The 261866-nt window shown below is 45.0% G+C and overlaps 1 protein-coding gene across 2 annotated transcripts; it reads right to left on the minus strand.

Annotated features, from left to right (window-relative positions):
* Positions 1-19101: 19101 nt before the first annotated feature.
* NSMAF (neutral sphingomyelinase activation associated factor) lies at positions 19102-234051 on the minus strand. 2 transcript variants are annotated; one of them, XM_068127973.2, is made up of 31 exons: positions 233876-234051; positions 231321-231407; positions 229226-229304; positions 229053-229117; positions 200099-200135; positions 194994-195044; positions 185726-185794; positions 185299-185346; positions 183748-183800; positions 183528-183648; positions 178302-178373; positions 171038-171146; positions 145461-145637; positions 139437-139516; positions 120605-120698; positions 107281-107344; positions 99201-99252; positions 90757-90877; positions 88268-88399; positions 81066-81108; positions 80730-80935; positions 79539-79650; positions 74926-74984; positions 57709-57776; positions 42350-42417; positions 41399-41522; positions 40934-41017; positions 37225-37375; positions 21604-21706; positions 21267-21376; positions 19102-20789 (listed from the first exon to the last, which is right to left on the minus strand). In XM_068127973.2, the coding sequence occupies exons 1-31, from the start codon at positions 233911-233913 to the stop codon at positions 20698-20700; spliced, it is 2769 nt and encodes a 922-aa protein (XP_067984074.2). In that variant the 5' UTR covers positions 233914-234051; the 3' UTR covers positions 19102-20697. The 2 variants fall into 2 exon arrangements, with proteins under 2 accessions (XP_067984074.2, XP_078641144.1); XM_078785018.1 differs by lacking the exon at positions 231321-231407.
* Between the last annotated feature and the right edge of the window lie 27815 nt (positions 234052-261866).

Consider the following 261866-nt stretch of genomic DNA (forward strand, 5'->3'; position numbering starts at 1 on the left):
CACAGTGCCAGCCTGCGTCATCGGCACAGTGCCAGCCAGGGTCATCGGCACAGTGCCAGCCTCGGTCATCGGCACAGTGCCAGCCTGGGTCATCGGCACAGTGCCAGCCAGGGTCATCGGCACAGTGCCAGCCTGGGTCATCGGCACAGTGCCAGCCAGGGTCATCGGCACAGTGCCAGCCTCGGTCATCGGCACAGTGCCAGCCTTGGTCATCGGCACAGTGCCAGCCTCGGTCATCGGCACAGTGCCAGCCTGGGTCATCGGCACAGTGCCAGCCAGGGTCATCGGCACAGTGCCAGCCAGGGTCATCGGCACAGTGCCAGCCTCGGTCATCGGCACAGTGCCATCCTGGGTCATCGGCACAGTGCCAGCCTGGGTCATCGGCACAGTGCCAGCCAGGGTCATCGGCACAGTGCCAGCCTCGGTCATCGGCACAGTGCCAGCCTCGGTCATCGGCACAGTGTCAGCCTCGGTCATCGGCACAGTGCCAGCCAGGGTCATCGGCACAGTGCCAGCCTGGGTCATCGGCACAGTGACAGCCTGCGTCATCGGCACAGTGCCAGCCTCGGTCATCGGCACAGTGCCAGCCTGGGTCATCGGCCCAGTGCCAGCCAGGGTCATCGGCACAGTGCCAGCCTGGGTCATCGGCCCAGTGCCAGCCTCGGTCATCGGCACAGTGCCAGCCTCGGTCATCGGCCCAGTGCCAGCCTGGGTCATCGGCACAGTGCCAGCCAGGGTCATCGGCACAGTGCCAGCCTCGGTCATCGGCACAGTGCCAGCCTGGGTCATCGGCCCAGTGCCAGCCAGGGTCATCGGCACAGTGCCAGCCTGGGTCATCGGCCCAGTGTCAGCCTCGGTCATCGGCACAGTGCCAGCCTGGGTCATCGGCCCAGTGCCAGCCTGGGTCATCGGCACAGTGCCAGCCAGGGTCATTGGCACAGTGCCATCCTGGGTCATCGGCACAGTGCCAGCCTCGGTCATCGGCACAGTGCCAGCCTGGGTCATCGGCACAGTGCCAGCCAGGGTCATCGGCACAGTGCCAGCCTCGGTCATCGGCACAGTGCCATCCTGGGTCATCGGCACAGTGCCAGCCTGGGTCATCGGCACAGTGCCAGCCAGGGACATCGGCACAGTGCCAGCCTCGGTCATCGGCACAGTGCCAGCCTCGGTCATCGGCACAGTGCCAGCCTCGGTCATCGGCACAGTGCCAGCCTGGGTCATCGGCACAGTGCCAGCCAGGGTCATCGGCACAGTGCCAGCCTGGGTCATCGGCACAGTGACAGCCTGCGTCATCGGCACAGTGCCAGCCTCGGTCATCGGCACAGTGCCAGCCTGGGTCATCGGCCCAGTGCCAGCCAGGGTCATCGGCACAGTGCCAGCCTGGGTAATCGGCCCAGTGCCAGCCTCGGTCATCGGCACAGTGCCAGCCTCGGTCATCGGCCCAGTGCCAGCCTGGGTCATCGGCACAGTGCCAGCCAGGGTCATCGGCACAGTGCCAGCCTTGGTCATCGGCACAGTGCCAGCCTCGGTCATCGGCACAGTGCCAGCCTGGGTCATCGGCCCAGTGCCAGCCAGGGTCATCGGCACAGTGCCAGCCTGGGTCATCGGCCCAGTGCCAGCCTCGGTCATCGGCACAGTGCCAGCCTGGGTCATCGGCACAGTGCCATCCTGGGTCATCAGCACAGTGCCAGCCTCGGTCATCGGCACAGTGCCAGCCTTGGTCATCGGCACAGTGCCAGCCTTGGTCATCGGCACAGTGCCAGCCTCGGTCATCAGCACAGTGCCAGCCTGGGTTGTTGGGATCTGATTCTTCCCAATTCCATAACCAGAATGTAATTCTTGTGATCTTCCCCACTTGTGTAATTTGTACAAAACTTGTGTGCAATTTGCCTGTAGGTGATCAGCAAAAGTACAACACTCACGGAAAACAAGGTGGGATCCTCTTGACATTTGGAATCAAATGTAATTATCATCAGAGCTCGATTACCCAGACATCTTGACTCGATTCTCCACTCGTGATCCTCGTTCGCAGAGTTAATGTGACCGTATTTGCTTTTTATCAACCATCAAGATGCAAATTGTTGAGGGGCGCCATGACGATCCTCGAAACCCTCCAACCTGTCACCTTACAGACCCAATGTATAGGCCAAGCTGGAAAGACCTTTTCACAGCAAACCCGAAACAATCCCGTTTGCAAACTTTCTCAGTTTGATTTCGTTGGCAGACACTCGGTCCTGCCATTTTGGGATCCTGTCCGCACCAGTGGCCCCCAAACCGGAGCGCCATCATGAATATAGACCCGTCCCGGGTGAAGAATCTTCGGTCCGTCAAACCCCATCTTGGGATATATTTCAATCAATCTTCATCTTCTTCAAAAAAATATTACCTGCAGCAATTTGCTGCCATTATACGTCATTCGATGTGGGTGCTGCTTCGGCCCTATGGACAGAAATTTTCTTGAAGGAATCTGAACTTGGACCACTGGAAACACCCGCTCCCAGTGGGGTCGCCCAGGGGTCGCGGGCATGTGCGCACCTTGCGGATGGAGGTGTGTTAATTTTATTATTATTATTTAATAGCCGAAATTATTCTCACATTCTCGCGATTATTTTGTGGTTTTAATAATTTTGATGAAAAATCCCAACTTGGATGACATGGAGGCTGGAGTCAGGATTGGAGGGAGGCGTATCAACAATCTAAGGTGTGCTGGCGATACTACTCTGTATTTGCAGAAAGTAGAAGACTTGATGAAACTGCTGCAGACAGTGAAGAAGGAAAGTGAAAAATCTGGTTTGTATTTCAACCTAAAAAAAAGACGAAAATCTTGTCTAATGAGAAGATAGATGTGTCCGCATTGGGAGATGATCACATGGAAATAGTGGAAAGTTTCATCTTCCTGGGTCCTAAAATTGAAATTAGTGGAAATTGTGCATGATAAATTAATCGAAGGTAAGTGTTGCGGAGAATGTTGGGTATGGTTGATGGTAGAAGAGGAAGAGTCACACCTTGTATGTACCTGATTCATGGGGTAAACGTAACCATGGTGTCGCTGCTGGAACTTCGGAAAGCAGTGCAGGATAGGGATGTTTGGAGAAATCTGATCATGAATGTCACCAGAAGTCGACCACGATTTGATGGAACTGCATAACTCGTGGTTATAATAGTAGTTACTTCCGATAGGTGTGCAGACCAGCGACTCTTAGCCTATACACCGCCCATGTCTAAATACATCCAATTTCCTCCAAATTTCCATCAGGCGAGTATTAAACAATGATAGCGACCATTAGTAATGGGGTTATGTGTCAAATAAAGGTCACAATTGGGCCATAAGGGAGTCAGGGGCAATATCACACGTCACATTTGAAGCCATTCCTGGGAGAAATCGCATGTGAAGACCCAAAATACAAGTTATAAACAATCCATACACAGTCCACATATAATCTGATGGCCAGAAAAATCGGACAGGTAGTGGGATTGATCTTCTTAAAGAGTCGTTAAAGCAGCTTTATTAGCTAAAGATCATTGTGGGTGAGCTAATAGAATACCTAAAGACCGAGCAAGTCGAGAAAGTCGAAATTTCTTTCCGTTCAGTGTTAAACAGCAGCAGCGACTGTTTAAAAACGTAATCATATATTGGAGAGGATTGATTGAATAGTTTGTGGTTATAATAATTTCTTTACTTCTGCTAGGTGTGCCACATGAAATGGCACGATAGGGAACGGAGTTCGTGCAAGGTGGAAAATCTCCCCTTGGGGATGCTTGGGGAAGGACAGACACCAACTTGCGTATTTTAGCCGGCGAAGCCGGTGTTGTGAATGAACGCGTACGTATTATGTTGAAAAGCCAGATTTTGCTGAATCCTTTGAGAATTTCGAAGCTTTGACGCACCAAATCGCTCCATGGAGGCCGCCCTGGTTATCTTCAACGAAAATCGTCACCAAACACCGGAACCAATGAGATTTGAGCATTTGAAAAAATATTTCAAAAACCAAATCGCTCCATGGAGGCCGCCATCTTGCGGATGCGGAAGTATGCATAAAAAATTGAGAAAAAGTTGAATAGGAGTTTGTTTCACCCGTCTTTTTTTGATTCACAATCTCATGCACCTCTAATTTGTAATTAAAATACTTTAAGACCAACGTCGTTCCCCGGGCCCGCACGGGCCCTGGTTATCTTCAACGAAAATCTTCAGCAAACACCAGACAATGTTGAGACAACACCAATGAGATTCGAGCATTTGAAAAAGTATTTCAAAAAAGCTTATTACCGTTTCGGAGGCTGAAAACGGCGTCAAATATTCTAAAATTGACGAAGAATTATTTTTTAGAAATCTCGCGGCCATAGGGCATACTTTTTCACGGCCGGAAATATCCGAAGTTGAGACGGAATTCACCGAATTAATCAAGAAGGAAATTTTATCAATTTTAATCTCATCCAGAATGCAAATGGTGTCATTTTGAACTAGGTACGGTACCTACTCCACCTACCTACTACCAACTACCTAACCTACTGATGCCATGGTGATGGGTAAAATAGTGGCAAGAGGCTTTGGCTTCGCCGGCTCATTGCGGCTTTGCAGTCGGGTACTAGTAGTACGATGATGTTGTAGACTGCAGAGGAGAATTTTCAATAAAGAAATAAACTAAAGAGTTTATGGAACACCTCACTCCACGGAGTCCTGATAAAATTTTTTTTTTAAGGACATGGGGAGGGTCTGCGAGCGGAAAATTTGATTGGTCGAAATGACGTAACGCGTCGTAATACGTATTTTGTCCAAGTACTGCTAAATGGAAGGTTTTTGAAAATGCCAAAAACGTGATTTCTGTTCTAGTCTTGAAGTATATATTTCAATTGAAATTAAATAAAGATTTTAAAGGTTGTATAATTTTTTGGAAGTTTACCACCGTTGATGCATCGTCGTTTACACCACCCTATTTAATGTGTTACATGACCGATTCGTGCCTGTTGTTTGTGTGCTTTATGACGTCCTTACAACCAGTAAATTTAATGTTTGAAATGAATTTAAATTTTGTTTCACTGCCAGACAAGAACAGCAGACAGACGAAGACAATGATCTCACTCCTCCCTGCGCATGCGCGATCGGGACAAAGTACAGTACTTGTAAACGACAGGTTCGTTTTCCAATTCATGTTCAAACTATAACATTCAATTGAAACAAGTTGTTCCTCGATCATAAACTGACACTTGTAGACAGACAGACAGACAGACAGACAGACAGAGTGACCCAATTGCTTAACCCTGCTTTTCACTTTGTGTACGTGGGGTAATAAATAAATCAAAAGCCTTCATGAGTCTCATCTTGGCCTAAACTGTTCATTCCGTCCTTCAATCAATTTCTTACACCTCCTTATGATAAATACTCAATCGCCAGGTACGCTTTACCTCAGAATCAACGACAAATGGTCTTGAATCGACCACGTGTCTACACAAGGACTTCAAAAGACATATTACACCATGGATAAGTACTTTCTCTCGACCACGGTACTCTCGACGACGTGTCCACACAAGGACTTCAAAGGACCTATTCCACCATGGCCAAGTACTTTCTATGGTACTCTCGAGCACTTCTTCACACAAGGACTTCAAAGGACATATTCTACCACGGATAGGTAATTTCTCTCGACCACGGTACTCTCGACGACGTGTCCACACAAGGACTTCAAAGGACATATTCCACCATGGCCAAGTACTTTCTATGGTACTCTCGAGCACTTCTTCACACAAGGACTTCAAAGGACATATTCCACCATGGATAGGTAATTTCTCTCGACCACGGTACTCTCGACGACGTGTCCACACAAGGACTTCAAAGGACATATTCCACCATGGATAAGTACTTTCTATGGTACTCTCGAGCACTTCACCACACAAGGACTTCAAAGGACCTATTCCACCATGGCCAAGTACTTTCTATGGTACTCTCGAGCACTTCTCCACACAAGGACTTCAAAGGACATATTCCACCACGGATAGGTACTTTCTATGGCACTCTTGAGCACTTCTCCACACAAGGACTTCAAAGGACATATTCCACCATGGATAGGTACTTTCTATGGTACTCTCGAGCACTTGTCCACACAAGGACTTCGTACCGAGTGACCTTCCGACAGTAGGTTCCTGTATCGCTCCTACTGGCACCATCAGTGCTGCGCTAAAACCCCGACCCACCATCATCAGACCAATCCTTGTATCTGGAGGCCCACGGGATGCCGCTGCTTTCTCCCCAAGTTAATCACCTCGGTGATGTTTTTCTTGTTCTATTTTTACATCGTCTTTGTGACATTGTCTGCTCTCTTTGTGTTTCCCCGTCTTTGTGACATTGTCTGCTCTCTTTGTGTTTCCCCGTCTTTGTGACATTGTCTGCTCTCTTTGTGTTTCCCCGTCTTTGTGACATTGTTTGCTCTCTTTGTGTTTCCCCGTCTTTGTGACATTGTTTGCTCTCTTTGTGTTTCCCCGTCTTTGCGACATTGTTTGCTCTCTTTGTGTTTCCCCGTCTTTGTGACATTGTTTGCTCTCTTTGTGTTTCCCCGTCTTTGCGACATTGTTTGCTCTCTTTGTGTTTCCCCGTCTTTGCGACATTGTTTGCTCTCTTTGTGTTTCCCCGTCTTTGTGACATTGTTTGCTCTCTTTGTGTTTCCCCGTCTTTGTGACATTGTTTGCTCTCTTTGTGTTTCCCCGTCTTTGCGACATTGTTTGCTCTCTTTGTGTTTCCCCGTCTTTGTGACATTGTTTGCTCTCTTTGTGTTTCCCCATCTTTGTGACATTGTCTGCTCTCTTTGTGTTTCCCCGTCTTTGTGACATTGTCTGCTCTCTTTGTGTTTCCCCGTCTTTGCGACATTGTCTGTTCTCTTTGTGTTTCCCCGTCTTTGTGACATTGTCTGCTCTCTTTGTGTTTCCCCGTCTTTGTGACATTGTCTGCTCTCTTTGTGTTTCCCCGTCTTTGCGACATTGTTTGCTCTCTTTGTGTTTCCCCGTCTTTGTGACATTGTTTGCTCTCTTTGTGTTTCCCCGTCTTTGCGACATTGTTTGCTCTCTTTGTGTTTCCCCGTCTTTGCGACATTGTTTGCTCTCTTTGTGTTTCCCCGTCTTTGTGACATTGTTTGCTCTCTTTGTGTTTCCCCGTCTTTGTGACATTGTCTGCTCTCTTTGTGTTTCCCCGTCTTTGTGACATTGTCTGCTCTCTTTGTGTTTCCCCGTCTTTGCGACATTGTTTGCTCTCTTTGTGTTTCCCCGTCTTTGTGACATTGTCTGCTCTCTTTGTGTTTCCCCGTCTTTGTGACATTGTCTGCTCTCTTTGTGTTTCCCCGTCTTTGTGACATTGTCTGCTCTCTTTGTGTTTCCCCGTCTTTGTGACATTGTTTGCTCTCTTTGTGTTTCCCCGTCTTTGTGACATTGTCTACTCTCTTTCTGTTTCCCCATCTTTGTGACATTGTCTGCTCTCTTTGTGTTTCCCCGTCTTTGTGACATCGTTTGCTCTCTTTGTGTTTCCCCGTCTTTGTGACATTGTTTGCTCTCTTTGTGTTTCCCCGTCTTTGTGACATTGTTTGCTCTCTTTGTGTTTCCCCGTCTTTGTGACATTGTCTGCTCTCTTTGTGTTTCCCCGTCTTTGTGACATTGTCTGCTCTCTTTGTGTTTCCCCGTCTTTGTGACATTGTTTGCTCTCTTTGTGTTTCCCCGTCTTTGTGACATTGTATGCTCTCTTTGTGTTTCCCCGTCTTTGTGACATTGTCTGCTCCCTTTGTGTTTCCCCGTCTTTGTGACATTGTTTGCTCTCTTTGTGTTTCCCCGTCTTTGCGACATTGTTTGCTCTCTTTGTGTTTCCCCGTCTTTGCGACATTGTTTGCTCTCTTTGTGTTTCCCCGTCTTTGTGACATTGTTTGCTCTCTTTGTGTTTCCCCGTCTTTGTGACATTGTTTGCTCTCTTTGTGTTTCCCCGTCTTTGCGACATTGTTTGCTCTCTTTGTGTTTCCCCGTCTTTGTGACATTGTTTGCTCTCTTTGTGTTTCCCCATCTTTGTGACATTGTCTGCTCTCTTTGTGTTTCCCCGTCTTTGCGACATTGTTTGCTCTCTTTGTGTTTCCCCGTCTTTGTGACATTGTCTGCTCTCTTTGTGTTTCCCCGTCTTTGTGACATTGTTTGCTCTCTTTGTGTTTCCCCATCTTTGTGACATTGTCTGCTCTCTTTGTGTTTCCCCGTCTTTGCGACATTGTTTGCTCTCTTTGTGTTTCCCCGTCTTTGTGACATTGTTTGCTCTCTTTGTGTTTCCCCGTCTTTGTGACATTGTCTGCTCTCTTTGTGTTTCCCCGTCTTTGTGACATTGTCTGTTCTCTTTGTGTTTCCCCGTCTTTGTGACATTGTCTGCTCTCTTTGTGTTTCCCCGTCTTTGTGACATTGTCTGCTCTCTTTGTGTTTCCCCGTCTTTGTGACATTGTCTGCTCTCTTTGTGTTTCCCCGTCTTTGTGACATTGTCTGCTCTCTTTGTGTTTCCCCGTCTTTGTGACATTGTTTGCTCTCTTTGTGTTTCCCCGTCTTTGTGACATTGTCTGCTCTCTTTCTGTTTCCCCGTCTTTGTGACATTGTCTGCTCTCTTTGTGTTTCCCCGTCTTTGTGACATTGTTTGCTCTCTTTGTGTTTCCCCGTCTTTGTGACATTGTTTGCTCTCTTTGTGTTTCCCCGTCTTTGTGACATTGTTTGCTCTCTTTGTGTTTCCCCGTCTTTGTGACATTGTCTGCTCTCTTTGTGTTTCCCCGTCTTTGTGACATTGTCTGCTCTCTTTGTGTTTCCCCGTCTTTGTGACATTGTTTGCTCTCTTTGTGTTTCCCCGTCTTTGTGACATTGTATGCTCTCTTTGTGTTTCCCCGTCTTTGTGACATTGTCTGCTCCCTTTGTGTTTCCCCGTCTTTGCGACATTGTTTGCTCTCTTTGTGTTTCCCCGTCTTTGCGACATTGTTTGCTCTCTTTGTGTTTCCCCGTCTTTGCGACATTGTTTGCTCTCTTTGTGTTTCCCCGTCTTTGTGACATTGTTTGCTCTCTTTGTGTTTCCCCGTCTTTGTGACATTGTTTGCTCTCTTTGTGTTTCCCCGTCTTTGCGACATTGTTTGCTCTCTTTGTGTTTCCCCGTCTTTGTGACATTGTTTGCTCTCTTTGTGTTTCCCCGTCTTTGTGACATTGTCTGCTCTCTTTGTGTTTCCCCGTCTTTGCGACATTGTTTGCTCTCTTTGTGTTTCCCCGTCTTTGTGACATTGTCTGCTCTCTTTGTGTTTCCCCATCTTTGTGACATTGTTTGCTCTCTTTGTGTTTCCCCATCTTTGTGACATTGTCTGCTCTCTTTGTGTTTCCCCGTCTTTGCGACATTGTTTGCTCTCTTTGTGTTTCCCCGTCTTTGTGACATTGTCTGCTCTCTTTGTGTTTCCCCGTCTTTGTGACATTGTCTGCTCTCTTTGTGTTTCCCCGTCTTTGTGACATTGTCTGTTCTCTTTGTGTTTCCCCGTCTTTGTGACATTGTCTGCTCTCTTTGTGTTTCCCCGTCTTTGTGACATTGTTTGCTCTCTTTGTGTTTCCCTGTCTTTGTGACATTGTTTGCTCTCTTTCTGTTTCCCCGTCTTTGTGACATTGTCTGCTCTCTTTGTGTTTCCCCGTCTTTGTGACATCGTTTGCTCTCTTTGTGTTTCCCCGTCTTTGTGACATCGTTTGCTCTCTTTGTGTTTCCCCGTCTTTGTGACATTGTTTGCTCTCTTTGTGTTTCCCCGTCTTTGCGACATTGTTTGCTCTCTTTGTGTTTCCCCGTCTTTGTGACATTGTCTGCTCTCTTTGTGTTTCCCCGTCTTTGTGACATTGTTTGCTCTCTTTGTGTTTCCCCGTCTTTGTGACATTGTGTGCTCTCTTTGTGTTTCCCCGTCTTTGTGACATTGTCTGCTCTCTTTGTGTTTCCCCGTCTTTGTGACATTGTTTGCTCTCTTTGTGTTTCCCTGTCTTTGTGACATTGTTTGCTCTCTTTCTGTTTCCCCATCTTTGTGACATTGTCTGCTCTCTTTGTGTTTCCCCGTCTTTGTGACATCGTTTGCTCTCTTTGTGTTTCCCCGTCTTTGTGACATCGTTTGCTCTCTTTGTGTTTCCCCGTCTTTGTGACATTGTTTGCTCTCTTTGTGTTTCCCCGTCTTTGCGACATTGTTTGCTCTCTTTGTGTTTCCCCGTCTTTGTGACATTGTCTGCTCTCTTTGTGTTTCCCCGTCTTTGTGACATTGTTTGCTCTCTTTGTGTTTCCCCGTCTTTGTGACATTGTGTGCTCTCTTTGTGTTTCCCCGTCGTTGTGACATTGTCTGCTCTCTTTGTGTTTCCCCATCTTTGTGACATTGTGTGCTCTCTTTGTGTTTCCCCGTCTTTGTGACATTGTCTGCTCTCTTTGTGTTTCCACGTCTTTGTGGCATTGTGTGCTCTCTTTGTGTTTCCCCGTCTTTGCGACATTGTTTGCTCTCTTTGTGTTTCCCCGTCTTTGCGACATTGTTTGCTCTCTTTGTGTTTCCCCGTCTTTGCGACATTGTTTGCTCTCTTTGTGTTTCCCCGTCTTTGCGACATTGTTTGCTCTCTTTGTTTCCACGTCTTTGTGGCATTGTGTGCTCTCTTTGTGTTTCCCCGTCTTTGCGACATTGTTTGCTCTCTTTGTGTTTCCCCGTCTTTGTGACATTGTCTGCTCTCTTTGTGTTTCCCCGTCTTTGTGGCATTGTCTGCTCTCTTTGTGTTTCCCCGTCTTTGTGGCATTGTCTGCTCTCTTTGTGTTTCCCCGTCTTTGTGGCATTGTCTGCTCTCTTTGTGTTTCCACGTCTTTGTGACATTATCTGCTCTCTTTGTGTTTCCCCGTCTTTGTGGCATTGTCTGCTCTCTGTGTTTCCACGTCTTTGTGACATTATCTGCTCTCTTTGTGTTTCCCCGTCTTTGTGGCATTGTCTGCTCTCTTTGTGTTTCCCCGTCGTCTGAACTCCTTTCTGCAGTGTTATCTGCAAATGGAACCTTCCATCAGTTCCCATTGTCCATCCAGTAGAATCCATTGTTGGCTTCAGAGAGTGTGCAGCATGCTTATGTTGGCAGCAATCTTCACCTGGATGTCCAGGTTCCTTTAATCGGTGGATAGTAAAGGCCTCATTGAACATGTGTTGGATAAAATTCCCTTTTTTTAGGCTTCTGCCTTCGATAAATAACAAATTCCTCCTTCTCACCTTTCTGGATTGATCGTTTCCAACCCCGAATCATGATTTCCTGCCTGCGGAACGTCAATCTCCACTCGATGATGAAGTGCTTATGGTTGCCTAGCAACGGGGTATCACAGTGTTATTGTGACGCAAGGAATGAGTTTGACCGACGTCACATATGATTGTACACTTAAGGGCAAGCGCAGCGATTGGACGTCATGTTTCATCGCCCGTTTTGTTTCACCACAGATTCTTAAATTAAATAATGATGCTGCCCCCCCCGGCCCCCCTTTTCTGTATGAAAATTACAGTATCGGTGGCGTCTGCAATTAAACGGGAGTTAAAGACAAATCGTTAGGTGAGTAACTTTTTTCCTCGTTCGCTTTGATAATAATTCCACCTCTGCTGTCTCGAAAAACAATAATTATCCAGGACAATGCGAGTCGGGACAGAGGCCGCGCTCCCTGGGATTTGCACGAACGTCACGTTATGCCCCGACTCGTCACGTGAGGACCACATGGTCTCGGGAGGCTGCACTCGAGGGGTTGTCCCGAGGGGGAAGGGGGAATCCCGAGGGGGGGAAGGGGGATCACGAGGGGGGAGGGAGGATCCCGAGGGAGGGGGGGATCCCGAGGGGGCAGGGGGGATCACGAGGGGGGAGGGGGGATCACGAGGGGGAGGGGGGATCACGAGGGGAGGGGGGGGATCACGAGGGGAGGGGGGGGTCACGAGGGGGGAGGGGGGATCACGAGGGGGAGGGGGGGATCACGAGTGGGGAGGGGGGATCCCGAGGGGGGATCCCGAGGAGGGGGGGGATCACAGGGGGATGGGGGGGATCCCGAGGGGGGGAGGGGGGATCACGAGGGGGGAGGGGGGATCCCGAGGGGGGAGGGGGGATCCCGAGGGGGGAGGGGGGATCCCGAGGAGGGAAAGGGGATCCCAAGGTAAATGTGACGTCTTCACCAATTTCGGACTTTACAATGATCTCGATGAAGGTGAGAAGATTAATCTGTTGGGATCTGAATCATTTACGAATCGTCGCTCAGGTTGTAATTGATGCCTCATCGTTCTTTCCACGTTTTGTAATTAAAGCTGCGCAGAGAAACTGTTAGTAGGGGAACTCAGGTCAACAAAGGTGCATGCGGGGCTGGTCCTTTGGCGATCCCTCAACCCAAAGTGGACGTTCAAACACAGGGTGTGCGAACCGGCACCTTCGTGTACACACCCAGGTGAACCGACACCTTGGTGTCCACACCCTGGTGAACCGGCACCTTCGTGCACACACCCAGGTGAACCGGCACCTTCGTGCACACTCCCAGGTGAACCGGCACCTTCGTGTCCACACCCTGGACTCCAGAGAGAGTATTGAAGTTTCGTGAGTCGTACAGACAGGTAACTTAATACGTAAGATTATACAACTATTGGACCATATTATATACCATGCATTCCGATTTCAGGTACATTTTTACCTTCACCTAATTGAGTTTACCTTTAGAGGTCGACATTCACGATTATTATTTCGTTTCATAATAACGCTGCTGGTTGCATCATTTTTGGAAGGAATCCGCTGATGCAGTGCCCCTATTTCCAGCAACCTGTTGCTCACTTTGCCGCCCTCGGAAGGATGACAGGTGAGTCAACCCACCTGGTGTTGTTTAACGGTGCGACAGGGGCTCAAGATCTTAAGCATTGAGCCATGAGCAGGCTTGACCTGAACAACAGAGACCATTCATTTAAGAACATTTTTCATGAGCCTCGACCTATAATAAATATATCGAAAGGGCGATTTGTCGATTTAATCAGAGTTCACTTCGTCTGTACAACACGAATTTTGCTCCTAATCTGTCGGACAAGGTCTCACTGAAGCCAAGGACAAATGAGCACCTGGGAATCAACCTGATCTATCAAACAATTAACGACAAACGAAATGAGTAAAAACCGTTCGTTGTGACATTGATGGCGGACACGTCGGGCCTAATGTGGACGTTTCTCCACCGAGGCACGTCTCGCGACATCGTACGTGCGGCTGAGAAACATTCCGAGGGGTGTACGCGACGCACGGATCGTGTCCGACCGGCAGCACAAAGATTGGGAGCAGCAGGAAAATCAGACAAACGGGTGAAGGATCGCAAAGCTTGGAGAAAACATCTCGTTGACTTGTGACGTCAGGCAAAATGAATGACGTCAGTGCAAATGATTATCATTACTGGGGATGAGAGAGCGAGTTGAGAGGAAACATAAAAATACACAATCGGAAAATCTCCCCAAATAAAGGTCTCCATGAGAGGGGGTCTTGGACCCTGTAGATGAATCGAGATGGGGTCTTGGACCCTGCAGATGAATCGAGAGGGGGTCTTGGACCCTGCAGATGAATCGAGAGGGGATCTTGGACCCTGCAGATGAATCGAGAGGGGGTCTTGGACCCTGCAGATGAATCGAGAGGGGGTCTTGGACCCTGCAGATGAATTCACCCATGAGAGGGGGGTCTTAGACCCTGCATGTGAATCGTCCACTTCTCAAACTCAGAGTGATCTTTTTTGATTATTTTTTTTTTCATCGCAGTCTTTTCTCCTTGCCGGTCACGGCCTCCCGAAACTTTTATAACCGCTTCATCTTCCATCAATTTTTGCTTCTCAGTGAACCTTGTCCAAAGCCCATAAAACTGGGCCGTTGGTTGCTTGAGGGCGAGTCGAGAGAAAGAGCAATTATCTCTGATCCAAAGGAAGCTTTAAACGGCCTAAACTGAACCCCCCATAGCAGGGAAGTGATGAAACCCTGTTTAAACGAAGCTGCTCGAGATCACTCTCGACCTTCCCAAGAGCGACTGAGCCTCTGTTGCCTGAAGCAGCATGGGTCGTGTCCCATAAATGTCATGGTCCCAGTGCAGGTTGCAGACAACGGGTTTCCTGTACCGACTTAAACCGAAGGTTCACCACCATCTCTTATCTTCCCCCATCCAAAACCTTGATCTTTTATACCCCCGCTAATTCACCCCAGATACACTTTTTTGAAATACCGACTTCTTTCCTGGAAGTCCTAGCAGGGTCCATGTGTTTTTGTTTTTTTAACCTCTCCCACCCATCCCCCCTTCCCACGCCTCCTCCCCAAAGCCCTCTCCCTCCCACAGATTTCCCGATGTCCCTGCTCTCAAATGTTGTACTTGTGCTTCCCTCTCTCTCCCCATGTTGTCCTGCTCCCTTTAGTTCGTCCTATGTGTCCGTTTTTTAATTTTTTTTGTCATTAATGTTAGCTCTTACACGAACCTCGATCTTGACAAGAAAAGAAAAAAAAAGAAAAAAAAAAGAAAAAAAAAGAAAAGAAGGTGGTTTGGTGGTTTGGGAAAAGACGTTTTTTAATGGTTTTAGGTTAAATCCAATCTGGCTGCTAAACCATGTGACCTATGTCATAAATTTAACATTTCAGTACAAATGGGTCAGAGATCATGTGCATGCAATTTCATATTTTTAACTCAACTGGACTACCGTCCTTAACTCAACTGGGCTACCGTCCTTAACTCAACTGGTCTACCGTCCTTAATTCAACTGGTCTACCGTCCTTAATTCAACTGGTCTACCGTCCTTAATTCAACTGGTCTACCGTCCTTAATTCAACTGGTCTACCGTCCTTAACTCAACTGGTCTACCGTCCTTAATTCAACTGGTCTACCGTCCTTAATTCAACTGGTCTACCGTCCAGTTGAGTTCATCACATACTGAACTCTCCGGCGTCCGTCGTCCGTTAACTTTTCCACGTTAACACTCCAGCGTCCACAAATATCAACCGATTCTGATCAAACTTGACATGCAGCATCCTTACCCCAAGGACCAGGTTATTATTACATTTCAGCCCGATCCGTTGAAAAATGGCGGACTTAGGCGACCATTTTGTTTTTGGTCATGAAAACGACGTTAACACTCTAGCGTCCACAAATATTAACAGAGTTTGATCAAACTTAGAATGTTTAACCCTTACCACACAAGGTAGGTTGCTATTGCATTCCAACCCGATCCGTCACAAAATGACCGCCATATTGTTTTCAGCTCCGAAACGACGTTAAGACTTTAACGTCCACAAATATTTATGGATTTTGATCAAACTTGGTGTGTGAGACTCTTACCACACAAGGTAGGTTGCTATCGCATGTCAACCCGATCTGTCACAAAATGGCCGGCATATTTTTTTTAGCTCTTAAGAAAAGCACCTTTTGTTCCCCATTGGGAGTACATACTTGACAATGTGCCAAGTTTCAAATTTTTCCATTCAGCGGTTTCCGAGAATTTTTTTTAAATTATTTGCTTTTAATCCAAGATGGCTGCCAGACCACGTGACGAAAGACATCACAATTATCATAAAAACATTTCACATGTGTGTCGCTCGTACCCTGAAAGTCTCAATCGGACATGTGGTTGCTGAGGGAAACAAGGTTTAGCCCGTACGGACGGACGGACAACCCAAAAAGATAACGCCTCCGGCCACCTTTGGGGGCCTAGGCATAAAAATGAAATTCTTGCTAAATGAAGCAGATCTCTGAGCTATTTCTAAACCAAAAGTATTTCTACCAAAGAGTGGATCCATAATGGGAAGGGATTTGATGGAGTAGAGTCGTTCAGAGCAGAACCAAACTCTGCTTATTCAAGGCCTTATCTTCGTCACGAGACGTCATGATGCCATGTGACATAGACATAAAAAGTCGATGTGTTTTTGAAAGCTTGGAAATGATCGCAATGCTGTCATAACCATACGAGCAATGTTTGGTCTGAGTATAAAGCACCACTCGATCACTCAAACCGTAAGGTAGGACACAACTCACACATGCAAACGTAATTATATAAAGCAAACATGTGACAGAGGGCCAATGGACTCGAGTTCATTTCCATGGAAAACAAGTATCAAGTGACTGGGAATATGATCCACGTTTCACATTGTAGTTGGAGATCCACCTTTCAAATCTGGCAAAACACGACCTTCGGACCTGGCGTTGGTACACAGGGCGGACAGTGCAACCCAATCAAAGAGAGACCGGGGTTCAAATAGATGAAAAAGTGCAAAGCTCGAATCGATTGGAGAAGGAAAAAGGACAGGAATATAAATGGGGTATGTCGCCTCCACTTTGTTGGGCCCCAGCCAACCTGCTCTACAGGGTGCTTATGGAAAAGCGAAAGCAGAAAGGTCAGGCAGTGTGCTTTTGAAATTTCAATGAAGGCTGTAATTTTGTTTTCCTCTCCGCGCCGCCCATCTTCCCGGCCATCTTAAGCCACGTTATCTCCACCTCGCAGCTGCCAATGAGACCGCGGTGGAAAACGCACCCCGATTGTTTTGTTGGCAGCGATTCAATACAAGTTCGGATGATGGGCACCCGTCTCCATCAAAGCTTACCAATATCTGAAGGACGATTCATGGGGAAAGCATCTGGAAGAATGGAGCCTGTTGCCATTGGGAGAGGCTTTTTCATGTGGATATCGAGGATTGTGGAATAACAATAGCAGAGTGTCGAAGGAGAAACGGGACAAGAAAGTATGGATGCCTCCGAGAAAGAGGAGCCGATGCAATGATGTACTGGATGCGTACAAAGGAGCAAACGCGCAGCAAACACGCACGCACGATTCCATGCAGACACACCTGTCATCATATCCATACACACCTGTCATCACATTCTGCCCTTTCGAGACAACACTGGGCAGCTATTTCACAGTGACAGCTAAATCACATATTGACATTTTCAGAACTGTCGGTTTGATGCAAACAGTGCAATAACAAAACCAAGCCCGGGTGAACAAAATGAAAGCATCGGAGTATTTGCTTTCCTTCACGTCTTCTTTCAGGACAAGCTACAAAAGAGAAAAGGTCAGGAACCGTCTGAAAGAAGAAAACACGGGACACCAAGTTTAACGTTCTTTAAAATGGCAAAACCACAAAACCACAAACACTGGTTTTTGTGTCGAAATCGGCATTGGTGTCTCAGTTGCTATCGACGCCATCTTGGTTGCTAAGGCACGATTCACAGGATATGATGAAGTATTCAAATCATAATCACAGTCGCGCAAAATCAATACGTGCCAGTTTGTTCTCAAAATCTATTAAATTCGCGGTCGATGTTTATTCGCTCGTGTGGCATTTCAAACGCTCCGGTGCATCTGTGATGTCAATTGGGCTTCATAATTTGTCAGTTCGGCGGGTTCTGGAGATCTCCGAATTCAAAATAATTAAAAATGGCATTCCAATGTGGCTGCCAAGCTTTTGGACCCATCACCTGCGTTGGATGATGTCCACGTGACATGACGTTCTACAACCATGTCACGTTGTTCATTGGTCAAGCATCTCAGAGAATAAAAACGTGTCGTAACTATGACGTAGTAATAATGATTATAACACGAAGAAAAAGACATAAAATGTCATAGCCCCCGTGGTTTTAGTAATTTTGCTGTACGGAGTTAAAGTCCGTCAGTCGGCCATCTTAGATCAGATCACAAGGTAAAGTGAGGTGCATATGTATACCATCGTGTACTGTGCTTGTGCCAAGTTCCAACAAAATCGGACCATGCATGTCCGAGAAATTGTTGAGGACACGTTTGAGTAACAAAATGGCCGCCATTCACCATCTTAGATCTGATCTCAAAAAGAAAATGACATGCTTATGTAACCCATCATTCATTATCTGTGCGCAAAGTTTGAACAACATTGGTAAATGCATGTCCGAGAAAAGGTTGAGAACGTGTTCAACATCGGCTTTTTTTTCTAACTAAAATGGCCGCCAGTCAGCCATCTTTCATCGCATCGCGATAAACAAAATGATGCGCATATGTATGCCATCCTGTACTGTGCTTGTGCCAAGTATGAACAAAATCGGTCATTACATCGCCGAGATATGGTTGCAGACGCACGGACTCACAGATGGACGAGACCCAATCCAGAAGCCCCTGTTTCGGTCAAAGCCCAACAGGGGCTAATAATCTCTATTATGCAAATATATGTGATGGAGAGAAGGTATGTTGTACACCTCATCGACTCTTCTGAGAGGATTTGACCCAGGAAACAAACTTTCATTGATTAATGAGGGCACCTTGAAGTTGTACATTTTCAACTTTTGTTTGATTCCATCAAGTTTTGAAAAGATAATTTCACACATCTTGACATTTTTTTCTTGGGGAAGTGGGGGATGTGGGGGGCATGGGTTTGGGGGTGGGGGAAGTGGGCGCAATTGGAATTTTCCGAGCTATCTAACCATGATATGTCATGTAGGCACATAAGCAGTACGCGTGTTATTGCTTCATTACGTAAACCTGGGTATTTATTTTCCAGTAGTGATTGAAGCAGTGGTTTGTTGCCTATACACCTCCTAAATGAAGGGATGCGTCAGAAGAACGTGTTGCATGCTTGGAATGAGATCACCCATAATGGGTACTCTACCAGTAATAATAATAATAAATAAAAATTCCCAGTAAGAACAATACGCTTCCTGCTATAATGGCTTGGAAACATAAAAATAAAATAATCACAAAATAATTTTCAATCCCCTTCCTGTGAAAAACTTCCGGTATTGTCCTGTGTGTATGTATTGTGTCATGTATGAAGCTGCAAATATTCACCATTGTATCCCTTCGCCCCAGCTCGGATGGCGCTGCAGTTAATCGGGCCTGTATCGGCAGAGTCAATAAACGTGTGCTACAATCCCATCCTCGTCGCCATATAAGGTATCTCAACAAACTACGATTGATTGTAGCACACGTTTATTGACTCTGCCGATACAGGCTCAATGAACTTCAGCGCCATACGAGCTGGGGCGTAGGGATACAATGCGGTCACGGTGTAGGGATACAATGGTGACTATTTGCAGCTTCATACATGACATATTGCCCACCACCTTTTGTTACATTACGAGAAATCAGCAGCCATGTTTTAAAATCACAAAAAGCTTGTTAACCTCAGAAGCACAACATAAGGTGAGCAAGCATTGCATCCGCAGGAACAAACGGACAGAAAACGTCGCAAATCTCACAACAGTTTCATCTCGGATCGAGATGTGACAAAGGTATCCCAGACTCTCGAGTCACCTAGGTTGAACCGATTGACCTTTGGCTCAGCAACAAAGCCTGCTAGCAGCATGTCCATGAAATCCATGGTGACACCGAGGGGATGGAGCGGTGGTGCTATGTTGCCTATTACATCATAGTGCAAGATCGGACTAGAATTTCGTCATTTCCTCCGACATAGTAATCAATTGTCATAGTAGGAAAACACAAGCTTGAGACACAGGTGAATGAGACAGCGCCAGCTGGAAGGCACACAAGTGCTCCGCATGCCTTAACGAGCCAATCGCATGCGTTAATTTAAAGCCATGCACGTGGTTAGCAACCGACCTTTGCAATCGATGACGACGACAGGGGAGCCCATTAGAGTGTGTGAGAAAGCATCGGGGAAAAGTGGTAAAAAGCTTGAGCGCATTCTCAAAAGGGAATGCTAGGAACATTCACTGACGGTACTTCGGAACACACGCTTTCCAACGGGGATGAAGCATCTTCATGATGGTGCATCGGGTGCAAGCATGATGGGACTGCGGGAATAATCGAAACGCCGCACGACAGGTGCACCGGCAGGAGAGCTTAGAAACCAACGCAGGCCCCAATTATTCTGCAGGTTCAAGCGACATGATGCATTTAAAGTGCAAGGCGTGTCCACAGGAAGTTGTGCTTTGCGAGAATCGAGTGCATCATATGGGCAACATCCTTGGAGAATGGCAGAAACTAACGTCACGTGGAGACGAGGAGGTAGAAATAGTCCAGCATAGCATTCCTGAACGTTGGAGCATAGCTTTCAGCGTACACAGGTTACTTTGCAGGTAAAGCGCCGGTACTTTGTGTTGGAGTAACGTGCACCCAGGCGAGCAGGTAAAAGTTTGTACGAGTCCGACAGTAACAAATGTGGCATCTGCCCATGGGCAGCCTGTTTTTACAGGCACTTAAAATGCACAGTCGTCTCAATGTGCAAGGCATCAAAAACAAGGAGTGCATTCTGCTTTTGAGGGCGGTAAACATCTTTTTAAGTTACTTCCTGCTATGCTTTTCCATTTTCACAGGGGTGGTGACGCGAACGCACTCTGAATGACATTCGTGAGATGTAAAAGTCAAGGCGAAAAGAGGACCTCCAATGAGCAAGGTGCTATTCAAACCCATTAGAGTCAGTCAAGTGGCAAAGATTCAGCTGTCCATTGATATCGGGTTGTAGAGGAGAAACGAAGAAAGCTGCTCACTTAAATTAACCCTGCATGGACTGGAGTCGTATTGAAGAAGAAGAAGATTAAGGGATAAAACGTGAATAATGCAAACCGCCAGTCCAGCCAGAAGTATGGTGGGTGTTGACGCTTTAGGAGACCTTTTCCAGGTGTGGTGGGAGCTTGCATCCTGTTCCTGGGGTACACTGTGCAGGACGAGGCCGCGGGCAAAAAAAAGGGTCGAGTTTCTCTTTGGCCTACAAATGTCACTCAGGTCCAGCCTTAGGGAAGCTTCCAAATGGAGATGTTTCTGTCCTCCCCACCGGTGATCACGGTGCCATTTACCTCGTTCAGCTGGAGACAGGTAATTGCACCTGTGGAAAAGCCGCAGTATTCAATAAATTGTTTTCAATCAACATATCCCACTACTCCCATTCACTCTCTCATTGTGCATGACATTTACTCAGTGTCCATGAGCAATAAAGGAATATGGTTGGTTAAAAAAAAAAAAAAGACAAGCAAAATAATCTCTTCTGAAAATTTGCTGTGGTATTCACCTCTGGTGGAAAAGGTGAATTGTCACATAAGACGAGTCCTTATTAAAAACCGCATTACGTGAGACTTTTTCTGCATGACGAGAGACTATAAATCGAACCTGAACGTTCACATTGTTCCTTTTTAAGAATAATTAACCATTAATTGGCACAATTGCACATCCGGATGGCATTGGTGATTCGCGAAACAATGGAACAAAGCTCATGTTTGGACTTGTGTAGGAACAAAACCATTTTCCAAACACATATGTAATTGAGTATGAAGGTGCAACGATGGGTTAGCTGAGGGGCTCTCACCGGCGTGTCCCGAGAGCCTGGCGAGGACACGGAGCATGGTGATGTCCCACACGACAAGCTCCCCGTTTTCACTACCAGCGAGTGCCGTGTTGCCGTCCCACACCAAGCACCTACACACACACACACACACACACACACACACACACACACACACACACACACACACACACACACACACACACACACACACACACACACACACACACACACACACGTACGTTACTATTGTACGGCCAAGGTGGTTTGTTTAACCAGCTCTCCACATTTACCGATAACCTTCCTCCATATCCACCCAGCCCCTTCACCGTCCTCGTCCGTATACATTCCGACTTCTGACCTTTGTGGTGTGCAGGCATGACATGATGCCGTCATGGTTGCTGTCCGCACATCCACGACCTTCAGGAAGCCATCATCTCCACAACTTAGGAGGTGTCTTCCATCTGTAAAAAACAAAAAATCCTCAAAAAAACAAAAACAAATAAACACGAATTCAAGAGGAAAAGGCAGTGGATGAGTGACTCGCAGCAGGAAACACCTTTCTCATCCCAAAATCGGAGGAAACCCAACTTCCCCACAAATACCGGCCGATAACATGTGTATCGACCACATACAAACTGCTGACAGAAATCATCACAGAAATGATGAACCATCATCTAACACAGCAAGGAGGATTAGAGGCAGAACAAAAGGGATGTAAGAGAAGTTGTTATGGAACAATTGACTACCTACTACTGATCAAGGCCATACTTGAAAATTGCAAAATGCGAAGAACTAAATTGTCCATCACCTGGTGGACAATTAATACTATAAGATTTGAACTATAAGAAAGCTTTCGACAGTGTCCCACATTCGTGGATGATAAAATGCACGCAAATATACAAAACCAATCCCCAAATAAGCAAACTGATTGAGAAAGCAATGGAGATCTGGAATACCACATTGATATGACAGCACTCAGAAGGGAATATGGAAATACCAGATGTGAAGATACGGCATGGAATCTTCCAGGGAGACGGTCTTTCCCCCCTTCTGTTTTGTCTGGCTCTGGACCCACGAAGTAACCTCATCAATGAACAAGGACACGGATACACCATAACAACCAATAAACGAACATCCAAATAAATAGGAAAGGTGACACATCTACCATACATGATGATTTAAAACTCTTATCACCAAATGATGAAAAATTGACAGAACAACTAAAACTAGTAAAACGGTTTTCCGAGGACATTCAAATGGAATTTGGACGAGACAGGTGTGCCAAGTGCACATTTGTACAAGGTAAACCAAAGTAAACAGACAACATAAAAATGTACCTCGAAACAACAACACAGCAGTTGGAAAACGAAGCATCATACAAATACCTCAGAGAAGAATAGGGCCTCCAAATATGTTACAAACAAATGCGCAAAACAATCGCCAAAGAATACCTACGTAAAATGAAGCTGATCCTGAAAACACACATCTCCCCAAGAAAAAAAAATCAAAGCCATAAACCAGATCGCAGTACCAGTGTTCCGCTATAACTGTGGAATAATAAACTGGGCCCCAATCAGAAATCAACAAGTTAGACATCACAACAACAAAACTTCTTACCATCCACAAAATGTTTTACAAAAACCAGCGCATCCAGAGAATGTACCTGCGGAGACCTGATGGAAGGAAGTGGCCTGATGGAACTCAACCAGGTACATAGAGCGAAGAGTGTAGGACTATCTGAGCATGTGAAATTCTCAACAGACTATTGGATGCGATTTGTAAACAAACATGAACACAATAAACCTGAAAAAGTATCCCTAACTCACCTTGCAAATAATTTCCAAAAACAGGTGTGAGTACAAGATGCCGCACAGGAAAATGAAACAGCAACAAATACAGCCCCAGCAATTGCAAAAAAGACAAAATAAATATATAAAAATAAATATCAAGAAATATACACCAACAACTGGGAGAATGACAAAAGAGCAGGAAAATCCAAAAAAGAATTGGACAGAGTGGGGATAGACAAAGAAGGATCATTGGAATGGTGAAGAAGAGGTCAGCTCAACTGGGACGGACAACGAATCATAATAAATGCCCAAGATCAAGGACACTACATCAGTGGAATTAAAAAGATAGTGGGACTGAGCCAGACCTACAAGTGTAGATTCTGCAAGACAGAAACAGGAAGTACTAGTCACATGCTCTCGGGATGCAAAAAACTATCAGAACAACTTTACACACAACAAAACAACAAAGTATGCAAAGTAATTCATTGGCAAATCTGCAAAAATTAAAATATCCCAGAACCAGTAAACTCATGGATACACGAACCAAGGGCAATCATTGAAAATGAGGACGTCATGCTCACGTATGACCTGATGATTCCATCGTGCATGAACAAAGAAAACAAAGCATTAAATAAAACAAAGAACAAAGAAAACAAAGTACTCAGGAACAAAAATGAAAAGACAGCATTGATGATTGAGATATCGGTACCAAGTGATTTTGGCCTAAACAAGGCAGAAATCAAGAAAATGACCAAATACCAGGACCTTAAAAATGAGATCAAGAGATCTTTGAAGCTGAAGAGCATCGAAATTGTACCAGTGATAATTGGAGCATCAGGAATGTTGAAGAAGAACCTCACTGAGATTTAGAAAAGCACCCCCAGGAATATTACCATAAATGAACTACAACTGGAGGCAATCCGGGGTTCGGTGACAATCCTGAAAATATTCCTTGGAGCAAGACTCTGAACGTTGTTTTTTTTTTTTTTTTTTTTTTTGTATACTGAATCGAGGCTCGTGAAAGAGCTGACATTTACTTCACAAACAAATCAACCAGACAAACAAAATATATAAAAAGAGGGAGCGGAAAACAAGATGGGGAGAGAAGGGGAAGCACACAAACACAACATTTGAGAGCAGGGAGATGTGTGGAAGGGAGAGGGCTTGGGCGGAGGAGGCATGGGAAGGGGGGGGGGGGGGGGGGGGTGGAGGGAGAAGTATAAAATACAAGGACACCAAGGACTTCCAGGACAGAAGTTGGTATTTCAAAAAAGTGGAATTGGGGTGAAATTAGCGGGGGTAGAAAAGATCAAGGTTTTGGATGGGGGAAGATAAGAGATGGTGGTGAACAGCTGTTTTAAAGACCTGGAGGGTGGAGTGGGATTGAAGAGAGTGAGGGAGTTTGTTCCAGAGGCGGGAGAAAAGTGGAATGAAGGAGTGAAGGTGAGCAGAGAGTCTTGATTTTGGCAGTTTGACCATAAGAGGGTTGCAGGCAGATCTTGTGCGACCTGTAGGAATATTTGCGGGACAGAGCCCAGAGAGAGCTGGGGGGGCAAGGCCAGAGAGGAGTCGGTAGAAGATGGAAAGACCACCAACCTGCCTGCGGTGAGTGAGTGAGAGGCCCTTGGAGTTAGCTTCATCGCGGGAGATTCCAATGATTCTGAATGCTTTGGTTTCAACAGCGTGAAGACGAGCTAGGTGTGAGGCAGGAGCACCAGCCCAGAGGGGAGAGCAGTATTCCATTGAGCTGCGGATGAAAGCCTTGTATGTGGTGAGGAGCTCAGGTGTGCCAAGGAAGGACTTCGCATGACGGAGGATGCCCAGTCGGCGACTGGCTTTGGAGGCCAGATTTGAAATGTGGTTTTCCCAGGAAAGATCATGGCAGATAGTGAGACCCAAAAGCTTGAGTGACAGAACTTCTTGGAGAGGATTATTCAGAAAGTGGATGGGAGGGTTGTCCAGTCGGTCTTTTCGGAGAGACATCGTAAGAGTGTGAGATTTGTCAGGATTGAAAGACATGTTCCACTTGTTTGCCCAGTCTGTGATTTTGTCCAGGTCAGCAAAGAGTGAGGAGGCAGCAGACTGCCGATCTGAGGGATGAAGAATGGAGCGACAGAGAGTAGAGTCATCAGCAAAGAGATACAGAGGATTTTCAAGAGAGTCAGAGAGATCATTGATGAAGACCAGAAAAAGCACAGGGCCCAGAACACTGCCTTGTGGAACTCCAGCCTGAACAGGAAGAGGAGATGAGAGAAACCCATTCAGGGCCACACGTTGACAACGACTAGAGAGGAAGTCCGCCAGCCATGCGTGGAGATTTCCATGGATACCAAAAGAGGAGAGTTTGGTGATCAGAGCGGGGTGCCAGACCATATCGAAGGCACGTGATATGTCAAGGGAGACTGCTCTAATTTCCTGTTTGGCATTGAGGACCTCCATCCATTGTTGAGAAAGCAGAAGCAGTTGAGCAGTTCGGTTCATGAACCGTGATCCCTCCCGAAGAGGAGGTGGATATTTTGGGTCCTGGGAGGACTCCGTTCCACCTCCTGAAACCCGCAAATGGAGACAACAACAAACAACACACACGTTCACAATAAATGGGAAAACAAAACCTTGAGCATTAGGCTGTTTCGCAAACACCAAGGTTTGTTAAAGAACTTAAAAAATAAAAATATTAAATCATCGGTTTGTTTCGTGTTCTTATCTGAACACGTCAGTCATGATGCTGGGATTCTAGATTTAAATCCTGTTTATTGTGTCAATTTGTCCGTTATCTCCTATTTTGTTGCAATTGTGTAAAAGCCTCGAGCCTGAGAAATAGGAAAGGAAATACATTCTCTATTAATACTCCAAAGCATGACACGAAGTTCTTCCCTTTGGGAAAGATCAAATACAAAGGGAAAAATAAAGGGGAGGGAAGGGATTACAGAGAACCAGTGGGGAGTATGGAGTACCAGTGGGGAGGGATGGGGGAGTACAGAGTACCAGCGGAGAAGGAAGGGGATTACAGAGAACCAGTGGGGAGGGAGAGGGAAGTGTGTAGTAGGAGTACATGCTCTCCCCCTCCAAGATAACTCTACTCCTTCCCCTCCCCCACTCCTCCTTCCCCTCCCCCACTCCTCTGCCTCTCCATTACCAATCTCGGCAATCCCCCCCCCCCCCCCACCCACCTCACTCCTCCTTCCCCTCCCTGATCACTCTCTTCACGCCTCTCCCCCCACTCCTTCTTCCCCTTGACCACTCCTCTCCCTCTCCATGACCACTCTCCTCACTCCTCTCTCTCCCCCTCCCTGATCACTCTCCTCACTCCTCTCCCCCCCGCCCCCCGCCGCTCCGTGATCACTCTCCTCACTCCTCTCTCTCCCCCTCCCTGATCACTCTCCTCACTCCTCTCCCCCCCCCCCCCCCCCGCTCCGTGATCACTCTCCTCACTCCTCTCTCCCCCCCCCTCCCTGATCACTCTCCCCACTCCTCTCACCCCTTCCCTGATCACGCTCCTTCTCCTCTCCCCCTCTCTTTCCCTCCCCGTCTCCTTCCTCTCTATCCCCCACCCCTGTCTGGATTATGTAATCAAAGTATCTTTTTTAACTCTACTATCCTCTGGAGATGGTTTTCTATTGATAAATGACGTTGCTATGCAACGTGGGACCATTTTTCCAAATGCAGCATTGAAGATAAAACACACCTCAGAAAGAGAAAGCATCACTTGTGCAGCACAGCACTGATCGGCAGGTAACCCCATAAATGATATGTCTTATGACACCATCCTCATCACATCAACAACACCGAGATCGTACCAAACATGGCAATTAGAATCACATCTTACAATTGCCGTGCAGAGGAGGCATAAACAGCTACATCTCCTTGGCAATGTCAACCAACAGGTAAGCTTTTATATCAGGTGCATCACGCAGCTCAACTGAAGTGTCACAAACAAAATGTAACAATGTTATAAAGAAAGTGGTATCACGAGCCATATCGCATTCCCAGTCACTTATGAGAATCTAGGAAATGGCTAAGCCAGGTGTTGGCTCAACGGTTAAGGTGACTGGCTTAAGATCCTAGGGTCTTGAGCTGGACCCCTTGTCATGCCATTCACATAACACCAGGTGGGTTGACTCAGCCTGTCATCCTCCAAGGTCGGTAAAATGAGTACCGGATTATTGGGGTAATAAGCCATTCGAGTTGCTCCGTCGGAGTGGCAACCCATCCAGGATTGGACTCCTTAGCCAATGAAACTGCTCCGATGCAGCTCCTATGTGCCTCATGGCGTGAAATAAATGGTTACGATTATTCAGAAATGGCTAGGCCAATTTCTCATGTCTGACTCATAAAATCCTAAGTTTATACTAAAAAAACCCTTTTGTACCTCTTAAATCCTGCTTATCCCTACAGTTCTTTAACAATGTAACGTGTTGAATAAGGTGATGTAAAAGACGCCGCATCAACGGCGGTAAATTTCCGGAAACAAAATATATTCCTACAATGTTTCAAATCTTTATTTTATTTTAATTGAATTCTGTACTTGAGCACTGTAGAACACAAATCACCTTTTTGTGACTTTCCGAACCCTTTAATTTAGGAGTACTTGACTTGGACAAAATATTACGCCATTTTGCGTCATCACGGCCAATCAAATTTTCCGCCCGTGTTCTCGTTTCTCAAGACTGAGCGGGTAAGGCGTTCTGTGAACTCTCTAGTTTGACAATTATCTTTTCACCTCTTGCTAATCTTACTTCATTGATGTATGGTACACAATGGTACATGCCCACATGATGTTAGGGTTAGGGTCAATTCTGCCAATTCTGTCATTGTAATAAGATGCCTTTTCTGTTTGAACGATTCGAGCTCAGCAGTGAGTTTCTGAAAACGTCCAATGGCAACATCTCTCATCTTATTTTCGTCCATATTTCTGATGCCATACTAAGAGCCCTTCACCCTCCAGCTAATTGTACCTGACAACAAGGTTGCACATTGGTCCACTGAGGTGCACGACTCGATACTGAAAAATTGTACTTGGACACGAGTTCACACTCGGTACAGGAAGGATGGATGAACTGTAAACACATTTTCTTGAGAACTGCAGGTTTAGGGTGGGGGTGAGGGAAGTGCAAACTTGTGTCGGCTCAATATTAATGTCTATGTCGAACTTTAGTGACGTACAAAGAGGAACACAGCAGCTTATTGTGTAAGATTACTTAGAAAAAGAAAGGTACGTGTCATAGTGTGAGCTAGAAGCGAGAATGAAGCCAAAATAAAGTAGTGACACAAGCTCATCAAATGACTAAGATCTCTGCATGTTGGACTAGTTACATCATCCTAAACGACTCTCAAAGTTTCACAGGCGAGGCCCAGGCAAACCAGCTGCTCTTCTTAGCTCTCAAGGTAAAAGCAACAAGTTGGTCGACTCAATGCCATGGACTCAATGCCATGGACTCAATGCCATGGACTCAATGCCATGGACTCAATGCCATGGACTCAATGCCATGCAGAGAAGCTTGGCAAAAGTGATGATGTGTTTTTCGAGTATTGAGAGATTAATATAATCGCCAATGTCAATTGATTAAAAATGAAGGTTATATAAAAATGAGCAAACTTTAGGTTGCCAAAGATTTCCTTTGTGAATGTACTGGAGTGGAGGAGAGATCATGACGTTGATGTGAACGGTCGTTACCGTAAAGCATGTGTGACTTATTCAATCGACATGGCGTTTATCGAGAGAAATGCAAACACCTCATCATGATCAATCATCCCAATAACATCGGCAAGTGAAACAAATCAATAATAAAGCAAACAAGTGCTCACATACCACCGGCCTGTGCATGTGGTGGGTTTGCTTGCACTGTGGCTTCAACATTTGATGTGATCCAAGATGCGACGTTCATACTAAGCATGCAAATCTCTATATACTGGGGCAACTGGATCCAAAGGCACCATTTATGACAATAAATAAACAAGAAGACGTCATGCGGAGCACGATACTTGCAAAATCCGCCCCCCACCCCGAAGAAAAAAAAATTCCATCGATACAGCAAATTGTCCATTTCATCAAGATTAAATTGACAATCTTGATCAAAGCTCGGGTCAATAGGAAGAAAAGTGACGATTTTTCAGATGAAAAATGATGATTTTGGAAGGGTGACCTTGAGTTGACCTTTTGACCTCAAAAATAGTTAATTTCCCTATTTAGTGACTCAATGTGCAAATGCTGTTCAATTTTCAAGTCAATTGGATGAAAATTGAGGATTTTGAAAACTTGGCCTATGTTGACCTTTTGGCCTATGATGACCTCAAAAATAGTTGGTGGTTGAATTCAGTGACCATATATGTAAATCCTCTTAGAATTTCAAGTCAATCAAATAAAAATTGGTGATTTTAGAAATTCGGTCTATGTTGACCTTTTGGCCTATGTTTACCTAAAATATAATTTGTGGTTGAATTCAGTGACCTGATATGCAAGTCCTCTTCAAATTTCAAGTCAATCGGATGAAAATTGAGGATTTTAGAAATTTGGTCTATGTTGACCTTTTGGCCTATGTTGACCTCAAATATACTTGGTGGTTGAATTCAGTGACCAGATATGCAAGTCCTCTTCAAATTTCAAGTCAATCGGATGAAAATTGAGGATTTTAGAAATTTGGCCTACGTTGACCTTTTGGCCTATGTTGACCTCAAAAATACTTGGTGGTTGAATTCAGTGACCAGATATGCAAGTCCTCTTCAAATTTCAAGTCAATCGGATGAAAATTGAGGATTAAAAAAATTTAGCAAATTTGGTGACCTTTGGCCTATGTTGATCTTTTGACCTTTTGACCCCAAAAACAATAAGCTTCTTGCTTTTGACCAACTCTACCATTTGGTGAAGTTTTGTGAAGATCGGTTGAAAATTGTGACCTGTAGGCCGGTGACAAACAAACAAACAGACAGACAGACAGAACCACAAACGCAACCGACCAATATACTTGAAAAATCTTCGATTTTGCAAGTAACAAACAGTGTTTATCCGTATAGTTTGTGTTCGTTTAGAGCAAAATAAAACTAGGGAGTTCAAAGAACACGTTACCCCACGCAGTGTTCAGGCATATACATCAATTTACAATAAAATAATGATTTTAAAGATCGTTAAAAAGAAAATCCGGGTATTCAGGACTACGAAAGCAGTCTTGCACAATACCTTCAGAAAGTATTCGCACCACTTAACTTTTTTCACATTACAGTTACATTACATTACAGTTACAATAATTTACATTATTTACATTAGTTACAGCTTGAATTTAAAATGGATTAAATTGAGATTTTTTGTCATTGATCTACCTACATTCTACACAAAATACCCCATAATGTAAAAGTGGAATTTTTGGGGGGGGTTTTATTTTATTTTATTTACAAAATAATTAAAAATGAAAAGCTGAAATGTCTTGAGTCAATAAATATTCAACCCCTTTGAAATGACACTCCAAATTGAGCTTGGTTGCATCCATTTTCCTTTGATCATCCTTGAGATGTCTCCACAACTTGATTGGAGCCTACCTGTAATCAATTCAATTGATTAGACATGATTTATAAAGAAACACACCTTTCTATATAAGGTCCCACAGTTGACAGTGCATGTCAGAGCAGAAACTCCACCATGACGTCCAAGGAACGCGAAGATAGAATTCTGAGGAGGCCTAGATTTGGGGAAGGGTATAAAACAATTTCTAGAGTGTTGAAAGTTCCCAAGAGCACAGTGAGCTCCATCATTAGGAAATGGAAAGAATATGGAACTACCCAGACTCTTCCTAAAGCTGGGCGTCCAACCAAACTGATAAACCGGGCAAGAAGGACCTTGGTCAGGGAGGTGACCAAGAACCCAATGACCGCTCTGACAGAACTATAAAGTTCCTCGGCTGAGATGGGAGAACCTGCCGGAAGCTCAACAGTCTCTGTAGCACTTCACATACTGCATCTAGGCTTTAAGGGAGAGTGGACAGACAGAAGACACTCCTGAGAAAAAAATCACATGACTTCACGCCTGGAGTTTGCAAAAAGGCTCGTGAAATACTCTGAGTAAAATGCCTCAACTCTGTGTTTGCTTTTTTATATATCAACTCGAGGCTCATGCAAAAGCCAACACACATAACATACAATAAACACATAGAACTTCGAAATCTTATGTTCCAAACCCATCACTCTCTGTACCCACCTTACCAAGTCGAACCCCAGCTGCTCCTGGACTTTGTGTCCTTCTCTCCCGACAAGTTGAAGTTTTTGTCAAACCTCGACTCTGATTCTGCAAATGGACCAGGCGGCAGCAGCCCACGGGTCCTAAAATCCTGCTCTGCTGCTCTATCTCACCCTCTCTCTGTTCTCTTCACCCTCCCTTATGATCAAGGTCATCTGCCATCAGCTTGGAAATCAGCCAACATTGCCGATTTACACAAAAAAGGTACGAAAACAGATCCTTGCAACAACAGCCCAATCAGCCTGCTCCCAATAATCAGCAAGGTCATGGAATCCATCATCGCATCTGATATCAAATCCTTCCTCTTCTCCAATGGCTTCATCTCTGATCATCAATTTGGATTCAGACCAGGTCATTCTACTCTGGACATGCTGCTTCTGCTGTCTCAACAATGGATGGAGGTCCTCAATGCCAAACAGGAAATTAGAGCTGTCTCCCTTGACATATCTCGTGCCTTCGATACGGTCTGGCACCGCCCTGCTCACCAAACTTGCCTCTTATTGTATCCATGGTAACCTCCACGCTTGGCTTGAGGACTTCTTCTCCTGTTGCAGTCAACGTGTGGTCCTGAATGGAATTCTCTCATCTCCCGTCCTGTCCAGGCTCGAGCTCCTCAAGGCAGTTTTCTGGGCCCTGTGCTTTTTCTAATCTTCATCAAAGATCTTTCCGACTCTGGAAAATCCTCTTTATATTTTTGCTAATGACTCCACTCTCTGTTTGCTTTTTATTTTTGTAGGCTAAGTTGAGGCTCATGCAAGACCATCTCTCATCCCTCAGATCGGCAGGCAGCAGCCTCTTCACTCTCTGCAGACCTGGATAAAATCACAGACTGGTCAAACAAGTGGAACATGTCTTTCAATCCTGACAAGTCTCACACTCTTACAATGTCTCTCCGATAAGACCGACTGGACAACGCTCCCATCTACTTTCTCAACAATCCTCTCCAAGAAGTTTTGTCACTCAAGCTTTTGGGTCTCACTATCTGCCATGATCTTTCTTGGGAAAACCACATTTCCCAGCTGGCCTCCAAAGCCAGTCGCCGACTGGGCATCCTCCATCATGCGAAGTCCTTCCTTGGCACACCTGAGCTCCTCACCACATACAAGGCTTTCATTCGCAGCTCAATGGAATACTGCTCTCCCCTCTGGGCTGGTGCTCCTGCCTCACACCTAGCTCGGCTTCACGCTGTTGAAACCAAAGCTTTCAGAATCATTGGAATCTCCTGCGATGAAGCTAACTCCGAGGGCCTTTCACTCGCTCACCGCAGGCAGGTTGGTGGTCTTTCTGTCTTGTACCGACCCCTCTCCGGCCTTGCTCCCCCAGCTCTCTCTGGGCTCTGTCCCCCAAATATTCCTACAGGTCACACAAGATCTGCCTGCAACCCTCTTATGGTTAAACTGACAAAATCAAGACTCCCTGCTCATCTTCACTCTTTCATTCCTCTTTTCTCCCGCCTCTGGAACAAACTCCCTCACTCTCTTCAATCCCACTCCTCCCTCCACGTCTTTAAACAGCTGTTCACCATGATCACCTGACGGCGATACAGACTGTTTTGACATCATGGCAGGAGTTTTACAGGGTGATACCCTCGCTCCCTATTTATTCATAATGTCTCGATTATGTGCTACGCAAAGCAATAGACATCAACAATGAACTTGGATTTACCCTAAGTAAACGGAAAAGTCGGCGATACCCATCCAAGAAGATTACAGATGCAGATTATGCAGATGATGTTGCGGTTCTAGCAGACTATAACAATGATGCAGCGACACTACTACACAAGATTGAAGAAGTAGCCAGCCAAATTGGTCTGTACATAAATGCCTCGAAGACAGAGTACATCAGTCTTAATCAAGATGAAGTTGGAGACATAAAATCACTCAATGGTGAAAACATCAAAAAGGTTGACGAATTCACATACCTGGGCAGCAACATCGCCTCCACAAAAAGAGATGTCGACATCAGACTTGGAAAGGCTTGGGGAGCTTTAAACAGTCTAGGCAAGATTTGGAAATCTGCGCTTCCAATAGAGCTGAAACGAAACTTCTTTAGAGCAGCTGTTGAATCAGTTCTTGTATATGGGTCAATTCCATGGACCTTGACATCGTCACTAGAAAAGGCCCTGGATGGTGCATACACTCGCATGCTCAGAGCAGCCCTTAACATCTCATGGAAAGAGCACCCCACAAAATATGAATTGTATGCAAAAATCCGACCAATGAGTCCATACGTCAACGCAGATTAAGATTTGCTGGGCACTGCTGGAGAAACAACGATGAGCTCGCAAGCGATGTTTTACTTTGGTTACCAACTCACGGCAAACAGGCACCAGGGAGACCTGCGAAAACATATATAGATCAGCTTACAAATGATACTGGGTGTCTGGTTAACGAACTACCTAATGCCATGAGTGACAGAGTTGAATGGAAGAAACGTGTCATGGAATGCTGAGCTGGCTCGACGCAGTAGTAGTAGTAGTCACCACCATCTCTTATCTTCCCCCATACAAAACCTTGATCTTTTCTACCCGCATTAATTCACCCAGATCCACTTTTCTGAAATATCGACTTCTTTCCTGGAAGTCCTAGCAGTGTCCATGTGTATTTTTAAAAAACCTTTCCCACCCTCCCCTCCCCCCAAGCGCTCTCCCTCCCACAGATTTCCCGATGTCCCTGCTCTCCATCTTGTCTCCCGCTCCCTTTATCATATGTTTTATGTGTCAGTTTGTCTTTTTGTGATCAATGTTAGCACTTACACGAGCCTCGATCTTGTATACAAAAAAAAGAAAGGAAAAAAAAGTACGTTTCCTATTTGAAATGATTTTCAATTTCATTTGACTGCCAGGCAGACAGAGTAAAAAAAATAAAAATGATCTACTCCTCTGTGGATGTATGTTCGGGATAAATTCTTAGACAAAGTATGGCAAAACGGCAAACTTGTATTTATATTGATGTTGCAATTTGTGTTCAAAATATAACATTCCATTTAAATAAGTTCATTGATCATAAGCTGACAAGACATACAGACAGACGGACAGAAACGGACAGACACGACCTAATTGCTTAACTATGCTTTTAGCTTCTTGCATCCAGGGTAATAAATTGCATGGTACCCAGGCTCAGGTCATTGGCAAACTTCACCCCATCCTACAGGTGCGGGGGATGACCCGATCAGCACCAGTCTTTGTAAAAGTGTTAATAGTTAGTACACAGGTTCAGGTCATGGCCACAAAAACAAATCCCCTCCCCCTCAAAGACTACTTACAATTTTCACCTGTACACCTGGCACAGCACAGGTGATTTACTGACTCTTGCTGCAGACAGAGGGGGATTATTAGCCGCGGCACAAAATGTATGTGCCCACCTATCCCACTATCCCCCACGCTGCTCCCGAAAGGAGCAGGTATTTCTGGTATAACAAATAATCGCTCAAAATGTCCTTTCAATCCTTCATTGCTATTTAAATGCTTCATTCCTCTCTCGACTCGCCATCTAGTCTGTGGAGCAATTTGGCTTTTGTGCCTATTCCTGCAGAGGAAATATTGTAATTTAAATGCTGAGGCCTTATACTCTTTAATAGCATTGCTCCATGATGGATAAAATTGCCGCATCTATGGTTTCAATGCAAGAGAAATCATGGAATTAAAAAAATATGTTTCATTCATTGCGACTCTGGTCATGGTGGAGTTAATGGAGAGGAACTTGTCCAACCATCCTCGTAGGTGTTGTTTGGAGGCACCTCGTTATCACACCTGGAGATGTGCACCAAGTGCGGAATGCCTCGAGGTGCCGATTCCATCGGTGAAGCGTTTAACGCATGATCATGAGATGATTGCTACAAACAAGATGATCCGGAATTGCCGAAGCACAGTTTACGACAACGAATAATCATCATTCGATTAACGACCGTCGTTAATTGATATCTCGTATGGACTGACCAACCATCTCTCGGATCTAGAAATGTGTCGGAATATGATTCTGAGCATTGCGTGGGGATCATCTCATGACCCGATCCGGATTAATGGCCTTAAGTTACATTCCTATGTAGATGCGACAATATACAAGCTCGACAGGTCCAGTAGGACTTTGCCTGAAGCTGCTCGAATGATGGAGTAGCTTGGATTCTGATTGCTCTGCAGAAAGCCATTCCCCTGGAAGCCCACGCCATCATTGTGCCGTTATAACAGCCTGCATCAGACACTTACTGGACGTAAATCTGAAAACACTTTCACAGAACATTTCAAACAGCTATTAAATATGTGGAGCATGTCACGTGAGACAGAAAACAGTTCCTTTACAAGGAACTTCAATGCAGGAGGAGGCCTTTAGGCCCATCAAGCTTGTGAAATGGTTTCCAACTTATGGTTGTTTGTCCATGCTCTATTTTACCATTGAGCATCCAGGAAGGAAGTAGTATGTACCATTTTTGACGTTTTTGGAATGACTTGGCCGGGATTTGACCACCGAACCGACCTCCCAGACTCGGAGCGGACCCTTAAGCCATTACGCCACCGAGTCTTGTCTGACACTTTACAGTCTCACCTGTTAACGGCTCAAACAAAGTGAAAGTGCTGTGCGGAGTTTCTCACGAGATTCCAGCCAAGAGAAGAATCATCAAGATGAAATGCATGTCCATCAAACTATACATATTGAACACACGGACAAATTGAAATGCACGTTCCATTATACTCACTTCAAATACGTACTTTAGAGGATGGGTTGAGATGGCAGGACCAGAAAACGTCCAAAAAAAAACATGTTTGAGATCCCTTAATCCTCCAAATGTACATTTCCACGTGACGGTTGGGCATTCCAAAAAGCAACATGAACCAAGGAAGCTGTTCATCTTGCATCATCTAATCTCGGACTGGAACGAGATGGTACTGGAATTGTACAGGTTTTTGCTCCAGCTAATCATGGTCGGACACATCGACGGAGGAAGCAAACGATAAGAAACTTGGCAATTAACCGAGACACTTTGTACGCTGTACTCTTTCGCTTACCAGAAAGCAAACACTTTACGATTCCATTTGGAGATTGGAGTGGAAAGTTCACAACAGCAAAAGGTGGATCGAAATTGCATCCATCCATGAAGGCCTAAAGGCTATCGTGGTGACTTGCAATTAAGCCGGGGCAATGAATTCAAAAAGAAAGTGCAAGAAAGAGCACCGTGGCCAAGATTTACATTCTTCGTGTGTAACGACTCAAATTCATCCTCGCCGAGTCCTCTCGTGTATAAAAATAGAGCTTCCCTTCCTTCTCACAGGAAGAAGGCTCATTGAGATTTAAAAAAATGTCCTCAGCCCATCCGTCAGGCGTCCTTCAACAGCTCTCGTGCGATCTAGCTACCGACGATATTTCCCGCAGGTTAAGGGGTCACTGCCAAATTTCCACAAACGCACTCGTTACGAGGCACTTTAGGGGGCCACGCGAGTCGAGACGTATAGGAGGCGTCGTCAAAGCCCGAGGATAACCGGCGCGTTCCGAGCAAGTGCGGCACACTGATTGCAGCGCCGATGCAAAACAAGATCGTTAGTCGAGGAAGGATTTCAGGGCGTCACAGAAAAGCTGCTTAAAAAGACAAAGACAAAACCTGCTGAGAATTGCTGCAGTGTTACGATATCTGAAGATGATTTAAACTGAGAGCATTCTGACAACTACCCTCTCCGATATATAACCGCCAACACCTCTGGTGAGCACCTAGACTAGGAAATGATCTACAAGTGAATTTGAAACATCGGGATGCGTTGCACATCTTGTTGAGCAGCCAATTAACTTTCAGCAAATTGAGCGATGCCGTAGATTGGCGAGTACCTTTTCACAACAAATCCATTAAAGCACACACATGGAAATCATTGCATTTCATTTTTAACAGGACGAAGCTTTAAAATCCGATTAGGTATCAGGTTATATCCATGTCACTGAAGGATTGATCGCACCACAGGTATTGGCTTGCTCGATCGTACCTGGACTGAATGCAGTGTCCCTCACAGTGCCCGTGTGTGCCTGCAGTGCCCGTAACGCTTCCTGTGTTTCTACATCCCAGATGGTGAGCAAACCCTCTTTGGTACCAGATGCCAATGCAGCGCACGTGGGGCTCATGTGCACAGCAGTCACCTGCACACACAAATCCATCAAAAAAGGAGCAAAATGTAAATTTCACTCAGTCTGAGGTGAACTCATTCTGAAACACAAGGCTCATGTAACAAGGGCGTACAGGCCAATGCAGCACCATGGAGCAATGGAGCATGCACCAACCCAGAACCACCAAATGTGTGAGTGAATGTGGATTTGTGTACATAGACACACGAAGGTCATTCATCCGCCAATACAATGCCAGAGTATCAAAAGGTGTGCGTGTACCAACATAGCGCTATGAAGGGTGCACAAGCATCAACCGAGAACAACCAAAGGCTTGCCTGTGCCAATGCAACACCAGGAACAGAGCATGTAACCCAACTGCTAGAGTTGTGGATGTGCCAACGCAGAACCACATAGTCGTGGCCAAAAATATTGGCACACTTGCACTTTTAAAAAATAAATCACAATTTTCTCGAAAAATACGTTGAAATTAACAAAAGCATTTGGTCTCCACAATTCTTTATTTCACTGTTAATATTACAGAACCTTTGTTTTTGATTCAGAACTTAGTATATCCTTTTAAATCAGAAAATATAAAGAAATGGCATTGACAAAATTATTGACACCCCGGACTTAATATTTGGTAGCACGGACTTTGGACAAAATAACTGTAGTCAAGCGCTTCCTGTAGCCATGAATGAGCTTCCTACACCTCTCTACTGTCAGTTTGGACCACTCTTCTTGTGCAAACTACTCCAGTTCTCCCAGATTTGAAGGGTGCCCTCTCCCAATTGCTGTTTTCAGATCTCCCCACAGGTGTTCAAATGGGATTTAGATCTGGACTCATTGCTGGCCACTTCAGAACAGTCCAGCGTTTTGTCTTGAACCATTGCTGGGTGCTTCTTGAAGTGTGTTTGGGGTCATTGTCCTGCTGCAAGACCCATGACCTTCAATGGAGACCCAGCTTTCTGACACTGGGTTAGAAATTGTGCTCCAAAATGCCTTGTTAATCTCTTGATTTCATGATGCCATGCACACATTCAAGGCACCCAGTGCCAGAGGCAGCACAGCAACCCCAAAACATCACTGAACCTCCCCCATGTTTGACTGTAGGGAAGGTATTCTTTTCTTTGAAGGCTTCATTTTGTTTTCTGTAAACATAGAGATGATGTGCTTTACTAAAAAGCTCTAATTTGGTCTCATCTGTCCACAGGATATTCTCCCAGAAGGATTTTGGCTTTTTCAGGTGTGTTTTAGCAAACTCCAGCCAGGCTTTCTCAGCAGTAGGGTCCTCCTGTGTCTCCTACCATAGAACCCCCTTTCATTGAGATGGTGACGGATGGTGCGAGTTGAAACTGTTGTACCTTGTGTCTGAAGGGCAGCTTGAATCTGTTTGGCAGTTGATGGAGGTGCTTTCTTCACCATTCGAACAATCCTTCTCTGCAATCTTCAATCAAGTTTTCTCTTGCGGCCACGTCCAGGGAGGTTGGCTACAGTGCCATGGGCCTTAAACCTCCTGATAACATTGCGTACGGTGGACACAGCACCATCAAGGTCTTTGGAGATGGACTTGTAGCCTTGAAATTGTCCATGCTTGGCTACAATCTTGTGTTTGACCTCGTCAGACAATTCTCTGTTTTTCTTTCTTTTCTCCATGCTCATTGTGGTGCACACGGTGACACAAAACAACAAAATGACTCCTTTTCTCCATTCAAAATGGTTGAATGAGTGATTTTTACATTGCAGGCACCTGCAACTCACCACAGGTGAGTTCAATTCCAAAGTAAAGGAGAATCACCTGCTTGAAATCTAGTTATTTCTAACAACTTCTAAAAGGTGCCAATAATATTGTCCAGCACATTTTATGATTTCTGTGTGGAATAAGCTAAGATTAATTAATTTTTTCAGCTTTTTTTGTTTTGTTCCAATGCAAACCAAAGAAATACGAATGTGGATACCAAAGGATTTTTTAATTTTAACAATTTTCTGGAAGAAATGGCGCATTATTTGAAAAAAGTGCAAGGGTGCCAATATTTTTGGCCACGACTGTATATAGTGCATGTGCCAATGCAGCGCCACATATGTTGTGCATGTGCCAACGCAGAGCCACATATATTGTGCATGTGCCAAAGCAGAGCCACATATGTAGTGCATGTGCCAATGCAGAGCCACATATGTAGTGCATGTGCCAACGCAGAGCCACATATGTTGTGCATGTGCCAACGCAGAGCCACATATGTTGTGCATGTGCCAACGCAGAGCCACATATGTTGTGCATGTGCCAACGCAGAGCCACATATGTAGTGCATGTGCCAACGCAGAGCCACATATGTAGTGCATGTGCCAATGCAGAGCCAATGCAGAGCATATGTAGTGCATGTGCCAATGCAGAGCCACATATGTAGTGCATGTGCCAATGCAGAGCCACATATGTAGTGCATGTGCCGACGCTGAGCCACTAAGGACGTGCTTTCCAAGCCATGGATATGTATTTTTTATTCGAGGAAAGCTTGCTGTCATTTCTGCTCCCTTGTATCCTGAAATAACACGTGTAGGGAACAACTGAAGATAAGCAATTTGAAATTGGAGGAAGAAGCTGAACTTGGAAAGCTAAATGTCACATAACAAAGGCCAGGATGGAAATCTGAGCAGCAGGAGAATCCACAATGCAATGTAGATATAGAACACGAATATGCAAACAAGGCAGAAGGTCACATCAAAATGCTACAGTGAGTGCGAGCATGCTTATGGGTGGGTTTTGCTTCTATCGGTCCATGTTTACCTGCAGACTAAAAACTGCCACCATGATTATGTACAGGCATGTGCTGTATCACGAAGTACAATATTTACGACATAACATTACATTCCATTGGCCAATTCGTTGCCGAAAACGCCCGAAGAATGATAATAATAATAATAATGCATTTATTTTATATCTAAAGAAATAAATAATGCATTTATTTTATATTGGGAATCAATCTAAAGAACCACCTTTGTGCCTAGTTTAAGCAAATCCAATCTGAAAATTCCTTCATGTTATCTATGGCAAACAAAAGCAGAGTAAACTACAACGGCACTCGGAAGAGCGCATACCTCTGCCAGGCTGAACAGTTTACGTTTTGTATCCCATCGATAGGCTGGATCTGGATCCAGATATTCACCAGAATCGGATAACCTCGTCCTTGTAACACACCCAACCTGTCCACAGAGTTTTGTCTGAATCAGTCCACAACTTTTTGAGATATCATGCTATATGTCGCTTTATTTTCTTTAGCCCTATCACTCAATGGTGAAGTATCACTTAAAAATTTCTGATCCAGATTCAAATCTTCGCCAAAATCCAATCAATTCATCCATGTGATATACCCAACCTCTCCACCAAATTTTGTCTGAATCCTCAACAACTTTTTGATATCCTGATCACAGACAGACAGGCAGTGAGGAAAACAATCTCCGCCCACCGTCGGGGGCGGAGGTAATAAACAACGATCAACTGGAAATAAATAAAGCGAAAATGCTTCAGAGGTTTTTGGCTGAGAGAGAAACTGAAGAGAAGAAAAAAAAGAAAAAAGAAAAGAAAAAAAGAGTACTCACGCCCGAATCATGTTCCACCTCGGCCTGGAGCTCACATACATTCCGCTTCTGTTCAGCAAGACGTTCTGCAGAACATTTCCACAGCTGGGAAAGGGACGAGGTTACAAAATTGGGGGCGGAGGTCATTTGTTTGACTCGACTCGACGAGCCCACATCAGTTCACTGCACATGAAGACCCACACTTGTATGTTGACTAAATGTGATGCCCACAATACAAGGATGTGTTTCAGCACAGAAGTCACCTCAAGTTGTCTTCTATACCCTCTGCTACTCTTGCTGACCTTCCCTCCCCCCCTCCCCCCATCTTTCCTTTCTGCCACTCCTTGTTCCCCATTGGCCCTCTGTGAGTCTGTGAACCTTCTGCCACCTGTTTATTACTTCCTCCATGAGGCTACATTTGTGCATTAAAAATTAACAAGCAAATATAAGTAAATAAAAGTGTACGAAGGTGTCACAGTATCTTACCTTGACGGTTGAATCCCAGGAAGCTGTGCAAAGAAGGCCACTGTGCCAGTAAACACGACTAATGGCATCATCATGACCCATGAGTGTGTCCTGCTTCCGGCCAAATGGCACAGAATAGAAATATCTGTGAAAAGGAAAAAAAAAGTCCAAAAATTCCCAAAAGGAGTGAGGGAATAAATGAGAGTAATGGCTGTGCAACAGTAACAACCAAAGATGACCAAGTACCTTTGCGTGTCACATTTCAGCATGGACACCAGACAACAATGACCTGCATGGGTATGGTTTGACAAAGCCAGAAGTTTTGACACACAGAAAGGAAGAGTGCCATTGTGAGGTTGGAGAAAGGTATGACAGAACACAAAATGGCTGCCTAGCCCACTACTCCCAAGAACAAAACACATTCTTGTTTTCCTCTCCTCGCTATGGCCCTGACATGCTTCTCTGCATTAGTTCTTTCTCAGTACGTGTCACACACGCACGCACCAGCACGCACGCAGACACACACACACACACACACACACACACACACACACACACACACACACACACACACACACACACACACACACACACACACACACACACACACACACACACACACACACACGACTTAAGTCACTGCTGATTGGTTGATGACAGAATGACAATGGTGACAGTCAATTTGGGCTCAATAAATGTTTCTTTCTCGCTGTCGATGATGCCCGTTATTAAACTCGCAATGTGTACTCTCTTAGATGTGCAAGTTCTAAAAATGAACCATCGCCATCTCCATCTCCATCTCCATGCATAGGTCATCGGATAAAGTAGATGTCATGTACCCTGGTTGTAAGCATTACAAAGACGGTGAGACAATAGCTGGAGGAGCATCACACAATCCTCAACAAGACAAGGAAATGTGCAAATGGTATGTCCAGTATATTTGTTGAGCATACATGGGCACGTGGAACTCACATGTTGTTGTCCCAAGAACCGCAGACAACCGTCACGTCACCCGGCAGCATTACACAGGAAGAAAGAGTCTGTGGCGAAAATGAAAAATCATTCATGCTCAGAGTTGGTGCATTCAACAGTAAGCTCGCGGCCTCTATAGTTGGTCCCCAGTGGGGCCATGCAAATAAAACGACTGTTCTGTTGCATCCCTTATGAGGATGTTGCAGGGCAGAGCACAACCTCTTATGGGAATCATAACCTAATTTGGAAATCACAACCTAATTTGGAAATCACACCCTAATTTGGAAATCACAACCTAATTTGGAAATCACACCCTAATTTGGAAATCACAACCTAATTTGGAAATCGCAACCTAATTTGGAAATCACACCCTAATTTGGAAATCACAACCTAATTTGGAAATCACAACCTAATTTGGAAATCACAACCTAATTTGGAAATCACACCATAATTTGGAAATCACAATCTAATTTGGAAATCACACCCTAATTTGGAAATCACAACCTAATTTGGAAATTACAACCTAATTTGGAAATCACAACCTAATTTGGAAATCACACCCTAATTTGGAAATCACACCCTAATTTGGAAATCACACCATAATTTGGAAATCACAATCTAATTTGGAAATCACACCCTAATTTGGAAATCACAACCTAATTTGGAAATTACAACCTAATTTGGAAATCACAACCTAATTTGGAAATCACAACCTAATTTGGAAATCACACCATAATTTGGAAATCACAATCTAATTTGGAAATCACACCCTAATTTGGAAATCACAACCTAATTTGGAAATTACAACCTAATTTGGAAATCACAACCTAATTTGGAAATCACACCCTAATTTGGAAATCACACCCTAATTTGGAAATCACAACCTAATTTGGAAATCACAACCTAATTGGGAAATCACAACCTAATTTGGAAATCACAACCTAATTTGGAAATCACAACCTAATTTGGAAATCACAACCTAATTTGGAAATCACAACCTAATTTGGAAATCACAACCTAATTTGGAAATCACAACCTAATTTGGAAATCACAACCTAATTAGGAAATCACACCATAATTTGGAAATCACAATCTAATTTGGAAATCACACCCTAATTTGGAAATCGCAACCTAATTTGGAAATCACACCCTAATTTGGAAATCACACCCTAATTTGGAAATCACACCCTAATTTGGAAATCACAACCTAATTTGGAAATCACAACCTAATTTGGAAATCACACCCTAATTTGGAAATCACACCCTAATTTGGAAATCACACCATAATTTGGAAATCACAATCTAATTTGGAAATCACACCCTAATTTGGAAATCACAACCTAATTTGGAAATCACAACCTAATTTGGAAATCACAACCTAATTTGGAAATCACACCCTAATTTGGAAATCACAACCTAATTTGGAAATCACAACCGAATTTGGAAATCACAACCTAATTTGGAAATCACAACCTAATTTGGAAATCACACCCTAATTTGGAAATCACAACCTAATTTGGAAATCACACCCTAATTTGGAAATCACAACCTAATTTGGAAATCACACCCTAATTTGGAAATCACAACCTAATTTGGAAATCACAACCTAATTAGGAAATCACAACCTAATTAGGAAATCACAACCTAATTTGGAAATCACAACCTAATTGGGAAATCACAACCTAATTTGGAAATCACAACCTAATTTGGAAATCACAGCCTAATTTGGAAATCACAACCTAATTTGGAAATCACAATCTAATTTGGAAATCACAACCTAATTTGGAAATCACAGCCTAATTTGGAAATCACAACCTAATTTGGAAATCACAATCTAATTTGGAAATCACAACCTAATTTGTAAATCACAACCTAATTTGGAAATCACACCCTAATTTGGAAATCACAATCTAATTTGGAAATCGCAACCTAATTTGGAAATCGCAACCTAATTTGGAAATCACAGCCTAATTTGGAAATCACAACCTAATTTGGAAATCACAACGTAATTTGGAAATCACAACCTAATTTGGAAATCACAGCCTAATTTGGAAATCACAACCTAATTTGGAAATCACAATCTAATTTGGAAATCACAACCTAATTTGGAAATCACAACCTAATTTGGAAATCACACCCTAATTTGGAAATCGCAATCTAATTTGGAAATCGCAACCTAATTTGGAAATCACAACCTAATTTGGAAATCACAACCTAAATTGGAAATCACAACCTAATTTGGAAATCACACCATAATTTGGAAATCACAACCTAATTTGGAAATCACAACCTAATTTGGAAATCGCACCCTAATTTGGAAATCACACCCTAATTTGGAAATCACAACCTAATTTGGAAATCACAATCTAATTTGGAAATCACAATCTAATTTGGAAATCACAACCTAATTTGGAAATCACAGCCTAATTTGGAAATCACAACCTAATTTGGAAATCACAATCTAATTTGGAAATCACAACCTAATTTGGAAATCACAACCTAATTGGGAAATCACAACCTAATTTGGAAATCACAATCTAATTTGGAAATCACAACCTAATTTGGAAATCACAACCTAATTGGGAAATCACAACCTAATTTGGAAATCACAATCTAATTTGGAAATCACAACCTAATTTGGAAATCACAGCCTAATTTGGAAATCACAACCTAATTTGGAAATCACAATCTAATTTGGAAATCACACCCTAATTTGGAAATCACAACCTAATTTGGAAATCACACCCTAATTTGGAAATCACAATCTAATTTGGAAATCGCAACCTAATTTGGAAATCGCAACCTAATTTGGAAATCACAGCCTAATTTGGAAATCACAACCTAATTTGGAAATCGCAACCTAATTTGGAAATCACAACCTAATTTGGAAATCACAGCCTAATTTGGAAATCACAACCTAATTTGGAAATCACAATCTAATTTGGAAATCACAACCTAATTTGGAAATCACAACCTAATTTGGAAATCACATCCTAATTTGGAAATCGCAATCTAATTTGGAAATCGCAACCTAATTTGGAAATCACAACCTAATTTGGAAATCACAACCTAAATTGGAAATCACAACCTAATTTGGAAATCACACCCTAATTTGGAAATCACAACCTAATTTGGAAATCACAACCTAATTTGGAAATCGCAATCTAATTTGGAAATCGCAACCTAATTTGGAAATCGCAATTTAATTTGGAAATCGCAACCTAATTTGGAAATCACAACCTAATTTGGAAATCACAACCTAAATTGGAAATCACAACCTAAATTGGAAATCACAATCTAATTTGGAAATCACAATCTAATTTGGAAATCACACCCTAATTTGGAAATCACAATCTAATTTGGAAATCACAACCTAATTTGGAAATCACAACCTAAATTGGAAATCACAATCTAATTTGGAAATCACAATCTAATTAGGAAATCACAACCTAATTTGGAAATCACAACCTAATTTGGAAATCACAACCTAATTTGGAAATCACACCCTAATTTGGAAATCACAATCTAATTTGGAAATCACAACCTAATTTGGAAATCACAACCTAATTTGGAAATCGCACCCTAATTTGGAAATCGCAATCTAATTTGGAAATCGCACCCTAATTTGGAAATCACACCCTAATTTGGAAATCACAACCTAATTTGGAAATCACAACCTAATTTGGAAATCACAACCTAATTTGGAAATCACACCCTAGTTGGAAATCACAACCTAATTTGGAAATCACAACCTAATTTGGAAATCACAACCTAATTTGGAAATCGCAATCTAATTTGGAAATCGCAATCTAATTTGGAAATCGCAACCTAATTTGGAAATCACAACCTAATTTGGAAATCACAACCTAAATTGGAAATCACAACCTAATTTGGAAATCACACCCTAATTTGGAAATCACAACCTAATTTGGAAATCACAACCTAATTTGGAAATCGCAATCTAATTTGGAAATCGCAACCTAATTTGGAAATCGCAATCTAATTTGGAAATCGCACCCTAATTTGGAAATCACACCCTAATTTGGAAATCACAACCTAAATTGGAAATCACAATCTAATTTGGAAATCACAATCTAATTTGGAAATCACAACCTAATTTGGAAATCACAGCCTAATTTGGAAATCACAACCTAATTTGGAAATCACAGCCTAATTGGGAAATCACAACCTAATTTGGAAATCACAACCTAATTTGGAAATCACAACCTAATTTGGAAATCACAACCTAATTTGGAAATCACAATCTAATTTGGAAATCACAACCTAATTTGGAAATCACAACCTAATTGGGAAATCACAACCTAATTTGGAAATCACAATCTAATTTGGAAATCACAACCTAATTTGGAAATCACAGCCTAATTTGGAAATCACAACCTAATTTGGAAATCACAATCTAATTTGGAAATCACAACCTAATTTGGAAATCACAACCTAATTTGGAAATCACACCCTAATTTGGAAATCACAATCTAATTTGGAAATCGCAACCTAATTTGGAAATCGCAACCTAATTTGGAAATCACAGCCTAATTTGGAAATCACAACCTAATTTGGAAATCACAACCTAATTTGGAAATCACAACCTAATTTGGAAATCACAGCCTAATTTGGAAATCACAACCTAATTTGGAAATCACAATCTAATTTGGAAATCACAACCTAATTTGGAAATCACAACCTAATTTGGAAATCACAACCTAATTTGGAAATCACACCCTAATTTGGAAATCGCAATCTAATTTGGAAATCGCAACCTAATTTGGAAATCACAACCTAATTTGGAAATCACAACCTAAATTGGAAATCACAACCTAATTTGGAAATCACACCCTAATTTGGAAATCACAACCTAATTTGGAAATCACAACCTAATTTGGAAATCACAACCTAATTGGGAAATCACAACCTAATATGGAAATCACAATCTAATTTGGAAATCACAACCTAATTTGGAAATCACAGCCTAATTTGGAAATCACAACCTAATTTGGAAATCACAATCTAATTGGGAAATCACAACCTAATTTGGAAATCACAACCTAATTTGGAAATCACACCCTAATTTGGAAATCACAATCTAATTTGGAAATCACAACCTAATTTGGAAATCACAACCTAATTTGGAAATCACACCCTAATTTGGAAATCACAATCTAATTTGGAAATCGCAACCTAATTTGGAAATCGCAACCTAATTTGGAAATCACAGCCTAATTTGGAAATCACAACCTAATTTGGAAATCACAACCTAATTTGGAAATCACAACCTAATTTGGAAATCACAGCCTAATTTGGAAATCACAACCTAATTTGGAAATCACAATCTAATTTGGAAATCACAACCTAATTTGGAAATCACAACCTAATTTGGAAATCACACCCTAATTTGGAAATCGCAATCTAATTTGGAAATCGCAACCTAATTTGGAAATCACAACCTAATTTGGAAATCACAACCTAAATTGGAAATCACAACCTAATTTGGAAATCACACCCTAATTTGGAAATCACAACCTAATTTGGAAATCACAACCTAATTTGGAAATCACACCCTAATTTGGAAATCACAATCTAATTTGGAAATCGCAACCTAATTTGGAAATCGCAACCTAATTTGGAAATCACAGCCTAATTTGGAAATCACAACCTAATTTGGAAATCACAACCTAATTTGGAAATCACAACCTAATTTGGAAATCACAGCCTAATTTGGAAATCACAACCTAATTTGGAAATCACAGCCTAATTTGGAAATCACAACCTAATTTGGAAATCACAATCTAATTTGGAAATCACAACCTAATTTGGAAATCACAACCTAATTTGGAAATCACACCCTAATTTGGAAATCGCAATCTAATTTGGAAATCGCAACCTAATTTGGAAATCACAACCTAATTTGGAAATCACAACCTAAATTGGAAATCACAACCTAATTTGGAAATCACACCCTAATTTGGAAATCACAACCTAATTTGGAAATCACAACCTAATTTGGAAATTGCAATCTAATTTGGAAATCGCAACCTAATTTGGAAATCGCAATCTAATTTGGAAATCGCAACCTAATTTGGAAATCACAACCTAATTTGGAAATCACAACCTAAATTGGAAATCACAATCTAATTTGGAAATCACAATCTAATTTGGAAATCACAACCTAATTTGGAAATCACAGCCTAATTTGGAAATCACAACCTAATTTGGAAATCACAATCTAATTTGGAAATCACAACCTAATTTGGAAATCACAACCTAATTTGGAAATCACACCCTAATTTGGAAATCGCAATCTAATTTGGAAATCGCACCCTAATTTGGAAATCACAACCTAATTTGGAAATCACAACCTAATTTGGAAATCAAAACCTAATTGGAAATCACAACCTAATTTGGAAATCACAACCTAATTTGGAAATCACAACCTAATTTGGAAATCACAACCTAATTTGGAAATCACAACCTAATTTGGAAATCACACCGTAATTTGGAAATCGCAATCTAATTTGGAAATCACAACCTAATTTGGAAATCACACCCTAATTTGGAAATCACAACCTAATTTGGAAATCACAACCTAATTTGGAAATCACAACCTAATTTGGAAATCACAACCTAATTTGGAAATCACACCCTAATTTGGAAATCACAATCTAATTTGGAAATCACACCCTAATTTGGAAATCACAACCTAATTTGGAAATCACAACCTAAATTGGAAATCACAACCTAATTTGGAAATCACAACCTAATTTGGAAATCACACCCTAATTTGGAAATCACACCCTAATTTGGAAATCACAACCTAATTTGGAAATCACACCCTAATTTGGAAATCACAACCTAATTTGGAAATCACAACCTAATTTGGAAATCACAACCTAATTTGGAAATCACAACCTAATTTGGAAATCACACCCTAATTTGGAAATCACAGCCTAATTTGGAAATCACAACCTAATTTTGAAATCACACCCTAATTTGGAAATCACAACCTAATTTGGAAATCACAACCTAATTTGGAAATCACAACCTAATTTGGAAATCACACCCTAATTTGGAAATCACAATCTAATTTGGAAATCACACCCTAATTTGGAAATCACAACCTAATTTGGAAATCACACCCTAATTTGGAAATCACAACCTAATTGGGAAATCACAACCTAATTAGGAAATCACAACCTAATTAGGAAATCACAACCTAATTTGGAAATCACAACCTAATTGGGAAATCACAACCTAATTTGGAAATCACAACCTAATTTGGAAATCACACCCTAATTTGGAAATCACACCCTAATTTGGAAATCACAACCTAATTTGGAAATCACAACCTAATTTGGAAATCACACCCTAATTTGGAAATCACAACCTAATTTGGAAATCACTCACTAATTTGGAAATCACACCCTAATTTGGAAATCACTCACTAATTTGGAAATCACAACCTAATTTGGAAATCACAACCTAATTTGGAAATTACAACCTAATTTGGAAATCACTCACTAATTTGGAAATCACAATCTAATTTGGAAATCACAGCCTAATTTGGAAATCACAACCTAATTTGGAAATCACAACCTAATTAGGAAATCACACCCTAATTTGGAAATCACAACCTAATTTGGAAATCACAGCCTAATTTGGAAATCACAACCTAATTTGGAAATCACAACCTAATTTGGAAATCACAACCTAATTTAGAAATCACAACCTAATTTGGAAATCACAACCTAATTTGGAAATCACACCCTAATTAGGAAATCACACCCTAATTAGGAAATCACAGCCTAATTTAGAAATCACAACCTAATTTGGAAATCACAACCTAATTTGGAAATCACACCCTAATTTGGAAATCACAACCTAATTTGGAAATCACACCCTAATTTGGAAATCACAATCTAATTTGGAAATCGCAACCTAATTTGGAAATCACAACCTAATTTGGAAATCACAACCTAATTTGGAAATCACAACCTAATTTGGAAATCACAACCTAATTTGGAAATCACAACCTAATTTGGAAATCACAACCTAATTTGGAAATCACAACCTAATTTGGAAATCACACCCTAATTTGGAAATCACAACCTAATTTGGAAATCACAACCTAATTTGGAAATCACACCCTAATTTGGAAATCACAACCTAATTTGGAAATCACACCCTAATTTGGAAATCACACCCTAATTTGGAAATCACAACCTAATTTGGAAATCACACCCTAATTTGGAAATCACAACCTAATTTGGAAATCACAACCTAATTTGGAAATCACACCCTAATTTGGAAATCACACCCTAATTTGGAAATCACACCCTAATTTGGAAATCACAACCTAATTTGGAAATCACACCCTAATTTGGAAATCACAACCTAATTTGGAAATCACAACCTAATTTGGAAATCACAACCTAATTTGGAAATCACACCCTAATTTGGAAATCACAACCTAATTTGGAAATCACACCCTAATTTGGAAATCACAACCTAATTTGGAAATCACAACCTAATTTGGAAATCACAACCTAATTTGGAAATCACAACCTAATTTGGAAATCACACCCTAATTTGGAAATCACAACCTAATTTGGAAATCACAACCTAATTTGGAAATCACACCCTAATTTGGAAATCACACCCTAATTTGGAAATCACAACCTAATTTGGAAATCACACCCTAATTTGGAAATCACACCCTAATTTGGAAATCACACCCTAATTTGGAAATCACAACCTAATTTGGAAATCACACCCTAATTTGGAAATCACAACCTAATTTGGAAATCACACCCTAATTTGGAAATCACAACCTAATTTGGAAATCACAACCTAATTTGGAAATCACAACCTAATTTGGAAATCACACCCTAATTTGGAAATCACAACCTAATTTGGAAATCACACCCTAATTTGGAAATCACAACCTAATTTGGAAATCACAACCTAATTTGGAAATCACACCCTAATTTGGAAATCACACCCTAATTTGGAAATCACAACCTAATTTGGAAATCACAACCTAATTTGGAAATCACAACCTAATTTGGAAATCACAACCTAATTTGGAAATCACAACCTAATTTGGAAATCACAACCTAATTTGGAAATCACAACCTAATTTGGAAATCACAACCTAATTTGGAAATCACAACCTAATTGGGAAATCACAACCTAATTTGGAAATCACAACCTAATTTGGAAATCACACCCTAATTTGGAAATCACAACCTAATTTGGAAATCACAATCTAATTTGGAAATCACAACCTAATTGGGAAATCACAACCTAATTTGGAAATCACAACCTAATTTGGAAATCACACCCTAATTTGGAAATCACAACCTAATTTGGAAATCACAACCTAATTTGGAAATCACACCCTAATTTGGAAATCACAACCTAATTTGGAAATCACAACCTAATTTGGAAATCACAACCTAATTTGGAAATCACACCCTAATTTGGAAATCACAACCTAATTTGGAAATCACACCCTAATTTGGAAATCACACCCTAATTTGGAAATCACACCCTAATTTGGAAATCACAACCTAATTTGGAAATCACACCCTAATTTGGAAATCACAACCTAATTTGGAAATCACAACCTAATTTGGAAATCACAACCTAATTTGGAAATCACACCCTAATTTGGAAATCACAACCTAATTTGGAAATCACACCCTAATTTGGAAATCACAACCTAATTTGGAAATCACAACCTAATTTGGAAATCACACCCTAATTTGGAAATCACACCCTAATTTGGAAATCACAACCTAATTTGGAAATCACAACCTAATTTGGAAATCACAACCTAATTTGGAAATCACAACCTAATTTGGAAATCACACCCTAATTTGGAAATCACACCATAATTTGGAAATCACACCCTAATTTGGAAATCACAACCTAATTTGGAAATCACAACCTAATTTGGAAATCACAACCTAATTTGGAAATCACAACCTAATTTGGAAATCACAACCTAATTTGGAAATCACAACCTAATTTGGAAATCACAACCTAATTTGGAAATCACAACCTAATTTGGAAATCACAACCTAATTTGGAAATCACAACCTAATTTGGAAATCACACCCTAATTTGGAAATCACAACCTAATTTGGAAATCACAACCTAATTTGGAAATCACAACCTAATTTGGAAATCACAACCTAATTTGGAAATCACACCCTAATTTGGAAATCACAACCTAATTTGGAAATCACAACCTAATTTGGAAATCACACCCTAATTTGGAAATCACAACCTAATTTGGAAATCACAACCTAATTTGGAAATCACAACCTAATTTGGAAATCACAACCTAATTTGGAAATCACACCCTAATTTGGAAATCACAACCTAATTTGGAAATCACAACCTAATTTGGAAATCACAATCTAATTTGGAAATCACACCCTAATTTGGAAATCACAACCTAATTTGGAAATCACAACCTAATTTGGAAATCACACCCTAATTTGGAAATCACAATCTAATTTGGAAATCACAACCTAATTTGGAAATCACAACCTAATTTGGAAATCACACCCTAATTTGGAAATCACACCCTAATTTGGAAATCACACCCTAATTTGGAAATCACAATCTAATTTGGAAATCACAACCTAATTTGGAAATCACAACCTAATTTGGAAATCACAACCTAATTTGGAAATCACAACCTAATTTGGAAATCACAACCTAATTTGGAAATCACAGCCTAATTTGGAAATCACACCCTAATTTGGAAATCACAACCTAATTTGGAAATCACAACCTAATTTGGAAATCACAACTCCTTTGAAATCAAACCCTTTACTTACCACCATGAGACATGTACAGTGCATTCAGAAAGTATTCAGACCCCTTCACTTTTTTCACATTTTGTTACGTTGCAGCCTTATGCTGAAATCGTTTATATTCATTTTTTCCCTCATCAATCTGCACTCAATACCCCAAAATGACAAAGAGAAAACAGGATTTTAGAAAGTTTTGCAAATTTATTAAAAAAAAAAAACTGAAATATCACATTTACATAAGTATTCAGACCCTTTGCCATGACACTTGAAATTTAGCTCAGGTGCCTCCCATTTCTCTTGATCATCTTTGAGATGTTTCTACACCTTGATTGGAATCCACCTGTGGTAAATTCAATTGATTGGACATGATTTGGAAAGGCACACACCTGTCTATATAAGGTCTCACAGCTGGCAATGCATATCAGAGCAAAAACCAAGCCTTGAGGTCGAAGGAACTGCCTGCAGAGCTCAGAGACAGGATTGTGTCGAGGCACAGATCTGGGGAAGCCTCCAAAAAATCTCTGCTGCATTGAAGGTTCCGAAGAGCGCAGTGGCCTCCATAACTCTTAAATGGAAGAAGTTTGGAACAACCAGGACTCTTCCTAGAGCCCGGCAAAACTGAGCTATCGGGGGAGAAGGGCCTTGGTAAGAGAGGTGAACAAGAACCCGATGGTCACTCTGGCTGAGCTCCAGAGATCCTGTGTGGAGATGGGAGAAACTTCCAGAAGGACAACCATCACTGCAACACTCCACCGATCTTGGCTTTCTGGCACAGTGGCCAGACGGAAGCCTCTCCTCAGTGAAAGACACATGAAAGCCCGCTTGGAGTTTGCAAAAAAGCACCTAAAGAACTCTCAGACTGTGAGAAACAAGATTCTGTGGTCTGATGAAACCAAGATTGAACTGTTTGGCTTCCGTCTGGCCACTCTGCCATAAAGCCCAGATCTGTGGAGTGTTGCAGTGATGGTTGTCCTTCTGGAAGTTTCTCCCATCTCCACACAGGATCTCTGGAGCTCAGCCAGTGACCATCGGGTTCATGGTCACCTCTCTTACCAAGGCCCTTCTCCCCCGATTGCTCAGTTTGGCCGCCCGGCCAGCTCTAGGAAGAGTCCTGGTTGTTCCAAACTTCTTCCATTTAAGAGTTATGGAGGCCACTGTGCTCTTGGGAACCTTCAATGCAGCAGAGATTTTTTGTAGGCTTCCCCAAATCTGTGCATCGACACAATCCTGTCTCTGAGCTCTGCAGGCAGTTCCTTCGACCTCAAGGCTTGGTTTTTGCTCTGATATGCATTGTCACCTGTGAGACCTTATATAGACAGGTGTGTGCCTTTCCAAATCATGTCCAATCAATTGAATTTACCACAGGTGGATTCCAATCAAGGTGTATAAACATCTCAAAGATGATCAAGAGAAATGGGAGGCACCTGAGCTAAATTTCAAGTGTCATGGCAAAGGGTCTGAATACTTATGTAAATGTGATATTTCAGTTTTTTATTTTTAATAAATTTGCAAAACTTTCTAAAATTCTGTTTTCTCTTTGTCATTATGGGGTATTGAGTGCAGATTGATGAGGGAAAAAATGAATATAAACGATTTCAGCATAAGGCTGCAACATAACAAAATGTGAAAAAAGTGAAGGGGTCTGAATACTTTCTGAATGCACTGTATGAGTAGGTGAAATACTTCTCGTTTCTCATCACAAAAGAGGCATTGATATCCGAGGAATGGGATGCAGTAGCGATAGTTTGCCACGAGTTACTTGTGGTGACCATCTGCATGGACTGAGAAGTCCCAACGAATATTTAATGGCAGTCGCTTTTAATTGGAAACATTGGGGCAATACCCCTGGCGCTCACCTGGTAGAATAAACAGTATACTCCACTGACTGAAGGTATTTTAAACCAGTTTCAATGGTTTCTAGAAGTCGCAAGTCGAATCATACTAACATAATCATAAGACTTTAAACAAACAAACAAAAAATACCTATTTTCGGTGGCAACCACTCACTTTCCCCCGACCCCGTGTACCTCCTCAGACCACAATTCTTCCAATGCCTTGAACAAGCATTGGTACATCACAACCTAATATGGACCCCAACCCCAACTTTAGTCACAACATAACAAATATCATTTGTGCCAAATTTTGTCGCAATCCCATTAGCGGTTTCGGAGAAGAAGTTTCAAGTGTTTACGGACGGACTGACGACCATCGCATAAGCTCCCCTGAACTTCGTTCCAGGCGAGCTAAAAACTAATCGGTGTTCGGAATTTAAGATCTGTCAGTAAGCAAAGTGTGAAGTCGGCTGCTCTGTATACGATAAAAAGGATGACCAACCCTAATTTTATCAGAATGATGAACTAGTCTTGCTGGTGAAGGTTCGTGTCGATCTGCATCGGCGGACAGGTAGAACAATGGATGAAATTACCAGGATGTTGAGTGAGGTTTGCTGACATGGCTGACCACTGTGTGAAGCAAGGAAAAGCTGAGGTTTTGGACCTTTACCCTCTGTCTTTTGCTCCAACAAAGTCATGCAACTCACTCCGACATCCATCCGCGTGACTCCCTCCAATGTCCACCCGCGTGACTCCCTCCAACGTCCACCCGCGTGACTCCCTCCAACGGCCATCCGTGCAGCTCCCTCCAACGGCCATCCGTGCAACTCCCTCCAACGGCCATCCGTGCAACTCCCTCCAACGGCCATCCGTGCAACTCCCTCCAACGGCCATCCGTGCAACTCCCTCCAACGGCCATCCGTGCAACTCCCTCCAACGGCCATCCGTGCAACTCCCTCCAACGGCCATCCGTGCAACTCCCTCCAACGGCCATCCGTGCAACTCCCTCCAACGGCCATCCGTGCAACTCCCTCCAACGGCCATCCGTGCAACTCCCTCCAACGGCCATCCGTGCAACTCCCTCCAACGGCCATCCGTGCAACTCCCTCCAACGGCCATCCGTGCAACTCCCTCCAACGGCCATCCGTGCAACTCCCTCCAACGGCCATCCGTGCAACTCCCTCCAACGGCCATCCGTGCAACTCCCTCCAACGGCCATCCGTGCAACTCCCTCCAACGGCCATCCGTGCAACTCCCTCCAACGGCCATCCGTGCAACTCCCTCCAACGGCCATCCGTGCAACTCCCTCCAACGGCCATCCGTGCAACTCCCTCCAACGGCCATCCGTGCAGCTCCCTCCAACGGCCATCCGTGCAACTCCCTCCAACGGCCATCCGTGCAACTCCCTCCAACGGCCATCCGTGCAGCTCCCTCCAACAGCCATCCGTGCAACTCCCTCCAACGGCCATCCAAGCAACTCCCTCCAACGGCCACCCAAGCAACTCCCTCCAACGACCATCCGTGAAACTCTCTCCGACGTCCATCCACACAACTCCCACCGACACCCCTGCGCACGACTCCCTCCAATACGTCCACCCACTCCCTCCAATACGTTGGAATCTCCCGCGATGAAGCTAACTCCGAGGGCCTTTCACTTACTCATCGCAAGCAGGTTGGTGGGTTTTGTGTCTTCTACCGACTCCTCTCCGGCCTTGCTCCCCCAGCTCTCTCTGTGCCCTGTCCCCCAAATATTCCTGCAGGTCGCACAAGATCTGCCTGCAACCCTCTTATGGTTAAACTGCCAAAATCAAGACTCTCTGCTCACCTTCACTCCTTCATTCCTCTTTTCTCCCGCCTCTGGAACAAACTCCCTCACTCTCTTCAATCCCACTCCTCCCTCCAGGTCTTTAAAACAGCTGTTCACCACCATCTCTTATCTTCCCCCATCCAAAACCTTGAACTTTTCTACCCCCGCTAATTTCACCCCAGATTCACTTTTCTGAAATACCAACTTCCTTCCTGGAAGTCCTTGCAGTGTCCTTGTGTTTTATCGTTCTCCCACCCCTCCCCCCCTTCCCACGCCTCCTCCCCCCAAGCCCTCCCACAGATCTCCCGATGTCCCTGCTCTCAAATGTTGTGTTTGTATTCTTCCCCTTCTCTCCCTATCTTGTCTACCGCTCCCCTTATATGTTTTGTGTGTCTGTTTAATTTTTTTTGTGTGAAAAATGTTAGCTCTTTCACGAGCCTCGATCCTGTATAAAAAACCACCTTTAGACTCCTAAAAACCAGCTTAATTTTTTTTGTGTGAAAAATGTTAGCAAAAAAATAAATAAAAATACCCCTCCTTCCAACGCCTCTCTGCACGACCTCGATATTTGAAAATGAATATACTTTTTCTTCGGCCTGAGTGAAGTATGAGGAGATACTATTATGATGAGCACAGCTGATCAAATGGATGCAATTAAGATTCCTGCAACTTCAGCTATTCAGAATTTTGATTTGCAATACCAGGAACAAGTTCAACAAAATCACCTTCATTAATCTGCACTGCAAATGGCAAAGTGCATTCCATTTATATGCAGCCACAATGTTACAGCAATGACAGGAGCTATGTTTTCCAGCATCAGACATTTTTAAAAAGCTTATTACAATAAGCAATTAGTCACAGAGCGCTGAAAATCCTCACCATGTTAGAGAACGAAACACTTCTCTGTAAGAACAGGGACTCCATGGAAAACATCTTCATCGTAGAATCTATATTAGGGGAAACGAGCAAACTGAAAGTTAACAGTCATGTCTGGGTGTTATATTGGTGAACCTTCATGATATAACTATCCAGTCACTCTGGTGCAGCACATTTATTGACCCAAAAGTTACACTTTAGTAAACTGTAAATGCCCGGTCTCGTGCCCACAGCACAAAGTAACTAAATAGCTGGAGGTTGGCACCAAGGAAAGGAGGGAACCTTGATGGGAAACACAAAAGGTCATCACCTGATTTTTCCAAGAGCCTCAGACCTGGATACAAGAAATAAAAATAAAAAGGGGGTGGTGTGGGCTCGTGATACAAGGGACATATCGCCACCATCTCAAAGGGACATATCTTTTAGTGGAGGAAGATTAGCTAGAAATTGGCATAAGTAGAAGAAGAACCACCTTTAGAGGACATTTTTGCATATTTCCAAGATGGCCGATACCGGCGAGGGTAAAATTTATAACTTTTGAACCGAAGAGGATAGAAGCATATTTAACATGTAGCATTTTTAACATGTAAGCAAGAAGCATTTATTATTATTTTATTTTTTTGTATACAAGATCGAGGCTCGTGAAAGAGCGAACATTAATTACACAGAAAGACAAACCGACACATAAAACATATAACATCGGGAGCGGTAGACAAGATGGGGAGAGAGGGGGAAGGACACAAACACAACATTTGAGAGCAGGGACCGAGAGACATGGAGACATCGAGAGATCTGAGAGAGGGCGAGGGCTTTGGGGGGGGGGGGGCATGGGAAGGGGGCGGTGGGAGAGGTATAAAACATATGGACACTGCCAGGACTTCCAGGAAAGAAGTTGGAATTTCAAACAAGTTGGATCTGGGGTGAATTAGCGGGGGTAGAAAAGATCAAGGTTTTGGATGGGGGAAGATAAGAAATGGTGGTGAACAGCTGTTTTAAAGACCTGGAGGGAGGAGTGGGATTGAAGGGAGTGAGGGAGTTTGTTCCAGAGGCGGGAGAAAAGAGGAATGAAAGAGTGAAGGTGAGCAGAGAGCCGAGATTTCGGCAGTTTAACCATCAGAGGGTTGCTGGCAGATCTTGTGCGACCTGTAGGAATATTTGGGGGACAGAGCACAGAGAGAGCTGGGGGTGCAAGGCCGGAGAGGAGTCGGTAGAAGACAGAAAGACCACCTACCTGCCTGCGGTGAGTGAGTGAAAGGCCCTCAGAGATAGCTTCATCGCGGGAGATTCCAATAATTCTGAAAGCTTTGGTTTCAACAGCGTGAAGCCGAGCTAGGTGTGAGGCAGGAGCACCGGCCCATAGGGGAGAACAGTATTCCATTGAGCTGCGGATGAAAGCCTTGTATGTGGTGAGGAGCTCAGGTGTGCCGAGGAAGGACTTCGCACGACGGAGGATGCCCAGTCGGCGACTGGCTTTGGAGGCCAGTTTGGAAATGTGGTTTTCCCAAGAAAGATCATGGCAGATAGTGAGACCCAAAAGCTTGAGCGACAGAACTTCTTGGAGAGGATTGTTGAGAAAGTAGATGGGAGCGTTGTCCAGTCGATCTTTTCGGAGAGACATAGTAAGAGTGTGAGATTTGTCAGGATTGAAAGACATGTTCCACTTGTTTGACCAGTCTGTGATTTTGTCCAAGTCTTCAGAGAGTGAGGAGGCTGCAGACTGCCGATCTGAGGGAAGAGGAATGGAGCGGCAGAGAGTGGAGTCATCAGCAAAGAGATAGAGAGGATTTTCAAGAGAGTCAGAGAGATCATTGATGAAGACCAGAAAAAGCACGGGGCCCAGAACACTGCCTTGGGGAACTCCAGCCTGAACAGGAAGAGGAGATGAGAGAAACCCATTCAGGGCCACACGTTGACGACGACTAGAGAGGAAGTCCGCCAGCCATGCGTGGAGATTTCCATGGATACCAAAGGAGAAGAGTTTGGTGAGCAGAGCGGGGTGCCAGACCGTGTCGAAGGCACGTGATATGTCGAGGGAGACAGCTCTAATTTCCTGTTTGGCATTGAGGACCTCCATCCATTGTTGAGACAGCAGAAGCAGCATGTCCAGAGTAGAGTGACCTGGTCTGAAACCAAATTGATGATCAGAGATCAAGCCATTGGAGAAGAGGAAAGATTTCATATCCGAAGCAATGATGGATTCCATGACTTTGCTGATAATTGGGAGAAGGCTGATTGGTCTGTAGTTGCTAGGATCTGTTTTTGCACCTTTTTTGTGCAAAGCGGTGATGTTGGCTGATTTCCAAGCAGATGGCAGTTGACCTTGAGCAAAAGAGAGGGTGAAGAGAACAGAGAGAGGGTGAGATAGAGCGGCAGAGCAGGATTTTAGGACCCGTGGGCTGATGCCGTCGGGTCCAGTTGCAGAATCAGAGTCGAGGGTTGAAAGAAACTTTTCCACCTTGTCAGGAGGAAAGGACACGGAGTCCAGGAGCAGCAGGGTACTACTGGGTATGGTGGGTACAGAGAGGGATGGGTTTGGGACACAATATTTAGAGGCAAACACAGAGTTGAGGCATTCAGCTTTTTCACGTGCAGAGTCAGCTGTGTAGCCGTTTGAGGTAAGGGAGGGGATGGAGGGGGAACAAACACCAGAAACGGATTTGACCAGACGCCACCAGGATTTGGAAGAGGGAGACAGATAAGAGAGTTCGATCTTGAGAACGGAGAGATATTGTTTCCTGGCTCTCCTGAGGGTGGACACACACTTGTTTCGGGCTTTGTGAAAGGAAATGAGATTTCCTTCCGTTGGAATTGCTTTCCAGGAGACGAAGGCAAGTTGTTTCTGGGCAACAGCCCATTTCCACTTCCACTGAGGTTTTTGGGTGGCTACATGGTCATTTAGGGGTCATTTTGGGTGGTAATGGGGTCATTTAGAGGTAAAAAATATGCAAGTTATGGTAAAAAGTGGGTTACGGAGTCACCTCTGGCAATATCATTACACTATATCATATTATTAACATTGGGTAATTTGGCTTTATTTGGTTATCAGTTCTAACATAATGTTTTCTTATGTTGCAGGTCATGGAGGTAGGAGCGTGCTGTCTACTCTGATCCCAGTCACTGGAGGATGGGCGAAATGTCAACCGCGTCACTGAGCTCGGACGACCTTGTTGTGTCGTAACGTATTCCAAGAAGGAAGAATTCAGTAATTCCAACAGTTTTATTCCATCCAAAATCGAACGCACGTCCGGTTCCAATCCTCTCCACGCTCTGTCCTCTACCCGGAACTCCTCCTCTTATTGGCCATGCCCCCTCTGGCGTACCTTCTATGCACATCACCACATGTCCCCCTTTCTTTAACCACGTGCATACCATAACTCAGTGACCAACAATATATATAGTTAACTAGAAGATGAAATGTAGTAATGCCACAGCATGTATTAATCATTAAACAAGTAATAATAGACATGCAACAGTTTATCATAGCTTCTTTTTCTTACTCTCTAAGAACTTTAGATTACATCATCACATAATCTCGTGTCCAGACTGGAGGTCTGCGAACATGGCATTCCGGCCGACCGGCACAGATTCTGATGTGTCTTGAGCTGGTGGTGCGGTGATGCCAGGAAGGAGTGGTTGCTCGGTATCGTCTTTCATTCCCTTGGCAGGCAGATGCTAAATGAGAAGCATTCCAGATCCGTCCATCGGACAGTTTGTACGCACCTACCAACCCTACCGATTCGCGCGGTAGCCTACCGATTTTCTATAGCTCCCAACGCATACCGATTTTATTAGTCAGACATACCGCATTTTGGAAATTGTTATTGGAAAAAAAATTAATAGTTGTGTTTTTTCAGTTTTGCGTTCGTTTCTCACTGCCAAGATCGTATTACACGCGGCTGCTTCTACATTCTACAAAACTCGTGCCTGACCTTGATTTCTTATCTCGTCAGCGATTGGTTATTGCTTCCAAACTAAGCATGACCAATGGGACGACAGAAAACAGCGGGCATTCATTTCAAGACAATGCGCCATTTTCCATTCATGATCAAAGACTGCAGTTAACAGAGAGTACTCATCGTTTCAGTGCATGACAACAATGCAAACACCAGAAAAGAAAAAGCCACCCCCACGCTGGGTCAACAAGTTTAAGCCAAGTTGGACAACAGAGTTCAAGTGTATCAAGGCTTCGCGTAAGGGAGACGGACATGCCTTCTGTGATATGTGTCGATCAGACTTCTCCATCAGTCATGGGGGATACAACGACTTGAGTCGCCACACAGCACGGGGAAACACATGAGCAACTCCCGCGCGGTGGCAACCACATCAAAAATAGCCTTCCAGCCAGTGCGACATGCCGACGTCAATCAACGCCGAGGTTTTATTTCAAGGACTGTTGATGGAGCACAATTTGCCTCTGGCCCTAAATGACCATTTATCCAAGCTGGTCCCGCGGATGTTCCCCGACAGCGAGATCGCGCGTCAGTACGCATGTGGTCGTACCAAGGCGACTCATATTACGTGCACAATCGCGGGTCAGTCAGTTGATCGCATCAAGCAAAATGTCGGCCGGAACGATCTGATGTTTACCCTCGCAATGGATGGAAGCAGTGATGATGAGGACAAGCTTTTCCCAGTCTTGATCACCCAAAACTTGACGTTTTGAATGTGGACTTCACTGAACAGGACAACCAGAGGTCGAACAGGGAGCTATTTGTCGGTTTCCAGGCAATGCAGCTCATTGTGAAGAACGCCCCAGAGGGGACCAGTGGAGTGACGAAATTCAGAGCAGAGGTCCGAATGTTCTACGTTGGTTCCCTGACCTACATGAGGGACAAATTCCCATTCCAGGACCCTTTGATCAGGAATGCGGTCATCGTGGACCCAGCTCCTCCAAGACAGCTTCCATGCAGAGCCTACTTACACTGGTTGAACAGCTCCCTGCATCTGTTGCCCCAGAAGAGAACAGAGATGCGCTGTGCAGAGAGTTCTGCACATATCAGTCAGATGTCACCCTGCCAGCATATGACCCAGATGAGGGGGTGGATGTGTTTTGGGCAGCCATGGAGAAGATGACGGACCCTGCCACCAGCCAGCCCATTTACCCATTGCTCTGTAGACTGGCCAAACACGTCCTGCTGATCCCTCACAGTAACGCCTACTGTGAGTCCCTTTTCAGCATGGTCAAGAAAATGACAACTGATCAGAGGAGCACGTTGGGACGCGGCAAGGAAGGTCACGCCAAGTCAAGCGTGTACGAGGACAGCCATGGCGTCAGAAACACTCTGTGTGGTTTGCTGGCAGGGAAGATTAACATCTTCAAGCCGGATGGAGTCAGCTGCTTCTCGTGGAAGCCAGATGCCGACCTTCTTAAGAAGGCCAAATCTGCCACCTACCAGGCTCTGAATAGCTAAATGTGCATCTTAACTGTTCAAACCTGAAAATTGTAAATATGTGTGAAACTGTAAATATGTTATGAAATCAGAGTGGCCAGTCATTTCATTCATAAAGATGTATCAGTGAGTTTATGTAAACTCTTGTGTACATGTATGGGCACATACATGTAGAGCTTTGACAGTGAGTAATTTATGGAAACGTGACTGATGATCATGATGTCTTAGAAAAATAAAGATTGGTGAGTAGATCAACCATGTTAAGTTTTGTCTTTTTCACTCTAAAAATATGTTGATATATTTCAGCTAAATGTGGTCTCAAAATGCAGGAGATTGCACCATTTTGCTTCATTTATTTGAAAATTTTGCGACTGCGTCGCACGCCAGCCTGCCGCTTTTCTTTCGAAAAAGGTTGGCAGGTATGGTTTGTACGTGTGAGATGCTCTTCGCTCCATAACTTGGAGAGGCGCTGAAAATTTAGATTGTCCCTTTCGGAGGATGACAGGTTTCCTCACTCGGACGAAGGAGCCACATTCAAAGTTCACATCCTTTGCCCCCCGCCGTTTGTCGGTGTACGCCTTTTGCTTGTTCTGCTTCTCTTGTATTGTGAGTGCTGTGTCTTGGCATGACGGTGTGTTGGCCTTTAGCATCTGTAACCCAGATACATGCAGCTTGGTGTGCATCTCTCTCCCATGAAGCAGTTCAGCAGGTGATCGCTGTGTTGTGGCATGTCGGGTTGCCCGGTATGTTTGAAGAATGTCCGCTGTAAATGTTTTCCAGTCTTTCCCCTCGATGTTAGCAGTGAGCAAGCTTTCTTTTAAGCTTCGATTGAATCGTTCTATTTCTCCATTCGCTTGCGGGTAGTAGACGGCTGACTTTCTGTGTGTAATGTCTCTGTCTTTCAGAAAGGTTTCAAAATCCCAAGAGGTGAATTGTGAACCATTGTTGGATATCAACTCTTTTGGGTTACCTTCTCTGCTGAAGACAGATGACAGGAACTTGGTCACTGTAGTGGAAGTGACCTGGGAGGTGAAGGCAATTTCTGGCCATTTGCTAAAGTAATCGATGAGTCTGATAGCAAAACGACAGTCCAGTGGTGTAGAATCGAAGGGCCCCACTATGCCGATTGCCAGTTTCTCCCAAGCTGCGTCAGGATAAGGAACCGGCTGCAGTGGTGATGCATGTGTCACAGCTGTCTTGTCGTGCTGCTGACAAGTAATGCAAGCTTTGATTGCGGACGCTATGTGCGCGTCCATTCCCGGCCACCAGTACAGATCCCTTAACCGCTGCTTTGTCCTCAATATGCCCTGGTGAGTGTCATGCGCTAATTTGATGAGATGTGGTTGTAGTGCATCCGGGACAAGGAGGTGGTGAGTACCTCTCATCACGCAGCCCTCTTGTAATGACAGTTCACTTTGCAATCTAAAGTAAGGAAGGAGATCCGGATCCAGGCCTTTTGATGTTTTCAGCCAGCGCTTTGTAAGCATTTCCCGCAGCTTTGCTAGAACCGGGCAGGAAATACAGGCAGTTTTGAATTCTTCAGCTGTCACAGCAGTGAGGGTTGATGTGAGCGCGACAACCTCAACATAATCCTCCAGGCTTGGCTCTGAAGTAGGCAGTGGCAGGTGAGACAAGCAATCAGCTGTTACATTTTCAGAGCCAGGCTTGTACTGAATGTCATAATTAAATGACAGAAGCCGTGCGGACCATCTGGCCACGCGCATTCCAGCTCTTCCCAATCCTTTTGTGGAAAGTAGTGTAGTGAGAGGACTGTGGTCAGTGCGTAATGTGAAATGTCTGCCCCAGAGATAAGTCCTCCACTTCTTTGTCACCCACACGCATCCAAGTGCTTCCTTTTCCCCCGTGGAATATTTTCTTTCCGATTCAGTCAGCGTTCGGGATGCAAATGCGATGGTATTCTCTGTTTTGTCAGCATGGATTTGGGTCAGGACCGCACCAAGACCATAATCAGAGGCATCAGTTGTCACTATGATGTATAGCTCTGGATCAAAAAGAGCGAGAGCTGGACTACTGACAATTAGTTCGTTAATTGAGTCAAAACTTTGCTGTGCCTTGACTGACCAGGAGAAGGTGGATGGTCCCGCAGTAATTCTCTCAGAGGTTCCACGACTGATGCATAGTTAGGGATGAATTTTGCATACCATGACGTGAGTCCAAGAAAAGAGCGCAAACTCTGCACGTCTTTCGGTGGGGGTGCTTGTGACACTGCAACAACATGAGCAGGGTCAGGTTTAAGTCCTGCGTGTGACACCACATGTCCTAAAAATGACAACTCCGTCTGTCTGAAGTGGCATTTTGAAAGGTTCAGTTTCAGCCCAGCTGCATCGATATGTTATAGAACCTCTCTGAGGTTTTTATCATGTGCTTCGGGAGTCCCTCCGAAAACGATTACATCGTCTAGGTAACACCGAGCTCTGGGCTGGTTTGTTAAAAGGGCAGACATCATCCTCTGGAAACAATTGGGTGCTGAAGCGAGCCCGTAAGGGATTCGTTTGTAGCGAAACAGTCCCTCATGCGTAATGAAGGCAGTGAGGTCCCTGCTGTGCTCATGCAATACAACCTGGTGGTATGCACTTTGCAGATCCAGTGTGGAGAAAAGTGTGCTGCATCGCAGCTCGGCAAACATCTCCTCCATATGCGGAAGAGGATATCCGTCAATCACCACCAATTTATTTGGTTCTCTTAAATCCACACACAGGCGAATCCCTCCGTTTTTCTTCATTGTCACTACAATTGGTGAAACCCACTCTGAAGATTCAATTGGCTCAATTACATCCAATTTAACGAGCTTTTTCAACTCCCGAGAAACAGCATCTCTCACAGAAAAAGACAAGCGGCGCAGCTTTTGCTGGACTGGTAACATTGGGTCGTATTTTAACGAGATGAATAAACCACTTTGCACAGCCTAGGGTGTCCTCCTTGCGGTCACCTGCAACATTTGCGACTGGAGTTCGATTTGCCCTGTTTTGGGTGGTAGAGGTGATGCGACCATTCAGAAATTGCATGTCGAGTGCAGCAACCAGGTCTCTGCCCAGAATGGCAGTGCCGCTCTGCACTATGTAGAATTCAGCATGTGCACAGTGATTCTCGAAAGTCACATCAGCATGCAGGCAACCCCGCACAGGAATCGGGTTTCTCAGGTAGCTAACCAGGTGTAGTTTTGGCTCAGTCAGTGACACATTATTGAAACATTGCCTGTAGACAGATTCAGGAAGTATCGATACTGCCGAGCCTGCATCTAACATTAGTTCAATGTCCATGGGCTCTCCCCCGGCAGCAGTAACATGTACAGTGCACATTATCTTATCAGCATCTCGAGTCCTATTGTCTACACTCAACACATTCACCTCCAGTGCAGTCACTTCGTGAACGTGTTTTGAGCTCCAGCATACTTTAGCAAAATGTCCTCTCTTTTTGCAGCGGTTGCACTGTGCGTCCTTTGCTGGGCATCCATAGTCATTAGCTGTGTGGTTTACAGAACCGCATCTATAACACGTCTTCCCTTGAGCCGGTTGGGATCGCTGATCTTAAATACCTCTCCCAGGGAGTCTAAAGGGTCTTTTGCTGTTCTGCGAATCCTGTGTCTGCACAGGGTGTATGTATGGCCTGTATAGCGCTAGCAGCCCCTTGGCCTATGATCGTGGCCTCCGCCATTGCCGACTCAGTATGTGTAGCGATGGTTATGGCTTTCTGTAATGTCAGTCCCGTTTCTAGCAGTAACTGCTCTCTAATGCGAGGTGAATTTCTTTTCTCGACCAGCTGGTCCCGGATAATTTCATCTGTCAGCTCTCCAAACTCACATGTGACGACCATCTCCCTTAATGAAGCGATGTACTGTGACGTAGATTCGCCATTTTCCTGACCATGATGCTGAAATTTATATCGTTCTGCCACGACATTAACTCTTGGGACAAAATAATTCCTCAAGGCCGCAAGTGCAGTCTCATAGCTATTATCAGCTACTGTTAATGTATAGAAGAGTCTCTGACCTTTGGTGCCCAAGCAATGTATCAAAAGTGCGCGCTTTCTCGCATCAGCAAGTGTTGTCTCCTGTATCGCCAGCACGAAGTTTTCAAAGACATGAGTCCAGGCCGTAAAATGCATCGAAGGCTCATCCGGGTTTTGCAGAAAGGGTGTCGGTGGATTCAAGTTCAATCCCATTCTCGTCGCCAGTTTGTTGGGTCGTAACGTATTCCAAGAATGAAGAATTCAGTAAGGTCCAACAGTTTTATTCCATCCAACATCGAACGCACGTCTCGTTCCAATCCTCTCCATGCTCTGTCCTCAACCCGGAACTCCTCCTCTTATTGGCCATGCCCCCTCTAGCATACCTTCTATGCACATCACCACAGACCTGCAATCATAGCCGCTAGCATACGCAGAAATGATGGTGTAGCTGCAGCAATTGAACTTACCAATCCATTGGTTGTGCACAGTGACTGCCGTAAAAGCTATACCCATGAAACTAGTATTAAATCATATCGAAACAAACAGTGTGAAGAGACAGAAACTCCTATAGCAGCAACCCAACATTTACGTTCACAATCTGCTGAGTCCTTTGACTTCAAAAAACATTGTCTGTTCTGTGGTCTCGAGGCTAAGGCTCCTAAGAAGTCATAGGGGCATAAACGTGAACACAATGCTATCTATCACTGTCGGACATTATCATTTGGTGAACGGATTGAGAACCGCGCAAAGGAGCTTGGTGATGGTGTTGAAAATGCGAAACAGATTCTGATCAGACTAAGCAACATTATCGACTTGGTTGCAGCGGAAGGGCGGTACCACAATAACTGTCGCGTCAATTTCTTCCGCAACAAGAAACCAAAATCGGAAAGAAATGTCTGCAAGGATAAAGCATTTGATTGTCTGACTGAGTTCCTCGGGCAAAATGACGAATGCCAGTATTCTATTAGCGCGCTTACAGATATCATGGAAGATCACCTTACTGAGGGAGTAGCAGGGTATTCAAGCAAAACATTACTAAGTTGAAAGCACACTTCAAAGAATCCATACTTGTAACTCACCTGCCAGGAAAGGATAGCATAGTAGTATTCAGAGATGCATTCAGCAATATTGTACGTGATAAGTGGTACAAAGACAACCTAGGTGATCAGAGTTCCGAAAAAAGCGTATAATTATGACAGCATCGAGGCTTGTATCCGCAGACATCCGAGAGATGGTCAATGATTGTGATATATACCCGTCGCCTTGTTCTCTAAGTATGATGTAATGGAGGCGGATACAGTTCCTGAAAGCCTTAACACATTGATTGCAGGTATCTTGAGTCAAACAGGCAAAAAGGTCTTCAATAGGGTAACTGAGAAAAAACGTTTATCCATAGAACAAATAATAATATCTGTAGTACGACCAAGGTCATATCTGTCACCATTTTAAATTGCACTTGGGGTCTATTTATACAGAAAATATGACTCAAGAATGATGATCGACATGCTTCACACATTTGGGATGTGCTGTTCTTATGATGAGGAGAGGCGCTATCAAGCATCACTCCTCGCTGCAGGAACTCCATTTCCAGATAATGAGGAGGCATTCATACAGTTTGTGTTCGACAACGCGGACTGGAATGTATCATCATTGGATGGAAATAAATCATTCCATAGTATGGGGGGGGGGGGGGGGGAGGGGGGGGAGGGTTAAAGTGTACTACACCACACAGTAGTACATCCTCACCTCATGTCCTCAATGTCGTGCGACTCAAGCATACCCCATTAGCAGTCCACATGGGCAGCTATGGTCATGTGCCTATCAAGGTATACAAGAAACCTTCGAAGGCCGGTCTCAAGATTCTCCTAGCTCGGAAAACCGAACTCAACAAGTTCAAGTTGACGTCTGCAGTCATGGCAACTCTACATCTTTATTCACTGTGGCTCTCATCTGTAGCTCTGAGGATCCAGTCCATCTCCGGCTGGGGTGGCTTCAATCACATGGTCAGAGAAGGAGAGTGTGTTCCATGTGAGTGATGTAGTGGCCCTTCCATTCATCAATCTAGACCCCACCAATCTCAGTACGGTATACACAGCACTGCTCTTCACTTTGAGTGAGGCATCCAAATACAATCGTAACTACTGCATAGTCGGTGTCGCCTTCACCGGTGTTGGCCATCTTGGAAATATGCAAATTAGGTACCTTCCACCCCCAGGAATTATGGGGAATTTTCTTCAAAGCTTTTATAGGGTATTTAGGTCATTTCAGCCAATTTTCATCTCTGTCCCCAATTTTTCTCACCTAAAATTATTCTTCCTCCACTATTTGTTTTGTTTTTAAATTATCTTTAACAAGATGCAAGGCTCGTAGTGGAGTTGCCGCGCACGCGCGCATGCAGGCACGCACGCGTGCGCACACACACACACACACACACACACACACACACACACACACACACACACACACACACACACACACACACACACACACACACACACACACACACACACACACACACACACGATTATGTGGCCCCGAGCGAAGCAGTGAGGCTAACATATCAGTCGCGAAGCTGAATGGTTCATGTAGTGGCACCCAGAGAAGGAAGAAAGTGAGCGCGAGTGGGAACATCATGGCGGACATACGGTATGGTGAGAACGGCTGAAGGTGCTACTGGGAGGCCCTGGTTGGGTCTATGGAGACCATGAGGAATGGGAGAGTCGCAGCTGTCGAGTCGGAGAGAAACCGCCGCATGAAGCCAAAGGTCAGAAAAACGAGCACTGCTCATATCAACAGGCTATGCAGCCCAAGCGAAGCTACCATATCAGTCGGGAAGCTAAAAGGTCCATGTAGCGGCACCAGGAGAAGGAATAAAGTGAGTGCGAGCGGCAACATCGTGACAGACATAACGCATGGTGCAAACAGCTGAGGGAGCTACCGGGAGGCCTCAAGTGGTGCAACGGAAGCCCCGTTCGTGACACTCGATGGGGCGGGTGTGTTGGAGAGTATTAAAAAAAAACAACTCTGAACAAAGGGTCACAGGCCCCCAACAGGTAAGGCTTTGGAATACCACACTGATATTAGAGCATTCGGAAGGAAAGATCGAAATACCAGGAGTGAAGATATGTCAATAAATCTTCCAGGGAGACTGCTTTTCACCCCTCTTGTTTTGCCTGGCCCTGGACCCACTGAGCGACTTCATTAATGGGAAACGACACGGACACACCCTGACATCAAATAAGGAATGTCCAAAGAGACAAAAAGGTGACATCTACTTCACATGGATGATTTAAAACTCTGCACCAAACGACGAAAAATTGGCAGAACAACTCAAATTAGTGAAACAGTACTCTGACGATATTCAAATGGATTTTGGCCTGGACAAGTGTGCCAACTCCACATTCATGTACAAGGCAGACCAACAAAATGGACAACATAAAAATCAACCTAGATACAACAATACAGGAACTAGACAACGAAGCATCATACCAATACCTCAGAGTAGAAGATGGCTACCAAATATGTCAGAAACAAATACGCAAGACAGTTACGAAAGAATACCTGCATAGAACGCGGCTGGTCCTGAAAACATAACTGTATCCAAGGTACAAAGTCAATGCCATAAACCAACTCGCAATACCAGTATTCCAGTACAGCTGTGGGATAATATACTGGCGACAATCAGAAATCGATAAATTGGATATCAAAACAAGGAATATCCTCACCATCCACAAAATGTTTTACAAAAATCAATGCATCCCGAGAATGTACCTGCCGAGACGAGATGCAGGTAGTGGCCTGATGGAGCTCAATCAAGTGTACAGAATGACAACTGTGAAATTGGCCGAATATGTAAAAAGTGCAACAGATTACCGAATCCAATTTGTAAGCAAGTACAAAGACAACAAACCAGAGGAGGTATCCCTAACCCACCTCGTAAAAAAAAATCCATGGAAGATGTCACACAAGAAACTGAACCAACAAGTACAAGACCAAATAATTGCAAAAAAGAATCAAGAAAAATATAAACCGAAATATCAACAGATATACACCGACAACTGGGAAAACGATAAAAGAGCAGGAAGGTATATATACGTATATATATATATAAAAAAAGAGTTGGACAGATTGGGAGTAGACAAAGAAAACTTTGGAATGGCTAAGAAGAGAACAGCTCAACTGGGACGGAGAACAAATAATTATAAATGCCCAAGACCAAGGACATGACACCAATGGCTTTAAGGAAATGGTGGGACTGAGTTAATCGGACAAGTGTAGGTTCTGCAAGGTAGAAACAGAAAGTACAAGCCACCTCCTATCAGTATGTGAAAAACTCATGTCAGAGCAGATGTACACCCAAAGGCACAACAAAGTATGTTGAGTAATCCACTGGCACATCTGCAAAAGTCTCAAAATCCCATTTCTATAAAACTTGTGAAAACAAGAACCAAAAGCAATCACTGAAAGAAAACAACGAAGTAATGCTCACGTATGACCTCATGGTACAATCAAGCGTGAACATAGAAAACAAAGCATTGCGACAGGATATAGTACAGAGGTACAAAAAAAGGAAGGAAGGTGTCAGTCCCCAGCGATTTTGGCCAAACAACACAGAAATCAAGAAAATGACCAAATACAAATCCCTCAAAAATGAAGTGAAAGGATCCTAGAAGCTGAAGAATGCCAAAATTGTACCAGTGATTATTGGAGCAATGGGAATGATAAAAATAACCTCATGGAGATCTTAAAAACTATCCCTGGGAATATTACTACAAACAAACTGCAGTTGGAAGCCGTCCGAGGCTCGGTGAGGATCCTCAAAAGAGCCCTCGGAACAAAACTTTGAGAATAAGAAAACTTCACAAACTGGTCCATGAATCATGATCCCTTACTGAAACGGAGGTGGGTACTTCGAGACCTGGGAGGACACTGTTTCACCTTCTGAAACCTGCATTTGGAGATGAGATAACACACACACACACACACACACACACACACACACACACACACACACACACACACACACACACACACGACTGTTAGATGAGCCAAACACAGCCACTAAGCTTGGGGGAAGTTTCGTCACTTCCTGTTGCGCTCTGAGTACTTTGCGACATCACAACAATGGCACCGGTCTCACCACACTCAACGGGGCATTTCCTCCTCCCCATGGACGTCAACCTATGGTTGTTTGTCAGTGCTCTTGACCTTTTAAATGCTGAATGTCAAGCAAGGAAGCAGTACATTCCATTTTAAAATGTTTGAACTACTGACCTCTCAAACTCAGAGCGGACATTTTAACCATTACTTCACAGAGTCTGGTATTTTGAATCGAAACGCGATTTTAATACCAAAATTTATTTCTTGAGTGAAATAATTAATTTATGAAATTCACCATGTCACATTATCTCAGTTGTTTTTCTTAAAACAAGGAAAAGGCAAAAAAAATCCCGTTTCTTGGAGCTGAAGTTAGAATACAACATAAAGTCCTACTTGTAATCACATTTTATTCTCAATAACAAATTAATAGCCGATAACTAAATCAATGTTGTACAAAAACATTTCTCATGTGGAATAACTCAGTTAAGGAAATTGTAGTGTATGTAAAAGCAGGGAATATATCTGATGTGATGACATACATCGCACAAAAATATCTGCTTTGATCCACTTCCTAAAACTCTTGTATACCAGATTTACAATAACCTTCCACTGCAGTTATTATCCCAGTTAAGAGTTCACTTTTTAAAGTTTGTTTTTATAATTTGATTACATGTTTTGCAGATTCAGTCATCATGGTACATCGTGGAACGACACGATTAAAGCCAAATCAAAATGGACGAGTGTTTCTTCAAGTGTGGGCTTTCTGATAAGCCATTAACATCTGCTGGTGAAGATTGTACACCAAACGACAACAGCACTCGGTAGAGAGCATTCCTCCGCCAGGCTGAACAGTTTACGTTTTGTATCCCACTGATAGGCCGGATCTGGATTCGGACTTGAACCAAAATCGAATCGGCTCGTTCTCGTTGCTGAAACAACTCATCCACCTAGTTTTGTCATAACTCGTCCACAACCTTTTGAGATATCGTGCTACATATCGTTTTTGGCCCCATCTCTCAATGGTGAAGAATCACTGAGAAAATTCTCGAATCCATTTCCGGATCTTCACCAAAATCGAATCAATGCGTCCACCAAATTTCGTCCAAATCCGTCCATAACATTGAGATATTCTGTTCACAAACAAACAAACAAACAAACAAGAAGACGTCATGCGGAGCACGATACTTACAAAATCCCCCCCCCCCCCCCCCCAAGAAAAAAATTCCATTGATACAGCAAATTGTCCATTTCATGAAGATTAAAATTGACAATCTTGATCAAAGCTAGGGTCAATAGGAAGAAAAGTGACGATTTTTCAAATGAAAAATTATGATTTTGGAAGGTTGACCTGGAGTTGACCTTTGACCTCAAAAATAGTTAGTTTCCCTATTTAGTGACTCAATGTGCAAATGCTGTTCAATTTTCAAGTCAATCGGATGAAAATTGAGGATTTAAAAAACTTGGCCTATGTTGACCTCAAAAATACTTGGTGGTTGAATTCAGTGACCAAATATGCAAGTCCTCTTCAAATTTCAAGTCAATCGGATGAAAATTGAGGATTTTTGAAACTTGGCCTATGTTGACCTTTTGGCCTATGTTGACTTCAAAAATACTTGGTGGTTGAATTCAGTGACCATATATGCAAGTCTTCTTCAAATTTCAAGTCAATTGGATGAAAATTGAGGATTTTAGAAATTTGGCCTATGATGACCTTTTGGCCTATGTTGACCTCAAATATACTTGGTGGTTGAATTCAGTGACCAGCTATGCAAGTCCTCTTCAAATTTCAAGTCAATTGGATGAAAATTGAGGATTTTAGAAATTTGGCCTACGTTGACCTTTTGGCCTATGCTGACCTTTTGGCCTATGTTGACCTCAAGTATACTTGGTGGTTGAATTCAGTGACCAGATATGCAAGTCCTCTTCAAATTTCAAGTCAATTGGATGAAAATTGAGGATTTTAGAAATGTGGGCTATGTTGACCTTTTGGCCTATGTTGACCTTTTGGCGTATGTTCACCTAAAATATAAATTGTGGTTGAATTCAGTGATCAAGTGTGGTGAATTCAGGGTATGAGTTGAGATTAAGAGAGAGATAGGAAGGGAGCGAGAGAATGAGAGAGCGGCGCAAGCACGAATCCACCTTGATCAGACGGATTAAAGAGAGACGTAGCAAACAGGTCTAATTAACTGAAAAATCCAATTAGCCACCGCGACAAGCTTCAGCACAATCAGGCGTGTTTGTGGCGCACATGCTGTATTAAAGGCCAATAAAGCGAGCTGCGCTGCAAGATCAAAATTAAATACATTTTCTGCTGAATACATTTTCCCGACGCTAAAAAGCAGGAGAGCATTTGCAACAGATGTGTACTTGATTTGCTGTCAGCGTCAAATTATGCTGTAATTAAGATGGGGTATATTAAAGAAGATTTACAATGGCAATTTTATCACTATAAGTGCCGTATCATATCCTCACGACGACGATTCACGGACAAACAACTCAAAATGGCCGACACCATTTCACACGTTCGGGTCGGAGAAAGAAAATGGACATAAAGAAAGGCATTGGATGAAGGAGGCAACGTGTCCATCCTTCTTTTGTCTCCTCAAAAATCCCTCGGCCCTTCTACAATCTCCCCCGGGTTATTAAAATGATGCAGTCGTTATTCACGTAATTAAAGCACGTCCCAAGCTTCCAGAGTTGGCTTTACGGCCTTGGCCGAGATGGAAAGTCATGAAATACTCGTTTATCATGGCGGTACCTTGGGAAGCAGAGAAGAGAAACGAGTTGGAGGAACTGCAAGAAAGAGCCGTCACCGAGCTGCAATGGACAATCACAAGGAACGTTACACACGACTCCGAATGACAGATTTGCTCAGAGGGAAGTAAACTTCCATCAAAACAAAGGTGAACACCCTGAAACATTGAGTTTTACCCCACGCCCGTGAAGTGAAAAGCAGAGTGAAGCAAATGGTTCACTTCTGTCTGTCTGTCTGTCTGTCCGTCTGTCCGTTTGTCAGTCCACAGACGTCAGTTTATAATAATAATAATAATAATAATGCATTTATTTTATATAGCGCTTTTCAGGGAGCCCAAAGACGCTTTGACAGAGTGCAAAACATAATGCATAGCAAAACATAAAAACAATTGCAAAATGATTATGATTGAAAAACAATTTCATTTCAATTGAATGTTATATTTTGAACACGAATCGGAACGCAAACCTGTAGTTTTACAGTACTTGGGCCTCTGAATTTGTCCCGATCGCACAAGCGTAGTGAGGAGTGAGTTAATATTTTACTGTCTGTCTGTTTGGAAGTCAAACGGAATTGAAAATCATTACAAACAGGAAACTAACCGTTTTTAAAGATGTCGTAAAGGACACAAACACCAGGAACGAAGAATTAATGCAACGTGTTAAATAAGGTGGTGTAAAAGACACGGCATCAACGGCGGTAAACTTCCGGAATTAATGTTTTTTCTACAACCATTAAAATCTTTACTATATTTAAATTTAATTACATCCTTATATACGAGAACACAAATCACCTTCTTATAGTTTCCAATAACCTCCAGTTTATCAGTACATGGACATGTTATATAAGGTGGTGTATAAGACACTGCACAATGGTGCTAAACTTCCAGAATAGTTTTTATACGACCTTTAAAAGCACTATTTTATTTCAAGTGAATGATATACTGTGTGCTACATGAACTCTCTAATACTGTACTATTTTAAAAATATTTACATGGGCGAGCCAAATAACAGAGTGTAACGTAACTGTGCAATTAAGTTGTGGATCAGGTGGACACGACACGCAAGACACATGACTACTATTCTTGATTCCACTGTGAACAGTGTCGTTTCATTTGTCGTTTTGTTTCGTTTCATTTCATGAACAGTGTCGTTTCATTACAATGAACCCCATCTGAAGCCCACATCGCTTTGTGGAAAGACCGGCTTGCCAGTCTCGAACAACCCCCAGCGATGGAAATTCTACCTGATGAAAGAAAGCCTCCCCCAGGAGCTAATTGCACCTGGATAACATGGAAGTGCCTTAAGAGACTTAGGACTGGTGTAGGTCGTTCAAAGGTGTCACTAAACAAATGGGGATGTACAACCAGCCCGACAACTTGCGAATATGGAACAGAGCCACAGACCATGCAACATCTCCTGCAATGTCCATCGCTAGAGGAATCCTGCACTGTTGCAGATCTTTCCGAATTCAACAACAAGGCGCAAAAATGTGTCCAGTTTTGGCTGGGCCATGTATAGACTGTCCGTGGACACGATAAGAAGAAGAAAGTTCCACTGTTTCGCTCCATGTGCAAAATCCTTTTGCTCTACATTTGCAACTTATCCCCAATTGTTTAGTTTTGATACCCATCTTTTCATGAAGAGCACAACACACTGATCTGGCTGGGGGTGTGGGGTGGGGGATAATGTTTGGCTCGTTTCACAGTCACATCGGGATACCTAGCTCCTGATTGTAGGATCCAAGGTTAGAATCCAACATACTGGGTTTGATTTGTCCCATCATCTTGGAATGTCATTTTAATTCATGGAAAATTAGTGACTGTTCCTGGTGTCCTTGTCTTGCATATGTAGCATATATGTATGTACAACCTCTTACAAGAACCACAGATCAGCACCAATTAGCAAAAGTAGATCATTGGGAGGTTGTTAAGGGGGGGGGGGGGGGGGAATGGAGTGTGGATATCAGCAGCCATAGTGAAGGAATGGAGGCAAGATAAAGGGGTTGGTGGGGGAGGGGGTGGGGGGAGGAGGAACAAGGGAATGGAAGTAAGAGAAGTAAGGGGGGGGGGGCGGACAAATGAGTGGACATGACTTCAATTTGGGTGATCTGACAATTACCGTGTTGATCATTGTATACAGAGCGTATTGGACATTGGCTTCGGCAGTGCATCCTTCAAGTTTATAGAAGCTGTTTTCTAGACCAGTCTCATCGTGTCTTTCTGTTATATTTTCATCTCTGTGTTGATGGTTATGTTTTCGTCCAATTTTCTGTCTAACCATACCTGATTGTGATGTATTGTCTAATTTGTGTCCATGTGAGCATCTGGCCTACTCACCAAGGCCTCAGCTATTGGGTGTAGAAATTATGTCTCTGCCCTGATGCCGCACGCCACCGTTTTTATCCCAAGTGTTGTCCTTTCACACTGCTCAACTTTATCAACTTCTTCCCCACATCCAATACTTCTCCAAGACTCCCTCTATTTTGTTCCTGACTGTACATACAGCCGTGGCCAAAAATATTGACACCCTTGCACTTTTTTCAAATAACTCATAATTTTCTCTAAAAATAAGTTGAAATTGACAAAAGTATTTGGTCTCCACAATTCTTTATTTCACTGTTAATATTACAGAACCTTGGTTTTTGATTCAGAACTTAATATTTCCTTTTAAATCAGAAAATAAAAAGAAATGACATTGACAAAATTATTGACACCCCAGACTTAATATTTGGTAGCACAGACTTTGGACAAAATAACTGCAGTCAAGCGCTTCCTATAACCATGAAGGAGCTTCCTACACCTCTCTTCTGGCAGTTTGGCCCACTCTTCATGTGCAAACTGCTCCAGTTCTTCCAGATTTGAAGGGTAACTTCTCCCAACTGCTGTTTTCAGATCTCCCCACAGGTGTTCAATGGGATTTAGATCTGGACTCATTGCTGGCCACTTCAGGCCACCTCCAGCGTTTTGTCTTGAACCATTTACGGGTGCTTTTTGAAGTGTGTTTGGGGTCATTGTCCTGCTGCAAGACCCATGACCTTCGACGGAGACCCAGCTTTGTGATACTGGGTTGAACATTGTGCTCCAAAATGCCTCGGTAATCTCCTGATTTCATGATGCCATGCACACACTCAAGGTACCCAGTGCCAGAGGCAGCACAGCAACCCCAAAACATTACTGAACCTCCTCCATGTTTGACTGTAGGGAAGGTGTTCTTTTCTTTGAAGGCTTCATTTTGTTTTCTGTAAACATAGAGATGATGTGCTTTACCAAAAAGCTCTAATTTGGTCTCATCTATCCTCAAGACATTCTCCCAGAAGGATTTTGGCTTGTTCAGGTGTGTTTTGGCAAACTCCAGTCAGGCTTTCTTATGTCTCTCTCTCAGCAGTAGGGTCGTCCTGGGTCTCCTATCATCGAACCCCCTTTCATTGAGTTGGTGACGGATGGCGTGAGTTGAAACTGTCGTACCTTGTGTCTGAAGGTCAGCTTGAATCTGTTTGGCAGTTGATTGAGGCGCTTTCTCCACCATTCAAACAATCCTTTGCTGTAATCTTCGATCAAGTTTTCTCTTGCGGCCACGTCCAGGGAGGATGGCTGCAGTGCCATGGGCCTTAAACTTCCTGATGACATTGCGTACGGTGGACACAGGAACATCAAGGTATCTGGAGATGGACTTGTAGCCTTGAGATTGTCCATGCTTGGCTACAATCTTGTGTCTGACCTCCTCAGACAATTCCCTGGTTTTCTTTCTTTTCTCGATGCTCATTGCATTACACACAGTGACACAAAACAACAGAATGACTCCTTTTCTCTATTCAAACTGGATGAATGAGTGATTTTGATATTGCAGGCACCTGCAACTCACCGCACGTGAGTTCAATTCCAACGTAAAGGAGAATCACCTGCTTGAAATCTAATTATTTCTAACAACTTCTAAAAGGTGCCAATAATATTGTCGGGCCATTTCATGATTTCTGTGTGGAATAAGCGAAGATTTAGTAATTTTTTTCAGCTTTTTTTGTTTTGTTCCACTGCAAACCAAATGAATACATATGTGGATCCCAAAATATTGTTTAATTTCAACATTTTTCTGGAAAAAATGATGCATTATTTGAAAAAGGTGCAAGGGTGCCAATAAGTTTGGCCATGACAGTACATACATACAGACATACATAAATACAAATGTTGTGCCAGACGGCATTGCCCTACGGGATACGCAGTAAAAAGTTAATTTGGAAAAATTGTTTCTACATAATTCATAATTCATCTAAATGTACATAATGGTATGCTGAATACAAAATTCAACAACAAGCAAGCCGATTGGACAACAAAACATCCTGTTAAACATGAGATCACAAGTAATATACTTCCCTATGCATCTCCTCAAACCTCCCTCTGTATTTTTGCGCAAATTCTCAGCTTCTTGTATTGAGGCTCCATTATTGGTAACTCATTAAAAAGAAAATAAATCGTCATCAACGTCGGAAGGGATAATAAAACGCGAACAGACAATAACAACCGATGGATTACATCAAAACTGCACCCAAAGACGATCAACTTGGATTCATTAACATAATGAAAATGAACATTTAGTGAAATTTGGAGAAACCATCGAACTTACTCTTTATGTATCTTGTGCTGTGAGGAAATCTGGAGACGATCCAATGAGCTCCAAACCAAAACTCGGGTGTCCTCGGTGAGGTCCTCAAATGATGAGTTTGCACCAAAATCATCTGGAACACCATATTCATTCGTGATTGAGCGTTTGCGCATTTGAGATGGGAGGACATGTCCAGTTTTTGTATTTTGTGTGTTTTAAAGTGTATAATTATAGGATGAAGCAGAGGGTAAAGGTGACAGTGACAAATCACTGGTGAGATGTGGTACTGGCAAGATACCTTTGAGATATGGATATGGATGAGTGAAATGTTCATATTTTTCACAATCGGAAGCGAGAATGGCACTCGTTAGAGAATATACCTCCGCCAGGATGAACAGTTTACGTTTTGTAATTATTATTATTATTTTTTTGTATACAAGGTCAAGGCTCGTGTAAGAGCTGAGATTAACGAGAAAAAAAAACAAACGGACACATAAGACGAAATAAAGGGAGCGGGAGACAAGATGGGGAGAGAGGGGGAAGCGCACAAGTACAACATTTGAGAGCAGGGACATCGGGAGATCTGTGGGAGGGAGTGGGCTTGGGGGAAGGAGGCGTGGGAAGGGTGGTGAGGGGTGGGTGGGAGAGGTATAAAACACGTGGACACTGCTAGGACTTCCAGGAAAGAAGTCGGAATTTTTTAAAAGTGGATCTGGGGTAAATTAACGGGGGTAGAAAAGATCAAGGTTTGATGGGGGAAGACAAGAGATGGTGTTTTTCTTTATTTTTTAGGTCAGATCTGCATGTTTTTTTTTTGTTTTTGTTTTTCATCAGACCCACTGATAGGTCAGGTCTGCATCCTTACATTAACCAAAATCGAATCAATTCGTCCTTGTCACACACTCAACCTGTCCACAAAGTTTCATCCAAATCAATCCATCACTTTGAGATATCCTGCTTACAGACAAACAAACAGACACACAAGGGTGAAAACACAACCTCTGTCTACTTTCGGTGGCGGAAGTAACGAGGACATCACAAGAAGCATCATCACAAGGTGTTTGTATGGCGACCACTACCACAGCAAATGCTATACATGTACCCGTAGCAAAGATGCAGCAAATGACGCGTTTACATGACGAGCGGGTAAATCGCATGGAGGCGCAGCGTTCATGTTGCTATTTTACATAAAACATCTCACGGACATCTTACCTTTGGAGCATTCAGGGCCTTCCAATGACTGTGCATGATGATTAGAATTACTCCCACTTGAAGGCAATCTCTGGGAGTGTGGCCAACGTTCAAGGGCAAACGGAGTCATTCGCTGGGGGTGAGGAGTCGTGAACAGTTGCTTCGGAGTCTGGCCAAACTCCAGGATCTGAGTTAGCACTGCAACCTTCTGCGTAGCATCACCATTTCTACAGGCCACAGGACAAATTAATACACACCAGGGCAGATACAAAAGGAAAAAAAAAAAACTTATGCTGGATTGTGTGGAGGTGAGGAAGGTGGTGGTGGTGGTGGTGAGGATGAGGAGTTTTTAGTTACCTGTCCAAATCAGCATTTTCCTCGTATGTCAGAGGGTGGAAAACTGTATTAAACACACAGTAACGGGTTTTGTAATGATAAACAGGTAACACGGATTTTAACAAATACACTGAAAATGAAACAACAGAGGGGAGGGAGAAGGAGGGGTGGGTCAGGGTGGGGGCGTTGGACCTCAAATCTCTCTTTGTAAATATGTACAAGATCAGACTCAGTGGCATAATGGATAGAGCATCCACTCTGAGTCTGGGACGAAGGTGGTTAAATCCATATCCGAGTCATAACCAAAGACTTAAAAACGTGTTGCTTCCTTGCTCGATGCTCAGCATTTAAGCGGATCGAGCATGAACAAACAACATTTGGAAGGCAATGAGAAACTACCCAGTATAAGCCCTACCAAGAAATTGCTTCGGCAGCACCGACGCTCATAAAGAGTACCATACATCAAACCAAATGTGCACAGCACCTGCTCCAGTGTTACAGGGCATTGCAATCTATTTTATATCCCTATTTGTGAACGTCTGCTCGGTTGTGCCTCATGACAGCCTAAGGAAGTGACTTAGAGTGGGAAGAGAGGGTCCATTGGGGGGGGGGGGGGGGGAGGGGGAAAGGGTCCATGGGGGGTGGGGGGGGCAGTAACTTTTCACGACAAAAAACATGGGCGCATCAGATTTAGACTAGGGGCGTGCCCAAGGGGCGTGGCAGCGGGGCGTGGCTTCCGCTGACTATAAAAAGCCCACTACAAATAAACAGGATATCAAAACGAAATTGCGTGACTGACTTCATTTTCCGGGCAACGCCGGGTAACTCTGCTAGTTCATAATAAAATACACAAACTATGCAGGGGGATGAGAGGGAGAGAGGGAAGGGGGATTTCCCAAAGTGAGATATTTCAAGGCATCAGACGATTAGACAGCAGATTCAATACCTGGCCGCTCCCTCATTATCCTTGCCAACAACAGTACTGTAATCAGGTTAATAAAGGATTTTAAATAAACTTACACAAAGGTTTGTCGTATTTATCAAATCTCACTTCACCTCTGGTCACCTTCACCATAATGTTATTTATCTCTTCAATCGAGGGATAGCTGAAGAAGAAGACTCATCATTAATTCAGCAATCGGCTTTATCATTAGTAGTCATGCCTCATGCAGCAGGTTGTAAAGGAAATGGATTAGAATCGGTGTTTTCCAAATGCTAACAGGGTGAAAAATCTGTGTTTTCCTAATGCTAACAGGGTGAAAAATCGGTGTTTTCCAAATGCTAACAGGGTGAAAAATCTGTGTTTTCCTAATGCTAACAGGGTGAAAAATCTGTATTTTCCAAATGCTAACAGGGTGAAAAATCTGTGTTTTCCTAATGCTAACAGGGTGAAAAATCTGTGTTTTCCTAATGCTAACAGGGTGAAAAATCGGTTTTCCAAATGCTAACAGGGTGAAAAATCGGTGTTTTCCTAATGCTAACAGGGTGAAAAATTTGTGTTTTCCTAATGCTAACAGGGTGAAAAATCTGTGTTTTCCTAATGCTAACAGGGTGAAAAATTTGTGTTTTCCTAATGCTAACAGGGTGAAAAATCTGTGTTTTCCTAATGCTAACAGGGTGAAAAATCGGTGTTTTCCTAATGCTAACAGGGTGAAAAATCGGTTTTCCAAATGCTAACAGGGTGAAATATCGGTGTTTTCCTAATGCTAACAAGGTGAAAAATCGGTGTTTTCCTAAAGCTAACAGGGTGAAAAATCGGTGTTTTCCTAATGCTAACAGGGTGAAAAATCTGTTTTCCTAATGCTAACAGGGTGAAAAATCGGTGTTTTCCTAATGCTAACAGGGTGAAAAATCTGTGTTTTCCAAATGCTAACAGGTTGAAAAATCGGTGTTTTCCTAATGCGAACAGGGTGAACTAGAACGGCACTCAGTAGAGAGCATACCTCTGCCTGGTTGGTCATGTCACTCAATGGTGAAGAATCTCTTAAAAAATTATACTAGTTGGATCCGGATCCAGATCATCACCAAAATTTGAATAGATTCCTCCTTGTCACACATCCAACCTGTCAACAAGTTTCATCCAAATCTATCCATAACTTTTTGAGATATCCTGCTATGTATCGTTTTTGGCCCGATCTCCCAATGGTGAAGAATCACTTTTAAAATTATAGTAGCCGGATCCGGATCTTCACGAAAATCGAATGATTTCATCCTTGTCACATACGCTACATCTCCGCCAAATTTCGTCCCAATCCGTCCACAACCTTTTGAGATATCTTGTTCACAAACAGACAAACAAACAGACAGACAGACAGACAGACAGACAGACAGGGGTAAAAACATAACCTCCATCCACCTTTGGCGGCGGAGGTAAAAATCTGTTTTCCAAATGCTAACAGGGTGAAATATCTGTGTTCTCCAAATGCAAACAGGATGAAAAATCTGTATTGTCCTAATGATAACAGGGTGAAAATTATGTTTTTCAAATGTTAACAGGGTGAAAAATCTGTGTTTTCCAAAAAATAACGGGGTGAAAAATCTGTGTTCTCCAAATGCTCATGAAAACGTTGACATTTTGACCTTTGGTGTGTGGAAAACATTGTACATTAGAACAAAAAATACATGGCAAAAAAGAAAATGCAAAATGTTAGTTAATAGAAACTAGTGTTTACAGTGGCCACATAAAACAGGTGGCCACATAATCGCGGTTATTACGTATTACGAAATGTTGGTCAATGCAAATGGTGTTGGCAAGCTTACATCTTCATCAACACTATAATACTCTACTCCAGTAGGCCTGTCCGTTTGTCCGGCGTCTGTTCAAGGAAGGGCTTCCCCCATTGAGGGAGGGACTTCAAAAACAAATCTCCACCATTTTGTTTGCTGTGAAGACCTCAGAAGCCTCTGTTGTTAGACTCGTGCTGCTACCCCCACAGCTTTAATTATCTCAATTCCAATTCACCATCTGATTTCATTTTTTATAGCCACTAAGATGGGTTAAGATTTGGTTGCAAAAAATGGAAAGAAAATTGCACAAAATGTGTTTTTAAATGAAATTATGGTAGGGCCTGTACTACAAAGTCCATTCAGGCTCCCTCATGGCTTTATCTCGACTCTAATTCACCATCCGATTTCATTTTTCATAGTCGGTAAATGAGTGAGGGGTGAATAGGAGTGAGGGTAGGGTGGAGGGAGGGGAGAGGAGTGAAGAGGAGTGAGGGGAGAGGGGGAGTAAGGATGAGAGAGGAGTGAGGGGTGGAGAGGAGTGAGGGGTGGCGAGAAGTTAGAAGAGAGAGAGGTGGGGGAAAGGGGGAGTGAGGGGGGAGAGGGGTTGAGAGGAGAGTGAGAAGGAGAGGAGTGAGGGGAGAAGTGAAGTGAGGGGTGGAGAGTAGTGAGGGGAGAGAGAGGAGCAAAGGGGGAGATGAGTGAGGAGAGGAGTGATGAGAGAGAGGAGTGAGGCAGGAGAGGAGGTGGAGAAGTGTGGAGAGTATGGGAGAAAAGGGAGGGAAGGAAGGGTTCCCTACTAGGGAATTAGTTATTTATTATTACTTAGTAAAAGTACAGGTTCCCTACTAGGGAATTAGTTATTTATTATTACTTAGTAAAAGTACAGGTTCCCTACTAGGGAATTAGTTATTTATTATTACTTAGTAAAAGTACAGGTTCCCTACTAGGGAATTAGTTATTTATTATTACTTAGTAAAAGTACAGGTTCCCTACTAGGGAATTAGTTATTTATTATTACTTAGTAAAAGTACAGGTTCCCTACTAGGGAATTAGTTATTTATTATTACTTAGTAAAAGTACAGGTTCCCTACTAGGGAATTAGTTATTTATTATTACTTAGTAAAAGTACAGGTTCCCTACTAGGGAATTAGTTATTTATTATTACTTAGTAAAAGTACAGGTTCCCTACAAGGGAATTAGTTATTTATTATTACTTAGTAAAAGTACAGGTTCCCTACTAGGGAATTAGTTATTTATTATTACTTAGTAAAAGTACAGGTTCCCTACTAGGGAATTAGTTATTTATTATTACTTAGTAAAAGTACAGGTTCCCTACTAGGGAATTAGTTATTTATTATTACTTAGTAAAAGTACAGGTTCCCTACTAGGGAATTAGTTATTTATTATTACTTAGTAAAAGTACAGGTTCCCTACTAGGGAATTAGTTATTTATTATTACTTAGTAAAAGTACAGGTTCCCTACTAGGGAATTAGTTATTTATTATTACTTAGTAAAAGTACAGGTTCCCTACAAGGGAATTAGTTATTTATTATTACTTAGTAAAAGTACAGGTTCCCTACTAGGGAATTAGTTATTTATTATTACTTAGTAAAAGTACAGGTTCCCTACAAGGGAATTAGTTATTTATTATTACTTAGTAAAAGTACAGGTTCCCTACTAGGGAATTAGTTATTTATTATTACTTAGTAAAAGTACAGGTTCCCTACTAGGGAATTAGTTATTTATTATTACTTAGTAAAAGTACAGGTTCCCTACTAGGGAATTAGTTATTTATTATTACTTAGTAAAAGTACAGGTTCCCTACTAGGGAATTAGTTATTTATTATTACTTAGTAAAAGTACAGGTTCCCTACTAGGGAATTAGTTATTTATTATTATTTAGTAAAAGTACAGGTTCCCTACAAGGGAATTAGTTATTTATTATTACTTAGTAAAAGTACAGGTTCCCTACTAGGGAATTAGTTATTTATTATTACTTAGTAAAAGTACAGACACTGAATACTGAAGTTACGGATTGAACTGTAGTATATTATATTTTTTCACATTCCCAGGGTGTATATAAAGAGTTTGTTTAAGGTGAGTCAACTCTTTTCCAACTATGGAATTAAACAATACTTCAAAAAACTTTATCTGTAACAAATTGTATATGTGGACTAACTATGAAATACAATATTTATTAAATAATACCGTTTGGTTCAAAGCAATTTTTGAATTTGTAAAGCGAAGTGTATTTGATGCTTTTGAGTTTAAAAATGGACAACAGAAGTACCTAAGTCAAGGCAGGTTCTCCCCCCTTCCTCCTCTCAAGTCAAGGTAGAAGTGTCACTCTCCACCCTCTATCCCTTCTTCCCCCTACCCTCCCTCCTCTCTTCCTCTCCCTTGTGCAGTGTGTGTAATGAGGGGTGGGGGCAGGAGAGAGGGGGGGGGGGTGGGGGCAGGAGAGAGGGGGGGGGGGCGGTAGGGGGATGTGCAAGAGTGCAAGAATAGTGTGGAAGATTTGAGGTCTTGAAGTCACATTTTATATTACATGTAATTACACATGACAAAGTATTTCCCATGGACATGAATTCACATGTTATGTAAAAAAAAAAAAAAAAACACCTTCAGAGGCCATTTTTCCCCGCAAAGCGGGGGTTGGCTTTTTTCGGGCACCGTGGTTGTTGTTGTTTGTTGGTCCCCTTTTTGAAGCAATGTTTTACGGCCGGATGCCCTTCCTGCCACCAACCCTGTTTGTCGCCTTTTACGACAAACAGGGATTTACCAGTGAACTGGTACTCAATTAGCCGACCTCGGAAGGATGACAGGCTGAGTCAACCCCCTGGCGTTAATTCAGCGATCGACCGGGATTCGAACCCAGGATCCTAGGATCCTAAGCTGACACCCTGACCGCTAAGCCAACACCAGGTTTAGCGGATTTCGCGAGATTTCGCGGATTTCGCGAGATTTCGCGAGATGTTATGTGAAGTAAATAAATTGTGTACATTACATCATTTCTGAATCTGATGAATTGGCAGCAACCATTTTGTAAAACTCTACTTGCAGCATCTAACGCAAGATGTCCAAATGTCATACACAGGCAAACGGAGCTTTACTGGCTCCACCCTCAATTATTTCCTCAAAAAAATCAAATCACCACCATTTTGTTTGCTCTGTATTGGTCTCAGGCTTCAGGCCTCTGGTGTACATTTTAAGACTGACAAATGGGTCTTCTATCATGAAATAAAGATATCTTTTGAAGAAGGAAGGGCACGTTTTGATTATTGCTGTGGAAATGAGGTAATGCATGTTTTGTCAGGAATGATCAAGACAGTGGTCTACTATACACCGCCCAAAGAAAACTTTTGTACAATCAAGAGTACTGCTGAGTTTACGTACATTTAAAAACTGAACAACTCGTCGTGTATCATTAAAGAAAGGTACGCAGAGGAAAGAACATATAGTCATGATTAATATTTGAAGTCTTTAATAAATAAAAAACTTCAACCTGTTATTTTAATTTTCACCCGGGTTTTCAAGACTGAATAGTAAGTACATGATTTATAAACAAACTGTATTTCACCTGTGCATGGACATGTAGTTCACATATAAAGTGACGTAAATAAACATACGTAGCAAGTTGGAGGCGACGAAAAGTAGGACGGGGGGAATCAAAAGTGGGTTTTATTTCATTTATTAATTAATTATTTTACCAAATGTGGAAAAAACGCTTTTCGCGAGATTGTCAGTGACACAGAATACACCACAATTATACTGAGATAGCCGTTTTTTTTGAGTAACGATAAGGAGGTTCCAAGTAAGACAAATTTAAACTCGGTGATTGTGGTGACACAATAATAAATATACTGCAATGATCCATGCAAGAATGCCCTTTTGCTTTTATGAGTGGGCAGAGGGTGGGAGGGGAGGACAGAGAGTTAGGGTTCGGAGAGGGTGGGGGAGCAAAGATGTGACAGAGTTGGGAGGAGAGGTTGAGATTTTGGGGTTTGGGAGAGTAAGGGGTTGAGGAATTTTGATTGGATGGGAGGTGGAGGGGTGGGGAAGGTTGAGTAGTTGTGGCGGAGTATGGGGGGGTTGCTTGAGGAGTTGTTGTGGGGCAGGGACTGGGGAAGGGGTTTGTAGGCTTGGAGTGGGGAAAGGATTGAAGCCATCGGGTTGGAGCGGGAGGGGGAATTGATGGACTTGGTACCTACTATCAAAAGGTATATAATACAATCCCCAAGTATAAAATATTGGTCAATGCAACCAGGAAACAGTATATCAAAAAAAGGGGGAGGGGTGAGACACAGTATACCCAGGGAGGGGAGGGGGTAGACAGAACATCTAGAGAGTAAGGGGGGGGGGGGGACAGACTAAAATATCCCAGGGAAGTGGAAGGTGGAAGTGTCAGAGTGCATGGAAAGGGGGTGGGGTGGGGGGAGGGGTCACGGGGAGGAGTGAGTGGGAACATTCAAAGGGGCTGGTATGGGGGACTCACCATTATGTACTTTCACAGCCTCATCACCACGCTGCTTGTAGCCGAAGATAAGGTCTATCCAGTCATTGAGGCGTTGTGAGACAAAAGGACTCTCCAGTGCATCATTCTGTTTTTCCAGAAAGTCTGCCGAGTCTGCAGTGGTGGATGGACAAATGGAATCCATCAACAACAACAACAACATGCATTTTAAGGCCATTTTCCCTGCTAGAGTGGGGGTTAGCCTTGCGGTCCCCATGACAATCTTCTCCATTTTGCCCTATTTTCTGCATCTCTCCTTGTTAACCCCCTTGCCCGCATTTCTTCTTCCACCATCTTTAGCCAAGTCTTTCTCGGTCTTCCCCGTCCTCTACTTCCTTCTACATTAACTTCCATCACTCTTCTCAACCAGTCACTTTCATCCTTCCTCAACACATGACCAAACCATCTCAACCTGTTCCTCTTCACAGCATCAATCACAGGCAATATTCCCATCATCTTTCGCAATTCATCATTTGTCTTCCTCTCTCTCAACGATACTCCGCACATCCATCGAACCATTCGCATTTCCACCCTTTCCAGCCTTCGTTGCTGCTCTACGTTCATTACCCATGTCTCGCTCCCATAAATCATAACACTTCTCACACATGCAGCATACACCTTTCCCTTCAGCTTCAGCGACACTCCTCCTCATCGACAAATGGAATCCATCAATGTTATCAAACGTCTACAATTATGCGGCAAGATTGTATGCAAGAGAGTCAGTGTCAAAGTTGAACTCGAGCTAAATTCCAAATAGGTTTCCAGTCCAAAAAGATATTGATATTGAATATTGAAGGTGGAGTTAATTGCATACATTGATTAAAAAAAACACCTTTAGAGGCCATTTTTCCCCGCAAGCGGGGGTTGGCCTTTTTCGGGAACTGTGGTTGCATACATTGATTGATATTGTTAATTTGATATTGAAGACAACATAAGGAAGTCATATTGAGGACCAGGCTTTATAAATACTGTGGTATAGTGAGCATTTCACAGAATACTATTCATATCAAAATATAATATTTTGGAGGATTGTCCTCCTGCTGGCCGGAAATAAATGATGCTATTTAGCAATATGGGATCATGGGTACACAGGTGCAAATAATGTTCAATATATGACGGTCACTCATTCAAAAAACACTAACTTCGATAAACAAGTCTTTACTCATCTGCAATCTTCATAGCACGGGTACGCTTTACGTTTTGAATATCAAAATCGATCAAATAAACCACATGTGGTTCATGAGTTTCCGGCATGCAACACAACGACTGCTTTATTCTGATTATCGACCCCACGGACATCGGACGAGGAGTTCCTTTACTTTGTGGCCTACCACAGATGCTGTTTGGTGCCACTTTGGATGCCACTTTGGGTGCTGTTTGGTCATGATGGCTCTTTACATGCCTCTCTCTCTCTGGGTGAAGTTGCAAAGTGAGCATGGCTTCCTTTCGGAGAATTACTTGGACAAACAAACTGGGTGTTCAAGTGGGTAAAAAAAAAAAACCACCTTTAGAGGCCATTTTTCCCCGCAAGCGGGGGTTGGCCTTTTTCGGGAACCGTGGTTGTTGTTGTTTTTCGGTCCCCTTTTTGAAGCAATGTTTTACGGCCGGATGCCCTTCCTGACGCCAACCCTTTTTGCCGCCTTTAACGACAAACAGGGAATTACCAGTGAACTGGTCCTCAATTAGCCGACCTCGGAAGGATGACAGGCTGAGTCAACCCCCCTGGCGTTAATTCAGCGATCGACCGGGATTCGAACCCAGGATCCTAGGATCCTAAGCTGGCACCCTAGCCGCTAGCCCAACACCAGGGTTCGGTGTTCAAGTGGGTAACGAGGAGGATTTTCATAAACAACTATAGGGCTGCGATTGCAGATGGCTAATGGTTCTCGGTATAGCCAAATCACAATATTAGTCAATTGGGAGCACTTGAAATTCTGTCTCACGACTAAAATAAATAAATAATTAAACAATGGAAAATTAACTAATTGAAGATTGAAAAATATTTAAAGAATTGAAAAATAAAATACTTTAATTGAAATTTTTTTTTTTTTAAATACATACAGCAATAAAAAAAAAAAAGTTAAATAATTGAAAATCGAAAAAATTGAAAAAATTGAAATAATAGAAAAATTAAATAATTGGAAATCGGAAAATAAAATAAAATAAATGAAAACTAAATAATTAAAAATTGAGGGAAAATTAAATATTTGGAAATGCTGAATTAAATAATTTAAAAAAATAATGGGAAACCTAGTCTTCAAAAAGCGGGACACCACGGACACCAAGACTAAGCACAATGCCTCCCTCCGGGAACCATACTAAACATCTGAGTTTTCAGGATGTATGTGTCCGAGGCTCTTGGGTAAGTAACCATGTCGATGGGTACATCAGCGGAAAACTAGGTTTATGAAGAAGGCATGTCTATGTAGAAAAGAGAAATGAATATATTTGGAAGGTTTAAACCGACGTACCAGATGCCCACGGTGGCAAATCCACATCCTGAACTGGCTGCCCGTCCTGACGCACACCCAGATGAAGCCCCAATCGGTTCTCCAGGAAACTCGGATCTTTGCCAAAGAACTCAGGGATGAGCTAAGAGAAGACGACATCACCGTGAGCACAGGATACCATGATACTAGACATGCTGAAGACCCAAGATGACATCACCGTGAGCACAGGATACCATGATACTAGACATGCTGAAGACCCAAGATGACATCACCGTGAGCACAGGATACCATGATACTAGACATGCTGAAGACCCAAGATGACATCATGCAAGCATGTTGAGGTTTTGGGGATGTGGAAACGATGCAACTCTGTCAATAATGGAGGCCTAAAGGGCTAATCACGTTTTCAATTGGACACATAAGTTTGTGCAACAAAATGGCAAATTTGACACAAATATATTTCCTCACTTAAAGTAAAATAAGTGATAATTACCATGCCCTGCTTTTCTAATTCCATTTTAATTGCCGAAACAATCAAACGACAGAGATGAACGCACCATTAACCGACCAACCACCGTAACCACAGCCTAATTAGACTCCGATGCAATTGCGCAAGAAGCACTTGGACCAGCATGGTGGGATGGCAGCGGCTTCGGCTTCACTCGGTACCATGCAAATCTACAAGCTCTGGTTTCCAATAAAACCTTCTTGGATTTGGTAATGGTCCAACATTCCAATTACATGTGGAAAAGTTTTGCGCTTTCTTCACAGAGAAACGATTATATTAATCACCCAATGGTGGAAAGTTTACATTTTGAGGCGGTGAAGCTGCTTCAATATTTGACTTTCATCCATCCATCCATCCATTAAAAATGAAGAACAACCTTTCTAATCCACTGTATTTATTTCTAATGTGTTATAAAGGGTAATTCTAGAGGGTTCTAAAGGGTATTTCTTGAAGATTCTGAAGGGTAATTCTAGAGAGTTCTAAACGGTAATTCTAAAGGGTAATTCTAGAGAGTTCTAAAGGGTAATTCTAGAGGGTTCTAAACGGTAATTCTAGAGGGTTCTAAACGGTAATTCTAGAGGGTTCTAAAGGGTATTTCTTGAAGATTCTGAAGGGTAATTCTTGAGGGTTCTAAACGGTAATTCTAACGGGTAATTCTAGAGAGTTCTAAAGGGTAATTCTAACGGGTAATTCTAGAGAGTTCTAAAGGGTAATTCTAAAGAGTAATTCCAAAGGGTAATTCTAGAGAGTTCTAAACGGTAATTATAAAGGGTAATTCTAGAGAGTTCTAAACGGTAATTCTAGAGGGTTCTAAACGGTAATTCTAGAGGGTTCTAAAGGGTATTTCTTGAAGATTCTGAAGGGTAATTCTTGAGGGTTCTAAACGGTAATTCTAACGGGTAATTCTAGAGAGTTCTAAAGGGTAATTCTAACGGGTAATTCTAGAGAGTTCTAAAGGGTAATTCTAAAGAGTAATTCTAGAGAGTTCTAAAGGGTAATTCTAAAGAGTAATTCCAAAGGGTAATTCTAGAGAGTTCTAAACGGTAATTCTAACGGGTAATTCTAGAGAGTTCTAAACGGTAATTCTAAAGGGTAATTCTAGAGAGTTCTAAACGGTAATTCTAACGGGTAATTCTTGAGGGTTCTAAACGGTAATTCTAACGAGTAATTCTAGAGAGTTCTAAAGGGTAATTCTAAAGAGTAATTCCAAAGGGTAATTCTAGAGAGTTCTAAACGGTAATTCTAAAGGGTAATTCTAGAGAGTTCTAAACGGTAATTCTAAAGGGTAATTCTAGAGAGTTCTAAACGGTAATTCTAGAGGGTTCTAAAGGGTATTTCTTGAAGATTCTGAAGGGTAATTCTTGAGGGTTCTAAACGGTAATTCTAAAGGGTAATTCTAGAGAGTTCTAAAGGGTAATTCTAACGGGTAATTCTAGAGAGTTCTAAAGGGTAATTCTAAAGAGTAATTCCAAAGGGTAATTCTGGAGAGTTCTAAACGGTAATTCTAACGAGTAATTCTAGAGAGTTCTAAAGGGTAATTCTAAAGAGTAATTCCAAAGGGTAATTCTAGAGAGTTCTAAACGGTAATTCTAAAGGGTAATTCTAGAGAGTTCTAAACGGTAATTCTAGAGGGTTCTAAAGGGTATTTCTTGAAGATTCTGAAGGGTAATTCTTGAGGGTTCTAAACGGTAATTCTAAAGGGTAATTCTAGAGAGTTCTAAAGGGTAATTCTAACGGGTAATTCTAGAGAGTTCTAAAGGGTAATTCTAAAGAGTAATTCCAAAGGGTAATTCTAGAGAGTTCTAAACGGTAATTCTAACGAGTAATTCTAGAGAGTTCTAAAGGGTAATTCTAAAGAGTAATTCCAAAGGGTAATTCTTGAGGGTTCTAAACGGTAATTCTAAAGGGTAATTCTAGAGAGTTCTAAACGGTAATTCTAGAGGGTTCTAAAGGGTATTTCTTGAAGATTCTGAAGGGTAATTCTTGAGGGTTCTAAACGGTAATTCTAAAGGGTAATTCTAGAGAGTTCTAAACGGTAATTCTAAAGGGTAATTCTAGAGGGTTCTAAAGGGTATTTCTTGAAGATTCTGAAGGGTAATTCTAGAGAGTTCTAAACGGTAATTCTAAAGGGTAATTCTAGAGAGTTCTAAACGGTAATTCTAGAGGGTTCTAAAGGGTATTTCTTGAAGATTCTGAAGGGTAATTCTTGAGGGTTCTAAACGGTAATTCTAAAGGGTAATTCTAGAGAGTTCTAAAGGGTAATTCTAACGGGTAATTCTAGAGAGTTCTAAAGGGTAATTCTAAAGAGTAATTCCAAAGGGTAATTCTAGAGAGTTCTAAACGGTAATTCTAACGAGTAATTCTAGAGAGTTCTAAACGGTAATTCTAAAGGGTAATTCTAGAGAGTTCTAAACGGTAATTCTAGAGGGTTCTAAAGGGTATTTCTTGAAGATTCTGAAGGGTAATTCTTGAGGGTTCTAAACGGTAATTCTAAAGGGTAATTCTAGAGAGTTCTAAACGGTAATTCTAAAGGGTAATTCTAGAGAGTTCTAAAGGGTAATTCTAACGGGTAATTCTAGAGAGTTCTAAAGGGTAATTCTAGAGGGTTCTAAAGGGTATTTCTTGAAGATTCTGAAGGGTAATTCTTGAAGGTTCTAAACGGTAATTCTAAAGGGTAATTCTTGAGGGTTCTAAACGGTAATTCTAAAGGGTAATTCTAGAGAGTTCTAAACGGTAATTCTAACGGGTAATTCTAGAGAGTTCTAAAGGGTAATTCTAAAGAGTAATTCCAAAGGGTAATTCTAGAGAGTTCTAAACGGTAATTCTAACGGGTAATTCTAGAGAGTTCTAAACGGTAATTCTAAAGGGTAATTCTAGAGAGTTCTAAACGGTAATTCTAGAGGGTTGTAAAGGGTATTTCTTGAAGATTCTGAAGGGTAATTCTTGAGGGTTCTAAACGGTAATTCTAAAGGGTAATTCTAGAGAGTTCTAAACGGTAATTCTAAAGGGTAATTCTAGAGAGTTCTAAACGGTAATTCTAACGGGTAATTCTAGAGAGTTCTAAACGGTAATTCTAACGGGTAATTCCAAAGGGTAATTCTAGAGAGTTCTAAAGGGTAATTCTAGAGAGTTCTAAAGGGTAATTCTAGAGAGTTCTAAAAGGTAATTCTAGAGAGTTCTAAACGGTAATTCTAACGGGTAATTCCAAAGGGTAATTCTAGAGAGTTCTAAAGGGTAATTCTAGAGAGTTCTAAAAGGTAATTCTAGAGAGTTCTAAAGGGTAATTCTAGAGAGTTCTAAAGGGTAATTCTAGAGAGTTCTAAAAGGTAATTCTAGAGAGTTCTAAACGGTAATTCTAACGGGTAATTCCAAAGGGTAATTCTAGAGAGTTCTAAAGGGTAATTCTAGAGAGTTCTAAAAGGTAATTCTAGAGAGTTCTAAAGGGTAATTCTAGAGAGTTCTAAAGGGTAATTCTAGAGAGTTCTAAAGGGTAATTCTAGAGAGTTCTAAAAGGTAATTCTAGAGGGTTCTAAAGGGTATTTCTTGAAGATTCTGAAGGGTAATTCTTGAGGGTTCTAAACGGTAATTCTAAAGGGTAATTCTAGAGAGTTCTAAACGGTAATTCTAACGGGTAATTCTAGAGAGTTCTAAAGGGTAATTCTTGTGGGTTATAAAGGGTAATTCTTGTGGGTTCTAAAGAGTAATTCTAAAGGGTAATTCTAGAGAGTTCTAAACGGTAATTCTAACGGGTAATTCCAAAGGGTAATTCTAGAGAGTTCTAAAGGGTAATTCTAGAGAGTTCTAAAGGGTAATTCTAGAGAGTTCTAAAAGGTAATTCTAGAGGGTTCTAAAGGGTATTTCTTGAAGATTCTGAAGGGTAATTCTTGAGGGTTCTAAACGGTAATTATAAAGGGTAATTCTAGAGAGTTCTAAAGGGTAATTCTAAAGGGTAATTCCAAAGGGGATTTTTCTAGAGGGTTCTAAAAGGTAATTCTAGAGGGTTCTAAAGGGTAATTCTAAAGGATAATTCTAGAGAGATCAAAGTGTAATTCTTGAGGGTTCTAAAGGGTAATTCTAAAGGGTTCTGAAGGGTAATTCTAAAGGGTAATTCTAGAGGGTTCTAAAGGGTAATTCTAGAGGGTCCAAAGTGTAATTCTAGAGGGTTCTAAAGGGTAATTCTAGAGGGTTCGAAAGGGTAATTCTAGAGGGTTCTAAAGGGTAATTCTAAAGGGCAATTCTAGAGAGTTCCAAAGGGTAATTCTAGAGGGTTCTAAAGGGTAATTCTAAAGGGTAATTCTAGAGAGTTCAAATTGTAATTCTTGAGGGTTCTAAAGGGTAATTCTAGAGGGTTCTAAAGGTTAATTCTAGAGGGTTCTAACGGGTAATTCTAAAGGGTAATTCTAGAGAGTTCAAAGTGTAATTCTTGAGGGTTCTAAAGGGTAATTCTAGAGGGTTCTTAAGGGTAATTCTAAAGGGTAATTCTAGAGAGTTCCAAAGGGTAATTCTAGAGGGTTCTAAAGGGTAATTCTAAAGTGTAATTGTAAAGGGTAATTCTAGAGGGTTCTAAAGGGTAATTCTAAAGGGTTCTCAAGAGTAATTCTAAAGGGTATTTCTTAAGGGTTCTCAAGAGTAATTCTACAGGGTATTTCTAAAGGGTTCTCAAGAGTAATTCTAAAGGGTATTTCTAAAGGGTTCTCAAGAGTAATTCTAAAGGGTATTTCTAAAGGGTTCTCAAGAGTAATTCTAAAGGGTATTTCTTAAGGGTTCTCAAGAGTAATTCTAAAGGGTATTTCTAAAGGGTTCTCGAGAGTAATTCTAAAGGGTAATTCTAGAGAGTTCCAAAGGGTAATTCTAGAGGGTTCTAAAGGATAATTGCAAAGGGTAATTAATTGTAAAGGACAATTCCAAAGGGTTTTTCTAAAGGATTCTAAAGGGTAATTCCAAAGGGTAATTCTAAAGGGTAATTCTAAAGGGTAACTCTAAAGGCCTATTCTAAAGGGTTATTCTAAAGGGCAATTATAAAGGGTAATTCTAAAGGGTTCTAAAGTTGTCAGCATCTGAAGTCCTGTAATTTGCATGGATTGCTCACATACTGCCAAACTGCACCCCTTCCTTCAGACATGGGTGTGATTTTCATTATACAGTACTCAAATGAAAGGACACTCTTGTAGTCATTATATTGTGACCACCATTTTTTCCAGAAACTTCTCTGTGACTTGTTTCTGAAAGATAAACCTAAGATTCTGGAAGAGTAACAATAAGATAGTGTTGGATAATGAGAATGTTACTAATAATGAAGAGTTTAATATGTAAAATGTTGGCTCAATTGTACGTCATGGAAGAGACATAACTATGTTGTGACATTTATCTGGAATATATTATAAAAAATTTCTAGTGTTTGTGCGTTTTGTTTGCGTGATTATTTGAACGTTATTATTTCACGGCCGAACCGTAGCACGCAGAGGCCCCACATTTTGGGTGTAAGTAATTCAGAATCTGGCCAGGGTTTAAAGCTAGCACACAAATAAATTGTATATTGGATGTGGGCTCAGGCAGTGCTGCCTCCGGCCCGCAGGCAAAAAGTAACCATCATGAAGCCAATAACTCCATAGCTTTTCAATGTCCAACACGTCCTGAAACCACCGCCGGGAAAAGCACACCTGGCCGGGCAGCGACCTCGTAAATAAACAAATAAATGGTGAGAAAGCATCAATTCAAATTTTTGACCTCCCACCTTGTTGCCAGGCCAATTCACGTTTTTGTATGAGACGGCAAACCGTTCATACCAAAATGACAGCAGGTTGGTAAACCCAGATGCATTTGCCCTGCCAAGAGTTAACTTAACATGCTTTCATCCCACCACCCACATCATTATTGGCACGTTGTAGAAGTTGTTAGAAATAACTAGATTTCAAGCAGGCGATTCTCCTTTACTTTGGAATTGAACTCACTTGTGGTGAGTTGCAAGTGCCTGCAATATAAAAATAACTCATTCAACCAGTTTGAAGAGAGAAAAGGAGTCATTCTGCTGTTTTGTGTCACTGTGTGTATCACAATGAGCATGGAGAAAAGAAAGAAAACCAGAGAATTATCTGAGAAGGTCAGACACAAGATTGTTGCCAAGCATGGATAATCTCAAGGCTACAAGTCCATCTCCAGAGACCTTGATGTTCCTGTGTCCACCGTACGCAATGTTATCAGGAAGATTAAGGCCCATGCCACTGCAGCCCTGGACGTGGCCGCAAGAGAAAACTTGATCGTAGATTGCAGCGAAGGATTGTTCGAATGGTGGAGAAAGCGCCTCGATCAACTGCCAAACAGATTCAAGCTGACCTTCAGACACAAGGTACGACAGTTTCAACTCGCACCATCAGTCGCCAACTCAATGAAAGGAGACCCAGGTGGATCCCACTTCTGCTGAGACAGAGATGGAAGAAAGCCAGACTGGAGTTTGCCAAAACACATCTGAACAAGCCAAATCCTTCTGGGGTAATGTCCTGTGGACATATGAGACCAAATTAGAGCTTTTTGATAAAGAACATCATCTCTATGTTTACAGAAAACAAAATGAAGCCTTCAAAGAAAAGAACACCTTCCCTACAGTTAAAGATGGAGGAGGTTCAGTGATGTTTTGGGGTTGCTGTGCTGCCTCTGGCACTGGGTGCCTTGAATGTGTGCATGGCATCATGAAATCAGGAGATTAACAAGGCATTTTGGAGCGCAATGTTCAACCCAGTGTAAGAAAGTTGGGTTTCCGTCGAAGGTCATGGATCTTGCAGCAGGTCAATGACCCCAAACACATTTCAAAAAACACCCAGAAATGGTTCAAGACAAAACACTGGACTGTTCTGAAGTGGCCAGCAAATGAATCCAGATCTAAATCCCATTGAACACCTGTCGGGAGATCTGAAAACAGCTGTTGGGAGAAGGCACCCTTCAAATCTGGGAGAACTGGAGCAGTTTGCTCAAGCAGATTGGGCCAAACTGTCAGTAGAGAGGAGTAGGAAGCGCATTCATGGTTATAGGAAGCGCTTGACTGCAGATTTTTTGTCCAAAGACGGTGCTACCAAATATGAAGTCTAGGGTGTCAATAATTTTGCCAATGCCATTTCTTTATATTTTCATAAAAAGGATATATTAAGTTCTGAATCAAAAACAAAGGTTCTGTAATATTAACAGTGAAATGAAGAATTGTGGAGACAAAATACCTGTCAATTTCAACTTATTTTTCGAGAAAATTGTGAGTTATTTGAAAAAAGTGCAAGGGTGCCAATATTTTTGGCCACGACTGTATATGTGTGTGTGTGTATATATATATATATATGAATATATATATATATATATATATATATATATATATATATATAAATTTGGAAAACTTAAAATCGAAGAGTGTATGTATGTTCGATCATCAGTTAGAGATCAAATATATTTTGAGTTATTACAGAAATAAACGAGAACAGCACTCGGTAGAGCGCAAACCTCCATCAACTGAACAGAACACTACGTTTATCTGATAGGCCAGATCTGGATTCAGACCTGAACCAAAATCTAATCGGCTTGTTCTTGTCACCTCAGCAACTCATCCACCTAGTTTTGCCATAACCTGTGCATAGCTTTTTGAGATATCGTGTTATCTGTAGGTTTTAGCTCGATCTCTCAATGGTGAAGAATCACTTCAAAAATTGTGGTATCCGGATTAGGATTTGGATCTTCACCAAAATATAGTAATTTTGTCCTTGTCACATACGCAACACCTCTGCCAAATTCGTCAGAATCCGTCTACAACCTTTTGAGATATCCTGCTCACAGACAGACAAACAAACAGGCACACAGGCAGACAGACAGACAGACAGACAGGGGTGAAAACAAAGCCTCCTTCCACCTACAGTGGTGGGAGATAATGAAGCCTGAAAGCAAAGATGAGAAAAAGGTGTGTGGTGGTTTACAGTCTCACCTCTTTGAAATCAGTGACACCATCCATGCAGTTGTTCCACGTGTCTGCAATGCTGGACACGACACAACCACACAAGTTACCCTCCTATCCAGAGCAGGTACCGCATCAGGGCGTTTACCCGCACTTGCAATGAGGATTTTTTTATCGTAATATGATCCAAGGCTTCTGCAAGAGTTTGAGCATGTACCATTGTACCACATGCAAGTTAAAGACATCAGGGGGCATCGATATACAGTACTTGTATCCCAGGATGATGAGTTAAGTGCTCAGATGGAAAGAGGAAACAAGTCTTGTTTTACTTTAGTTTTACTTTTTCCAAAACGCAACATAAGAAACATGGCCTGCCAACAGCTCTTTTGTACAACAGCGAGCGAGCTTCTCAGACCGTAAGCACAATGGTAACTTGAACATAATCACTGCAGTGACATAGATTGAAAGTTGGAAAAAACAATGAAACAGAACTTCATTGCATTCATAATCAAGATGCAGAACAAGTTGGATTTCAGGAAAAACAAACGAGTGTACCACATGTGGTAAAGCCAAGCCACACACACGCCAAGTGTACCACACACACGCCAAGTGTACCACACACGCGCCAAGTGTACCACACACACGCCAAGTGTACCACACACGCGCCAAGTGTACCACACACACGCCAAGTGTACCACACACACGCCAAGTGTACCACACACACGCCAAGTGTACCACACACACGCCAAGTGTACCACACACACGCCAAGTGTACCACACACACGCCAAGTGTACCACACACACGCCATGTGTACCACACACACGCCAAGTGTACCACACACACGCCAAGTGTACCACACACACGCCAAGTGGACCACACACACGCCATGTGTACCACACACACGCCAGGTGTACCACACACACGCCAGGCTGGGTCCAGCATTTTTTCGCTTAAATGAGGTCTGCCCATGTACCAAGCCGAGAAATGGAAGATCTTGCCCCACTGCACACGAGCAGTCATTAATACTGATAAAGTATTCCTTTGTACAGGTGAGAAAGGTTAATAATAATCAGGTAGGATGAAGATCAATTTGGCCTGCGTGGTATTCCCATCGGACTAGTTATCTCACGAAGCTTGGACCCATCTACTGTGGCGATTCGCCCATTGTCCACCAATGTTGTTGTAATTCACGTAAAAATACACCGTCATCACCTGATATCCATGTTCTTCTTGTAATTTTACACATGTACACGTCATCCCACATCCCTATCACAAGCCCCTGCAAGAGCCTAAAGCAATAACAAAAAGAAAGTAGAAAGCATCTGAAAATGCAAAGTCCGTCCATGTCTGGTTTGTATTCAGACGTCTTCTTCTTCTCATTATTATTCTTCTTCTGTCTGCCAAACATGATGAAGACAGCTAAAAAAATGCGAATTAAAATTGACGATTTCATGTAGCATTGACCTTTGACCTTTTGATCTAAAAAAACCCAAAAACAATCAGCTTCTAGCTTTTCATTGGTGAACTAATTATATGACCAAATATGCAAATTCTTAAAATTTCAGGTCAATTTCATGAAAATTGATGATTTTAGGTGACACTGACCTTTGACCTTTTGATCTAAAAAACAACAACAATCGGCTTGTAGCTTTTGATTGGTGAACGAATTCAGTGATCCAAGATACAAATTCTTAAAATTTCAGAACAATTGGATGAAAATTGATGGTTTTAGGTGACTGACTTTTGACCTTTTGATCTAAAAAACAACAACAATCGGCTTGTACCTTTTGATTGGTGAACGAATTCAGTGATCCAAGATACAAATTCTTAAAATTTCAGAACAATTGGATGAAAATTGATGGTTTTAGGTGACACTGACCTTTGACCTTTTGATCTAAAAAACAACAACAATCGGCTTGTACCTTTTGATTGGTGAACGAATTCAGTGATCCAAGATACAAATTCTTAAAATTTCAGAACAATTGGATGAAAATTGATGGTTTTAGGTGACACTGACCTTTGACCTTTTGATCTAAAAAACAACAACAATCGGCTTGTACCTTTTGATTGGTGAACGAATTCAGTGATCCAAGATACAAATTCTTAAAATTTCAGAACAATTGGATGAAAATTGATGGTTTTAGGTGACGCTGACTTTTGACCTTTTGACAAAATTATTCATTTGTCTTCCCCATATTCTTATAATAAAACGACTGAAATTTTGATGACAAAAGCTCAAATGGTAAAAAAAAAGTTATGGCCCGGACAGACACACACAGACACACAGAGATGATTGCAAAACCCAAACTCTGACTTCGTGGGGGGGGGCGGGCTAACAAAAAAATAGCTACGAACTACTAAAGGAAATACAGTAATAACTAGAACGGCACTCAGTAGAGAGCATACCGCCACCTGGTTGGCCATATCACTCAATGGTGAAGAATCACTGAAAAAATTAGATAAATCTCATATCCGAAACCATATTCAGATCTTCACCAAAATCGAATCTATTTGTTCTCATCACAAACACAACCTATCCAGGAAGTTTCGTCCAAATCCGTCCACAACATTTTGAGATATTTTGTTCACAAACAAACAAACAAACGGACAGACAGACAGTGGTGGAAACATAACATCCATCCACCTCTGGTGGAGGAGGTAAAAACACCAGTAAGATGAATAAATCGACTATAAAGGTAAAAAAAAAAAAAAAAAAAAAAAACCAGTGGAACTCAAATAATAATCCTAACAATAACAAAAGGCTTACTATCCGTAGGTTTGCAAGCCTAATCGCAATAATAATCTATATACAAGCGTTACGCCTAGGTCCCCCGTCGGTGAAGTGATGTGAGTTGACAAAGTGGAGGACGCAGAAAACATGCTATGATATGATATTTCGCTCACAAGGTTCAGACATACATGGAGGCGGCCATCTTGGATTTTGACGTGGCGACCCAATTTTCAATAGCGTTCTTCCTTGTGCCGAGATACACCCAAACACCAGATTAGAAGTTGGTACTTTGCTTATTTTCCAAGATATTTCACTCACAAGGTTCAGACATATATATGGTGGTGGCCATCTTGGAGTTTGACGTGGCAACTCAATTTTCAATAGCGTTCTTCCTTATGCCGAGATACACCCACACACCAGATTAGAAGTTGGTACTTCGCTTATTTTTCAAGATATTTCGCTCACAATGTTCAGACATACACGGCGGCGGCCATCTTGGAATTTGACGTGGCGACCCAATTTTAAACAGCCTTCTTGCTTGTGCCTAGATACACCAACACACTAGATTAGAAGTTGGTACTTCGCTTATTTTTCAAGATATTTCGCTCACAATGTTCAGACATACACGGCGGCGGCCATCTTGGAATTTGACGTGGCGACACAATTTTAAACAGCCTTCTTGCTTGTGCCTAGATACACCAACACACTAGATTAGAAGTTGGTACTTCGCTTATTTTTCAAGATATTTCGCTCACAAGGTTCAGACATACATGGAGGCGGCCATCTTGGATTTTGACGTGGCGACCCAATTTTCAATAGCGTTCTTCCTTGTGCCTAGATACACCCAAACACCAGATTAGAAGTTGGTACTTTGCTTATTTTCCAAGATATTTCACTCACAAGGTTCAGACATATATATGGTGGTGGCCATCTTGGAGTTTGACGTGGCAACCCAATTTTCAATAGCGTTCTTCCTTATGCCGAGATACACCCACACACCAGATTAGAAGTTGGTACTTCGCTTATTTTTCAAGATATTTCGCTCACAATGTTCAGACATACACGGCGGCGGCCATCTTGGAATTTGACGTGGCGACCCAATTTTAAACAGCCTTCTTGCTTGTGCCTAGATACACCAACACACTAGATTAGAAGTTGGTACTTCGCTTATTTTTCAAGATATTTCGCTCACAATGTTCAGACATACACGGCGGCGGCCATCTTGGAATTTGACGTGGCGACACAATTTTAAACAGCCTTCTTGCTTGTGCCTAGATACACCAACACACTAGATTAGAAGTTGGTACTTCGCTTATTTTTCAAGATATTTCGCTCACAAGGTTCAGACATACATGGAGGCGGCCATCTTGGATTTTGACGTGGCGACCCAATTTTCAATAGCGTTCTCCCTTGCGCCTAGATACACCCAAACACCAGATTAGAAGCTGGCACTTCGCTTATTTTTCAAGATATTCTGCTCAAGGTTCAGACATACATGGCGGCGGCCATCTTGGATTTTGAAGTGGCGACCCAATTTTCAATAGCGTTCTTCCTTGTGCCTAGATACACCCAAACACCAGATTAGAAGTTGGTACTTTGCTTATTTTCCAAGATATTTCACTCACAAGGTTCAGACATATATATGGTGGTGGCCATCTTGGAGTTTGACGTGGCGACCCAATTTACAATAGCGGTCTTCCTTATGCCGAGATACACCCACACACCAGATTAGAAGTTGGTACTTCGCTTATTTTTCAAGATATTCATCTCACAATGTTCAGACATACACGGCGGCGGCCATCTTGGAATTTGACGTGGCGACCCAATTTTAAACAGCCTTCTTGCTTGTGCCTAGATACACCAACACACTAGATTAGAAGTTGGTACTTCGCTTATTTTTCAAGATATTTCGCTCACAATGTTCAGACATATATATGGTGGCGGCCATCTTGGATTTTGACGTGGCGACCCAATTTTCAATAGCGTTGTTCCTTATGCCGAGATACACCCACACACCAGATTAGAAGTTGGTACTTTGCTTATTTTTCAAGATATTCATCCCAAAAGTTTCAGACATACATGGCATCAGACATACATGGCGGCGGCCATCTTGGATTTTGACGTGGGTTGCACCCACACACCAAATTCGAATGCGGTCCTTCGCTTATGCACACACGCATGCCCGCACACACGCATGCCCGCACGCACGCAAACACGCACGCACACACGGACGGACGGACAGGAAAGCCATAGTCCCCCTTTCGCTCCGCTGTGCGACGGGGGACAATAATGGAGCAAGTGTTTGTATGTATGTATGTATGTCCGCTCTTCACCCATTGGTTGCACAGCCGACGTGACTCCACCCACAAATGTAACCTGGAATACTTAACCGAAAGTACCCAGAGGACCCAAAAGACCCTCCACCCCGCCCCCCTCAACACCCCGAGGATATACAAACCCGAGAGGACCCAAAAGACCCCGAGGACCCGAAATACCCAAAGGACCCTAAAGACCAAGGACCCAAAGGACTCAGAGGAACCAAAAGACCCAAATATACCTAAAATACCCCAAATACCTAAAAGACTGAAAAGACCCAATGGACCCCAAAGACCCAAAATACCACGAAGACCCAAAATACCATGAAGACACAAAAGACCCTGAAGACCCAAAAGACCCCGAAGACCTAAAAGACCCCAAAGACCGAAAATATTCCAAAGACCCTTAACCCTGAAGACCCAAAAGACCCCACAGCCATTTAAAGACCCCGAGGACCCAAATGACCCAAAATACCCTGAAGGCCCTTAAATACCCCAGAGACCTAGAGGACCCAAAAGACCCTCAAGAACCAAAATACTCCAAAGACCTTCAAAGACCCAAAACATTATTGAAGACCCAAAAGACCCAGGAGACCCTTAAAGACCCCTAAGATCCAAAAGACCCCAAAGACCCTTAAAGATCCCAAATACCCAGAGGACTCAAAAGACCCTGAAGACCCAAAATACTCCAAAGACCAAGAAGACCCACAATACTCCAAAGACCCTTAAAGACCCAAAATACCCCAAAGACCCAAAATACCTCGAAGACCCAAAATACCCCAAAGACCCTGAAGACCCAAGAGAACCAAAAGACCCTGAAGACCCAAAGGACTCAAAAGACACAACATACTTCAAAGACCCTCAAATACCCAATATATCCCAAAGATCCTTGAAGACCCAAAGGTCCGAAAAGACAAAAAGACCTCGAAGATCATGAAAGACCCAAAAGGTCAAAAATACCCAAAGACCCAATGGACCCCAAAGACCCAAAATACACTGAAGACCCAAAATACTCCAAAGACCCTTAAAGACCCCAAAGACCAAAAAGACCCCAAAGACCAAAAAGACCCCAAAGACCGAAAAGACCCCAAAGACTGAAAAGACCCCAAAGACTGAAAAGACCCCAAACACCCCAAAGATCCTTAAAGTCCCAAAAAACTCCAAAGAATAAAAAGACCCCAAAGACTGAAAAGGCCCTGAAGACCCAAAAGACTGAAAAGATGTTGAAGACCCAAAAGACTGAAAAGATGTTGAAGACCCAAAAGACCCTTAAAGGGGAACCCAAATGCAATTTTCTTTTCTGAAAAACAATTGCCAATCATGAATCACGGTCTAATTTGAAGGAATTGTTTTTTTATTTGCCAATCACAAAGTGTGACAAATCACAAATCACATTGTGAACTCGCCTTGATCCTGCCGGCGATGGTACACAGAGAAACAATGCATTACGAGCTCGGATTCGATACTGATTGGGGATGATGAAGGGGGGTGGGGAGGCGTGTGGGGTGGTCGTGGGGTATTGTTAGCTAGGGTGACGGTTGACGGGGGATTGTGGGGAGAACGTGGAGTGGGGTGAGGGATTTAGGGCGGTCATGGTATTGTTAGCTAGGTTGATGGTTGATAGGGGATTGTGAGGGGATGGTGGAGTAGGGTGAGGGGTGGTCATGTGTATTGTTAGCTGGGGTGTTTGTTGAAGGGGGATTGTGAGGGGTGGTGGAGTGGGGTGAGGGGTGTGGGGCGGTCATGGTATTGTTAGCTAGGGTGAGGGTTGATGGGGGATGGTGGAGGGTAGGGCATAGAGGGGGGTGTGGGCTGGTTGTGGGTATTAGCATCGAGGTGACGGGGTGAAGGGGTGACGTTAGCTTGGGTGATGTTTGATGGGTTTTTTTCTCGAAAATTGAGATGTATCAAAAAGCAAGGACACCTACATTGAAGAGAAATCAGCAAGATAAATATTACCAAAGGAAATCAACAAGAAATCCAAGTCAAATCAGTTGTGTGAGCAGAAAATATCAGATGGCAGAAAAATGTGTTGCACGCTTGGAACAAGATTGCCAATAGGGCGGATACTATACTAGTAATAACAAGCGTTACGCCTAGGTCCCCCGTCGGTGAAGTGATGTGAGTTGACAAAGTGGAAGACGCAGAAAACATGCTATGATATGATATTTCGCTCACAAGGTTCAGACATACATGGAGGCGGCCATCTTGGATTTTGACGTGGCGACCCAATTTTCAATAGCGTTCTTCCTTATGCCGAGATACACCCACACACCAGATTAGAAGTTGGTACTTCGCTTATTTTTCAAGATATTCATCTCACAAGGTTCAGACATACATGGAGGCGGCCATCTTGGATTTTGACGTGGCGACCCAATTTTCAATAGCGTTCTTCCTTATGCCTAGATACACCCACACACCAGATTAGAAGTTGGTACTTCGCTTATTTTTCAAGATATTCATCTCACAAGGTTCAGACATACACGGCGGCGGCCATCTTGGATTTTGACATGGGTTGCACCCACACACCAAATTTGAATGCGGTCTTTCGCTTACGCACGCACGCAAACACGCACGCACACACGCACGCACGGACGGACGGACGGACACACGGACGGAGGGGAAAGCCATAGTCCCCCTTTCGCTGCGCTGTGCGACGGGGGACAATAACCACATTATAATGATGATTATAATAACGGAGACAACTGGAGCTCCACGAGTTCATTTTCATCCTGGAAGAACTCGGTGACTGAATGAGTCATTCCATAAGAAAGATTTCATCGATATTCCAGTAATAAAAAGCGAAGGCAACAACATTTGCTTTTCCGAGTTAAAAGTCCAAACATCGTCCATAACACCTCATGGTGACTCAAACCAGGATAACAAGGATATGTGAGCATATCCTATCATGTGGAGAGAAAGAGTTACAAGTCAGTGGAAGCTCAAGTTGAGAAATAAAACAATTGATGACGACTTCACTAGACAATGATACAGCAGCAGGAGATGCTGGTTCGATGCAGAGAAGGGTCTTCAGAGCAAGTACATCGATCCAAACTCCCTCACCTGTTAAACATGCGGTCGGCGTGGTCGAATCGGCCATTCTGGAAACACAGCATATGTTCTGGAGCTGAAAAACAACCAAAACACAAAAAAAAAACCAGGAGTACATGGATTTAAGAAAGCCTATAATGCAGTCACAAAAACATAAATACTGTTCATCCAGTGATGTGCTATCGTCCTGGTTCATCCAGTGATGTCCTATCGTCCTGGTTCATCCAGTGATGTGCTATCGTCCTGGTTCATCCAGTGATGTCCTATCGTCCTGGTTCATCCAGTGATGTCCTATCGTCCTGGTTCATCCAGTGATGTGCTATCGTCCTGGTTCATCCAGTAATGTCCTATCGTCCTGGTTCATCCAGTAATGTCCTATCGTCCTGGTTCATCCAGTGATGTGCTATCGTCCTGGTTCATCCAGTGATGTGCTATCGTCCTGGTTCATCCAGTAATGTCCTATCGTCCTGGTTCATCCAGTAATGTCCTATCGTCCTGGTTCATCCAGTGATGTGCTATCGTCCTGGTTCATCCAGTAATGTCCTATCGTCCTGGTTCATCCAGTGATGTCCTATCGTCCTGGTTCATCCAGTGATGTCCTATCGTCCTGGTTCATCCAGTGATGTCCTATCGTCCTGGTTCATCCAGTGATGTCCTATCGTCCTGGTTCATCCAGTAATGTCCTACCGTCCTGGTTCATCCAGTGATGTGCTATCGTCCTGGTTCATCCAGTAATGTCCTATCGTCCTGGTTCATCCAGTGATGTGCTATCGTCCTGGTTCATCCAGTGATGTGCTTTCGTCCTGCTTCATCCAGTGATGTCCTATCGTCCTGGTTCATCCAGTGATGTCCTATCGTCCTGGTTCATCCAGTAATGTCCTATCGTCCTGGTTCATTCAGTGATGTCCTATCGTCCTGGTTCATCCAGTAATGTCCTACCGTCCTGGTTCATCCAGTGATGTCCTATCGTCCTGGTTCATCCAGTAATGTCCTACCGTCCTGGTTCATCCAGTGATGTCCTATCGTCCTGGTTCATCCAGTGATGTCCTATCGTCCTGGTTCATCCAGTGATGTCCTATCGTCCTGGTTCATCCAGTGATGTCCTATCGTCCTGGTTCATCCAGTGATGTCCTATCGTCCTGGTTCATCCAGTGATGTCCTATCGTCCTGGTTCATCCAGTGATGTGCTATCGTCCTGGTTCATCCAGTGATGTCCTATCGTCCTGGTTCATCCAGTGATGTCCTATCGTCCTGGTTCATCCAGTGATGTCCTATCGTCCTGGTTCATCCAGTGATGTCCTATCGTCCTGGTTCATCCAGTGATGTCCTATCGTCCTGGTTCATCCAGTGATGTCCTATCGTCCTGGTTCATCCAGTGATGTCCTATCGTCCTGGTTCATCCAGTGATGTCCTATCGTCCTGGTTCATCCAGTGATGTCCTATCGTCCTGGTTCATCCAGTGATGTCCTATCGTCCTGGTTCATCCAGTAATGTCCTATCGTCCTGGTTCATCCAGTGATGTGCTATCGTTCTGGTTCATCCAGTGATGTCCTATCGTCCTGGTTCATCCAGTGATGTCCTATCGTCCTGGTTCATCCAGTGATGTCCTATCGTCCTGGTTCATCCAGTAATGTCCTATCGTCCTGGTTCATCCAGTGATGTCCTATCGTCCTGGTTCATCCAGTGATGTCCTACCATTCTAGTTCATCCAGTGATGTCCTATCGTCCTGGTTCATCCAGTGATGTCCTATCGTCCTGGTTCATCCAGTGATGTGCTATCGTCCTGGTTCATCCAGTGATGTCCTATCGTCCTGGTTCATCCAGAGATGTCCTAGCATTCTAGTTCATCCAATGACAATTTAAGAAGATTAAGGATTCAGAGGTAATTGTCAACATTCCCAACCAGCACGGTGTGCCATCACAACATGAGGCTGATTAGCATTCAGTGGCGCAAGAAGCAGCCTTAAGATAAGCGACAGGTGAAAACTACGGTCAAGTTTCCCATTTCCTGTCAAATGAGACAAGCTCGGCTGGGATATCGGTCGAATACAGCATGTAAAAAACAATGCTGCACAATAAACAAACAGCTCACGTTCTGACATTGAGGCTGAACAGCAATGCCTCCATGGGACCAGTAGTCATTATTAAGCGAACGCAACATGACTAACAAAATGCTGGAAGCATTTGCTGTCTGCCTGGAGAAGTCAACACGGGCCTCACTGTCTAGACTAAAACATCAATCCTGATGAGGTCACCTCTTAAAGATTCTGGCCTAAAAGGAAAGGATTTCCAGTCCATCTCTAATACTAAATAGTAAAGGCCTACATGCATTAGATAGAGAAACGCTAGAGAGGGAAGGTAAGCTCCCTGTCTGAAAAAAGAGAAACATTTGACGATTACATATATAGATATATATAGATATAGATATATATATATATATATATACTGTTGCGAATATGGAATTTGGCCTCCATATCCGCTTGTAAATATTCCCCTATTTTCCCCAATACTCCCCAACTATCCCCAATCCCCCATTCCCTAGTCCCATTGTCTGTAAACAACAATCAGTAGAGCCGACCTTCCCCTTATTCCCCCATTAAATGTCGTGCCCAGGTCCACCGCACCACACGTAGACAACTTTCGGACATCTTGCTAGTTATTCTTAGTCTATGTCAGTTAAGGCCTCGTTTCCATTAATTATGACTCTTCGTTGCACCAGAATGTGATTATATGGCATCAGTAGTGAGTTTAGGACCTTTCCCATACCTCCTTCCATCTTCCATACCTCCTTCCATCTTCTTCCACAACTATAACTACAACAACAGAGGAGATGGGGGCGGCGCGGCGGCGCGGGGGAGGATGCGTCCTCACACCGGCTCGGCGCTCCACGGGGTTACCAGAGGGGCTGGCTGTCAGCTCCTCGTCAAGGGCGGAGCCTGGTAACCCCCCCGCACCCAATCAGAAGGGCGGACCGATTCCATCTGGGGCGGAGCTAACGAGCCGAGGGCGTGTCACTCCCCGCCGGATATACGTGGCGACTGACCGGAAGTAAGAAGAGATGCGCCCCCAGCTGAAGAGAAAGAAGGACCTGCGAGCGCTGAGTGAGATGCGCCCCCAGCTGGAGAAAGAAGTACCTGCGCGCGCTGAGTCAGAGGCGCCCCGCCTGAGAAAGAACGTTGCCTGCGATCGCTGAGAGGAAGCGAACCCGCCTGGGAAAGAACGTCCCCTCCGAGCGCTGTGACCTCCCCGCATCTTTGGACCGGACTGTACCCTGCTTTGAGCCAAGAGTGCACCTTGAGCCATCGCTATCTGCCTTTCCTTGCCATCAATCCCCGTGTGAGTCAGCCGTTGTCCCGTTTACCTGTCGTCTGTCCGGGGTCAATATAAGAGTGTGTCTAAGTGCCTGTCTTCCTGTGATATACCTCTAGCCCCTGTAATCTAACCTTTCCGTACGAATATAATTGAGAATCGAAACATTGGTGTCTGTCATTATAATCCAGCCGGGTGTCTTCTTTTCCTTTATTGATCCAGCGTAGCGCGGCTCCGTCAACGTCGAGTATAATCGGGTAATTTGTGCGGACACGACGGCCATTCCGCTCGGCCCACCTTAACATCAAAGTCGTGTCTGTAACAATTGGTGTCGAGGAGTGAGATTCGGACCCGGGACTAAATTAGTTAGGCCCAAATTTTGGGAGGGAAAATCGATTCGGAGCGCGTACTGCGCTCGACAAAATCGATCCGGAGCGCGGTCCCGCGGTTACTGCGCTCGACGAAATTATAACAGCAAAATTTGGATTTGTGTTACGAAACTCGAATTTTGAAAGTCGCGCTATGGCGGATCAAGACGGCTGGGGTCCGGTAGGGGAGAGTGAAGCAGGGTCGGTCCAGGACCAAATTGAGGGACATGAGGGACAGGAGGAGAGCGAAGCAGTGAGGGCGGCAGGTTCGCAAAATAGCGTCGTCACGCACGAGGTGGCGGGCGCGCAAAATGGCGCCTCGCACATAGCTACGGCGGCCGCACCCGCTGCACAAGTGGGAGGGATGGCCCAAATGCAGGCCCTCATGGAGCAATTTATGATGCAAATGACGGCCCTTATGGAAAAGAATAGTGAGCAAATAGGGGTAATGGGGAAACGGATGGATGCTCGGAGTGAGCAATTGGGGGTAATGGGAAACCAATTGGGGGTAATGGGAAACGAAATGGGGGTAATGAGGGACGAAGCGAGGGGTACCAGTGAGGGATTAGACAATAATTTTAAGGGATTAGACATGAAATTTGGGAAATTAGACGATAGATTAGGGGAAATACAGGAGGGGTTAACGGGGGTAGAAAACAGAATGGCCGCTCAAGAGAATCAAATGGAAGGGATGCAAAAAGGGTTAGAGGGGTTAGAAAACACCATGGAAGGCAAATTGAGGGACATGAGGGACCAAGCGGAAAGGGAAGTTAACCAAATGGGGCAGCAGATAGAGGGGGTCAGAATGGGGGTAGAAGCCAAACTGGATGCTCACAGGGAGGAAATGGAGCAGATGAGGGTGGCATCTGGGCAGGAGATGCAAGTGATGGGAGAGGAGATCAGGAGAGGAGTGAGTGAGGAGGTCGGAGGAGTGCGCGAGGAGGTGAGGCACTGTAAGGAGCGCATGGAGAAGGAGGTGAGAAAGGGGACTGTAAAGTTACAAGGGGGCATAGAGGACCTGACGCAGGAGGTGGAGCAGCTGACGGTGGGACAGACGGAGTTAGTGGAGCAGGTTCAAAGGAACACTGCGGTATTAGGAGGTTTAAAAGCGACACAGAAAGAACTAAAAGATGACTTGGTAGCGACGAAGAGGGAATGTCAGATGGTACGTGAGGGACTGACAACGAGGTTGGACGAGGTGGTAGAGGTAATGGAGACGAAGGACCGGCAGGTGAGGACGCACATGGAAACGGTCAAGGTAGCCTTGGAGGACGAGCTTGAGGAGACGTACCGGGGAATAAAAGAGGTGAAGCACAAATTAGAAGAAGTGGAAGAAGGGATGAGCGAAATTAAGAAGCGACGGAGAGGGGATAAGAAAGAGATAAAAGAGGAGATAAAAGAATTGGTCCAAAGTCTGTGTTTGGATCGTGATGATGTGCTCATTAACCGGATGAGGGATTCGCAGGTGATGGAGGAGAAGCGAAGAGGAAGAGGACCCGGTGTAAGTGGTGACCAATATGGTCGTGCGTATGATGCGCCAGGGGATTTAAGAAGCTTGGGGATTGGTTTGGATCCGGGTGTTCGTGAAAGGCCGTTGGTGAGGTGTGTGACAGGTCTGGTGTGCGAAAAAGGAGGTGTGCAAGAAAGTCCGACTCTGGGGTGTGTGAGGAAAAAGTGCGTGCCAAGGAGTAGTGAGGGTGCTGGCAAGAATGAGTCGGTCGTAGCGCGTGTGCGAGGGGGCACATGGAAGCGCGGTGTGGTGAGTGTTGCAGAGGGTGTGACGGGAGAGTGTGCGCGAGAGAGGTGTGTAACGGACGGGTGCATGAGGAAAGAGTGCGCTGTCAAAGGCAAGGAAGAATGCACACCTGTGGTGAGTGTTACAGAGGGTGTGACGGGAGAGTGTGCGCGAGAGAGGTGTGTAACGGACGGGTGCATGAGGAAAGAGTGCGCTGTCAAAGGCAAGGAAGAATGCACACCTGTGGTGAGTGTTACAGAGGGTGTAACGGGAGAGTGTGCGCGAGAAAGGTGTGTGACGGACAGGTGCATGAGGAAAGAGTGCGCTGTCAGAAGTAAGGAAGAGTGTCCACCTGTGGTGAGTGTTACAGAGGGTGTAACGGGAGAGTGTGCGCGAGAAAGGTGTGTGACGGACAGGTGCATGAGGAAAGAGTGTGCTGTCAAGAGTAAGGGTGAGTGCGTTGTCACGAGTGGAGGTGAAAGTAGTGAGAGTGACATGGAGCGTGAGTTAGTTGTGACAGGTGAGCGAGGATGTACACCTGGGATGGAAGGATGCACACCTGGAATGGTAGAGCGTGAGTGGGAATGCACGCTGGAGTTGGTGGTGAGGCACGTGGTTGGGTGTGCGAATGAGAGCACACCTGTGATTGTCACAGAGGAGGTGACCGAGGAGGGGGCGCGAAGCGGTGTATTGGTGAGGTGTGCGAGCAACGAATGTGTGCCACAGTGTTCGGTGGTCAGGTGTGTGACCAAGGCTGTGAGTGGAATGAGGGTACCTGGGTGTGTAAGGAAAGGTACGAGGAGCATGGGCACAGCTGGATGTGTGAGCAAGGAACGGGCTGTGGGGTGTAAGCGTCCAGGTGAAGCATCGACGTTAGACGGGATAGAGTTTAGAACGACTTATAGCCGAATCGGGCCCTCGGTGCGTGCTGGGCCTCGCTTTGAACGGCCGCGTCCGTGCTCCACTAGGCGGAGCGGGCAGCCCGATAGGAAGGGTCGTTATGGCGACCACGTTTTGTTGAGACGTGCCGGCAGGTCGAGATCGAGACATTGGATGGCTCCACGCCGAGGTGATGCGTGGGATCTCGGCCCGGGTAAACCTCCGTCCCTGCCCCGAATGCCGGACGCATCCAGCCGCAGGCACAAAACAACCAGCATCCATTGCTTGGCTTTACGAAGCCGGGCTTTGGACAGGGATTGGCGCACCGAGAGGTATTAGTGAGTCGACTGGGTGATGAGGTTAGTGTTTTGGACCCAAAATTAGAGAAAAACAAAATTTGATGATTGGCAAAGGATTGGCAGTAGTGATTGGCAGATGATGGGTAGTGATTGGCAAATTTTTAATTTGTTGAAATTTGATGTGCAAAATTGGTAGTGAGAGACCCCCGATGTGGTGGGATGGCAAATCCACCATCCTTCCCATGTGGGGGGCAAAGGAGCAATAGCTTATGGGGTGTATGGCAGTGAAAACTAGCCCGGGTGGGTTAGGATATTGTGTGTAGGGATCTAGAGAAGATGACCTTAGGTGACGTTAAGTTTAGTTAGTGACTGATACCTGTAGTAGGGACGCAGGTAGATTAGTGTGGATGATAATGACGTGGGAGCGCAATAGTTTAAAGGGACGACTGGGAAGCGCAAGTTTCAGAAGGGAGTAGTTAGCTGAGATGATGCTGTGTGTGTGAGAATTGAACAGGTGTGATTGCACAGGTGTGCAACTGGACAGGTGTGTGGAGCAGTGTATGAGTAGTGAGTGTTGTGGATCAGCGCGAATGCGCTTGGGGAGAGAAGGGTGCAGGTGGCACCAGGTGTGAGAGCACAGGTGTGCAAGTACAGGTGTGTGGAGAGAGTTGGAGTGAGTGGTACGGAGTGGTGTGCATGGTGCGAAGGTGTGGATGGGGGAAGAGTGGACCCCTTTCACGAGTACCCGGGGCGGGTAGTGTAAGTGTTAGGTAGAGGGTGCAGGTAAATTGTGGTTGGATATTGGCATTTGTGGTGCGGTTGCAGAATGGTATTGTGGATGGGTGCATTAGTGTTGTGGAAATGGCTGGGCGTGTAGCCTGTTAGTGTGTGTAGTTGGTTGGGCACTCCACCACTGTGAGGATGTCGGCCAGGTGAGGCCGCAGGTGGGCTCTGGGAGCCGGTAGAGTTGTGGATGGGGCCCGAGGATCCGGAGGATGGACCCGGGTAGCCCAGTGCCAGAGAGGGCACCGAGTGGGGAGAGCGCCAGAGGGCCTTCCCCAGGTAGTTAGGTTAGGGTAAGGAGCAGGTAAGCTCGGAGGCAACTGCAGTGGTGGAGGTGTGCAGGTGGGTAGACCCACTGGGAGAGGTACACGTCGCAGCCCAGAAATTGTACGAGGGCACCGGGAGATGAATCGGGGGAGTGAGACCCCAAATTGAAAAGCACCACAGTTTGGCCAATGGGAATTGGTTTTTAGAACCCATAGTGTAAGAGGGCCAATGGTTTGGCCGGAGAAAGACCCCGGGTAGTGTAAAGTTGTTAAAGTCATTTAGGAAATAGTTAGGATTGAAGAACCTGTCGCACCATACGCAGCCACTTACCTGTGATGATGATGACTCCACACCTGTGTTTTCTTTGTTTTGTTGCAGGAGATGAATTGCTGTGTGGATTTGTGAGACGCATCACGACGTGGATGAGACATTGGGGTGATTCCATCTCTCCCTCCCTTGGAGGGACTGATGATGAATTGGTAATGGCAAATTTTGATGTTCAGTTGGAGATGGCAAATTTTGATGAGAGTTGAAAATGGCAAATTTGATTGGTTAGGAGGGAGAGAAGACGAATTTGGTTTATGGGAGGAACGGGGAAGACAGTAGGGATGTTTGTCGATTTGTAAAGTAGATGTTTATGGGTAGTGTTGTGTTTTGTGGATACAGTAAGGGGTAAGGGAGGGGCCATGTAGGTTACCTGGTGGGGGGGGGGGGGGCGTACGATAGGAACGTACCTGTCTCACCTGGTTCCCATGTGCCCCCAGTGTGCATCACCTTACATTGCGTGCACTTTTGCGCCCTTACCACCTTACTCACTTGTCTGCTTCTTTTGTCTCCCACCTCCGAGGATCTGGCTTTGGGGTAGAGAGAGAGGAGAGAGAGGTGCTGGCTGCGCAGTTGTGGGCCTGCACTTTCGCTGTTTGCTGCCGGGATCGATACACCATATGGACCGCAATGTTTGTGGCCACCCACAATGGACCGCAGTTCGTTTGCGGCCAAGCACCACCCGGGGATGGACCTATGGGTCAACGTGGCACCTATGCCATACAGGTGAACCACTTTTAGTTAACACCAAGTGCACCACAAGAAGAGCAAGAGACACCTGCAGGGTTAGGGGTTGTCAAATTTATTTTTATTCCAATGAACAATGGTGACTGCACCGATTGGTGGTGGGGTGGTGCTTTTGATGCTCGGGAAGGGTGCTCTGCACGTTATTAAAGGCCGTCGGCCACAGAGCACTCGTGGGTTGGTGTATCGATGTTGGCAAGCACGCTCTCTCTATGCATAACATCTGCATGTGTTCCTCCAAAAACAGGTCCTGGATCGTAGTGTAGATATCAGCGTAATCTTGTAAATAATGCTCCCTACCGGCTGTATGTGTAGTTTGAGAATTCTTTCCGCAATTCGGTTATCCTGTGGGTGTGTTTCTGTGAGGAGAAGGGTGCAACGTCGCAGGGGGACATATTTACTCATTTGTGAATATCTGTAAAACTGTCGCACTCAGGGTAGAGTTAATAGTAGAGGGAACTACATTGCGTGCCACACTAAAGTAGGTAAAAATTTATCGGGTCGGGACGCCCCGAGGGTAGAGAAGGGTGCAATGTTGCGAATATGGAATTTGGCCTCCATATCCGCTTGTAAATATTCCCCTATTTTCCCCAATACTCCCCAACTATCCCCAATCCCCCATTCCCTAGTCCCATTGTCTGTAAACAACAATCAGTAGAGCCGACCTTCCCCTTATTCCCCCATTAAATGTCGTGCCCAGGTCCACCGCACCACACGTAGACAACTTTCGGACATCTTGCTAGTTATTCTTAGTCTATGTCAGTTAAGGCCTCGTTTCCATTAATTATGACTCTTCGTTGCACCAGAATGTGATTATATGGCATCAGTAGTGAGTTTAGGACCTTTCCCATACCTCCTTCCATCTTCTTCCACAACTATAACTACAACAACAGAGGAGATGGGGGCGGCGCGGGGGAGGATGCGTCCTCACACCGGCTCGGCGCTCCACGGGGTTACCAGAGGGGCTGGCTGTCAGCTCCTCGTCAAGGGCGGAGCCTGGTAACCCCCCCGCACCCAATCAGAAGGGCGGACCGATTCCATCTGGGGCGGAGCTAACGAGCCGAGGGCGTGTCACTCCCCGCCGGATATACGTGGCGACTGACCGGAAGTAAGAAGAGATGCGCCCCCAGCTGAAGAGAAAGAAGGACCTGCGAACGCTGAGTGAGATGCGCCCCCAGCTGGAGAAAGAAGTACCTGCGCGCGCTGAGTCAGAGGCGCCCCGCCTGAGAAAGAACGTTGCCTGCGATCGCTGAGAGGAAGCGAACCCGCCTGGGAAAGAACGTCCCCTCCGAGCGCTGTGACCTCCCCGCATCTTTGGACCGGACTGTACCCTGCTTTGAGCCAAGAGTGCACCTTGAGCCATCGCTATCTGCCTTTCCTTGCCATCAATCCCCGTGTGAGTCAGCCGTTGTCCCGTTTACCTGTCGTCTGTCCGGGGTCAATATAAGAGTGTGTCTAAGTGCCTGTCTTCCTGTGATATACCTCTAGCCCCTGTAATCTAACCTTTCCGTACGAATATAATTGAGAATCGAAACATTGGTGTCTGTCATTATAATCCAGCCGGGTGTCTTCTTTTCCTTTATTGATCCAGCGTAGCGCGGCTCCGTCAACGTCGAGTATAATCGGGTAATTTGTGCGGACACGACGGCCATTCCGCTCGGCCCACCTTAACATCAAAGTCGTGTCTGTAACAATACCATATAAAACACAATGTGTGTGTGTGTGTGTGTATGTGTGTGTGTCTGTCTGTCTGTCTGTCCCTCTCCACAAGGGTAGGTTTAAAGGCTTTGAGTAGTGCTTTAGGAGGGATTTTAGTGGATTTGGGGAGGGGGGGGGGGTGGGGAGGAGGGGTTAATGGGCAATCTTTCAACCAGCACGACTGTGTGTCCACCGGTGCAAAGACTGAAAAGACTCTGAGGACCCAAAGGACCCCAAGGGCCCAGAAGACCCGATGGACCCCAAGGACCCAGAATACCCTGTAGACTGTTAAAGACAAAAGACCATGAAGACCCAGAAGACCACAAGGATGCAGAAGACCTCAAGGACTCTGAAGAGCCAAAATACCCTGATGACCCAAATGACCCCAAAGACTGAAAAGACCCAGAAGAACCAATGGGCCCCAAAGACCCAAAAGGCTTCAAGGATTCAAAAAACCCAAACAACCCCGAGGACCAAAATGACAAAGTGGACCCAAAAGACCTCAGAAAACTCAGAAGACCCCCCCCCCCCCCAAAGACTCCGAAGATCCAAAATACCCCAAAAGACCCCAAAGACCCAATGGATCCCAAACAAGATTGTTAAAGACCCAAAAGACCTTGAAGACCCTAAACATCCCAAAGACCCAAAATACCCCAAATACCCTGAAGACCCAAAAGACTGAAAATACCCTGAAGACCCAATGGACCACAAAAGACCCAAAAGACTCGAAAGACTCAGAGGATCCAAAAGACCCTGAGGGTCCAAAAGACCCAAACAATCCCGAAGACACACCAACCCAGAGGACCCAAATGACCCCAGAGACCCAAAAGACCACAAAGATCCAAAAAAGACTGAAAAAACCCTGAAGAACAAAAGACCACGAAGACCCAAAAGAGCCTGAATACCATAAAGACCCCGAAGACCCAAAATACCCCAAGGACCCAGATGACACCCAAGGGCTCTGAAGACCCAAAATACCCAAAAGATCCCAAAGACCCAATGGGCCCCAAACACCCAAAATACGCTTAAGACTGTTAAAGACCCAAAAGACCCAAAACACCCAAAGACCCTGAAGACTGAAAAGTCCCCAAATATTCCAAAGACTCTTAAACACCCTGAAGACCAAAAAGATTGAAAAGACCCTGAAGACCGAAAAGTCCCCTGAGGCCCAAAGGACCCAAAGACCGAAAAGACCCTAAAGACCCAAAATATCTGGGTTACTGAAAGGATCAAAAAGACCCAGAAGACCGAAAAGACCCCGAAGACCCAAAATATCCCAAAGACCATATATATAAATATCCTAATGGTCGATCGGCCTGTAATGGAGGCTCTTGCTTTCCCGCCAACAATAACTCATGCTTGGTAATAAAACCTGAGACGCAGGTTCAATTGCAATCGCAATACAGGACGATGTTGCCGGCAATCCCTTTCACGGGAAGCCTCAACTCATTAGCGACCCATATCAAAAAAGTCCGACCCATATATATTGTTACGGACCGCGGATAAGGATGTTGATTTGCCGAGCGGATGGCACCGCGGCCGAACAGTTGCCCCGACTAACCCGATTCCCGAACGTTGGCCGGATCGCGCCACAGATATTCAATAGGGAAAAGACAAAGGCGACACGGATGTGAAGAAGAAGAAGAAGACAAAAAGGTTGGCAATACTACTAAATTTATTCCTATTATATACACGCTCAAAGTAACCAAGGAAGAAGGAAAGATAATAAAATAATGTACAGAAGATATTAGAGACACAGTGAAAATCGCTAGCTTACCTACAGTCTTAATTAACCCAGGGACAAGACACACAGAACAAACTCACGTACACAAAAGGATGGAAAGGCAGGAGGTGGATGGCTGGAGGGAGAGGAAGGTCCAACGGGTCCTGCAGCACGATCGGCGCGTTTCGCAGCCGCCGTTCCTTCGCGGCCCTGCTCAAAACTGCCGTCCAGGCCCCAAGCTGCTGTTGTTGCTGCTGTGGCTGTTGCTGCTGCGGCTGTGTGGACGTCGCGTGCTCTTTTCAGGACTCGTCTCTCTCGTCTTGTCAAAGCTCATCTGGTCCAACCACTCAACTCAACAACTTGCACGTCTCCCTGTCCAACTACTACTCGGTTCTTGCGCACGTGCTTTTATAGCGCCTCAGGCGATCAAGCCGCCGGCCTTCAGGACACGCCCATCGGTCAGCTCACCTCGGCCATGATTGGTCGGCACGGCCCTCTGGCTCCGCCCTTGATGACGATGGGCGGGCACGCCCTTCTTCCCCGAGCTGAGCACATGTTCAATGGCGGCTTTGGGGCGAAATCAGCAACCCACCGCTGTAACAAACCTGGCAAACTGCCCAGTGCGGTTGGCAATGGAGACTTGGAGGGGATGTAGCTGGAAATGGAGATTTTGGGAATGGGAATGAAAGGGAATCTATCTTGTTTCACTTGGTGCAATGGAGTGTCATCTTAATGGAAGACAAGGCCTTACCCTAATACACATAATAAAGATATAACTATCAACAAGGGGGGAAATCTATGATTGGCTGACGTGTATGCTTTATGGAACTAACTACGGGAACGCCCTTTGACCTTTATACAACAGACTGGAGACAGGAGGGTCCAGAATAAAGCAATAATAATAAAAAACACAATAAAAAAAACACAATCCTCATATCCATAACAATATATATATATATGCCTCTGTCCATACAACTGATGAGTGACAGCTTCTTCTTGAACCTCTACAAAGAAAATAAATAATCATTGTTCCAATCAGAATAATAATGAAAGCCTTTTTCTATACAAGAAGAAACATGAAACTATACTTCTTGATTTTAGGGCCACAGATGCTGCAAAGAAACAAAGTCCACATACTGAGGAAAAATATAACATGTATTAAGGCACTCTTTATGACCGTGAAGAGGTGTGTAGGTATCCGACTCACCAACTCGCACCAGGTAGAAGAGCACATATGCAGGTGATGAGTAGTGACTGCCGTACATGAATTTCTGATCTGGAGGCATCTGTTTAAAACGTTCCTGAGGAGGACATTGAAAGCAATGCAAAACCAGGCTGGAATGCAAAATATTGACGTGTCAGTGTTGGGAAGCATGGTCACCATATTTGAAGCATTTTTATACCACATTTGAGCTTCAAGGAAGAGCTGATTATGGAATATGACAGGACAATACACAAACAGGCAGAGGATAACTAACAGGTGAACGAGGGAAAGACAGATAAGTGTTTGAGTTTTTCATTTAACGGAATAGATCGATTCAGGTGTCGTCACATTACCCATGATCCTCAATCCAAGTCTGCCATTACTGAGGGTAATGAGAGACGCAGCAGAGACAACAACGATGTACACCATGGCTTATAAATATATTACGCCACCTAATAAGCTACAGAAAGTAAAGTTGAAGTTCGTTGACACACTTGAGCAGATTATTAAAGGCAGTTATTTTGTGGTGAAAAGTTTGTGAACCCTTTAGAATTTCCTGTATTTCTGCATAAATTTGACCTAAAATGTGATCAGATCTTCTCCAAGTCCTAAAAACAGATAAAAAGAACCTGGTTAAACAATTAGCACAAAACAAATCTACTTTTCATTCATTTATCGAGCAAAATGATCCAACATTCAATTTCTTTGTCGGAAAACGTTTGTGAACCTTTACATTCAGTAACTGGTGGCACCGCCTTGAGCAGCAATAACTTCAACCAAACGCTCCTGTAAATCATGATCAGTCCTGCACATTAGCTTGGAGGAATTTAGGCATATTCCTCCTTACAGAAATGCTTAAACTCAGGGAGATATTTGTGGCTTTCTTGTATGAACTGCTCACTTCAAGTTCTGCCACAGCATTTCAATTGGGTTAAGGTCTGGACTTAGACTTGGCCATTCCAAAATGCAAAATCTCTTCTGCTTCAGCCATTCTGTTGTAGATTTACTCGTGTGTTTAGGATTGTTGTCTTGCTGCATGACCCACTTTTTGTTAAGCTTCAGCTCACGGACGGATGCCCTTACATTCTCCTGTAGAATTTGCTGGTACAATCCAGAGTTCATGGTTCCGTCAATGATGGCAATTCGTCTGGGTCCTGAGGCAGCAAAGCAGCCCCAAACCATGATACTCCCACCACCATGCTTCACAAAGCAGCCCCAAACCATGATACTCCCACCACCATGCTTCACAAAGCAGCCCCAAACCATGATACTCCCACCACCACCATGCTTCACAAAGCAGCCCCAAACCATGATACTCCCACCACCACCATGCTTCACAAAGCAGCCCCAAACCATGATACTCCCACCACCATGCTTCACAAAGCAGCCCCAAACCATGATACTCCCACCACCACCATGCTTCACAAAGCAGCCCCAAACCATGATACTCCCACCACCATGCTTCACAAAGCAGCCCCAAACCATGATACTCCCACCACCACCATGCTTCACAAAGCAGCCCCAAACCATGATACTCCGACAACCACCATGCTACACAAAGCAGCCCCAAACCATGATACTCCGACAACCACCATGCTACACAAAGCAGCCCCAAACCATGATACTCCCACCACCATGCTTCACAAAGCAGCCCCAAACCATGATACTCCCACCACCACCATGCTTCACAAAGCATCCCCAAACCATGATACTCCCACCACCATGCTTCACAAAGCAGCCCCAAACCATGATACTCCGACAACCATGCTTCACGGTTGGGATGAGGTTCTCATGTTGGAATGCAGTGTTTGGTTTTCAGCAAACATGACGTTTCTCATTTGAGCTAAAAAGTTCCACTTTCGACTCATCTGTCCACAGAACATTTGTACAATAGCCTTCTGGATCATCCAGGTGATCTTTTGCAAACTTGAGATGGGTGACAATGTTCTTCTTGGAGAGCAGTGGTTTCCGCCTTGCCATACTCCCATGCACACCATTCTTGTTTAGTGTTTTCCTCATGGTGGACTCATGAATACTGACATTAGCCAATGCAATAGAGGCCTGCAGATCCTAAGACGGCACTCTGGGGTTCTTTGTGACCTCCTGGATTATTGTACGGCTTGCTCTTGGAATTTTCTCTATTTGTACACTATCTTCCTAACAATGGATTGGTGGATCCTAATATCTACAGAAATGGTGTTGTAACCCTTTCCAGACCGATGAGCATCAACAACTATTTTTCTGAAGTCCTAAGAAATCTCTTTTGATCGGGGCACAACACGCTTCCACAAACCTGTATGGTGAAGACCAGCCTCTGATGGTGACGCACAAAGTTTATGTTTTTCATATCGGACAGAACCACCCAAACACACCCCTGATTGTCACCCCATGTATTGAAACACCCAACTGTAATTACCCCCTTAAACGAGCTGATTAACCTAGAGGTTCACGTACTTTTTCCGACAAAGAAATTGAATGTTGCATCATTTTGCTCCATAAATAAATGAAAAAGAAGATTTTTGTATTCTATTTGTTTCATTAGGACCTCTATCTATTATTATGGATTATATGAAGATCTGATCACATTTTAGGTCAAATTTTTGCAGAAATACAGAAAATTCCAAAGGGTTCACAAGCTTTTTCTCAGCACTGTTGATACAACTCACTTGGATGGGGGCATTGATCCCGATGAAGATCTAAAGATGATTGGAGTGTCCATGATGAGGTTGAAGCACAAGCTCTGTTGCTCTTACATTGTAGGCTCAGGAAGGTCGGTGGTCTCTATTTTTTAACCATCTTTTCTCCAATTTACTCCCTCTACTCTATCAGGCCTCTGTCACTGCCTATCAATGCCATCAGGAATCTGACGCTGCCTATCAACTTCAGGGTGACATGCTCTTCCAGTAACCCCTCCTGGTCAAATTTTCAAAATCTGGACTCACTGTTCTCCACGTCTCTTATTCCTGGTTTCTCCCATCGATGGAACCACCTTCCCGAGGCCGTTCTTTCACACTCTTCTCTCCAGGGCTTCAATCAGGCGGTGCAGCACCACCTCATGCTATGCCACATCCAAACCCACAAATCGTTTATACTCGCATTAACCTAACCCTCTTACTTGCACGTTACCGTGTTTCCTTCCCTCCTGTCTCTCTCATTCCTCTTTTCATGTTTGTTCATTGCCTTACTTCTGATCGAGCTGCTGAACAGAGCTGTTGTGTCAAGCTGCTGCCCTATTATCAGTATGTATCCATTTACCATCGTCACCTCACTCTTCGAGGAGCCTCTATCATGTAAGTAAAGGTAATATAAATAGATTAGCAGAAGTACCTGGCATTGCCGGGTGGGGGAGGGGAGGGGAACGGGGGGAGGGGGAAGGGGAAGGGAGTAGAATGGGGAGGAGGAGAGGAGAGGGGGGAGGAGGGAGGGGGAGGAGGAAAGGAGGGGAGGGAAGGGGTGGGAAGGGGAGGGGAGGGGGAGGAAGGGAAGGGGAGGGGGAAGGGGAGGGGTTGAGGAAGGGGAGTGGGGAGGGGGGAGGGGAAGGAGGAAAGGGGAGGGGAGAAGGGGAGGGGGGAGGAGGAGGGGAGGGAAGGGGAGGGAGTGGGGGGAGGGGGAAGGGGAGGGCCAGTCAACAATGACGTTGCAGCACAGGCTGAGATTCAGTGTATAATGTTCCTCGCTGAAATGCGCTAAGTTAAATATGAATAAAAAATATGGATCTCGTCATCGGAGGTCATTTTTAGGTAGGCCATGTCCTTCCCAGGCCCAATGGCCATGTCTATGCCAAAAATCAAGTACGTGAGCGAGTCTGGCGCACTGAATTGAAAATATATAGAACGCTCATACTCTGTGAAAAGTGTAGCCGCCGTGTCGCCATCTTGGTTAGCACGACTCGACCGACTCGCTTCGCGGATCTCGTTTGTTTTGAACGTGTCCCAGATTTTAAAAGCCAGACAACTGTTAAAATGCCATTTTGTGTGGCAATAAACTGCTCCAATCGGTTACGGAAGGGTTGTGGAAAGACGTTTCACAGCTGTTTCAATGGCGTTTAATCCATATCGCACAAAATCGACAAAAAAACACGATCGCACAAAAGGTGAAAAAACGCAATCGCTTTTCGCTCTGAATTACGTGCAAACGCGTGACGGAAATCACCATCGCCCAGCATCGAGTGCCAACCAAGATGGTGCCCGGTGGCTGCATCTCCACCTATGTGGTGTGAATGGCAATGGTCATTCTATATATTTTCAGTTCAGTGGTCTGGCGGCGAGGATGGAATATCACGTGATCGCTCTGAGCGAATCAGCGAGCTGCTCTGGCACATGCTGAGATTCCATCTATAATGTTCCTCGCTGAAATGCGCTGAGGTAAATATGAATAAAAAATATGGATCTCGTCAAATATTTTTAGGTAGGCCATGTCCTTCCCAGGCTCAATGGCCATGTCTATGCCAAATATCAAGTACGTGAGCCTCTCCGTTTAGGAGTCTATAGGTAACACACAAACAAACTGTGTTTTATATATATAGATATCTAATTACCATATAACTCTAAATGTATCGACAAATTAGAGCTGTCTCCCTCGACATATCACGTGCCTTCGACACGGTCTGGCACCCCGCTCTGCTCACCAAACTCTCCTCCTTTGGTATCCATGGAAATCTCCACGCATGGCTGGCGGACTTCCTCTCTAGTCGTCGTCAACGTGTGGCCCTGAATGGGTTTCTCTCATCTCCTCTTCCTGTTCAGGCTGGAGTTCCCCAAGGCAGTGTTCTGGGCCCCGTGCTTTTTCTGGTCTTCATCAATGATCTCTCTGACTCTCTCGAAAATCCTCTCTATCTCTTTGCTGATGACTCCACTCTCTGCCGCTCCATTCCTCTTCCCTCAGATCGGCAGTCTGCTGCCTCCTCACTCTCTGAAGACCTGGACAAAATCACAGACTGGTCAAACAAGTGGAACATGTCTTTCAATCCTGACAAATCTCACACTCTTACTATGTCTCTCCGAAAAGATCGACTGGACAACCCTCCCATCTACTTTCTCAACAATCCTCTCCAAGAAGTTCTGTCGCTCAAGATTTTGGGTCTCACTATCTGCCATGATCTTTCTTGGGAAAACCACATTTCAAAGCTGGCCTCCAAAACCAGTCGCCGACTGGGCATCCTCCGTCGTGCGAAGTCCTTCCTCGGCACACCTGAGCTCCTCACCACATACAAGGCTTTCATCCGCAGCTCAATGGAATACTGTTCTCCCCTATGGGCCGGTGCTCCTGCCTCACACCTAGCTCGGCTTCACGCTGTTGAAACCAAAGCTTTCAGAATTATTGGAATCTCCCGCGATGAAGCTATCTCTGAGGGCCTTTCACTCACTCACCGCAGGCAGGTAGGTGGTCTTTCTGTCTTCTACCGACTCCTCTCCGGCCTTGCACCCCCAGCTCTCTCTGTGCTCTGTCCCCCAAATATTCCTACAGGTCGCACAAGATCTGCCAGCAACCCTCTGATGGTTAAACTGCCGAAATCTCGGCTCTCCGCTCACCTTCACTCTTTCATTCCTCTTTTCTCCCGCCTCTGGAACAAACTCCCTCACTCCCTTCAATCCCACTCCTCCCTCCAGGTCTTTAAAACAGCTGTTCACCACCATCTCTTATCTTCCCCCATCCAAAACCTTGATCTTTTCTACCCCCGCTAATTCACCCCAGATCCACCTTGTTTGAAATTCCAACTTCTTTCCTGGAAGTCCTGGCAGTGTCCATATGTTTTATACCTCTCCCACTGCCCCCTTCCCACGCCCCCCCCCCAAAGCCCTCGCCCTCTCTCAGATCTCTCGATGTCTCCATGTCTCTCGGTCCCTGCTCTCAAATGTTGTGTTTGTGTCCTTCCCCCTCTCTCCCCATCTTGTCTACCGCTCCCTATGTTATATGTTTTATGTGTCGGTTTGTCTTTCTGTGTGATTAATGTTCGCTCTTTCACGAGCCTCGATATTGTATACAAAAAAAAAAAAAAAAAAAAAAAAAAAAAAATCGTGAGAAAATGTACAAATACGCTAAATGGCTGTGTGCCATGTGTGCCATGTGTTTGGTGATGACATCATCCTCATTAAACTGACAATGGATCGAAAGGGTAATCTGTGATAAACAAGGTATATTACAGGTTCAAAACTACTCTCAAAAACCAAGTGTCTCACAGGCGTATCAAGAACGTTCCGTTTCCTTTATTCTCAGCAAATGAGACACCAAATATGTCACGTTTGGCAATAAAAGGTGCAATGATTATTCCTATTATATTCAGCATGATTGCAAATAGTTAATTGGAAGCTGGTTTGGCTCAATAGCAAATGTCAAATCTACTCATTCATCAATTAATATTCGTTTTAAAAAGGTCCAAACAGGCAAACATAATGAAGACAATGGTGAACACCAAGTGTAACGTAAAGTGTTGAATGGGCAAGTCTAAAGGTATTGAATACAAAGGTAAACAAGAAAGAGCAATAAGAGATTGGAGACCCTCACCCAGACGTGTTTTAGTGATTTTTAAGGCGTTTGTTAAAACAAATACGGTGGCCAAACCATGTGACAGATGACGTCATCATTTTTTTTTCTCCCCCAAGCTATCCCAAGATGACGCTCAAGAAATTTAATCTTGATCGGATTAAGTTTTGCACTTGTCAAATGATGACATCATAATGGAAGCACCTATGACATCATCATTAACATATGTTATTCCCAATGGAGAGTTATTTACAACTAGCAATGGTACCAGCCCTACGGGCAGGGCTTCAAATGGGAGGCCCAAATGAAAAGGCAAAATATCAGAAATTGAAGGCTTTTTTATTTTTAACGATTCATATAAACATCCGTTAAATCATATCACATGCAAATCATCAAAATCTAAACAGTACATGGCGCACATTTTGAAAAAGGATTGAATTCTGCAAAACGGAAGCGGCCGCTACACGTCTTTCTCAGTCGCACGTTTATGTGTGAAGATTGCGCGCCAAATCTGTAACACGGAAGCGGCCGCTACACACGTTTCTCAGTCGCTTTGCACACGCTGCCATGTTACTTTGGAGCCGCACGTTTATATAGGAAGAGTTCGTCAGGAGTCGATCTACTCTCTCCTGGTACGTAGAATTTCAACAAAAGCCACATCACTGTTCATATCGGTAAATATTATTCCATCGTGTTTGGAAAAACTGGAAAATTGGAAAACTTGGAAAAACAATATAGCCTATTTTACTCCCAGGGGTCCCAGGAATACCCACCCAAAATATCGTTGTGATCGGTTGAGCCGTTTTTGCGGTACCTTCGAACGGACGGACGGACATTTGGTGAATTATAGTAAGATGAGCCATGTCTCAATTTTTTCTGTGCAGCACTTATGGAGATATAGAGGTGCAAGGTTTTTCGGTTCTTCCCAGATGGTGCCTGCACCACGTGACCAATGACGTCATAATTATCATTTTAAAAAATTCTACATGAGGAGGTATGGTGAAAATTTCCTGTCAATCGGACCAAGAGTTGCAGAGAAAATCATATTTATTCTGTGCGGACAAACAGACAAACAAACAAACAAACAAACAGAGAAGAAATATGTCGTGCATAACACGATACTTGCGAAATCCCTAAATAAAGTTGTTGGCGTATGATGACCTCAAAAATAATTGGTGGTTGAATTCAGTGACCTGGTGGTATTATGAATTGGTAGTAGAGGTGCACCTATGGTTTTTCGGTTCTTCCAAGATGGTGCCCGCACCATGTGACCAATGACGTCATAATTATCATTAAAAAAAATTCTACATGAGGAGGTGCACCTATGGTGAAAATTTCCTGTCAATCGGACCAAGAGTTGCAGAGAAAATCATATTTATTCTGTGCGGACAAACGGACAAACAAACAAACAAACAAACAGAGAGAGAAGAAATATGTCGTGCATAACACGATACTTGCGAAATCCCTAAAAAAAGTTGTTGGCCTATGATGACCTCAAAAATAATTGGTGGTTGAATTCAGTGACCTGGTGGTATTATGAATTGGTAGTACGCAAATCCTCTTAAAATCTCAAGTCAATCAGATGAAAATTGAGGATTTTATAAATTTGGCCTATGTTGACCTTATGGCCTATGTTGACCACAAAATTACTTGGTGGTTGAATTTAGTGACCAGAAATGCAAATTATCTTCAAATTTCAAGCTAATTGGATGAAAATTGAGAGTTTTAGAATATTGGCCTATTTTGATCTCAAAACTACTTGGTGGTTGATTTCAGTGACCAGATATGCAAGTCCTCTTCAAATTTCAAGTCAATTGGATGAAAATTTAGGATTCACCAAATGTCCGTCTGTCTGTCTGTCTGTCTATCTGTTCGAAGGTACCGTAAAAACTGCTGAACCGATCGCAAAGATATTTTGGGTGGATAATCCTGTGATCTCCAGGAGTAAAATCGGCTATTTCGTTTTCCCAATTTCAGCTTTAGTCTCCAGCATTCTCAGGTTTGGACTCCCGCATAACACTCGTGTTCACATAACGTTCATTGTTTTCATTGTGACGATGTTGTTTTCCCGGGTGCCGCACAAACGGCTGCACCGATAGCTGCACGGACTCGATCGGATTCGGTGACCTCGGCCAAAGACCTTTTATAAGGACACGGGTTGAATCCCTGCTTGAGAGAATTCTAACCCATTTCAATTGAAGGAAACATGTATCGGGAGTACATACGACATAGCGATTGTGAACACGATTATCGATCACGATCACCACGATCATAGTGTATTGATCACTGTGGGACATTTGGTGAATTATAGTAAGATACTGTTTAGATTTTGATGATTTGCGTGTGATATGATTAAACGGATGTTTATATGAATCGTTTAAAATTTTAAAAACGTTCAATTTCTGATATTTTCCCTTTTAATTTGGGCCTCCCAATTGAAGCCCCGCCCGTAGGGGGGCGGGTACCGTTGTGGGCGTTGAATCCCTGCTTGAGAGAATTCCATCCCCCTCGCTGCCATCACGGCCATCTATCCAACTTACAATCCCACGAGATATGCGGAAAGGACGACCCAAAACTAATATAAACATCATTAAATATCATTCGTATATAAACATCATTAAAAGTAAATAATGACCTCGGGAAAAGTTCAAAGACATTTAATCTCTACATGAGAGAATTCCACATAGCTATTTGAGCGGTGAATACGCGAACAGATCCCTGTCTCCATCGATCTTGCCAAGGCCGTAACACCTATCGGCTCAAAATCCTTTTAACTGTTCATTTGGTAGTTTTTACAATGAAGGAAACATTAACAGTTGTTAAAAGTTTATTTTGTGATAAATTGGAGTTATGTTGATTGGAATGAAAAAAGAGGTATCGAGTTCAAGTGAATGACGACATGCCGTGATGGTTTCTACTTTCTGAACGTGAACTTCGCGGATCGCCATATGCAGATTCGCCACGGTCCCACGATCGATGTTTCTATACGTTTGCGAACGGGTACGTTTTTCATGGAAGTCCTTCACGAACTTGCTGTCCATGTCTGACGTGTGACTGAAGGTGCGACAGGAATGTGGAATTTATTGGTTTCATGCTTTAGCATTCGCCGTATCTGCATTGCCCGTTTGCTTCTGGCCTCCCACCCGTGCGTAGCATCCACACACACGGCACGTGCATGGCACACACACGTAACATCCATACACGTGATTGTGTGGATGTGTGGAATGTGTGACATTTGGTGAATTATAGTAAGATACTGTTTAGATTTTTAATGATTTGCGTGTGATATGATTTAACGGATGTTTATATGAATTGTTTAAAATAAAAAAAGCCTTCAATTTCTGATATTTTAGCTTTTCATTTGGGCCTCACAATTGAAGCCACGCCCATAGGGTGGGTACCGTTGCTAGTTTTAGTAATTTGAAAAAGATGTTGACCTTTTGGCCTATGTTGATCTCAAAAATAGTTGGTGGATGAATTCAGTTCGTTGACATGAAAATCCTATTCAAATTTCAAGTCAACTGGTAGGAAATTGAGGATTTTAGAAACTTGAAAAGGATGTTGACTTTTTGGCCTATGTTGACCTTTTGGCCTATTAGTCAGGTTCACTATGTTAACAAATATAATTTCGTTCAATATTTTGGGAGATTAGCAAACCTGTACATTTTTGGAATCATCAGAGCATGGAGAATCCGAAAATCAATGTTGGCATTTGCACAGACACCTGCATGGCCGCCATTTTTGATTTTCAAAATGGCCGCCATAAAATACATATTTTGTGCCATCTCGGCTTCTAGTCAACTTAGAAACTTAATTAAATATGATAATCCTATGTTTTCTGGGTCAAGAAATCCAATAAAGGCCTCAAAGTAGTGTTCAGGATTATAGAAAAGCAACAAACAAATGTAATTGAAAACCATTGTCTTTATATTTGTGATATAACTGTATTACATAATACATGATATTGCAAGTCCTTTGAAGTTATAGGTATGGGTTTATAAAGCAAGCAGCCTTGTTAGTATCAGATTGAACTATAAGTCCTATATACAGGATCTACTAGGTATATACCGTTCAGGAATATGCTTTTAGATCTTCATCATTGTCCTCAGTGTCATTTTCACAAAGGTGTCTACGCAAATGCCAACATGAATTTTTTGATTCCTCATGCTCTGAATATTCCAAAAATGTATAGTTTTGCTAATCTCCAAAAATTTTGAACGAAAAAACATAGTGAACCTGACTATATGTTAATCTCAAAAATAGTTGTTGGTTGAATTCAGTTAGCTGATATGAAAATCCTATTCAAATTTCAAGTCAATTGGATGAAAATTGAGGATTTCAGAAATTTGAAGAAAGTGGTTGACCTTTTGGCCTGTGTTGATCTCAAAAATAGTTGTTGGTTGAATTCAGTTAGCTGATATGTAAATCCGATTCAAATTTCAAGTCAATCGGATGAAAATTGAGGATTTTAGAAATTTGAAAAGAAAAAGTGGTTGACTTTTGCCTTTTGTTGTTGTTGTTGTTGGTTTGTTGACCTTTTGACCTCAAAAATATATAGGATTTTGTCGGACCACGAACTCCACCATTTGGTGAAGTTTCGTGAAGATCGGTTTAAAATTGTGACCTGTAGGCAAGTATAAGTGAGCGGACAGACACACACAAACAAACACAAACCGGTGTGATCAACATAATTGTCCCAAATTTTTTTTTTGGCCAAGTAACAAACACTCTCAAATGCAATACCCTCTCCTCTGGCGAGGGTAATAAGACAGAGCATGCAACAATGCAGAGCTTCTCCAGGCTATGTACAAAGGGCCTTGAGAAAGTATCTCCATCCCTTGACTTTTTCACATTTTGTTGCGTTATGGCCTGAATATAAAATGGTTTGAAATTTTTTTTTTTTTTTTTTTTTTTTTTTGTTTTGTATACAAGATCGAGGCTCGTGAAAGAGCGAACATTAATCACACAGAAAGACAAACCGACACATAAAACATATAACATAGGGAGCGGTAGACAAGATGGGGAGAGAGGGGGAAGGACACAAACACAACATTTGAGAGCAGGGACCGAGAGACATGGAGACATCGAGAGATCTGAGAGAGGGCGAGGGCTTTGGGGGGGGGGGGGGGGCGTGGGAAGGGGGCAGTGGGAGAGGTATAAAACATATGGACACTGCCAGGACTTCCAGGAAAGAAGTTGGAATTTCAAACAAGGTGGATCTGGGGTGAATTAGCGGGGGTAGAAAAGATCAAGGTTTTGGATGGGGGAAGATAAGAGATGGTGGTGAACAGCTGTTTTAAAGACCTGGAGGGAGGAGTGGGATTGAAGGGAGTGAGGGAGTTTGTTCCAGAGGCGGGAGAAAAGAGGAATGAAAGAGTGAAGGTGAGCGGAGAGCCGAGATTTCGGCAGTTTAACCATCAGAGGGTTGCTGGCAGATCTTGTGCGACCTGTAGGAATATTTGGGGGACAGAGCACAGAGAGAGCTGGGGGTGCAAGGCCGGAGAGGAGTCGGTAGAAGACAGAAAGACCACCTACCTGCCTGCGGTGAGTGAGTGAAAGGCCCTCAGAGATAGCTTCATCGCGGGAGATTCCAATAATTCTGAAAGCTTTGGTTTCAACAGCGTGAAGCCGAGCTAGGTGTGAGGCAGGAGCACCGGCCCATAGGGGAGAACAGTATTCCATTGAGCTGCGGATGAAAGCCTTGTATGTGGTGAGGAGCTCAGGTGTGCCGAGGAAGGACTTCGCACGACGGAGGATGCCCAGTCGGCGACTGGCTTTGGAGGCCAGCTTGGAAATGTGGTTTTCCCAAGAAAGATCATGGCAGACAGTGAGACCCAAAATCTTGAGCGACAGAACTTCTTGGAGAGGATTGTTGAGAAAGTAGATGGGAGGGTTGTCCAGTCGATCTTTTCGGAGAGACATAGTAAGAGTGTGAGATTTGTCAGGATTGAAAGACATGTTCCACTTGTTTGACCAGTCTGTGATTTTGTCCAGGTCTTCAGAGAGTGAGGAGGCAGCAGACTGCCGATCTGAGGGAAGAGGAATGGAGCGGCAGAGAGTGGAGTCATCAGCAAATAATAATAATAATAATTCATTTATTTTGTATAGCGCTTTTCCAGAAGCCCAAAGGCGCTTTGACAGAGTGGCAAACATAATGCATAACAATACATGAAAACAACAATTGCAAAAAGACAAGAATCAATAGGGAAATATTTAAAGCAAAAGGAGGGAGAAGGAGAAGAGATAGTCAGGGGTTAAATGCTGTGGGTTGAATGTTGAATGCAGTGTTGAACAGGTGGGTCTTTAGTGATGTTTTGAATGTGGTGAGTGGAGATAGAGAGATAGAGAGGATTTTCGAGAGAGTCAGAGAGATCATTGATGAAGACCAGAAAAAGCACGGGGCCCAGAACACTGCCTTGGGGAACTCCAGCCTGAACAGGAAGAGGAGATGAGAGAAACCCATTCAGGGCCACACGTTGACGACGACTAGAGAGGAAGTCCGCCAGCCATGCGTGGAGATTTCCATGGATACCAAAGGAGGAGAGTTTGGTGAGCAGAGCAGGGTGCCAGACCGTGTCGAAGGCAAGTGATATGTCGAGGGAGACAGCTCTAATTTCCTGTTTGGCATTGAGGACCTCCATCCATTGTTGAGACAGCAGAAGCAGCATGTCCAGAGTAGAGTGACCTGGTCTGAAACCAAATTGATGATCAGAGATCAAGCCATTGGAGAAGAGGAAAGATTTCATATCAGAAGCAATGATGGATTCCATGACTTTGCTGATAATTGGGAGAAGGCTGATTGGTCTGTAGTTGCTAGGATCTGTTTTTGCACCTTTTTTGTGCAAAGCGGTGATGTTGGCTGATTTCCAAGCAGATGGCAGTTGACCTTGAGCAAAAGAGAGGGTGAAGAGAACAGAGAGAGGGTGAGATAGAGCAGCAGAGCAGGATTTTAGGACCCGTGGGCTGATGCCGTCGGGTCCAGTTGCAGAATCAGAGTCGAGGGTTGACAGAAACTTTTCCACCTTGTCAGGAGGAAAGGACACGGAGTCCAGGAGCAGCAGGGTACGACTGGGTATGGTGGGTACAGAGAGGGATGGGTTTGGGACACAAGATTTAGAGGCAAACACAGAGTTGAGGCATTCAGCTTTTTCACGTGCGGAGTCAGCTGTGTAGCCGTTTGAGGTAAGGGAGGGGATGGAGGGGGAACAAACACCAGAAACGGATTTGACCAGACGCCACCAGGATTTGGAAGAGGGAGACAGATAAGAGAGTTCGGTCTTGAGAACGGAGAGATATTGTTTCCTGGCTCTCCTGAGGGTGGACACACACTTGTTTCGGGCTTTGTGAAAGGAAATGAGATTTCCTTCCGTTGGATTTGCTTTCCAGGAGACGAAGGCAAGTTGTTTCTGGGCAACAGCCTCACCACAAGATTCCGTGTACCATGGACGGGAGGAAGGGTATGACAACTGAAGACGAGATGGGATAAATCTGTGCATGAGAGAGAGCAATTTACTTTGGAAGAATTCCCAGGATGAGTTGATGTCAGAGGTGGTAGAGATGGGAGACCAGTCCAGATGATTGATGGCTGCTTGAAGACCGTGCCAGTTGGCCTGAGTGAAATGCCAGACTCGTCGACGCTGAGCAGGCTCCCTGAGGATGGTCAGCGAGATGTCCACTTTAACAAGGACATGATCAGATGATCCGATCGGAGCAGAAGAAGAGCAGCAGACATTTTCAGGGAAGTTAGTCATAACCAAGTCCAGAAGAGAAGATGTTCCGTTGACTGAGATCCGGGTCGGGAAATTGACAGATTGTGTCAGTCCCAGTGAGTCGCAGAAGTCCTTTGCTGAGGAGCCATGGCTGGTGAGAGAGGTACCCACACCCAGCCAACTGGCATGATGACAGTTGAAATCACCACATATGAGGAAGAGAGAGTTGGGATGAGTAGATAGAAGTTGGTCCATATCATCAGACAGCGAGATGTAGATGGAGTCATCACTGTTTGGTGGACGGTACAACACACATATGAACAAGAGGTGGGAGCGAAGGGGAAGCCGTAGCCAGAGGTATTCCTGGGGGTGAGGTGGAGAGAGTGCAGTGCAGGGCGAGTGAGGAAGAGAGTTTTTGATAAAGATAGCAACCCCGCCTCCAGGACGAGGCTCAGGTCTATCATACCGGAGGAGGGAGTAGCCCGGGAGAGATACTATGGAATCAGAGACATCATAAAGGAGGAAAGTTTCTGTTAAGCAGATCACGTCTGGTTTGACAGAAGCAACCTGTATGGAGAGATCAGTTAAGTTTGAACGAAGGCCCCGGATGTTTGAGGTCCATACCGTTAATGAAGAGGAAGGGGGAGCATCAGATACAGAACAGGGGGGAGGAGGGGTAGGGTAAGATGTGGAAGAGGTGGAAGAGGTGGAAGAGGTAGGGAGAGCTGTTGAAGGTGTGTCAGAGATTTCAGAATAGCTCGGAGAAAGGGAAGGATGGGGCGGACAAAAGGTTTGATGGTGATTGGGTGAGCCAAAATGAGGTGTTATTTGAGGAGGGGGAAGAGCGAGGCAGAAGGTTGGGGGAGATGGAGGTGAGAGTTTGAAGGGGGAAGAAGCGGGGAGGACGCTTTGAGGAGGGGGAGTGAGAGGGGGGAAATTGAGAAGCAATGAGGGTGGGGAGATTTGAAGGGGAGGGGTGAGGGGGGAGTTTGGGAGGGAAGGGACAAGGGGAGGGATTTGAAAGGGATGGGATATGGGGGAGATTTGGAGGGGAGGGGTGAGGCAGGAGTCTAGGAGGGGAGGGGCGAGGGGGCGTCTTGGCGGGGAGGGGTGAGGGGGTAGTTTAGGAGGGAGGGGGCAAGGGGGGAGATTTGAAAGGGATGGGTGATGGGGAAGATTTGGAGGGGAGGGGTGATGGGGAAGATTTGGAGGGGAGGGGTTATGGGGAAGATTTGGAGGGGAGGGGTGAGATTGGATTTTTGAAAGTGTACGATTTATGGGAAACGAACATTTATTGCAAAATGAGTTTCTTGTGACCTTCGAGTTAAAAATACGTTTAAGGACGCTGGATGGAGGATGGAGTGCAGGAGAGTTTAGGGAATGTAGAAAAAAGGCACTATAGGAGATGGATATTTTTTTGGGGATGAATTGATTTGGTGAGCAAGTCGAAAGCAGCCTTTTAAAGAAGAAGAAGAAAAAGGTGTTATAAAATATGACGGAATACATAACTTGAGGGGAAAGTGTAAACATTGAAGGTTAATGAGTGAAAACTATCTGGGGAAATGGGGGAGAAACACGTGGTCGAAGAACGAACGAACGAATAAGAATGAATAAACGAATGAGAACAGAGAAGGAAATGTTGTTTTTTTTTTTTTTTTTGTTTTTTTTTGAGTTGAGATTTACACAAGGAAGTAGGCTATGGGTGAAAAGACTGGGAATACAGAGAACGAAAGTTATTGGATCACAAACGACGGACCACTGAGAGAAAAACAAAGCCTCAAGGTTGTACAGTGCACACTGTACAAGGCCTTGCTCGCGACACGGCAAACAGACGATCAATTTATGAAAGATAAACACCGAGAAACAACCAAAGTTGCACACAATAACTTCACACACCGAAAGATAAATACAGTTTCGACAAAATACAATTGTGAACAGACTTAACTTCGAAAAACGTGGAGACCGTGTGGAGCTTCGAAAATCCCTGCCGCCGTCTCCAAGATCTCGCGAGATCTCTCTCAAATTTTTTGAGATTGAGATTTTTTTGTCACTGATCTACACATAATATCACATAATGTCAAAGTGGATTTAAAAATTTTTTTTAGAATGTTTTTACAAAATAATGAAAAATGAAAAGCTGAAATGTCTCGAATCAATAAGTACTCAACCCCTTTACTCTAACACTCCAAATTGAGTTCAGGTGCATCCAATTTCCTTTGATAATCCTTGAGATAGCTCTACAACTTGATTGAGTCCACCAGTGGCCAATTCAATTGATTGGACATGATTTAGAAAAAAACGTCTTTCTATACAAGTTCCCACAGTTGACAGTGCATATCGGAGTAGAAACTCTACCATGAAGTCCAAACAACTGTCCGTAGAACTCCGACATATAATTGTGAGGAGGCTTAGATATGGGGAAGGGTATAAAACAATTTCTAGTGTTGAAAGTTCATTCATGAAAATGGAAAGAATATGGAACTTCCTACCCAGACTCTTCCTAGAGTTGGCCATCCAACCAAACTGAGCAACCAGGCAAGAAGGACCTTTACTTGGTCAGGGAGGTGAACAAGAAACGAATGACCACTCTGACAGAACTACAGAGTTTCTTGGCCGAGATGGGAGAACTTGCAGGAAGAACAACAGTCTCTGCAACACTTCACAAATCTAGGCTTTATGGGAGAATCACCAGATGGAAGCCACTCCTGAGAAAAAGGCACGTGACAGCACGCCTAGAGTTTGCAAAAGGCAAGTGAAAGACTGACAGAATGAGGCAAATTAATCTGTGGTCTGATGAGACTAAATTTAACTCTTTCGCCTGAATGCAATCACCATCTATCACCATCCCTACCATGAAGCATGGTGGTGGCAGCATCATGCTATGGGGATGCTTTTCAGTGGCAGGGACTGGGAGATTTGTAAGGATAGAGGGAACAATGAATGGAGCCAAATACAGGCAAATCCTTGAGGAGAACCTGCTTCAGAATGCAAAAAACCTGAGACTACGGTGAAGATTTTCACTCTAACAGGACAATGATCCCAAGCATACAGCCAAAGCAACACTGGAATGGCTTCAGAACAAGAACATGAAAGTCCTTGAGTGGCCCAGCTAAAGCCCAAACTTAAATCCTTTTGAGAATCTGTGGAAAGACTTGAAGATTGCTATTCACCGACGCTCCTCATCCAACTTGACAGAGCTTGAGCAAATCTGCAACGAAGAATGGGAGAAACTCCCCAAATCCAGATGTGCAAAACTGATAAAGACATACCCAAGAAGACTCAAAGCTGTAATCGCTTCTACAAAGTTTCGACTCAGGGGGTTGAATACTCATGAAAATTACATATTTTTTGTGTTTCATTTTAAATTATTTTGTAAAAAGTTCTAAAATAATATTTCCATTTCGACAGTATGGGGTACTAGCAGAAGTACCCGGCGTTGCCGGGCAGGGAAAGGGAGGGGAACGGGGGGAGGGGGAAGGGGAGGGGAACAGGGAGGAGAGGAGGGAGGGGGAGGGGAGGGGAAGGGAGGGGAAGGGAGGGGAGGGAAGGGGATGGGAAGGGGAGGGGAGGGTGGGAAGGGGAGTGGAAGGGGGGGAAGGGAAGGGGAGGGTGGGAAGGGGAGGAGGGGAAGTGGAGGGGGGAGTGGAAAGGGAGGGGGAGGGGGGAGGGGGGAAGGGAAGGGAAAGGGAGGGGAAGGGGAGGGGGAAGAGGAGGAGGGGAAGGGGAGGGGGAACGGGAAGGGGAGGGGGGGCAAGGGGAGGGGGGAAGGGGAGGGGAAGGGGGGAGGGGGAAGGGGAGGGGAGGGAAGGGCCAGTCAACAATGACATTGCAGTTCTCATGGTAGGAGAGCAGTACAACAATTGCGACATCGTCCTGCATCTTCGCGACAACAGCACGAAGCGGATTTTGGAGACTCACCAATCCTATAACGCCCCCCAGTACCAGCGTTGCCGGGCGGGGGAAGGGAGACCCGTACATTCCCAACCCGTACATTCGCCTTCTCGACTCAAGCTCACTCGGACAAAAGCCTCGCACAAATTACACCGTGATATATGGAGCGAGTCTGGCAGTGAGGATGGAACCTCACATGATTGCTCTGAGCGAATCAGCGAGCTGCTCTGGCACAGGCTGAGATTCAGTGTATAATGTTCCTCGCTGAAATGCGCTAAGTTAAATATGAATAAAAAATATGGATCTCGTCATCGGAGGTCATTTTTAGGTTGGCCATGTCCTTCCCAGGCCCAATGGCCATGTCTATGCCAAAAATCAAGTACGTGAGCCTCTCCGTTTAGGAGTCTATAGGTAACACACACACAAACTGTGTTTTATTTATATAGATTATGTGTAGATCAGTGACAAAAAATAGATCAGTGAAATCTGAATATAATTCATTTTAAATTCAGATTGTAGCAACAAAATGCAGAAAAAAGTCAAGGGGTGTGAGTACTTTCTGAAGGCACTGTACATGGATTACAGTAGATCTGAGAATGAAATATTTTCTCATTACAGTGGATCTGCATGTGGACTTACATTCATTTACTTACGCATTGGCCAATTACGATAACCTATCGTGGTCATTTCGGAACAGATGATAATAAATAAATAAATAAATAAATAAATAAATAATTTAATAAATAACTTACCAGCAGTCTCTTCAGCCTTTCAGCATTCAGAGCTCCGATGGGTTTGCAGAGATCTCGAAACGTGGCAGGATTACTCAGATCTGGTAAGTTGACGACAAAGTGTGATTGATGTACAACCAATAAAGCCGCTTAAAGCGGCTTCTTCATCATCAACATGGCTTCCATTATAACTGCAGTTGGAACGTACAGCATAAAATAAATGTGGTAAACAGCCCTGAAAATTGCAGAGTTAAAATATGCCAATGACCTTGATCTGGGTGTAATGGAACTTGTAAAATCTCCGGATATACACTCACTGATTAATTCATGAATAAATTAATTTCCTATTGCACCATCAGCGGAGGAGACTCATGGCTTTGCCAATCAGCTTGAGTGATTACGGATCTGGCAAGGCTTCTGATCCACTAGAACTCGTGTAAAATCCCACAAGAGATCACTTTGATTGCATCCAAGGCATGGGCACACAACGACCTGCTCTCGTACAAAGTACGGCATATTCTTATGGAACAATAAAAGGCAATTTCAGAAAGATCTGCACAACCCTCGATACGGTAATCGCCGTTTGACCTGCAAACAGCTCATCTTGTGTAGTTAATGTACTTCTCAAACAACGATAAGCAAGGGAAATCAACGGTAAGATTTTTAGGGTGGTAACGGTGGTTGAAAAGATGGAAATCCAGGACAGAATGCAGTGCAAGGTACAGGAGAACAGCTGTGGCTTTATCGTACCCCTGATTTGACTCTAGCTTTGATTTATGTCATTCCGCAGCTGCACACAAGCCCATGAGTTGAGTTTTTCGTGAAATCAGCGACGAACTATGCAAGCATACAAGGGAGGATTTTAAAAACAAAACTAAACCCAACCAAGGATAATCTTAGACCCCTTAATCACCCACACACACACAGACATGAAACCAAACCTCACTCCAAGCATACACAATAAGCACATGGCTCCTAAACGCAAGAAAACAGAATCACAACTCGAGGACTACAATCGCAGATCGCTGATGGTTCGCTGTACACCCAATTGGCAGCACTTGAAATTCTGCCTCATAATGAAAACAAACCTTGTTTTTCAAAAAACTGCGACACAGCACAACACTGAGACTAAAAACACAATGCCTCTCTGTGGGATAAAAAATAATTAAAAAAAATAACTGCGGGAATTAAATAATGAAAAATAATAATAATAATGGGAAAATAAAATAATTAAAAATAGAGGCGGGGGAATTAAATAACTGACAAGTACAGACACATTCGAAGTACACCGCCCCCATGCCAAATAAATAAATAACGTCCTCCAGTGAGGCATTGCCAGGGTGCGTCCAGCGATACCGCAGTGCAGCACATAGAGATGGTATTGGGAGGCAGGGAGAGGCGTACAATAATTGTTTGATTAATTGAGTAATTAAAATCAATAAATAATAATGGTAAAATAATTTCTTAATTAATTGGCTAATAGCATACCTGCACCAACAGTGTTTCATCCAAAGCTGTAACTTTCTGAAAATCAAATTAGTCATTAATCCCCCCCCCAAAATTTTTTTTGTTTTTGTTTTTTTGTATACAAGATCGAGGCTCGTTTAAGAGCGAGCACATCAAACACATAAAACATAAAAGGACACGTAAAAAATACGTTGAGGGGGAGACAAGATGGGGGGAGAGAGGGAAGCACACAGGCAGTGGAGAACATGGGACAATGGAAGATCAGTTCGAAGGGAGAGGGCTGGAGGAAGGGGGGGGGGGGGGGGGAGGAGGAAGGGAACTAAGGTACAAAACAAATTGAACTACAAGGAATGATACAGATACATTCAAAGTACATTGCCCCCATGCCAAATAAATAAATATCCTCCAGAGTGCGGTATTTCCGGGGCACCTGGCAATGCCACTGCGCAGCTCATAAAAACTGTATTGGGAGGGGGAGAGGTGCACAATAATTGATTGATTAATTGCATAATTAAAATCAACAAACAATGATCATACAATATTTTCTTAATCGACTGGCTCCCCTCTGGGCCGGTGCCCCTGCCTCACACCTAGCTCGGCTTCACGCAGGTGAAACCAAAGCGTTCAGAATCATTGGAATCTCCCGCGATGAAGCTAACTCCAAGGGCCTTTCTCTCACTCACCACAGGCAGGTTGGTCGACTTTCCGTCTTCTACCGACTCCTCTCCGGCCTTGCTCCTCCAGCTCTCTCTGGGCTCTGTCCCCCAAATATTCCTACAGGTCGCACAAGATCTGCCTGCAACCCTCTTATGGTTAAACTGCCAAAATCAAGACTCTCTGCTCACCTTCACTCCTTCATTCCTCTTTTCTCCCGCCTCTGGAACAAACTCCCTCACTCTCTTCAATCCCACTCCACCCTCCAGGTCTTTAAAACAGCTGTTCATCACCATCTCTTATCTTCCCCCATCCAAAACCTTGATCTTTTCTACCCCCGTTAATTCACCCCAGATCCACTTTTTTGAAATACCGTCCATGTGTTTTATACCTGTCCCACCCTTCCCATACCTCCCCCCCCCCCAAACCCTCTCCCTCCCATAGATCTCCCGGCTCTCAAATGTTGTACTTGTGTGCTTCCACCTCTCTCCCCATCTTGTCTCCCGCTCCTTTTATCACATGTTTCATGTGTCCGTTTTTTTTTTTTGTGATTAATGTTCGCTCTTACACGAGCCTCGATCTTGTATACAAAAAAAAAGAAAAAAAAGGGGGGATTTAAATCAAACTTGTTTATTTTTAGGACAGTGAACGATGTCATCTACCCGTCGTGGGACTATCCGGTGGCATATTTGGCGACAGTCGCATTGTTCTAGTTTTCATATCACCGACGCAAAGGCGTCGCCATCATAAAATGACAACAGGTGGATGTGCACACATGGAACATCCCATACCTAATGGTTACAACGTACAATCAACGTGCACCAATTTAAATAGTTTAAATAACAAACACAGGGCAAAGAGAAGGAAGAACACGCCAAAGGACACTTCGTAACACAATTAAAGATTACCGACTTGTACGTGTTCAGACAATTACCCAACAACAATAGCGCCTTCAGAATCCTCATATGTCGTGGTAACGAATGACAGAAGTAATAAAAGGTCTGAGCTCCATTGCTGACCTGAGGAATAAAATGCTTCTATTCATTTGAAAATAATATGTCATTGGGGTAACGATAACAGGTTACAATGGTCCAAAACCATCCAAGGCAGATGCTTCCCGTCACTACGTGCTCTCACAGTCAATTTTTCGCCAACATCACTGCATTGCATAAAAAAGGTGCAAAACCGATCTCCTTAACTACACACTTATCAGCTTCCTTGTAATCATCAGAAAGGTCATGGAATCCATCATCGGAGTTCATATGAAATTCTTACTTTCCTCCAACGACCTCTTCTCAGATCACCAATTTGGATTGAGATTTCAGACCTGGTCACTCTAACCTAGACAGTGGACATGCTGCTTCTACTCACCCAACAATGGATGGAGGCCCTCAATATCAAACAGGAGATCATAGCCGTCTCCCTGGACGTATCTCGTGCTTTTGATACAGTCTGACATCCCGCCTTACTCTCCAAATTCTCTACCTATGGCAACCAAGGTAAACTCCAAACATGGCTTCCTGACTTCCTCTTCTCTCATAGCTAACAAGCCTTGTGTTGGCTTAACGATTAATATGGAGGCTTAAGATCCTAGGGTATCGAGTTCAAGCTCCTGTCAGGCGTTGAATTAACACCAGGTGGATTGACGGAGCCTGTCATCCTTCTGACATTGGCAAAATGAGTACCAGCTGACTGGTAATGGAGGGCATTGCATCAGCGGCACAGCAGCACCCCCATAAAATGATGCAACCAGCAGCCACCGGCTGCATTCGAACCAGCACCACCACAGAGAAATGTTCGACTGTCAACAAAATCCTTTCATCTCCTCTCCCTGTCAAGGCTGAAGTGCCCCAAGACTGTATTCTGGGCCAAGTCCTATTCCTAATCTCTCCGACTCTCTGTAAATCCCCTTTATCTCTTTCCTAATGAATCCACCCTGTTCCTGATGAATCAACTCGTACTTCAGACAGGGAGGCTGCAGCCTCTTCCCTCTATTCAGACCTTGAAAAATCTTCCCTCTATTCAGAAATCACAAGCTGGTCAAACACTTGGAATATGTCTTTCTATTCTGACAAATCTCACACTTTCACCATCTCTCTCCGAAAGGACCGTCCAGCAAACCCTTCCATCTACTTTCTTAGCAATCCTCTTGAGGAAGTTCAGTCATTCACACTCCCGGGTCTCACTAATTTTTTTTTTGGTATACAGGATCGAGGCTCGTGAAAGAGCTAACATTTATCACACAAAAAAATCAAACAGACACACAAAACATATAAGGGGAGCGGTAGACAAGATGGGGAGAGAAGGGGAAGCACACAAACACAACATTTGAGAGCAGGGACATCAGGAGATGTGTGGGAGGGACAGGGCTTGGGGGGAGGCGGCGTGGGAAGGGGGAGAGGGGTGGGAGAAGGATAAAACACAAGGACACTGCAAGGACTTCCAGGAAAGAAATTGGTATTTCAAAAAAAGTGGATCTGGGGTGAAATTAGCGGGGGTTAAAAAGATCAAGGTTTTGGATGGGGGAAGATAAGAAATGGAGGTGAACAGCTGTTTTAAAGACCTGGAGGGAGGAGAGGGATTGAAGGGAGTGAGGGAGTTTGTTCCAGAGGCGGGAGAAAAGAGGAATGAAAGAGTGAAGGTGAGCAGAGAGCCGAGATTTCGGCAGTTTAACCATCAGAGGGTGGCTGGCAGATCTTGTGCGACCTATAGGAATATTTGCGGGACAGAGCCCAGAGAGAGCTGGGGGAGCAAGGCCGGAGAGGAGTCGGTAGAAGACAAAGACCACCAACCTGCCTGCGGTGAGTGAGTGAAAGGCCCTCGGAGTTAACTTCATCGCAGGAGATTCCAATGATTCTGAAAGCTTTGGTTTCAACAGCGTGAAGCCGAGCTAGGTGTGAGGCAGGAGCGCCCAGAGGGGGAGCAGTATTCCATTGAGCTGTGGATGAAAGCCTTGTATGTGGTGAGGAGCTCAGGTGTGCCAAGGAAGGACTTCGCATGACGGAGGATGCCCAGTCGGCGACTGGCTTTGGAGGCCAGCTTGGAAATGTGGTTTTCCCAGGAAAGATCTTGGCTGATAGTGAGACCCAAAAGCTTGAGTGACAGAACTTCATGGAGAGGATTGTTGAGAAAGTAGATGGGAGGGTTGTCCAGTCGGTCTTTTCGGAGAGACATAGCGAGAGTGTGAGATTTGTCAGGATTGAAAGACATGTCAGCCATTATATTTCTTTGGCAAACCACATTTTAAAGATGGTCTCCAAAGACAGCCGCCGACGACTGGGCATCGTCCATTGTACAAATTCCTTCCTTTAGGCTTTCATCTGCAGCTTGGAGTACTGAATCTCCCACAATGAAGCTGAGTCTATGGGCCTATCTCACTTCACCATCACAGACAGATCCGGTGGTCTATCTCTCTTCTAGCGGCCCCTTTACTGGTCTTGCACCCTCTGCTCTTTCCATGCTTTGTCTCCAACCCCCTCCCCACCAAGGGTTCTGCAGATCTCACACGGTCCACCATCAACACCCTTCTCGTGAAACTCCCAAAATGCAGAATCACTGGTCACCTCCACTCATTTGTTCCTTTTTATTCCCCCCACCTGTGAAATCAACTTCCACATTCTCTCCAATCTCGCTCCTTCCTCCAAGTCTTCAAGAAGCTGTTCACTATCATCTCAGATCACCCCCACTTCACACACCTAAAATCATGATCTTTCCTACACCCATTAATCCCCCTCCCCACCAAGGCCACTTCATTGATAAGAATAACAAACAGGAAGTTTACTGCATGAGGAGGAAGAGAATAAGAAAAGGAAGACGATGAAGTCGACAAAGATAAAACTTATGCATCGGGATTATGGAGATTCGAATCGAGGTTAAAGGTGAACAGGTGAACTGCACAGGAAGCGATCGAGGAAAGCACGGTACCGAGTTGTGGGCTGGTATAATCCACGATGATCCAAGGAAACACGGGGTACTGCGACAGGTCATTGAAGCTACGGTCGGCGAGGTTGTTGAGGTGCAGCAAGTAATCGTAGTTGGAGATGAGTCCACGCTGCCACTGCAGTGTGTAACTCTCTGTTGTGTGTTCGGTCACGTGGTTATCTGCAAACAGAGATTGAGGCCTAAAACCAAAAGCTTGTTGCCAACGCAAGGAGATTAAAGTTCACCATTTACAGATACACACCTTGATATTGTAAAATATGTACACCTTATGGGAAATACACAAGCTAATAGGGACTCATTGGAACCTCCTAAGTCATGAAAATCAGGAATCTTATAAATAAAAGTTGTTTTTCTGTGTGTCTGGGTGTGTGAAACACTAATCACACTCAAACTACGAGGCCAATTGACACCAAACTTGACGCAGAGACCAAATTGAACCTTCTGTTAAACATAGGCGACTTCCAGTTTTTTATGACTATGGCCAATGATAATATCGCTAAATAAAACTCAAAATTATATTATGGCGGTTTGTAGGTTTGGTCTCGACGGCATCCGTTCCTGCCCCCCCCCCCCCCCACCTTCCCCTCACGTTTCCACTTTCTCTGCCTCACGTTTCCCACCCAACTTGGAAGCTGTGAAACTTGTGTTGCTTGTCGAGGTTTTTCCTTTCTGGGGTTTCCCGCTTTGGTTTTTTTTCTTATCGGAGTAAAACATTTAATTATTTTTATTCCGCCATTTTGCGTTTCCCTATCCAGATTTTTTTTCCATTTGTCTGACGGGGCCTCAACTCAAGTTTGCAGACAGTGGTTCCCATGTGTTATTGGCGTGTGTTTATGAGGGACCACGCTCCGGCCAACTCAACAGGAGTGTGGGATTAATGGTTGTGGACGTTGGAGAAAGGAAGGAGTCTCCTTTGGCATTGTCGGGGGGGGGGGGGGGGGGGGGGGTTTGACCATTTTCTGCAGTCAATGACCCCCCCCCCCCCCTCATCACAACATTCCCCCCAACTTGGCCATGCTTTGGAGGTGGCACGTTGCCCTTTTTGGATCGATCTGTACGTCACAGTGGATGCGTCTCTCCAGGTGGATTTCTCACTCTCAGACAGGGTGGTGGTCACGGGGCACCATTTCTTCCCTGGTTCGCAAATGTGGGACCTCAGTGAAAATTCCACTGCTTGGCTGAGATGTGGGTTTGTTAACCCCCTCCCTACCTCCCCAGCTCGGCGGCTGGCCCACACCGGCATTTCTCCTGCCCCCACCCCCCCGGCCCACTGGTTGTCCTGCCCCCCACCTCCAGGCCTACTGGTTTCTCCTGCCCCCTTCTCAGTTTTTTTTCCCTACCTCCCCCCCCCCCTCCCCCCCTCAAGCACTGACTGTTCTCCTGCCACCTGGCCCTCTCACTGCCCCTTCTCAGCCTCTTCCCTCCCTCCATTCCCTGCGCATCGCCGGGTACCTCTTCTTGTATATTAGCAAAAGGAGCAGCATCCGTGTGTGTATGTGTGTGCATCTACTCTAAATGGTTCCTGCTATTGTAGAATAATAAAAATTGCATTGCCAGAAAGCGAATGATCAATTTACTTAGAACAAAAAATTTAAAAGTTGAAAAACTTCAGGTCCGTTTAATCACATGAGTGTCTTTTAACAAGACGTGGAGCTTAATGCAGCGGTTTAAACGGTCAGCAGGTCCTTATTCTATGTCAGCAGGAACCCATTAAAATAAAACAGGACGGACATGCATGGAAGGAGCACACAATTATAACATACAGCAATACTTCTTGAAGAAAGAGAAAAATATAGAATAGTGCACAGGAGCACACAAATCATAACCACAACCAGAGCAACAACTACGGGTTATAAAATATCCGTTTTCCATGTTTCACTTCATTATACATCCTCATTGAGATTCACAGATAGACATATTTGGGGAGTGCAACGTGCTGTCCATTGATTCAACCGGTTGGGGAAATGACGGGTCTAATTTCCTCGTATTAAATAAAAGGGATTTGGGGAATGGGGTGAGTGGAGATTTTAAAAAAGAATTAGCAATGGGATGGAATTGGAAAAAATAGGACGATGGAGAGGTAACAGGTAGAATTGGAACACAAATCCCAGAGTGATTAAACGTGTGCAATAAGTTGAACATCATGGAGGTGCATTAAGAAAATTAGGTTTGCTCATGGATTTGATTTTGTCAATAAAGGATAAACGAACAAGAAAGGAAAGAGTCATGTACACATCGATGAGCACAGTGCATTCAGAAAGTATTCAGACCCCTTCACTTTTTTCACATTTTGTTATGTTGCAGCCTTTTGCTGAAATCGTTTAAATTCATTTTTTCCCTCATCAATCTACACTCAATACCCCATAATGACAAAGAGAAAACAGGTTTTTAGAAAGTTTTGCAAATTTATTAAAAAGAAAAAACGTGAAATATCACATTGACATAAGTATTCAGACCCTTTGATATGACACTTGAAATTTAGCTCAGGTGCCTCCCATTTTTCTTGATCATCTTTGAGATGTTTCTACACCTTGATTGGAGTCCACCTGTGGTAAATTCAATTGATTGGACATGATTTGGAAAGGCACACACCTGTCCATATAAGGTCTCACAGGTGACAATGCGTATCAGAGCAAAAACCAAGCCTTGAGGTCGAAGGAAGTGCCTGCAGAGCTCAGAGACAGGATTGTGTCGAGGCACAGATCTGGGGAAGCCTACAAAAAAATCTCTGCTGCATTGAAGGTTCCCAAGAGCACAGTGGCCTCCATAACTCTTAAATGGAAGAAGTTTGGAACAACCAGGACTCTTCCTAGAGCTGGCCGCCCGGCCAAACTGAGCAATCGGGGGAGAAGGGCCTTGGGAAGAGAGGTGATCAAGAACCCGATGGTCACTCTGGCTGAGGTCCAGAGATCCTGTGTGGAGATGGGAGAAACTTCCAGAAGGACAACCATCACTGCAACACTCCACCAATCTGGGCTTTATGGCAGAGTGGCCAGACGGAAGCCAAACAGTTCAATCCTGGTTTCATCAGACCACAGAATCTTGTTTCTCACAGTCTGAGAGTCCTTCAGGTGCTTTTTTGCAAACTCCAAGCAGGCTTTCATGTGTCTTTCACTGAGGAGAGGCTTCCGTCTGGCCACTCTGCCATAAAGCCCAGATCGGTGGAGTGTTGCAGTGATGGTTGTCCTTCTGGAAGTTTCTCCCATCTCCACACAGGATCTCTGGAGCTCAACCAGAGTGACCATCGGGTTCTTGGTCACCTCTCTTACCAAGACCCTTCTCCCCCGATAGCTCAGTTTGGCCGGGTGGCCAGCTCTCGGAAGAGTCCTGGTTGTTCCAAACTTCTTCCATTTAAGAATTATGGAGGCCACTTTGCTCTTGGGAACCTTCAATGCAGCAGAGATTTTTTTTGTAGGCTTCCCCAGATCTGTGCCTCAACACGATCCTGTCTCTGAGCTCTGCAGGCAGTTCCTTCGACCTCATGGCTTGGTTTTTGCTCTGATACGCATTGTCACCTGTGAGACCTTATATGGACAGGTGTGTGCCTTTCCAAATCATGTCCAATCAATTGAATTTACCACAGGTGGACTCCAATCAAGGTGTAGAAATATCTCAAAGATGATCAAGAGAAATGGGAGGCACCTGAGCTAAATTTCCAGTGTCATAGCAAAGGGTCTGAATACTTATGTCAATGTGATATTTCAGTTTTTTCTTTTTTATAAATTTGCCAAACTTTCTAAAATCCTGTTTTCTCTTTTTCATTATGGGGTATTGAGTGTAGATTGATGAGGGAAAAAATGAATTTAAACGATTTCAGCATAAGGCTGCAACATAACGAAATGTGAAAAAAGTGAAGGGGTCTGAATACTTTCTGAATGCACTGTATGTATGCAAGGAGATGAAAGAGAGAAAGAGAGAAAGAGAGCCAGAGATGGAGGGGGAGAGAGATGGAGTGACGGAAAGGGGAGGTGGATGGGGGGAGAGAGAGATTGACTTTAATTTTTGACACATTGTATCATAGAAATAAGCAACGGTACCTGCCCTGAGGGTGGGGCTTCAATTGGGAGGCCCAAATGAAGCCCTGAGGGCGGGGCTTCAATTGGGAGGCCCAAATGAAAAGGTAAAATATCAGAAATTGAAGGCTTTATTTTAAACGATTCATATAAACATCCGTAAATCATATCACACGCAAATCATCAAAATCTAAACAGTATCTTACTATAATTCACCAAGTGTCCCACAGTGATCGATACACTATGATCGTGGTGATCGTGAATCGTGATCGATAATCGTGTTCACAATCGCTATGTCGTATGTACTCCCGATACGTGTTTCCTTCAGTTGAAATGGGTTAGAATTCTCTCAAGCAGGGATTCAACCCGTGTCCTTATAAAAGGTCTTTGTCCGAGGTCATCGAGTCCGATCGGTGCAGCCGTGCAGTGATTGGTGCAGCCGTTTGTGCGGCACCCGGGAAAACAACATCGTCACAATGAGAACAATGAACGTTATGTGAACGCGAATGTTATGCTCGAGTCCAAACCTGAGAATTCTGGAGACTAAAGCTGAAATTTGGAAAACTAAATAGCCTATTTTACTCCTGGAGATCCCAGGATTATCCACCCAAAATATCGTTGAGATTGGTTCAGCAGTTTTTACGGTACCTTCGAACAGACAGACGGACGGACATTTGGTGAATTATAGTAAGATACAACAAAAGAGATCAACCCCGAAGCAAATTTCAAAAGAATACACGGAAATCAAAAAGGAGAGCAATCAGTGTCCTGCAACCCAATAAAAGGGATTGAAAAACAAAGGCGAAAATCATGACTAAATCTCTAATACATTTTCATTTACTTTGCACATTTACCAACATATTGTTACGGAACCCTCCGTCGGCCTTTTTCCCCTTATCAAGGGGGGATCAACCCCCTTGTCTTTGACTGACCGACGTGAGTCCTGAAGTTGCACAGCTACCCCCGAAGAGGCAGGTGCACAACCTCGTTCGTACCGCGGACAGATGTTAATTGCCGAGTGGTTTAGCAACCGCGGCACGAACCATTAACAAGGGACTAGACCCGATTCCTAAACGTTGGCCAAATCGTGCCACAGGTGTCCAATGAGGGAAATCACAAAGACGACGGATGTAAGGGAAAGAAAGGCAAGGTAGGAAGAACAAACCTAATTTATTATTATTATTTACAAGACCAAAAGAACCAAGGAGAATGGAAAGATAAGAAAATAACGACAGAAAGAGGGACGGACCAGAAGGACACAGTGCAATTTCTAGCTTACACAGATTTACTTATAACCCAGGACAGAACAAACAAAGACAGACTCACACGAATGGGAAATGAAGGCAGGCACGAATGGCTGGAAAGGGAGGAAGGTTCAGCTCGGACCAGAGGGATGGCTGGACGGACGAGGCAGGATCACAAGGCGGGGAGGATGCGGGTCCGGTCCGTGTAAACGGCAAGGCTCGAGGTGAGCGGCCGCCAACCCTCTGCAATCTGGGTCGCACGGTGGCGTTCCTTCGCGGCAGCGGGTCGAACCTGCGTGTCAGAGCTCAACTTCTCCTCAGCCGAACTCCAATGGAACTACGGTCCACTGAGCTCTCAGCTCCTCCTCAACTGAACTGCTCAGTGCGTCCTCCTCACTCATCTCCTTTAAGCAGTCCCTCCGTCGCCATTTTTATTGCCCTCCCCGAGATCAAGCTGCGGGCTACAAGGGCACGCCTACCAGGCCGCTCACTGCAGTGCCGGTTGGCTGGCCCGGCCTCTTTTGCTCCACCTTTGATGACGATCGGCGGCCAACGCCCTTCTTCTCCGAGTTTACCTCGTGGCTAATGGAGGCTTGCGGCGAAAACCGCAACCCCAAAGCAGCAGCGGCGAATGCAGTTGGCAATAGCTGACAAAAGGGGAATTGGAAGGGAATCTACCTTATTTGAATTCGGTGCAATGGAGTGTCAATTAATGGAAGACAAAGCCTTAAACTAATACACATAATAAGGAGATAACTACTGAACAGGGAGATCTATGATTTGCTACGTGATGCGATGGAGTAACTACGAGGACGACCTTTTGACCTTTACACTACGGTGGGTGATATTTACACACAAAAAAACACAATTCTCAAATCCACAACAATATGTTTCAAAAAGAGCATTGCTGTGTACGGTTTATGTCTGCGTCGTTGATGTGTCTGCGTTGTTGATGTGTCTGCGTTGTTGATGTGTCTGCGTTGTTGATGTGTCTGCGTTGTTGATGTGTCTGCGTTGTTGATGTGTCTGCGTTGTTGAGGTGTCTGCGTTGTTGATGTGTCTGCGTTGTTGATGTGTCTGCGTTGTTGATGTGTCTGCGTTGTTGATGTGTCTGCGTTGTTGATGTGTCTGCGTTGTTGATGTGTCTGCGTTGTTGATGTGTCTGCGTTGTTGATGTGTCTGCGTTGTTGATGTGTCTGCGTTGTTGATGTGTCTGCGTTGTTGATGTGTCTGCGTTGTTGATGTGTCTGCGTTGTTGATGTGTCTGCGTTGTTGACGTGTCTGCGTTGTTGACGTGTCTGCGTTGTTGACGTGTCTGCGTTGTTGACGTGTCTGCATTGTTGACGTGTCTGCGTTGTTGACGTGTCTGCGTTGTTGACGTGTCTGCGTTGTTGACGTGTCTGCGTTGTTGACGTGTCTGCGTTGTTGACGTGTCTGCGTTGTTGACGTGTCTGCGTTGTTGACGTGTCTGCGTTGTTGATGTGTCTGCGTTGTTGATGTCTGTGTTGTTGATGTCTGCATTGGTGATGTCTGTGTTGTTGATGTCTGCGTTGTTGATGTCTGCGTTGTTGATGGCTGCGTTGTTTATGTCGAAATTAAATTCTATTTTAATCGAGTCGAGACCAGGGATTGAAAATGCAGGATCATGTTACATTGTTCCAGTTACTCTGTTCTGGTGGTTTCCCTTTAATTTTTGCTTTTCTAAACAAGTAGATTGCTAGCTTAGCCAATACAATACATAATTCAAAAATATTAACAACTTTTCATTTGCTGAAGTGACTAAGCCCAAAAATAAAACCCGAGGGAAAAAGTAACATTTACTCAATCTGCGTTGTTGATGTGAAAATATATTTTTCAGCGAAAGAAAAAAGACACAATGTTATAGTCGATATACCCACGAAACAAATCTTCAGTGGCATTGCAATAAACAGGAGCCAATACTGAATGGAGACAGAGTAGAACCGGTGAAAGTGATAAGTAAATTGGGAAGTGAAGGATTATGGGATACCCATTTAACCTCAGCACTCCATTGCAGCCCAAGTCTAAAGGATGTACGAATGATTCTACAAGTACTTGAGCTACAGCTCTTATTGACCTGGTACAAGTAATCTCAGCAATTTCCTTAGCAGATTTCCAGCAACGATTGGATGAGTCACGAAGATGCCAAACATGTTTGATGTCAACTGAAGTGAGGTTTTGGGAAAACAATGGCTTTTGGGAACATTGGAAAAGAGTGGGTTTGAGGAATAAAGGATCCCCGCAAACATTTTCACATCATAGGATTATTTTTGATGACTCACTGCTACGGCTTGCTCGGCCGTCTAAACTTCCATCCAGGAACAAAAGAAAGTGGTACACCGCCGGAGGGTACGTACCCCGATTGAAACCATCACATGGGACAGGTAAGCGGTGTTAGACAATTGGACCCTGCTATTGCGTGATGGACCAATTGGTGTTCGTAGTTGCTGGTTCGCAACCTGCCGAAGTATGAAGTTATTCGTGCGCGGCAGCCTCAGGTCCGGTAAGTTCCGGAGGGAATGGAGGCAAACCCCCTCATAGTTGACCCGAACCCCATGCCGTAATAGAACGTCTGACTGCAACCTGAGATTGCGTCCCCAACATGAGTTTTCCAGCAGTAGGCCAGTCGAAACTTTATTGCAGAACCAGCAGTACTTCTGGATCTAAAGTATCCAAAAACGCAGTGAAAATTCCACTTGAAGGCCGTCGATCCCAGGGGTTTTTCCATCTTCAAAACTACACAGAGCTATACTGAGTTATTTCAAAGTAAATAGCTCTTCTGGCCCTTGACGCTGGTTACAACTCAAAGAAGGAAGATGATTTGTCACATCATCAACATCTTTACATATATATATATTTCTCCACAAATAAACCAGAAAAAAACCTTTCACAAGCGCTCCAACATCACCACTCTCATTTTGTTAAATATTCCCTCTGGTATCTAAAATACCTTTGGGACTTCTTAAATCCTTCTAACTGAAAAAAGCTTTTAGTTGGAGTGTCAGAAAACGTCCACATTTTGGATTCTGAGTCTCACTGACATCCCCATTACTGTTTCATGAACCAATTCCCTTAGATAAGCTGTTTTTTCCAATAACAAGCTAACAACTTAAGTTTCCTATCATTTTGAGATTTAGCTAAGTCTTCCTCTAATTGCAAAATTTCAGATTCCAAGAGTGAAACAGCAATTTTATTCTTGCTTGTGGAAAAGGATTTAAAACATTGACAAAAAACACGAATTTGGGCTTCAGCATTGTCCCATCATAACTGGAGAGAAGGGTAAAAAGGTTTTTTTTGGACAAGTGTTTCCCAAAAACTACGAAACAAATCAGTAAAAGAGCAATCCTCTAACAGGCTGGTATTGAAAGTCCAACATGCACTTTTACGAATCAAGTGAGAAGAGGACAGGCCAAGCACTACCAGGTGGTGATCAGAGAAAGCAGAAGGAAATTGATTACAAGACACGAGTACATTTATACAAGAGTTACGCATAGGTCCCCCGTTGGTGAAGTGATGTGAGTTGACAAAGTGGAAGATGCAAGGCGGCCATCTTGGATTTTGATGTGGCGACCCCATTTTCAATAGCGTTCTCCCTTAGGCGTAGATACACCCACACACAAGATTAGAAGTTAGTAGTTCGTTTATTTTTCAGGATATTTTGCTCACAAGGTTCAGACATATATATGGTGGCGGCCATCTTGGATTTTGACAAGGCGACTCCATTTTCAAAAGCGTTCTCCCTTATGCGTAGATACACCCACACACAAGATTAGAAGTTGGTAGTTCGTTTATTTTTCAAGATATTTCGCTCACAAGGTTCAGACATATATATGGTGGTGGCCATCTTGGATTTTGACGTGGCGACCCAATTTTCAATAGCGTTCTCCCTTATGCGTAGATACACCCACACACCAGATTAGAAGTTGGTAGTTCGTTTATTTTTCAAGATATTTCACTCACAAGGTTCAGACATATACAGTCACGTGAAAAAGTAAGTACACCCCATGCAAAGTTTTGACTTTTACAACATATTTCAACATACAGCTATTTGATCTTCATTTCAACAATATTGATAGATAAAGGTGATATAATATAACAAATATCATGAAACATTTACATTTTGTAGTCCATTGTATAATTTAAATAAACATAAATGCAAATTTCACATGTGGAAAAAGTAAGTACACCCTTGGCTCTAATAGGTGGTATTGCCCCCTTTGGCAGAAACAACCTCAAGTAGACGTTTCTTATAACTGTCTACCAGTCTCTGACATCGACTGGGAGAAATTTTTGCCCACTCCTCCATGCAGAATTCTTTCAGCTGTGCGATGTTTGAGGGGTTTCTTGCATGCACAGCTCGTTTCAAATCCCCGCACAACATCTCGATGGGATTTAGATCCGGGCTTTGACTTGGCCATTCCAGAACCCTCCATTTCTTTCTTTTCAGCCATTCCTTGGTGGATTTACTGGTATGTTTAGGGTCATTGTCATGTTGCAAGGTCCACCTTCGGTTGAGCTTGAACTCTCTGACAGATCGCCTCACATTATCCTCAAGCACCCTCTGGTACAATGAAGAATTCATAGTGGATTCTATGATGGTGAGCTGCCCAGGCCCTATTACAGCAAAGCGGCGCCAAACCATAATATTTCCACCACAATGCTTTACAGTTGGTATCAGGTTCTTGTGGTCAAATGCTGTCTTTGGTTTTCACCAAACATGTCTTCTGGTACTGTGGCCAAATAGCTCTACCTTTGACTCATCTGTCCAGAGCACATTGTTCCAGAAGTGCTGGTCTTTGCCCAGGTGTTCATTAGCAAACTTTAGTCTTGCCCTGATGTTCTTTCTGGACAGCAAAGGTTTCCTCCTGGCACACCTCCCATGTAGATCAAATTTGTGCAGCCTCTTTCTAATGGGAGACTCGTGCACTTTGACATCAACAGTGGCAAGAGCTACCTGTAGGTCCCGTGATGACATTCTGGGGTTCCTAGAGACTTCTTTCAGCACCTTGCGGTCTGCTGTTGGGCTGAACTTGCTGGGGCGGCCTGGCCTGAACAAGTTGGCAGTTGTTTGGAATCTTCTCCACTTGTAGATGATCTTCCGGACAGTCGAATGATTGATTTCAAATTGTTTGGAGATCTTTTTAAATCCCTTCCCAGACTCGTAGGCATCTATAACCTTCTTTATGAAGGCCTCAGAGAGCTCTTTTGATCTAGGCATGGTGGCGCCACACACTTCAACAACAAAGAGCAAACCAAACTAAATGTCTGAGGTTTAAATAAGACAGGTTCCTCCAAGATCCTTTCTAACGATGTTCTAATCATTTGCACCTGAGCTGGTGCACCTGATTCTAATTTTAGGTATTTGAAGGAGTGATAAATGTAGGGGTGTACTTACTTTTTCCACATGCGAAAATTGCATTTATGTTTATGTAAATTATACAATGGACTACAAAATGTAAATGTTTCATGATATTTGTTATATTATATCACCTTTATCTATCAATATTGTTGAAATGAGATCAAATAGCTGTATGTTGAGATATGTTGAAAAAGTCAAAACTTTACATGGGGTGTACTTACTTTTTCACATGACTGTATATGGTGGCGGCCATCTTGGATTTTGACGTGGCGACGCAATTTTCAATAGCGTTCTTCCTTATGCCGAGATACACCCACACACCAGATTAGAAGTTGGTACTTCGCTTACTTTTCAAGATATTCTGCTCACAAGGTTCAGACATATATGGCGGCGGCCATCTTGGATTTTGACGTGGCGACCTCATTTTCAATAGGGTTCTTCCATATGCCTAGTTGCACCCACACACCAAATTAGAATTCGGTGCACGCACGGACGCAGGGGAAAACCATAGTCCCCCTTTCACTCCGCGGTGCGACAGGGGACAAAAAGTGGATTTAATATACCATCTATTAAGCCTATCAACCCGTTAGCGCACCGGCACCAGGTGTATTGAGAAGCTGTCTGGCGCTGTAGGCGCCATGAATCAAGTAGACTAAGTGATGAAAAACAATGAGATATATCTTTATGTGATTGGGGATGTGGCTCTGGTGTATTTCTATCTAGATTGGGTTCAAATGTACAAATGAAATCTCCAATACAGATACAATGATCAAAAGCTATCTTGTGAAGATAATTAGCAAAACGTGTGAAAAAATCTTTACGAACTACACTATTACTAGGAGCATAGACATTGAGTAAGGTTAGGTGAAATCCTTGATAAACCAACTCTAAGGATGCTAAGTGACCGTTAACTATTTCATGAAAATCATGCGAGTCAGGAACGAAGCAAAAACGCAATTTCCGCAGAAACGGAGAACAGATTGCTAAAGAAACACTTCCCTTTAAGGTGAAGCCAGTTAGGATGTGAAGTTTATGTTATGTGTGTTTCTTGCAATAAACAGATCCTCTTCTAATCGTGTCCACGGACAGTCGATACATGGCCCAGCCAAAACTGGCCACATTTTTGCGCCTTGTTGTTGAATTCGGCAAGTTCTGCAACAGTGCAGGATTCCTCTAGCGATGGACATTGCAGGAGATGATGCATGGTCTGTGGCTCGGTTCCATATTCGCAAGTTGTCAGGCTGGTTGTACATCCCCATTTGTTTAGTGACACCTTTGAACGACCTACACCAGTCCTAAGTCTGTTAAGACACTTCCATGTTATCCAGGTGCAATTAGCTCCTGGGGGAGGCTTCCGTCAGGTAGAATTTCGATTGCTGGGGGTTGTTCGAGACTGGCAAGCCGGTCTTTCCACAAAGCGATGCAGGCTTCAGATGGGGTTCATTGTAATGTAACGACACTGTTCATGAAGTTCTTCCTTGACTTTAGGCAGCTGAAGCTCTTCCTTGACTTTAGGCAGCTGAAGCTCTTCCTTGACTTTACGTGGCTGAGTGTAGGTGTATGACCATGCAGAAAATGCCTCTCGTCTTATGTTTGACGGAGTCGCTCTTTCTTGCTGGCTACCGTTCTTCTTATATCAGGGGGAGCTACATCTGCCAAGATATATAGGCTGTTGGAGTTTGTGGTTTTAAACAACCCGTGATGGATCGGCAGCTTGCATTCAGAATGGCATCCATCTTCTTAGCATGAGTAGATCTTTCCCATACAGGACAGGTGTATTCAGCAGTGGTATAGCAAAGAGCAAGTGCACTGGTTCTCAATGTTTTCGAGCTTGCTCCCCAAATTGTGTTCATGAGCTAATTCAGGATGTTGTTTCGGTGCACTCACTTTTGCCTTTGTCTTCTCGATGTGGTTCTTGAAAGTAAGGCATCGGTCAAGAGTGGCTCCTAAATGAATAGGGTGCTCACCATGACTCGACAATAAACAGATATCGACATGTTTTTGTAGTAATAAGCTTTTAACTCGGAGCCAACACAAGTGGTTAGCACCACCCAATGAATGTTTGAAGGGGAACCCAATGCATTGTTTTTTTCTGAAAACCATTGAAAATCATTAATTACGGTCCAATTTGAAGGTCGTTTATTTATATATTTTTTGCCAATCCGAAAGTGTCGAAAATACCCTTTGAGTGTCAATTTTCGATTTTGCCAGTGAAGTCATGTGATGACATCACCTTGATCTAAATTTAAGTTTACATCGAGAAACAGTGTATTCCGAGTTCGGATTCTGATGTGATTCCTCCATCATTATTAATTCTGACGGTTCTCAGTATGGTGAAACTGATCAGTGGGATTGTGAAAAAGCTATTGAAGCCAAAATAATGATGGGAACTCTTTTGCAGGAATTTTAGAGCCGTATCGTTTCAAGCTTTGTGAGGGCGAATCAGACAAAGATGGTGTTCGTGAAGATCAGTGTTGGTAGTGCAGATGAAAACGCTGGTCGAAAGTCCACTACAAATTGGTAGGCTTTGTTTTTCAGGTCAATTGATGGTCTATCAGGGATTTTGTATTATTTGGTAAATAAAATCAATTATATTACCCCAGAAGAAAAATGGCATAGAAACAACGTGGAATGGACTCAACACCTACACCGCCCAGATACACGGTTGATGAGGGATTGTGGAGGGGCGGGGAAGGGAGTGATATGTGGGGATGATGGTTGATTGGGGATCGTGGTGGAGTGCTAGAGGGGGTATGTAGGGTGGTGGGGAGGAGTGGAAGGAGTGGTTGTGGGGAAGTGTGGGTGTTTAAGATAACTGCCTTATTCGTCAGGCCTGTGCTGTGGCGTACTCTCTCGAGATCTCACTCAATCCCACTCGAGTCACAAGAGCAAATATATTATTTCACAAAACACGGAACCAAACACATGCATGGAACAGGAGAAGCATTATATTATATCTCCTATTTTTCAAAATGAAAATCAATTTAAAGATCAAGTTTCTCCGGATGTCCGTGTGGGATGGTGGTAGCTATTGTGGGGGTGATGGTTGATGGAGGATTGTGGAGGGATGGTGGAAGGGAGGGGGGTAAGAGTTGACGGGTGGCAGTTGATGGGAGATTGTGGGGGGATGGTGGAGAGGAGGGGGGGGGGAGGAGTTGTCGGGTGGTCGTGGGTATTGCTAGCTAGGGTGGCAGTTCATGGGAGATTGTGGGAGTGGGGCAGTAGAGGGGAGGGGAAGGAGTTGTCGAGTGGTCGTGGGTATTATTAGCCAGGGTGGCAGTTGATGGGGATTGTGGTGGAGATGGTGGAGGGGAATGGGGGAGGAGTTGTGGGGTGGTCATGGGTATTGCTAGCTAGGGTGGCAGTTCATGGGGGATTGTGGGAGTGGGGTGGTAGAGGGGAGGGGAAGGAGTTGAAGGGTGGTTGTGGGTATTATTACCTAGGATGGCAGTTGATGGGGGATTGTTGGGGTGAGAGGGTGGTGGAGGAGGGGGGAGCTGTAGGGTGGCCGTGAGTTGTTAGCTAGGGTGGCAGTTGATGGGGGATTGTTGGGGTGGGAGGGTGGTGGAGAAGGGGGGAGTTGTAGGGTGGCCATTAGTATTGTTAGCTAGGATGGCAGTTGATGGGGGGTTGTGGAGAGGGCTGGGGAAGCGTGTGGGATGATGGTGGGTATTGTGGGGTGATGGTTGATGGGGGATTGTGGTGGGGTACTGGAGGAGGGTGTAGAGGGTGGAGGGAAGGTGGAACGGGGGGGGGGGGGAGTGGGGTTGTTGTGGGTATTGTTATCTAGGGTTTTTGAGCTCTTGAGATGCATAGGGAAAGGTGGCGGTGATGTTAGCAAATGCATCGAGCGAGGTGAGATCTGTCGTTGGCAGGCCAAAGTGGGTGTTCGATTCACCACTCAAATTGCCCATGCCGATATGCTGGTAGCTCGGCAGAGATGGCATTACTGTTTTGAGTGACGGTTGATTCTACCATTTAATCGTGGGGATGGCATTCCCTCTCAATCATGGCAGAAAACCACAATATCTAGCAATCTCTGTTGTTTCATAACAGTTCTCTGTAAAATGTCCACAAAACCGAACAACTTGAAGGCCCGATCTGCACTAGTGTATTTCGGACAAACCTTGTCCAATTTCTGACAACCATCGGATCTTTCGGCCATTGTTGTAGCATGAAACCGTCTCAATTTGTATTAATTACTACAACCACCAAGGATGCATCGACGAGACATATTTGTAGACATTGGAAAAATATTCGCTGTGAGTTAAATCGGTCCTTGATATGATCCAAAGACAATACGGAAAAGGCAGTCGCTTTCACTGGGTGACGTCACGGCTGATAGTTAAGAAGAAGAAGATTTCGACTTTTAATCACAAAATTACCAACTTCATCAATCGCAAATCGGAAAACGACCCATCATACCTATTTTGTAGGGTATCAAGGGATAGATTAGCGTCGCGGTGGTCTGAGCATTTGGGTTCCCCTTTCAGGTGCCAAAAAGCACTTCCTTCCTTTTCATTCCGAATCAAGGGGGTTTGGCTGCTGCTGAGAACATTCCAACCCCGCTATCGTAATAAATAATTGTCTAAGTGTATGAACTTGTGGTTTTGTTACTTCAAAATCTTTAGAATTTCTAATTATGCACTTTGCAGTCTGAATGAAGGAAGGAAAGTCAGGAAAATGTGCTTGAATTACAACATTTCGCTGCCTAAACGTCTCGTTTAGAAACGACACAATAACCTGGGGAGATCCTTGTAAGTGATTAAATGACGACTGTGACAGATAAACCACCTCCATGTCATCATCTGACGCCGACGGCTCAGATAACATTCAGCCAGGGTCGTAAATTTCACTCAGGACCTTTACCGTCTCGTTTACAGGCAAGTCTGGGGGGTCTACCGAGTGATGCGGGGTGCGACTTTGAGAACCCTGCTTCACACTCTCCTCGACTTGAGATGGGGCCGCAAATCCACCATCTTGTACAACTTCGTTGGGCACCTCTGCCGGGGCCAGACAAACTGTACTTTGATCATTTGTTGAAGTGGGAACGTTGAGAAGGGCCGAACCACTATTTTGTTCAGACTCAGGAAAAACTGGTGATGATGATACATTCCTACATTATACAGATGTCAGCTACAACAAAGAAACACTTCAATTGTACAACTATTTGAAGGAACCGCCGTACCACACTGTGCACTTTGGAGTACAATTTTATAATATTAAATAATTTCATCTTTATTTTTCTCCACCTTGAGGTTCCTCAGCTACTGCAACACCCGTATCCAGTACAACTACTTTAGGGGCACTAGTGGGGTCACAAAGAGCAGACGCTCTTATAAGTTTTTTTTGACAACGTTACAAAATCATCTATGACCTCATCACCATGTAAGGAAACAGTGTCAGTAGAAGCATTTGAGACACTGTGTACCACTTGCTCCACCACACTAGGTAGGGGATCGTTAACTGTTTTGCATTCTAAATCAACGTGTTGTGGTGTTGGCTTAGCGGTTAGGGTGCCGGCTTGGGATCCTAGGATCCTGGGTTCGAATCCCGGTCGATCGCTGAATTAACGCCAGGGGGGTTGACTCAGCCTGTCATCCTTCCGAGGTCGGCAAATTGAGTACCAGCTTGCTGGGATGAATGATCCCGGTGTGTACCCCGGCTTAGAATAGGTTCACCGTATCCCTGTGCATCGTAAGAGGCGACCAAGGGTTGGCGTCAGGAAGGGCATCCGGCCATAAAAACATTGCCTCAAACAGGGAACCATGATTGTCATAGGGCCCGCAAGGCTAACCCCCGCTCTAGCGGGGAAAATGGCCTTAAAACGATCATTCATATTCATTCATTCATTCTAAATCAACGTGTCCTGATTCCCAAAACTTCGAACAAGAAGCTTTAGGCCAAAATGTCTTTAAATGCTGGAAGCCGCACAAAGAAAACATGTTAAGATCATACATTTGGAAATGTATGAAGCATACATTTGGTAATGTATGAAGCATACATTTGGTAATCATGGTCATCGATTTCAATCTTAAAAAGAAACCTTTAAGCTCGTATCATCCTCACGGTCTGGAAGAATCATGTACAGTTGCCGCTGAAATATCATCACGTGATTCGATGGTCATGGCGGCACTCGAGGGGGATCATCAAAATTCTTGAAACAATCGTTCCATTAAGAGAACAAACAGACATGAGTTTCTTAATTGGTATGAATGGGGGGGGGGGGGGGGGCATTTGAGACGATTATTTTCATTGCGGGGACATCCATCGGAGAAGCTGGAACAAAGAGACCACTTTTTGTGGTTAACCCGGAAATCACGACATCTTAATCAGACCATTAATCTGAAATGGCAACCACAACATTCTGGTTCATATGTAACCCAGCACGTACATGCTCAACACCGACAACTTTCCGGCCGCTGAAAAGATTTCTTCAGCAAGAACCCCTTTGGGGGGGTGGGGAGGGAGTGGGGGTGGAAGGGGTGCATGATAAAAACCACCTTTAGAGGCCATTTTTCCCTGCAAGCGGGGGTTGGCCTTTTTCGGGAACCGTGGTTGTTGTTGTTTTTCGGTCCCCTTTTTGAAGCAATGTTTTATGGCCGGATACCCTTCCTGACGCCAACCCTTTTTGCCGCCTTTAACGACAAGCAGGGAATTACCAGTGAACTGGTACTCAATTTGCCGACCTCGGAAGGATGACAGGCTGAGTCAACCCCCCTGGCGTTAATTCAGCGATTGACCGGGATTCAAACCCAGGATCCTAGGATCCTAAGCCGGCACCCTAGCCGCTAGCCCAACACCAGGGATCAAGGGGTGCATGATACCATGCAAAAAAATTATTTTACAGAGATTAAAAAAAAAATTAAACCGAACGAAAGCAAGTAAATATACAATTAAATAAAGTGCTAGATGCGGGATCGAGGACGGAGAAAAAAAACAAGACCAAATGTCTAAGCGTCGTAGCCTGGCTTGTTTGATACTTTAATTGAAGAGGGTATGACCTGGGTGGGGATACCAGTTACCAATTCGCAAATAATGCAAGTATGAATTTTTTTGGACTTCAGGCATGGACAGCCGGTTTGTGAATGACTTGGGTAAAAAAAAAAAAGAGGGCAAATGGCAAATGATGAACCAATAAATTCCACATTTCCTGTGCCACCTTCAGTCAAACGTCGGACATTGACAGCAGGTTCGTGAATAACCACCTTTTAGGTGGTTATTCACGAACCTGCTGTCAATGCCCGACGTTTGACTGAAGGTGGCACACCTTCTGAAGGTGTGCACACCACACCTGAAGGTTGTTTTTTTTTTGTCCAAGTCATTCACGAACCTGACAGCAGGTTCGTGAATGACTTGGACAAAAAAAAAAAAACGTACCCAGTCTGAATGTTGCTATATCCAGTCAATGGTGAATCTGCATATGGGGAATCCGTGAATGTCAGAGATGGAAATCCTTACGTCATTTACTCATTCTGCTTTAAACTCAAAATCTCTATAGCTTCATTCGAAACAATGATGAATCATCATTCATCATTCCAATCACAAATTAATACGATGGTATTAATATATCAAAATATAATGTTAAATCACGATTGTATTGACATATCAAACCAGCGAACCATGGTCATCTGTTCACTTCCGGATTTGAGAGCAAGGTTCGTGTCGATCACATTTCAAAATCATAATTGTACTGAGGGATTTCTGAAACCTCCTACCTACCTTACGACACCCGCTGGGATCCCAAAATGCTCCACAGAAGGTTATTATATTTCCCTTAAGTAAAAATGAAACTGTAATGGTTATTAAACACTGTCCCCATGTCATGTGACCAGACCCTCAGCTCTGATTGGTGGATTTTTGTGCGGGACATACAGTCATGTGAAAAAGTAAGTACACCCCATGTAAAGTTTTGACTTTTTCAACATATTTCAACATACAGCTATTTGATCTTCATTTCAACAATATTGATAGAAAAAGGTGATATAATACAACAAATATCATGAAACATTTACATTTTGTAGTCCATTGTATTGTTGTGTATTTGAGAATTGTTGTAAATATCACCCTCTGTAAGTGTAATGAATTCTTGTAAATATCTCCGTTTTGTGTGTAAAGGTCAAAGGTCGTCCCCCTTAGTTAGTCCATATACATGCACGTAGCAAATCATATACCCTTCTAAATAGTTATTTCTTTATTATGTGTATTAGTTTAAGGCTGTGTTTCCCATTAATTGACTCTGCATTGTGCCGAATTCAAATAAGATAGATCCCCTTTCAATTCCCCATTTGTCCGCAATTGCCAACTGCATTCGCCCTCCATTGAACACGCGGTCGGTACGGAGAAGAAAGGCGTGTCTCCGCCCTCGTCATCGGAAGGAGGAGTGAGCCAGCCCTTGCCGACCAATCAAGCACGAGGGGTTTGGCTTGAGAGGGCGGAGAAAGAACGATCGGGGAAGTTCACGGAGATTCGAGGGTGTGGCCTATATAACCCGTCATGCGACGCCCCCACCAGAGATGAGTTCAGATGCGTCAGAGAGAGTCCACCGGTGGTTGTTGCTGAGAGTAAGAGAGAAGGGAGAAGTTCATCAAAAGGAGTTTACCGCAGCTTTGAACAAACCAGAGCTGAACCAACGGCAGTTTTGACCACAGCAGCTTTGAGCGTCGCAAGCGGTTTTCGGCCGCGGCTACAAAGCGACGCCGCCGTGCGAACACGCCTGCGGAGGGGCGGCGGCTGCTCACTCCCGGCCCGACCATTCTCCTGCTCCAACTGAACCTTCCTCCCCTTCCAGCCATCCGTACCATTCATCCCTGCCTTCATTCCCTGTGTAAGTCTGATTGTCATCCGTCTTCTGTGTTGTCCTGGGGTTTAAGTAAGTCTGTATAAGCTAGTGTTGCACTGTGTCTTCTGATCCTTCCATCCTTCTGTCTTTATTTTCATTTCTTTCCTTCTCCTTGGTTCCTTTAATTGTGTAAATAGTAGTAATAAATTATATTTGTTCTTCCTACCTTGCCTTTCTTTCCTTTACATCCGTTTCGTTTTAGTGATTTCCCCATTGGATACCTGTGGCACGATTTGGCCAACGTTTAAGAATCGGGTCAGTTACTTGCTAATGGTTCGTGCCGCGGCTGCTAATCCGCTCAGCAATTAACATCTTGTCCGCGGTCGCGAACGAGGTTGCTCACCTGCCTCTCTGGAGGGAGCTTGGGCAACTTCAGGACTCACGTCGGTCAGTCATACACAAGGGGATTAATCCCCCCTTCTTAAGGGGAAAAAGGCCGACGTAGAGATCTGTAACAGTATAATTTAAATAAACATAAATGCAAATTTCGCATGTGGAAAAAGTAAGTACACCCCTACATTTATCACTACTTCAAATACCTAAAATTAGAATCAGGTGCACCAGCTCAGGTGCAAATGATTAGGACATCGTTAGAAAGGATCTTGGAGGAACCTGTCTTATTTAAACCTCAGACATTTAGTTTGGTTTGCTCTTTGTTGATGAAGTGTGCGGCGTCACCATGCCGAGATCAAAAGAGCTCTCTGGGGCCTCCAGAAAGAAGGTTATAGATGCCTACGAGTCTGGGAAGGGATTTAAAAAGATCTCCAAACAATTTGAAATCTATCATTCGACTGTCCAAAAGATCATATACAAGTGGAGAAGATTCCAAACAACTGCCAACTTGTGCAGGCCAGGCCACCCCAGCAGGTTCAGCCCGAGAGCAGACCGCAAGATGCTGAAAGACGTCTCTAAGAACCCCAGAATATCATCACGGGACCTACAAGTAGCTCTTGCCACTGTTGATGTCAAAGTGCACGAGTCTACCATTAGAAAGAGGCTGCACAAATTTGATCTACATGGGAGGTGTGCCAGGAGGAAACCTTTGCTGTCCAGAAAGAACATCAGGGCAAGACTAAAGTTTGCCAATGAACACCGAGGCAAAGACCAGCACTTCTGGAACAATGTGCTCTGGACAGATGAGTCAACGGTAGAGCTATTTGGCCACAGTACCAGAAGACATGTTTGGCGAAACCCGAAGACATGTTTGGTGAAAACCAAAGACAGCATTTGACCACAAGAACCTGATACCAACTGAAAAGCATGGTGGTGGAAATATTATGGTTTGGGGCAGCTTTACTGCATCAGGGCCTGGGCAGCTCACCATCATATAATCCACTATGAATTCTTCATTGTACCAGAAGGTGCTTGAGGATAATGTGAGGCCATCTGTCGGAAAGCTGAAGCTCAACCGAAGGTGGATCTTGCAACATGACAATGACCTACATACCAGCAAATCCACCAAGGAATGGCTGAAAAGAAAGAAATGGAGGGTTCTGGAATGGCCAAGTCAAAGCCCGGTTCTAAATCCCAACGAGATATTGTGGGGGGATTTGAAACAAGCTGTGCATGCAAGAAACCCCTCAAACATCACACAGCTGAAAGAATTCTGCACAGAGGAGTGGGCAAAAATTTCTCCCAGTCAATGTCAGACTGGTAGACAGTTATAAGAAATGCCTACTTGAGGTTGTTCCTGCCAAAGGGGGCAATACCACCTATACCACCTACCACCTCCAAGGGTGTACTTACTTTTTCCACATGTGAAATTTGCATCTATGTTTATTTAAATTATACAATTGACTACAAAATGTAAATGTTTCATGATATTTGTTATATTATATTGTAGCGGTTCCCGCTGAATGTACACAATCGCCTTGCACCTGCCAGGACGCGGCCAGGGCGCGATCGCCATGCCGGGCTCGTCCGGACGGGCCCAGACGCGCCTCTCCTGGGCATGCCCGGACTCGCTGTTCCCGGGCATGCCCGAACCTCCCGGGCACGCCCGGTCTCGTCTTTCCCGGGCATGCCCGCTCTCGCCTTTCCAGGGCTCGCCCAGCCTCGACTTGCCAGGCCGCGTCCAGGACGCCCGGGCATGTCCAGACTCGCCTTTCCAGGGCTAGCCCAGAGCGTCCGGGCATGCCCGCTCTCGCCTTTCCAGGGCTCGCCCAGATCGCTCAGGCACGCCCAGCCTCGACTTGCCAGGCCGCGTCCAGGACGCCCGGGCATGTCCAGACTCGCCTTTCCAGGACTCGCCCTTGACACCCGGGCATGCCCGGTCTCGTCTTTCCCGGGCATGCCCGCTCTCGCCTTTCCAGGGCTCGCCCAGCCTCGACTTGCCAGGCCGCGTCCAGGACGCCCGGGCATGTCCAGACTCGCCTTTCCAGGGCTAGCCCAGAGCGTCCGGGCATGCCCGCTCTCGCCTTTCCAGGGCTCGCCCAGATCGCTCAGGCACGCCCAGCCTCGACTTGCCAGGCCGCGTCCAGGACGCCCGGGCATGTCCAGACTCGCCTTTCCAGGACTCGCCCTTGACACCCGGGCATGCCCGGTCTCGGTTTTCCCGGGCAAACGCCCCGGCATAAATGTGTATATATATTGCTGCCCGATAAACGGGCTTGTCAGAATACCTGAGCTGTTTTGTTTCAATAAAGCAACTCGGACGAATTCCGTCTTTGGTCGCGTCAATTCTTTCGACTCGCGTTGGAGCGCAGCTCCTTCACTGGTGACCTACCGACATGGACACGGCAGTGACTCTTAAACTGCCTACCTTCTGGGAGGCTCACGCGGCTGTTTGGTTTGCCCAGGCGGACTCCCAGTTCGCCCTGCGAGGCATCACCGCGGACGACACCCGCTTCCACCACGTCATGGCAGCGCTCGGTTCCGCCACCGCGGCCCGCGCCCTGAGCCTCCTCGAGCACCCGCCGGCTGCCGACAAGTATGACGCGCTGAAGACGCTCCTCCTCGACGCTTTCGCCCTCTCACCGGTGGCACGCGCACGGCGCCTGCTCGACCTGCCCGAGCTCGTCGACACGCGCCCGTCCGAGCGCATGGACTATATGCTCTCGTTGCTCGGTGAGCACTCTCCGGATTTTCTGTTCCGCGAGCTGTTCTTTCGCCAGCTGCCTCACCCGGTACGCCTCGCCCTGGCTGGCACGTCGATCACCGATCCCCGCGCCCTCGCCAGGGAAGCCGATAAGATCTCCTCGGCGGGCCAACACATCGGCGCGGCTACCTGGAGCCTGCCGCCGTCCGAGGCGATGCCCACGACGCCCGAGCCCCCTGCGCGGTTGGAGGCCGAACTGCCGGTGCAACTGGTGGCCGCCACGCCGCGCCGACCGCTTCCGACACGACGGCCGGGGCCTCCACCTGACCAGGCGTGGTGTTATTACCACGCCATGTTCGGACACAAGGCTCGGACGTGCCGACCCCCGTGCACTTTCGGCAAGTCGGGAAACGGCCGGGCCGGCGTTCATTCCCAGCCATGAGCGCCGGCCACTCGGGCAACTTGCTTTTTATTCGGGACAAAGCGTCCGGGCGGCGTTTCCTTTGTGACACCGGCGCCCAACTGAGCGTCATACCCGCCTCCGAGCAGGACAGGCGGGACGCCGTTTGCGGCCCCTCTTTGGTCGCTGCTAATGGCTCGGCCATACGCACTTTCAGCCCGCGCGACGTCACCCTCTGCTTCGGCAGCCAGCGCTTTCAGTGGACCTTTGTGACCGCCTGCGTCCCCATGGCTTTGCTGGGCGCCGACTTCCTCTGCGCGCACGGGCTGCTGGTCGACGTCAAACGTCGTCGCCTTGTCAACGCCGAGACCTTCAGCTCCCTGGCGTGCACGATGAGCAGCTCCGCGCCGACCGAACTGGCGTGCGCCCTCCCGACGGCGAACGAGTTCGCTCGCCTGCTCGCGGAATTCCCGGCCCTCACGCGGCCGACGTTTCGGCCGTCGCAGTGCGGCATGGGATCGAGCACCACATACCCACTACGGGCCCGCCGGTCTACGCCATGGCCCGCCGCCTCGACCCGGCCAAGCTCGCCGTGGCAAAGGCCGAGTTCGACGTGTTGGAGCACCTCGGCATCGTGCGGCGCTCCAATAGCGCGTGGGCCTCACCACTGCACATCGTGCCAAAGCCGGGGTGCGGATGGCGCCCGTGTGGCGACTACCGCCGCCTCAACGATGCTACCACCCCCGACAATATCACCTTTATCTATCAATATTGTCGAAATGAAGATCAAATAGCTGTATGTTGAAATATGTTGAAAAAGTCAAAACTTTACATGGGGTGTGCTTACTTTTTCACGTGACTCTACATACATACGGACAGACAAACACTGTTCTAGATGGACTACGCCATAAAAAGAAAAAGAAAAAAAAAGAACAATTTTGTCGCGATCACAACCAACCAAAACAGGGCAAGGCCTCCGCCAATTTCTCAAAATATATGCTCTCTTTCTCTCTGTTCAAAGACACATGAAAATGAGGTGGGAGAGATTTAGCGGGAGGGGATGATGGAGTTAGAGTCCTTGTATAGAGAGAGTTGCGACATGAAGAGTCCGAAAAAAATTGGTCACGTGGTCTGTGGACACCATGTTGTTTCCTGTCCGATATTAGCGTGTTTCTGGCCTTGCATTGAATACAGACGAGGAACGCTCTATTTTATTGTCTGGCTTTGTTTGTTGTCTTTAATAATACTTAATAATGTGAGTGTTGTCTTTAATACTTACACTCATTCTAATGACGCCAAATACTTAAGATCACATGCTGATAAGACTCTCCTTGTCTGTAATAGAACTCATTTGCCATACGGGGACAAAGCCTTTTGCAACTCAGTACCTGCCCTCTGGAACAAACTACCTATAACTATTCGGACCTCACACAACATAAAAACTTTCAAATCAAAACTCAAAACACATTTATTTCCAAAGTAACTTAATTGTATTTTTTGAAAAGTAGCTTTAAGTCGTATTCTTCTAAGATTGTGTAATGTGAGTTGTCGTCTTCAAGGTATGTTGTGAAGCACTTTGTTCATTTCATGCTAAGGCGCTATACAAATAGTTATTATAGTTATTATTATTATTATGTACATGTATGTAATTTGGAATAGTTTAGATGTACACCATACAACTAATTGTACATTGCTATGAAAAACGGGTATGTTTTACATGCATACTCTTCCATTGCAAGTCTGGATTACAATTTCTGGGCCTTTTATATAATTACAATTTAATTGTGCATATGTATTTCTCCCGGTGCGCCGACATGAAAAGTTAAATTACTTTTTAATTTTCATATTTAAAATCAACATTTCTGTCATTTGTCAGATGATTTTAAGGCAATCTTGTTATAATAATAGGAATTTATATAGCGTAAATTGCAGGAGCCTCTACGCGCTTAGAAAAGAGAAGAAAGCCAATGAGATGAATATACAAATACAAATTATACAAGAAGAAAACCTAAGATGTAATCAGATGTAGGCATTTTCAAATAAATGAGTCTTTAACAGAGATTTGAAAATGTTCACATTGTCGGCTTTGTGTGCATGCATGCTCGTCAAAGAGAGTAAGACGCAAGAGAGCAAGGTAGTCCAGAAAATGATAGGCACTTCCTGTCCCCTCTTTCCCTTTTATTCCTTTTCCCCCTCTCCTCCTTCTCCTCCCCACATAAAACTACATTTCTGAACAAAGATTATTGCAATAAACAAAATCCGATTCTTATCTTGGACGAAGAGAAAATCATATCAAAAGCGAGGGGCACGGTGCAAATCACAAATTACACAATGTAGGCACTCAAATTTTGTACTAGGTTATGCACAATGTATACACACTAGCGGGCAGTGCACTCGTGCGTGGCGCAAACAATGGAAACAAAATGGCTTCTAATTCAGGGTTGTCGCAACTCTCTCTATACAGGGACTCTAGATGGAGTAAGGATAAGGGAGAGGGGGAATACAGAAGGAAGGATTCAACTCAGACCCCGGGCACCTACACACTAACACACGCAACCGCCATGACACTGCACCCAACGCATGAACGGCCAGCATGGGGCGTGAGTGTGAGAGAGAGACGAGACAGAGAGATAAAGTTTGCCTTACCGAGGCACGATGCGATCAGATAGTAAACTTCATCTCGGTCCTTGGTGTTGTAGAACTTTAGGTAAATATCCGAGCAAAGTCCGCTCTCTGTGCAGAACACCTCCAGGCCCTGCACAGAGTATGATGGGAATTACACCTTCACTGTAAAACTAAAGGAACAAAACGATCTTGTCATAATGAAGAATGTTTAAAACAATCGAGTTTTAATTGAACTTTTGGTGCTAACAGAATGTTTCAACAACACTGAAAGATAGTTTAATGATATTTGAATAAACCAAAATGGTATGAGGATTACAAATCTCTATAACGGATTGCAGTAATGACAGAAGATAACTAAATACAATGAGCAATCAAGGATAAGGAAAGATGTCTAAAAAGCAATGTTGGAAAGATCACACAAACCAATAAAAAAACCGGAACAAGGAAACTAGAACGGCACTCGGTAGAGAGCACACCCCGTCCGCCAGGCTGAACAGTTTAGGCTTTGTTTCCACTGAGAGTCTGGATCTGGATCTGGTATGTGGATCTGGTAAACCACCAAAAGGTTATTAACCACGTTGGACTTTGTCCAAAATCGGGAGGGGGAGGGGGACGCTTATGGATTGGGTCACGTCCGTCTGTCTGTCCGTCCGCAACCATATCTCTGAGATGTATGGACAGATTTTGTTCATACTTGGCACACAGGCAATGCATGATGGTATACATATGCAAATCATCTTGTTTCGCGATGTGATCAAAGATGGCCGACCGACAGCCATTTTAGTTGTAAAAACGCGATGTTGAACACGTCGACCACTTCTTGGACATGCATTTACCGATGTTGTTCAAACTTGGCAAACAGATAATAAATGATGGCTCACATATGCACACCAATTCCTTTTGAGATCAGCTCCAAGATGACAGACTGGTGGCCATTTTGTTACTTAAACGTGTCCCCAACCATTTCTCGACATGCATGGACAGATTTTGTTCAACCTTGGCACACAGACAATACATCAGTATACATATGCAGAAGATTTTGTTTTGTAATCCGACCAAAGATGGCTGACTGATGGACGACTGATGGACTTTAACTCCGTACAGCAAAATTACTAAAACCATGGGGGCTATGATGTTTTATGTCTTTTTCTTCTTGTTTTAGATACAAAAATGGAGCTCACATCTCGGGACCGGGATTTGGATCTTCAACGCTTTGAGAGAAGAGCGGGTGCCGATCAGAACAATAGGACAGCAAAAAACAATTTTGACCAGATTTTATACACACTAGTTTAAAAGCCCGTCAAAAATGACAGTTAACAGTATATTCGATGGTCAGCCTCATGAGGATGCTAAAGTCTGAAGCCTGGTCTTCCAAATTTTGGGTCCTCTGGGTCTTTTGGTCGTTACTTATCCAATCTCATTCAAACTTGACAGGGGGCTAAGGGTCACACAATAGAGGTTGTAGCGACTTAACGTATTGAATGGATGTGAGCGTCGATCTACTGTTGTCTATATACCCCACAAGGGTTACTAACACGACCAATCCTGCGGCTTCCGTGGCGTTTTTTTTCCAACGCAGCTTCTAATAACAAAAGTAATAACAACAGCTACAATAATACCATAATAATGTTATTACAAAACATTTCCCCCCCTCCACAAGGGGTTTTGTGACCTGCTATAGTGTGCTCCCTACCTCCCCCCACCACCCACCCCTCCCCCTCCCAACACCAAGATGAGCTATACACCAACTATAAATTTAATTATAGGGAATTCAGAATGGTGAGGCACGGTCTGATCCTTTCAATGATCTGATCCAACATACTCATATTATGATGTCATGCGTGATCTAATCCTAAGAAAAACAAGCCTATACCCCAGTATTGATGTGTGGTGAGGTGAACGTTGCGACCCGATCCATGTTATTGGAGAAAAAATCCTGAGGTTTGGCAATAATAAAATCACAAAAATATCCCTTTTGATTATAATGGGATGAAATTGTTGTCATGGACTGCCACGTGGGACCCGTCTGGTTTTTGCCACGTGGGACCCGTCTGGTTTTTGCCACGTGGGAATTTTCCCTATACCACAAACCAAGATGAGCAGAACCTGAAAACATAGGAGCAATACTCCTGGGCGCTCACCTGGTAGACTAAAGCAGTATACTACACTGACTAAAGGTATTTTAAACCAATTTCAATGGTTGTCGTCCAGTCATTCTAGCAAACTTTTACCCCTAACCCACCACTAATTGCAAGAGAAAAAATTTTTTTTTCTGAAACCTGTCGATCCTCTGAACAAATACATAAAATTATACTCAATTATAATGAGTGGATCATACTTTATTTTCAGATTGAACGAGAGCCGTGAACGAGAGGTGGAGTGACGCTTGCAGTGAGAGATTTGATCAGTGTGCTGAGGACAGTTAAACGCTGTGGTCATTGTGAATGTGTCGTATTATATTTAATTTATATACCCAGAAATTCTGATACCCAGAAAATGCTTGAGTTTCTTCATGAGAGGGATCCCTTTCAAGACGACGATACTCTTCACAACATTTTCACTGGTATAGTTGCCCAGACAACGGTGAATGTTGATGAGGCGAAAACTGTGGGAGAAAGGCTCTTGGGCCAGATGAGTGGTAAACGTGTGCTTGAATACAGCTTCAAGAAGAAGGGTCAAGCCATAACTATGGACTCAGAGTCTGCAATGAAGACACCAGACGGAGACATCAATATCGACCCTCAGTTACTCTTCCAGAGACGTGATCGCTGGCACTGGTAGGAGACTGGTAGGAGACTGGTAGGAGACCAAAGCACTCCTTTGTGAGTTATGCACATATCCTCCATCTTTGTTCGAGACCAAATATGCCTTGCTGTCCGCCAATAAGCCAGCGTTAGCCTCAGCAATCATATCCTTGGCACCTGCCGATACTGCACAACCGTCCGATATACAATACGTACTCGATGGCGGTGCCCTATTGCAGCGCATACCGTGGCAGTCAGGTGAACAGTACAAGGATATTCTTGACCGCTACCTGAAATATGTTAGTAGGCATTACGGGCATGCTATCGTCGTGTTTGATGGCTATCGTGAAGGTCCCTCAACGAAAGACTGTGCCCATCAGAAAAGGGGTGAGCGACCATCAGTGAAGGTATCTTTTTCTCAAACCATGACGGTTTCTGTCAAGAAGGAAGAGTTTCTTCGAAACAAGGAGAACAAGCAACAATTCATAGACATTCTTGGTAAGAAACTGGAAGAATCTCATTGTGAAGTGCTCCATGCGAGTGGGGATGCGGACCTACTCATAGCAACAACTGCAGTTTGTAGCTCTTCAAAATCCAACACTGTTCTTGTTGGCGAAGACACTGACTTGTTGATACTACTGTGCTACTATTTTCGCAAGAATACTGCGCACACACTCTACTTAATGTCGGAGCCGAAAAAGGGTTCATTGAATCCAAGACAATACTTGGACATTGGCAAAGTCAGAGAGGCTCTGGGTGATACTGTCTGTGAAAACATTCTCTTCATCCATGCGTACCTGGGATGCGACACGACATCAAGGGTCTTTGGGATCGGCAAAGGCACTGGACTCAAACTGTTCAAGGACAATGAAATGTTCCAGCAAGAGGCCCTAATTTTCGGCAATAAAGAGTCAACACAGGATGAGGTCATTGCTGCAGGAGACAGAGCAATGGTTTGTGTGTACGGAGGCAAACCATCAGACAATTTGAACGAATTGAGGGTAGCAAAATTTCATGCAAAGGTGACAACAAACAAAACATCGTTGCACCCACGGGTACTTCCGCCCACGAGCTCAGCTTCCAAATATCACAGCCTACGGGTATTCCAACAGGTTCAGGAGTGGAAAGGACACAAACTCAACCCGCTTGACTGGGGATGGAGGATCATGGACACCAGGATGATCCCTATGCATTCTGACCTCGCTGCAGCACCAGACTATCTCCTAAAGCTGGTTAGGTGTTCTTGCAAGGGTGGTTGCAGTGATAAACGTTGTGGTTGTCAGAAACTTGGGCTGCCTTGCACATTTGCATGTAGGGAGTGCAGAGGTATTTGTGCAAATGCAGACGAATCAGTGGACGTTTTCGAGGATGCTGATGATAGTGACCATGGAAGAGACGAAGTGACGTGTTAAATATTGTGAATGGACAGAAGGACATTGGGTACAAATAGTTGTGGTAGTGTATTCAAACATGGTTAAATAAATAATTTAGAGTTGATTTGGTGTATTATTAAGTGATATTGTCATATAATTAATTTCCAAACATTGCGGTAGTCCGAAAAGTTCCCAAATCGGAAAGGACCTGAAAAACCATGTTCCACTCAATATATTTAAGTATAATTTTGGGCAGATATTTAGTAGACATCAAGGTCTCAGAAAAGTATTACTTCGTTTCTCTTGCAATTAGTGGTGGGTCCATTCACATTTTGACTGGACTATTGCTAGGAGACAGGGCAGCACGTACAATCATACTAACGTAATCATAACACTTTAAACAATCAAACAAAAAAATACCTATTTTAGGGGACAACCTCCCCCCTGCCCCCATAGACTAACTTAGACCCCGATTTTTTTTTATGCCGTGGTCAAACTTTAATATATCGTGGGTGTTGAAGGTTGTGGTCAAGTTTCATCATAATTGTGTGTGTAGTTTCTGAGAAAAAAAACAAATACCTCTTTTGGGGTGGCAATCCACCCCCGCCCAGGACACCCCCAAGGGGGGGGCAGATTTTTTTGAATGCTGTGTACAAACTTTGGTACAGCCCGGGTGGTGAAGGTTGTTGTCATGTTTCATTGAAATTGTATGTGTAGTTTCAGAGAAGAAAGCAAATATCGATTTTGGTAGATCAAACCTTTGACCCCCTGCTAACTCCCTTAGACCGATTTTCTTAGTGCCGTGAACAAACTTTGGAACATCACAGGTGATGAAGGTTGTGGTCAAGTTTCATCGAAATAGTGTTTGTCGTTTCAGACGAAAACGCAAATTGCTATTTTGGGGGAGTCAAACCTGGATCCACATTGACCCCCGGTAGACCCCGATATTTTTTAATGCCGTGAACAAACTTTAGTCACAAAATAAGAAATATCATTTGTGCCAAATTTGGTTACAATTCCATCAGCGATTTCGGAGACGTTGCAAGTGTTTATGGACGGATGGACTGACGACGAGCCATCGCATAAACTCCCCGGAACTTCGTTCCAGGTGAGCTAAAAGAATAAAAAGATAAAAATCAATTAATTAATTCTATTTTGCACCTCTTAACTTGGTATCGAGGTGGTTTACCAATGAGGGGCCTTTTGATAATGACTGGTGAACCTCAAGTATTATTTGTTTGAGTAGGGTGAGGGTGGACAGAGGACTGGGGTTGCATTTGAGTTGTATGGAAAGGGGGGCAGGGCGGGGGGGGGGGGGGAGGGGTTTGGGATGGTTATCAGTTATTGTATAATAGAAACAAACGAGTTTTGTGAAATTAATTTATACCCATGAGGGTGATCCAACTCCAAGGTTCACTGTGTTGTTGGCATTTCAGTAGGGGGTCAAGCAAGTCCCAGGGTCTGATTGTCACCCACCACAGAAAGTTTGATTTTTTTTTTTTTCTTATCTCACTTCTGGCCTCACTCCTCCCATCCTCTCGTCTTCTGGTCCAAGCCAAACCCACCCGTATTCTTCCAGGAATCCACACCTGGTTCTCCTCCCCGAGACCAAGCTGATAACGCTCACCTCCATTCCTACATCGCACCTTTCTTTCATTTGTGGAAACGACTCCCTGTGTCTGTCGTCCCTGGCTCTTCCCTCTCGCATTTCAAAAGTGCTGCCCATCGCCGCCTTGTGCTTTCTCTCAGATCGACTCCTGATCTCTACTCTTATTCACCCTCTAATCTCTTTTACTCCCCTTTTCAAACTATAAATTTGTTTGAACATTTATTGTTCTCATGTTCCCCTCTGCCCTCAGTTGGTCTGGCAGCTTGCCACCCTCTTAGTTCCTCCATGAGCTGCAGCTGATGGATTACAAAACACAACAATAAAACCGTAGGAGAAACTGTTCTTCATGTGGTAATGCTGAGTTTCAACTCTGGGGTGGAATACTGAAGTCTGCTCTCAGGAACTTTTTGCGAGTTCTATGTGATTACACATTCATTGGTTCTCTTTCCCTCTTGTGGTCATCTGCTCAATGGCAGGTCCAGTGCTGCTAAAAATATCATGGAAAGGATCACATCGAGTGGTTTGCCATTGCCTTCCCAACAGAACCAGAGCAGGCATTTGAAACTCGTTCAGGGTGCCTGTGAGATGTTGCCCAACGTTCGTCGACAAACACCGTGAGATCTTTAACATCCACCAACTAACGCTGGCTGATGAGTCAGGGACACCCGTCTTGATGCCCATCCTAGGGACGACACGCTGTGTAATGCAACACCAAGACTAGACAACTCAAAGGTAAGTATGTTACCTGTACACCATCACATCAGGACCGTATAGGTTCACGACCAAAAAGAAGATGAAGAAGTCATTAAATGAAATGGGAACTGAAAGCGTTTGCTTTAGGATGTACGGTCATTTTCCCCAATGGAGGTAGACATCGTTTGTGTCCTAGAAATGTACATCTTGTATGGAAGTTACAAGCGTGTCTACCTTTGTGATACATGTCCAGGGGAGAGGGATATCATGTACGCAAGCACATATCACAACTGCACTTGTTTTTATGTATCCTAACGATGACGAGGCATCTCCACAGCAATCGTCACGAAATGGCAACTAACGCATCGAGCTTTTGAAAGTAGAAAAATAAAAACAACCATCAACCGCCACGTCATACGATCTGATAAGCAAATCCAATTATTTACACAAAAAGCAAAAGACTCGATGCTCTTAAATGTCATCAGGACAGTGAGAGGCGATTCAAGGCAAACCGGCCTAACTGTAAAACCGATAAACCGATGATTCGCGAATTTAAAAGAGCAACATAAAGCACTCATCTACAGGTAAAAACATCGGCCTGCACAACACAAAGCACTCATCCCCAGGTAAAAACATCGGCCTGCACAACACAAAGCACTCATCCACAGACAAAAACATAGGCCTGCACAACACAAAGCACTCATCCCCAGGTAAAAACATCGGCCTGCACAACACAAAGCACTCATCCCCAGGTAAAAACATCGGCCTGCACAACACAAAGCACTCATCTACAGGTAAAAACATCGGCCTGCACAACACAAAGCTGCGAGTATGAGGGTCGAGTCAAATCCAAAGAGCTCTCTCACCACTGGCTTGAGCACGTGTCTGCGCTTGTACAGTCTGCGTACATCCTGCAAAGGGATTTTCAACATCGACTCCTGGAAAGACAAATGATAGATGAGGAGTGAGTAATGAGCAATGAATCAATAATACATGAATAAAGTCCATTGGTTTATCAATATATTCATGAGTGTGGTGGGGGAAAGAAGGGGGGGGGGGCGTGGGGGAGGTACTGTATTTTGGGAAAAAACTATTTTTTAAATAAAAACCACACCCAACATCAACTTCATCTGAGATTCCTTCCATTGGCTCTGAAAATGATGCTCCTGTTTAATGGAACATCCATTTGCCACGTTTTGATCAGAAACTCGACACTTAAGTCGACTTAAACTTCGAGTGAACAGATCGAGGTTCATTCTCGACACTTAAGGGCTTAAGGCCACCGATCATTTTAAAATGACTCGCCGATGTAACGGTTGGATCACCTGCTCTGAGTCTGGGAGGTCGGTGGGTCAAACCCCGGCCAAGTCATAACAAAGCCTTTAAAAATGGTACGTGTGCTGCTTCCTTGCTTGAGGTTCAGCATTTAAAAGGAAAAGAGCAAGCACAAATCCCATAGGTTGACATCCATCTGAAGGAGGAAACTCCTCCTTAGGAAATGGTCCACCGTGTGCTGTGAGAAAGGCGACCGCCATTGTTGTGGCGTCACTGGTACCCGTTAAGCATCGGGAGGCACTTCCCTCCCTGCCCCCCCCCCCCCACCCCCCAAGCTCAGTGGCTGTGTTTGTCTCATGTATTCAGTGTAGGTCATGCGTGCAAGATGTACGAGTATATGTGGCAGGTGCACGATCAGCCTCAGATCCTGGGGGAAAAAAAATCACAAAAAAGACTTTTCCAGTAGTTTGCAAACAACATGGGTAAAGTACCTTATAAAGAATGTAACAGAAAGACTTTATCAAATAGCATACAGTTTCAATTCCCCGCATTAAATTCTGGTATTTATTTTGTTTTCAAAATCTCGGCTCATGGAGGAGCGAGGTGAAGGATGATTAAAGAGGACACATAACGATAATGGCGCAGGAGCTGCGGCAACAAGCACAGGAATGAACAAACAGAAAAAGAGCGACAGCAGGAGAGAGAGGGGAGGGAAGGAAACATGGCGACGTACAAGTAAGATGGTTGGGGTGAGATTAATGGGGATATAAAGGATTATGGGTAGGGATTGGGGATGACATGAGATGGTGTTGCACCACCCACGGAATTGGAAGGATGAGTACGATTGACCATAAACTGGAAACAACAAAGAACAACCAGAGATTGCAGACCCTCGCCAGGACTTGCTTTGGGTGGCATATCTTGTTTGGCAAATAAATGGAGGGATGGCCTAAATAAATGGTTGTCGATTGCAAATGAAACTGGTCTAAATGATCTAGTTGTAAATGTGTAACGGTCATAGATCTGAAAATTTGTAACGGTCAAATGGTCTGAAGGTCAAAAGGTCTTAAAAGATCGAAGGGGTCTAAGGGGGGTAATTTAAGGTTTGAAGGGTCGGACTTGACTGAAGGGGTCTAAAGTGCCTGAAAACATATAAAAAGGGACTAAAGGTGAAAGGTGTCCACAGCGTATTAAAACATCTGAAAGGTGTGAAGGTCTAAAGGGAGAAAGGGTAGAAAGGAGTCCAAGGGTCTTCAGGGTTCTAAAGGGTCTGAAAGAACCTAAAGGGTTTTAGTGGTCTACAGGGTCTTGAGTGTTCCAAAGGGTCTGGAGGATCTTAGGGGGTCTTAAGGGTCTAGAAGGTCTTAAAGGGTCTAAGGCGTTTTCCGGGTCTTCGGGATCTTAAAGAGTGTTGGGGTTTTAAAGGGTCAAAGTGGTTTGAAGAGGTCTTAGGGGTCTCCAATGGTCTCAAAGGCAAAAACAACGTTTTAGGGGTCTTAAAGGGTCTCAGCATTGTAAAATGTCTTCAAGGGTCTAATATAATTAATAGACATACTCACGTTCTGTGCGGACAAACAGACACACAAACAAACAGACAGACAAACAGACGGACCAAAATGCAATACCCTCTACTTTGGCGAGGGTCATGAGTACACTCCAAATAGACTCGAAACATCACCAGAAACAATGAAGTTCCAGGTATACCTGAGATGGCAAACTAATCCCTTTAGGCCACATTACAATACCTGTGCAGCAAGTTAAAATCTGCATTTTTTACACTTACACCCAAATGTTATACAGTACTGCTAATGGGTCCATAAATAAATAAATAGATTACCATTTGTATAATCAACAATACTTGGTGGGGTCATGCCAAATAAAAAGGCCTTTCCCATGCAAGACCACATTTCAAAAACCACATTTCAGAGTTGGCCTCCAAAGCCAGTCGCTGACTGGGCATCCTGCATCACACAAAGTCATTCCTTGGCACTCCTGAACTCTCATCCATTTACAAGGCCTTCATTTGCATCTTGATGAAATACTGCTCCCCCTCTGCCCTGGCTCCTCCGCCTCACATCTTGCTCAGCTTGACGCCGTGAAAACCAAGGCCTTCAAGATTATTGGAATATCCCGTGATGAAGCCGAGTCTATGGGTCTATCACTTTGCCATCACAGACAGATCGGTGGTCTCTGTCTTTTACCACCTCCTTTCTGGTCTTGCACCATCTGCCCTCCCCACCCCCACAGGTTTATACAGGGCACACGAGCTCTACCAGCAACTCCCTTCTGGTGAAACTACCTAAATCCAGGATCATTGCTCACTTCCACTCATTCGTTCCTCTTTTTTCCCCACCTGTGGAACCAACTTCCACATCCTTTTCGATTTAATTCAACCCTCCAGATCTTCAAGACACCTGTTCACCAGATCATCTCAGATAGTCTCCAATCCAAAAACCATGTTCTTTTCAACGCCAGTTAAACCGCCACTCGCCCTTCCAACCCCGAAGTCCACCTCCTTCCCAATTTACAGTTTTTCTTTCCTGAGCGTTTCCTTCTGGATCCATCCATACCCCCCCTAACCCTCATTCCTCGCCCACACTCTTTGTTTGTCCAAGTCTCCCTTTACTTTATCTTTCAATCCTGCTAGTGACCTCCCCTCTCTCTACTTTTCCTCTTCTTCTGTTGCATCCTGGTCCGTTTATGCTGCGAACAAACTTCGGTACATCACGGGTGATGTGTTGTGATCAAGTTTCATTGAAATTGTGTATGTAGTTTCTGAGAAGAAAGCAAATACCTATTTTGGGGGATAACCCCCCATATGTAGACCTCCATAGGGCCAGATTTTTTTAATGCCGTGAACAAACTTGAGTTGCAACATACCAAATATCATTTGCGCCAAGTTTGGTCACAATCCAATCAGCAGTTTTAGAGAAGAAGTTGCAAGTGTTTACGGACTGACAAATGGACGACGTGCCATCCCATAAGCTCCAAGGAACGAAGTTCCAGGTGAGCTAAAAACAAGGCCGAGCCTTTTCTGGAGAAGCATGCTTTCTGGAGACACATGCTTTCTGGAGACACATGCTTTCTGGAGACACATGCTTTCTGGAGACACATGCTTTCTGGAGACACATGCTTTCTGGAGACACATGCTTTCTGGAGACGCATGCTTTCTGGAGACGCATGCTTTCTGGAGACGCATGCTTTCTGGAGACGCATGCTTTCTGGAGACGCATGCTTTCTGGAGACGCATGCTTTCTGGAGACGCATGCTTTCTGGAGACGCATGCTTTCTGGAGACGCATGCTTTCTGGAGACGCATGCTTTCTGGAGACGCATGCTTTCTGGAGACGCATGCTTTCTGGAGACGCATGCTTTCTGGAGACGCATGCTTTCTGGAGACGCATGCTTTCTGGAGACGCATGCTTTCTGGAGACGCATGCTTTCTGGAGACGCATGCTTTCTGGAGACGCATGCTTTCTGGAGACGCATGCTTTCTGGAGACGCATGCTTTCTGGAGACGCATGCTTTCTGGAGACGCATGCTTTCTGGAGACACATGCTTTCTGGAGACACATACATCCATTGCACTTGTTCATTTGAGTGGTCCATCTTAGTGTTTCCTTCACAAGAAGACAAAACAAACTGGGATCCCATCCGTATCGATGATAGCAGCTTATTCAGACATCCATTGTTGAGATTATAGGTGTGAGAGCGAATCCCAACTTGAAATAGTTCACCTAATGTGGTCCGGGCATCTCAGGGTAATCGTTTCAATATTTGTTCTTTGGTTTGCAGCACATGACTGCGGGTGGCAAAGTTTGCTGGGAATGCAGCTGCGGTGCTGATGCAGTGCCCCCTGGAGGTTGGAGCAGGAATTGGGATATGTTCAGGATGCTGGTGATAGCTCGCAGCATACTCTTCACAAAGGACGAAGTGCGATCTTTAACGTCCACCAACTGATACAAGCGGACGAGACACCTAGTTCAACAATCAACCCTGCCTCAACCAATCAACCCTCGCCCTGCCTGCTGAATATTTGTTGGACATACTACTGAAGGTGCTCAATACCTTATCTTGCCTTGCTTCCTGTTTATCTTGCCTTGCTTCCTGTTTATCTTGCCTTGCTTCCTGTTTATCTTGCCTTGCTTCCTGTTTATCTTGCCTTGCTTCCTGTTTATCTTGCCTTGCTTCCTTATCTTGCCTTGCTTCCTGTTTTCAACCATCCTTGGTCCCGATTGCCACATTTCTTACAAACATAAAAACACCGTCGAGCTTAACCAATGACTATATTAATATTGTATCATTATTATGTGTATTCTGAGGGGTGATCAGAATGTCTATGGCCTGAACAAAAGTCAAGGATTAATATTCATGAAGTGATTTCACAATAATATCAAATATATTATAATCATCTTTATTATATTTTGATGTTCGGCCTCAGATTTGCTGATATGCTGCTGAGAAGGGGAACTTTCAGGGAACCGTAGGTATTAGTGTTTTGGGGTACGGGATCTCCGGTCATAATTCCCTGGAGGGTACGAATCATATCAAACTTGTATTCTAGTGAATTGTCAGTCAGCAAAACGTGCTGCATTATGGAGCATCCAGATTCACATGATGAGTCGGCCCCAGATCTCAGGACTCGAGTCTACGGTCCTGCATCCTGGGAAGAAGTTAGGATCTTCAAATTTACAGTTACGTCCTTCACAAGACCTCAAAGTGGTTGTGGTACTTATGCACCGAGTCCAGGCAAATCACGTCCGCATAATGCAGGTTAATCTAGCACCATGGCAAGAGGTGAGGGAGGAAAATCACTTACAGGAAACCCACTGAGCGGCTGGAAGAACAGGTAGTGGAACGTCACGCATACATGGCCAGGGTTCGTGACCAGAGGTAGAACCATTTCAGCCGAGCACTGCATGCGATCTTCGGTTCCACATCTGCACGACAGGTCATAATTCAGATGTTGGATGCGCCGCACAAATGCCTCGTCACAGGTAAACACCCCCAAACCACCCAGCAGTAACATTACAACTCACATGCTGGTGTCAAAGGTTGTTCGTGCAAGACGTGACTGAAGAATTGCAGTGATCTACAAAAAGAAGGAGGAATCAAAAACATCACAAACGACTCTATTTCACAGAAACAACCAGATGCATTGTGGGTGGGCAATAACCTAGTCGGTGATCATTTTTTGCATGAAGTGATTAAATGTCAAGTAAGAACAATGTGGTGTTTTCGGAGATTAAATATTAAAACCTCGTTTCCATGCACCACTCAACTCGGGTTGAAAATGGTTGTGCCCCGACGCGAGCTCTCCCGTGGCCCACGACGTATGATTGGCTATCCAAGCCGAGTAAAAAGCTTGCGGATGTTTTGATGAATGTTGGCGGTTCGACCTCAAGCAAGCTTTGAGATATCAGGTCGGCTGTTAGGCCCGAGATAAATGCTACATATATGAGCGATTTCACGCCTTGAATGTGTATTGTCTACTAGACATAAGCTCGAGTCTGGGAGGTCTGCGGTTCGAATCCCAGACGAGTCATTCCAAAGACTTAAAGTGGCGCTTCCTTGCTTAATGTTCAGCATTTAAAAGGTTAAGAGAGCATGGACAACCCCCATCGGTTGTCATCCATGGAGAGGAGAAAATTCCTCCTAAGCAAATACCCCGCTGAGTGCGGTGAGAAAGGCGGCGCCATTGTTGTTACGTTGCTGGTACCCATAGTGCCCCAGGAAGTGACGGCACAGTTGCTGTGTTTGTCTCAAGCTCAGTTGCTGTGTTTGTCTCAAGCTCAGTTGCTGTGTTTGTCTCAAGCTCAGTTGCTGTGTTTGTCTCAAGCTCAGTTGCTGTGTTTGTCTCAAGCTCAGTTGCTGTGTTTGTCTCAAGCTCAGTTGCTGTGTTTGTCTCAAGCTCAGTTGCTGTGTTTGTCTCAAGCTCAGTTGCTGTGTTTGTCTCAAGCTCAGTTGCTGTGTTTGTCTCAAGCTCAGTTGCTGTGTTTGTCTCAAGCTCAGTTGCTGTGTTTGTCTCAAGCTCAGTTGCTGTGTTTGTCTCAAGCTCAGTTGCTGTGTTTGTCTCAAGCTCAGTTGCTGTGTTTGTCTCAAGCTCAGTTGCTGTGTTTGTCTCAAGCTCAGTTGCTGTGTTTGTCTCAAGCTCAGTTGCTGTTTTTGTCTCAAGCTCAGTTGCTGTGTTTGTCTCAAGCGCAGTTGCTGTGTTTGTCTCAAGCTCAGTGGCTGTGTTTGTCTCATCTATCAGTCTTGTGTTGCGTCTCATATGTCCATGTGTGCGCGTGACATCTCCACTGCGAGCCTTTCGGCATTAGTTCGCTTTGGGAACGGTTCAGGGGGGCGAGGGCGGGATGTAGGGGCCATAAGATGTAGGGGGCGAGGGCGGGAGGGGGCTCGCTGCGATACTCCAAACTGCGATAGCTAAATTTATGGAGATGCAGTATCACAGCGAGGTTGAGTGTTATGTGGAAACAGGTATTAACCCATACTATATAATCCAATAGAAACTTATTGATTAAAATTAATGTGAACAGTTCCCACACTCAGAAGACATCATCTCAATGACGAAGATGAGAAGTATTTACCATGGCAGCCTTATCCCCCAGCTTATCGAGTCTTGAGGCCCTGAGGAGCTAGGTGGAGACAATAGTGCGTGTTATGAAGAAAGTAGCTCAGTGGATTACATCCCAACCCCAGGTACGAGGCACACTGCCGTGCACCTCTGCCTCGACCTTATGTATAAGCATGCATTGTCAACGCGCTCACAAAGGAGGCCAAACAGGAAGTGCAAAAACAAAGCGAAATGCTAACAATGTGCAATTACTGGCAAATAAGCCTTCCTATTGGTTATTAGCAATAGATCCTCACAATAAATGATATAAACAGCACTATTAGTGAAAAAAAAACCGACTGAAAATCTGCTTGAAAGCAAGAGGCGATAAGATAAGTCTACAAAATAAATATGCTGAGGATTTCCATTGAAGGAATGGCAGACCGCCGGAAGTGGCAGACCTGATGGATGTTGGGTAAAATGTCCTCAGGGTCACAGTGTTCAAAATGGAACTCGAACTCGCTGCTCGTCTGCAAATGACACGGTGACACATCAGGTAGGCACAACCTAAGACGGCACCACAAGCAACGCCCTTGGCCCAACTCCTTCGTGAACGCACATGTTCCCAACACCAAGCCTGCTTTAACATGTCCGCATGCTTCCTTACGGGCAAAACAGAGCCGGAAAAACGAAATTACATTGATCATGGAGGACATTGCTCCACTCCTGTTGGGTACAATTACACTGAAGGGAGCCCGGAATTAAGAGAGTCCCAGGCTTGGTTGGTGAAAGAGAGGTGTGGAGGCTGACAGGAGGACACAAAGCAAGTGGTTGATGACATGGGACAAAGTTGGAGGTGAAGGGTTGTGGGAAGAAAACATCGTTCAACAACTATCGTAGAATCCATTAGAAGCAATAAGCATTTTAACTTAATATGTTGAGCAATAATCATCTGATAATGATATCTGGACAAAAAAACGTTTTGTATTAACATTTTATACAACAAAACAAATGGATTTGTTGGAACAGTGGTGGATGAACAACTAATCACACTGGTAGCCTTACTAAATATACTAAATAGGGGCCGAGAGCTCTCAAACCCTCAGCAAACACTGGGAAACAGCTAAATTGAACAACAAATAAACTTGATTTTGAACTGAAATGAACAAACAATAAGCATAATTAAACAACAAATGGGATGGCATGCAACATGTTCTTCTGACACAACCCTTTATATGGGTGGTGTATAGGCAACAGACCGCTGCGTAGATCGCTCCTGGAATAATAACATACAGTCACGTGAAAAAGTAAGGACACCCCATGTAAAGTTTTGACTTTTTCAACATATTTCAACATACAGCTATTTGATCTTCATTTCAACAATATTGATAGATAAAGGTGATATTATATAAGAAATATCATGAAACATTTACATTTTGTAGTCCATTGTATAATTTAAATAAACATAAATGCAAATTTCGCATGTGAAAAAGTAAGTACACCCTTGGCTCGAATAGGTGGTATTGCCCCCTTTGGCAGAAACAACCTCAAGTCGGCGTTTCTTATAACTGTTGTTACGGATTCGTCCCTTCCGCTGTTGTGGTTTTCATCCACTTGAAACCCTTCTGGTTCTATGTATTATAATTGTTGTTGTTTAAGGGAAATGGTTATTGTGGTTAAAAGGTTGAAAGAGTTCATGGTAAAAAAGAGACAGGAAGCAGGATCGGGAACCGGAAGACGAGGAAGAAAAGAGGAAGAGGCGTGGCGAGCAAAGTCGGAGAATACGCGTGACGTCGAGGCTCCGTAGCGAGCGTGGTCTACCGAAAGTCGTGAGGGAATTTTGAGTTCCTTGAAAGGACATCTGGCGATAGGAATTATATCGATGGAGTTGAGAAATCTGCGGTCAGGTTTGGGCGCTGAGATTTCGACGAATCCTCGCCTAGTCGCATCGACTCAAGTAAGAGCCGTCGGCCATTTTGAACCTCGCGCTTCGGACACCTACAAAGGTTTTGCTTCGCGTCAGCTTTACCCCAACATCCTACCGTCTGTCGGGGATGTGTGTGTGCGACCGCTTCGTCTCCAATTACGTTGCGGTTTGCTGATTGAGCGGTGAAGGTGCTCCTCTGGAGGGCGCCTTTGTACAGTTTCGGCGGGGCGATTGCCATTGCCATCTGTACGCGATTCGGGTCTCGACTGGAGAGCGAGATTAAGGCTTCGACTGGATATCATTCTAGCGACCGCTGGAGTGAATCACCTTCGCCTTGGAAAAGGTTATAGAGACATTGAGGAGTGTCCTTTTCACTCGCTGGGAGTGCAGAGAGTTATCTGACTTTAGTGATGGTACCATCCTAAGCGATAAGGTCTATAGAGTGCACTCTTAATTGCCACTTGTTGTACCGTTATTCTTGTGTGTGGTATTTAATACAATATCTGTTCATTTATAATCATTGGTGTGGTTTCACTATTGATTTCTAACACAGAATAACATATTTTTCTGCCGGGGCTCCTCTCGGGGTTCGGAGGTTTACTGAGACCAGGAGATCGTAGAGGAACCCGTAACAGACGTAACACTGTCTACCAGTCTCTGACATCGACTGGGAGAAATTTTGCCCACTCTTCCATGCAGAATTCTTTCAGCTGTGCGATGTTTGAGGGGTTTCTTGCATGCACAGCTCGTTTCAAATCCCCCCACAACATCTCGATGGGATTTAGATCCGGGCTTTGACTTGGCCATTTCAGAACCCTCCATTTCTTTCTTTTCAGCCATTCCTTGCTTGATTTACAGGTATGTTTAGGGTCATTGTCATGTTGCAAGGTTCACCTTCGGTTGAGCTTCAACTTTCCGACAGATGGCCTCACATTATCCTAAAGCACCCTCTGGTACAATGAAGATTTCATCGTGGATTCTCTGATGGTGAGCTGCCCAGGCCCTGATGCAGCAAAGCTGCCCCAAACCATAATATTTCCACCACCATGCTTTACAGTTGTTATCAGGTTCTTGTGGTCAAATGCTGTCTTTGGTTTTCGCCAAACATGTCTTCTGGCACTGTGGCCAAATAGCTCTACCTTCGACTCATCTGTCCAGAGCACATTGTTCCAGAAGTGCTGGTCTTTGCCTAGGTGTTCATTGGCAAACTTTAGTCTTGCCCTGATGTTCTTTCTGGACAGCAAAGGTTTCCTCCTGGCACACCTCCCATGTAGATCAAATTTGTGCAGCCTCTTTCTAATGGTAGACTCGTGCACTTTGACATCAACAGTGGCAAGAGCTACCTGTAGGTCCCGTGATGACATTCCGGGGTTCTTAGAGACTTCTTTCAGCATCTTGCGGTCTGCTCTTGGGCTGGCCTGAACAAGTTGGCAGTTGTTTGGAATCTTCTGCACTTGTAGATGATCTTCCGGACAGTCGAATGATTGATTTCAATTTGTTTGGAGATCTTTTTAAATCCCTTCCCAGACTCTTCAGCATCTATAACCTTCTTTCTGAAGGCCTCAGAGAGCTCTTTTGATTGAGGCATGGTGACGCCGCACACTTCAACAACAAAGAGCAAACCAAACTAAATGTCTGAGGTTTAAATCAGACAGGTTCCTCCAAGATCCTCTCTAATGATGTTCTAATCATTTGCACCTGAGCTGGTGCACCTGATTCTAATTTTAGGTATTTGAAGTAGTGATAAATGTAGGGGTGTACTTACTTTTCCCACATGCAAAATTTGCATTTATGTTTATTTAAATTATACAATGGACTACAAAATGTAAATGTTTCATGATATTTGTTATATTATATCACCTTTATCTATCAATATTGTTGAAACTAGGGCATTGCCCGTACGTGGGTGCCCGTTCCTTGCCAAAAAAAAAAAAAAACGCTACCCGTACGCTCTACCCCGCCCGTACGCCCGTAAACAAAAAAAACAACGCTCTTCGCTTCCGCCCTTCGCTCTGACTGAATTGGGAGAAATAATGCGCATAAGAAATCGAATTACGAACCGTAATGGCGGTCAGCTCGTAACGCGCTCAGCTCCGCTCGCTCTCACATCGGCCACGCCTACGCAACAAAGCGTTCTGTGATTGGCTGCCGGAAAGCGTGCTGCCGGACAGTCTTCACTGTCCGGAAGTTCGCAAATCGCAGTTACGATGAATCGTTTTAATTTAATCGCAGTTTGAATTCGTTTTAAAACATAGTTTAACGGCAACATAGTTTTCCAACGTGAAATAAATGAATACGCTGTCAAATGTGCCGTCCGAGGCAGAGTCTGATCGCCACGTTCGGCACACGTGATAGCTCGCTGCTCTCTGATTGGTTGAATCGTTTTTTGGACATAGCTCGGTAAGTAATTGTCCGATTAATTTCAAACCTTGAAAAGGCACATCCTCGGGTCCCCAGCAATATACCTGGCAAGTTTCAAGTATATCGGACCGGTAGTTGTCGAGAAACAGCGGTCACAGACAAACGTACAAACGTACAGAGATTACTGGAATTATAGATAGACTAGGGCATGCCCGTACTATATATATATCTAAAATTATATCCCCCCCCCCTATTTACATGAAATGGTTTGGTCCAAAGCGAACGGCTTGCGAGTGGTGACAATCCCCCCCCTCTATTTACATGCAATGGTTCGGTCCAAAGCGAACGGCTTCCGGAGTTTGGTAAAGAAATCGCCATCGCGTACACAAACGCGCAGGAAAGCGAATGAATCGCAAATTCGTTTTTATTAGTTGTAAAACATAATGCCCAATTATTCAATTAGCGCCAACGTATTTTGGCTGTTTGCAATTTAATCGCAAGGCAAAGTAGAAAGAGAAGAGGGAAAAAAAGAAAAGCCTTGCCTTGCTGCAAACAGCTGCTGCAAACAACAACAACATGGAAGGCTGCACTGTCCGGAAGTTGGCATATCGCAGTTACGATTATTTTAGTGTTAATGGCCAATTATTCAATTAGCGCCAACGTATTTTGGCTGTTTGCAATTTAATCGCAAGGAAAAGTAGAAAGAGAAGAGGGGAAAAAAGAAAAGCCTTGCATTAACGCATTAACGCTTGCATTGCATTAACGGTTCGGCACACGTGATAGCTCGCTGCTCTCTGATTGGTTGAAGCGTTTTTTGGACATAGCTCGGTAGGTACTTGTCCGATTAATTACAAACCTTGAAAAGGCACATCCTCGGGTCCCCAGCAATATACCTGGCAAGTTTCAAGTATATCGGACCCGTGGTTGTCGAGAAACAGCGGTCACAGACAAACACACAGACACACAGACAGACACACAGAGATTACTGGCATTATAGATAGATGAATATCAAATAGCTGTATGTTGAAATATGTTGAAAAAGTCAAAACTTTACATGGGGTGTACTTACTTTTTCACGTGACTGTATACAAGATCATGATATATATAAAAAATAATAATAATCCGGGTTACGTACATGAAGCAAAAACATGGGTACTGCACAGTGCACATATAATAAATACATTGTGATCAGATAACTCGGGTAATTCCAATTGCGTTGGGCCATAGGCGGACACAAAAGGCCGGGAGCCTAAGGCCTGAGGCCTACACGTACTATCGCCTTCATAAGGGTCATGACACCTACCTGACGGGAGAAACACTGTGATCCTGGGTCAGGTGGAGTGGTGGACTCCCTCCTATGGAGGAGGGGTCTAATTGTATGACCACGCGTTCTGGCCCTTCGGGGTCAGGGTGCATGTGTTTTGATTGACCATGTTCTTCAGCCCTTAGGTTGAGGTGCTTGTGTATACTAATGGGACAGCCTTGATAGACGGTGTGCCTTGGCCGTGGGGTCAAGGTGCACGTCCAAGGCTGTTTAAATGTTTGGTTTTTTAAAACCTTTTTTCATCGTAAAAAAGGCAGGCCTTAGTGCTGGCCTCATAAGCACACCTATCGGCTCCAACCTTTCGATATTTGATTATTCTTTTAACAGTCACTTAGGTTGTTTTACACTGAACGGAACACTTATAGGGGTCTGAGGCTTACCGAAATGGTGATTGTATGACTTTTTTCAGGTTACAATTGGGGTTGGAGTCATGCCAGCTGTCCAACCAATGGGTATAGAGTGGATATACATACATACATACATACATACATCATACAAACATACAATCACTTGCCCCATTATTTATAGATTACAAAATGACCAACCCAATTAAGTACATGCATCAAGGCTAAGCCAGGCTAAAGGTGTTTGGCTGCTGGGGCCAAGCCCCGAAGGCCCCCCGAGAGAGGCTAAGACCCAGCGCAAGCCCTTGAGTTGCTGAGAGTAAGCCCAGGCACAAACCCTTTGGCCCAAACTCATTACCCTCACCCCTCCTGAAGGGACATTGGTTCGTGTGTCAGTGAGTGTGTGAGTCTGCACACAGGTAAACTTTAATGTGGATGGATCACTCACATATAATGTAATCTATATACTCCGTTAATACTATGCGTTTAAAAGCTCTTTCTATCCCTCCTCTCACTCCCTACCCCCTCCACCCCACCCCCCCTAAAATGCAAATCAAAGGATGCTGTAAAATTTAACGATAACAACTTCAGCATTAACAGATCCCATGCAGCATCTGTAGCTACAAAACAATGTGTTTGAAAGTAACGTCCACAGTATTTGCAGTGCACCTCAACAAAGGGCTCAACTGGCACACCTGACTAGCACAATTTGACAAAGTTGTCCAACTTCACATTTTAAGTCTAATTTAACGGCAAGTTTATTTTATACCTCCAATGTGGACAATTTCAAGTTAACCATGCCAGTTCATTCGGGTGTTTGCCCACACCAAGACATACTGTAATCTGCCCACACCAAGACATACTGTAATCTGCCCACACCTAGATCTATTTTAATCTGCCCGCACCAAGATATACTGTAATCTGCCCACACCAAGATATACTGTAATCTGCCCGCACCAAGATATACTGTAATCTGCCCGCACCAAGATATACTGTAATCTGCCCGCACCAAGATATACTGTAATCTGCCTGCACCAAGATATATTGTAATCTGTCCGCACCATGATATATTTTAATCTGCCCGCACCAAGACATACTGTAATCTGCCCGCACCAAGACATACTGTAATCTGCCCACACCAAGATATACTGTAATCTGCCCGCACCAAGATATACTGTAATCTGCCCGCACCAAGACATACTGTAATCTGCCCACACCAAGATATGCTGTAATCTGCCCGCACCAAGATATACTGTAATCTGCCCACACCAAGATATACTGTAATCTGCCCGCACCAAGATATACTGTAATCTGCCCGCATCAAGATATAGTGTAATCTGCCCACACCAAGATATACTGTAATCTGCCCGCACCAAGATATATTGTAATCTGTCCACACCAAAATATACTGTAATCTTCCCACACCAAGAAATACTGTAATCTACCCACACCAAGATATACTGTAATCTGTCCACACCAAGATATACTGTAATCTGCCGGCACCAAGATATACTGTAATCTGCCCGCACCAAGATATACTGTAATCTGTCCACACCAAGAAATACTGTAATCTGCCCGCACCAAGATATATTGTAATCTGCCCGCACCAAGATATACTGTAATCTGCCCACACCAAAATATACTGTAATCTGCCCGCACCAAGATATACTGTAATCTGCCCACACCAAGAAATACTGTAATCTGCCCGCACCAAGATATACTGTAATCTGCCCACACCAAAATATACTGAAATCTGCCCGCACCAAAATATACTGTAATCTGCCCACACCAAAATATACTGTAATCTGCGCGCACCAAAATATACTGTAATCTGCCCACACCAAAATATACTGTAATCTGCCCGCACCAAAATATACTGTAATCTGCCCGCACCAAGATATACTGTAATCTGCCTGCACCAAGATATACTGTAATCTGCCCACACCAAAATATACTGTAATCTGCCCACACCAAAATATACTGTAATCTGCCCGCACCAAAATATACTGTAATCTGCCCGCACCAAGATATACTGTAATCTGCCTGCACCAAGATATACTGTAATCTGCCCACACCAAAATATACTGTAATCTGCCCACACCAAAATATACTGTAATCTGCGCGCACCAAAATATACTGTAATCTGGCCACACCAAAATATACTGTAGTCTGCCCGCACCAAAATATACTGTAATCTGCCCGCACCAAAATATACTGTAATCTGCCCACACCAAAATATACTGTAATCTGCCCGCACCAAGATATACTGTAATCTGCCCACACCAAGAAATACTGTAATCTGCCCGCACCAAGATATACTGTAATCTGCCCGCACCAAAATATACTGGAATCTGCCTGCACCAAGAAATACTGTAATCTGCCCGCACCAAAATATACTGTAATCTGCCCGCACCAAAATACACTGTAATCTGCCCACACCAAAATATGCTGTAATCTGCCCGCACCAAGAAATACTGTAATCTGCCCGCACCAAGATATACTGGAATCTGCCCGCACCAAGAAATACTGTAATCTGCCCGCACCAAGATATACTGTAATCTGCCCGCACCAAAATATACTGGAATCTGCCCGCACCAAGAAATACTGTAATCTGCCCGCACCAAGATATACTGTAATCTGCCCGCACCAAAATATACTGGAATCTGCCCGCACCAAGAAATACTGTAATGTGCCCGCACCAAGATTTATTTTAACCATCTCCCCTCTGGTCTAGTTCCCTCTGCTCCCTTAGCTCTCAGGCCCTCTATAGCTCTTCCAGAATGCAGGTGTTCTTCTAGTAAACTCCACCTGGTTAAACTAACAAAATTCAGGCTGACTGCACACCTCCTCTCTTTTATTCCTTTTTCCCCGTCGGTGGAACCCCCTTCCCGAGGCCGTTCTACCCCACTCTTTGATCCACAACTTCAAGCAGGCAGTGCACCACCATCTCATGTCATCCACCATCCTGACCCACAATTCTTATTACCCCCATTAACCCTTTCCTACCCAACTCTGACTTGCAGGTTGTAGCATTTCCTCCCCATCTTTCTTGTTTGTGCATCATCTTGCTAAGCCTGGTGTTTGCAGTTTGCTTAACAGTTAAGGTGATTGCCATAAGATCTTCTAGGGTCCTGAGTTTGATCCCCTGCCGTGTCGTTAAATAACATCAGGTGGGGTGACCAAGATCGGCAAAATGAGTTCCGGTCATCCTTCCAAGGTCAGCAAAATAAGTAGCAGCTTATTGGAAGCATGGGGCACTGCATCAGCAGCACAGCCGCACTCCCAGCAGCCACAGGTGGCATACAAAATAATTATAATAATCATTATCCTTATTATCTTGCTTGTTGTATCAAACTGTTGCCCTGCATGCAGAGCACATGCAATGCCCCATCGTTGGTTCATCCCCTCAGTCACTTTGCTCATCCATGAGCCTTGATCTTGAAGTAAATTGTTGTTGTTTTTCCATAAAATACCTGTTCTGAAAGTTTGTAATGACAAATCCTGCGAGATGCCACAAGAGCACAGAAACTGCTAAAAAACGAGGGGTACGAGTTTGGGGAGGACTTGTAGCATTAAGCAGCGAAAGGTCAGTGTGATCGGAACCAAGGGAGCAGAACACCTGCCCTTCGCAAAACAAACAGAGCAAATCATGCCTGAAAGGAGCTTTGAGGAAAGCAAAGGAAAAGCAGAGAAAACCTGAGGAGCAATGAGGTGAGAATAGACAGAAGCACAGTCGTCTACGGGAGGTAGAAGAGGTGCCGACTACCACGTACCCTCAAAGCCTCATATGGCGCGATGTGGTTGAAGGATTTTATTGCGAAAACCTGGAAATGGAAAACATAATTAGATTCATACAGAACAAGGAGATCCATCAGGTATTCTGGAGACCATCATCCGTGACAGGAAAACAGGCCTGGGTTGTCTCTGATGCGATACATTAAAATCCTTTAGACAGGATTTTAGGCCTGGCTCGTGTATCATGGCGGAGATTATCGCACATTTGATTTCACGTACAAGCTGAAGCAATTTATTGAAAAACATCTCCTGAATTCCTATATTTATGGAATCATCATCTCATTCACTGAGGAAAATGGGGGGAAAGCAGTTTTACCGTACTTTTGTTTGCCTTGTGTAAGAGGCCTCCGACCCTGCGTAAACAAACTATGGAAGTCGATCGATTCGTGGGGGACTTTCCGAGTCGGAAGGTCGTGACAGCCATCATTAAACTTGCTGAGGGCCGGATATATGCTTGGTCACGTGCTCGTAATTTAATCAGCACGTATGCCGGTACGTAATGTAACGAAACATTGACATGTTACTGCACATGTAAAAAATGGTGGTAACGTAACGAAACTGACTTGTTACTGCACATGTAAAAAATGGTGGTAATGTAACGAAACATTGACATGTTACTGCACATGTAAAAAATGGTGGTAATGTAACGAAACATTGACTTGTTACTGCACATGTAAAAAATGGTGGTAACGTAACGAAACTGACTTGTTACTGCACATGTAAAAAATGGTGGTAATGTAACGAAACATTGACTTGTTACTGCACATGTAAAAAATGGTGGTAATGTAACGAAACATTGACTTGTTACTGCACATGTAAAAAATGGTGGTAATGTAACGAAACATTGACTTGTTAGTGCACATGTAAAAAATGGTGGTAACGTAACGAAACATTGACATGTTACTGCACATGTAAAAAATGGTGGTAATGTAACGAAACTGACTTGTTACTGCACATGTAAAAAATGGTGGTAATGTAACGAAACTGACTTGTTACTGCACATGTAAAAAATGGTGGTAATGTAACGAAACATTGACTTGTTACTGCACATGTAAAAAATGGTGGTAATGTAACGAAACATTGACTTGTTAGTGCACATGTAAAAAATGGTGGTAACGTAACGAAACTGACATGTTACTGCACATGTAAAAAATGGTGGTAATGTAACGAAACATTGACATGTTACTGCACATGTAAAAAATGGTGGTAATGTAACGAAACATTGACTTGTTACTGCACATGTAAAAAATGGTGGTAATGTAACGAAACATTGACATGTTACTGCACATGTAAAAAATGGTGGTAATGTAACGAAACATTGACATGTTACTGCACATGTAAAAAATGGTGGTAATGTAACGAAGCATTGACATGTTACTGCACATGTAAAAAATGGTGGTAATGTAACGAAACATTGACATGTTACTGCACATGTAAAAAATGGTGGTAATGTAACGAAACATTGACATGTTACTGCACATGTAAAAAATGGTGGTAACGTAACGAAACATTGACTTGTTACTGCACATGTAAAAAATGGTGGTAATGTAACGAAACATTGACATGTTACTGCACATGTAAAAAATGGTGGTAATGTAACGAAACATTGACTTGTTACTGCACATGTAAAAAATGGTGGTAATGTAACGAAACATTGACATGTTACTGCACATGTAAAAAATGGTGGTAATGTAACGAAACATTGACATGTTACTGCACATGTAAAAAATGGTGGTAATGTAACGAAACATTGACTTGTTACTACACATGTAAAAAATGGTGGTAATGTAACGAAACATTGACATGTTACTGCACATGTAAAAAATGGTGGTAATGTAACGAAACATTGACATGTTACTGCACATGTAAAAAATGGTGGTAATGTAACGAAACATTGACATGTTACTGCACATGTAAAAAATGGTGGTAATGTAACGAAACATTGACATGTTACTGCACATGTAAAAAATGGTGGTAATGTAACGAAACATTGACTTGTTACTACACATGTAAAAAATGGTGGTAATGTAACGAAACATTGACATGTTACTGCACATGTAAAAAATGGTGGTAATGTAACGAAACATTGACATGTTACTGCACATGTAAAAAATGGTGGTAATGTAACGAAACATTGACATGTTACTGCACATGTAAAAAATGGTGGTAATGTAACGAAACATTGACATGTTACTGCACATGTAAAAAATGGTGGTAATGTAACGAAACATTGACATGTTACTGCACATGTAAAAAATGGTGGTAATGTAACGAAACATCCTGATTATTGATACGAATGAAACATAAGTAACACAAGGAAATGGTACACATTTTATACTGACTAATGTACCATACTCTGTGAAACAGAGAGTTAGATCTACCGAAGCAGTTTCTTGGCCTGCGGTCATGCTGGGGGTGGTTTGACACTTCCCAGCAGTATTTGAGGCAGGAACCTGTTTTTGTTCATGGTGCCGGCGATGGCTCGGCTACTCTTCGCGAGGAACATCATGGGATCTTCAACGCCCACCAACTAATGTTGTCAGACAGGAAGCCCGCTTAACGTCCATCCAAGAGAGGACACGCACATTGATGAATGCAAAACACCAGGATGGCAGTTTATACCTGGGCCAGGATCGAAACCCAGGCTGTACAGCTTAAAGGGAGTGTTAGTACCTCTAGGCCAACCTGCCAACCCCTACGTTCAAATAACACAGTCACACTTGCTTCCTTTTGATGGGAGTGTCCATGTTTGTGGGAGCACTTGTTGCTATTCTAAAGTTGTTTCCGAGTGAAGTGATAACGGCCACAAAAATTCTGAACCAATGCAACCCACATGGGCCAGATCAAAACATGTCGTGGGATGGATCTAGCTTGTGGGCCAGAGGTTCCCATTCCTAATGTAGACTATTGTGGTTTGTGCGTAAAGGATTGTTTATTCATGCATCGTTTATTTATTTATGGATTGTTACTTCTGCCATCAAAGGTGGGTGGAGGTTATGTTTTCACCCCTGTCTGTCTGTGAGCGCGATATGTCAAAGTTATTGACGGATTTGGATGAAACTTGGTGGACAGGTTGAGAGTGTGACGACGACGAATCAATTTGATTTTGGTGAAGATCGGAATCCGATAATTTGTTTAATTCTTTAAGTGATTCTTCATTATTGAGTGATAAGGCCAAAAATATAGAGCCAAATATATATAGCATGGTAACTCAAAAAGGTATGGACGGTTTCATACGAGACTTGGTGGATGAGTTGGCCAGGTGACAAAAACAAGCCAATTAGGTTTTGGTTAAGATCTGGATGAAGATCTGGCCTATCAGTGGGATACAAAAGGTAAACTGCTCACCTTGGCGGAGGTATGCACTCTACCAAGTGCCGTCCTAGTTTATTCATGGCTCATTTATTTATTTATTGTTTATGGGTCATTTATTTATGTATTGTTTATTTATGTATTGTTTATTTATGGACTGTTTATTTATTGTTTATTTATTTACAGACTTAATTTATTTATTGTTTATTTATTTATTTATTGTTTATTTATTTATGGATTGTATATTTATTTATTGTTTATCTATTTATGGATCATTTATTTATTTATTGTTTATTTATGTATTGTTTATTTATGGACTGTTTATTTATTGTTTATTTATTTACAGACTTAATTTATTTATTGTTTATTTATTTATTTATTGTTTATTTATTTATGGATTGTCTATTTATTTATTATCTATTTATGGATCATTTATTTATTTATTGTTTATTTATGTATTGTTTATTTATGGACTGTTTATTTATTGTTTATTTATTTACAGACTTAATTTATTTATTGTTTATTTATTTATTTATTGTTTATTTATTTATGGATTGTATATTTATTTATTGTTTATCTATTTATGGATCATTTATTTATTTATTGTTTATTTATTTATTGTTTATTTATGGATTGTTTATTTATTTGTTTATTTATTTGTGGATTGTTTATTTATTTATTGTTTATTTATTTGTGGAATGTTTATTTCCTTATTGTTTATTGTTTATTTATGGATTGTTTATTTATTTATGGATTGTTTATTTATTAAGTATTTATTTATGGATCATTATTTGTGGATAAAGCTGATGTAATTCGAGTTCATGCCTCGGTCCTCATTACACAGTTTAAAAAGTAGTTTACTGGCTTCTATATCAAACCCCAAATGGTGGAGACATTACCGTTCTTTGTATTAATGGATGTTTTTTGTTTTTTAATTCTTTTTTTTTTTGTTATACACAAATTTAACAATGTTGTATTTGCTATGCCATGGGGTGCAGACCCACTTTGAGCAACCCTTTCACTAAAATGCCATATTCAAGATCATAGGAGTGTCTAGTTGTGAACTAGAATGTCTAGTGAACGTAGAGCAGCAACGAAGGTTGGAAAGGGTGGAAATGCGAATGGTTCGACGGATGTGCGGAGTATCGTTGAGAGAGAGGAAGACAAATGATGAATTGCGAAAGATGATGGGAATAGAGCCTGTGATTGATGCTGTGAAGAGGAACAGGTTGAGATGGTTTGGTCATATGTTGAGGAAGGATGAAAGTGACTGGTTGAGAAGAGTGATGGAAATGAATGTAGAAGGAAGTAGAAGATGGGGAAGACCGAGAAAGACTTGGCTAAAGATGGTGGAAGAAGAAATGCAGGCAAGGGGGTTAACAAGGAGAGATGCAGAAAATAGGGCAAAATGGAGAAGATTGTCATGGGGACCGCAAGGCTAACCCCCACTCTAGCAGGGTAAATGGCCTTTAAAATGCATGTTGTTGTTGTTGTTGTTGTATAGGAGTGTCTAGTTGATAAACCGTACACTAATGTTGAAACTAAAGTTGAACCATGTGACCATCCCTCGAGACCAGGAAGTGGTCATTTGAGTCAAAGGCCAGGTCACATGGCATTGAGGACAGCGAGCGAACAGGGACACATCCCGACTATCCCTACATTAGCAGCTTCCTTATTTCATCACACTGTCGACACTGGCACAGCGACGGTCAAGTGATGGAGCATCCTCGCCAGGTAACAAAGACTGCTCACCATTCGTGACGAGTCTTACCTGATTGCACACAATGACGCATCCCGTGCCTTTGGGCCTGAAAAAAAAGAACAAATTGTTATTGCATCAAGAATGCAATTATACAGTTATTGTATGCAAGAAAAAGCTTCATAACATATTATAGGAGGCGTTCATAACATATTATACGAGGCGTTCATAACATATTATACGAGGAGTTCATAACATATTATACGAGGCGTTCATAACATATTATACGAGGCGTTCATAACATATTATACGAGGCGTTCATAACATATTATACGAGCCGTTCATAACATATTATACGATGAGTTCATAACATATTATACGAGGCGTTCATAACATATTAAACGAGGCGTTCATAACATATTATACGAGGAGTTCATAACATATTATACGAGGCGTTCATAACATATTATACGAGGCGTTCATAACATATTATACGAGGCGTTCATAACATATTATACGAGGCGTTCATAACATATTATACGAGGTGTTCATAACATATTATACGAGGCGTTCATAACATATTATACGAGGCGTTCATAACATATTATACGTGGCGTTCATAACATATTATACATGGCGTTCATAACATATTATACGAGGCGTTCATAACATATTATACGAGGAGTTCATAACATATTATACGAGGAGTTCATAACATATTATACGAGGAGTTCATAACATATTATAGGAGGCGTTCATAACATATTATACGAGGCGTTCATAACATATTATACGAGGTGTTCATAACATATTATACGAGGCGTTCATAACATATACGAGGCGTTCATAACATATATGAGGTGTTCATAACATATTATATGAGGAGTTTATAACATATTATACGAGGCGTTTATAACATATTATACGAGGCGTTCATAACATATTATACAAGGCGTTCATAACATATTATACGAGGCGTTCATAACATATTATACGAGGCGTTCATAACATATTATACGAGTTCATAACATATTATACGAGGCGTTCATACCATATTATACGAGGCGTTCATAACATATTATAGGAGGTGTTTATAACATTATACGAGGCGTTCATAACATGTTATACGAGGCGTTCATAACATATTATACGAGGCGTTCATAACATATTATACGAGGCGTTCATAACATATTATACGAGGCGTTCATAACATATTATACGAGGCGTTCATAACATATTATACGAGGCGTTCATAACATATTATACGAGGCGTTCATAACATATTATACGAGGCGTTCATAACATATTATACGAGGCGTTCATAACATATTATACGAGGCGTTCATAACATATTATACGAGGCGTTCATAACATATTATACGAGGCGTTCATAACATATTATACGAGGCGTTCATAACATATTATACGAGGCGTTCATAACATATTATACGAGGAGTTTATATCGGCATAAATTTTACACATCGTTACAATTATAAACGTCTCACAATTAAAATCCACTTTAACATTCCCCATTCCACCAATCCTCCTCTCAGCCTATTGACTCCAATCTTGTCAAATCTATTACCCAGAACACCTGGGGCACATTTCACTCAGATCACGAAACTGCCATGTCTGATGGAACATCAATGGCACCCCCTATTTCCATCATATCACCTGTTTCTAATTTTCCATCCAATTAAACGATTAGAACGTGTACGAGAACACGAAAGCAACATGAACAACCGCCTCCATGTGCCTCCTCAATCTCTGTATTAACCTCTTAATGTGCCTCAATCTCTGTATTAACCTCATGTCCCTCAATCTCTGTATTAACCTCATGTGCCTCAATCTCTGTATTAACCTCTTCATGTACCTCAATCTTTGTATTAACCTCTTCAAGTACCTCAGTCTTTGTATTAAACTCTTCATGTGCCTCAATCTCTGCATTAACCTCTTCATGTGCCTCAATCTCTGTATTAACCTCTACATGTCCCTCAATCTCTGTATTAACCTCTTCATGTGCCTCAATCTTTGTATTAACCTCTTCATGTCCCTCAATCTCTGTATTAACCTCTTGATGTGCCTCAATCTCTGTATTAACCTCTTCATGTGCCTCAATCTCTGTATTAACCTCTTCATGTCCCTCAATCTCTGTATTAACCTCTTCATGTTCCTCAATTTTTGTATTAATCTCTTCATGTCCCTCAATCTCTGTATTAACCTCTTGATGTACCTCAATCTTTGTATTAACCTCTTCATGTGCCTCAATCTTTGTATTAACCTCTTCATGTGCCTCAATCTTTGTATTAACATCTTCATGTCCCTCAATCTCTGTATTAACATCTTCATGTCCCTCAATCTTTGTATTAACATCTTCATGTCCCTCAATCTCTGTATTAACCTCATGTGCCTCAATCTTTGTATTAACCTCTTCATGTCCCTCAATCTCTGTATTAACCTCTTCCTGTTCCTCAATCTCTGTATTAACCTCTTCATGTATCTCAATCTCTGTATCAACCTCATGTGCCTCAATCTCTGTATTCCCCTCTTCATGTCCCTCAATCTCTGTATTAACCTCTTCATGTTCCTCAATCTCTGTATTAACCTCTTCGTGTACCTCAATCTCCGTATCAACCTCATGTGCCTCAATCTCTGTATTCTCCTCTTCATGTCCCTCAATCTCTGTATTCACCTCTTCATGTCCCTCAATCTGTGTATTAACCTCTTCATGTCCCTCAATCTTTGTATTAACCTCTTCATGTACCTCAATCTCTGTATTGACATCTTCATGTCCCTCAATCTTTGTATTAACCTCTTCGTGCCTCAATCTTTGTATTAACCTCATGTGCCTCAATCTTTGTATTAACCTCTTCGTGCCTCAATCTCTGTATTGACATCTTCATGTCCCTCAATCTTTGTATTAACCTCTTCGTGCCTCAATCTTTGTATTAACCTCATGTGCCTCAATCTTTGTAGTAACCTCTTCATCTACCTCAATCTCTGTATTCACCTCTTCATGTCCCTCAATCTTTGTATTAACCTCTTCATGTGCCTCAATCTTTGTATTAACCTCTTCATGTTCCTCAATCTTTGTAGTAACCTCTTCATCTACCTCAATCTTTGTATTAACATCTTCATGTGCCTCAATCTTTGTATCAGCATCTTCATGTGTCTCCTCATTCTCTGTATTAAAAGTAATAAAATGAATTTGTCATGATTTTGGTGAAACAGAAGCTTTTGTCTGAATGAGAAATCCAAACTAACAGACATGTTTGGGGCCGATCAAAATTACCAAAGTACGCTCGGCGATGTAAACGTCGTGTTTTGGGATCCTTAAAGGGTTAACTCACAATCTGCTCGCTTCCTCGGGTAAATCATACACAACCAGACGCTGCTGCAGCATAATGATACGTTCGATATTAAATGTTTGGTTGAAAACCAAAATCATGCCACCTGCACAAGAGACGGGGGACATTTTCGCAGCCGATTGATTGGATCGGAACAATGGGCCCGATGCAACATAATTGCCGCATAATAAGCACTTTGTCTCGCATCTTGAGTGTGACCGCACTCCAAACAATTTGTCCACCGCACAAAATCCAGTGTGCGCATTTCTTTTATCGTCCACTTTAACTTGCTCGCACAAAGTCACCTCACGTTGTGCAATATATAATTAATACGGAATGAAAAAAAGAATTGAAATCGCACAAAGGAATTGAAAACACAAAGAAAGCAGAAACGGCGTACTGACAGAGAGATGTTGTGGAACAGGAGCAGAATCATTCGACACAAAAAAACAACAAAAAAAAACACCTTTAGAGGCCATTTTTCCCCGCAAGCGGGGGTTGGCCTTTTTCGGGAACCGTGGTTGTTGTTGTTTTTCGGTCCCCTTTTTGAAGCAATGTTTTATGGCCGGATGCCCTTCCTGACGCCAACCCTTTTTGCCGCCTTTAACGACAAGCAGGGAATTACCAGTGAACTGGTACTCAATTTGCCGACCTCGGAAGGATGACAGGCTGAGTCAACCCCCCTGGCGTTAATTCAGCGATTGACCGGGATTCGAACCCAGGATCCTAGGATCCTAAGCTGGCACCCTAGCCGCTAGCCCAACACCAGGGATTCCCAACATATTTACAACACCGCTAGCCCCACCAACACCAACACACAAAATAAGAACAAAATAAACTGGGGAGTTCGTAGAACACGTTACCCCATGCGGTGTTCAAATAAAGACTGTACTGCAATTTTATTAAAATAATTGCTTTAAAGATCGCTAAAAATATATTCTGGAAGTTTAGTGCTACCAAAAAAGTCTTATTACACTGGGCAACAAAATTTTTCGTCTCCTACCAAGGGAAATGCAGGTGTTCTTGGCTAAATCTGGGCCGCCAATTTCAAATGTGTAGGCAGAATTTAGCACGGAGCACGTCGGGTTTTCAAAATGTGTGTATGTATTAACGATACCCGGCATGCAATATTAGATACTTCATTATTGCAGATCGCCACATTGTACATCGCATATCAGTGCTCAGTAATTAGTTTCACGTCATATTTAGATAATAATTATTGATCTCCGTGTATAATGTGTAGTATACAAACCGAGAACATAAACAAGTTGCAGAAAAAGAAGTTAATAAAACATTAGAACATGGTAATCTTAGGAAGAGTGTAAACTTGATACGTAAATCTGCTATGCCGCATTGTGAGTGATTCAGAAACAACACTTCAAGTTTACACTCCTCCTTGAAATATAGTCAGCGTAGGCCCCACTGATCAGACGTGTTCAGAAGTGTGCGAGACACTTGCTCTTGCGCTTGTGTGTGGAATTGGTCTCCCGTTGTAGGAACCAGCAGTAATCACCCGTCATGATTGGGTTGAACCGGCCTCGATACCTAGTTTCCATGAGCGAAATGTCTTGGTCGAACCTTTCACCATGCTCATCACTTACCTCACCCAGATTAGGTGGGAAGACATCAAGATGAGAATGCAAGAAGTGCATTTTAAGAGACATCCGACAGCCCATTCCCCGATAGGCCTCTAGCATGTAGTCCACAAATTCAGCATACTGTTCAGCTCTATGGTTCCAAAGAAAGTTCTGCACAACCAACACAAATGCTTCCCATGCTGCAAACTCAAGTGGGTTCAGTTTATTTTTGAACTCGGGATCACACATCAGTTCTCGGATCTGGGGCCCAACGGAAATGCCTGCTTTGAGTTTAGCATCAGTTTTCTCTGCGCCAAACTTCTCTCTGAGATATTGGAAGCCATTACCGTAGTGATCCAATGCCTTTCAAAGTTTTTCACAAGTTCAAGTTTGATGTGAAGTGGTGGAAGGTACACTTTTAGTGGGTCTACCAATGGCTTATGATGCACATTGTACCTGCCAACTATGTGTTCACGCCTTTCAGGCCAGTCTTTTACAACATAAAGATTGCAGTCACCACGGCTGTTCCATAGGCACAAGAAGCACATGTATATTGTGTACCCCAGCTGCAGTCATAGGAGATAAATCACTTTCAAATCACTGCAAATGTTCCACGTATGATCTGAGTAACTAATCACTTTTAGAAGGATTTCCATGGACTTGTACGTCTCCTTCATGCCGACAGCATCAGCTGCAGCAACAGAAGGCTTTTTGTTACCATTGTTCAACAAAACAGCTTTGAGGCTCACTTTCCTGGAATCTATGAAGAGTCTCCATTCATCAGGCACATGTTTGTTTCCTAGCTCATGTATTAGGCCATTCACATCAGAACATAAGCAAACATCATTTTCTATCTTAAAACAGGCAGCTAAGTGTGTGTGGCGATCACGGAAGTGGGAAATTTTGGTTCCTTCCTCTAGGAGATTCCATTGCTGTAGTCTGGAGCCTAACATTTTAGCCTTCTCCTTTGACAATTTTTTTTTTTTTTTTTGTATACAGAGTCGAGGCTCGTGAAAGAGCTAACATTTATCAAACAAACAAATCAAACAAACAAGCAAACAAAGTATATAAAAAGGGGAGCGGTCGACAAGATGGGGAGAGAATGGGAGGAAGCACACAAACACAACATTTGAGGGCAGGGACATCGGGAGATGTGTGGGAGGCAGAGGGCCTGGGGGGAGGCAGGATAGGTATAAAACGCAAGGACACCAAGGACTTCCAGGAAAGAAGACAAAAGTCACCTCAAAAAAGTGGATTTGGGATGAAATTAGCGGGGGCAGAAAAGATCAAGGTTTTGGATTGGGGAAGATAAGAGATGGTGGTGAACAGCCGTTTTAAAGACCTGGAGGGAGGAGTGGGATTGAAGAGAGTGAGGGAGTTTGTTCCAGAGGTGGGAGAAAAGAGGAATGAAGGAGTGAAGGTGAGCAGAGAGTCTTGATTTTGGCAGTTTAACCATAAGAGGGTTGCAGGCAGATCTTGTGCGACCTGCAGGAATATTTTGGGGACAGAGCCCAGAGAGAGCTGGGGGAGCAAGGCCGGAGAGGAGTCGGTAGAAGACGGAAAGACCACCAATCTGCCTGCAGTGAGTAAGTGAAAGGCCCTCGGAGATAGCGTCATCCCGGGAGATTCCAATGATTCTGAACGCTTTGGTTTCAACAGCGTGAAGACGAGTTAGGTGTGAGGCAGGAGCATCAGCCCAGAGGGGAGAGCAGTATTCCATTGAGCTGCGAATGAAAGCCTTGTATGTGGTGAGGAGCTCAGGTGTGCCAAGGAAGGACTTCGCACGACGGAGGATGCCCAGTCGGCGACTGGCTTTGGAGGCCAGCTTGGAAATGTGGTTTTCCCAGGAAAGATCATGGCAGATAGTGAGACCCAAAAGCTTGAGTGACAGAACTTCTTGGAGAGGATTATTCAGAAAGTAGATGGGAGGGTTGTCCAGTCGGTCTTTTCGGAGAGACATTGTAAGAGTGTGAGATTTGTCAGGATTGAAAGACATATTCCACTTGTTTGCCCAGTCTGTGATTTTGTCCAGGTCTGCAGAGAGTGAGGAGGCTGCAGACTGCCGATCTGAGGGATGAAGAATGGAGCGGCAGAGAGTGGAGTCATCAGCAAAGAGATAGAGAGGATTTTCAAGAGAGTCAGAGAGATCATTGATGAAGACCAGAAAAAGCACAGGGCCCAGAACACTGCCTTGGGGAACTCCAGCCTGAACAGGAAGAGGAGATGAGAGAAACCCATTCAGGGCCACACGTTGACTACGACGAGAGAGGAAGTCCGCCAGCCATGCGTGGAGATTTCCATGGATACCAAAGGAGGAGAGTTTGGTGAGCAGAGCGGGGTGCCAGACCGTATCGTAGGCACGTGATATGTCGAGGGAGACAGCTCTAATTTCCTGTTTGGTATTGATGACCTCCATCCATTGTTGAGACAGCAGAAGCAGCATGTCCAGAGTAGAGTGACCTGGTCTGAAACCAAATTGATGATCAGAGATCAAGCCATTGGAGAAGAGGAAAGATTTCATATCCGAAGCAATGATGGATTCCATGACTTTGCTGATAATTGGGAGAAGGCTGATTGGTCTGTAGTTGCTAGGATCTGTTTTTGCACCTTTTTGTGCAAAGCGGTGATGTTGGCTCATTTCCAAGCAGATGGCAGTTGACCTTCAGCAAAAGAGAGGGTGAAGAGAACAGAGAGAGGGAGTGAAAGAGCGGAAGAACAGGATTTTAGGACCCGTGGGCTGATGCCGTCAGGTCCAGTTGCAGAATCAGAGTCGAGGGTTGACAGAAACTTTTCCACCTTGTCAGGAGGAAAGGACACTGAGTCCAGGAGCAGCTGGGTACGACTGGGTACAGTGGGTACAGAGAGGGATGGGTTTGGGACACAAGATTTAGAGGCAAACACAGAGTTGAGGCATTCAGCTTTTTCATGTGCGGAGTCAGCTGTGTAGCCGTTTGAGGTAAGGGAGGGGATGGAGGGGGAACAAACACCAGAAACAGATTTGACCAGACGCCACCAGGATTTGGAAGAGGGAGACAGATAAGAGAGTTCGGTCTTGAGAACGGAGAGATATTGTTTCCTGGCTCTCCTGAGGGTGGACACACACTTGTTTCGGGCTTTGTGAAAGGAAATGAGATTTCCTTCCGTTGGATTTGCTTTCCAGGAGACGAAGGCAAGTTGTTTCTGGGCAACAGCCTCACCACAAGATTCCGTGTACCATGGACGGGAGGAAGGGTGTGACAACTGAAGACGAGATGGGATAAATCTGTGCATGAGAGAGAGCAATTTACTTTGGAAGAATTCCCAGGATGAGTTGATGTCAGAGGTGGTAGAGATGGGAGACCAGTCTAGATGATTGATGGCTGCTTGAAGACCGTGCCAGTTGGCCTGAGTGAAATGCCAGACTCGTCGACGCTGAGGAGGCTCCCTGAGAATGGTCAGAGAGATGTCCACTTTAACAAGCACATGATCAGATGAGCCGATTGGAGCAGAAGAAGAGCAGCAGACATTTTCAGGGAAGTTAGTCATAACCAAGTGGGAGACAGGTCTGACAACCATAACCAATGACAGGTCTCTCACCAGATCGTTTAATTCTTCTTGATGTAGAAAGTTTGGCTTCTTTTCTTCAGACTCAGGTTCGTATAGTTCATCCATATCACCCATAGCATTGTCGGAGTTGTCATCGCTTTCATCTGCAGAAGCTTCTGGTGGAACTGGCACAGGAGGATCCAAGTCATGGGGGACCAGCTTCAGAGCAGATTTATAATCTCGATATACAATTTTTGACTTGTTTTTCATTTGTTGGCTCACGTTGGTCAGCTTGATGATTCGTTGGCTCATGCCATATCATTGGCACAGCAAAAGGCATGCCCTTCCTTTAGCCACTCAACCACTGCGTAAGCCTCGATTTACACACGGTGCAGCAAACATGAGGTGCCCAGCCCTCGTCTTGGTCTCCAACTTTACATTCAAAATAATACTTGTAAGCAGCTTTCACCCCTTTGGTAAGATTCTTGTGCTGGCTACGTGGAGTGTATTTCCCACAGATATAACAAAAGTTATCGGGGTGATTCACACAGCCTCGCATATTCATGATGCCTGTCGTAACATGGCTATCCTCAAAATATACAGAAAAATATATTAGGTTATAACCTGAAAATATATAGATACTATTAGCATGATATGAATTCCAAACTCGATACATTCTTAAAATATATACATTGCATTTAAACATTTTAGTATCAAGTTATTAACTCCTCTCAGCATGGAAGCGCACGCAAAATTGTAATGCCACGTGTACAATTTTACTTAAAAATTCATAGCTTGGTCAGTTTTCATCCAATTTTAATAATTTATAATGCATTCTAAAGCTATTTTTATGAGAAATAATATTCTACAACAGTTGAATTGGTATAATTGAAACAAAAATACAAAAAACTAGAACTGCCACTTTATAACTGCTGGCAATGATGACCGGTTTCCTCCGCCTTCTCATTTTTGACCAATTTAAATAAATACATTTATTATTTAAATAAATAATAAATACAATAAATACATAAATAAATACGTGTCGAGCCAATCACTTGGTGAAAAATATATATAATATAAATATAATAGAAATATAATAGAAATATAATACAACAGAAATACTTCCGAAATAAATCGAATGCTAATTTTCCTGATAATTTCATACAACATCCACACACACCCACAAACCCTCAATTTTTTTCAGAGCGGTTTCGGAGATATAGAGTGGCAAAGTTGAAGGTGATTTCCAAGATGGCACCCATACCACGTGACCTATGACATCATAATTCGCAGTAAAAAAATGATACGTGTCCAGCCAATCACTTGGTGAAAATTTCGTGTCAATCGGACCAACGGTTGTTGAGAACATTAATTTTTTAATGTTTTTGAAAGTGAACGTCTGGCGGAAGAATAAGAATAAAAACTCTAGGAATAATAATAGGTTTTTCCTCTGCATTCAAATGCAGAGAAAACCTAATAATAATTTATGATCACTCAAAATCACTCACCAGGGCAAGCTACCGTAATTGGACCATATGTATAACTCAAAATCCTGACGTGCTGAGAAAATTCTGACTTCAGATTCAGAATCGGCATATTCGATTCAGTCTAGAACATGTTTCTACCCCAGTAGCAAAATCCTTGTTGTCCAGTGTTATTTAACTTGGCAAGGTACTGCTAACGGAAGGCTTTTTGAAAATGCAATGAAGGTGATTTGTGTTCTACAGTGTTCATGTATACTAGAATAGAAGACCCGTCGCTTCACTGACGGAAATACCAATCTTTGCTGTGATGGCTAATCTATGGGGGAATTAAAAAAAAAGGATTCCTGGGGAATCCTGCTCTCCATACAGGGATAAGCAACTGTTATGATTTTCAAAAAATTGATTGAAAATTTGAAAAAAGTCAAAGAATTGAAAATTGAAAATGATTTTCAAAAAAAAAGAATAATAATTTTTTTTTTCATATATATCTTTTTTTGGGCTCACAAACACTCTCGGAAGTTATCCGAAGTTGGATTTGGGTTGAAATCCCTTAATCCGTTCTCAAGTTATAACACAACAAACAAACAGACAGACAGACAGACAGAGACAGAGCTCCTTTTATAATATAGATAATTAAATTTTAATAAAATAAAAGTCATATAAATAAATGAATTCCATGTTCCACCACCATTTTCTGCAGCGTCTGTTACACCACCCTATCCAACACTTTACATTAGTTATTCGTGCCTGTTGTTTGTATCCTTTATGACTTCTATATTATAAAAGGAGCCGTGTCTATCTGTCTGTCTGTCTGTCTGTTTGTTTGTTTGTCTTATTTTAACTTGAGAATGGATTAATGGATTTCAATGAATCCAACTACGGTGGATTTGGGTAACTCCCGGGAGTTTTGGTGATCCAAATTATTTTTTTTATGGGCACATGGACACGCATGTCAAAACTGCAAATGCCAACACGTTGGTTATCCCTGCATGGAGCAGGATCATCCAGGAATCCTCTTTTTTTTTTTCCTCCCCCATGGATTAGCCATTGCAGCAAAGATTGCTATTTCCATCAGAGAAGCGACGGGTCTTATATTCTAGTCCTTCAAAAACAGGAAGTTTCCTGTTTGGAATGATTTTCTATTTTGTTTGACTGGCAGACAGGCAGACAGAGTATAACATTTATTTTACTCCATTCTCTCTCTGCGCATGAGCAATCGGTACGAATACAGAGCCAAAGTCATCCTTCCAAGGTCGGCAAATTGAGTACCAGTTCACTGGTAATTCCCTGTGTGTCGTAAAAAGGCGACAAACAGGGTTGGCGGCAGGAAGGGCATCCGGCCGTAAAACATTGCTTCAAAAGGGGCCCAAAAAACAACAACAACCACGGTCCCCGAAAAAGGCCAACCCCCGCTTTGTGGGGAAAAATGGCCTCTAAAGGTGTTTTTTTTGGCAGACAGGCAGACAGAGTATAAAATTTATTTTACTCCATTCTCTCTCTGCGCATGAACAATCGGTACGAATACAGAGCCAAAGTACATTAAACTGGACTATTCCTGCTCCTATTTGTGTTCAAAATATAACATTCAATTTAAATAAGTTGATCCTCGACAATAAACTGATAAGACAGATGGACAGACATGAACCAAGTGCTTAACGCACAAGGTCCTTCGCACAAGGTCGTGCGAAGTCCTTCCTTGGCACACCTGAGCTCCTCACCACATACAAGGCTTTCATCCGCAGCTCAATGGAATACTGTTCCCCCCTCTGGGCTGGTGCTCCTGCCTCACACCTTGCTCGGCTTCACGCTGTTGAGGCCAAAGCTTTCAGAATCATTGGAATCTCCTGCGATGTAGTCAACTCCGAGGGCCTTTCACTCACTCACCGCAGGCAGGTTGGTGGTCTTTCTGTCCTCTACCGACTCCTCTACGGCCTTGCTCCCCCAGCTCTCTCTGTGCTCTGTCCCCCCCAATATTCCTTCAGGTCGCACAAGATCTGCCTGCAACCCTCTTATGGTTAAACTGCCAAAGTCTAGGCTCTCTGCTCACCTTCACTCTTTCATTCCCCTTTTCTCCCGCCTCTGGAACAAACTCCCCCACTCCCTTCAATCCCACTCCTCCCTCCAGGTCTTTAAAACAGCTGTTCACCACCATCTCTTATCTTCCCCCATCGAAAACCTTGATCTTTTCTACCCCCGGTAATTCACCCCAGAGTCCTTGCAGTGTTCATATGTTTTATTCCTCTCCCACCTCCCCCCAAGTCCTCCCGATGTCCCTGCTCTCAAATGTTGTGTTTGTGTCCTTCCCCCTCTCTCCCCATCTTGTCTGCCGCTCCCCTTGTTTTTTGTGTGTTTGTGTGTGTGTGTGTTTTTTGTGTGTTTTGTGTGTCGGTTTGTCTTTTTGTGTGATTAATGTTAGCTCTTTCACGAGCCTCGACCTTGTATACAAAAAAAAACAAAAAAAAACAAAAAAAAAAAAAACGCTTTTTGCTTTGCGTGCATGGGATAACAATTTATGATATATATATATATATATATATATTTATGATAACTGGAGTAAAAACTGGAGATAACGGAAGGAAAAAGAAAAGGGAGGGCTGCTGCAAGTAAATAATCCTACGGGGCCATGACAGACAGCATGGGGAATGCTGTAAATCCCTTTTAACCAGAACTGAAGGCACCATGTGGCCTGTGTGGGCTGCTGCCTTCGAGGGCAATTCTCCCGTGTGTACTTGTTGTGGATATGTATGTAAAACAATTGACAGGCCTGGCTGGCCGGGTCGTGAAAAACTTCGGTCAAACTTGCCACGGGAAGGTGAGAATAATTGTGGCTGTGAACCAACAGCACCGTGCAAAGCAGTGAACTCTGTGCGTCGTGGTGTTAACTGCACAAGGTTGAGACTGGGGGTGAGATGGGCATGTTGGATAACATGAAGTCTCAACTTCATACAATTTCGAAGTGTCAGCGAGTCATCACCAGCATCCTGACCAAATTACAAAATCTTGCTCTAAGCTAAAGGGGCACCACATCAGCGGCTCAGCAAAAACAATGGAAACCCATCGCTGAATAATCAGGAAGAAGAAGGGGGGTACCGTCTAGAACTCCATTCTCTGCCGGGTACAGATGCTCGGTCACTGTAAATCCAAACCTTTAATTCCCAATGTGTCAGGATAAAGGGAACAAAACACAGGGTTACAGCATGTGACCTATGGCATACAAATGCCACAGGTGGGTGACTCATCAGGAGTAAGTATCAATATGCACCACACTCATTAATATGCAGGTATCGAGGTCATGCAAGAGCAAACTAACAAGGGGTAGAGGGTCAACAGACACAAAATGAGACGAAGGGTAAACTGTAGGACAAAAACATATGGACAGGTACATCACAGCACAAGAGGTCTCGGTGGGTGTAAGGAAGTTGAGAGGTAAATATGGAAGAGACCATCAGGTGGTATTGGGTGGTAGACTTGAAATACTGGAGGAAGAGATCAAGATGATAGACTCAGCAAGACAGTCGGCGAGGCGAGAGAAAAGGTATTTAAAGGAATGGGAGGAGAGCGATAAAGAAACCAAAAGGCCACCAAGCAGCTTGCATTGAGCAAGGAGCAGACTCTGATGCAACCGCCTATCGTGAGCTAACAAAGACACTGTGTGGTTGGATTCCATGGCTTCAAGGAAGAGGGCGGCACGATGGGTACACTACAGACACTATACATATACACAACAAGTGCACACGGGAGACTTGCCCTCGAAGGCAGCAGCCCACACAGGCCCCAAGGTGCCTTCAGTTCTGGTTAAAAGGGATTTACAGCATTCCCCATGCTATCTCTCATGGCCCCGTAGGATTATTTACCTGCACCAAGGGTCAATCAATGCCATCTGGTGGTAACGTGTGGTAAAGGCATCCATTTGAATGAAGTGGTTTTTATCCCCACGCTTTAAAAAAAGAAATGGGGAAATACTATAATCGGATCTGTATGTCTGTCCGTCAGTCACACTATCTCCTCCTAAACGGTTGGGCAGGAATTCACCAATTTGGTATATGTGATCACCACACGGTAAGAAGGTGCGAGAGCAGTATCATATTTGGCCCCATTCCCTGGGGTTGGGGGCCAAAAGGTCAAATAACAAAAAAATGTAATTACAGGCACATTTTAAAATCAAAATCCTCGTGCAATTAACAAACGAGGAAGAATTTTCTCAGCCAAAGGGGCTGCATCAATGGTACAGCTAGGGATTGCAGTCTCATAATGTTCACTCGTTTTCAAGCAATTTCAGCAACTGACTCCAAATGGCTGCTAAATGAAATGTTTTTGGGGAAACCTACTCCCACTATATCAAGATCGTCTCCGCATTGGAGTTCTATTCCTCCAATCTTCAGCACTTCACAAGCAACCTGGAATTTCCACTTTTTACTTGGTCATGGATTTGCATTTCTCTGGAGCAAACAGAACTTTGCACCTCAATCCCCATTGGCTAATGCATTTCAGGTCCTCGTCGAGTGATGAAACACATGAACTCATGTTATCTCCTCTGGTGATAGAGTAGACTTGGACATATCCTGTTCCTTTGGCCCTCAGTAATGTCATCAATGAAGACAAGAAAGAGGGTCATTCCTAGGATTGACCCTTGTGGAACAGACGACTTGCTATCTCACCTTGTCGATCACCGAGACTGCCAACCGCAGTCTGGATTTTACTGCCGCAGAAATCGTTCTCAATCCAGAGAAGCAACCGTTCATTTCCACCTCGTTTCAGCTTTTCTCGAAGCCCCCAATGCCAGACTCTGTCAAATGCTCCTTTAATGTCCAGTGCAATCACCTTGGGTTCGTACCTGTTGTTACGGCATGCTTGCCACTGGCGACTCGGGTATGTTAGGAGATCCTCTGCTCAGTGACCTGGTATAAATCCAAATTGATAACAGTTTATCAGACTGCTCTCAAAAGACTGCTCGAGGAGCTTTTTTTTTTCAGCAAAAGACTGCTCCAGTGCTCCATGCTCTCGAATGTTGTGTTTGTGTGCTTCCCCTTCTCTCCCCATCTTGTCTACCGCTCCCTCTTTTTATATATTTTGTTTGTCTGTTTGATTCGTTTGTGTGATAAATGTTAGCTCTTTCACGAGCCTCGATTCTATATCCAAAAAAAAAAAAAAAAGACAGCATTTGAAGAAGTACTCGTGCAGTTCATAATTAACTACTCCTTTCATCACTTTACTGATGTTTGATTGAAAGCTTATCGGATGTTAGATTTTTACATCTGACCTGGAGTTCTTCTTATGGATGGGCACGTCATTTGTAATCTTACACAATTCAGGGAATTTTCCTCTGGAAAAGCAGAAGTGAAAAAGCATAGCCAATGGGAAAGCAAGTACAGTGTGATATTCCTTCAAGACTCTATTTCCAATTCCATCTTGGCCGTTGGCTGTCCCGACATCCAATTTCTTCAGCCAGAAGTTTATGCCTGATACCTCCGATTCAGTCTTGAGTGCAAGAGATGTGGTTCAACCTCTGCGTCATCCAGAGTACACTTATTGGCAAAGTGCTCACAGAGTATTTCAGCTTTGTCCTCATTCGCAGTGCAAGTCTGGCCTTCTCTTTGTAGCTTTGGGATGCTTGCATGACCTCCTTGGCCCTGTATCCTATAAACTGTCCACCAGCAATCTCTCAACTTTGTTCTTGATGATGTTAGTTTCTCTCTTGTCCTTTGGAAGTTTTGTCTGCTGGCTTCCAGTTCCACCAGTCTCAGTGTGCTGTGAGCCTTTGCAAGCTTATCCTATGTCTCATTGCACAGGTTTGCTTACCAGTTATTATAGCAATCTCTAAAATCTTTGTCTGCCATTGGACATGCCTCTGTAAACCAAGGTACATCAGTTGGGATAACCGTAACATCTCGAAGAGGAATTAATTTCTCCAAAGCCCAGTGTATGATCTGCGAGACATTTTCTGCTGGAGCATCAGGATCACCTGTCTGGAGGGCACCATCCCAGTTGCTGTGATTGAGGAGTTGACACAGTGAGGACCATTTGGCTTTCTGGAAGTCCCATAGTCGCTGACTGTCTGGTTTGTCTGTCACTGGCGGTTTTTTTGAACAAGACATCTACAACCGAGTGATCCGAGGTGCCAATCTGGGCTCTAGTAGTGGCGCTTAAGTAGAATGGAGACTCGACAGTTACCAGATCTAGTGTATTTCTACTTCTAGTCGGCCGCTTCACTAAATGTTCCAGTCCCTTGGCAATGCAGATGTTTTTATAGGCTGTACCAGCTTGGTCTGTAGGAGAACTACTTCCTAGCCATTCTGTATGGTGCACATTGAAGTCACATGCAAGAATGGTGCGTTGAGTATCTGTTGCCGTGATCGTGTTGGTCTTCAGGAAGGGCGTTGATAAGACGCCAATCAGAGCCAAGAAGTGAGCCGGGTCTGTACACGAGGCCTCGGAGATTTCCATTTTTGGTATTAACCGTGGCCCACACAAGTTTGAAGCTTTGAGGTTCCAGGTCAATGTCGCTAAAACTGCAGGGATTATTTAAGCCATGTGAGGAGACCACTGCATCAATTACATCTGTCAGGTCCAACAGGCAACTGCTGAACGCCGGGTAGTGGGGATTTGCGATGGTGTACCATTGACTTCGTTCTAGCATCATTTCACCTGGAGTCAAATTTACACATTTTTTCACCTTTTGTCAAAATCCTCGTGCAATTAACAAATGAGGAAGATTTTTCTCATGCCAAAAGAGCTGCATCAATGATACTGCTACGGATTAGTCATTCCCTTGAACCTCCACAGTCACAGTGAGTTATGCTACTTTTGGAGCAAACAAAGGAATCTGTTCAGCAAATCTTTTCTGCTTCCATCATGGAATCCAAATCCAAGTCCACGTGCATAATCCATGCAAAACGACATGCTTGTGGGATTGAGTTAATAAAACAAGAGACAATTAAATTAAATAAACTGATAAAAGGGTGAAAATAAAAAAAACTGGTGGGAAGTCGATGGCGCGCCATCGCAAATCCCCATGCTTCCTACCTAAAGTAAAGTTAAAAGATTTCAAAACATTCCGCCAGGAATCTTTTTCCTGTTTTGACCCCTGTGACCTCAAGGCCCCAGCCCCTGGGGCATGAACAAATCCAAAATCCATGAACAGCGATCAAATCCAAAAGATCGTTGCATATTTCATGCGTCTCCCAATCTTGAGTGCATATCCAAAGTTTCATTAAAATACGCTTTAAAAAGTGCTTGTAATATTTTTTGGTATTTCACTTTTGAAACATTGCCCCAGGGGGTAGGGTCAAAAATGATAATGCTCTCACACCTTCTTGCCATGTGGTGATCATAACTATCAAGTTTGGTGAATTTGTGCCCAACTGTTAATAATAATAATAATAATAATAATTCATTTATTTTGTATAGCGCTTTTCATGAAGCCCAAAGGCGCTTTGACAGAGTGCAAAACATAATGCATAACAATACATGAAAACAACAATTGCAAAAAGACAAGAATCAATAGGGAAATATTTAAAGCAAAAGGAGGGAGAAGGAGAAGTGATAGTCAGGGGTTAAATGCTGTGGGTTGAATGTTGAATGCAGTGCTGAACAGGTGGGTCTTGAGTGATGTTTTGAATGTGGTGAGTGAGGAGGAGTCTCTGATGGTGTGAGGTAGCGAGTTCCAGAGGGTGGGAGCAGCGATGGAGAAGGCCCTGTCCCCCCAGGATCTGAATTTGGTCCGGATGGGGGGGGGGGGGGGGGGGTCAGGAGGTTGGTACCAGCAGAGCTGAGGTTGCGGGTGGGAGTGTGTCTGGAGAGGAGGTCAGCCAGGTAGGATGGGGCCAGGTTATGGAGGGCTTTGTAGGTCAAGAGGAGGATTTTGTACTGGATTCTCTGGGAGATGGGGAGCCAGTGAAGCTTGTAAAGAATGGGGGTGATGTGGTCACGGGTCCGGGAATGGGTGAGTAGACGGGCAGCGGAGTTCTGAATGTATTGGAGTTTATTGGTGATTGTTGAGGGTGAACCATAGAGGAGGCTATTGCAGTAGTCCAGACGGGAGGTGATGAAGGCGTGGATGAGGGTTTCTGCAGCCGTGGAGGAGAGGGATGAGCGGAGACGGGCAATGTTTTTCAGGTGAAAGAAGGCTGTCTTTGTGATCTGTTTAGTGTATTTGTCGAAGGAGAGGGTTTGGTCAAAGATGACGCCAAGATTCCGGATGAGAGGGGAGGTGGATACTGGGATACCGTCGATGTTGAGGGTAAAGTTATGGGTGGATTTTGTGAGCGTTTTTGGGCCAATGATGATTATTTCAGATTTATCACAGTTTAGTTTGAGGAAGTTGATTTGAAGCCAGGATTTTATTTCAGAGATGCAGTTTGTCAGGATAGAGTGGGTGTCGGTGGAGACGGACTTGGTGGAGATGAAAAGCTGGATGTCATCGGCGAAGCAGTGGAATTGGAGACCATGACGGCGGATTAAGTGACCGAGGGGGGACAGGTTAAGGGGGAGATAGCGTGACGGATGGACAGACAGACACAGACAAACATACAGGCAGACAGACACGGCGCCAATTCCAATATCCCCTCATTTTTGTTTCAAAGAGGGTGGATAATAAACTGAGGATAAAATGTGAATAGGGATAGACCATTTTTTTTGGTGTTCCCATCTGAGCACAGCTCATGATACTGGAATTTCAGGTTCACATCCACTCCAAAGGTCGATTTGTGCATCATCTACTAATGTCCTTGTAAAAGTTTACTGACATCTCCCCTGTTCTACCATTTATGCATACATGCACAAGCTCCACCATGGGCCTCAGAAAAGTGAAAATACAAATAATTATATTTCAGACAACCCCAGTTGCTTTTGTCCTGGAATTTAAAAAGGGATGGATGAAAAAAAACAAACCAAAAAAAAATGCACCAGTTGATGAAAATCTGACAGGTTTGGGAAAAGCTCTTCCGATAATCCAAAAACAACAAGAAAGAGCAATCAGAGATTGCAGACCCTCACCAGGATGTGTTTTAGTCGTTTTTAAGGCTTTTGTTTTAAAACAAATATGGCGGCCGTACCACGTGACCGATGACGTTATCGTTTTGTTTTTTTTGTCCCCCAATGTATGCCTAGATGACACAATAAATTTCATCTTGATCGGATCAAGTTTTGTACATGTCGAATTATGACGTCATCATGGAGGCACCTATGACATCATCATTAACAAATTTATTCCGCATGGAGAGTTCTTTACAATGAGCCACGTTTCAATTTTTTATATTCAGTGCTTTCGGAGCTATAGAGGTGCAAAGTTTTTGCGGTTTTTCCAAGATGGCGCCCGTACCACATGACCTATAACGTCATAATTATCATTGCAAAATTCTACAGGTGGAGTTGCACCTATGGTGAAAATTTCATGTCAATCGGACCAACTGTTGCAGAGAAAATCATATTTATTCTGTGCAGACAAACAGACAGACAAACGGACTCAAATGCAATAACCTCTCCTCTGGCGAGGGTAACAACACCAACAGGGTTTTGTTCAGCTCATTGAGAAGGCGATTGCATACAAAGAGCAACACATAAGACGAGTGATTCAGGAAATGTTACCTTTACACAAAGTTAAACAAATGTCAATTGTAACCACGTGCTTGTTGTTAATATCAAGAGTACTCCGGCACACATCCTGAAAATGGGACACTATGTGGGAAACCATTTAACAGACAAAATTCAGCGCTTGCTTACTATGAAACATGTGCAGGAATAAACAAACAACTGCAAAAAGTTTTGGAAACATCTTTAGATTCATTGATTTACCAGCAATTAATGACGGGTTTTAACAGCTTCATCATCATATTATATATATATATATATATATATATATATATATATATATATATATATATATACAGTGGAACCTTGACTTACGAGTTTAATTCGTTCTGTGACCGAGCTCGTAACTCAAATTGCTCGTTTCTCAAATCAAATTTCCCCATTAAAATGCATTGAAATGCTATTAATCCGTTCCAGCCCGCCAAAAACCACACCAATTTTTTTTTAAATATACAGTATATATAAAAATATCTCGCGCTTTATATTTCACCTGTATGCAGCATACAAGTTGGCAGGATGGCCTGGACTGGAGGTACGTACACTTGACTCTAAAGTCTAAACTGTCCAGCCTGGGTTTGAATCCCGACCCAGCTATAACCTGTCATGGGTGAATCACAGGCAGGGTGATTCATCAATGTGTGTACCGCTAAACTGGGCGCCCCGTTTGCGTCCCATTAGTTGTTGGATGTTAAGGATCTCACCGTGTTTTCCACAAAGAGAAGGCGAGCTATCGCCGGCACTCTGAACAAGTTGTGGCCTGGCATGGCATGAACATGAAAACATGAACATGAACATGAAATGTTCGACATGAACATGAAATTTTCCAAAATAACCAAAATGCGAAAACAAAAATGCAGCGCTATACGACAGAGATACTGTACGTGCACGGCAAGATAACCACGTGACCGGAACCCACCTGGCGGCGTAAACTCAAAATAACCAACATGCGAAAACAAAAATGCAGCGCTATACGACAGAGATACTGTACGTGCACGGCAAGATAACCACGTGACCGGAACCCACCTGGCGGCGTAAACTCAAAATAACCAACATGCGAAAACAAAAATGCAGCGCTATACGACAGAGATACTGTACGTGCACGGCAAGATAACCACGTGACCGGAACCCACCTGGCGGCGTAAACTCAAAATAACCAACATGCGAAAACAAAAATGCAGCGCTATACGACAGAGATACTGTACGTGCACGGCAAGATAACCACGTGACCGGGTGGCGAAAGCTCGTAACTCAGATCTCGGCTCGCATCTCAAAGCAATAAACCGCCCGAGCGACGGCTCGTATCTTGAAAAACTCGTAAGTTGGGGCACTCGTAAGTCAAGGTTCCACTGTATATATATATATATATATATATATATATATATATATATATATATATATATATATATATATATATATATATATATATATATATATATATATACATATATATTTTGTTGCGGATCTCAGCGCCGGCCTTTTCCCCTTACCAAGGGGGGATTAGTCCCCTTGTCTTTGACTAGCCGACGGGACCCGGGACTGATGACGTCCTTCCCGGACAGCGCGAAGTAGGGTCGTAGGACTAATCACTATTACCTAATTACTCGCGCTGCCCAGAAACAAGGAAATAAGCCCCGCCCGAATCACGGGTGTTGGTGGAAACGCCGAGCGGTAGCGAACCCGTGACCCGAGCCGTTATCAATGACTAAGCCCGATCCAAGCGGTTCGTAATCGTGCCACGCTTACCCAATGGAGGAAATCACGGAAACGATCAAATTTGGAAGAAAAGGAATAACAAGGTTTATTTACACTTTGTACAAGAATCAGCAGAAGAAAACACAGTGCAGCCGAAAAAAGTACAGTCTTACTTATGCCCTGGACAAACGGGCCCGTTCACTCTCAGACACACTCACACGGGGTTTGCAGTTGACCAGGTCAGCACGTCCAGGGATGGCATCCAGGCAGCTCGCTCTCCGGTCCCCAACTCGCACCACGAAGTAGATGAACAGACGGCAGGAGCTCTCCACGTGTCGTTGGCGCGCACGGGATTATTACAGGGCGAACGGTAGGCTGGGCTTTGGCGGTTACACTTGCGGCTGCGGCCGCGTACGTAATAAGCGAACAGTTCAATATGCGCTCACAATGCGCTCCTCAATTCCCCGAAACTGTCGTGTGCACGCCGGTCCTCTCAATGCAGTTCTCTTGCATAAGTTCTCACAAGCGCCTCTCCCTTCTCCACTCAGGTCAGTCCTCCACAATGCGCGATTCCTTTCAGTCCTTTTTAAGGGCTTTGTGCACACGCTTATATAGCCTTGCCCAGCGAACCTTCTGGAACTTGCTAGATGCGCCCTTACCACGCCCTATCACGCCGTACCCTCTGAGCCCTGGTTGGCTGTGAGCCCTTACCGTCACCGCCTCTGACGCGCTGCTTGAGGCGGCCACACCTCGACCCTCGCGCTCCTCCCTCTTCTTAGGCCTACTACGTGTTACCCAACTAGTTTCGAGCAAAACCAAGGGCAGCGAACACTGCTGGCAGCCAGAGCGTAACAAACTTGAGGGATGCCAAATGGGGCGTGGGATCGAGTTTGCCCATGATTTAATTGGAGGGTGGCTGCAAAATGAAAAGGACCTAAGCTCATTTCTTTACACAACGCAGATATTACGAGGGAAATGGCCTACTCTTACACATACTATGACATAACTAATTCTAAGTGGGCCTACGTGTTGCTTGTGGACTAACTATGGGGGGCAAACCTTTAACCTTTATTGATGTCATATGTACAGTCTCAAAACCGCAACAATATATATATTGCCTGGTGTTGGCTTAGCGGTTAGGGTGCCGGCTTGGGATCCTAGGATCCTAGGTTCGAATCCCGGTCGATCGCTGAATTAACGCCAGGGGGGTTGACTCAGCCTGTCATCCTTCCGAGGTCGGCAAATTGAGTACCAGCTTGCTGGGATGAATGATCACGGTGTGTACCCCGATTTAGAATAGGTACACCGTATCCCTGCGCATCGTAAGAGGCGACCAAGGGTTGGCGTCAGGCAGGGCATCCGGCCATAAAAACATTGCCTCAAACAGGGAACCATGATTGTCATGGGGCCCACAAGGCTAACCCCCGCTCTAGCGGGTAAAATGGCCTTTGCGTCTTTCATTGACATCCAACCCCTTTCAAGCTCAACCACATCATCCTCTACCATACTCAGCCTCTCTTTCAATGCCTCCCTCACTGTCACCTCTTTCAACCTCCACACCTTCATTCTCGGTTGGTACTTCACCCGCCGAGCTCTCTCGCACCTTTCACCCTTATGTCGCAGACAACCAAGTGGTGCTGTAAAACAGCCTCCTCCCCGGGATCACCTTTGTGTCCCGGAGGTGCCCCCTATCTCACCGACACACCAGCAGGTCGTCAACGGTTGTCGTCGACCCACCTGGCGTGTATGTAACAAGCTTATTAACCTCTTTCTGGAACTGAGTATTACAAATCAACAAATCAGCTCCATCAGCAAACTCCAAAATCCTTTCACCTTCTCCATTTCTCACACCATAACTGTAACCCCCATGAACTCCCTCAAAACCGTCCATACTCATACTCCTTCCCACATGTCCATTTGGGTCTCCTCCTACCACAACAACTTCCTCATGTTTCACGTTTTCCATCAGCTTCTCTATCGCACACCAGAACTTGTCCTTCTCTTCATCGTTCCGACCAACCTGCGGAGCATATCCCAAGATGTTCACCAAGAGCTTTCCAATCATCATTTTCACCATCATCAACCTTTCACTCACTCTTGTCACACTCACCGCACTGTCTACAAACACCTCAGAAAACAGGACACCAACACCATTCACACCCTCCAGGCACCCCTGCCACACAAACTTGTATTTCTGTCCCTGCGTACCCTTCACCATTCTCACACCACTTCCCTTCCATCTCGTCTCTTGCACACAACATATGTCCACTCTTCTTCTGACCAATACTTCCACCACTTCTCCTGATCTCCATGTCATTGTCCCTACATTCCATGTCCCAAATTTCAGAAACCGATCTCCACGTTGGGCATCATCTCCAGTCGCATAATGACTGATATATCTATATATATATCTATATATATATATATATATATATCTATGTATATATATATATATATATATATATATATATAATATAGATATATATAATATAGATATATATAATATATATATATATAATATATATATATATATATAATATAATATAATATAATATAATATAATATAATATATATATATATATATATATATATATATATATATATATATATATATATATATATATATATATATATATATATATATTCAAAAGGGGTCAAATTAAACTATAGCACATTCACTGTGTCGCCAAGATGCCTCCGCGTAGTCCCTACCCATGACAACGGGTAATGTCCTCGTGGATTGTCCTAAACATAAACAAGTTTGATTTAAATCTCTTCAGCGACAGTGTGTTTTGACTAACGTCTTTCTGATGATTTGTAGTGACTGTATTTGTCTCGTGAGAATCTACTCAACTATTACCGAGGTCTTCTGAGTTCTCAGAACCAGGATTTGGATACTACAGATAAATACTTATATCTTGTCTTGATAACAGAGCTGCAAGATACAATCAGGGTTACTTAAGACAATATAGGAACACATGTGCAGTGTTTGACATTGCTGACCAAGATATCTTGGCACTTTTGCTCCAAGATTGGGTATCCTCCGAGTACCATATATCATTGTGTTATTCCACATTGTAAAAAAATTACAGAAACAAGTGAAAAAAAAAGTATGCTAAATTTAAAAAAGCAATATAGGGATGACACACGACAGTCAAAAAAAGGTCCTAAACAAGATAGGGATGATGTTGGTTTCGAGAGTAGCTAAGAGTATTGCCATCACATAATAATCCCGACATCACTGCCTCATTTACACTTCATCAGTTATTGCTTCAAGCTTCTACAAACACTCCACTGGTTACAACAGTACTTGATTACTCCTGTAGTGTAGCCACATACTGAGACTACAAATTAGCAGCCTAAGTACAATGTTATAATATCAGCACATGATCATCAACTTCTTACAAACTGCATGAACATCTCTAATAACAGGATGCTATAATTATCTCCATTTGTGATTGATTGCTCCAAGTTGATCAAAAAGAAAAGTAGGAAAGACAACTTAAGCTGCAAGAAATCCCTGAAATTGTACAGGAGCTTCTTATACTTATGCAGAAATGAAATATAGGAGTTTCTCATACTTTTAGCTCGGCCTAGCCCGAGACAATAGTCTGGAGGCAGTGATGTGGGGATTGTTATGTGATGGCAATACTCTTAGCTACTCTCGAAACCAACATCATCCCTATCTTGTTTAGGACCTTTTTTTCGACTGTAGTTTGTCATCCCTACATTGCCTTTTTAATTTAGCATAAATTTTTTGATTCACTTGAATACATATATCTATCTATATCTATCTATAATTCCACTAATCTCTGTGTGTATGTTTGTTTGTATGTTTGTCTGTGACCGCTGTTTCTCGACAACTACCGGTCCGATATACTTGAAACTTGCCAGGTATATTGCTGGGGACCCGAGGATGTGCCTTTTCAAGGTTTTAAATTAATCGCAGAAGTAGTTACCGAGCTATGTCCAAAAAACGATTCAACCAATCAGAGAGCAGCGAGCTATCACGTGTGCCGAACGTGGCGAACAGACTCTGCCTCGGATGGCACATTTGAGAGCGTATTCATTTATTTCCCGTCGGCAAACTATGTTGGCGTTAAACTATGTTTTAAAACTAATTAAAACTACTATCTATAATTCCCACGGGTCCGATAAAAAACACCGTACTCGCAAGCCGTTCGCTTTGGACCAAACCATTTCATGTAAATAGAGGGGGGGGATTGTCACCGTACTCGCAAGCCGTTCGCTTTGGACCAAACCATTTCATGTAAATAGAGGAGGGGGATATAATTTTAGATATATATATAGTACGGGCATGCCCTAGTATATATAAAACACAGTTTGTGTGTGTGTGTGTGTGTGTGTGTGTGTAATGTTACCGATAGACTCCTAAACGGAGAGGCTCACGTGCTTGATATTTGGCATAGACATGGCCATTGAGCCTGGGAAGAACATGGCCGACCTAAAAAAAATTATTTCATAATATTTTTTTACCATATTTTTACCTCAGCGCATTTCAGCGAGGAATATTATGCACGGAATCTGAGGCGGTGGCAGAGCAGAGCGCTGATTCGCTCAGAGCGATCACGTGATGTTCCTTGCCGCCATAAACTCACAGTTACGCGTTCGCACGTAATTCAGAGCGAAAAGCGATTGCGTTTTTTCACATTTCAGCGAGGAACATTGCCATTCACACCACATACGTTTTTTTTTCTTTCATCTTTAGATCCATATATTTTTTCAGCGAGGAATATTATACACGGAATCTGAGGCGGTGGCAGAGCAGAGCGCTGATTCGCTCAGAGCGATCACGTGATGTTCCATTCCCGCCGCCAGACCATTGAACATAAAACACAGTTTGTGTGTATGTAATGTAATGTTACCTCCCCTTCCCCCTCTCCCTCCCCCCTCCATCCTTCCCTCCCCCCTCCATCCTCCCCTTCCCCCTCCCCTTCCCCCTCCACCCTACCCCCTCCCTTTCCCCCTCCACCCTACCCCCTCCCCTTTACCCTCCCTTCCCCCTCCACCCTACCCCCTCCCTTCCCCCTCCACCCTACCCCCTCCCCCACTTTCCCTCTCCTACCCCTCCCCCTCCCGACCCCCTTTTGGATAAACAATCGAGGCTCATGTAAGAGCTAACATATTGAACATGAAAACATGCACAGAGACATAAAACATGCAATGCTGTCTTTGCTGACAAAACATGCAATAAAAACCACCTTTAGATTTGCTCAGAGCATGCAATGCAATGACATGACAAAACAAATGACAAAATGACAAAACATGCAATGCTGACATAAAAAATGAACAGCTGTCTTTAAAACAGCTGTTCACCACCATCTCTTATCTTCCCCCATCCAAAACCTTGATCCTTTCTACCCCCCGTAATTTCACCCCAGATCCACTTTTTTGAAATACCAACTTCTTTCCTGGAAGTCCTTGCAGTGTCCTTGTGTTTTATCCTTCTCCCACCCCCCCACCCTCTTTCCCACACCTCCTCCCCCCAAGCCCTCTCCCTCACACAGATCTCCCGATGTCCCTGCTCTCAAATGTTGTGTTTGTGTGCTTCCCCTTCTCTCCCCATGTTGTCTACCGCTCCCCTTATTATATGTTTTGTGTGTCTGTTTGATTTTTTGTGTGATAATTGTTAGCTCTTTTATGAGCCCTGATCCTGTATCCCCAAAAAAAAAAAAATGAAGGGAAAAAAACAAGAGGGGGAGGGAGGCAAGCACACAAGCACAATAATAGTAGAGAACAGGGACGTCGGTAGTTCTGTGGAAGGGGGAGGGCTGGGGGAGGAGGTAAGGGTACACGGTATAAAGCAAATTAACACTTCTAGGAATTTCAGGAAAGAAGTTGGGGATTGAAAGAGGTGGATTTGGGGTGTTTTAACGTGGGTAGAAAAGATCAAGGTTTTGGATGGGGGAAGATAAGAGATGGTGGTGAACAGCTGTTTTAAAGACCTGGAGGGAGGAGAGGGATTGAAGAGAGTGAGGGAGTTTGTTCCAGAGGTGGGAGAAAAGAGAAATGATTGAGTGAAGGTGAACAGAGAGTCTTGATTTTGTCAGTTTAACCAGAAGAGGGTTGCTGGCAGATCTTGTGCATCCTGCAGGAATATTTGGGGGACCGAGCACAGACAGAGCAGGGGGAGCAAGGCCAGAGAGGAGCCAGTAGAAGACAAAGACCACCTACCTGCCTGCAGTGAGGGAGAGAAAGGCCCTCAGAATCAGCATCATCGCGGGATATTCCAATGTTTCTGAATGCTTTGGTTTCAACCGTGTGAAGCCGAGCTAGGTGTGAGGCAGGAGCACCAGCCCAGAGGGGAGAGCAGTATTCCATTGAGCTGCGGATGAAAGCTCAATGATGATGATGCGGATGAGCGGATGATGCGGATGAAATGTGGTGAGGAGCTCAGAAGTGCCCAGAAAGGACTTCGCACGACGGAGGATGCCCAGTCGGCGACATGCTTTGGAGGCCAGCTTGGAAATGTGGTTTTCCCAAGACAGATCATGGCAGATAGTGAGACCCAAAAGCTTGAGCGACAGAACTTCTTCAAGAGGATTGTTCAGAAAGTAGATGGGAGGGTTGTCCAGACGGTCTTTTCGGAGAGACATAGTGAGTGTGAGAGATTTGTCAGGATTGAAAGACATGTTCCATTTGTTTGACCAGTCTGTGATTTTGTCCAGGTCTGCAGAGAGTGAAGATGCTGCTGCCTGCTGATCTGAGGGTTGAGATATGGAGCTGCAGAGAGTGTAGTCATCAGCAAAGTGATACAGAGGATTTTCCAAAGAGTCAGATAAATCATTAATCAAGACCAGAAAAAGCACAGGGCCTAGAACACTACCTTGAGGAACTCCAGCCTGAACAGGAAGGGGGAGATGAGAGAATTCCATTCAGGGCCACACATTGACTGTGACCAGAAAGGAATTCTGCTAGCCATGCATGGAGATTTCCATGGATACCATAGGAGGAGAGTTTGGTGAGCAGAGCGGGGTGCCAGACCGTATTGAAGGCACGTGATATGTCAAGGGAGACAGCTCTGATTTCATGTTTGGCATTGAGGACCTCCATCCATTGCTGAGACAGCAGAAGCAGCATGTCCAGAGTAGAATGACCTGGTCTGAATCCAAATGAATGATCCGAGATCAAGCCATTGGAGAAGAGGAAGGATTTGATATCCAAAGCAATGATGGATTCCATGACTTTGCTGATGATTGGGAGCAGGCTGATTGGTCTGTAGTTGCAAGGATCTGTTTTTGCACCTTTCTTGTGTAAAGCGGCCGATTTCCTTATCTGTCTCAAAAACCTTATCCTAAAAATCTGAAACTTCATACATCTGATCTACGACCCGATGCGAGTGCATCATTAAATTTATGAAGCCTTTGGTACCATCGTCTGGCGGCCATTTTCTATTGAAAATGAAAATGTTTTTTTTTTAAATCTTCTCCAGAACCACTTAACAAATCGATGTGAAACTTCATACATATGATTAACTAAACATGGGAAATATAGTTTGAGATTCTTTTTCATATTCACCTTCAATGATGCAATTTAGCCTTAACATGCACAAAAGTGGTTGTTATATATCCTTATAATCAATAAACCACCGATAATGGCAATGTATGTGACATAATAGGGTGCATGGATGACACAGGTATATGGGCCATAATAGTAGCGTGTTCAGTTAACGATGATATTTTTGCTCAGAATGAGCACGCAAGGCGAAACTATGCCCTCTACTGAGTGCCGTTCTAGTTCGAGTTAGAATTCAATTCAGATTGTAGGAACTGAACTGCAGGTGTATTCTTACTCGTTGGGATTGTCAGCGTCCACTTCTCCAATCTCCTCGATTTTCGTACATTCTTGAAGGGGAAACTGAAACGACATATTTAATAATTACCAAAAATTATGCAGAGATCGGTCAGATTCACGGAATGTAACCAAAGGTATCGGGTTGTACCAAATAGCTGGACAAGTACACACCTTGAGAATCGGCTCTATGACATTGTACGGCTCAAAGAGCAAAGACTTGGAGCAGATTTTGAATGATCCGTGGAGTCTCCTGGTGTGATGGCAACAGAAAGATAAAATCAACATGCAAGGAATCACGTGTAGAAAGAGCACAAGGGGTTCACCAAAGATGATGTCATTTCAAAGTACAGTGATCCAAAATAATAAATCACAATGAGAAGGTTTCCTGAGTGACATTCAGATTCATGAATAATTTTCCCAGGAACAACTTCAAAAGGCTCCTGCGAATCAGAAAAGTATAACTTCCACAGAAGAAGAACCAATAAAATAATATACAAATAAGAGGTTGAAGGTTTTCGTTTCTGTTCACGGCACACACGCACGGATGTCAAAGTCAATAAAACCCAATGTCCTCAAACGCAAGCACCAGTGACTGTGTACAAAGAGCCGAACCTGAGATACCGCCCGTTCAAAGAGCCAAACCCGAGATACCGCCTGTTCGAAGAGCCAGAGCAGAGGTAACACCTGTTGGCAGAGCCGAACACGAGGTACCACCCGTTCAAAGAGCCGAACCTGAGATACCACCCATTCAAAGAGCCGAACCCGAGATACCACCCATTCAAAGAGCCGAACCCGAGATACCACCCGTTCAAAGAGCCGAACCCGAGATACCACCCGTTCAAAGAGCCGAACCCGAGATACCACCCGTTCAAAGAGCCGAACCCGAGATACCACCCGTTCAAAGAGCAAAACCCAAGATAGCACCCGTTCAAAGAGCCGAACCTGAGATACCACCCATTCAAAGAGCCGAACCTGAGATACCACCCATTCAAAGAGCCGAACCCGAGATACCACCCATTCAAAGAGCCGAACCCGAGATACCACCCGTTCAAAGAGCCGAACCCGAGATACCACCCGTTCAAAGAGCAAAACCCAAGATAGCACCCGTTCAAAGAGCCGAACCCGAGATTCCGCCCGTTCAAAGAGCCGAACCCGAGATACCACCCGTTCAAAGAGCCGAACCCGAGATACCACCCGTTCAAAGAGCCGAACCCGAGATACCACCCGTTCAAAGAGCCAAACCTGAGCTTCCACTCGTTCAAAGAGCCAAACCCAAGATAGCACCCGTTCAAAGAGCCAAACCCGAGATACCACCCGTTCAAAGAGCCAAACCCGAGATACCACCCGTTCAAAGAGCCAAACCCAAGATAGCACCCGTTCAAAGAGCCAAACCCGAGATACCACCCTTTGAAAGAGCCAAACCCGAGATACCACCCGTTCAAAGAGCCAAACCCGAGATACCACCCGTTCAAAGAGCAAAACCCAAGATAGCACCCGTTCAAAGAGCCGAACCCAAGATACCACCCGTTCAAAGAGCCGAACCTGAGATTCCGCCCGTTCAATGAGCCGAACCCGAGATACCGCCTGTTCAAAGCGCCAAACCCGAGGTACTGCCCGTTTGCAGAGCCGAACACGAGGTAATGCCCATTCACAGAGCCAAACCCAAGGTACCGCTTGTTCACAGAGCCGAACCCGAGGAACTGCCCGTTCGCAGAGCCGAACCTGAGGTAATGCCCGTTCCCAGAGACGAACACGAGATACCGCCCGTTCAAAGCGCCAAACCCGAGGTACTGCCCGTTTGTAGAGCCGAACACGAGGTAATGCCCATTCACAGAGCCAAACCCAAGGTACCGCTTGTTCACAGAGCCGAACCCGAGGAACTGCCCGTTCGCAGAGCCGAACCTGAGGTAATGCCCGTTCCTAGAGACGAACACGAGATACCGCCCGTTCAAAGAGCCGAACCCGAGATACCGCCCGTTCAAAGAGCAGAAACTGAGGTACTGCCGGTTCGTAGAGCAGAACCTGAGGTACCGCCAATTCACAGATCAAAACCGAAGATACCGCCCGTTTTCAGAGCCGAACACGAGGTACCGCCCCATTCACAAAGCAAAACACGAGATACCGACTGTTTGCAGAGCAGAACACGAGATACCGCCCGTTCGCAGAGCCAAACACGAGGTACCGTCAATTCACAGATCAAAACCGAAGATACTGCTCATTCGCAGAGCTAATCCCGAGGTACTGGTCATTCACTGAGCCACCTAACTCTTTCTTCTGGATATTTGTTCTTGTGTAGAAAGCCGTGTGATGTTCAAAGTAGTATTCCCCAAGGTCCAGCATGAGCAGAGAGAACCTGTGGGGAAAACACAAGAACGTGCAAGGAACAGGTGCAGCTTTTCTTGTACATTGCCCGTGTAATTGCCCAATGTACGTGGGCAAGACAGACACTATACTGTCTGTCCGGTGCACAGCAGGCACACCTCCCTTTCTGGCGCACAGCCACCCTCCCTCCACCACCCACTCCCCAACCCCCACCTTCCACACCATGCACCGTCATCCGCCCCTCCCCCCCATCTTCCGCACCACGTGCTAGTCGCCCATTTGCCGAACCATGTGCTAGCCCCCATCTGCCGCAACGCGAGCCACCGTGTGCGCCGCACCTCACGCAGCCACCTCGCCCCCCCCCGTCTACCTTAACAAGCGCACACCCCCCCCCCCCTTCCTGCGGTGCAACGTGTGCTCCCCCGTCCTCCGCATCATACACCCTGTCCTCTCCCCGTATTCCGCACTGCGCCCTCCCCCCCTCCCCCAAAACGTCGTATTCCACACCACACATTCCCATCTGCTGGATTGAGCCCCCCACCCCCCGGTCTGCCACACCACGCCCCCCCCCCCATTCCCCCACGTCCTGCGTACTGCATGTTTGCTCCACTTACTGCAGAAGTCTCCCCCCTCTCCCCCATGCATCCCTCGTCCTGCGTACTGCATGTTTGCTCCACTTATTGCAGAAGTGCCCCCAGCCCCCCATGCACCCCTCGTCCTGCATGTTTGCTCCATTTACTGCAGCAGTGCCCCCTGCCCCCATGTCCTGAATGTTTGCTCCATTTATTGCAGAAGTTCCCCCGCCCCCCATGCTTCCCTAGTCCTGCATGTTTGCTCCACTTAATGCAGAAGTGCCCCCGCTCCCCATGCACCCCTTGTCCTGCATGCTTGCTCCACTTGCTGCAGAAGTGCCCCCCGCTCCCCATGCACCCCTTATCCTGCATGGTTGCTCCACTTGCTGCAGAAGTGTCCCCAGCCCCCCATACCCACCTCGTCCTGCATGTTTGCTCCACTTACTGCAGAAGTGCCCCCCGCCCCCCTTGTCCTGCATGTTTGCTCCACTTACTGCAGAAGTGCCCCCCGCCCCCCTTGTCCTGCATGTTTGCTCCACTTACTGCAGAAGTGCCCCCCACCCCCCTTGCACCCCTTGTCCTGCGTACTGCATGTTTGCTCCACTTACTGCAGAAGTGCCCCCACCCCCCTTGTCCTGCGCCTTCCTGCGGTGCAACGTGTGCTCCCCCGTCCTCCGCATCATACACCCTGTCCTCTCCCCGTATTCCGCACTGCGCCCTCCCCCAAAACGTCGTATTCCGCACCACACATTCCCATCTGCCGGATTGAAGGTCTGCCACACCACGCCCCCCCATTCCCCCACGTCCTGCCTACTACATGTTTGCTCCACTTACTGCAGAAGTCTCCCCACTCCCCCCCATGCACCCCTCGTCCTGCATACTGCATGTTTGCTCCACTTATTGCAGAAGTGCCCCAGCCCCCCATGCACCCCCCGTCCTGCATGTTTGCTCCATTTACTGCAGCAGTGCCCCCTGCCCCCATGTCCTGAATGTTTGCTCCATTTATTGCAGAAGTGCCCCCGCCCCCCATGCTTCCCTAGTCCTGCATGTTTGCTCCACTTAATGCAGAAGTTCCCCCGCTCCCCATGCACCCCCTTGCCCTGCATGCTTGCTCCACTTGCTGCAGAGTGCCCCCCGCTCCCCATGCACCCCTTATCCTGCATGGTTGCTCCACTTGCTGCAGAAGTGTCCCCGGCCCCCCCATACCCACCTCGTCCTGCATGTTTGCACGTTGCTCCACTTACTGCAGAGGTGCCCCCCACCCCCCTTGCACCCCTTGTCCTGCGTACTGCATGTTTGCTCCACTTACTGCAGGAGTTCCCCCCACCCCCCTTGTCCTGCATGTTTGCTCCACTTACTGCAGAAGTGCCCCCCACCCCCCCTTGCACCCCTTGTCCTGCGTACTGCATGTTTGCTCCACTTACTGCAGAAGTGCCCCCCCCACCCCCCTTGTCCTGCGTACTGCATATTTGCTCCACTTACTGCAGAATGCCTCCCTCCCAACCCCCTCCCCCGCCTCCTCCCTCCCAACCCCTCCCCGCCTCCTCCCTCCCCAACCCGCCCCCCTCCCTCCCAACCCCCGCCCCGTCCTCCTCCAAACCCTCTCCCCCAATCCCCCAACCCCCCTCCCCGCCCCTTCCCAACCCCCCCCCCCCGCCCTCCTCCCAACCTCTCCATGCCCCTCGTCTGGCGCACTATGTGTTTGTTCCACTTGCTGCACAACCACAAGCCACAAGTGCCCTCCATTCGCCACACTGTACGTGTCTTCCCTCCCTCCCCCTTTTTAGTATTCGCCGCGCGTGTCCCCCCCTCCGTCCGCCGCACCACACTGACACTGGGTGCTCATTCGTCCGTCCAGGTTTTATATGTCCTTGTTGAACTGTCCGTCTGTAATGTCTGCGTTTGTCTGTTACCGTAAATGCTCTACCTGGTTCCTCGAACTTCGTCTCTCCTCACGAATGCCATGGTCGGCTCGATCCTGGAAGTGCACGAACTCGACTTTGGTCCCTAAAGGAACTAAATTAACATCGACCACGTGACACTGCGCTTACCCGAACTAAACAAACAATACACATCCAGTACTTATTCATTCACTTTCCTTCATCACTGAACGAACAATACAGTAACTAATCATTCTTGTTTCCTTCACTGTGATTTCGGTTTTGTCTCTGTATGATATATTATTATCATAGTAGCCTACAGTACTATAATCGCTAAACCTGAACTACATATAATATTCCAATGTTTATGCGCCGTTTAAGCTACCACCCGCCGACCCAGGGGTTTCCTGTGCACTTGCTTTACTGTAGTTTTTGTTTAACTCTTAGAATTAGATGCAGGCGTCAAAAATCCTACATAAACGCAGCCATTGGGCCTCGGAGGCCCACGGATGTATTCGTGTAATGTTTTTTTTATCGATTTTTTTTCATCATTTCCTTTTTCAATCCAAGTCGATGCTCATGGATGTGTATTAGCTCAGTAAATGTGAATCATTGATCCGATTAGTTGGAAGAATCCCATACAAGTAATGAATCTTCTGTTTTTTTGCAAAAAAAAAATTTTCTTCTAGTTTTTCACTTTTTTTCTCCAAAAAGTTGAGGCTCATGGAGGAGTATTTTCTGAAAAAATATGATTCACTAATCCTTTTATTTAGTATGTATATGTCCACAACTGTCAAAAATCCTACACTTATACAATCCCACTTTAATACAACCCTGTGGCGGACTTAAAAGCCCACTGGCGTGGTGACATCATTCCGCGCACCAAGTGGGCGGTGGCCACGCCCGAGGGGTAGGCGTGGCCTCATGATATACACCGGGCGCGCAGCCCGGAGCGGGAGCGCGCCAGTGTTACAGTGAGCTCCTGAAATAAAGACGCTTATAAGTTACCGCTTGTCCGCTTCCTCCTTGCTCGCAAGCAGCGCGCGTAACGCCGCGCTTTACTGGTGACCCCCTCGACGTTGGATCTGCCGGAGCGATCCTTCCACACGCGACGCCATTGCCATGGCCAACTTCATCAAACTTCCCGAATTTTGGGAGGCTCAGGCCGAAGTCTGGTTCGTCCAGGCCGAAGCCCAATTTCAGCTTCGGCGCCTCACCGGCGATGACACGCGCTATTGCCAAGTCGTCGCCTCCCTCGGGCCCGGCACGGCCGCTCGAGTTGTGTCCATCCTTCGCCACCCACCGGACGGCCACAAGTACGAGGCACTCAAGCGGCTACTCCTAGCCACGTTCGGCCTCACGGACGACGCACGGGCCGACCGCCTCCTGGATCTCCCCGAGCTCGGTGAAACACGCCCGTCGGTCCGAATGGACCATATGCTATCACTGTTGGGCGACGAAGCCCCCGGTTCTCTATTCCGGGCGCTTTTCCGTCGCCAACTTCCAGCGCAGGTTCGCCTCGCGTTGGCCGGGACCGGGCTAACGGAACCCCGAGCATTGGCAGCCGAGGCGGACAGGTACTTCGCCGCTTCGGACACGCGGGCGAGAGTCGGCGTGGCCGTCACAGCCCTCGAGGCTGATGCTGCTGATGCTGCTGATGTTGCTGATGCTGCTGTTCCACAGCATCAGCTTATACAGCATACGCAGCATGCTGATACGCACCTCGTGACCGCCGCCACGCCCCGCCCACCGCCGCGGCGAAAACCGCCACTGCGAGGAAACCCGCCAACTCCACCGGCCTGGCGGAGCCAGCCGCGCTCCTCCAGCTCCACCACCTGGTGCTGGTTCCATGCCAAGTTCGGCCACGAAGCTCGGCAGTGTCATCCGCCATGCTCCTTCAACAGGTCGGGAAACGCCCGGGCCGGTGCTCAATAGTGGCGACGAGCGCCAGCCGTTCGAGCAGCCTGCTGTTCATAACGGACACCTTCTCCGGGCGCCGTTACCTGTGCGACACGGGAGCGCAGGTGAGTGTCGTTCCCGCCGGCACGTCAGACAAGCACGCCGCGGGTGGGGGCCCCGCGCTGCTTGCCGCGAACGGGACGCCCATCCGTACGTACGGAAAACGCTGCCTCTCTCTGCGGTTCGGAGGGCAGGTTTTCCGATGGACGTTCGTCAACGCCGACGTGCCCATGGCACTGCTTGGCGCGGACTTCCTGTGCGCTAATGGGCTCCTGGTCGACGTCAAGCGCAGACGTCTTGTCCAGGCCGAGACGTTCAGCTCGCTCACTTGTGCGTTGCCCAGCTCAACGAGCGGCTTGCCAAGCGGCTTGCCGAACGGTTCGGTTCCGGCCACGTTGGTCTGTACGCTTCCGGCAGCGGACGCATTCACCCGCCTCCTCGCCGGCTTCCCGGCCCTCACGCGGCCCACCTTCTCAGCGGGGGCCGTCAAGCACGGGGTGGCCCATCACATCCCCACCGTCGGGCCACCGGTCTACGCCCGGGCACGCCGCCTCGAGCCGACGAAGCTGGCGGTGGCAAAAGCGGCGTTCGCTACCCTGGAGCGACTCGGCATCGTTCGGCGCTCAGAGAGCGCTTGGGCATCGCCGCTGCACATCGTGCCGAAGCCCGGCGGGGGATGGCGACCGTGCGGGGACTATCGCCGTCTCAATGACGCCACGACTCCCGACCGCTACCCCCGTCCCCCACATTCAGGACTTTTCCGCCCGTTTGGCGGGCAGGTCCTTCTTCTCGAAGGTGGACCTCATACGCGGCTACCATCAGGTCCCCGTCAGGCCGGAGGACGTCCCGAAGACGGCGGTCATCACGCCATTCGGACTCTTCGAGTTCCTGCGCATGCCCTTCGGTTTGAAGAATGCGGCTCAGGCGTTCCAGTGACTGATGGACAGCGTCCTGCGCGACTTGGATTTTGTCTACGTCTACCTGGACGATATCCTCGTCGCCAGCGCGTCCCGTGAAGAGCACCTACGCCACCTCCGCACGCTCTTCGAACGCCTGGGCCAGCATGGCCTGATTGTGAACCCCGCAAAGTGCCGGTTCGGCGCCGCCATAATCGATTTTCTGGGGCACCGTGTCACCAGGCACGGAGCCGTCCCCCTGCCGGCCAAGGTGGAGGCGGTGAAGGGGTTTCCGCGCCCCCGCACGATCAGAGGGCTGCAGGAGTTCCTGGGCATGGTGAACTTTTACCATCGGTTCCTGCCCCGTATCGCCCAGCTCCTGCGCCCCCTGCACGAAGCTCTCCGAGGTAAGCCGGGCAAAGGCGACGTTACCTGGACCGAGCAGATGGACACGGTGTTCACGGGCGCGAAGCTCGCCTTGGCTAACGCCACCATGCTCGCGCACCCGGCGCCCGATGCACCGATCGCCCTCACCACCGATGCCTCGGACTACGCGGTGGGCGCGGTGCACGAGCAATGGGTGCGTGGAGCTTGGCAACCGCTGGCGTTCTTTAGCCGGCAGCTTCGCCCGCCCGAACGCCGTTACAGTACCTTCGACCGCGAGTTGCTCGGGCTTCACTTGGCGGTCAGGCACTTCCGCCATCTGCTCGAGGGCCGTGCGTTCACTGCCTTCGTCGACCACAAGCCGCTGATCTTCGCGATGGGCAAGGTCACCGAGCCGTGGTCGGCCCGGCAGCAGCGTCACCTCTCGGCCGTGTCCGAGTACACGACGGACATCCAGCACGTCGCGGGGAAGGACAACCCGGTGGCGGATTGCCTTTCCCGGGCCGTCGCCCACGCAGTCCACCTCGGCATCGACTATGCCCGGATGGCAGCGGACCAGGCCGCTGACCCCAACGTCCAGGCCTTGCGGACCGCCGTCACGGGCCTCCGCGTCACCGAGGTGCCGTTCGACGGCTCGGGCGCGGCCCTCTTGTGCGACGTCTCCCTCGGGCGTCCTCGCCCCATCGTGCCCGCGGGCTGGCAGCGCCAGGTGTTTGACGCCATCCACGGCCTGTCCCACCCGGGCGCGAGGGCCTCCCAAAGGCTGATCGCCGACAAGTTCGTCTGGCATGGCCTCCGGAAGGCCGTCCGCGGCTGGGCCAGGACGTGCCTCGCGTGCCAGCACGCCAAGGTGCACCGGCACACCCAGGCCTCGTTGGCCCCGTTCACGGTGCCGGAACGCCGGTTTGACCACGTCCACGTGGACCTGGTGGGACCTCTGCCCCCCTGGCGGGGTTTCACCTACGTCCTCACCATGGTGGACCGCACCACCCGGTGGCCGGAGCCCGTGCCCTTGGCGTCGACAATGGCGGCCGATGTCGCGCAGGCTTTCATCGCCACCTGGGTCGCCCGGTTCGGCGCCCCCCTCAGACATCTCGTCCGACCGCGGCCCCCAGTTCACCTCGGAGCTCTGGGGGGCGGTCGCGCAGGGGCTCGGCGTCCGGCTGCACCGAAGCACGGCCTACCACCCCCAGGCTAACGGCCTGTGTGAGCGATTTCACCGCTCATTGAAGGCCGCGCTCCGGGCCACCCTCCGCGACGGCGGCTGGGTCGACAGGCTCCCCTGGGTCCTGCTGGGCCTCCGGACGGCGCCCAAGGAGGACCTGCGCGCATCCGCGGCGGAGTTGGTCTTCGGGCAACCGCTGCGGGTGCTGGGCGAGTTCCTCCCCGACTCCACGGCACCATGGTCTGCGGCACAGCAGCGCTCCGCTCTGCAAGAGACCGCCCAGAGGTTCGCCCCGGTGCCAACGGCATGCCACGGGCACCCACCGACGCACTTCGCCCCGGAGCTTCGCACGGCGGAGTACGTCTTCGTCCGCCACGATGCCCACCAGACACCACTGCGGCCCCTGTACGACGGGCCTTTCCGCGTGCTGGAGACCGGGGTGAAGCACTTCACCCTGGACATCGGCGGTACTCCTGACCGCGTTTCGATAGACCGCCTCAAGCCGGCCCACCTCGACGTGGACCATCCACCGCCAGTGGCCCGACCCCCGCGTCGGGGCCGCCCCCCTGCGGGCGGACCCCCGGCACCGCCCAGCCCCGCCGCCACGCCGCCCCCTGGTCCTGCACCCATCCCAGGGGCAGCCAGGGGCATCCCACCTGGCATCCCTGCACCCCGGACGCCGCCGATCGCCAGGGGGCGCTTCGGCCGGTGCATTCGTCTGCCCCGCAAACTGGCCCTCCAGGTGCGCGGGAATTCTGGGGGGGCGCGTGTGGCGGACTTAAAAGCCCACTGGCGTGGTGACATCATTCCGCGCACCAAGTGGGCGGTGGCCACGCCCGAGGGGTAGGCGTGGCCTCATGATATACACCGGGCGCGCAGCCCGGAGCGCGCCAGTGTTACAGTGAGCTCCTGAAATAAAGACGCTTATAAGTTACCGCTTGTCCGCTTCCTCCTTGCTCGCAAGCAGTGCGCGTAATGCCGCGCTTTAACCCCACTGAAGGAACTGCGCTCCAACGCGAGTCGAAAGAATTGACGCGACCAAAGACGGAATTCGTCCGAGTTGCTTTATTGAAACAAAACAGCTCAGGTATTCTGACAAGCCCGTTTATCGGGCAGCAATATATATACACATTTATGTCGGGAAGTTTGCCCGGCAAAAGCTATACCGGGCATGCCCGGGTGTCAAGGGTGAGCCTTGGAAAGGCGAGTCTGGACCTGCCCGGGCGTGTTTGGCTGCGGCCTGGCAAGTCGAGGCTGGGCGTGCCCGGGCGCTCTGGACGAGCCCTGGAAAGGCGATAGCGGGCATGCCCGGACGCTCTGGGCGAGCCCTGGAAAGGCGATAGCGGGCATGCCCGGACGCTCTGGGCGAGCCCTGGAAAGGCGATAGCGGGCATGCCCGGACGCTCTGGGCGAGCCCTGGAAAGGCGAGAGCGGGCATGCCCAGGAAAGACGAGACCGGGCGTGCCCGGGAGGTTCGGGCGTGCCCGGGAACAGTGAGTCCGGGCATGCCCGGGAGAGACGCGTCTGGCCGTGTTCTGGCCGGTGCAAGGCGATTGTGTGCATCCAGCGGTAACCGCTACACCACTTTAATACAGCCCCACTTTAATACAACCCTGCTTTGATACAATCACACTTTCATACAATCACACTTTCATACAATCCCGCTTTGATACAACCCCACTTTAATACAACCCTGCTTTGATACAATCACACTTTCATACAATCCCGCTTTGATACAACCCCACTTTCATACAATCACACTTTCATACAATCCCGCTTTGATACAATCACACTTTCATACAATCACACTTTCATACAATCCCGCTTTGATACAACCCCACTTTCATACATCCTTGCTTTGATACAATCACGCTTTCATACAATCACACTTTCAAACAATCCCTCTTTGATACAACCCCGCTTTGATACAACCCCGCTTTGATACAACTCTGCTTTCATCACAATTAAAGATGCACTGAAAAGTAAGGCAATCGGCAAAGTCAAGATAAAATGTACAGTTTCTTCTTCTTCACACAATAACACCGACTGACCTACCATCCAGACCAGACAACCAATCATGTTGAAATTTTAAACAGTTATTTCCCTTGATGACATCGACATTACTTTGAAGTTTCACGTTGATCAATCAAGTGGTTCAAGAGATAGGTTAAGATGTCCATTTAATTATTTGTCGCTGGCAAACTATGTGACCTATTGCAAATTCCAAAAGACCATTTTAGCCACCAGACAAGGGGAACATATTTCTGAAGCTTCCACTCGATATTGTTATGTTTGTAGAGGTAGTGATATGTAAAGTCAGCTAGATTTGTGCAGGTATAATGCTCCGGATGTCGGGTAAGAACCATCACCATGTAATAAGTTCTGTTTAGCCGAATGTCGGAGTAAGGTGTATCTTCGTCCCCATCATAAGGGGGCGGGGCATGTTAACTAGCCTAGGGGATAGGGATAAATTATCCCTTGTATGTCTTACCCGATGTGATTTATCCTTTGGCTCTTTTGGCATTGCACCGTAGACACTAGTGAGAAATGCCCATTAATTGCACTAAATAATGACCATAAAACCAACCAGAAGCCAGTTCTGAACACTGCCATTTGGGATGCACCAGCTACATCACCATGAAAGACAGGCAGGCCAAAGACACGCCCTAAGGAGCCGTGATTGGCCAGGACAGGGCAGGAAGCGACTTGCTATTGGGCGGGAGTCGACCAACGGGAAGGCCAGGGTAAGAAGGGACTCGTGATTGGCCAGGGTGGAGCAAGAAGCTACCACTGATTGGTGGAAGGTAGGCTGAGGAGGAAGCAGAGTGGCGATTGGCAAAGACCACCGATGACGTCAGAGGCGAGCAAGAGGCGGCGCGCTGATTGGTGGAGAAGCGCTGATGACGTCACGACCTGACGTTAAAATAACTCGAGGACCGACATTTTAGCTCTTGCTCTTGCCTTCTCTTGCCCTCTTGCTTTCTGACCCTCTCTGACCCTCCAATCTTGCCCTGTTCTTGCCCTCCTCTGGTTCCCTTGTGCTTCTCCCTCGCGTGTTTGTGCTTGGACCAGCCGTGGTCAGAGACGCCACCGGGAGACGTGCAGAGTTTTGCAGGCAGAAACGACGCACGGATTGCCGCTACAGTACAACGAGGCCTAGTACGACCGCTGCAGCATGAACGGGTGCAATGAGGTGTGTGTGTGTGTGTGTGTGTGTGTGTGTGTGTGTGTGTGTGTGTGTGTGTGTGTGTGTGTGTGTGTGCTTCGTGAGCTTCGTGTGCTTCGTGAGCAGTGCCGGCCGGACCTCCGGAGCCTTTGATTTCTGGCGAGCCCCCTCACCCCTCCCGAGCTGATCAGAGCTAAGTGCATGATAAACCCACACATTTCTTTTTCTAGTTTATCCCCCATTTGTCCCTGCTATAAGTCTGGTGTGAAGGATCTTATAGGAATTTAGTTTTACGATCGCGTTTTCTTGTTATCGGCATCCGTTTTAATAAACCCTTTCATTATTCTCTGCACATTTATAAACCCGGTTTTTGTTTGAGTTATTTTTCTGCAGATTGAAGACTGCCCGGCAGGATCGCTCAGGTAAGCGCTTCAGCTTCCTCTTCTTCTTTCTTTCGCCCGCGCATATACAGTGAAATCCGCTATTTGAACTGAACGCCTTGGAGTTAAAGCTGGCTTTGGCTATCCGTGACTCACCCAGTATTAACTAAGGGGAGTTACTAAGGGGACAATATGCTCAAAATGATGGAGGAGATAGGTTTTAAAGGTTTATGCTTCAAAAAAATCCAAGCTCGCAAACCATGTGACCTACGATGTTACGGCCCCCGAAGATTTTGTCTGTCATGGGTATGTAGTCATGCATGTAAGGTTTGGCCTCGATCTGTTCAGCCATTTCGGAGAAAGTTGGTTTTTAAGGTTTTTTTCTTAAAACAATATGGCGCCCGAACCACGTGACCACTGACGTCATACTTATTTTTTTCCTCCATAAATGTAACCCTCGATGATGCTCAAGAAGTTTCCTCCTGATCGAATGAAGTTTTGCACCTGTCGAATTATGACGTCATAATGGAGGCACGTATGACATCATCATTCACACATGTTAGTCTCCATAGAGTTTTTTTACAATGAGCCATGTATCAATTTTTTTCTATGCAGTGCTTTTGGGGATATAGAGGTGCAAGTTTTTCAGTTTTTCCAAGATGGCGCCAATACCACGTGACCTATGATGTCATAATTACCATCAGAAGATTCTACAGGTGGAGGCGATCCTCTGGTGAAAATATCGTGTCAATCGATCCAACTATTGCAGAGAAAATCGTTTTTAAAGGAAATAATCTGAAAAATTGCAGTGGCACAATCAGTCACATGGCCTGAGAATAAATAATGCTACGTTTCTTCTTCTTCCAACAATAACGACTTCTGGCTTCCAGACCGTACAACCAATCATGTTGAAAATTTTAAACACTTATTCGCCTTCATCACAGCTACTTCAGATGAAAGTTTCACGTCGATTATTGCAGCAGTTCAAGAGATAGAAGGTTTTAAAGATTTTTGTTCAATTATTTATTGCTGCCAAACTATGTGAATTGTCGCAAATTCGAAAGTACCTTTTGAGCTTCCCAACATGGGGAACATATGTTAGTGTAGCAGCATAGCAAACCTGTTGTGCATTTTGTGATACAAGCACCAAATTTGGCACAAATGTACATTAATATGTTGCGAACATTTTCAGATATTGGGCCACTTGAAATTCCGTAATTTTTTTTTTCAAATTTTTTCAAATTTCGTAATTTCAAATTTTTCGGGTGACACCGTCACAATTTCGGTCTTCGAGGCCGGCCGATATAGTGGGGCGGCTTAGCCCAAATATTCAAAAGAATTGTGCATTTTGTGATACAAGCACCAAATTTGGCACAAATGTACATTAATATGTTGCGAACATTGTGTGGTCAGCAATGAAGACGAGAGTCTGAATTACATGTATGCAAAAGACCTTGTGAACCAGTGAAGCAAATACACGGGTAAGCATGAATTAAATCTAGGGCATGATATAATTTCCATGATGTTTACCTCTACACTCAATGGTGGAAGGAGGTAATGTTTTGATCCCAGCTTGTCTGTATGTCTGTTTGTCTGTTAGTCCACAAAATTCCAGACAAAGCTTGTAGTAGTGGTAGTTGTAGTGGTAGTGGTGATAACAGAAATTGTTATATAGAACTGAACTTATATTATTATTATATGCAGAAAATAACTTCATTTCTATATGCCCTGCAGTGGACAGGTTAATTGGTTTATGCACTGAAGGGGTCACCCTGGTGTGCACTGCTGTGTTCTGCCTCACTGAGTTGTTCAGGTATGATGTACTCAGCACAAGCTTCCGGTCGGCCCGGAGGTGGGGGTGCGGGGCCTGTCACGGAACGTCAAAACAAACGGCCTGCCGGGGCCGCCCAAAAGTCGGGCGTGAGGGGCACGTCCACTAATGGAACGCCTCTCGCTTCCCAGATCGAGGGCCACGTGGTCAGGAGAACCTCGTCCCTTCCGGTCACACTTTGCCTATCGGCCGGCCTCGAAGACCGAAATTGTGACGGTGTCACCCGAAAAATTTGAAATTACGAAATTTGAAAAAAAAAATTACGGAATTTCAAGTGGCCCAATATCTGAAAATGTTCGCAACATATTAATGTACATTTGTGCCAAATTTGGTGCTCGTTTCACAAAATGCACAATTCTTTTGAATATTTGGGCTAAGCCGCCCCACTATGTGTAAAGTTTCCCCTCGATATCTTCAAAAATGAGGGAGGAGATAGGTTTTAAATTTTATGCTTCAAAATGTCATAACTCCTAAACCATGGATGGACCATAACTCCTATGATGTCATGGTTGTTTAACTTTTTGTTCATCATGTGTATGCGATCATGCTTGCAAAGTTTGGGCTCGATCTGTTCAGCTATTTGGGAGAAAAAGGGATGTTAGTGTTTTTCACGAAAAACAATATGGCGGCCAAACCACGTGACATATGACGTCAAAAAAATTTTGTTTCTGAATTTTTTACGGCATAGCCCATAGAGCAAAGCCGTCTAGAACAATGTTTGTCTGTCTGTATGTATGTAGGTCCCCTCAAAGATATACCAATCAGAGCTGAGGATCTGGTCACATGACAGGGTGATGTGATTATGGCTGATGTCATTAAGGCGGTACTGCGGCTGACTCTCCACACACCACCTTTTTTATTCCAATTTCGTTCAGGCTGAACATATTGCCGAACCTGTCATATATCACAATCGCCATGCTCTACCGATACGTTTTTCATTCAGTGTGAAACACAAACAAACCGATTGTTAAAATGATCATCAAATATCGAAAGCATCGACGTTATGGCTCTTCCAGCAATATGGTATGTATGGCCTCCGGATCGTATCTCCCTGGACCGCCTCAAGCCGGCCCACCTCAATCTGGACCACCCCCCACAAGCAGCTCTGCCTCCGCGTCGAGGCCGCCCCCCGGAGCTTCATGCCTCACCTTTGGGCCGTTTCGGACAAATTAAGCCCAGGTTTCTTAATACAGTAGTGTGTGGTGCTGTGCACACACGATTCGTTTGCCAAGAAGGTTGGCCACCACGTGTTGTACAAACAGAAATGCTTTATTCACAGCTCGCACATAAGCACTAGGCGGGCTCGACTATCAGCCCGCATATATGTCCCGAGGCCACGCCTTGCCCCCGGGCATGGCCGTTCGGCCGAAAGGCGGCGCATGTCCTCAGTTCCACCCTGCGCCTCATGACACCTTCGCTCCGGGCGTGGCCCGAGCTGTGCTTCCACGCCCGAACGCTCGCGCCACCCACTGGTGCGCGGAATTATTGCCCATTGACAATGTGTCCGCCACACGCGCCCCCGCAGAATTCCCGCGCACCTGAAGGGTGAGCTTGCGGGGAAGCCGGATGACCGGCCGAAACGCCCTCTGGCGATGCATGCAGGGCTGGGGGGGTAGTGGGACGGAGGGGCTGGGGGCTGTCATGGGTCTGACCGCCGGGGGGCAGCCTCGACGCGGAGGCAGAGCTGCTTGCGGGGGGTGGTCCAGATCGAGGTGGGCCGGCTTGAGGCGGTCCAGGGAGATACGATCCGGAGTACCGCCGATGTCCACGGTGAAATGTTTGTCCCCGGTCTCCAGCACGCGGAAGGGCCCGTCATACGGGGGCCGCAGCGGTGCCCGGTGGGCGTCGTGCCGGACGAAAACGTACTTCGCCGTGCGAAGCTCCGGGGCGACGTGGGGGGACGGGCAACCGTGGTGTGCCGTCGGCACCGGGGTGAACCTCCTGGCGGTCTCCTGCAGGGTGGAGCGCTGTTGCGCCGCGGACCAAGGTGCCGTGGAGTCAGGGATAAATTCGCCCGGTACCCGCAGCGGTTGTCCGAAGACCAGCTCCGCCGAGGACGCATGCAGGTCATCCTTGGGCGCCGTCCTGAGGCCCAGCAGGACCCAGGGGAGCCTGTCGGCCCAGCTGCCGTCGCGGAGGCTGGCCCGGAGCGTGGCCTTCATTGAGCGATGAAAGCGCTCGCACAGGCCGTTGGCCTGGGGGTGGTAGGCTGTGGTGCGGTGCAGCTTGACGCCGAGCCCTTGCACCACCGCTCCCCAGAGCTCCGAGGTGAACTGGGGGCCGCGGTCGGACGAGATGTCCGAGGGGGCACCGAACCGGGCAAACCATGTGGCGATGAAGGCTTGCGCGACGTCAGCCGCAGCCGTCGCCGCCAATGGCATGGCCTCCGGCCACCGGGTGGTGCCGTCCAACATGGTGAGGAGGTGAGTGAAACCCCGTGAGGGGGGCAGAGGTCCCACCAAGTCGACGTGGACGTGCTCGAACCGCCGCTCGGGCACCGTAAACGGGGTCAAAGGGGCCTGGGTGTGGCGGTGGACCTTTGCGCGCTGGCACGCGAGGCACGTCCTGGCCCAGTCGCGGACGATCTTCCTGAGGCCATGCCAGATGAACTTCGCTGCGACGAGCTTCTGGAAGGCCTTCATGCCCAGGTGGGACAGGCTGTGGATGGCATCAAAAACCGGGCGCTGCCAACCACCGGGCCGAGGGAGACGTCGCACAAGAGGGCAGTGCCCGCGACATCGAACGGCACCTCGGTGACTCGGAGGCTTGTGATGGCGGTCTGCAAGGCCTGGACGTCGGGGTCGGCGGACTGGTCCTCCGCCATCCGGGCATAGTCGATCCCGAGGTGGACCGCATGTGCGACAGCCCGGGAAAGACAATCCGCCACTGGGTTGTCTTTACCCGTGACGTGACGTATGTCCGTCGTGTACTCGGACACGGCAGAGAGGTGACATTGCTGCCGGGCCGACCATGGCTCGGCGACCTTGGCCATCGCGAACACAAGGGGCTTGTGATCGACGAAAGCCGTGAACGGGCGGCCTTCGAGCAGATGGCGGAAGTGTCGGACCGCCAGGTGGAGCCCGAGCAGCTCGCGGTCGAAGGTGCTGTAGCGGCGTTCGTGCGGGCGAAGCTGCCGGCTAAAAAACGCCAGGGGCTGCCAAGCACCACGCACCCACGGCTCGTGCACCGCACCCACCGCGTAGTCCGACGCGTCAGTGGTGAGGGCGATCGGTGCATCGGGCGCCGGGTGCGCCAGCATGGTGGCGTTGGCCAAGGCCAGCTTTGCGCCCGCAAACGCCGTGGCCATCGGCTCCGAGCAGGCGATGTCACCTTTGCCTGGCTTTCCCCGTAGGGCCTCGTGCAGGGGGGCGGAGGAGCTGGGCGACGTGGGGCACGAAGCGGTGGTAAAAATTTACCATGCCCAGCAACTCCTGGAGCCCCTTGATCGTGCGGGGGTGCGGGAAACCCCTTACCGCCTCCACCTTGGCCGGTAAAGGGATGGCCCCATGCCTGGTGATGCGGTGCCCCAAGAAGTCGATGGCGGCGACGCCGAAACGGCACTTTGCGGGGTTGATGATCAGGCCATGCTGGCCCAGGCGTGCTAAAAGCGTGCGGAGGTGGAGCAGGTGCTCCTCCAGGGACGCGCTCGCGACTAGGATGTCGTCCAGGTAGACATAGATGAAAGGTAAGTCGCGCAAGGTGCTGTCCATGAGCGGTTGGAACGCCTGGGCCGCATTCTTCAACACAAAAGGCATCCGCAGGAACTCAAAGAAGCCGGAAGGGGTGATGACGGCCATCTTTGGGACATCGTCCGGTTGTACGGGGACCTGGTGGTAGCCCCGGATGAGGTCCACCTTGGAGGACACGGTCGTGTTTGCCAACCGGGCGGAAAAGTCCTGGATATGCGGGACCGGGTAGCGGTCGGGGGTGGTGGCATCAATGAGCCGGCGGTAGTCACCACACGGCCGCCATCCGCCGCCGGGCTTCGGCACAATGAGCAGCGGAGAGGCCCAAGCGCTGTTGGAGCGCCGTCCGATACCCAGCCGTTCCAGCATGGCGAACTCCGCTTTCGCCACCGCGAGCTTCGTGGGGTCGAGTCGGCGTGCCCGGGCGTAGACCGGCGGCCCGACCGTGGGTATATGGTGCTCCACCCCATGTTTGACGGCCACCGCTGAGAAGGTGGGCCGCATGAGGGCCGGGAAACTGGCGAGGAGGCGGGTAAAGTCGTCCGCTGCCGGAAGCGTGCAGACTAACCTCGCCGGGACGGAACCTTTCAGCAAGCCGCTTGGCAAGCCGCTCGGTGAGCCGCTCAGCGAGCTGCTCAACAAGCCGCTCAGCAAACAAGCGAGCGAGCTGAAGGTTTGGGCCTGGACGAGACGTCTGCGCTTAACGTCGACCAACAGCCCATGCGCACATAGGAAGTCCGCGCCGAGCAGGGCCATTGGCACGCTGGCGGTGACGAACGACCATTGAAAGCGCTGCCCTCCGAACCGCAGTGAGAGGCAACGCTTCCCGAATGTGCGGATGGGTGTACCGTTGGCGGCAAGCAAAGCGGGGCCCTGGCCCGTGGCTTGCTTGTCGGACGCGGAGGCAGGGAGGACGCTTACCTGTGCTCCCGTGTCGCAAAGAAAACGGCGCCCGGACAAGGTGTCCGTGATGAACACGAGGCTGCCGGAATGGCCGACGCTCAGGGCCGCAAGTGAGCGCCGGCCCGGTCATTTCCCGACCCGTCAAAAGAACATGGCGGGCGGCACGTTTTAGCCTTGCTGCCGAACCTGGCATGGTAGTAGCACCAGGTTTGCGGCGGTGGCGGCCGCGTCGGCCGTGCCGGCAGCGGTGGTGGTGGCGGCGGCGGTAGTGGGTGGGGCGCAGCAGCGGCCACGAGGGAAGCTGGCGGCGCTGTAGCCTCTGCACCGGGATCCACTACGGCAGCACCGTAAACCGACCGCGTGTCGCAGGCCGCGGAAAACGTGTCGGCCTCTCCGGCCAGGGCGCGGGGTTCCGTGATGTTTGAACCGGCCAGCGCGAGGCGCACCTTTATCGGTAGCTGGCGGAGGAAAAGTGCACGGAACAAGAAATCCGGGCGCTGGTCTCCAAGCAGGGACAGCATGAAATCCATCCGGACGGATGGTCGTGTGTCCCTGAGGGCGGGAAGGTCCAGGAGGCGGTCGGCACGTTCGACCTCCGTGAGCCCGAACATGGCGAGGAGGAGACGTTTAAGCGCCTCATACTTGTGGTCGCCTGGCGGGCGCCGAAGGATGGACATGACACGGGCGGCAGTGCCGGGCCCGAGGGCGGCGACCACGTGGTAGTACCGGGTCTTGTCCGCCGTGATGTCCCGGAGTTGGAATTGAGCTTCGGCTTGCACAAACCAAACGTCGGCTTGCGCTTCCCAAAACTCCGGGAGTTTGATTGCGACGGCATTGGTAGCCATGGCGCGTTCGGGGGTCAGCAACAGCTGAACCAATCGGGGTCACCAGTGTGGTGCTGTGCACACACGACTCGATTGCCAGAGAGGTAGGCCACAACGCGTGGATACAAACAAAAGTCTTTATTAAGAGCTCGCATATCAGCACTGGGCGGGCTCGAGCTTAGAGCCCGCATATATGTCCCGAGGCCACGCCTTGCCCCCGGGCGTGGCCGATCGGCCGAAAGGCAGGGCATGCATTTCAGTTCCCCGCCTGGACGCTCGCGCCACCCACTGATGCGCGGAATTATTACCCCTTGTGCCCGCCACAAACCATTCATTATACCACCAAGTCTGGGTTATACCGTACGTGTTTATAGGACTACGAGGTGTTGGTCCTCGAGGTGACATGGGTACCCGGTGGGGGCGGGGGACTTGTTGTCGATGAAATTGCACCACATCTGCGAATGTAAAAAAGAAATGGTTTCTCAAACAAGTTAGCGACATAGGAGAGTGACTGCGTCTCACAAATCATATAAACAAGTTCGCGACATCGGAGAGCGACTGCGTCCCAGAAGTCATATAAACAAGTTGGCGACATAGCAGAGTGGCTGCGTCCCAGAAATCATACAAACAAGTTAGCGACATATGAGAGCGACTGTGTCCCAGAAATCATATAAACAAGTTAGCGACAGGAGAGCAACTGGGTCCCAGAAATCATATAAACAAGTTAGCGACAAAGGAGAGCGACTGCGTCCCAGAAATCATATAAACAAGTTAGCGACATAGGAGAGCGACTGGGTCCCAGAAATCATATAAACAAGTTAGCGACATAGGAGAGCGACTACGTCCCATAAGTCATATAAACAAGTTAGCGAGATCGGAGAGCGATTGCTTCCCAGAAATCATATAAACAAGTTAGCGACATAGGAGAGCGACTGCGTCCCAGAAATCATACAAACAAGTTCGAGACAAAGGAGAGCGACTGCGTCCCAGAAGTCATACAAACAAGTTAAAGACATAGGAGAGCGACTGCATCCCAGAAGTCATATAAACAAGTCAGCGACATAGGAGAGCGATTGCGTCTCAGAAATCATACAAAGAAGTTAGCGACATAGGAGAGCAACTGCGTCCCAGAAGTCATATAAACAAGTCAGAGACATAGGAGAGCGACTGGGTCCCAGAAGTCATATAAACACGTTAGCGACATAGGAGAACGACTGGGTCCCAGAAGACATATAAACAAGTTAGCGACATAGGAGAGCGACTGTGTCCTCGAAGTCATGTAAACAAGTTAGCGACATTGGAGAGCGACTGGGTCCCAGAAGTCATGTAAACAAGTTAGTGACACAGGAGAGCGACTGGGTCCCAGAAATCATTTAAACAAGTTAGCGACATGGGAGAGCGACTGGGTCCCAGAAGTCATATAAACAAGTTAGCGACATAGAAGAGCGACTGGGTCCCAGAAATCATATAAACAAGTTAGCGACATAGGAGAGCGACTGGGTCCCAGAAGTCATATAAACAAGTTAGCGACATGGGAGAGCGACTGGGTCCCAGAAATCATATAAATAAGACAGCGATATAGGAGAGCGACTGGGTCCCAGAAGACATGTAGACAAGTCAGCGACATAGGAGAGCAACTGGGTCCCAGAAGTCATATAAACAAGTTAGCGACATAGGAGAGCGACTGGGTCCCAGAAGTCATATAAACAAGTTAGCGACATAGGAGCGCGTCTGGGTCCCAGAAATCATATGAACAAGACAGCGATATAGGAGAGCGACTGGGTCACATAAGACATGTAAACAAGTTAGCGACAAAGGAGAGCGACTGGGTCCCAGATGTCATTTAAACAAGTTAGCGACATAGGAGAGCGACTGGGTCCCAGAAGTCATATAAACAAGTTAGCGACATAGGAGAGCGACTGCGTCCCAGAAATCATATAAACAAGTTAGCAACATAGGAGAGCGACTGGGTCCCAGAAGTCATATAAACAAGTTGGTGACATAGGAGAGCGACTGTGTCCCAGAAGTCATATAAACAGGTTAGCGACACAGGAGAGCGACTGGGTCCCAGAAGTCATATAAACAAGTTAGCAACATAGGAGAGTGACTGGGTCCCAGAAGTCATATAAACAAGTTAGCGACATAGGAGAGCGACTGTGTCCCAGAAGTCATATAAACAAGTTCGCGACACAGGAGAGCGACTGGGTCCCAGAAGTCATATAAACAAGTTCGCGACATAGAAGAGTGACTGGGTCCCAGAAATCATAAAAACAAGTCAGCGACATAGGAGAGCGACTGGGTCCCAGAAGTCATATAAACAAGTTAGCGACATAGGAGAGCAACTGCGTCCCAGAAATCATATAAACAAGTTGGCGACACAGGAGAGCGACTGGGTCCCAGAAGTCATATAAACAAGTTGGCGACACAGGAGAGCGACTGGGTCCCAGAAGTCATATAAACAAGTTAGCGACATAGGAGAGTGACTGCGTCCCAGAAGTCATATAAACAAGATAGCCACATAGGAGAGCGACTGTGTCCCAGAAGTCATATAAACAAGTTAGCGACATAGGAGAGCGACTGGGTCCCAGAAGTCATATAAACAAGTTAGCGACATAGGAGAGCGACTGGGTCCCAGAAGTCATATAAACAAGTTAGCGACATAGGAGAGCGAATGGGTCCCAGAAATCATATAAACAAGTTAGCGACATAGGAGAGTGACTGAATCCCAGAAGTCATATAAACAAGTTAGCCACATAGGAGAGCGACTGTGTCCCAGAAGTCATATAAACCAGTTAGCGACATAGGAGAGCGACTGGGTCCCAGAAGTCATATAAACAAGTTAGCGACATAGGAGAGCGACTGGGTCCCAGAAGTCATATAAACAAGTTAGCGACATAGGAGAGCGAATGGGTCCCAGAAATCATATAAACAAGTTAGCGACATAGGAGAGCGACTACATCCCATAAGCATAAGTCATATAAACAAGTTAGCGACATAGGAGAGCGACTGGGTCCCAGAAATCATATAAACAAGTTAGCGGCATAGGAGAGCGACTGGGTCCCAGAAATCATATAAACAAGTCAGCGACATAGGAGATCGACTGGGTCCCAAAAGACATGTAAACAAGTCAGCGACATAGGAGAGCGATTGCTTCCCAGAAGTCATATAAACAAGTTCGCGACATAGGAGAGTGACTGCATCCCAGAAATCGTATAAACAAATTAGCGACATAGGAGAGCGATTACGTCCCAGAAGTCATACAAACAAGTCAGCAACATAGGAGAGCGACTGGGTCCCAGAAGTCCTATGAAAACGTTAGCGACATAGGAGAGCGACTGGGTCCCAGAAGACATGTAAACAAGTTAGCGACATAGGAGAGTGACTGCATCCCAGAAGTCATATAAACAATTTAGCCACAGAGGAGAGCGACTGTGTCCCAGAAGTCAAATAAACAAGTCAGCGACATAGGAGAGCGATTGCTTCCCAGAAGTCATATAAACAAGTTAGCGACATAGGAGAGTGACTGCATCCCAGAAATCGTATAAACAAATTAGCGACATAGGAGAGCGATTACGTCCCAGAAGTCATACAAACAAGTCAGCAACATAGGAGAGCGACTGGGTCCCAGAAGTCCTATTAAAACGTTAGCGACATAGGAGAGCGACTGGGTCCCAGAAGACATGTAAACAAGTTGGCGACATAGGAGAGCGACTGCGTCCCAGAAATCATACAAACAAGTTAGCGACATAGGAGAGCGACTGCGTCTCAGAAATCATACAAAGAAGTTAGCGACATAGGAGAGCGACTGCGTCCCAGAAGTCATATAAACAAGTCAGAGACATAGGAGAGCGACTGGGTCCCAGAAGTCATATAAACACGTTAGCGACATAGGAGAACGACTGGGTCCCAGAAGACATATAAACAAGTTAGCGACATAGGAGAGCGACTGTGTCCTCGAAGTCATGTAAACAAGTTAGCGACATTGGAGAGAGACTGGGTCCCAGAAGTCATGTAAACAAGTTCATGACAGGAGAGCGACTGGGTCCCAGAAATCATTTAAACAAGTTAGCGACATGGGAGAGCGACTGGGTCCCAGAAGTCATATAAACAAGTTAGCGACATAGAAGAGCGACTGGGTCCCAGAAATCATATAAACAAGTTAGCGACATAGGAGAGCGACTGGGTCCCAGAAGTCATATAAACAAGTTAGCGACATAGGAGAGCGACTGGGTCCCAGAAATCATATAAACAAGACAGCGATATAGGAGAGCGACTGGGTCCCAGAAGACATGTAGACAAGTCAGCGACATAGGAGAGCAACTGGGTCAGAGAAGTCATATAAACAAGTTAGCGACATAGGAGAGCGACTGGGTCCCAGAAGTCATATAAACAAGTTAGCGACATAGGAGAGCATCTGGGTCCCAGAAATCATATGAACAAGACAGCGATATAGGAGAGTGACTGGGTCACATAAGACATGTAAACAAGTTAGCGACATAGGAGAGCGACTGGGTCCCAGAAGTCATATAAACAAGTTAGCGACATAGGAGAGCGACTGCGTCCCAGAAATCATATAAACAAGTTAGCGACATAGGAGAGCGACTGGGTCCCAGAAGTCATATAAACAAGTTAGCGACATAGGAGAGCGACTGTGTCCCAGAAGTCATATAAACAGGTTAGCGACACAGGAGAGCGACTGGGTCCCAGAAGTCATATAAACAAGTTAGCAACATAGGAGAGTGACTGGGTCCCAGAAGTCATAAAAACAAGTTAGCGACATAGGAGAACGACTGTGTCCCAGAAGTCATATAAACAAGTTAGCGACACAGGAGAGCGACTGGGTCCCAGAAGTCATATAAACAAGTTCGCGACATAGAAGAGTGACTGGGTCCCAGAAATCATAAAAACAAGTCAGCGACATAGGAGAGCGACTGGGTCCCAGAAGTCATACAAACAAGACAGCGATATAGGAGAGCGACTGGGTCCCAGAAGACATGTAGACAAGTCAGCGACATAGGAGAGCGACTGGGTCCCAGAAGTCATGTAAACAAGTTAGTGACACAGGAGAGCGACTGGGTCCCAGAAATCATTTAAACAGGTTAGCGACATGGGAGAGCGACTGGGTCCCAGAAGTCATATAAACAAGTTAGCGACATAGAAGAGCGACTGGGTCCCAGAAATCATATAAACAAGTTAGCGACATAGGAGAGCGACTGGGTCCCAGAAGTCATATAAACAAGTTAGCGACATGGGAGAGCGACTGGGTCCCAGAAATCATATAAACAAGACAGCGATATAGGAGAGCGACTGGGTCCCAGAAGACATGTAGACAAGTCAGCGACATAGGAGAGCAACTGGGTCCCAGAAGTCATATAAACAAGTTAGCGACATAGGAGAGCGACTGGGTCCCAGAAGTCATATAAACAAGTTAGCGACATAGGAGAGCGTCTGGGTCCCAGAAATCATATGAACAAGACAGCGATATAGGAGAGCGACTGGGTCACATAAGACATGTAAACAAGTTAACGACAAAGGAGAGCGACTGGGTCCCAGATGTCATTTAAACAAGTTAGCGACATAGGAGAGCGACTGGGTCCCAGAAGTCATATAAACAAGTTAGCGACATAGGAGAGCGACTGTGTCCCAGAAGTCATATAAACAGGTTAGCGACACAGGAGAGCGACTGGGTCCCAGAAGTCATATAAACAAGTTAGCAACATAGGAGAGTGACTGGGTCCCAGAAGTCATATAAACAAGTTAGCGACATAGGAGAGCGACTGTGTCCCAGAAGTCATATAAACAAGTTAGCGACACAGGAGAGCGACTGGGTCCCAGAAGTCATATAAACAAGTTCGCGACATAGAAGAGTGACTGGGTCCCAGAAATCATAAAAACAAGTCAGCGACATAGGAGAGCGACTGGGTCCCAGAAGTCATATAAACAAGTTAGCGACATAGGAGAGCGACTGCGTCCCAGAAATCATATAAACAAGTTGGCGACACAGGAGAGCGACTGGGTCCCAGAAGTCATATAAACAAGTTGGCGACACAGGAGAGCGACTGGGTCCCAGAAGTCATATAAACAAGTTAGCGACATAGGAGAGTGACTGCGTCCCAGAAGTCATATAAACAAGTTAGCCACATAGGAGAGCGACTGTGTCCCAGAAGTCATATAAACAAGTTAGCGACATAGGAGAGCGACTGGGTCCCAGAAGTCATATAAACAAGTTAGCGACATAGGAGAGCGACTGGGTCCCAGAAGTCAGATAAACAAGTTAGCGACATAGGAGAGCGAATGGGTCCCAGAAATCATATAAACAAGTTAGCGACATAGGAGAGTGACTGAATCCCAGAAGTCATATAAACAAGTTAGCCACATAGGAGAGCGACTGTGTCCCAGAAGTCATATAAACCAGTTAGCGACATAGGAGAGCGACTGGGTCCCAGAAGTCATATAAACAAGTTAGCGACATAGGAGAGCGACTGGGTCCCAGAAGTCATATAAACAAGTTAGCGACATAGGAGAGCGAATGGGTCCCAGAAATCATATAAACAAGTTAGCGACATAGGAGAGCGACTACATCCCATAAGCATAAGTCATATAAACAAGTTAACGACATAGGAGAGCGACTGGGTCCCAGAAATCATATAAACAAGTTAGCGGCATAGGAGAGCGACTGGGTCCCAGAAATCATATAAACAAGTCAGCGACATAGGAGAGCGACTGGGTCCCAAAAGACATGTAAACAAGTCAGCGACATAGGAGAGCGATTGCTTCCCAGAAGTCATATAAACAAGTTAGCGACAAAGGAGAGTGACTGCATCCCAGAAATCGTATAAACAAATTAGCGACATAGGAGAGCGATTACGTCCCAGAAGTCATACAAACAAGTCAGCAACATAGGAGAGTGACTGCATCCCAGAAGTCATATAAACAAGTTAGCCACATAGGAGAGCGACTGTGTCCCAGAAGTCATATAAACAAGTCAGCGACATAGGAGAGCGATTGCTTCCCAGAAGTCATATAAACAAGTTAGCGACATAGGAGAGTGACTGCATCCCAGAAATCGTATAAACAAATTAGCGACATAGGAGAGCGATTACTTCCCAGAAGTCATACAAACAAGTCAGCAACATAGGAGAGCGACTGGGTCCCAGAAGTCCTATGAAAACGTTAGCGACATAGGAGAGCGACTGGGTCCCAGAAGACATGTAAACAAGTTGGCGACATAGGAGAGCGACTGCGTCCCAGAAATCATACAAGCAAGTTAGCAACATAGGAGAGCGACTGCGTCTCAGAAATCATACAAAGAAGTTAGCGACATAGGAGAGCGACTGCGTCCCAGAAGTCATATAAACAAGTCAGAGACATAGGAGAGCGACTGGGTCCCAGAAGTCATATAAACACGTTAGCGACATAGGAGAACGACTGGGTCCCAGAAGACATATAAACAAGTTAGCGACATTGGAGAGCGACTGTGTCCTCGAAGTCATGTAAACAAGTTAGCGACATTGGAGAGCGACTGGGTCCCAGAAGTCATATAAACAAGTTAGCGACATAGAAGAGCGACTGGGTCCCAGAAATCATATAAACAAGTTAGCGACATAGGAGAGCGACTGGGTCCCAGAAGTCATATAAACAAGTTAGCGACATAGGAGAGCGACTGGGTCCCAGAAATCATATAAACAAGACAGCGATATAGGAGAGCGACTGGGTCCCAGAAGACATGTAGACAAGTTCATGACGGGAGAGCAACTGGGTCCCAGAAATCATTTAAACAAGTTAGCGACATGGGAGAGCGACTGGGTCCCAGAAGTCATATAAACAAGTTAGCGACATAGAAGAGCGACTGGGTCCCAGAAATCATATAAACAAGTTAGCGACATAGGAGAGCGACTGGGTCCCAGAAGTCATATAAACAAGTTAGCGACATAGGAGAGCGACTGGGTCCCAGAAATCATATAAACAAGACAGCGATATAGGAGAGCGACTGGGTCCCAGAAGACATGTAGACAAGTCAGCGACATAGGAGAGCAACTGGGTCAGAGAAGTCATATAAACAAGTTAGCGACATAGGAGAGCGACTGGGTCCCAGAAGTCATGTCAACAAGTTAGCGACATAGGAGAGCATCTGGGTCCCAGAAATCATATGAACAAGACAGCGATATAGGAGAGCGACTGGGTCACATAAGACATGTAAACAAGTTAGCGACAAAGGAGAGCGACTGGGTCCCAGATGTCATTTAAACAAGTTAGCGACATAGGAGAGCGACTGGGTCCCAGAAGTCATATAAACAAGTTAGCGACATAGGAGAGCGACTGCGTCCCAGAAATCATATAAACAAGTTAGCGACATAGGAGAGCGACTGGGTCCCAGAAGTCATATAAACAAGTTAGCGACATAGGAGAGCGACTGTGTCCCAGAAGTCATATAAACAGGTTAGCGACACAGGAGAGCGACTGGGTCCCAGAAGTCAAATAAACAAGTTAGCAACATAGGAGAGTGACTGGGTCCCAGAAGTCATATAAACAAGTTAGCGACATAGGAGAGCGACTGTGTCCCAGAAGTCATATAAACAAGTTAGCGACACAGGAGAGCGACTGGGTCCCAGAAGTCATATAAACAAGTTCGCGACATAGAAGAGTGACTGGGTCCCAGAAATCATAAAAACAAGTCAGCGACATAGGAGAGCGACTGGGTCCCAGAAGTCATATAAACAAGTTAGCGACATAGGAGAGTGACTGCGTCCCAGAAGTCATATAAACAAGTTAGCCACATAGGAGAGCGACTGTGTCCCAGAAGTCATATAAACAAGTTAGCGACATAGGAGAGCGACTGGGTCCCAGAAGTCATATAAACAAGTTAGCGACATAGGAGAGCGACTGGGTCCCAGAAGTCATATAAACAAGTTAGCGACATAGGAGAGCGAATGGGTCCCAGAAATCATATAAACAAGTTAGCGACATAGGAGAGTGACTGAATCCCAGAAGTCATATAAACAAGTTAGCCACATAGGAGAGCGACTGTGTCCCAGAAGTCATATAAACCAGTTAGCGACATAGGAGAGCGACTGGGTCCCAGAAATCATATAAACAAGTCAGCGACATAGGAGAGCGACTGGGTCCCAAAAGACATGTAAACAAGTCAGCGACATAGGAGAGCGACTACATCCCATAAGCATAAGTCATATAAACAAGTTAGCGACATAGGAGAGCGACTGGGTCCCAGAAATCATATAAACAAGTTAGCGGCATAGGAGAGCGACTGGGTCCCAGAAATCATATAAACAAGTCAGCGACATAGGAGAGCGACTGGGTCCCAAAAGACATGTAAACAAGTCAGCGACATAGGAGACCGATTGCTTCCCAGAAGTCATATAAACAAGTTAGCGACATAGGAGAGTGACTGCATCCCAGAAATCGTATAAACAAATTAGCGACATAGGAGAGCGATTACGTCCCAGAAGTCATACAAACAAGTCAGCAACATAGGAGAGCGACTGGGTCCCAGAAGTCCTATGAAAACGTTAGCGACATAGGAGAGCGACTGGGTCCCAGAAGACATGTAAACAAGTTAGCGACATAGGAGAGTGACTGCATCCCAGAAGTCATATAAACAAGTTAGCCACATAGGAGAGCGACTGTGTCCCAGAAGTCATATAAACAAGTCAGCGACATAGGAGAGCGATTGCTTCCCAGAAGTCATATAAACAAGTTAGCGACATAGGAGAGTGACTGCATCCCAGAAATCGTATAAACAAATTAGCGACATAGGAGAGCGATTACGTCCCAGAAGTCATACAAACAAGTCAGCAACATCGGAGAGCGACTGGGTCCCAGAAGTCATATAAACAAGTTAGCGACATAGGAGAGCGACTGGGTCCCAGAAGTCATATAAACAAGTTAGCGACATAGGGGAGCGAATGGGTCCCAGAAATCATATAAACAAGTTAGCGACATAGGAGAGTGACTGAATCCCAGAAGTCATATAAACAAGTTAGCCACATAGGAGAGCGACTGTGTCCCAGAAGTCATATAAACCAGTTAGCGACATAGGAGAGCGACTGGGTCCCAGAAGTCATATAAACAAGTTAGCGACATAGGAGAGCGACTGGGTCCCAGAAGTCATATAAACAAGTTAGCGACATAGGAGAGCGAATGGGTCCCAGAAATCATATAAACAAGTTAGCGACATAGGAGAGCGACTACATCCCATAAGCATAAGTCATATAAACAAGTTAGCGACATAGGAGAGCGACTGGGTCCCAGAAATCATATAAACAAGTTAGCGGCATAGGAGAGCGACTGGGTCCCAGAAATCATATAAACAAGTCAGCGACATAGGAGAGCGACTGGGTCCCAAAAGACATGTAAACAAGTCAGCGACATAGGAGAGCGATTGCTTCCCAGAAGTCATATAAACAAGTTAGCGACATAGGAGAGTGACTGCATCCCAGAAATCGTATAAACAAATTAGCGACATAGGAGAGCGATTACGTCCCAGAAGTCATACAAACAAGTCAGCAACATAGGAGAGCGACTGGGTCCCAGAAGACATGTAAACAAGTTGGCGACATAGGAGAGCGACTGCGTCCCAGAAATCATACAAACAAGTTAGCGACATAGGAGAGCGACTGCGTCTCAGAAATCATACAAAGAAGTTAGCGACATAGGAGAGCGACTGCGTCCCAGAAGTCATATAAACAAGTCAGAGACATAGGAGAGCGACTGGGTCCCAGAAGTCATATAAACACGTTAGCGACATAGGAGAACGACTGGGTCCCAGAAGACATATAAACAAGTTAGCGACATAGGAGAGCGACTGTGTCCTCGAAGTCATGTAAACAAGTTAGCGACATTGGAGAGCGACTGGGTCCCAGAAGTCATGTAAACAAGTTCATGACATGAGAGCGACTGGGTCCCAGAAATCATTTAAACAAGTTAGCGACATGGGAGAGCGACTGGGTCCCAGAAGTCATATAAACAAGTTAGCGACATAGAAGAGCGACTGGGTCCCAGAAATCATATAAACAAGTTAGCGACATAGGAGAGCGACTGGGTCCCAGAAGTCATATAAACAAGTTAGCGACATAGGAGAGCGACTGGGTCCCAGAAATCATATAAACAAGACAGCGATATAGGAGAGCGACTGGGTCCCAGAAGACATGTAGACAAGTCAGCGACATAGGAGAGCAACTGGGTCAGAGAAGTCATATAAGCAAGTTAGCGACATAGGAGAGCGACTGGGTCCCAGAAGTCATATAAACAAGTTAGCGACATAGGAGAGCATCTGGGTCCCAGAAATCATATGAACAAGACAGCGATATAGGAGAGCGACTGGGTCACATAAGACATGTAAACAAGTTAGCGACAAAGGAGAGCGACTGGGTCCCAGATGTCATTTAAACAAGTTAGCGACATAGGAGAGCGACTGGGTCCCAGAAGTCATATAAACAAGTTCGCGACATAGGAGAGCGACTGCGTCCCAGAAATCATATAAACAAGTTAGCGACATAGGAGAGCGACTGGGTCCCAGAAGTCATATAAACAAGTTAGCGACATAGGAGAGCGACTGTGTCCCAGAAGTCATATAAACAGGTTAGCGACACAGGAGAGCGACTGGGTCCCAGAAGTCAAATAAACAAGTTAGCAACATAGGAGAGTGACTGGGTCCCAGAAGTCATATAAACAAGTTAGCGACATAGGAGAGCGACTGTGTCCCAGAAGTCATATAAACAAGTTAGCGACATAGGAGAGCGACTGGGTCCCAGAAGTCATATAAACAAGTTCGCGACATAGAAGAGTGACTGGGTCCCAGAAATCATAAAAACAAGTCAGCGACATAGGAGAGCGACTGGGTCCCAGAAGTCATATAAACAAGTTAGCGACATAGGAGAGCGACTGCGTCCCAGAAATCATATAAACAAGTTGGCGACACAGGAGAGCGACTGGGTCCCAGAAGTCATATAAACAAGTTGGCGACACAGGAGAGCGACTGGGTCCCAGAAGTCATATAAACAAGTTAGCGACATAGGAGAGTGACTGCGTCCCAGAAGTCATATAAACAAGTTAGCCACATAGGAGAGCGACTGTGTCCCAGAAGTCATATAAACAAGTTAGCGACATAGGAGAGCGACTGGGTCCCAGAAGTCATATAAACAAGTTAGCGACATAGGAGAGCGACTGGGTCCCAGAAGTCATATAAACAAGTTAGCGACATAGGAGAGCGACTGGGTCCCAGAAGTCATATAAACAAGTTAGCGACATAGGAGAGCGACTGGGTCCCAGAAGTCATATAAACAAGTTAGCGACATAGGAGAGCGACTGGGTCCCAGAAATCATATAAACAAGTTAGCGACATAGGAGAGTGACTGCATCCCAGAAGTCATATAAACAAGTTAGCCACATAGGAGAGCGACTGTGTCCCAGAAGTCATATAAACCAGTTAGCGACATAGGAGAGCGACTGGGTCCCAGAAGTCATATAAACAAGTTAGCGACATAGGAGAGCGAATGGGTCCCAGAAGTCATATAAACAAGTTAGCGACATAGGAGAGCGAATGGGTCCCAGAAATCATATAAACAAGTTAGCGACATAGGAGAGCGAATGGGTCCCAGAAATCATATAAACAAGTCAGCGACATAGGAGAGCGACTGGGTCCCAGAAATCATATAAACAAGTCAGCGACATAGGAGAGCGACTGGGTCCCAAAAGACATGTAAACAAGTCAGCGACATAGGAGAGCGACTGGGTCCCAAAAGACATGTAAACAAGTCAGCGACATAGGAGAGCGAATGGGTCCCAGAAGTCATATAAACAAGTTAGCGACATAGGAGAGCGAATG

The sequence above is a fragment of the Myxine glutinosa genome, chromosome 9 (genome assembly GCF_964187855.1).
Source record: "Myxine glutinosa chromosome 9, kmMyxGlut1.1, whole genome shotgun sequence".
Classification (NCBI taxonomy): Eukaryota; Metazoa; Chordata; class Myxini; order Myxiniformes; family Myxinidae; genus Myxine; species Myxine glutinosa.

What these genes read in the sequence shown, in the direction of transcription:
- NSMAF (XM_068127973.2), bottom strand. Translation starts at nt 233,913, where the DNA reads ATGGCATTCGTGAGGAGAGACGAAGTTCGAGGAACCAG. An exon ending in GACGCTGACAATCCCAACGA is followed by an intron (nt 200,136 to 229,052) that starts GTAAGAATACAC and finishes CTTTTTTTTCAG; the next exon opens with GCCCAAAGGCACGGGATGCG. An exon ending in GAAAATGCTGATTTGGACAG is followed by an intron (nt 80,936 to 81,065) that starts GTAACTAAAAAC and finishes TGTGGCCTGTAG; the next exon opens with AAATGGTGATGCTACGCAGA.